The 288,358-nt window shown below is 46.1% G+C and overlaps 9 protein-coding genes and 1 pseudogene across 18 annotated transcripts in view; 7 read left to right on the forward strand and 3 right to left on the reverse strand.

Annotated features, from left to right (window-relative positions):
* LOC135899091 (echinoderm microtubule-associated protein-like 2) overlaps positions 1–50,695 on the reverse strand; it is a 228,170-nt gene extending 177,475 nt beyond the window's left edge. Inside the window, exon 1 of the mRNA XM_065428364.1 lies at positions 50,441–50,695. Coding sequence (XP_065284436.1) covers positions 50,441–50,462 — 22 coding nt within the window. The 5' untranslated portion in view covers positions 50,463–50,695. The remainder of the gene's footprint in view (positions 1–50,440) is intronic.
* Positions 6,912–7,737, forward strand: LOC139047507 (piggyBac transposable element-derived protein 2-like; annotated as a pseudogene).
* On the forward strand, positions 18,406–21,601 carry LOC135899090 (uncharacterized). Of its 2 annotated transcripts, none has more exons than XM_065428357.2 (5): positions 18,406–18,760; positions 19,933–20,199; positions 20,282–20,496; positions 21,172–21,224; positions 21,340–21,601. In XM_065428357.2, exons 1-4 carry the CDS (start codon positions 18,563–18,565, stop codon positions 21,218–21,220), a joined length of 729 nt encoding a protein of 242 aa, XP_065284429.1. In that variant the 5' UTR covers positions 18,406–18,562; the 3' UTR covers positions 21,221–21,224; positions 21,340–21,601. The 2 variants fall into 2 exon arrangements, 1 of the variants encoding a protein (XP_065284429.1); XR_010563528.2 differs by having other exon boundaries at positions 18,407–18,760; positions 20,282–20,500.
* Positions 50,696–50,942: 247 nt separating the features above from the next.
* Positions 50,943–61,280, forward strand: LOC135899033 (uncharacterized). Its single transcript, XM_065428283.1, has 6 exons — positions 50,943–51,018; positions 51,232–51,296; positions 51,514–51,595; positions 52,505–52,690; positions 55,855–55,971; positions 59,099–61,280. Exons 1-6 carry the CDS (start codon positions 50,998–51,000, stop codon positions 59,303–59,305), a joined length of 678 nt encoding a protein of 225 aa, XP_065284355.1. The 5' UTR covers positions 50,943–50,997; the 3' UTR covers positions 59,306–61,280.
* Positions 61,281–69,399: 8,119 nt separating this feature from the next.
* Positions 69,400–96,912, reverse strand: LOC135899088 (zinc finger protein 84-like). Of its 6 annotated transcripts, XM_065428353.2 has the most exons (4): positions 96,632–96,912; positions 81,358–81,522; positions 77,704–77,930; positions 69,400–71,982 (listed from the first exon to the last, which is right to left on the reverse strand). In XM_065428353.2, exon 4 carries the CDS (start codon positions 71,672–71,674, stop codon positions 70,001–70,003), a length of 1,674 nt encoding a protein of 557 aa, XP_065284425.1. In that variant the 5' UTR covers positions 71,675–71,982; positions 77,704–77,930; positions 81,358–81,522; positions 96,632–96,912; the 3' UTR covers positions 69,400–70,000. The 6 variants fall into 6 exon arrangements, with proteins under 6 accessions (XP_065284425.1, XP_065284427.1, XP_065284426.1 ...); XM_065428355.2 differs by lacking the exons at positions 77,704–77,930; positions 81,358–81,522 and adding an exon at positions 76,624–76,692; XM_065428354.2 differs by lacking the exon at positions 81,358–81,522 and having other exon boundaries at positions 77,779–77,930.
* An 8,459-nt stretch (positions 96,913–105,371) lies between these two features.
* LOC135899085 (kanadaptin) lies at positions 105,372–139,761 on the forward strand. Its single transcript, XM_065428346.2, has 15 exons — positions 105,372–106,475; positions 110,548–110,749; positions 114,823–114,959; positions 115,453–115,618; positions 117,237–117,356; positions 120,271–120,331; positions 122,052–122,194; positions 125,846–126,006; positions 126,409–126,481; positions 129,675–129,864; positions 132,856–132,946; positions 134,048–134,363; positions 137,385–137,458; positions 139,235–139,307; positions 139,585–139,761. The coding sequence occupies exons 1-15, from the start codon at positions 106,053–106,055 to the stop codon at positions 139,632–139,634; spliced, it is 2,280 nt and encodes a 759-aa protein (XP_065284418.1). The 5' UTR covers positions 105,372–106,052; the 3' UTR covers positions 139,635–139,761.
* A 5,920-nt stretch (positions 139,762–145,681) lies between these two features.
* On the reverse strand, positions 145,682–190,483 carry ifc (delta4-sphingolipid-FADS-like protein ifc). Its single transcript, XM_065428350.2, has 5 exons — positions 190,272–190,483; positions 155,987–156,309; positions 152,071–152,278; positions 149,973–150,184; positions 145,682–146,847 (listed from the first exon to the last, which is right to left on the reverse strand). Exons 1-5 carry the CDS (start codon positions 190,351–190,353, stop codon positions 146,620–146,622), a joined length of 1,053 nt encoding a protein of 350 aa, XP_065284422.1. The 5' UTR covers positions 190,354–190,483; the 3' UTR covers positions 145,682–146,619.
* A 219-nt stretch (positions 190,484–190,702) lies between these two features.
* On the forward strand, positions 190,703–238,552 carry LOC135899086 (transcriptional repressor protein YY1-like). Of its 3 annotated transcripts, none has more exons than XM_065428347.1 (8): positions 190,703–191,202; positions 204,293–204,419; positions 205,608–205,703; positions 210,366–210,423; positions 214,806–214,964; positions 221,574–221,743; positions 222,213–222,293; positions 234,743–238,552. In XM_065428347.1, the coding sequence occupies exons 1-8, from the start codon at positions 190,725–190,727 to the stop codon at positions 234,810–234,812; spliced, it is 1,239 nt and encodes a 412-aa protein (XP_065284419.1). In that variant the 5' UTR covers positions 190,703–190,724; the 3' UTR covers positions 234,813–238,552. The 3 variants fall into 3 exon arrangements, with proteins under 3 accessions (XP_065284419.1, XP_065284420.1, XP_065284421.1); XM_065428348.1 differs by having other exon boundaries at positions 204,299–204,419; XM_065428349.2 differs by lacking the exon at positions 222,213–222,293.
* A 9,852-nt stretch (positions 238,553–248,404) lies between these two features.
* Positions 248,405–254,366, forward strand: LOC135899083 (histone H2A-like). 2 transcript variants are annotated; one of them, XM_065428345.2, is made up of 2 exons: positions 248,405–248,620; positions 253,833–254,366. In XM_065428345.2, the coding sequence occupies exon 2, from the start codon at positions 253,862–253,864 to the stop codon at positions 254,297–254,299; it is 438 nt and encodes a 145-aa protein (XP_065284417.1). In that variant the 5' UTR covers positions 248,405–248,620; positions 253,833–253,861; the 3' UTR covers positions 254,300–254,366. The 2 variants fall into 2 exon arrangements, with proteins under 2 accessions (XP_065284417.1, XP_065284416.1); XM_065428344.2 differs by having other exon boundaries at positions 248,411–248,620; positions 253,812–254,366.
* A 15,456-nt stretch (positions 254,367–269,822) lies between these two features.
* LOC135899120 (ribosomal oxygenase 1-like) lies at positions 269,823–279,420 on the forward strand. Its single transcript, XM_065428398.2, has 6 exons — positions 269,823–269,861; positions 271,932–272,036; positions 277,937–278,078; positions 278,552–278,604; positions 278,669–278,792; positions 279,384–279,420. The coding sequence occupies exons 1-5, from the start codon at positions 269,823–269,825 to the stop codon at positions 278,681–278,683; spliced, it is 354 nt and encodes a 117-aa protein (XP_065284470.1). The 3' UTR covers positions 278,684–278,792; positions 279,384–279,420.
* The last annotated feature ends 8,938 nt before the right edge of the window (positions 279,421–288,358 follow it).

Genomic DNA, 288,358 nt, shown 5'->3' on the forward strand with positions numbered 1-288,358 from the left:
GGCCTTTAAGCTATATGCAAACTCCGGATAGCCCTCGCTATCTTTCTTGCCTGTGCTCCTAAACCTTTGCCGAAAAGCTTCGGCTGAAAGGCGGTATTTCTTCAGGAGACTAGCCTTAACTTTTGCATAATCATATGCATCCTGCACACTCAGTCTGGCGATTACTTCCGCCGCCTCACACGGCAACATAGACAGCAACCGCTGTGGCCATGTACTCGGGCCGAAGTTCATCTTTTCGCAAGTCCTTTCAAAATTGCTTAGGAACAAGCCTATGTCGGTCCCGACCTCAAATGGCTTTAATAGCCTGTCCATGCGGTATGATTCTGCCTCACTTGATCGTCCTAGAGCGCCTTCACTTCCTTGAGACAACTCCAAACGTTTGCTTTCAAGTTCAAGTTGCATTTTTCTTAACTCGCGATCTTTATCGCGTTCCTCCCTTTCTTTTCTCTCTCGTTCTTCTCTCTTTTTCAGAAGTTCAAACCCCAGTTGAACTTCTTCCTCACTGGCCTGTTCGGAAATGATATGCAATAATTCTGATTTTAGCATTTCCTTACGTACATCTAGGCCCAGTTCCTCACCAACAATCAACAACTCGTCTCTCAGCAGTGTCCTTAATTCCATGACTGCTGCTTTACTGCCTTGATTCTGCTCTCTAAATCTAGCTAGTAAAACACAACCTAGCTAACACACAACAATCTAGCTTCCCTACTGTTCTAAACAGAACAACCACAAAATGAAGCCTAGAAAGTCAAAGCAAAAACCAAGCACTCACCGCAGATACAGCACCATGTCGCAAAGTCCATCCTACCGCTGTCAGCCAGTTGTCAGGATTGGGGGCTCAATCCCTTCGTCCGTGGTCCTTTGCCAAGATTGGAGTACGGCATGAATTCGAAGGTAGCTGGCCCATGCCGTCGTCCAACTTATTTACGCTGAGATCGTTGATGAAGTGAAGAACTGCTTCTCATCGAGAACGAGGAAAAAAGGGGTTTATTTACAGAAATTAACTCAGTCTAACATGACTGCTTGAGAAAAATGAACCAGTCTAACATGACTGCTCAAGAGAAGTGCACCAGTCTAACATGACTGCTCAGGAGAAGTGCGTCCAACAATCGCACAACCACAGTTTTTATACACTCGATCCGCTGGTCCTACGACGCGGCGGCTGTTCGTTTACACACCACCAACTCGCAGCTGCTCTGAAGACCAGTTTACAGACACAAAGGCACACACATTCCGAAGCCCAAGCGACGGCGTTGAAGGTGGTGCCGTTCCGGAAAATCGACGTTGTCGATCGCGCGTCGCTCATTGTTCCGAGCCCTCCAAACCGTGAGAAGCACAAAAACAAGACGTTCCCGCGGTAGCTTCTTCAGGCGTGTCAAATCAGCTCCGCATTGGGGAACTCTAGAATCATTGTCCACACACCGAATTCGTCCCGTCACCATGTCGAAGGGGCTGGAGGAAGGCGGCGGGTTCCAGCGCAAAGGTCGCTTCTTTGAACGCCTCGCAGCTGCAGCACGGAGAGGTGGAGAGCGGGAGGTGCGCGTCTTGCACCCCTTGTCGTAATCGGGTGGCAAGGTGACAATCTTGTTGTGCAACCCGCCGTTCTTTACAGCGCACCGTAGTCGGAGTCTCCGGATTGATTTTGACCACCAGGGGGGGGGGGGATCTTCAACGTGCCCCCAATTCAAGGGACACGGGCGCTTGTTCATTTCGTCCCTCCATCGAAACGCGGCAGCGGCGGCCGGGATTCGATCCCGCAACCTCGTGCTTATAGCAGTGCAACACCATATAGCCGCTGAGCCACCGCGGCGGGTATGCGGATAATAGAGAGTTATAGTTTTGGGGAACGCAAGCGGCTTGCGTACGCAGGAACTAGGGGCGACGGTAGTGCGCATGCGCAGACCCCTACGTCAGCGTCTGCGCGTGCGCAGTACCCTCGCTCCAAGTTCTTGCGTACGCAAGCCGCTTACGTCCCCTAAACTAAAGCTCTCTATTTACGCGAACCTACAAAGTAGCTATGGAAAGCTATGGAAAGAAGAATGATAGGGGTAACGTTAAGGGATAAGAAAAGAGCAGATTGGGTGAGGGAACAGACGCGAGTTAATGACATCTTAGTTGAAATGTTCATATAGGAGGTTGTTGGAGAAATATGGGAGAGGCCTTTGCCCTGCAGTGGACGTAACCAGGCTGATGATGATGAGTTGAAATCAAGAAAAAGAAATGGGCATGGGCAGGACATGTAATGGAGGAGGGAAGATAACCGATGGTCATTAAGGGTTACGGACTGGAATCCAAGGGAAGGGAAGCGTAGCAGGGGGCGTCAGAAAGTTAGGTGGGCGGATGAGATTAAGAAGTTTGCAGGGACGGCATGGCCACAATTAGTACCTGACCGAAGTCGTTCGGAGAAATTTAGGAGAGGCCTTTGCCCTGCAGTGGGCGTAACCAGGCTGCTGCTGCTGCTGATGATGATGACAAAGTAGGACGGCGGTGCCAGATGTCGTGCAGGAAAACTGTCAGCTGCGCACCGTGTCGGTAACGATTTAGGTGCACTTCGTGGGCGCCCCCCCCCCCCCCCCTCTAGAGGGCGACGATCAATAAGTCTTCGAAGCGCATCGACAAACGGCGATTTTCTCAGTCATTCTGGGCACGCGTCGCCCTAACGTTGTGCTTGTCGGTCGATAGAGAGAGAGCGTTCGCAAAAAAACCGTTTCTTTGTTCTTCCTCAAGTGAAAGAGCGAAACGCCACGCGCGACTCCATGAAAGTGCTCCCGTTAGTCAAGCTCAAACTCCTCCCGTTAGAAAGTGCTCCCGTTAGTCAAGCTCAAACTCCTCCATCACAAATGTCACGATCGCCACCATTATCTCAACTTTCCTGGTTTTCTTATCGGCTTATTTCAAAGCGCACCTTCTCACAATGCGCCGATCAGGCCGCTCTCTCGACTTCTCCATCATCGGCCCGACCGTTCGTTACGTCCATCTATCAATATTATATATATATGGGATGCTGGATAAAGACTGAGACTGGTGCTCCAAGATCTTTATTTCTGACAATTCTTATTTGGCACTTTTATATCCATTTATCTTTGCTCTCCAGTAAGTGATGCACGCGTCCCAAGTTTTCTGCCAAGCTTATAGATCACACGAGTCAAGCCATTTTTTGACGCCTACTTCAATATCGCCTCAAATGTCTTAACCGCACTTTATTCCATGTCAAAGCAATGTCCTTTTTTTTTATTGCACGAAAAACAAGGGTTTATGTACGCACGGTGCATCGCTTATCGGCACACGTGCGATGGGTTTAAACACGGAAGATCTGCGCACAAGATAGCCAACTCGGTCACGTCGCTCTGTTATCCCATGTGCACAGGACAAAAACCTCTCTATCGTCGTTAAACTTCGTCTCTGTCAGCGAGCTACCCTTCTGGCCGCCGGATATTTCCGGCCGGCACCTTTCTTCCTTCGCGTATACGCACTGCAGCAACCACGGCGTGTGTTCAAATACGCGACCATCAAACGCGACGCCTCCCAGGTTTCCACCACAACAAATACGCGTTGTCATTTTTGCCTTCGCACCTATAAACAGCGCTTGTGCCCGCCCATCACCGGCTCAATGCAGGTGAAGATAAATAAAACACTCCGGAATTCAGATATTTCGACACACAGCTGGCACCACTTCCCCTATTCTGAGATTTGAAAACAACAACAACAACAAAAAAACAGACTTGGCCTCTCAGTTTCGGCGCATTTTATGTTATGTTCCCAACAAAGAGTCGACGCACTATGTATATATAGATATCGGCCCGCACACATAGAGGCGGATCTGGAGAAAGCTACAAACTTCCTTCGACGTCATCCTTCAACCCGTGATGATAACGACAAGCTCACGCGCTGCGCGGAACCTCGCGTCTGCGGAACGGGAAAACCTCTCAGATTTGTTGCGGAACCTTTTGTGCCAGCAAACCGTATTTGGAAACACGGAGAAAGGAAAACCAGACCGCAGGCTGCAACAGCAAGGTTTTGCACGCTTCGTCCAACAGAGGCGCACGTTTGTTCTGCTTCCTTCTTTTTTTTAAATTCTCAGTCTATTAAGTCACGAATTATGACCGAGTGTTCTCAATACGTATGCATGTACAAATTTATGTAACTTTCTGCAGACACGGCGAAAACATCGAACGCAAAAAAAAATAATATTTAGCCGGTAGCACGAATATTAATTAAGCCAGTCGTCTTAATTTAAAAAAAAATTATCACGCATACTGAACTCTTCAGCAAAATTAGAAGAGGGCGAAAAACGGAAGGGACAAGACCGAACACCACAACCATCTTTTAAGCTCTTATAATTTCACTTTATACAATTCAACCAACAATACCACAGCAACAAGCCACGTTGACCTCTTATAACTGATGCGTTTTATCACGAAACGCATTGAATTAACTCTCACAAGTAGACGCGTTGGTTAATTTATTTCAGGGCCTTTGGATCCACGAAAAAGATCACTAATTAAAAGCTGGGATATAGAGCAGCACGTCAAACGTATTCTAAAAGCAGACTGAGTGCCTATTAAAATGCTAGTGCTTTGCATGATTACGTTTACTAGAGTGACATGTGCCGTTAATTTTGGTTAATAGTGCTACACGCAGAGCTACAGTCAGTATTTTTATATTGTCGTCAGTTCTCGGAAAATTCAAAAGTAAGTTGCGTCTCCACATGGAGACAACGTGTCTTAAGCGCAGGACTGTCGTCAGAATTGGGCGCGCGCAGCAGCGTGCGTGCCAGCTGTGCGTTGGCCAATCAGCGAATTGAACGAATAAACATTCGCGCAGCATTGTGTCTCCGACTACTGACGTTAGAAAACGCAATCAAGGCGCCTCATGCCGCCATAGAAAGAAAGAAAGAAAGAAAGAAAGAAAGAAAGAAAGAAAGAAAGAAAGAAAGAAAGAAAGAAAGAAAGAAAGACGGACGGACGGACAAGACGAAGTTATCAATTTGCGCCACGCAGAAGCTTTAGAAATGAAAGAGCTTCTATTTCTCTATTTGAAGCTATGTGCGATTGGTGCTGAAAGATGGCAACAGAAGCAAAATCATCGAGAACCATGCAAATGTAAACATTCCCGCTTCACAGCTCACACCGTATATGACACACACACACACACACACACACACACACACACACACACACACACACACACACACACACACACACACACACACACACACACACACACACACGCACGCACACCCGCACGCACACACGCACGCGCGCGCGCACGCACGCACGCACGCACGCACGCGCACGCGCGCACACACACACACACACACACACACACACACACACACACACACACACACACACACACACACACACACACACACACACACACACACACACACACACACACACACACACACACACACACACACACACACACACACACACACACACACACACACACACACACACACACACACACACACACACACACACACACACACACACACACACACACACACACAGGTCCAATAAGGAACACTGGCCGTGACCCACAGGGTGAGCATGCACTGCAAAGGCAACGAGGCTCTCTGCGCTTTATATATGCGCGCATATTCTTAGGCTACAGCAGTAAAGGGGAACGAGAACGTTCTCGCACCAACTACTGTGGAAGGCTCCGCCAAGTCCCACACAGGGGGTGCGGGGTCGGCTACGCTCAGCGGGTGCACGCAGAGCTTTGACCGAGCTGTCCTTTGATGCTCTCGTTTGTGCGGCATCCAAATTAATCGACGCATGTAGTCTCGCAAATGGCGCTCTGCGCTTGCGTTCCGTTTAATAGTTGGCCTTATCGTCGATTAAGACGTGTAACCCGATTAAACCGCCGACCCAGAATCGATTAGTCGGCTGCGTTTATTAACGCGCGCATAACACGAACAAGGACAAGAAGCGGCACGCGCATTCTTCTATTAGCTATACTTAGCTTTTTTTCTTCGCTTTTCTTTTTAACCCTTTACTGCACCTTGTTGCATATATGCAACATACCGATAAACGGCCATAAAAACAAAATCTAAGTTCATTTAGTTCTTCCTGTACACGATGTTGCATTTCTGCAACAATAGTTTGAAAAAAGCGTCTTTATTTTCTGCTCTCTGTGTTCATTCTGCGCAACTATTGCCAAACAAATATGGTGGACGCTGCTCGCGCCAGCACGTAGCTATACAGGTAAGTTTTGCCAGTTATAAACGCCTTTCTGAAGGAAATAACCTGTGGAAAAAAATGTTAAGCTGTGCAATACATCCTCCTAATCGTTTAGATGGCAAAAAACATTATTTTCTCGCAATAGTTTATTTCTCGCGACGGAAAGTTACTACGTTGCGTATTTGCAACAACGTGCTCACTGGGTTTGATTTTTGTTCTGGAACTAGAAATGGATCCTAAACGTTATTATTGCCGAGCAATTCCGTCAGATAGCCAAGACAGCGAACTTTCCGGGAGTGGCGACGACCCCGAGTGTAAGTCTGTTTGGATTTATCGTGTGTGAAATGTGTTGCCTGGTGGAATGCCCGAATTTTTTTATCGGGGTGAGCGCGCGCGCGCTCTGCTGTCTCGCATCGTTACGGCTTCACCCTTATGTCTGTGCTAGTGGCCTGGCCTGCTAGGTAGGCCTGGCTTGCTGGACAGCCCAGGCCTACCTAGCGAGCAAGAAATGAAAAAAAGGAAGAGGATATTTTGAAGAGAGGGTTGCGGTTGTGGATGGAATTGAGCTGTCATGCACAAGGTAGCAAGATACCCGAGCAGTGACTTCGCTCTCTTCATTTGTTTAAACAAAGCCTGCTACAAGTGGATCAAGGTATAATCGTAAAAAAAAAAGAGCAGAGTGAGATACTATGCCCTGCAGTGATCACCATCTACAATAAGCACATGGGAGGCGTCGGCCTTTTGAACTCCCTCATCTCCATTTACTGTACCTACTAGAGGTCGAAAAAATATTATTTTCCTGGTTTTCTGCACATTCTTGACTTGACAGCTGTAAATGCTTGGTTCCTTTACAAGAGGAACGTCATGAAAAAACGCGATCAGTACACTGAAAGGCTACTTCCGTTGGCTGAGTTCAGGATGGACCTGGCTGCATCACTCTGCAAGGCTGGGAAGACGGCGCTGAAAAGCGAGGAAGGCCTAGCAATGAGTCAGTAGAACAAGCCTCTGAGGAGAAGAAAAAAAAGGGACCATCAACTCCAACTCAGGATGTCAGGCTAGATCATGTATTATTTCTCAACAAGAATATCTGCCTCAGTGCTCATTATTTTCATTGCTTTCCTGAGGTTGGTCACTGGGTTCTTTGCAGCAAGAAGCGGCAGCGCTGCAAGCTTCCTGGCTGCACAGGAATCTGCATGAGCTACTGCGTTAAATGTGGAGTGCATCTCTGTTCCACAAACAAGAGCAATTGCTTTTTTGTGTACCACACTACAAAATGAGTCCACCATTTCTCATTACTTACTGATTACTGCTCAAGGTATAGAACCAACCTTTTCAAGCAAGCAAGTGAAATAGCTTTCTATTGTACCATGTGTTCCCCCCTTGCTGATTGTCATGTAAATAAATGTGACAGTTTGAAACACAATAACCCGGGCTTTCCTCAACATTTTCTTTATGTGCACGTTGTTGCAAATATGCAACGTACCCTTTTTCTGCCAATACAAACTGTAAAAGTCCACTGAACATATTTTTTTTATTATTACAACTATTGGTATGGTTCCCTGCAACGACATGAATAATCTTATGGCAAAAGAAAAAATTGTGCAGTAAAGGGTTAAGGCAATGGACGAATTTTCATGCATTCTTCATTAGTACGCGTTCACCAGGTTCTGGCTAGTGTAAGTCCCCCATGGTGCGTACGGGCCACAAGTTAAGTGACCTCGTACAGCAACTGCTGCAGGGTGGGCGACACTGTGGAACTGGGACTGAAGCTGCAAAGAGACAACGCTCGCATTCTCTCTCTCTCTCTCTCTTGACCTTGGCGAGGCACCAGCCAGTGCGCCATTCCTTAACGAGAAAAGCAAGCACTAAAAACGGTACGAGAAAGCACGAAAGAAACGCAGTGCCGTCTTGCTTCATGGTCTTGTCCCAATTATAATCTGGACCCAACTATAACTCGAGGAAGTTAACATGTTAATCATCTCGTTTGAGGGATAAAGCCGCAAACGACGAAGCAGAAGCCGCCAAAGAAAAGAATAACTGGATAATCTAACGTTAAATTAAATCGTGAGGTTTAATTATTAACGTCCCCAAACTACGCAGTGCATACTCAGGAAAACTACACCTTCGAGGGTGGATTGGATTTCGAAACACTCTTTTTTTTTTTTTCAACCTCGTAAGTTGCTCTGGATTTCGAAAATAGGTGCACTTCTTAGCCGAGCACCCTTAGTGCATCGCCTTTCATTATTTTCAGGGTGCTAAATGAGTGCTTTGTGCGAAAGGTACACCTTGTAGAATTTAAGGGTGCTCGGGCACTTAAAAATTTTAATCAAGTAAATAAGACACAATTATAAGTGTCTATTTCCCAGCGGTTTACGCCAAGTCATTGTTCGAGCACGTCATTTGGTCACAGATAGGCCATGAGCGTCAATCTGCTGCTTCATGTACTACATGGCGTCCCCGGTGGGGAAGAGGGAAAGGCTTGGTATTTTTTTTTTCATTTATTTGCTAGATACCCCGCCTTTCGCTTTTTACCACAGCCTTCGTTTAAATTGTTTCAGCTCGCTGTCGTTTTAGAAATGAGCTGCCAGTCGTCAGCGAGTCATACGTAGTGCGTCTGCCAATCATAGTTCTTCACAGGCGCGTGTTCTTTTTAGTGTAGCATCTGGGGAGGTACTATATAATGCGGCAGTTAAGTATGGGGCTGTTTCATGCAGTATAGGTTGGGATAAACATTCGCAGGTATGCATGGACCGAGAAATTTACTACCGATAAGGACAGAAGCATTTATCGTGCAACTGGCACGGCCAGGACGTAAAGTGGAAAAGCACAACTACTTTACCCTCTTTCCTCCTTCCTGCCTTTACCTTCTTACTGCTTGATTCGCTTAAATTGTGTCACCTTGGTTGCTGATTTATAGATAATCCGAAGGGCTCAAGAGCGTGGCGTTATGCCTACCAGGCCAGCTAGAGTCGCTACTGCGCTCTTCAGATTCCGTATTATTCCTCGGGTTTGTGTCGGACGAGAGAAGTGCTCGAGGAACAGGCTGCACCAGCCGACTGTGTGGAGTTGCTGGATGACTTGGTAAACTTCGAGCAATTTTGACGTGCACGTCGCCTTTTGCATGCAGGTATAGTGAAGGCGCTTGCATGGTAAAACACTGTTGTGCCCTTAGAGACAATAAAGAAAAGAAAGAGAAACAAGAGTGTCCCAGTGGTAACACTTGCGGCTTGTCATTTTTAGGTGCACAGTTCAAATCTTCGTGCCCAGCAGAGCCAACGCGGAGGCTGGGGAATACAAAGGAATAAGTTGTTGGCCCGAATGAAGAACCATTCTCTCTTTCCCTGTCTCGTAAACGGGCGTTTGCCTGTTCGCTGCGTGCTCTCGACGTGTCTCTAGCGCGGGGACCAGTCACACCGACCGGTAGCTGCAGGCCGCGCGTCGATCTTCCCGTCACGTACGTAACGCCGCACACCGCCTTCCTCCCGAAAGTTCGCTGCGAAGTGTATATATATACATACACGCGAAGTAAATACTCGCCAAACGACCACGTGCGCGCACGTATTCACGACGTGATTTGAACGGATTGGGTTACCTTTCATTTTTTTTTTCGCGCTCCGCGTCGCGTATATATACGCGCTGTACACGCAAGTGCAGCGAACATCACGACGCCGAGCCCAGTAATGCGGGCGTTTCTCGCCCTCGATGCACGGTGTGCGAATCCGCAGTCGTGCCCCGAGAGGTGGAAACAACAGGCGACGTGCATACGTGCGTGCCCGTCTCGTCGATCACCATTATTATCATCACGATCACATCGTGATTGAGTAGGTGCAGTATAGTCTGCATAACACCGATACCGGGGGGCGGACGTTAGGAATTAGCGGAAAAGTGCGGGTGCCGCGCGCGCGCGCGTGTGTGTAAGTTTGCACTGTGTGCGTGTTAAGTGTACGGTGTCATTTTCGTGTGTGAGGGAGAAATGGCGGAGAGGAGGAAGGGGCAAGGCAAATACGGGGAGGCACACGTGGGGTTGCAAGTTCCCTTACGGATAGCGCAGATGTGGAGCCCAAGGGAGAATTGACGTACTTGCGCTAATTCGAAAATGCGCGCGTTCGCAAATGTGTAGTGGCGGCAGTCTGATTCGGGGCACCTGGTGCAGCTGCTCGTCGCTGTGTCACCCTCCCTCTTTTGCTTTTGTCTTGCCACTCCCGCCTATTTTTTAACGCACATTTTATATAGCGAATGCAAAATAATTTAACACCGCAAGGCCCATATTTTGACGGTAACATGGCGTTTATTTCTATGATAAAAAGACGATATGGTAGCACTTTGACGTCGTCACATTTTGTGAGCGTTTCAGAAATTGTGGCGTAGACACTACAAACTTTGGGTCCGAGGTTTGCAGCTAAAACATGGCGTATTAGTACAACGTCAACAATGCCCTGCACGGTACAAACAATGCCTATAGCAATTAACATATGGTTACTATTCCTTGCATGCAGAAACAGTTACTTTTTATAAATGACCAAGCTTCAGCCCGTTCATCAGCCCGATGAATCCAGTCCGTCCATTCTCACCGGCTCATTCAGCTTTCTCGGGAGCAGCCGTTTACCACATTCGGCCACGAGCCGCGGTGCAAGCAAAGGCTCGAGTCGCGACCACAGCACAGCCGCCACTCGGTGGGCTGGCTCCACACACGGCAAGCGTTAACCGGTGAAGTGAGCGAAAGTCTAAGCCGTGTCGCAACGAAACTTCAGTTCGAGTGGTGGATCGGCTTGGCTAAACTATTTCCCGACTGCTGCGCATTTTTTTGCTTCTCGTGTACGGGAGTCGCGCATCTTCAAGACTGAAAGGCAGGCGTCGAAACACTGCGAGAACGTCGGATGATGAAAGAGTATACGAGCAATGATCGCGATGACGCAGAAAACATCGGCCACGCGAAGACGACAACAAAAGAAAACGATGTGTGTTACAGAAGAACTTGTTTACCCATTCATTTGTAAAATTTTATTTTCTTATTATAATGCCGGTCGCTTCGTGGCTCGGAGCTTCTGCAACACCACCGACTAAGCGGAAGAAAGTACCCTTCACCACAGAAGAACCTTAGCAAAGAGGAAGGAGTCATCCTTCGCCGCCTATGGGCAAACACCTATGTACACGGAGTAATCATGCACAGAGCCTGTACTGCGCACTACTCGTGTACACATATGCACCCACTGCGACGTCCCAGGCACCCTGCAACAAACGGTCCAGGATTGCCCACTGCGCGACACATGCAAGGCCCCACCTCGCAAGCTCCGCAAGACTAGTCCATAGAAGGACGCCCCACAGAAGTACAAGAAGAGCACCCCAACTCATCGCACGTCTTTACCACCACGGACACGTGGGAGGCCAAGCTTTCCTCTGGCGACCCGGACGACCAACGCAGTCTCGTCGGCCGGGCCGAGGAGGCACAGCCGAAGCCAGATGGCTCCTGGAATCAGGAATCCTCTCACATAGGGTGAACCGGGTCCTGCAGATGACTCGGATCACCGTTGTCAAGAATGGCGAGTTGCGCAACCAGATTGCCACCTTGCCACCCGATTACGACAAGGGGTGCAAGACGCGCACCTCCCCCTCTCCGTCGCTGCAGCTGCGAGACGTTCAAAGAAGCGACCTTTGCGCTGGAATCCGCCGCCTTCCTCCAGCCCCTTCGACATTGTGACGGGACGAGTTCGGTGTGTGGACAATGATTCCACGCGGAGCTGATTTGACCCGCCTGGTCAAGCTGCCGCGGGAACGGCTTATTTTTGCGCTTCTCACGGTTCTGCATGACGCAAAACAACGAGCGACCCTCGAGCGGCGTCGATACTTTCCGGAACGGCACCCCCTTCAACGCCGTCGCTTGGGCTTCGGAATGTGTGTGCCTTTGTGTCTGTAAACTGATCTTCAGAGCAGCTGCGAGTTGGTGATGTGTAAACGAACAGCCGCCGCGTCGTAGGACCGGCGGATCGAGTGTATAAAAACTGTGGTTGTGCGAATGTTGGACACACTTCTCTTGAGCAGTCATGTTAGACTGAGACACTTCTCTTGAGCAGTCATGTTAGACTGAGTCACTTCTCTCATGCAGTCATGTTGGACTGTTACTCTTTTTCTCAAGCAGTCATGTTAGACTGAGTTAATTTCTGTAAATAAACCCTTTTTCCTCGTTCTCGATGAGAAGCAGTTCTTCACTTCATCAACGATCTCAGCGTAAATAAGTTGGACGACGGCATGGGCCAGCTACCTTCGAATTCATGCCGTACTCCAATCTTGGCAAAGGACCACGGACGATGGGATTGAGCCCCCAATCCTGACACCGTTTAAGAAAATAAAAGTTTATTTCTCTCTCTAGCTTATAATACCGGTCGGTTCGTGGCCTATCCTCCACAGCAGGTATGTTCCATACTTAATAGTATCATCATCACCACCATAATCTTGTTGTTGGCTTATTTGGCCAGCAATAATCTCGTTAACAGTACCATACGCGCGGACAACTTTCTGTTGCTATATACACCAGAACACCGTGAATTCAAAGGGCGCCGCCATATTGATGAGCGCCGGTCGCGCCATCTATCCCAAGCGCCGCGAAGTAGCAGGCCTGGGCTGCCACGCCGGGAGATGCGACCCGGCGCGAAAGCGAAACTTGGGCTTTTTCGCTGGGCGGAAGGCGTGTTTCGCGTTTTTTCTAACCTGTAATTTTCGCTGTCTGGATTCAATCAAACTTCAAGACCTCATGCAAGTCCGCAATGGCCACACTGAGTGCTGTGCAGACTGCAGAAGCGAATACATCGGGTAGGTACGCTATTACGTTTGTACAAACCGCGCGGTATATGCTAGAACACGTGTGAGCTTTTTGGCACGTAACCTGTGAAGGAATTTACAGCACTGTGTTGGTGCCATATATTATTAAAGCACGCAGAACACTGTCATCTGCACTTTCAGTTTGGTCTTGTTTGTCATGGTCTCTACTGGGTTGGCCGCGTTTGGCAACCAAATGGCCAGGTCGTTTGACTGCCTGGTTAGCAGACGCCTGCCCTTCACCACCTGCACATTGAAAACAAAATAGATGCTATAGTAAGAAGGGCTGTAGTTCTTTCCCATGCCATCACTGTTGCGAAGATATAAAGTCCTCTCAAAATGAAATAGAAAATACACCAGGGCAATTGTATCGTGCAACCACTTAAGAGTACAACATTCAGAAGAAAAGCCTACAGCACTCGAACAAGCAGCATATGATGCTAAACCTGCACTCATTGGAAAATGAGGTACTACAGTAGTTATAATGTTCAACTGCATGTGCAGTCAAAGCCCGTATAACAGGGCGAGCATGACAGATGCAGGTGTTGTACAGTTGCACAAACCATGACAGGGCACGTAAAATTACAATCCCTACTTAAAGCACCTGCATTCCAAGAAATTAGCCCCACCAACTGCAGCTACCTGGTACCAGACCTGTTTCGCTTGTGCGAGGCCATCGGATTGTTGGCGCTCCCTTAGAAAAGAAAACAGTAAAAAAAAAACTAGTGAGAACGATCAAAATTTTGCAACAAAATACAAGAATAATTAAGCACCTTATTTTCCTCGCCATATGAACGGAAATATTTTGCGCTTTGCCCGCACGCAGTTTAACAGCCCGCACGCAGTTTAGAGCTCAGGAGGCTCAAATGAATTCGTTACGAATGACACCTGCAACACCAGCTCGTAAAGCTAGGTGCGCTGCAAGAACACCTTCGGCGACGAGTAGTCGTCGTTTACGTTTTTGTGGACGCATGCTACGTGACGAGCAGACTTCGGTTTACTTTCATTAGCAATAACGCTCACCAGCAAGGCCTACAACTTGTCGTTCACGCTTAATGGCCATTCCGTGCACCAGCTGCAAGTATCGCTAACCGCAAACTCAACTGTTCCGCTTAACCGCCGGGAGCTCTGCCTGAATGAAAACACGAAAAGGCTTGCCTTTTTGTTATAGCCAAGGCGAAGCACCGGCGCGGGATTCTGCTCTGTAGGCTTGTTGCCCAGAAAGTGCTCGGAGCAAACCTGCGTGTTACAAGTATTACGTTTGTAGGGCGCAAAGTTGAACGTGGCACCAAAAGATACACAGATCGAATACTCACTCGTGCATTTTCACTGGGTTGGTAGTTCTTCCTATTCACTGCAGCTATCCACCGGTGGCGCAGCTTGGCATTCTTCGTTGCGGATGGAAATCGGCGCAGGCTGAAAACACCGCACCGGCACGATTCTCTACGTGTGTTGTGCTCTTCGCAAACAGCGATAAGCAACCTGCTCCTTTTCCGCTGGTTGTTTTGGCATCCAAACACGACGCAATGATGCCCAGATGACTTCTTCTACTTTGGATCCGTGTGAACGGGCACATTTCCGCACTTTAGAGCCCTAGAGCTGGCGCTTGCCATGTCTACTGGTCGCCGGCGAACACACTTTGGCAGCCCAGTACAAAACGGCGCCGGTCGACCGGGCAACCCGGGTGCGAGAGTATGCGTTCGGTTAGTCTGGGTGCGAGACTGGCGTGTTCTGGTCTATATGAAGGGAATGATACGGGCGCGTGCCTGCTGCACACGTGCTACCGCGCCAAGTATATATCCGGCAGCGTTTGACCGTGCCTTTGGCTGCTCGGAGAAGACGCCGAATCGACGCAGCTTCCACGTGCGACGGTTTCGCGTTTCCCCAGACGCGGAAGGGAGAGAGAGAACTAAACTTTTATTTTCCGAAACGGTAAACCGAGTCAGAAACCGGTTCACCCTAGGTGGGAGGATTCCTTATTCCAAGAAGGAAACGCCGCAAAAACAAGTAAACCTTCGCGCTCAGTGGTGTGTACTGTCTTATTGAACTGTAGCTAAGAAAGCGTCTATGTTCTGTCTTCCCCGGCCTAAACTGACGTGGATGAACACGCGGGACTCTTTTTCTGAAGCGCTTTCGATCACTCGTGCGCGCTTTGTCTCCGTGTCTTTCCCTTCATAGCCGCAGAAAGTTGTCAGCGAGTGTAGTCGGCCTATATAGCACAACACACTAAAGACAGATCCTTTTCAGGCGAGCAACTCGCACTATCTAGCCATGGCCTCCGAGAGTTACCCCCACGCGCGTGTGGATCTCGGAGGCCATGATCTAGCGGACTACATTCGAGGGATAACCAGCAGGTGCCGCGCGTGTTGTGGTGATTGCTTATGGGGCTCTTGCATTGCCCAGGGGGCGCTACGAGAAAGATGCTAAAAAGCGCCATCTGTGCTAAAATGGGTCGTACCAAGCTCGGTCGTCTGCTTCGGAAAGCACGTTTACAATATGGATCCCCCTCTTTCGGTTGTGTAGTTTCGCGGCCTGCAGCGAATATCGGGCACCGAAGATTTTTTCAGGGGTGGCACGCTGCGTAAAGGCAATAAATTATGCAGTGCCGAATACGTGTACGCCGTTCAAGAATTAGGCGGCAAAGTTTTAGCACCGTGTCAATCGCAAGTGAAGCGAGTCGCGTACGAAGTGGAACTTCAGGTAAGGTTTGCACGCTAGCTGCTAGATTCAGGCGCACAAACGCGTGGAAATTCTTGCTGTAAATGAACCCACAGCAGCGATAAGCAGGCATCATGTGTACGGAACTGCTCGAGCACACGACGGTACGCGCCGCGATGTACGAACTGCTCGAGCGCACGATCGCACGCGCCGCGACGGCAGCGGTCTTTCGACATGCCGCGAAACGGCGGGCCTCCTGCAATCTTTGTTGACTGCATGCCGCTAAACAAGTAGTTAAGCCTGCCTTGTAGCAGCGGCCATCTGTCCCTTTTAATAACTGGTAATAACTGATGCATTGCATATGAGCTCGCACGTACGTGCGAATCGCGCTGCAGCGCGAGCTCGTGCGCTGCTCGCTTGATGTATAGGTTTTAATGACAGCGCTCGAACATCGATGTGCTGCAATCAATACTGCCTTGCTGCGCTGCCTCAACGTGCTGGCTTGAGATCAAGGATGAGTGCATTTAACTCTCTTAACCTGTGCTGCTCGTAGTGGAGTAGTGAATTGTCATCGAATGAGCCCGATCATTTGTGCTCATTTGCACACACCTGGTCACTTCACCACTTCGCATCGGTCGAATTGTTAATTGTCGCTGTGGCCGGTCTCGAATCGTGAATTACCAGCCATGCATGCTGCTATGTCGGTCTGCTGTTGGGACTCTAGGTGCAAAAGACCGAACTTTAGAACGCAGATATATAAGCAAGCAAGCTTCAAGACAGGCGAAGCAGTCAGCATGGCGCGAAGTTTCGCTTACTCAGCGCGACGAACTGCAGCTATGCAGGGCGCCTGACGCTCTACTTCGCGAGGCCTTGAAGGAAAACGGTAGACTCTGATGTTGGGATTCAGGCCTTCTTGTTCATGGCAGCCCACGACGCAGAAGTAATGACGGTGACGCCTTTTCGAGGCTGGGCTAGGTCTCTACGGATCGGCGTCACCGATTCCTTCTGCTCCTAGCATTACGTCCCACGGCACACGGAGAGCACGTTTTCGTTAAACTATAGGCTGCGGCGAGCTCGCAGCGTGGTCTGTGAGAAGTGACGAGCCTTTTCGCACTCGCAACAGGGCAGAAAAAGTGCGAATCGACGCAAAACTCGGACTAGAAACGTGCTTCGCCACAGCCAGGGTTCAATACGACCCAAGCTAGTACGACCCAAATGTCGTTTCCCGCGTCGCCACCAGGCGCCGCTACTATACCTCAAACTCCAGTGCAAGACGCCCATACCTTCGCGTCTGTGGCGTGTATGCGTCCATCTAGCGGCCATTTATATCTCACAGCAACGCGCGTTTAATATGTGGTATACGTGGCTCTGGCGTTAACCACTCGCTGACGCACCCTGTGTAGACGCGTGTTTTCTCTGTTGTCATCGCAGCGCGCCTCGGTTGAGAGAGCGGTCGCACCGCGGGCTGATTATTGATCAAGTTTATGGGAACGTTCGTTGATGTGCTCGCCTGCATGCGTGGCGACTGCTCAGCCTCTGTGTCCCGCCGATGTAACGTTACGGTATTAAATCTTCATCACCTTCGTACAATAGCTTCATAAGATTCACCACGGAATCAATGACACCGATGGAATGGCGGCACTCAGGGCCCGGGGGAAACTGAGAACGAAGAAGTATGGGCCACCGGGCCCATGGTACAAGTTGTAGCCATACGTTTTGAGGCAACAACAACAACAACAACAACAACAAGAGGCAATAAGTGAGGGAGACGGTACAACAGAGGCGGCCGAGTATGGAGAAAAAATGGCTGTGGCTTAGGTAAGGTTAAGCCCAGGATGCGAAGCATACTAGCCTTTATTTTAGTTGTTGAACCACTGTTTAGCCTGGTGAACTGCTGTTGCTTGGCTATATTTGGTTCGGCTAGACGAAGAAACAACTCATGCATTACTTATTCGCCTTCAAGAGTGGAACGCGACAGCGTTCCCGTCGACCCGCCAAGGGGTGTAAGACAATGGGCTACAGGGCAGCGACTACGCGCCCCGCATTGGACGCGGTGAGCGTCGAGCAAAGCAGCGCTCGGCGCGGCAACGAAATGTGCGCCTGAGCAAGAGACGCACGCCTTAGAAACAGCTCGTTTCTAAGGCAACAACGCATTCACTAGAGGCGCTTTTGTACCGCTTTGAAGCATCGTACTCGTGGCTCAGTGGTAGCGTCTCCGTCCCACACTCCCGGAGACCCTGGTTCGATTCCCACCCAGCCCGTCTTGCAAGAGTTGAGCCAAAGCCACTTCTCCTCTATCGTGACGTCACGGTGTCACGTGATTTCATGGCGACACCGCCGCGCCTGAGGAGCTGGGTTGAGCTCTCGTAATATGCTTCGCATAAAAAAAAGTGACACTGTACAGAATGCGACCACAGCGTGCACTGATCGAGAAGCGTCGAGCCAGACAGTATATAGAAGTGACGACATTTCACCAAGCATCAAAGAATGCCTCGCTTACAGTAGATCTTTTTCCCATATGCGCGGGATCCGCCATTCCTTCCCCTAAGGTTTTGAGCGTTTGTACCTTAATTCATTCGACGCAACGAAACGACAAGTGGAAAAATGTCATCCCAGCCCACTCCCTGCAGGCAGAAACCGAACAGGGTTCGGCGCGCGTCGGAAGGACATCGACGAAGACGACGGCGGAGGCGAACGCCGCCCGCGGTGCTCGCGCCACGCACCCGCGCCAGCGCGTTCCGTGGAACGCCCGGTGGCACAGAAGACCAGGGACCAGCGAGACAGCCGGACGTGTCCCCCTGCAGCTGCCGCCGCACAGGTCCGTGGAACGCCGCCGCCGGTCGCGGACTGACCCCCCCCCCTCCCCCTCCCCCTTTGAGGCCCCGCCGAGAGCCACCGCAACCATGAGTGCCTCGACGACCGAGGTGAACGTGACCACCACGACCATCACGCGAGCCACGTCCAAGGCCGAGCTGGTGGACGAGAACCCGGACCTGGCCGCGGAATGCGTGCAGCACATCTGCGCCGACGGCAGCAAGCCCGTCGACCCGCAACCGCTGCCGCAGCCGCTGCTCGCAAATTACGAGCCCATGCTCAGCAAGGTGGGCGGACGCGCTTTTCTATTCTTTTTTTTTTCTTTTCTGCTCGCGAAGCGGGAGGCCTACAGTAGGCCTAGCTACCCGAACTCGAACCTCTGTGGTTGCACGGTTTCTCAACGGTTTTGGCATTGTAGCAGCATCGACGTCGACGAAGCTGAGAAGAAAGGCGGCTGGCTAGGCCTAGGAAGCGAAGCGGGCGCGTGGCTCGGATCACGCGCGCCCGGCGCGAGGGCCGGGAGATTTATCCGCCCAGGAATGACCGTCAGCTATACAGGCCCTTGTGCTCAGTAAAAATAACGCTGTCGCCTTAATATGCTCCTATTTATTGTGGCTCGTCGTCATCGCTGATTTTGCACGTCACCGTGTACAGTTCGACACATGGCTGTTTCCTATCCGATACCGATACCCCCTTTTCTGCGCGACAGCTTTTTTTTTTACCTTCATTGTTATTATTAGCCATGCTTAGAAAATTCAAAGGCGTGCTAAACCCAGAAAACGCAAGTGGCTGCCCGTTTCGGCTCGGCCTGTGGTGCGCCGGCCCAATCTCTATGACGCAATAGGTGCATAATCTTAAGCAGTCGCGCGCACATTGGAGGGAGGAACGGCGTGATAATTATTGAATTGGGAGCTTAATATGCGTGCGCCCCTCAACGATCCTTCGATTATATACCTTTCTTCCCGAGCTATTGCAGTAGACGTAGAAGTGGAATTCTGCAACATTATCATTCGAAGTGCTGGAACGCCTCTTCGCGCCCGGATAGTAGTACGTGCCATCACTCGCAGTCGCAACCACTGCCGCTCCTCGCAAATCTATAGCGTCAGAACTCGGGCGAGTTGTCACTCGGGCCTTCCGCATTTCATATGAGTCCAACGGCGTTTTCCTTTTTTCTCTCTCTCTTCGAGTTATACATTACTTTAACGCCGAACCCCCATGCAGTGCGATGACCTATCGCCTCCATTAGGGTCCGGTTCACACTTTCTTGAATCTGAATGCCTGGATCGAACCCAATTCACGATTAGTCGGACGCGTGACTCATTGTGGACCACAACGGAGCACGGTCACGCAGGCTCGTCACTACATGGATCAGGCTCTACACATGTCCCCTTTTTCCATATCCTTCGGCCTTTACGGTGCCATGGTGGCGCCTTGTTCACGGCAACTTCCCCCCGCGCAGTTGACGCCGGAGACGTGCCGCCAGCAGCAGCTGCTGCCGGGCCCGCCGACCGAGCGCGTGTTCGACCGCGACGAGTCCGGCTCGGTGTCGGTGGACGTGCGCAAGACGCTGGACGAGGAGAACGTCGACAACGACAAGCTCTACCAGCACAAGCTCGAGGGCAGCGAGGTGCGCAAGGTGCAGGAGAACCAGGCGCTCAAGGAGGCCTTCCAGGAGGCCAACACCTTCGACAACGTGCTCATGCAGAAGACCCTGGCCAAGGGACAGGTCAGGAGCGGCGGCGGCGGCGGAGCCTCCTCCTGCTCGGCGGCGCGGGGCGCTCGCGTGACGACGGCGCGCCTCTTCGCAGGTCACCAAGAAGCGCACGCTGGTCGAGACCGCGTCCGCCAAGCGCGTCACCACGCGGCGCGAGAACGAGGCGGCCAAGCTGGACAACGTCGGCTGCACGCTCAAGCGCAACATCGAGGAAGTGGGCAACGCCGAGGAGAACGTCGAGAAGTCCGAGAAGCAGCAGGAGAACATCGAGAAGGTCACCTGCACCACCCCAAAGGCGCCCTCTGGCCAGTGAGTACGTGGCTCCCACTGCTATACTGCGCACCTTCTTCCGCGAAACGACGCCATTCGCGTAGCAGTTATATATACGTGCACGCACGTAATGCCGCAATGAAATGAGAAGGCAAACTATAGGAAACGAATTGCCCTTTTCCACATTTCGCGCGCTGTGTATTGAGAAAGCAGCGATTCATTGCGAAGCTCAAGTTTTATTGTTTTAGAATCCAGAGAGCACTTGGCGGCTGGCTCTACGCCCTGACAACGCGTCTCACTTTGCAAGTGATCGGGCGTGAAAAAAAAAATGCGTTCTTTCGGCTCCTCTACGTGGGCGTGGCCAGCGGCTACAATGGCCTCCCGTTAGGGGATCTTGACAGTAGCTCCTCAGGATCAAATAAAGGTTCGTTCCAATAAAAACGTCACTGGTTGTATAACAATTGTTACTCCCCCCGACCCTCCCACGCTCAGCCCGTCAAGTTACAGATTGCAAACAAAAGGCTGCCACGTAGACTTCTGTTTCGGCTCTCTTTCCAGTTCGCATTCATTTTGGCAACTTCAGCCTGCATATACTAGTTTAGGCGAATATCTTTTTTTTTCTCACATCCCGCTGCGTACGTAAACATTCGACGCAAACGGTGGTTCTGTGACGACGTGTTACCAACGGTCGGTGTCGCATCTGCGCACTTGCAGGGCGGTGAACAGAACACCACCTCCGTCGTCGTCTCCACCGGCCCAGTAAAGCGGTACGTATACACAGGGTAGCCGCGTCGGCTGCCAACGCAAAGTCTCGCGACGACTTTTTGCCAGCCTTACGTATACGGGTCACGGCACTGAGTCCTCGCAACTTCTCTTGCCCAGGCTGATTCACCTTCACTACTGGACCCAAATCGGCACGAGGCCTCGGTACGGCAAAGACACCCCCCGAGAGAGATCCATCGTCGAGCTGTGGCGTCGCCCACCATCGTGGGGCAGGGCGCAGCCCGCATCGTGGCGCGAGAGACGCGATTTGGGGCCGCCTTGCCAGCCGGTGGTGTCGACGTCCGTCCCAAATTGGTCGCTGCAGGGGGCTAGTGGTCAGCGTCGGAATCTGAATAAAAAGGCGTCCCTGGTCTCGAAAAAACTTCGGCGGTTCCGTTCGTTTCCGAGCAATGGCTCGACATACGGCTGCGTGGCTAGGAGTACAAACTCGTTAAGCAGATAAAGCAACATTTGTCACGCACGAACACTAGCAAGTCTGTCGCGGGCTCGTTAATTTTGGCAGGAATTCTACGAGTCCTTGAATGTGTGTCAAGAATTTAATCACAACAGTGTTGAGTGTTTTAGTTGAGAGTGGCCCTGCTAAGCCAAAGCGGAGCGGCGGGCGATTTTCACGCTTTAGTTATACGTTTAGCGTAGCGGAGCGGACCTTTCGTAGTTGCAGCGCCCTCTGACCATATTCAGGGTAATGAAAGAAAATAAAAAACACCTATTGTTCGGTTTTATACAGTAAAACGTATATTTGTGTATATATAACTTATTTCTCCGCGAGGTATCTAAACGTGCGCTTGTAATGCGTTAACGGTACATTTTGCCTAATGGAATATAAGGCGCCGTCTTGGGGACCGCCACGTGATAGCCAGTGCGCTTACTTTCTGCATCCAATCCAATCCTTTCTGGTGTCAACGCTAGCCAAAGCGCTGCGCAGCACGGTCCACTCAGGCAGCTTCGTGCACAAAGGAACAAAGAAAAAGAAACGGGAAAAAGACATAGACGAACCAAACCAATCGCGTGAATGAAAATGTACGCAAATGGTGAAAAGCAGAGGTGGGAAGAATATTTTTTTTTTTTCGAATACGAGTGCCATATCGAATGGTCGAACGCGGACGTGTATGTTTATAGCCAGAACATTTGATTCGATATAACTGAGTACCACGCTTGTACAGACCACAGCGAAAGAGGGAGCCAACTATCACGAGCAGTTATAGGATCAGTTTCAACACAAGCTCACAAATCGCGTCTGTACGAGAGGGCTCTACGAATATCCTCGCAAAATCTTTACTGCTCGGCTGCAAACGAGGTTAATTGAATGGCTGCTGTATGACTCGCTTTTCGGGAACGTTAAACAAATGGTTATTGGAAAACAAAAATGCAGAAGTTGTGGAAAAAAAGAAAAGAACAAGTTGGCGAAGGAATTCCTTACGTACACGCAAGTAGAATGACCCGTTCCAAGGAAAACGTCACTGGTTGTAGAAAGACAAAACTGGCACTCTCCCCACCCTCACCACCGAAAGAAACACTAAATTACATATTGCAAACAAAAGGCTGCCATGTAGACTTCCGCAGCGAAACTGAAAACGAAGCTTATAATCACCCACTTTGTTTCTGCACTGCTTCGAAAACTTTTGTCGCCTCAATTTTGGTAATTTGCGACTACACTGCTTAGCGGACGGAGCACAGGAGCCCTACTTCAACGGTCGGTTATGGCGAAATATTTGGTTAGTTTCGATATTAGAATATAGTTCATTTTCGAATGCAACTACGAATAGTTGGTGTCTAATACATTCGATAGGTATTCCAACATTCGCACACCCCAAGTGAACATCGTTCAGCTATCACCAGCTACCAAGTGGAAAATCAAATTCTTTCCTGGACTTTTTGTTGGCTACTTCCGCTACAGTGCGCCTGTTCTTTCTCGGGTTAGTACAACTGCTGTAGGCACACTTGAAAGTGCTCAGGCTCGCGCACTGAGCACTCATCAGCAATTATATGAGTGACAGAACCGCATGTAGTCCCCTGGTTTATGACATCATGTATCTGCTTGCTGAGGCGTCTCATTTCGGACATACCATCATGCTGCAGTGGATTCCTGGCCATTGTGGAATAGCTGGAAACGAACAGGCTGACGCAGAAGCAAAACAGGCACACACTGACGGAACTATTATAAAAATTCATTTTTCCCGGTATGACATTAACGCCTTGCTCCATACCTCCTTTAAAACTTCTACGGCGCAACATTGGGACAACCCCGAACATCGACAAGAGCGCCTCCATAGACTTGTCGCTGGATTGCGATTCCGGCATCCACTTCGGTTGCGGAGAAGCCAGGAAACGCTCATTCATCGATTACGGCTGGGTGTGGCATACACCCAGCCGTAATTACCCAGCCGTACCCAGATTACTCTTCGTGTATTGCGTCTCCAGTGCGCATCCGCATATTGGACAACGTGTATATAGTATCTCATTGTACCGTGTCATAATCATCCGCCACCTACCTTTCCCTGTATTTCCCACTTCCCCATTCCCCAGTGAGGAGTGGCAGGCTAGAGACACGCTCTCCAGGCCGACCTCTCCTCCTTTCTCTCCATTAAAATCTACTCCTCCTCCTCCTCCTCCTCTTTCCTGGACAAAAAAAAAATCGATGGGGAGCTCAGCACCCGTTCCGTGTCACCCACACGGAACAGCCGCCACAGTGTGGCTGCACTGAAGAGGAGGAAGACGACGTGTTCCCGATTGATACACGGTCGCCATCTTGGCCGCCGTTGGCCTGTACGTGTGAATAAATTTGTAAAGGGCCTTGTGCGTCAGCTACACGTAACAGTGTACCTGCTCCACGTGCTTCTCCGCATCACAGCGTTGGCCGCAACGTCTGCCCGAGTGTCATCAGTACGCCTCGTAGCTTGCACTGCAAGAACCGCATTTTTGTGACTCCGGAGCGTGACGTTATTGAACCGGAAGATATAAAAGGGAAAAAAAAGCAAAGAGAAAAACACCTTTTAAACGACCGCTGTCTGCAGGCAGTTTATAATATAGAATATAAACTATAATGAAAAGCGGCTAACAGGATGTCAACGGAATAAATAGCCCGCCTAATTTCATCGTTATAGGGGTTAATTACTTCAAACGAGAGCGGAAGAAAAGCGTACACATATTTTGGCGCACGTTAAGGAACTACAGGTGGTCGAAATTAATCCAGTCTCCCACTACGGTGGCCCTCATAACCCACTGCGTAGGTTAGGGACGTTAATTAATCTCCGCAATTCAACGAAGAAAAACAACATTTATTTCCGGGCATTTTTATGTGTTTGTCATCTTGACCCAGGGAGGCACACGCGTAGACAGACGTCTGGAAGAGTCAGTGCTGAGACCCAACCCTCAGATTCTTCCACGCAGCGTGTGCGTGTGTGTGTGTACACACACACACACACACACACACACACACACACACACACACACACACACACACACACACACACACACACACACACACACACACACACACACACACACACACACACACACACACACACACACACACACACACACACACACACACACACACACACACACACACACACACACACGTATATATATACACTCAGCAGTGTTGAGCTCAGCGCCACACAAGAGACGAATATAGGCGGCACGGCGGGTCTAATTAAGGCCACCCGATATCAATCGACCGGCTCCACGCCCGCCATGTGCAGGGGATGAACGACTTCTCGTACTTGGCAAGCGTTTAAAAAAAATGACAAAGAAAACTGACAAAAAGAAAAGCGACAAAAGAAAGACGAGAAGAAGAAGGTAAAGCCTCCGGCGCGAGCGGCTTTTCCACGCCTCTACGGGCGACGGCGCTCCGGGAGAAGCGCGCACGGGTACGGCACGTCCCAGGTTAGGACGGGGGAACCGCAAACGCGGCATCATTAGGCGGCCGCCGACGCGCCCATGCGAGCACGCGAGAGGCCATCTCGAAGCCGCCATCGCGCAAGCTCAAGCTTTGATACAGACGCTTCCAACTATATACCCGACGCGGAACTGCAGCGTGCGGCTTCGCCTATTCGTCCGCGAAGGACTTCGACCGCACGCAGCTGCGGTGGGACTCTATGTAAGCTCGATTAGTGAAGGAAGTCGGGCTAGCGAGGCGCGTGTTTCAAAGATTGTGACACATTTAATTAACGAGCGCTAAAAGGACTAGATGCACATGGACGAGAAAGAGACGCGCACGGAAGCGCGCATGCTTCCCGTTCTCGTCACCATAATGGCTCGTTATTAGCGCCAGTTAAAACACCCCTCGATTCACCCGCTAGCTCACTCGACCTGCCGCAGTCGTCCACAGCTTTGCAAAGCGAACCCGCCGCGGTGATTCCGTGGTCACGTGGCATGTGGCAAAACACTCACGCAATAAAAGTTCCGTGCGAGTTTACGAACCGCGCCACAATTAATCCGCAACGCCCCTTCCCCTCCCTCACCCTATAGCTTCGGTGTATTTAACGTACACGTCGCTTTGGGAGCTGTCATACATGCGCTCCTGACATTCGCCGAGGCTGTCGGCCTCGCCGACAGCCTTTAGCTCCATCACATTTCCGCGGCGTGCTGCTGTTCCTGGTGCTCTTTCTCTCCCTCTACTTTCATTCCCTACCCCCTGTGCAGCCCGGTTGAGGTGTCCTCCTCTGAGAGACAGTTACTGCGCTGCACTTTACCCCAACCTTTCCTATCCATCATCAAGAATCTCCTTCTCTCTCGCTTTGGGACTCCTACCCCTCGAGCCTTGCAACGCGACGTCCGAAGGATACGACGGGATGGACCTGCACAGAATATCAAGGCGGGCTACTCGACCATAGTTCAGCCCCAAAGGATACCAGGGGAGGAAAAAAGAAATTGGCACTGGCTTAGCTCGGCTAAGCCAGGATATACGCAGCGAAAGCTAAGTCATAGCAAGGTTAGCCTTGCTTAATCTTGATTGCAGGTTAGTCTGGTTGCTTAGCTATGTTGCGGCGTTTAGCCAGTCCTTCGGCGCGCTGTTCGTCTGTTTCCTCTTCATCTCGTTCCGATGTCGATTGCAGGCCTCCTCCTGCTTATAAGAATTGTCGCCGTCCATACTGCCGCCTCAACTGTGGTTGCGGCACACGCGAGCTCTCGTTTTCAATCCTCCGACATGTTATTAGGCATGCGATGCAGCTGGCGAAGCGAGCGGAGGCGAGCACAACGACGAGGAACGCGGTGTGACGTCATACCAAACGGCTGAGGGGGAAAGGCGCGGCGCAACACCTGTGGCTCGGTGCTACTACAGGTTTTCCCGCTCAATTTAATCCAAGCGCCAGTCAATTTAATCTAAGCGCCAGTCAATTTAATCCAAGTGCCAGTGATTTTAATCCGAGCGCCACTCAATTTAATCCAAACGCCACTCAATTTAATCCAAACGCCAGCCGAAATAATCCAAGCGCCAGTGAATTTAATCCAGACACAACGGAATTCAAGAACCTTTGGATTTCAAGACTTCTGAAAATTTGTGAACATATTATGACTTAACAGCTTGAATCATGTTTGGACTATTTCGGCTGGCGTTCGGATCAAATTGAGTGGCGTTTGGATTAAATTGACTGGCGCTCGGATTAAAATCACTGGCACTTGGATTAAATTGACTGGCGCTCGGATTAAATTGACTGGCGCTTGGATTAAATTGAGCGGGAAAACCTGTAGTGGCGCATGCGCAGTAGTGACTAGGGAGCAAGCGTGAGAGAGAAATATCCGGGGCGAAATGGCAAGTTCGCGGCCAGTAAAGCTTCCGCTTTAAAAACAAAACGAAAAGGCTTGACGAGGTCTGTGCTCCCGGTGCACGATTTTACGTATATTAATAAAAGGAAACGTAAAACCCACCGCGATTAACAATCGAAATACAGCGTGCGCGCGCATGCGCACTTAAGGGGGACGGATACTCGACTGCAAACCGCTATCCTTTCCCGAACGCTTTCGCGCAGGTCGAGGCGTCTGGCCTAGCGCGAACACATTTCGCTTGACGCTGAGCGCCACAGAGCACAGACACGTGACCTGTCTATGGAACGCAAGAAATCGTCGCTCACGTGATATCACGCCGGGAGCCAGTTTATACCACCTTTCAAGATGAAAAATGCCTCGCGAACTTCGCCGTTTTCGGCAACTATATATGCGCAAGTGTGTGCACAGAGCCAACAGCTCAACCCCCATCGCAGGGAGACTCGCAGGCAGCCCGAGCACACACTCAGCCACACCTTACTTTTTTTCGTGTTCCGGGTTAAAAGCGAGTCTAGACGAGCGGCCGGCTGACGGCGTTTAACACCTGTTTTGGTCGAGCAAGCGTCTCACGCGCAATTTGCGACGACGACCACGACGACGTTGACGGGACGCGCGCGAACTTGCTCGTGCACGCACGCGAAGGAAAAACAGCTGCGTTGAAAGCGCGGACGGGGGAAAAGAAATGACGGCTAAACAGCCCGGCACGTCGTTAAATAGGCGCTATACACAGGGAACTTGCGAGTTCTATAGGACGAGACTGCCAAATTATATCGATAAAAATAGCAAGAAGTAAACTGTGGCGACGTCGTTAGAGCGATCGAGAAGTGGCGTCGCGAAACGAGATGATCGAGATGGACGACGTTACATGCGAGCGAGGCGCCGTCCCGACAGCTGTAGTAGACTGAGGCTTTAACACTTTTTCGCCCACACTAGAGATAACTAGAGATAACAAGCCACCACGCGAAAAAAGTCGCGCGATCAAACTTTTGCTGAACAAACAAACGAGTTGCATCGAGAGGTGATGGTCGAGCTACATCGTGTTCTCGCTACACGGTTACATTTTTTTTTTCATTACCACACGGCCGACGCGTCTTCCTCCGAGGTGACAAGGAGGACTCACTCCAAGCAAGGCATTTGGGTTGCGGTTGTCAGCGCGGCATGTCGTTTGCACTCCTTCGTCCCGTTCATTTTCTCTGCAACAGTTAAAACCAAGAGCGCAGAAGCAACGCAAGACACAGGGACAGTCAAGAACACCACGCCGTGATGTTCGTGTCTTTCTAGTTTTCGCCTTCTCGGTTTTAACGATGCAACACCGACAAGCGCGAGCACATACACGTACTCTCGCGTTTCTACAACGAGCTATATACATACGCCGGCCCTGACGGAAGAGTCTCTACTCCGCTGTAAAGAAGTTCCGCTAGATAAACGAGGGCGAAATTTAAACGAATCGGCACCGACCGATCAAAAGCAAAGCGAAGTGGGCGCCCGTTTGGACGTCTCGTCCCGCATCGAGAACAACCGCGTCGACCGCACCTATCGCCACCATCTTCCGCCCCCCTTTACAACCACCATACCCGCACCCAGTAAATAGCACCGAACAGAAGTCAATGAGTGTCTCTTTTTTAAAGCAATCTTCGACGCCTACCCAGACTCCGAGTTTACTGGGACACAAGTCGTCTGCTTCCAGATGGGCTGTGGGAGCGGCATAGGAGGTGTAGGGCATGGCGCGCGCGACTAGCGGCACAAGAACGATCGCGCGTACCGAGTTTTCGGCGCACGTTAAGGGACGTCGCGCGGTTCAAAGTGAATCGGGAGCCCTCCGCCCTAACTGCGTAGCCCAGTCGTTGCTTTGGGACGTTGAACACCGTCGGCCAGACGATCGATCTCGCCGCACCTCGATAAAAAATGAACAAGACAGTGGGGAGGACTGCTGAACGAGTAAAAAAATAAAGGAAGCAAAGGTCTGGTCGCCGAGAGCTAACGCAATCTCACTGTACCACGAAGCAAACGAAGTTAATCTCTTGCGCCGCTCCGAAATTTTCCGTGACAGAGTGCCAGCGGTTATAGCTATACACGCTGACGGAGAGGGATCAAGTACGAACCAGCCTGTATTAGCCCCGAGAACGAACACGAGCGGCGCTGCGAGCGCCGCTCGCGTGACGTCAGGGCACGGACTCGCGCCTGTCGTCTGCTACAGTTCGGGCGTTGTCCGGGCGCTTTCTGCGGTGTTTTCGTTTGTTCGCCCTCGTTCTCTCTGCTTGTATACTTATGGTGGTCGTCTCAAATATAGTTTTACGACGTCTTCCTTTGCGAACATTTATTCAAAGAGCTAATTTCTTAGCCAACAATGCAGCTCTCGAAGGCAACGCTACAGTGCCAGCCGAAGCGACGCAGACCAGCCCATTGCGGGTTTTTCATATGCGGATAGACAATCGCAAGAGCATAGCCTATAGGAATCCAGTTATGATACCATACCTGCCGCGGTGCAACAAGCATGTCACAAAGCTGGCTATATATGACTTCTACAGCAGTTACGTTGATTTTATTCCGCTAAAACAGGTTTGTTCACGACGAGTAGTTCATGGTATAATATCGAATTTTTGCATTTCCTCACAGAAACGCTCGGCAGTAGCACGGGGACTTAACTAATACTGGAGCTTAGATTCTACACGCCTCACTTGCTTCTTTAACTGCTTGTCAACATTAGGCGGTTCTTCACGTGTTCATTTTTTTTAAGCGGCGGAAATTTGAAGTAAAGGTAATGAAGGCTTACAGCTATTTACAGAGTACAAATAGGAATGTACCAATATATATTCCCTTTTCCGTGCTACACGTTCAACTCACATTTTTAAAGTGCGTTTGTTAATGATTAATAATGTATGTTATGTTCCTCTTTTTTTGTCTATGTTACCAAGTGTATATAATTTATTTATTTCAATGCCGCAGTGTGTTTTGCATTGTTATTGTGGAAATATTTCACTGTTCTTTCATATATTATATAACTGCAATGTTTTATGGCCACTATATAAATGTAATTTATATGGCACTTGATGTGTTACCCCATGCAGCCATATTGTACCTAAGGGGGTGAGGTTACCTCAAGCCGCGTCTGTGCGACTTTTTTCCCTCATCCACCTCCACTTACCACTCCACTGTACATGTGTGTGTGTAAATGGAAATTATTAAATCAAATGAAACTCACTTGAGAAATTTACTGGTGCTTGCTGCTTGAGGAATATACATGACGAATCTGTTTGGCGAACTGACACAGGCTGCTCGGCCCAATTTATTTAGTGAAGTATGCCTGCTGGACCGCATAGCCGCAGCCAGAAAGAAGTCGAAGCGTTAATGACTAGTAGTATGGGACATACTGAAGATATCGAAATTCCCCCGGTGGAGGGTCAGAAATCAAGTGAAAGTATATGCAAGGCTTGTGGTGCTTTCTTTATGAATATTTGCGATTGGATTGGAGCAAACTTAATTTAGCCTGCAAGGTTCTCTTTTATGTACCGACGAAGCGAATAGTTATCCGTTTATATAATTAAATAACGCTGGATCGAGACATGGTGAGACAGAAGGTGCTTGAATTTTCCTTTTGTGCGCAATCTAAGCTGCGGTGTAGTAGCTCGAGAATACTTTAGCCATTCCAGTTGGCGCTGTAAAAAAATGCTTTATGGTTTTAATTCTAAGTTGTAGTGAACTGATGGGTTTCGCGAACATAGCGTGCCTCGCCATACGGACAGTCGATTGCTACCGTTACGTGATCAGGGGTGTGCCATATTGTCGATAAAGGCTACTGAGGGCCACTATGAAACATTTCATCACTTTCAATCGAGTGGCTCTCGATCTTAACAACGAAACTTTTCTCTCGGGCGATTGCTACTATGATGTTTGTGAATTAACTATGTAAATACTCTACATGACGTGTCGTCGTGTTAGCAGCCATAAGCAATTCGTTTTTTGGAGGCCTGTTTCAGAGGGGGATGAAAGTAGCAGCAAACTTTTTCATAAGAAATGCGCGCCTAACTATTTTTTACGCATTAATGAATGGCCATATTTGAATAGAACAACACACCAGAGTAATAGGAATCATGATGACAGCTTCGCTGGGCAGTGTCTTTCTAACATCGGATAACATGTTGACGCCAATTACCAAATTTTTCTTCCACGTAAAATGCAATGCCTCTCATAGCTCAATACTAAAGGAATGTTAAATGTTTAGCGAAGCATCATACACAACTTCGCGCGTTGAATTTGCAGAATCTCTTTTTTTAGTCAAAATTTACCGATAGACAGGGCGCATATATGCATTGCAAAACCTAGTAGACCCCTTTAACGCTACTTAGCTTGCGATATCCAAGCCGCAAAGTTTCTCGACTCACACACTTTTGAAGAAGAAACTGTGGTTAAGGTATGGCAGCTGAAAGAAGCCGACGTATTCTTCAATACGTACGGCTCGAGCCACCGATACCCCAAGCATACACGAAGGGAACGAGCGCGCGCGGCAGCCGAGCGAGCCGGAGCGAGCGGCGTCCTGGGCGTGACGTCACTCGCGAGAGGTCGCCACTCCTAATTCTCGGGGCTAATAGAGATATCGTCGCTACTCTCTCTCTCTCTCTCTCTCTCTCTCCGCCGTTTCGTGGGTTACAGTGTCCCGCCACGGATGAGTGAGACAGATATAGTCCTCCTCCGACAACTCCTGAACAGGAGAAGACGTTATAGTTAAGAAAGGAAATGAAGAAACACTATACTTCATACCTGTATTTCAGGTAACCGTTACGTTTTCTTTTTCTGGATCGTAGTTTTCTCATCCCAAGCATGAAACACATACTGATTGCTGCACAAGTCAGTGTTCACGTATGTTATCCTGATGTGTGCGTGCTTGTTTTTTTTTAATACGCGTGCTTGATAGAACGTATTTTCTGCGATTATTATAATTCATATTCTGCCACGTATACTAACTTTGCCACAGATTTACATATACACAACATGGTCTTTCTTCATTTTGGTTTCTTTTCGTTTTTTCTTTTTTTTTTACGATTGTCAGACCAAACTGTCATGCACTGACGCCGTTCTCAATGCCTTTTCTGAGGCCTGCGATGTACCACAAGTATATATATATATATATATATATATATATCTTGATAATAACTTCACAATGAAGCACAATCTAATGCGCGCACAACAACAAAAACACCGCCGTGAACCATGGAACAACAAACATTTAATACGCACTGGAAACCCCCCTAGCTTTGGCCAGCAAAGCAGGCAATTAAGCAACCGCACGTCAAAAAGCACAGACGCAAAACCAAGCAGCGCTTTCTAAAACATGAAAACCGCCACGGGTAGCACCGCAGCAGCTTCTGGGAACCGGTATACTGCGGACAAAACAAAAAAGGAATATGGTTTCAGAACCCATACATTAAATCTTCTTGCCGAGCTAGTTAATGTAACACGCACGACTAAAAAAAGAGATTATATCGCGGCAGAGAGCGGTAAAAAGGGTACAAAACCAGCGAAGTTCGTCCAGCGCCCATATATGGCTTTTAGGTCGGCCGCATTATAGATTATCTTTACAGTTGGTGGTTTAGCGAGACTGCTTCGCTGCTCTCGTAAAGAAAAAAAAATCAACTGGACAATACAAAGCTCGGCAGCCCTGCGTAATGATCATAGGCCAATGGAGCACCGACACGAAAAAGACTCGCTTGCTCGTGAGCAACACGAACAGTTCTCGCGCGAGTCACTTAGCTTAAAAGTATAATGCGCACAGACGCGGTTCCACATTGAGGAAAATTACAACTTAATATTCACTTAAATTCATTTCTGGTCGCCGAGAGAACATTCGCGGAAAAAATGACAATGAAATGTTATTAGAATTATACCATAATTAGTACAGTACTTAACTAGTAACTGGTTATTATATATATATATATATATATATATATATATATATATTCAAGGTATATTCAAGATATAATTATCGAAGTACGTGTAATACATTGCATGTGACATTTAAATACAGAAGGAGGTCTCAAAGTCGCAAGACAAACTGAGACCTCCTATAAAACCACACATCAAAAAATATTTTGGTAAAATAACAGTGATAAACACAGAAAATGTTAACTATAGAAATGTCCAGTTAAGCAAAGAAACATATATACATAAATATAAGAGCACTTATTATAAACTTTAAGAAGTGTTTATGAGTTTAACAAGTATGAGAGCAAAGCCTTTTGAAACATTTCAAAGGATTTCTTCATTGTACCTATACAGGCAAGAAATTCCAAAATGATACTGATGAGAAGTTAGCTGTACACTTGCCATAGTTAGTCCTGGGTTTAGGTAAGAGAAAGTTATTTAACTTTGCAAAGCGAGTTGATGATACACGAGGAAACTGATTAGTGTGTAGTAAAGGAATCGGAAGCCTTTCATTCACATATTTATATATAAGAATGCCGAGAAAGTATCTGTCTAGTTTTTGAACCGATAAAATACCATGTGAGTAGAGTAAGGAGGACGCATTGTACATGAAGCTGCTGAAGGTTATTATTCTTATTGCTTGATTCTGGAGATCCTGAACGGCTGATAAATGAGTAACGTACGTGCTTCCCCACGATGAGATGCAATAGACAATGTTGCTGTGAAAGAAAGCGTAATAAAGCGACAACAATATTTCAAAACGAAAGAAGGGACGAACTTTTAGTAAAATTCGAATCGCATATGCTGCTTTTCGCGTGAGCAGTGACATATGCAAGTTAAACTTTAAATGTTCATCTAGTTCGATCCCAAGAAACATTGCGCTAGAGGTAGCATGAATTCGAGTATCACCCACACAGACAAATGAATTATTAGGAATAATTCGGTTAGTTGACGAAAATATCACGAAGTTAGATATTTTGGCATTTAATTTATTCTCTTTGAACCATTCAACAACATTTATCAAGCCTGTATTTAGTTTAAACAACATCGAGTCGACGTCTTTATCGGCGGTTCTTACAGTGGTATCATCCGCTAAAGTATACAGGAAGAATGTACATGACTTAGCGGAAGATCATTGATGTATATAAGAAATAAAAGTGCACCCAGGATTGACCCCTGCCGAACGCCTATTTTGATTGTTCGGGGATTAGAATAAGTACCAGACACATGTACTTTGCGCTCACGATCAAGCAAATAACTACGAATTAGTTCTAATGGGGGCAAAGACACACCGATTGACTCCAGTTCTGCAATGAGATGTCATGCATAAACGAATCAAAAGCTTTTGAAAGGTCAATAAATACACCTCCAACGACATTACCGGTGTCGATGGCAGATTTAATTTTATAAGTTAGCCATATTAGACCCTATTCAGTTGAGTATTCTGGTCTGAAACATTACTTGTTATTGGGAAGAATACCAAACTTGTCCAAGTTCTTAAACATCCTGCAAAAAGGTTTTCCACAAATTTACTGAAAAATGAAAGAATTACTATGGGGCGGTAATTAGAGATTAATCGCTTGTCCCCTTCCTTAAAGACGGGAATAATTTTTGCTTTCTTCAGCGCTGTTGGGAAGAACCCAGTTAGAAATACAAGATTGGCAATGTAACAGAAAACATCACAGATTAAATGCGTCATCATTTTTATGTTTGCAGCAGAAAAATTATCAAGACCATCACCTGTATTCTTAATACTAATGATAACGGTGTAAACTCCTACAAGTGAAGCCGGATAAAGAAAAAAAAACAATATGATAATAGCGAACATGTGTAGCTGAGGGGTGCTGTCGAAAGGCGTGGATCAATGCCGAATAAGTCAAAGAAAGCATTCGCAATATCAGATGGGTTTTCAATCACACGGTTTCCTAAGTGAATCAGCGTTATCTCTGAATGCACATATATAAAATATTACTATATAGGCTATGCGTGAAGTTCTCCGTGCATGACTCAGAATTTTGAAGTATCAAGATCTCAGCGTACAGCATATTTAATACGTGGGGCATTGCGGGGTTCAGCAATCCCGAATGAGAAGCCGGTTCGGTTTTGGAACGTCGCGTATTTTAAAAAAATTACGATCTCATACGGTTGGTGTCAAACTCAGCCCTGCATCATTCAACGCTCAGCGTCCATCCGGCGGCGCGCTGTTCCTTCATTTCCATTACTGTCGTTGTCACAGCGCACCAGATGCGATCCCCTCTCAGTTATTTATCACTTACCAGCTCCTACGTAGACTGCATGTCCAGTTGTGAACAGCATTTGCGCGTATAATATATTCCAGATAGGCGTTAATTTTTCCTCATCAAACGGCCGTAATCTTTGTACTTTACTTCGTTTAGAAATAATATTCCGTATGCGAAGGTCCTTATTTCCCGAACACTCCCCCCCCTCCCCCCCCCCTCATTCGACTCGAGTCGGAAATTTCAATTTTAGAGCGCCCCAGTTTAAAAGCTGCATAAGGATATATTTAGTGGGTTAGTTGGTGGGCCATTGTTTTTTGAAGCAGCAGCGCACTTCTGTAGGCACACAGGCGAGCATTCGCGTTTGTTTCAGCGTTTGTTCGCATATAGAAGTGCACCGCTTCTACAAGAACAAGGACTTAAAAGATATATAGTCGTATATATATATAAAAAATAATAATAAACGTGCGCCCGAATCGTCCGCAGCGTAACCGAGAAGCCCGAAGGCGTGATCAACACGGCCTCCACTGCACACAATTAGGTCACCGTGTGCACCAGCTATAACAGTGTATACAGGCGCACATAGCTCGGAACACAGGCGTGCTCATTACGAAAACTTGGTCGAGCAGAACCGGGCGGGTTCGGTTTCGTATAACTTCCGCGTCGTTTCAGGGCGCGTACGCCCTGAAACATCGGGAAATCGAGAACTGACCGCGCATTAATGACGCATTTTTCTTCTTTCTTCCGTACACTCGATCATAGAGCTCAACGCACCATTATCTTCGAGTGCATAACATGCCGGCTGTCCCTGCGCGACAAACGGGGATGATTAAATTGGCGCAGCCATAGTGGACACCGCCATCGTATACACGGGAGAGATTATAGCTGCCATTACGCGGCTTCGAACAAATATCAGCGGGTGCAATTAGCGACAGCCAATTTCGCGGTAAAGCGGTAAGCATTTGTGTGGTGCTGCGTACACGCATGCAGTCTCCCGTTTCCTCCTCTCAACGTCCTTCGCCGTTGTCATTTGCTTTTTTTCTATTTTTCGTTACCGGTTTCGTGCATTAACAAGCATTACATTTTCCCTGGACCATATATGTCCCCGGGTCACTGATACCACGATGCAGACAAGCATATACAAGCATACCCGCGATGCTTATGAGTGTGCGGTCCTTTTTCTGCATCGGGACAAGATCAGACGAGAGCATGTTCGAAGGCATACAGAGTAACGGTCTATACGGTAGCGGCGTGGCTTCTGTCATTTACCGTAGAAGCGCCGTCGTGGAGAGTTCTAATTTTCTTTCTTGTGTGTACTCGAAGCAACGCCGTTACCGCGAGCAAAATCGCGTTCCCCGGTTTACCTAGGAGCTGCCGTGAGCTATATATACACATGCTTCCAGAGAAACAGCGGCTCACTACGGTACAGCTTTTACCCAAGTAACCACCATTCCAGAACTCTTTTTCTCCCTCGCTCCTTCCTTCGTTACCGCTATGTCATCCTTCGTTGGAGCCAATCCACACCGTACTTTTTTTTTCAACACTGATACTCTCAGTACGCGAACAGTGTTCTATATAGCTCTGGACTGAAGAGCAGCTGTGGAATGGACGGACGCCCTTTTCTTCGAGCACCCCAACGTCAACGTTGGTGTGGATAGGGTGCTCATAAACATGATCGTCAATGGCGATGCAGTACGGTAGCTGGCTGGGCGAGCAGGTACATCTGCACTGTTACTTACAGCGCACGCTTGAAACACCTTTTGTTTCGCTTTTGGTTGAGCGAATGTATAGTGCGCAGGTGTAAGTTTTTCTACTTATATGACTGTTTGTAAGCAATAGATGCAGCAGATAGATGCAGTAGATGCAATAGATGCAACAGAAGTGAATCAGCGCTTGTGTATCGTCTCTCTTCATTGGCCGCGTGTTTGAATTGCGCGCTTTAAGTAATAATAGCAATGTAAGCTCAAAAAGTTACAATATACACTCTAAAAACTAAGAGAGTGCCGGGCACTCCCTTTGAGGGAGTAGCGGCTTGTCCCATATTTCACTCTCTTTTCGAGAGTAGATCGACCCTCTTTGAGAGAGAGTAGGTCAACTCCTGTTGACAGAGTTTTGTTACTCCGCCGCAAGGGATTGCTAGTACTCTTCTGCAGAGTGATAATACTCTTCCCACAGGGAGTGCTAGTACTCTTCCGCAGAGTGGTAATACTCTCACCGTAGGGGTAATGGCACTCCACCAGACCGAGTACTTCTACTCCCCCAAACAGAGTGCAACTACTCTTCCCAATACCCTCTTAGCGAAGTCCTGGCCACGCATGCAGGCAGGAAATCAGATCAAATTATGGTCGCTGATACACCGTTCTCTAGGCGGCTCCTCAGACTCAGTGGCCCAATTCCAAGCGGCCTTCAGAATAGGCGTGAGCAATGTTATGCAGGATTTTAAAGTCATTTTTCCTGGCTATTTGCTGCCTACCATGAGTCGTGACGGCTCGTAATCGGCCTATGCGTATGTGTCCCGAACGCCACTGCGGAGAAAAAAAAGCTAATTCACATTTAATCCGCAAATATTTTCGCATATTTCACAATCAGGAGACACATAATCTAATTAGAACACAATAGTCGACGGAATCACACACTTATGGAGAACCACATTGCTCTATACATCACGTGGATTCGAACCCACGTACACTCGCATCTATACAATTCAAAGCACACATCCTAACCATTACACCACAAAGCCACCACGCTCAGTCGTGTTGTTTTAGAGCTTATATACATAACAAATGTATTTGAGGAATCGGCTGCGGTGGTTGGAGTTTCTCTGCAGTGTGCTGTGCTGTTGTGTACTGGAATACGTTTGCGTTTGCATCATTTCCATTCCTTGCTACGACTAACGGAGGAATACAACGTAGACGACGACGTGAGAACTATTCACGGCTTGTCGTCACCCCAGGAAAATAACAAATGTGCCGTTCAGCTCACGATCGAGTGCTTTTCCAGTCCATGCATTATATGTTCTCCGAAATTACGCGGATACAAAGTATCGTGCCAACCATCCACGTATGTGAATTTAAGTCTGGTGAGCATTTCTGTTTATTTTTTCCGCCAGTTCCATTCGTATGTGGTCAACTGCGATGCCAGTACCAGGCATTTCGACGTGCCTCACGCTGCCGTGTAGGCGTTCTTTTCAGGTGCATTAGTTTAGAGTTTGGTTCAGTCCGCTGTGAGCTGTTGTCCTGCATTAGCAGCGGATCGTTAGCGTTTTGAAGAGCACGCATTCCAGCATTTGGAGACTGCTTATGCCGATAGCCGCGTCACATGCATTGGCACGCATGTTTAAATGAGTAATGTGTCCACTTGTTACGCGTGCACTGCTCGTATCCTGTGGCAGTGCTCGTTCTAAAAGCTTCGAAGACCATCTACATTCATACGTGTGTTCAATATATATGCACAGGATAGACTTGCCGGCTAGTTGGTTGAGCATTTTAGAAGAAACAGCGCAACACAAGGACGACGCAAAAACATGGACAACACCACGAAGCGCTGGTGTGGTCGATGCTTTTTTTCGTCCTGGTGTTAGCGCTGTTTCTTCTTCCACGATACACGCACACCACAGGTACGCGAAAGTTTAGGAGTATAGGGCGTTAACTTTGTTTTCCCCGTTTCCTCTCAGTGTCAATGGCACAATGCGTTGCCCGAAATAGCGCACGCTTACCCCCATATTCAGAAATGCATCATAACTTGAAGCCCATGCTTGACTTGATCTAAATGACGCAAGTCGTGAACGCACCAAAAGAAAGGCAGTGAGCGTCTGGGGGACGTTCGCACCAGGCGTCGTTTATATAAAGTCAAGCATGGGCTTTGTATTAATATACATTTCTGAATACGGGGGTTAGTCATCTACTTCTCACAGAAAATGTCGAAGAAACGCCCACCAAAACCAGGCACATTCGTAAACCTAACTAGGCAATACGAAGCTCCATAGAAAAAGAGTGGTATTAAAAGCTTTCAGTATTTTTCTTTACTCCAAAATGGTTGAGCTCTCCTGGTTTCAATGTACAGAGATGATGCAGCGTTAGCTAAAAAGCATGAATTTCCGAACTCCATGCCAAAATAAGCTTGTAAAATTATTTAGGTGCTAGAAACCAGGGTTTGTAGCGATCCTTGAAAACCCTTTATTTCTAAAATGCCATTTTCAAGGCATTGAAAAGCCTGGAATTTTTAGAAGTACTGGAAAGTCCTTAAATTTGTACACTTGGCTAGACATAGCAGACATTGCCAAGTGTTTTTTTTTCCCCTTCTGTGACATTCTTCGCATGTCACAGAGAATTGTCTGTGGAGGTAATAGAAGGAAAGCGACATCCTTAAAGTTCAAATTACAAAGGAGCTGCAGATACCAGTTTTAGGCACATGGAACCGGCGACAAATGTACTTGGAGGAGCAGAAGCAGGAAGCTCAACGGTTGAGGCATTCAAAGAAAAGCCGTGATGAGTAAATTGAGAGCTACAGACACAATAGAAGATAACCTTTCTCCGGTGCTGTGTTGTTCCGCGATCTTGAGCGCGCGCGCGCGCGGTGGAGAACTCCGAGTGAAAAAGTAGAGCGCTCGCTACGCGTTCCTTTGAACTGCGGCGGCCTGTTCTCTTAGAAGCAAAACGATGTGTTCTTTGCTCAGCGTGCATGAATGATACATTGCCATGTTCGGGGCCAGCCACCTACAGTTGAAGCAGAAGATCACGCTACGTTTTGTTCTCTATTGCCGCAAGAGTAGAACTACTCTCTCTCTCTGAAGGGGGAGAGTGAAAAGCACATTTCACTCTCTCCTTGGTGAGAGAGTGAACAATGCATTTCACTCTCCTCGACATTTTGCGAGAGTAAAACGACGCTTGGAAGAGTGAACCGGCCGCTTCACTCCTGCGATACCCTTCCTAGTTTTTAGAGTGTAGACCTCTCGCGTTGGAAACACGCAGGAAAAGAATGTTTTACACAACTACGTGCGGAGAGTTTCCCAGAATAATTCCCGTATACTAACTACACAGCTTTTTACTGGCTCAAATCTTAGTTCCTGCATACGTACATACTAAAAATATTTGCGTTATAACTACGGGTGTTCCTCTCTCTGGCTCTGCTCTCATTTTATGCACTATCTACACCGAATAATACCTGTCAGTCTTATTCTTGTCACTCAACAACTAGGGGTAACTTAGCTCCCCACCCCCCCACCAACCCCCTTTTTTTTCTTTTTTTGTCATAATATTCACTTTCTCCACGAAAACTAACGTCCGAGCGAGTGAGTTAAATGCAGTGAATGAAACTGATCTCCAAAGCAACGTAATGCCAAGTGTGCAAACAAAAGAACAGAGAGAGAGAGAGAGAGAGAGAGAGAGCGTAGATTTTCGGCCCCACAGACAACCAACCGGCTGCGTTGCACAGAGGTCTCATGTCGTGAATGCATACATTTACAACAGTCGTAAATACACAGACGGCGCGGTTGCAATTATAGCCACATAATATACACACGCGCGCGGCCGTGTATATACGATCTCACAAGTCTAGAAAGAAAACCAGACCGGCCAGCTCTCAAGAGTTTGGTTAGGTTGAAGCTCATTGCGTCGATCCTTCTCTCGCACCCCATCCCTTTTTTCTCTCTCAGCTGGTGTGCGTCGCCTCAAGGATGTCAGTTTGCGCTGAAGCACTCGCTCGCACCCATTCCACAACCGCGAACGTGTGCGAGTGTTTGTGTGGACGAGAGTCCGAGAGAACGCGCGTGCTCGCATAGAATATGGGTGAATCTATATGCAGAGCGAAGAATCGTTTTTTGTAAGGAAATCGGGTGAACTGTGTCTTAATCAACCATCCGACGCATTTCGTGCCGGGAAGCCGCGCTTCCGTTATCGCCGAGATAGGCGGTCGGGATGATAAGGGATGCAAAAAGAATCGCAGGAAAGCAATCCTCGCAGAATGCGGCCTCAGATAGCCGCATACGAGGCCCCTGGCGTGACGAGACCGTCATTAACCGAGGTCGTACGCGAGAGCGCATTCAGGAATTGTCGCGATGAGCGCCGCTTGATATACGGCGCCTGTACATATATGACGCCCCCAGAAAGGGGCTGACTAGCAGCAGCGTGACTCGATCTGAAGACCGCTAACTCAGCTATACGCTTGCCATGTCGCTGCCGCCGAGCTCCAATTTCCCACTGATTTATTTATTTATGTATTTATTTATTTATCGATCGATCGATCGATCGATCGATCGATCGATTGATTGATTGATTGATTGATTGATTGATTGATTGATTGAATTTCGAAGCCCCAACGTAGCGAAAGGGCTGTGCACATAGTAGACGTGCAGCTCGTTCTCAGGAGTTGCGCGTACTTTTGGACGCTCGACCCCCCAAGTATACACCTCAGTAAGTTCACCGTCACCAGCCCCAACTGCGCTCGTCATTAGGGACTTTTAGCGGTGCTACGGAAAGTACGGTATACGGTACGGTAAGTGCGTAATACCGTACCGGTCGAGGACTGCGCATGCGCGAACTGTACCGTACGGTATGACTTTCCGTACGGCATACGAGGCGGTAAGGCTCGGCTAGCACCGTGTGTCGCGAGTTGAGCTGCACCAAGCCAAAACAGTGAGAAGCTGATGTCGGCCACAGCGTCCACCTCTCGCGTGCTTTTTTTTACCATGATAATACCAAGGCAAGAGGTAACTTTAAACCACCATCTGCGGGGCGACGAAGTGACAAGTAAACAGTGGCATAAAAAAAAAAAACCAGGTAGGTGGCGCCATCTAGTGATGCAGAGTTTACTTAGAGGGGACACAGAGTTTTTATTGCAGTAACTAACTATATTCAACTTATCTGCTGGTGTAAATTGTCAGCAGCGGTGCAATTTACAAGAAACAAACCCTTTTTTATGTATTGATTAGATAAAAACACCTATGTAACAAAAGGTTTCACGTGTTGCAGGACGAAGTGTCACAAGATGTCGCCACCGGCCTTGTGACTGGTGTCTAAGTTTGCCGTAGCCGGGCCCTTTTGTAAAAAATGATGCGTGTATGAACAAGCTAAAGCTTTCTAGTATTCGTCAAAATGAATATTTCGCGCTCAGCGCATAGTTATTGTACTCTGTAAAGCCCCAATGTTAGCCGCTATCATCATTATCAGATTACCGTACGCATCGAGCGGCACACGCAGCTAAACGTCTTCGGTCATTGCGGTAATTTAGTACGGAACAGTAATACCGTACCGTATACCGCGCTTACCGTACCGTAATAAGGCACTGCTAAAAGTCTCTATTGTCACGTGATAGTATCCGGTATACGAATCGGTACAGGAGAGAGGGGAGAAAATAGCGCGAAACTGCCCTAAACAGCTCCTCCTTGCAGTGGCCTATGTATACGGGGAAAAAGAAAAGAAACCAAAACAGATTACACCAGTATACCATGCATAGGAAAGGCAGGGCAAGAGCAGCGCTGCAGGTGGTATATATAGGCGGAACCTGCAGTGACTCGCCGCGGCATGCAGCTCTGTGGCTGGGGCGCTCTGCTGACGATCACGTGGTGGCGGGTTCGCCTTCCTCGGCCGCATATACCAACCGAAGCGAAGCGCTAAAGTACCCGTGTACTCATAGCTTTACGCATGCGCTTCCGCTACCAAGAACCGGCGCGCACTACCGGTCAAAAAAATGTACGCCGGAGCTACCACTATAGCACTAGACGGCGCACATATCTCCTAACCGAGATGCTGCTTCGGCACCTGTATCTGAACAAATCAATAAGTCGGTACAGCAGAGCAATGCGCCTCTCCTGCCTAATTTTTCTTGTCTTGTCGTAAAGCTTGCGCAATTCTACGTGTCCTGTCGCGGTGAATCGACTATATATAGGCCGCGGCAACACGAACAAGGGCTTCGTTCTGCTTCTGTCTCCGCTCCTTTAACTACGCTCGCGCGCACCCCACGGCCACATCCCGACATACGCGCGATGCAAAGTTGTTTCGTCTCTCTGCCTCACTTTTTTGCGGCGCCATTAGAGAGGTTAAGTTTAGGGGACGCAAGAACTAAGGGCCACGGTACTGCGCATGCGCAGTATCGTGGCCCCTATAGGGGCCACGACGCGGAACCGTACGCGCGGAACCGTCTGCGCATGGGCAGTGCCGTCACCCCTAATTCTTGCGTACGCAAGCCGCTTGCGTCCCCTAAACTAAAGCTCTCTATTGACTATAAGCGTGACGGTGCCGGCCGCTGGTGTCGAAGAACGCCAGTCGCCGCCCAGTCGGTGGTTCCGAATGGATACTTGTTGTCACAGAGACGTCACAGCCGAGGCTGCTTCTACGGTTCCGCCATTACGACGAAGTCTCGCGCCACACGGAGACAGCGCTGCCTTTGTGTGTCCGCTTCTTTCTACGTCCTCGTTCAGTCGCGCTTACACATTCTATCATGGATTCAGACCAACCAGCCCACCAACGTCTTTGAAGTAATCAGCACGGTGTCACGCACGCACAGGTGAGCATGAACACATCTCGCCCAATGACAGCGGAAACTGTCTGTGAAAACGTTGCAGTTATAGGAATCGAGGCAGCAGCCGCGAGCCAATTGACCTCCGTGCATCTGTCGCTTCAACGCGAACGAAACGCCAAAGGCACAGCGCATACGAAGCTACCGGCACTACGCGCACTTTGCAAACATCGCGGGGCGCGCACTTTGGCCACGTCACAGACCGCTTTCAAGCAGAGCCACCTATACACACGAGCGCCGGCAACGCGTCCCTATACGGCGTCCGCCAAAGGCGTCTACTATGAACGTTGTCTACTACGGCGTCGGCGATTCGCGTGGTCAACCCAACGAGATTGTGAGTTCCCAAGTGGTGTTATAACACCACTTGCGAACTCGGGACCTCTAGAGGTCCCGTGACTTGTAAAGCCCAGACCACACGTACGCTTGCGGACGCGCGCAAGCTCGCGTTCACGCGCCCACGCATGCGCAGATGGTGCGACATGGCTCGTACGCGTCGAAACGCGGCGTGTGCGCGGGGAACAGCTCCTCCCTGTTATCGCGCGCTTGGGTTGCCTCGCGTCTGCGCGCCTGGCTACGCACCTACGGCGCGGAACGTTCAACTCTCCGTGAAGCAGATTTATATCGTGCAAGAAAGTGGTTCTTCTTTCCTTTATGCGCTGATCTAGCAGCTATAAAAATATAACATTTAAGTTTATAGATATCGAAGCATTTTGAAACACTATCGATAACAAAGTACGAAGCGGTGCCTACCAAGGCGTCTGTGAGTGAGCCCAGTGAGCGCGCGCTGTCGCGCGTACTTGTGGATGCAAACCGCCATTACTCGCGAGGCGCGGCAGGCGCAAGGCGCGCGAACGCGAGCTAGCGCGCGTCCGCAAGCGTACGTGTGGTCTCGGCTTAAGTCCGTCGTCGAGGCGTCGTAACCGCGTAGAACCAATGTGTCCGTCGTCGTCTGTCGTCTGTTGTGCGCGTCAGTGGCCGGCATGGCGGCCAGGCGTTTCGCTAGGCCTACGCGTGGGCCAACGCCACCTAGAAAAAACTCTAGGTGGCTTTGGGCCAACCCCGTAGTAGACACCGCGGTTGCCTTCACTCTGTACGGAGCGGCGAGCGAGGAGGCCATCGAGGCACCGTAGCAGCCCAAAGCCTCCTAGAGCAGCCGCCGGAGAAGAACGCCGCTCCTCCTTCCCCTCACTCCCCTACCTCGCGCGCCACATGAGAGGGCACTCTAGAGTTACTGTATAGCATATACAGTAACTCTAGGGCACTCATTTGGCCGCGTTCCTCGCTCGAGCGAGGAACGCGGCTCAACCGAGTTACTAAATTTTGCCTTAATTGATACTTTACGTGCCATTTATCCTCGTTTTAATTGTTGCATGTTATTTTTAAGATTTCTTCAATTATTTTTTCTTTTTAACTCTGTGAACATACCTGTGATATTGTTAACAGATTTTTTTTCTATCTTATCGTTTATTTCCGATGTAGAAAATGTATAATATATGACATGACTCACTGTTTGCCACGATCCTACTATCCCCTTTTCATGTTTTGTTAGGAGGTCCACCCGACACTTGTTACTTTGGGACCTCCGAATGTGTACTTATACCCATCTTGTATTTCTTTTGTCAAAAAATAAATATTGATTGATTGATTGATTGATTGATTGATTGATTGATTGATTGATTGATTGATTGAACGCGGCCCAACCTCGCACGCTTTCACTCATACGGAGCCTCACGGCGACGGCGACGGCATAAATGCAGCTGGAGTGTCCATATAATTGCTGTCGCAATAAAACAGCGCTAAAGACTTACACCGGACACGTTATGTTGTCCGGTGTACGTTTTAAGCGCTGTTTTTAAACATCATGGAAAACCACCAACTCGCCCAATCTGCCGTTCTTCTAAGTAACACGTCACCTCAAAACAGTTTGTTAATAAAAGAACAAAGAACAAGGTCGTGCGGAACAAAATTATCGCTTTAGCCCGACTGAAGTTTTCAACAAGGAAAAAAATTTAGGCACACGCGTAACACTTAGCACCTCTGCAAGATATTTCCCTTTTTTTTTTACGAAGTCTTTCTTTCATTTCTTAGCAAACCGACTCGACCCTTCCGCGTTTGGCGGTAGTATAGTTAGGTCTTTCGTGCCACATACCGCGACGCCCACCGCCATTGCCACCGTTCCTGCAGTGCTACAGAATATATCGGTGCCTTCAGTCAGCAAAGCACCGCATCGCCCACTGTGGACCCTGAAACTCCGCCTCCGTGCACCAAAATGCAAACGAACGCGAGTACGTCCTCGTTCTCGCTCGGAAGAGAGAGAAAGAAAGAAAGAAAACTGAATTCTCGAACAAAGATTCCACAGAGAAGCAAAACGGGAGTCAATAATATCCGCTGCCGACGTTTCAGAGTGGGCGCTCAATGTCTTTTCTACCCGCGTATAGCTCCTTTTTATTTTTTCGTCAAACGCGCGCCAAACAAGCGTCTAAACATAACTGCGTGGCTTTCTTATTCGAGACGGGCTTAGGCGCGCCCGTGTTTGGAACCTGCGAGGGGTGAATGCTATTATTACGCGCGAGAACGTTCTGTGCGGACGCATGTGAGCAACGCGTAGCCCGCGTACAGTGTACATACCGCGTACTGATGGACTATGCGTAGGGTTCACTGTCCCGTCCCTCATCGTCTCCCGTTGTCCCTTACGCCGTCGAGGAGTAGCAGGCTCGAGACACGCCCTAAAGGCCGACCTGTCTTCGCTTCCCTTGGTTAAAAAAAAAAAAAACCATCCTCCTCCCGATCAGGTGTCCCGCTAAAACGCCCATGCCTGCGCCAGCGACGAACAGCGCGGTTCCGCGCAGGCAGAGAATGTCCACTGCCTGGCAGATGGACTGAACGCCGCAGGAGTAACGGCCTCGAAAGTGGAACGAAAGAAAACTGCGCGACACAGGAGCCTACAGCCCGAAAGATCGAACAAACCAAAAGAAGGAAGCAACAACAAAACAACGTTCCGAAGTTCCGTGCCGGCTCGCAAAGCGAGATGCGGCGAATCGCGAGATGAGTTCACACGAACCGTCGCAATGCGCCAGCGTGACCTTAAATAAGACAGACAGACAGAGGGAGAGACAGACAGACAGACAGACAGAGAACGATTTCTCCACATCGGGTGACGCCGTACAGCAAATCAGAGAAACAAAGAACTCTCGCGTCAAAGCGGGAATAACAAGGAGTCATTACGATAAATGAGAGGGGAAAAGAAAGAACAGTAGAAGGAGGAGGAAGGGGGGGGGGGGCGAAGAGAACGAAAAACCAAACACGGCTGCCCGTTGCACAGTGCTGCAGCTTTCGCCGGTCGACAGCCTTTCTGGCGCTCCTAGCTGTCATGCCCTGAAAAATACGCACCCAACCCTAAACTTTCTTTCTGTCTCTCTCTCTCTCTCTCTCTCTCTCTCAAGAAGCGCAGAACGCAGAAGATATATCCGCTAAAGAGGAACCGTCACGCTCCAAACAACGCTTTCGTCCGGGGCACGCGAAACGAGAGATTCGCACGAAAGCAACAGCAACAACCAGAAAGGAACGTTTCTGACGAAGGCGCCGAACGACGGAGAAATCGACTCACCCGTCGTGAAATCGTTCTTGCAAAAAACACTCGCAAATTCCTCGGTACACAGTGCGTCGTCGAGGACGTAACGCGACTTCCGCTACTTCAACACGAACGCCAGCGCTAGGCGTCATGACGGTAATCCGCTCGGCCCAAGGTCGCCAGCCCGTGTCATACGTTGACGGTGTGAACGGACGCTCGCACGACGGTGCTGCCTCAGCTAGGTCACCGGAACTCGTCCGTTCGCTGAAATGACAGCCGCTCGTAAAAAAAAAAAAAAAAAAAAGCGAGTCGCCCACTGACAGTCCTGCCAGCCAAAGTGTAAAATCTAGGGGCGAAGCGAACGTTCGAAAAATCGGAGCAACGAATCCAATAAAGCCCCATTCGATTCGATCTCCCGAGTCGAGCATTCGGTATTCGCAAGAACGAATGTACTCGGAATAGTTCCATCGAATCGTCTAGCGTACGCAATTAAACATAAAGTCGGAGCGATAGTGGAGAAAACGTAATTCCGGCGGCCATACAGTAGAGATAAAACGCGATGCGGTAGGTAGTAGAACACGACATGCACCGCTATGGCAGCCAGATAACACTTTCCAAACACCGATCGTTGGGAATTTCCGAAGGATCCTGTGTATGCGAACAAAATATGGTTTTGTTCCGAATGCTCCATTTAGAATGTTAAGACAGAAACGTTCTAACATTCTGAATAGTACTCGGATAAGAATATTGTTTTATATTATTGCTCAACACGATAGTCTTTTTTTTTTATTCGAAGGCTGTTCGATTCGATTTATTTCTGACGCAATTCTATTTGTATTCGATGTGGTGTCAAAAATTACTATTCCCACAGCCATACAAGATGATGCGGCCAGAAAAAAAAAAAAAAATCCCAGGCTGAAGTCAATACTACAGATGCACCTGTTTGAGCAAATGTAATACACTGCGACAATTCCGCGATGCAAGGAAGTGCTAGAAAATTTTATTTACTTATTGATTTATTTATTGCCGATGTCGTGGTCTTTAAGCTTTTGCCCCGGACTGATCGTTGCCGCGATACATTTATTTCAGGCCGACTTCTTTGCGTTTCTTGAAATAACTTTAATGTCTTTATCATTACAAATAATAATAATAACAATAATAATAATAATAATAATAATAATAATCAGGAAACTGCCCCCCGTGCGAGAGAAATAACCGACGACATGCACACACAGTCACCAGAGGAGTCCAATGTCATCGGACTTCCGCAGGTGACCCCACACGATGCAATTTAGTGGTCGCGAATAATTGATAACATTTAGCCACCATTGACGTATCTACGAGTGACATTATTCTATCACACTGACAAAGTTAACAACCTGCGCGTGACATTTCCGATCGTGTCCAATACTCCAAAGGCAAGACGCCTATGTGTATACGGCGGGGAAGCGACAAAACGAGTCAAAAAGAAATCAAAATGCTGTTTTTCTTAGTTCCTGAAACGTTGAATATGTTCTGACGAGAGTTTCGCAAATGAAAAAGAAAGGACAAAAAAGAAAATGCATCTTGGCGCGACCGCCAAGCTGTCACAATGGAAACGTCAGGGTATATGACACGTTTCTGAGTTCGGAGGCGAAGCATCTTGGGAAAAGATACGTAAACACCAAATGCAGCATACATCGCCGGTGTGAGTAGGGCGCTAGTTTGAGGGACGGCGTAATACCCCTGTCACACGAGCACTTTCGAACTCAATACAGCCCGAACGCTTCCACGACGTCATTTTCAAGCACGCCAGACTTCGGTATCGATCGCACCCGAAATAGTTGCGACGCAGTTAGAAACCGAAAGTACAGGTGTGACAAAGTGAGCTGTCAACAGCCTTCGCACCGACCGCGACAAACACACACACACACACAAAAAATATGAAAACACTACTTCCTGCCGTGTGTTTGGACGAAGTAAGGCGTCTGTTCCTGTAGAAAGAGTGAACGCTAAGGGTGGAGGAAAAAAACCCCGTAAAAATGTCACTTCTGTAAATTTATGGCGCAAATCAAAACAACAAAGTCGTACAGGAAGGAGACAACGCAGGTGTTAAGCGAGTCAGCAACACAATTCACTTCCAGCATAGACGCAAGGCGTGGGCGTTGCTCTGAACGAAATTTAAAGCGGCCGAAAGCGAAACCAGCGTAACCCGCACTTCGACCTGGGAATAAACGGAGAAGTTAAATAGCAATTGAGAACCACGTCCTAACTTTAGCGCTACTCGCAACACATGGGCAAACGCGGCCTTTACTGAGGCCGGAATCACTTCACCGAATGACATTTTAGCATGTTCGGTAACGCAGTGGAAAAGCAGGGGGGCGTGAAAGTTGGCGTTGTGCCCAAGGCTGATCAGTGGTCACATATGTTCGACACCGGGTATCCCTCGGCCGGAATCGATGCTTTAGAACCGCCGGACACGCGACTCCGCGCCGATCTCACGCCTTTTTCTCTTTCTCGACTTCTCTGTGGCCACTGGGTGACTTGCACTCGAAAGAATGCACCACGGAAAAACCACTCTTGCAACACAGCCGCAACAGAGCGGCTGCGATCACCCTCCACGCTTTCGTTCACAACTCGATCGCCCCCCGACTTTCTGGAGCTCGCTCCGCAACGGTGATTTCGGTAGGCAAAACATAACAAAAAAGTGATGCGGAAACTCGGATCGACGCAGAAGGTATCAGCCGCGTGACCACCGAAACCCTCGATCGTGAGGCGGCGTCTTCGCCTACTGACGCGGAAAGGCTACCCGCGTTCGCTAAAAGGGGGAAAAAAATTATAATCAATAAACACAGGCAGTCCGGCGGCGTCGGTGGCAGTTACGAGTACCGTTATCTCGCCACCGCCGCGATAACAACGGTAGAAGCGGCCGGCACGTAGTCGCGAGCGTGGAAATAAAATAAAGGGAACAACCAGCGTAAACGCGATCGGCGCTCTTCAACCAAAGCCAGGCGGCAGCAGCTTTCGGCTTTCTTTTTCGCACGTCCGCGCGTGTTCGTCGCACGCGTCGGCGTCTCTGCGGATCGATGTCACGAGCAACGCCCGTACCCGCACCGAGACTTGCCAGAGAAAAAACAATGCGACAATTCCGTTCAGTACGATCTGTAAAATAGAAGGTGAAACACACCGTCGCCTTCGACGATCGACTCACCGAGAGGATCCATGTTTTCCATGATCTCGCCGCCGATGCGGCTTTCCGGACCGTAGCGAGCGTCGAGTCTCCGCACTCAGCGTCTGTTCCCGTGGTTTGCTTGCGTTCAACTTGCGTGCTACTTGCGCCGCCGCTAACACCGAAGTAGACTGAGATCACTGCTTTGAGAGCGGAGCAGGGCTCGTAATCCGGTCGATTAGCATGACGCGCTCTCAGAAATATTTTTCGCACATCACGAGTGGCCACGGGTAACTGCTGCCCTGTCGGCTTTCGGTTCGCTGGCGTTGCGGTAGTTGCAGGCAGGCCGAAGTTGGTTGTTACACGTAACATTGTCAGAGCCGTAATACCGCTTTGAAAAAAAACGTGAAATGTTTTTCGACAGCTCAGACGTCAATTCGTTGCTGGTCCAACGCGAAAGACGCTGAATGAGATTATACTGTAAATATTTTATGCCAATAAATTCAATGTCAGCCGATGGCGGTGCTTCAATCGCCATTGCGCGGGAAAGAAGCGGGAACCTCTGCAAAGCAGACGACAGCAGCAGGACAAGGCCAGCCATGATGAGTACTCGGCGCAAGGTAATCGTTATAATTGCTCAGAGAGTTCATATAAAATGCATAATGTGCTCTAGTCACCGCGAAACAGGTGCAAAGCGGTCTATATTGAGTAGTCTAGCCGAAACCTTGCAGAACTGGAATTCACTTCAGGCGCGCTTTATCGCGGGCCAGCTGTCTGCTTTACTTTTGCGATTGTCTAATTACTCCGTTGCGATACTTATCTACTTACAGCAGAAGAACGGTGTAAGTGCTTCCATGACCGCAGAAGACACCCGAAAAACCAGGAACACGCGAGAAAGGTGAAAAAAGAAAAAATCACTAATTATTCTAAATTTGCTGCAAGACGTAGTACGTGCACTCAGATGGCCTTGCTGCCCCGTTACTAATCGCTTGACGCTCTTAAGCGTCTCGCTGTGTTTGAGCATATAAGCATATCACGTTCGAATTCTCGACGACTCGCTCAATCACTGCTTCTTAATTGCGCAAATACATATATGCACATCGTTATCCTTCCAGATTACGTCACAGAACTGTGATGCGGCGCCTTGATGAGCTTGTCTCCCGTGTTCCACTTGACACAGGGATCTTCAAAACCAGGGTAACATGTACTTTCATATCTGACATGTCATCATAAGTAAACTCGTCTTTCTTTCTTTGACATCTGTAGTCTCTTCATCATTTGCACCGGCGCCTACATAGATAAAAGTTGCTAAGCTTTGGTACTTTCACGGTGTGTTATTGTGCGAAGTCGAAAGTACGCAACTATGCGAGCTTTCAGAGCACGCCCCGCCACCTTTCGGGGATTTAGCGCACTTAATGCAGAAATGTTGATTCTGACTTTGTCTATCTTTGCCAGGTGGCGCCACATTTAAGTAGGCTAGCAGTAGCATGCGGTATTCCTGAAGGGCTACATAAAATAGCACCTTCTAACCTGTACAATCACTCTCTCCCATAAAGTGCTACAGTTATGAACCTCCGCAATTAAGCTAGCGCAGCAAAGTTTTCATTGTCCACTTAGTCTTGTTTAAATCAGGTTAAATTAATGTGCTACTTATATTTCTAACTAATTAGAGCCATTAAAAATTTGAAAATAAAAGCACCTGAATTGCACAATAATTGGGTTTACTTAGTTATTTGTGGCCTGGGGTGCCACATCAGTGTCTCATTCAGGGATATAGTCTATAAGCTTTCGTGCAAAAAGAAAGGTGCAAAACAAAAAGCTAACTGATAAGCTTTTCATGTTTTACCTTATCAGTTTTCTTTACTGAATCAAACTAAAAAGCACAACTAAAGGACCCTCACTTAGTTCATTCATTCACATATAAATGGCATGTATATTGGAGACAATGCATATAATGTTAGTATCTGTTAGCATCTAATATGTTAGTATCTAAATTCATGATCGCATGTCTCAAAAATGTCACACTGCTCTCCAATAAACATTGGGCTGTACATGTTTCTTCTGCTGTATAAATTCTAACCATAAATCTAATGGGTCTCCCTGCAGGCATCCCAACTTAAGAGGACGATCGAGTACTTCCACTACCTGGAAGATACTATCCAAGCCATCTGCAAAGAGCGAGACATTCCCTTGCCACGAGACTACCAGATGTTCTTGGCAAATCGAAGTTGCCTGTCGGGAGAAGGCAGCGAGCGTCCCACAACCCGTGCACAAAAGGCGTTTGCTTCTAAAGTAATGGAATTATTTCTCTGCTCTTGAATTTCTTTTTCAAATTTGCTTGTATTTAGGATTCTATATATCATTTTACATGAAGAAAGAATGAAGCTACGTTTGTGCACCATCATGTTGGTTAAAGCGAGAGCAGCACTGGGTCATGTCATTCATTCATTCATTCATTCATTCATTCATTCATTCATTCATTCATTCATTCATTCGTTTAGGGCATAGGTGTATTAATTGTTATGAATTCGTACAATTGTGCAGCATCGTCTGCACACACAAAAAAGGAACCTGCAATGCATTATTCTGCTGATAATGAGCCCACATCAGTGGCTTAGTGGCCATGTAATCCTGCTGACGAGCACGAGGTCGTGGACTTGATTCCTGACCACGGCATCCACATTGTCATTGGGTCAGAATGAAATAATGCTCATGTATCTGGATTTGTGTGCACACTAAACAACCCCAGGAAGTCCAGATTAATCCGGACCCTTCCACTATTAACAATGGCTGTCTAAGTGACATGCTCCACAATCTTACGGCAAGTGCTTGTGAGCGGCACTGGCCTGCAATTGTTCGGGTCTGACTTGGAGTTGGATTTAGGGATTGGCACCACATTTGATTGCACAGTGCCAATCGTCAGCGGGTAGACAGCATCTATAGAGACACCGTGAAAATTTTTTGCAAGCATTTTGATACCTAATACACATAGCTGTGCAAAAAAAGTATTTGTAATAGTGGTCAGGACCAGTGCAATTTTTAAAATTTAGTTTGTACAGTGGGCATAAACTGCCATCTTCGGATTTCCGTGTTCGGTCTTTGAAATCGCACGTTGGAAAAGAAGCAAAAAATGCTATTGTCACAAATACCGCCTAAAAAAAAGAAACATTGAATTATTTCGCTTTGATGTAAGCTCACTGATGGTTCGATTTAATACTTTAATCTGTGATACTGTTGGGTCTAGAGTTGTTCCCTAGATAGATAGCACCAGAATTTATGTGGATTGTTATTCAGGAAAGATGGCAGTCTTATGAAGAAGAAATGTGTTCTTGCTTCCGTAAGTTTTTCTTGCATGGCATTCCTCAAACTGGAAAAATCGTTTGTATTGCAAGCTGTCATTGCAGTTTGGTTTTCGTTCAAAAGAATGATGTCACAGGTCTGGCCTATTTTGCGTTTCTTCGTTTTTTTTTTTTTTCGGAGGGACAAAATTTGTTTTTATCGAACCTTATTATGTCTCCTTAAATTTTGCCCAGTGGTTCTCCACATTATATTTGTCAAGCTAAGAATAACAAGATCTGAATTATTTGTGTGTGCATAGTGCATTACCAAAATTTGAGTTGGTTTCACATTCTTTATACATACATACATACTTGAAACTAGGCATATTATGGTTATTAAAATTTGTGATCAGAAATTCCATTGTCAATGCTCAATGTGCAGTTGTCAAGTTGAGTACTAACTAACGTAAGGTCAAACGATGACAATGACGAACTGCTAAATCATGTATCACTAGTGTCTAGCTGGTTTAATGAAAACCTGAAAGCACTGGACCACAAGGATTCAGCACTTGCCAATTCCCTGCCATCGTGAGACATGTCAGTCCAATTTATACCTGGTAAATTAAAATCGCCAGTTAAAGTTATAGCAGATCAGAAATTAGTATGTTTAGCAAGGTAGTCATTCATCATCTTAAAATATTCTGGTGGAGAGTTTCGAGGCCGATAAATTTCACCTAGGGTCATGCATTTACCATGAAATGTTAGTTTGTGAAATGTACTTTCCTGATAAGAAATATTGTTGAGGACTTCGTGAAGTATATTGCATTTTATGGCTATAGCTACTCTGCTGCCACCAGATCACCATATCTGTGTATTAGTTTATGTGCTGGAGGAAATATTTCAGAAACCTGAACACCCATGTAACGGTGTTTCTGTTATAACTACGACGTGTGGGTGATAGGACAAAAATATTGCTTCAAGAAGCTGAAGTTTATTCAGGATGCTACGATCATTCAGGAATACGACTCTCAGTGGTTTAAAATTCTTTCGTCCGTCTTGGTTACGGGTGCCACTCTTACTGTACAGGTTTGTTGCAGACCGATATAGTTTTACTGTACAATCCTGTACTGAGTCTCAAACAATAGTTTCGCCATCGATCTTTTGCCTTAGTGTACACAAGGTACACTTTAGAACCGGTTACCTTATCATTTACCGGAAAGTGCCATAGTTTAGACTGCAGGTCTCTGATTCTCTGCAAGAAATTTTCCTATATAGAGTTGCGTGTTTCTTTCAGGTTGTAGCATCAAGACATAATTTTTGGTTTTTCAGTGAAGTCGTATAGTCTGAGCATTACCGAGCGAGCACTGCAGCCATGTTTAACACCAATTCTGTGAATCCTTTCCAGTGTACTCACTTCTGCATCGAACAGTTCTTTAAATGTAAATTTCTTGACTTCGCTTTCTATTGTCTGACTGACTGTCTTCGACTGTTCGACTGACTGTCTTCATTGGGGTCTTCACTTACACCCTATATTACAAAGTTGTTTCGTCTATATTCTAAATCATCAATTTTTGCTTCTAGACTCTGAAGAAGTTTATGTCCTTACAGGCTTGGTTGCATTCTGTGAGCTTTATTGCACACGCCCCAATTCATTTTCTCTTGCCACGATTCGTTGCTCGATACCATCAGCAGTTAATTCAACAAAAACGAAAAGGTTAAGCATTCGTCCGCGATCGATGTTACCAAGTCCACTGCACACCCTGCTGTGCAAAACACTGGGCCCCTCTGAGCAGACGGTTCTCTTGTAGACTCCTTGCTAAAGGTTTTGGTTGTTGAGAAATTTTTCGTAGCAGCCAAAACTTTATTCTAGGTGAGATCATTATGTATGTGGGCTTAATTGTATAATGAAGCTACTTTTATGTTGGATGCGACTTGGCTATAACCAGATTTAAATGTACTGCTATGGCTGACAAAGCATTTACTGTTAAGAATAGAAAAGTGCAAAAAACACGACATGAAAGGCAGTGTTGTGTCTATATCTCCCTTTTGTCTCATTTCTATCACTGTTGTCATTATTAACACCGTGTACCAACTAGCCCAACAGCAAAGTCTCCTGAAATGTTTGCATGCTGAGAGCCACAGGTTCAGGGTGTGAAGCCTTTGTTGTGCTTCGCCCAGGAACTGCCCCGCACCCAAATGAAGCCCAGTCACGGTGAAGCGCTTGTCCCGGACCTGGAGTTCCCGCCAGACATTGACGTCAGCTTCGGGCAAGAGACAGACAAGTGGGAACTTTACGTGAGTTTGTCGTGCTCCCCTTCTTAGTGTGCGCACTTCGGCACCAGACTCTGCGCACGAGCTTTAGCACAAAAATTTCAGTTTATTCTGTTTTTATCAAACCACGATATAACAAGCATGGATAAAACAAATTAAATGTGATGAAGTAAATATAATATCTGTATCGCCACGAATGAGCATGTAATGAATATATTGACGCGCATAAATTGTTTACCTTTTTTCCATGACCGTCTTTCACTGGCTAGCAGTTGTTACAAAGTTATTACTTGGCATAAGACACACCTTCACGGATCGCAACTTTCCAAAACGTTGTCGTTGATTCTATTGCCAAGGGATCTTGTCTAATCAGGTTGCTTGTGCGATGCGAATAGCGGTGTACATTCTGAAACATTTGCAAACACCAACAATTTCGCAGCATTGTACGATAAGTCATGTATAAATAGCCGACACACTTGACCCATAAATCAAATTTTCGGAAACCAGCGACTACTTTTGCCGCTATCGTTGTGCTTCGAGTGTCACTTGTTTTCCTAGGCACAAGTCTGCCCAATAAAGAGTTATATTTGTGACTCACAGTTTTCGTACTCTCTTGTTCGTCCCCGTCACCAAAACGTGATAATACCCTTATCAAAAATGTTGCATAGACGAAAGCATTTTCATGTCAAATACGACTTTATTACAACGAGGTTTTACTGTGAACTTGCATTATCACATGAGAAAGTAACCAACCAGATCAATTGTAGGCTATTCCCAAATGATGGTGCAATATCAAAGCTGATATCAAGGATGATGGAAATGAACCACAATCATTTTAAGAGGACAAAAGGTTACATTGTGACATCATGCATGGCAATGTGACACTGTGGTGAACTGAGTATGGCAGGCTCGTGCTAGTGATGCTCTGTAGCAGTTGTAGGGAAGTCGACGAGCGCTGACGAGAAATCAACAGCGTCAGGCATGAAGTTGATGTTCGTTCTCAATGTAGTGTTCCTGACCGCCACATTAACCACTGCGAATGCTCAGTAAATGAACCATTTAGGAACGTTCAGAAAGTAATGGCACAAAATAGGGGGTGACACAAGAAGACAACGGAGATTCATAAACATGTCATCATGGAATGAGGGCTCCGTTGCTTGCAAGCAACTTCGTCAAGGGTGATATGATGGCAGTGAAATTCCGAATGAAGTGTCTAGAGTAATAGCCCAGGCCAAGGCAACTGCGCAGTTCTTTGATGGGCATTAGTTTAGGGGATTCGGCAACAGCCTGAAGTTTGGGTAGACAGTCAATGGCGTTGTCTATTCGCGGTATAGGATAAACATCCTTACGAGGAATCCCTGTTAAGGCGACAATAGTTCATATGAAAGTGAACAGAGCCATCTTTCTTCATAACATGGACAACAGGAGATGGTCATGGACTGTAGGAAGGCCGAATCACTTTGCAGCGAAGCATATCGTGCTCTTTGATAACACGGCGCTCTGTTGGAGCTACATGTTCTACATGGCCGTTGTCGCAATGGTGGGTGAGAGCCAGCCTAACAGTTGACATGCAGCCAAGAGAAGGTTGCATGACATCAAAAAAAGACAGTGAATTCTTTAGCTCGGCGACCACTGCAGCTACTGTTGCCGCTAATGTACTCTAGCTGATCAGCCTTTTTAATGTGGGTCAAGGCCTTTCTTCTTTCTGAACCTATCTCTGAATACACCTTGCCAGTTTAAAAATTGACTGGTGAAATACCTTTCATTGATAACACGTTTCTTCAGGCTAGTTACTGCGACATTGCAGGTATGTACAGTGCGAGCAAATGCAGAAACAGAGCAATGAACAAGCTCTCCATCCCGTCACGTTCCTTGCTTTGCCTTCATCTGCTCAGCGAACTCGGAATGCCTTTTACTGATGAGCTTGCAGGAACTTTGCTATGTTTATGACATGTCATGTGGTCATGACATGCACTCGGAGCATGCACTCAAAATGACAGTGGCAAGCACTGTCATGGAATCTCACCTCACAAACGTCCATGTGGTATTTATACATTTTTCGTCATACATTCCAGAGTAATCGCTGATGCTTGCAGACATTCGAGAATTTACAACGCAATGTATTCAACTTGTGCAAACACTTTAATACCTGTCGAGAGTGTTCAAGAGTACAATAGTCACGTCTTGCACTGAGCTACATCGTGATACATAGCAGTGACAATTTGGTGAGGTTGGTCACTGGCTAAATGTAAAACAATGTATGATGCATTGCAGTGCCCCCTCTTAAGAAGCATTGTTCTGGTGCTGAAAACAGAACAAGAAAGGGAAAAGTGTAAACACAAATATAAAATAAGCAAGTCAGAAATAAAAATACAAGTTCCACAGTTCGTTAATGTGTGTAGAAAGACTTGAGGTGCTCGGTGTGGATTACTTAAGGTACTGTGTGACACCACAATGACTACATGCCACCATTCGGCATTACACCATTCGGCATGACACCATTCGGCATTACTTCATATCCCAGTGCACAAAGACGTCGAAGCATCTTGTATGGCTCGAAATAATGTCACAATAGCTTTTTAATCTATTGAAATTTAACAATGCACAAGTGGAAATAGAGACACATATTGAGCAGAGTTTTGTCTTGACTGTTCGCATGAAGGTGTACATGAATTGCAGTACTTGAAGGTGGTAAAATTCTTTTCAGCCATGTGCAGTTCGCACTGTGCAAGAATGGAGAATGTGGAGATGGTGCACAGTTTGCCTCACCCACCTTGCCTTCGGTCACCTCCTTTGCCCCCTGGCCTCAGTTTGTGATAGATAGTGAGAAACTCGCCTGTGCAATACTATGCTAACATGACATAAATAATGTTATCTTAGCCAGCATCTGAAATCCTGCCTAGTTTCTTGTCCTTATGTTCTGCTGTATTTGCGTTGTGTGCGTGTGACTAAATATAGCACGTGGACAGAAAGACAGACAGGAAGCTTGTTGAGACAATTTGTGGTGTCTGCAGTATATAAAGTGAAAATGGCTTCAATCCTGTCGTATTCTGCACAGCGTGCAGACGTAGCTTTGGCATATTACCTATGCAGATAAACCTAAATCTATAATTTGCTAACCTAAGCCTATAATTTGCTGACCTTTCTTCAGGGCATTTCAAAGGAGGACTGGATGGCTGCGGGATCGTCACAGCAGAGCACTCCAGTGTCACCTGACCAAGCAGTTCCGGCAGCGCCAAATAAGACCTTCGTGGACATCATTTACAACAGTGTAACTTCAACGCCCCTGAAGGAAGCGCCTGAATATTTTGTCATCTCTGCCACTGGCGATGTGACGTCTGTAGGAAAATTGCCATGACCGCCTAAACGTCAATGCACTTGACCAAATGCCCAGTGAAGTTTGGCAGCCTGCTCTTTAGGAGGCATCCTGATTTCACTTCTGTTGTTTGATTGCCTTAGTTACTAATGGACATTTTGATTGTTTTGAATATTTCCTTCGTGGTCTTTGTGATAATTTTTGCATATCGGTCTTTCTGTTCATGCTATGTTTACAAGTGAGCTGTGTTTCTCTTCTAACAGTTTTAAAATAAGATCTAGAGCACACCGCTGCTTCGTTCTTAATCAGATTTTGTAAGGAGACATTGCATTTATTTCTTGGTCTGCATCTTTCATTAGCACACTTGGCCCCATTTATTGCCTTAATTGTCTCAGCTTTTAATTTCCAACAGGCAAGGATGTTGATCTACATTTATGCAGCAGCTCCACTTCTGTGAGGCCAATGTGCAGATAGGTTGGTTGTTTTGCATTTTTTAAAAGAAAGCCAATCAACAATACCAAGTGCTTTACTGAGTGATGCGGACCAACAAACGCAATTGTGTCACAACATCTGAGTGAAAACAGAGCGTCTACACTTGTAAAATTGGCTTTTAAGGATTTTAAAATAAAAAAAAACAAAGCAGGTCAGTGTAAAGTACAGCTGTAGCTCATTGCTTAATGCAGCTTGTGTTTGTATCTTTACATTATTGTACAGTTTATGGTACTTTCCTTATCTTTTAATGTTTGGATGCAGAGCTTCTATGAAGAATATTTTATTTTTAAATTGTTATAGCCCTTGTTATATTTTAACTTTTCTTATCCTTAGATTTTGTAGACATAAATGTTTCATGCAGCAAAGCTGGTTGCGTACTACACAAATATGCATTGTCCACTGATTCACACATGATTCAGCGTGTTTATTGAGTTATATATGTTATTTATTCTATACTGACGTGCTTTCACGTATTGTACAGATGCATTGTGTGTTTGCTGTACTCTTATATACCAGCATCCTTGTTAGAGGATCGCAGTCTTTTTTCTACTTTCTTTATGCCTCTAACACACTCAAATGCAAGATGCAAACCTGCGATGTGGTGACTTGTATAGGGTTTGATGGCATGTATGTGTTTCGTTGTGGCAAGTTTGTTGTCATTATCCCAATGGGACAACTTATATTTTATTCAAGCATTTGCTGGAATACCTGTTGTATAAGCAGGTAATTGAAAGGTCGCAACTAATATAGCCAGGCATAGCATATCATTACGTGATTTAGTGTTGAATATATATTTATGATTCCTTTGACGAATGTTCATATATGCAGCTTGTTGAGTGTGGGCACTTCTGAAGCTGTCCTTTAGTTCTTCATTGCACATTCATTTCTAGCAATATTTTACAGTCTTACGAGTATGTAACTTATTTAAGCATTGAAACTTTATGTAGTACATGATATCCCCAACAAAAGTTTCTTTGTAGCTTTTAGAGTGCACACACTTCTTTAAGCTGTCCTCCTTTATTTATTTATTGCACATTCATTTCTAGCAATATTTTGCTATGTTATATATATGTAAAGTGTATTTAACTGTAGAAAACTGTATGTGGTAGATGGTATCTCTGACGAAAGTTCCTTTGCAGCTTGTTGAGTGTACACATTTGTTATGTTACCCTTTCCTAGTCAAAGCACATTATTTCTAGAGCCTTTAAAAGCATCTCTTTGGTTGCAAGCCAGTAGAAGCCTTTTGTCCATTCTTTGCAAGCTAAAAGAAAGTGCGGCATAAAATGCAGTTCGAGGTGATGGATGACGGGGTTTTATTGCCTTGAAAAATGTGCCTGTGATTCGAGAGGTGTTTGACACAATTACATGAAATGTGAAGCAGTTCTCTTCCTGGCAACCAGGCAACTGTTGTACAAGTTATGTTTCCTCAGTTCCTTGTTGAAAATAAATTATTAAATGCGCGTTACTATTTATAGGCTACTGTATAATTTATTTGTTACGAATAAATTCATACCTACCTCAAGAAGCTCTTCTATTTTCATTTCTCTCTGTTTTTCTAAATATACAAAGAATATTGAGTTTGAATCACGGAAAGAAAGACAGATATGGTGTACAATGGCGATATTAATTCTGTGTTCATAACAAGGCAGCCACACAAAATTTGTGTTTGTTTTTCTGTGTTCTAGCACGTGAAAATGAGTGAAGATTTACATTTCAAAGTTGTGGAGGAGCAATGAGCTGTCGAATGGGACAGCTTCAGAAAAAATATTATGCTTTCAGTGTTTTTGCATTCTTTTTCTCATTTTTCTGTCCTCCCAACAATGAAAAAATATCAGGAACGTCAAAAAATAAGCACAAATACGTGCAGTTCTTTTTTAATAGGAAAATCAGGTTCTTCTTGCACTTCATGTATTGAGAGCTAAAGACTTTCTTGTATTTGAAAGTTCTATAATAATGTTATTTACTTTTTATTTGGTTATTTATGCAATGAAAATACTGCAACTTAATGTCACTAGGATTACCATTATTTCTTTCCTGAACTAAAGTGAACCTGCAGTTGTGTTGAGAACCTGTGCAACCTTTGGACTTGAACTGAGCTTTTTTGTAAGTTGAACGAGCTTATTTCTTTCTCTCCCTCCCTCTGCATATCAAGCACTTTCTCTCAGCAGGTGATGGTTACAAGTATCAAGACTTTCACAATAAAAATCATTAGATTCGAAACAACAATTTCTTTATAACTTTCATTTAACAAACCTTGATCAAATAAAATGTTAATTTTATTGGAAGGTTTTTTTAGAGGTGTGTAAATCTCGAACGTGAGTTTCTTATTCAAGTTGTATTTGGCTTGTGAAATTGCTGTATGTGTTTCGATATACAAAGTGACAATATCTTTGAGAGCCTATAGGAAGAAAGACCAATCCATGTGGAGACTGTCAAATTACTTTGCTGCAAGAGAACAGCATTTGCAATGTGGAGGCACCAGTTTCTGAGCAAGAGCATGAAAGAGCTAGCATCTGCAGAATGGTTTCCGGTCATTTACTAAGATGGCACCTCTTCTTTCAGCAGCCTACGAGTTTGTTACCTAGATTTAGGCAAAACGATATTATTTGGCATATCTCAACATCCTTTTAAATTGATGTATGGGGCCACAGTATTGCACTTAGCCAAAGTAGTTATCTCCTCAATTTTCTTTCTTTCTTTTTTTGTTTTCTTTTGTTCAATCAGTGTTGAAATAAATACGTTTTATATCACGTACACTCAGCCCCTTTAACTATCACAGCACTCTACCTGCATCTGGTCGCCTGCTGTCCTTTTGTTTCGTTACATGTTGATGACGTGGTACACCAGATACAACCTCTCAGTTTCTCGTTGACAAGCTGGCTTGCCTCATCAGAAATACATCTGTGACCAGCATTATATTTACAAAACATAATGTAAATAAGATTTTTTTAAAGAAATAGAGTTTATGCAACCTATTTTACTTTGTTTAGAAGTAAGTAGGGGTGTGTAAATATTCGAAACTTTCTAATAACAAATTGAATACTCCCCTATTCGATTCGGTCTTCGAATCAAATAGTCGCTATTCAAAAACCCAAACATTTTTCTAATAGTTCTTTAATGTTTCATGTAGTCGACTGTGCATGATTAAACAAGAAATTGAAGCGAAATTCAATAACTTTTATCTCCCGCAGAGCGGAGATACAGTCAAATCTCGGTTTCATGAAATTGCCGATGTAACGAACTATTTTCATTTTCTGATCTTAGTTGCACTGAAAATCGTGTATTTATTTTTTGCTATTTAACGAAGCACCTTTGTGACACAGTTTCGATTTAACCAAGTTTTTGCCCATTTCAGTCATCTACTTGGAGCGTGCATGGCTAGTAAATCTAGCAAAAAACTGTTGGCCGAGGCAAAAGTTAATTCAAGTGTCCTGCATGAAAAGTTTAAGCATCAAAACCTCTAGCTGTCAAAGCACACGTGCCGAGACGCGGTAGACAAGAAACACCGCTGTGCCATTTGTTACGATGCTAAACAACTCAATTTTGTCTGTGCAAGAGGAATGGGGTGGGAGTAAATGCGCATTAACGCGATCAAGCATGCGCTGGGGGAGAGGGAGGGCCGGAAACGTACTAAAGCCCTTTAAACTTCGTAACACCATGCTTTGAAGAATGCTGCCTCCTCCTCGCGCACTCTGGCCGAGGCCGCGTTGCTATTGGCCTAATAGCATCACGTGGGCCCTCGCGCCGTGCTTCGGCGCCATTTTCGCTCGAGAAGCGTCTAGGGAGTGGCGAGGAGCGCATGTTGGCGCCGTTGCTACGCTAGAGCGGTGTAGGCGGCGCCACGGTCGAAGAGGGAGTGTGAAAGAGAGGAGAAACGACGGGGAGTGGAGGCGGGGGAGGAGAGTGTCCCTACTTCACGAAGTTTAATGGCGTTTTTCACTGGTCGATTCGGAGCAGGATTTTTTGCTCCGCGGCAACGAATCCGAATTTCACTGGTCGATCTGGAGCGGGTTCGCGTGTTCCACTGGTCGTTTCGGATCAACTCGCTCCGCGCCGGATCGCTCTCACTTGCTCCGCCGCCGAGACGCGGATTCGGGCGGAAATAGAACGCGTCACATGGCGTCACTTCCGTCTTCAAGCGAAATCGGTACCCGGTCGGTACGCACAACATTGTGTTGGGCATAGTTTGCGGAACCGGTTTGTGTCGCGTGCACGCAGACTTCCTGTGTGATCTCCCGCGGAGCGTTCGTGCGCTCCACTGGCAGACTCGGATTGGTGAAAGCCGAGCGCTCGCTCGAGGATTCAGGCGGCTGCTCCAGATCGACCAGTGAAAAACGCCATTAGAAATCTGCCTTTTCATCCGCGCGCGCGTGCGTGCGCGGGCCATGCGTCGAATCGGAATCTCTCTGCGGCAAGCCGAAATGGATGGTGCCTTCACGCGCATTATGCTGTTCCCGCGCGTCAAGTGTTGGCGGTCGCGTATTCTCAAGTTTCCGAGACATGGCCACTAAGCAACGACGGCGGGTTACCGGTAAAACTACGAACCTTAGTGCGTGTAATCTATTTGCTATCGCTATAATGCTCCACCTCCTGGCGAAATTTTTTTTGGGGGGGAGAGGGGGTTCAGGACCAATATCCGTACCTTTTTACGTTTTTGTGTTTAATTTGTGGCGCTAAGCGCGGCGGTCACCTATGGCGTCCGAAATTAATTTACGGCGCCGCGCAACGCACCACACGCAAATCTCGGACGCTGTGAGCCACTTCCATGCATTGCTTTCGGTGCGATCTGCACTGCACGCGCTGGGGCTCATAACCACGCTATTATGGCCTGACGTTCCTGCGATTTGTATAAATATGCTTTATAAGAAGATACTATATATTTACCCGGAATTCTCTGGGAATTTGGGAAGTTGTTTCTAATGCTGAAACATTAAAAAAACCTAGAATTAACGAAATTCGCGATTTTCTGGCTGCAAGTACACTTTCGTTATATCGAGGTTCGACTGTACTGTACCAGGGCATGCTGCCGCTCAGGGAAGTGGACATTACCGGTAAAACCACGATGAATCAACCAATCTTTCATAAAGATTTGGTATTGTCCATACAAAAACATTGTGGTCTATTTCCATAAACACACAAAGACACATAACTTCGTTGGATGTTACATAAACAAGTGGCTCCTCTCTTCTGACGCAGACTGAAAGGTGCTTTGCATGGAGAGTTTCAACAGGAAATAGTTTCTGGCATTGCAGAATTATACAAGAATTCGCTCCAGTAAGAATTCTACAAATGAGAAAAAACGCACCTGGGACGCTGACAAATGAACTGTTATGTCAATCTTTCTATTCCGAGTGTACTGGTGAGAGTGGAATGTTCGTTGGTTGATGACCATTCGGTAGTGGACGTCAGACTCTGGAGTTTTGCAAGACGCGTAGCGCCACCTGCCGTTGAGAAGAGGCAGTAATTGAGTAGTGCGAAGCCCGACTCCCTTGCTAAGTTGCCTATGCAGCTAGCGACTGCGAAACAACGATTTAACTAGATTTTGGTCTATATTGCGAGCGTTTTGCACATTAATTAACACCCAGACAGAGAGCTATGAATTTCTACGCTAGTCGGACGCGCCGCCGAACTGCCATAAAGCGCTTGCACTCTTCAAACTGATGGCGGAAACGACGGCAACCGCGATAGCTCCGCGCGCTACGAAGAAACGCCGCAATCGACGCTACTGTTGTGTTGCGAATTGCCATGAACGTGAAGGACGGAATAACAACGTTCAGTTTTACCGATTTCCATCGCGTTCATATGAAGGGGAAAGGCGAGAGCGCTGGATACGGACCGTTCAACCTGTAGGGTAATCGGATTACTTGCATTCCCCACAACACGTACAGCGGCTCGTATGAGAAAGTGCGGCAATTTTGTTCTTCTGTAATTGTGTTGCGTAGCCCTGACGGAGGACCGTGGTAGCCAAGCGAAAACTCAAGAATCTGCAGCCGCCACTTCGTTGGTAACAGAAAAAACAACGTTGCGAACCATCCTGCTTATGTGCCGTCGATATCTCCACCTTTTAACAGACGTCCGCCTCCGCTTGACTCAACAAGCAGAACGGAGAGATTTGGCAGGTCAGCTTAACCAAACATTTTGGTTCGTTTATGAATTCAAAATCCTGTTCTAGAGCATCGTTGTATCGCGAGCTCATTTCTACTTTCGGGAATTTTGTATGTCCTGCGCCGATACAACAAGCACGCTTCGCAATGTGCTGAGCCTGCTCGACTGCGTTTTTCAAATGTGAGCAATAAAGTTGCTGTAGGAGCACTGGATGAGTAATTGCGAAGTAACGCACGTGTGTAAAGGAAAAAAATCTCGCGTTTATTTACATTTATTTGTAGACTTGTAGACACTTGTAGACTTGTACAAGCAGAATAGCAGAGATACGTCCAGAATAGAACTAAAAAGAATTTTATCAGTGTATCAGTTGTATCGTTTCATAATTCAATATAAAAAACTGATAGAATTTTTATCAGTTTATCCTATCAGGTTTCTTGCTAGGGCTGCGCCACCTGCTTTATTATAACCACGAGTGCTCTCCCGAGGCACCCGTTTGCCGATTACATGTGCCCTCCTGGAGCGCAGTGCTTGTAAAAAATCCAATCTATTGACGCGACGAAAAAGCGACCCGCGACTTATACAACACCAGTCAGAACCTCGCCCCTTCAGACACAGCGATCACCAAATGAGGCGTCCGCGCCTCACTGCGCGGGCAGCCAGCGGCGGAGCGTAAACAAACTCAACCGCACTCCGCAATGCCAGCATATCTGGACAGTCATATATTCATGCAGCAAAAGCACCCAGATTTTCTCTTTCGCACCCGCTCTTACTAGCGCCTGCGCACAAACGACTGTCAATCCCTCAAATGAACGTCTTGTCAAGAACAAACGAACAATACCTAAAATGGCGGCGCTTGGGGTAACGGTGAAGAAATGGCGTTTGCGCCAAGGAGGGGTATTTTGAGCACTCGCTCGCCGGATGCCGCGGGTCGTAATAAACTTTATTGAAATAGTTTCGTGATATTTCCAGAAATGGTGGTTCATAAGACATACTGCCCAAATATGCGGTTTTCCAAAAATCGATTTTTTTCGCTATTTTTCGGTTTTCAAAGGGCGTGTCCCCCCTTAAGTCTGGGTGGTACTCAAAGTAAGCTGCAGGATTGTGTGAGGCGGTTACACACGGACCGACTTTTTTGGCATGCTCAGCAGCATGCTGCGTTCTCGGCACTAATGCTGATAGGCTAGCCGCTACTTCCATAAGGCCAAGGAGAGCTGGAGAGCTGGCAGATTGGTTCAGAAGAGGATGATTCCATCAAGACAATTTTCAACTTATGCTAGCTGATCCTGACCTCACTGGTCAGAAAGGCCTTGGGATTCAGCTGGCACTGCTCCCCAGTGTCAAGAAAGTCTACATCCATGGGCTCAGGTGGAGCTCTGGAAGAGTCAGGAGCCGGAGGAGAAGGTGGCTGTCTTTCTAGCACAGTTTTTGTGAAAGATTCCTTGTACCAAGCCATACATTTGCAGCAGGGCTCTAGGAGGTGGAGGACAGGGTCGGGTCAGCAAGGCCATACTAACATCTCCCATCAACCAGAGATAGTGCATACCAACACCAGTTAATTGCATTGCCCTAGTTTACAGCGGAAGACTATGCACGTCCTCTATGCACTGCGAGACATTTTTTTAGGTTCTACCTAGATTACCTTGTCCCTTTTTTTAATATTCCACATGATCCAGAGTAGGCTGCATGCGGACTGCTGCAGTCATGGCACTTCGTGAACGCGTTCGCAGTTGTCCAATTTCAGCATCATCATCAGCCTGGTTACGCCCACTGCAGGGCAAAGGCCTCTCCCATACTTCTCCAACAACCCCGGTCATGTACTAATTGTGGCCATGCCGTCCCTGCAAACTTCTTAATCTCATCCGTCCACCTAACTTTCTGCCGCCCCCTGCTACGGTTCCCTTCCCTTGGGATCCAGTCCGTAACCCTTAATGACCATCGGTTGTCTTCCCTCCTCATTACATGTCCTGCCCATGCCCATTTCTTTTTCTTGATTTCAACTAAGATGTCATTAACTCGCGTTTGTTCCCTCACCCAATCTGCTCTTTTCTTATCCCTTAACGTTACACCTATCATTCTTCTTTCCATAGCTCGTTGCGTCGTCCTCAATTTGAGTAGAACCCTTTTCGTAAGCCTCCAGGTTTCTGCCCCGTAGGTGAGTACTGGTAAGACACAGCTATTATATACTTTTCTCTTGAGGGATAATGACAACCTGCTGTTCATGATCTGAGAATGCCTGCCAAACGCACCCCAGCCCATTCTTATTTTTCTGATTATTTCCGTCTCATGATCCGGATCCACCGTCACTACCTGCCCTAAGTAGATGTATTCCCTTACGACTTCCAGTGCCTCGCTGCCTATTGTAAATTGCTGTTCTCTTCCGAGACTGTTAAACATTACTTTAGTTTTCCGCAGATTAATTTTTAGACCCACTCTTCTGCGTTGCCTCTCCAGGTCAGTGAGCATGCATTGCAATTGGTCCCCCGAGTTACTAAGCAAGGCAATATCATTAGCGAATCGCAAGTTACTAAGGTATTCTCCATTAACGTCCAATTTATATTTATGTTATCAGCACTTTGCACATTGAGCTTCCCATGACGGGAATGTGAGGTGTGCCCATATCGCTGGCTTTTGAAACATTTACTTGAGTTCAGAATTAATAGCCTGACTGGACAGCTGAGGAAAGCTAAGCTGACTCTCTCATGCAAACACATTCGGTTAAGATGAGGACTAGATCGTTGTGTTTATCATTGCTTGCCTTTTTTATTGTTATGCACCCAACCGCAGCGACCACTTGGTCAAGCAGTGCATCTAGAATGACTGTTTTTCTCATTTAACAAATCTCTTTTAAGTATGTTAAAGAAAACGACAACAAGAGTGTGAGGACCATACTAAGAGTGCATGTGCCATTATCCATGCCATTTCTTCCCTTCCAAATAATCGAAAATAAGTCATCATTTCTTCTATATTATCTGAGCGGAAGAAACGACACTGACAGGGTTAAGGATGCACAAAAATTAAAGGGCCTTCAATCCATGAGAACAGTTTTATTACGATGCAATTTTCAAGGTTCTCAAAGGTCTGCATGGACCTTTACGAAAAAAAAATTTCATACCAGTGCATTTAGTATCACTGAAACCAGTTGAATCATAGTAGGCATCAGAAAAAAGCACATAAGTACATAATTTCAATTCCTGAGAAGAGGTTGTTTTACCTGCTTACATAGAAATAGTAAATAGCCACTCAAATTCTCTTGAAGTGTTCAGCACAATAAATGCGAATGAATTGAAATATTACATGCTATTAGTGCAAATATTGAAATATCAATAATTAACAAAATCCAATCCCAAATTTTATTAGTGCGCTGAAACAAACTCACACAACCGATTTAGTAAAGAGCAGTTAAACGTTTCAATGCAGAAAGAAGTGCTCGCCTGCAACAAAGAGCTTAAATATCATAATTACGAAAAGTGAAGACTTACAATGTTTCACCCTAGTATAGAACTACAGGCGAACACATATGCTGAGCTTCCATGAAAAAACTAAGGAAAACATGAAAAGCAAGAAGGAACAATGAGGAGTGCACACAACTCAGCACTGCTGCACCGCACGTGTCAGGTGCACTTGTGGTGGCGAGGTGCCTATTGAGGTAGCTTTTATGTCCGAAGGTTTGACGGTAGAAGCTGCACTGAAACGGCCGCTCGCTTATGTGGGTTGTGCATGTGTCAGTTCAGTGCAAACTACTCCAAGTAACTCCGAGGACAAGAGCCCTGACATGGCGTCCCCCCGAGTTGACACACAGGTGATCCTTCACTACGGACTTTGTGTGGATGAGCAGGTGTCGGTTCAGTGCAGACTTCCACAAGTTGTCAGGACATGAAGGACCCTGAAACAGTCTCTCACATTAGGGGAAGTGAAGTTCAGTGTGAACTTCCATGAGTATATCCGAGTACATGAAGAGCACTGACATGGCCTCTCGCTGAGTGGATGCACATGTGGTCCTTCAGTAAGGACTTTTGAGGATTGCTGAGGGCATGCAGGGCACTGAAATGGCCACCCGCCTGTGTGGATGCATGGCTGTTGGTTTAATGCAGACTCCCACAAGTTCTCAGGACATGAACGGCTCTGAAACAGCCTCTCACATTAGTGGAAGTGCAGGTGAAGCTTCCATGTCGACTTTTGTGAGAAGCTTTGAGGGCATAAAGGGCATTGAAATGGCTTCTTGCCTGTGTGGGCGCGCAGGTGTTGGTTCAGATTACTCTTTTGTGAAAATCTCTGAGGGCACGAAGGGCACTGAAATGGCTTCTCTCCTGTGTGGGTGTGCAGGTGTTGGTTCAGAGTATTTTTCTGTGAGAAGTTCTGATGGCACGATGGGCATTGAAATGGCTTCTCACCTGTGTGGGTGCGCAGGTGTTGGTTCAGATTACTCTTACGTGAAAATCTCCGAGGGCACGAAGGGCACTGAAATGGCTTCTCTCCTGTGTGGGTGTGCCGGTGTTGGTTCAGAGTACTTTTCTGTGAGAAGCTCTGATGGCATGATGGGCATTGAAATGGCTTCTCACCTGTATGGGTGAGCAGGTGTCGGTTCAGAGTACTCCTTCGTGAGCAGCTCTGAGGGCACGAAGGGCAATGGAATGGCTTCTCGCCTGTATGGGTGTGCAGGTGTCGGTTCAGAGTACTCCTTCGTGAGAAGCTCTGAGGGCATGAAGGGCATTGAAATGGCTTCTCTCCTGTGTGGGTGTGCAGGTGTTGGTTCAGAGTATTTTTCTTTGAGAACCTCTGAGGGCACGATGGGCATTGAAATGGCTTCTCACCTGTGTGTGTGCACAAGTGCTGGTTCAGACGACTTTTTAGTGAGAAGCTTTGAGGGCACAAAGGGCAATGAAATGGCTTCTCGCCTGTATGGGTGTGCAGGTGTCGGTTCAGACTACACTGATGTGAGAAGCTCTGAGGGCATGAAGGGCATTGAAATGGCTTCTCGCCTGTGTGGGTACGCAGGTGCTGGTTCAGAGTACTCTTTTGTGAGAAGCTTTGAGGGCACAAAGGGCACTGAAATGGCCTCTCACCTGTGTGTGTACGCAGGTGTTTGATCAGAGTACTCTTTCGTGAGAATCTCTGAGGGCACGAAGGGCACTGAAATGGCTTCTCACCTGTGTGGGTGTGCAGGTGTCGGTTCAGATTACTCTTATTTGAAAATCTCTGAGGGCACGAAGGGCACTGAAATGGCTTCTCTCCTGTGTGGGTGTGCAGGTGTCGGTTCAGATTACACTGATGTGAAAAGCTCTGATGGCACGATGGGCATTGAAATGGCTTCTCACCTGTATGGGTGTGCAGGTGTCGGTTCAGAGTACTCCTTCGTGAGAAGCTCTGAGGGCACGATGGGCATTGAAATGGCTTCTCACCTGTGTGTGTGCACAGGTGCTGGTTCAGACGACTCTTTAGTGAGAAGCTTTGAGGGCACAAAGGGCAATGGAATGGCTTCTCGCCTGTATGGGTGTGCAGGTGTCGGTTCAGACTACACTGATGTGAGAAGCTCTGAGGGCATGAAGGGCATTGAAATGGCTTCTCGCCTGTGTGGGTGCGCAGGTGCTGGTTTAGAGTACTCTTTTGTGAGAAGCTTTGAGGGCACAAAGGGCACTGACATGGCCTCTCGCCTTTGTGTGTATGCAGGTGTTGGATCAGAGTACTCTTTCGTGAGAATCTCTGAGGGCACGAAGGGCACTGAAATGGCTTCTCTCCTGTGTGAATGCGCAGGTGTTCCTTCAATGTAGACTTCACCGTAAAGCTCCTAGCGCATAAATGGCAATGAAATGGCATCTCACCTCTATGGATGCACAGGTGTTGCTTTAGAATAACTTTTTGTGAGAAGCTCTATGAGCGTAAAGGGCAGGGCACTGAAATGGCCTTTTTGCTGTATGAGTGTGCAGGTGTTGCCTTAGCTTGAACGTTCGCAAGAAGCTCCGAAGGCATAAATGGAATTCAAACGCATGCTAGCCTGCATGGATCCTGGTGAGCACTTCAGATCACAGTTTATCCATCTCATAGACACAGGAGTTACAGTGGTGGCGGTATCCTTCATCTAACTGCACCATCTGGATTTGCTGGGCAGCTGGAATGCTTCAATGCTGCACCAAGAAGAAAACAAGACAGGTTACCCGAGTAATGCTCTTCACATAAAAATAAACATGTGATTATGAAATGCCGAAGAAATGAAATTGATAGTAGTGGTAAAGATCAGCCTTTTCTTCATTCAATGTCTTGGTATTGATTTCAGATCAAATCAGAGCACAGCTGGCTAACCATTTTGATTTGGAATACACAAATATATTTTTATGATTGCTCAATGGCCAAGTCTATGAAATTTGCACAAATTTTTGCTTAAAACATTTTTTAACTAAGATATAGTGAGAAGACTAGGAGATGGTATTAGTGCAAGCTGCCATTGCAGTCAAGTGCGACAGCCCAAACATTCAGTAATACCATCATGGGCCTGATAACTAAATTAAGAACAGCAGCACATTATCTCGAACTAGGTTTCAGGGTATTGTCTGTTGTGGTAGATAGTTACATTTCTGAAATTTATCTATAAATGCTGCCGACTCACTTGAGTCCAAGGAGGAATGAATATACAGAAAATGTAATTAAGGGACAAAAAACACAAACATTGGAAAACAACATTATAGCCAAGCAATACAAATTGCAAATATGACAACATATCTACTTTCAACAATGCTCTTAGGCTATTCATTCCATTTTTTGTCTTTAAGAAAATTACTACTTAGAAGCATTATTCACAGCACAAAGGTCTTGTATCATTCTACTGTGGTACTGACGAATGCTGGCACACGAAAAAAAAACACAGGTAAAATTATTTCATAATGCTGGACTCTGTTGTACACTAAATGCAAGAGTTGTAGCCTGTCTAATGCGTCTTCCCTGTAGCTATTCAAGATGGAGAGTACTCAGCATCTGCGACACACTATCAGTTTTTCTGTGGAAATTGCAGATGAACCTAACTTCTCTTTGCTGCAATAATTCTAATTTAACAATATTTTATTGGCATATGGATCCCGCAAAGCTTATGCATATTCATTGCTAGGTCTGACAGCATAGCGAACGGCCCTATACATTTACCTCTATAGGGGCTCCTTTGAAATTGTGACAAAGGTCCATAAACTTCTGAGAGCGCTCATGTAAACGTTTTCAATATGCTCGTCCCCCCTCATGTGTTCTGTTAGAATTACCTCGAGGTACTAATAGGCAGAAACATTGTTAGGTGTTGTTGCCAACAAAATAGGTGCAAAGGTGTCTTCTTGCTGCTTATCTTCATAAAACAGTACTAAAACAGCTCATTTCCTGCCCTTCACACCAGTGGCAAATCTTATCAAGGTTTCCAGCAAAACTTTTTGTTGGGCTAGTTGGTGCATTACTGAAGTACTATAGCGCCAAACAGACGACACGGGAAGAAGAGACACGGACGAGCGCTTACTGACAACTGATGCTTTAATGGCGGAAGCACGCAATATATATACACAAATCTGGCGGCGCAACTCGCGCATTGTCAAAACATCACATGGTAAAAGGGCAAAAGGCGATAGAATGATTGTGAATGTGACGTTCGTGAAGATGACACGTGGGGTACAGGGCCAAATGACTATAAGTGATAAAGGTAACACGATACACAAACACTGGCGTAAGGGAGTACCCCCTAAAAAACTAAAAGATTAGGAATGTTCACCAGGCGCGGGCGGCGCAGCAACATGCTCAAATTTAACTATGGGCTTCTAAAAATGACATCTCACTTTTATAGAGAAGTTTAGATGGTTCGCTTACGCATTCAGTGCCCTTCCTTTTAATGTAGAAGGCTTCCTTCAGCTCGCGGGCCACGCTGTCTCGACTTCTGTCCAGAATGATAGTCTCTCTTAGGCGAGGCTTGCACCCGCACTCTTTGCAGTGGATGGCCATATTGGAACCTGTTCCTTTTTCGTGTAACCTTTCGTGTTCTTTCAGCCTTTCATTTAGACACCGCCCCGTTTGTCCTATGTAAACTTTTTTGCATGAGAGCGGAATTTGATATACTACCCCTTCCTTGCAACTGACAAGTGGATTGGTATGCTGGGTTCCGCAGGTCACGCGTTCTGTTTTCTGGTTTACAGGAAATTACAAGGAGAAGGCCTGCCGAGCTGTTGAAAAGAATTTCGCCACGTCAAGCCTCAAGCCGGCTAGGGTGAAATCTCAAGCTGTGTCCCTCTGCAAGGAACTGGAACTAGGAAAAATAGCAAATGCCATAAGTAAGTGCAAAAATAAGACTTTGGGCATGTTTTTTACCGCTAAGACCCACAAAGAAGAAGTTCCGTTCCGGTGTATCGTGAGCGAAAGGGAATCTTGGCAACGTCATGTTAGCCAGTTTCTGTTAAAGCATTTGAGTTCACTTAACATGGAAGATCCTTTCAAAACAAGAAACTCCTATGATGTGATAGAATTTTTACAGGCTTGCGGTACCGTAGGTGGTTTTTTCTCGGTCGATGTCAAAGATCTTTTCTATTCTATCCCACACAAGGAACTGTTTTCAGCTGTCCAGGCATGTATTGAAAAGAAAGGCACCATTTCGTTTCAGAATTCTGTGGGCATGTCAGTTGAAAATTTCATTAGGCTTCTGAAGTTTTATCTCAGTTCCACACTTGTTCAGTTTGATGATAGGGTTTTTTTATGTTCAAAAGAAGGGCATCTGTATAGGGTCCTGCGTAGCCCCTATCTTAAGCAACATTTTTCTTTCGGCCGTTGATAGCGTTTTGGACAGCATGCTTGACAAACAGAAGGTTTTGAAAGTATTTAGATATGTAGATGATTTCTTAATTGTATTAAACAGACAGGATCCACCAGGCCACCAAGAAACTGTCAAAGAGACGCTAGATGTCTTTATGAAGTATAGCCATGGATTAGAATACACCTTTGAACTACCAAAGAATAATAAGTTACAGTTTTTAGACCTCGAGCTCAGCCTGGGAGCTGAAGTGCACTGGAAGTACCAACCCCGAGCGCAGAAAGAGCTCTTGTCTTATGAGTCAGCCCACTCTAAGACCGTAAAAAGAGCGATAGCAAAAGGGGCATTGGAATCGGCTACCAGGAAGTCATGTAAGCATGCCATACGGAGCAGCTTCCTTCAGCAGATTGAAAGGCTAAAGGAGGCGGGGTTCCCACAGTCAGTTATAACTTCTGTAGTAGAGAGCCTGCTCCAGAAGTTAAAAGGGAAAGCAAGAAAAAACACGCAAGAACAAACCAGGAGATTAAGACCTGTAGTTGTACCGTACTCCCACCGCGTAGCCCACAACCTGAAAAAGGTCGCGAGTAAATTCAAAGTCCCCGTTGTTTTCTCAGCCCCTTCAAAACTTGCTACATTGTGCGCCCGCGTTAACAACCAGAAAACAGAACGCGTGACCTGCGGAACCCAGCATACCAATCCACTTGTCAGTTGCAAGGAAGGGGTAGTATATCAAATTCCGCTCTCATGCAAAAAAGTTTACATAGGACAAACGGGGCGGTGTCTAAATGAAAGGCTGAAAGAACACGAAAGGTTACACGAAAAAGGAACAGGTTCCAATATGGCCATCCACTGCAAAGAGTGCGGGTGCAAGCCTCGCCTAAGAGAGACTATCATTCTGGACAGAAGTCGAGACAGCGTGGCCCGCGAGCTGAAGGAAGCCTTCTACATTAAAAGGAAGGGCACTGAATGCGTAAGCGAACCATCTAAACTTCTCTATAAAAGTGAGATGTCATTTTTAGAAGCCCATAGTTAAATTTGAGCATGTTGCTGCGCCGCCCGCGCCTGGTGAACATTCCTAATCTTTTAGTTTTTTAGGGGGTACTCCCTTACGCCAGTGTTTGTGTATCGTGTTACCTTTATCACTTATAGTCATTTGGCCCTGTACCCCACGTGTCATCTTCACGAACGTCACATTCACAATCATTCTATCGCCTTTTGCCCTTTTACCATGTGATGTTTTGACAATGCGCGAGTTGCGCCGCCAGATTTGTGTATATATATTGCGTGCTTCCGCCATTAAAGCATCAGTTGTCAGTAAGCGCTCGTCCGTGTCTCTTCTTCCCGTGTCGTCTGTTTGGCGCTATAGTACTTCACTTATCAAGGTTATTGCTGAGCTTAGTTTCATCAGCTCGTGATTTAACTACTGTGTACAATACATCCAACCATATTTGCTGTCATTGACTATTAGGAACAGAAAAGGTACCAAGAATGACCCCTATCCTATGCTACACCTGACGTGAAAGGAAATGCCTCAAATCCGACTGCCAACTTTGACGTACTGAACACGGTTTTCAATATAGGCTCTGATAAAATGCACAGATCTCATGTCTATTCGACTGCATAAAGCTTACATGGAGCTTTATGTTCAGGCACTTAATTAAAGGCGTTGGCAAAATCTAAAAAATACTGCCTCTATTTGTTCCCTGTTATTAACTGCTAAGTCATTATATGATGCAATAAGCTGAGAGATAGTAAAAGCCTTCCATAAAGCCACGCTGGACTCCAAACAGCATGTTGTCTCCATATAGGTATTGATTAGGGTGCCAACAGATCACATGCTCTAACCTATTGCTGCAAATTTGGGTCAGTGAGACAGGACGATGATTTTGCATGTTTAGGGGATTCACCCGCAGTGTTGGAAGCAGGTGTACTTGGTAATGAATGGGTGGACAAACAATATGCTGTATGGGAAACAATAGTATATACTTTGTGAATACTTAACCGGTAGTTTTGCGGAGGATATGTTCTTGTCCAAGACCAAGAGCCAAGCCAATAAATGTTCCACAGTGGCCTGCAGCAGCATTTATTCGCTGATATGGCACACATCTCTCCCAATGGCACTGACTGTCCTTACAATGAGTCACTTATTGCTTGCAAAACCCATCCGTTCATTACAATTTTGAATTGAAACCATGAAGCAGTCCTTTAGGGCTCCAGTTGGAGTGCTAGAGTGTAGTCGAGGCAGTGGAGCACAGTTTATTCTGCGTTGACAAGAAAACATAAAGTACCTTGTGCAGTGATGGAACAGCCAATTGACCTTCTGGCGCAGATCTTAGCACCAGCAAGAAGCTGATTTTGCACAGCAACTAGCACTTCTGGCACAGTGTCGAACTTACGTCAATCTTTTTTTCATTTAGATTATTCAAGGCAAATTCGCACGAAACCATATAGTGTAATTTTAACTGAAATAGGATACTGATATTGCTGACACCTGTTTATGTGCATAAAAAAAGGCATTCTGGATAAAAAGAACCCAACCTTTAAATTAATGGTCAACCCTTTGCATACATCACGGTATAAGGCTGTTTATTGATGGTATTGCTCAGCACTTATTAATAATTGGAACGTTTCACCATCAGAACGTACTGACAATACTAACTATAAATTACTACATAATACTGTCTCTGAGCAGGCTTTTGTTCCACATTTTTCATCAATCTTTAATGACTGGTCAGATTCCACAAGAGTGTAAACCGCCAGTCATACCAATCTTCAAAGACGTCAACAAAAACATGGCTGAAAACTACCAACTGATATTGTTGACGTGTATATGCGGTAAAATGATGGAACATTATGTCAGGTGCCACGGGAGGGACAAAAATGACGATCACCAACAAGACGTAAGAGACGACGTAGAGGGGCTAACATAACGTTCAGCCATACTGGTTTTACCGGCCATATCTTCTGCACAGTAATCACGGTCCCATTTAACCTTATATCTGTGCCCGTTTCATTTTTGGTGGAGGTGCTCGGTATTGCAAAAGACGGAACTCCGCAGTGGGCTTGTCCTAGGCCGTCCTACCATGCTGACAGACGACCAGGCCTTGCAAGCATCACTGTGGGGTGCCATTGGTTGTGTGCAGCGATGCGTTCGTACATGCCAAGCCATTCTTCGATGTTGACTGTCGGTGCCATTACTAGAGAAGGTGCTGGGGTCGTGCAGATGGGTCAATACAACTGACGGTTGCGGTGTCGCGGATGCTGACGGCCCGGGTGCGCCGGGTGCTGACGCCAAGCATGGCAAAAGTTCTGGGAATTTGAGAGAATGGGAATTTTGACAGAAGAGGGCAGTTTAGAAAAACTCAATGCTTTTATCAGTCCTTGAACTGTTTCAAAGCAAAGTTGGATTTGACGGTGGTCGCTATGAGGTAGCCTTCTCATGGAAAGAAGATTGTGAGTAGCTAGACAGCAATCAAAGAGAAGCATTAAAGTGAGTTTAATAGGGATTTCGCTGCAGAATATGGCTCAACCATTAAAATTTATACGAGAACATGCCTTGCTGAATGTAGACCGGAAAGAAGTGGTGTGCCATGTCTTGTATTCATGACATTCCAAATCATGCTGTCGTACTACAAGAGTATGGATGACCTTCGAAGTCAGCATATAGACCTCACTTGTGTCACCAAACAAATGCTTAGAAAAAGAACCTAATCTCCCGACTGACTTTGTTGCTCCTCTCATACGTTTTTGGATAATTCAAACTGCTTTGATTGCCAATATTTAAAAAGATTCTGGAAGATCGAATCGTAGCTTGATAACCTTGAAAGTGATAGCTTGTGCATTACAAGAGAGGACTGAAAATTTCAGTGACAAAAGTACTCCTCAACCACCATAATAGACCTTACACAGAAAGCGGTACACTTACACAGTATAAAGACTTCCTCAATCATAAGACACAAAGTGCTTAGCCTTGATTTTGCAGAAACGTGCCAAAGCATAACAGTATAATGAGAGACGTGCAGCTTTACAAGTGTTAGTACTAGGACTGTTTAAAAAAAACCACATTAGAGCGTTATTTCAGGCACGACTGCATCCTGTAAGTTCTTCCTTCATCACCATCAGGAAGATATGTGCACTGATGTTTTATAAAGTGTTGCTATGTGACACGCAGATGCTGACTTGCATGAGTTTATTTCCCCCCTTTTCAAGCATGCGTCCATGGTTTAATGGGTAGAGCATCGAGCTTCTGTTGCTGGGGGCACAGTTTTAATCTAACCAATGAACACTTTTGTTTATTTTATTTCTAGTGACAAGACATCCAGTGAGCCAAGCTGACCATAAATGGCCATAAACTGACAAACTGTAAAGTGGGGGGAAGAGGCAAAGAAAGCTATCACTTTAGAAGCCTTGCTACAGGTGAATATCAAGAAAGAAGAAAGAGATACTGTGCAGTGAGTTGAGTATAATCAGACAGCTCTTCGGGACCGCAAAAAGCCTGTTAATGCTAAATGTAATTCTGTGGCAACACATGATATCTGTGTAAGGCCTACTATAAGTGATAGCCAGGCTATTAGCTCAATCTTTCCATGTAATTGGCCTCCGCATTAGAGCTGCAACAAAGGAAGAAGCACAACAACTCTACAGAGAAGTTAACGCTCCGATTGAGTTGATGGGTATGCGGCTGAGGAAATGGCTATCGCAGTCTCACCATGCACTAATTGCTGCAGCCAATAAAAGTGGCATTCCTGCTCGAAATAACACAGGACCCTGTGACACAAATTTTGACAATTTCCTCAAGATCTGCGCTTAGGTTTCTCCAGACAGAATGCAAACCAGGCAAGAGGTCTGTTCTGTAGACGGTATCAAGAATATTTGACCCCCTTGGAATGACTGCACATTTCAGTATTTAAGCGAAGCTACTGTTTTAAGAGCTGTGACAATGAAAGGTTGGCTGAGACGAGCCACAAGAACTGTAGAAAGTGGGGAAACTGTTGCTCAGAGCTGCATCGTATTCATGCCCATGCTGTCCCTTGTTAGGTGAATGCTGAGCCAGGAAATCAAACTGTTCAAGTGCACATGTTTTGTCATACTAACTAGAAAGCTTAGGGAGCCTGCACATTTTTTCAGGTATTTTGAACATGAGCGCATGTCCGCGGCTTGTGTAATGGCCAAATCAAGAGTACCAAATATAAAGAAGATCCTGATCCCGAGACTAACTTTCTTGGTACATTGCTAGGAGACAGGTTGGTGAAGTTCATGATTAGCTCCCTCAAGGCACAAAATAGGTCAAACCTTTTTGAACCAATTCTATAGTCACGCTGCATTGCATCATAGGATCACCATTCCAATGGCAGCATTTCGTTGGCCAGCAGAGTGTCAGAAATTCAATGCAACTCTCGCAGAACAAGTGCATTATTCAAAAGTACTGCTCTCAAAGGAGGTTTGAGTGGAAGCTTATTGCACAAATGGCAGCATGGTAGGGAGGCTTTTGGGAGAGGATGTTAAGAACTACAGTTCCAGCCTCCAGAAGGTTCTCAGCAATGTGAAGCTGATTCCTCAAGAATTTGGGATAGTGTTGTATAAGGTAAAGACAGTAATGAAACGCAGGCCCCTCACTTAAATGTCCTAATCACCAGATAAAATGGAAGTAGTTACACCAGCCCATTTCTCTAATGGTAAGCGACTCAAAAGGCTTTCTCTATCACAAAGAATAGACAGAAATTTCAGTTCCAAAATCCACAGTGACAAGAAGATGCTGTCATGGCACAGTTCGTTGAGCAATCTTGGAAAACATGGCAGAGAGAGCACCCACTGAGCCACCATTCTGCACACCGTGCAAGTGTTCAAGCTCAAGCTTCGAACAATCTAAATGAAGGAGCTTGTGCTTCTTTATCAAGATTAAGCATCATGACTGCTATAGAAGGCTGGGCAGATCGCAGAGGTACATTGAGGACATGATTAGAACATAAAAATCTGTTGAATTAAGCTTCCAAATAACTCAGTAACACACAGACCTGTCCAGCACTTTCTTTAATTGAGCTTTTATTGACTCAGCAGATTCAAACTACACGCCTTTCAGAGGCAGAAGATAGTGAAGAGTTTTGCTGCTTGCACAAGCATAACCATCAGCTCTAAGAAAACTAAGAACAGGGACAGCGTCCACCATGAACTCCCTCACAGTACTATGGCTGATTTACTTAAAAATTTGTTCTCGCAATGGCCGTGATCATATTTTGTACCCTCTCCCCTTCAAGAATGACAGAATATCTGATTGAATTAAAGAATTACCATTCTTAAGAACAGCAAGTCTGCAGAACTATAATTGCACAAAAGGTGTCATGGATGCTGCTCAAGCTACAAAAATCCTGCCCAAAAGTGTACCTGAAATCAGTGTAGAGAACATGCAGATGGAATGAACTACTGCTTTTTACTAAAACAAGACCTTAGCTTCTTCGTCCAGCTTTTCTAAAACATATTTTGGCTGCCCCATTATAGGCCTTAAGCTAACCTTCAATCAAAAGGATATCAGTAGTCAAAAGGAGGACAAGCAGAGCTCTTGGACAGTCACAGTTGGACAGTCATGACAGCTGCTGGCACCATCCTGCTCTCCAAGATAAGGAGAATTGGGCAAAGAAGAACACGACAAGCAATAGGCTCGCTTCCGAATGCCCGCCTGTAATTTAAGTCTTTTTAACAAGTGCAGAGTTAATTTTTGCTTTTTGTGCATCTCTCTCACCGAACACCACCCTGGGGGGCACTGTCCTGCGAGAGAAGCACAGCAAGCGGCTCCCGAAGCGCACCGGACCGAAGCAGCGTGGCGAGCCTCCGTCGTCGCCCGCCCTTCATGATGCTCTGATGGCATCCATCGCAAGCAGTCAGCAATCAGGTCAGCATCTTCCTTCTGTATACCACAGAGAAGATGAGCAAGCAACGAAAAAGCTACGTGAATATGAGATCGAGACAAGGGAACCTACAGGAGACCACGAAGAGATGGACCAGACAGCCTTCACTGTTGTCTCTTACAAAAACAAAATAGCCACAGGTGTTCCTGTTATATTAAAAGCAACTCAGCCTGACAGCAGCTTATGGAAAGTAAACCAAATCTGCTGGCTTCTGCGGTCATGACAACAGCCCAAGGAAAGATGCTCGGCCACCGTCTCAACAAGGATGGCAGCCTCATGGTGACAGTGTCTTCACTTCCTGCAGCTAATCGCCTCCTCACAGTGACAGATCTATCGGGTATTCCTGTAGAAGCTCGAGTTCCATACTCCTACTCTGCCACGTACAAGAGGATACAGGACATTCCTGTTGAGTATTCGGATTACAACCTCAAGGAATATTTGAGCGAACAAGGAGTCATATCTGCTAAAAGGCAAGTTTTGTACGTCCCTAACGAAGATGTAACGGAAACCCAAAGACACTCGGTCATCCTTGAATTCTTTAAGGACGCCCCTTTACCAAACCGAGTGTCGCTTGGATTCTGTAGTTATCCCGTGCTGGAATACATGAGGTTCACTAATCTATATTTCAGATGACAAAGACATGGACATATAGCGAAATACTGTAAAGGCCCCATCCACTGCAAGATATGCACAGGTGCACATACGCATAAAAAGTGTACGTCACGTTCCTAGCCTCGATGTGCAAACTGTGAGGCTGAGCATGCTGCATAATGCGGAGGGTGCCCCAAAAAGAAATCAGCCACTCTTGCACGGACAGTAGAGCAAATCCCGGGAAAAGTGCGGAAACGATGAGAACCACTACCGAATCCAGATGTGATATATACATCTACAAACCGAAAGCAACACGACACGGTGCAGCGTAGCAACACAGCTTCGAAAAAGTCCTTCGCCTCAGTCGTGAGAGAAAACCAGCAAAGTCCATCTGCAAAGAGTCAATCAAAGCCCTCAAGTGATATAGCCGCAAGCCCACAAAAACAAGTATCCCCAAGGTCGCAGCACAAGAACATGAAGAACCGAGAAAAGCTGTGAGATGGCAGTGCTGTAAATGAGATATCAAGTATGCTGATTCCCATGATGTTTGCAGCAATCAAGGCCATCTCCGTGCCAGTCCATCATTGAAAAGCCTCCCTGAGGTAGAGGGCATCCTGGCTTTGGAACTGCTGGTCTCGTCTTCTTTCACGGCGCAATGCCGTGATTCTTCGCGGTAACAATGATGGCTTCGCCAACAAGCGCCTCACAAGTGGTGTCCACGAACAAACACTTCCGCACATGTACTATATTCCAGTGGAACGCTCGCGGCTTGCGCTCGAAGTTAGCAGACTTTCAGTATCTTGCGCGAGTGTACCAATTCCCTTTTAAGGTAATTTTCGAGTTTCGTGTCGATGAGCAGTTTAGGATAAAGGCTTATTATTTTCATCACTCAAGGCGACAAAATGGAATTAGCCGACTGCTCGTTGGATTTCGCAACGTGCCTGCCTCTGTGATTGACGTAGCACCACATGACAAGAATGAATATATTTGCACAACCGCAGTGATTGCACCTCAAGTGTTTACCCTGATCGGCGTCTGCTTGGAACCAGGATCACCTTTCCAAGTGTCAAGATTGGAAAACTTGTTGACAAGCACTCAATTTCCACATATTATTTGTGGTGATTTTAACGCACATAATGAGATCTGGGGCAGTTCACATACATGTGTTCGGGGTGCTAAGCTGGCGAAGCTCCTTGCAAGATACAATATAGAGCCCTTGAACAATGGCAGCATAACATACTTGAAAAATCCGAAGAGGTTAGCTGCATTGACGTCACATTCGCATCAAGTCAAGTTGCCTCTATGTTCGAATGGTGTAGAGATTTCGAGACTCGAGGTAGTTATCACTACCCGATCTTAATCTCTATCCTTCATTTTTGGACGTCGCCCAGAAAAGTGAAACTGAAGTTGGTAGACTGGGAAGCTTACACAGCAGCCGTAGACAAAGGGAGCACAGCCTCGACTACGAATGCAGAATTAATACCGACGGTAGCTCAATGCCTCAAACAAAGTACCCGCTCTGCCACTAAGCAAAGCTCCTTGCAAGATACAGTATAGAGCCCTTGAACGATGGCAGCATAACATACTTGAAAAATCCGAAGATGTTAGCTGCATTGACGTCACATTCGCATCAAGTTGCCCCTATGTTCGAATGGTGTACAGATTTTGAGACTCGAGGTAGTGATCACTACCCGATCCTAATCTCTGTCCTTCATTTTTGGACGTTGCCCAGAAAAGTGAAACTGAAGTTGGTAGACTGGGAAGCTTACACAGCAGCCGTAGACAAAGGGAGCACAGCCTCGACTACGAATGCAGAATTAATACCGACGGTAGCTCATTGCCTCAAACAATGTACCCGCTCTGCCACTAAGCATTGTAATGTGCCTACTAACAATGAGCAATTCGAAGGGCTATGTGCCATTCGAAGGCGTGCCGAAAGGAAGGCCCTACGTACTAAAATATTGAAGACCTCAGAGCTTGTCGACGTGCACAAAGACATATACGGCGTTACTTCACCTGAACTGAAAAAGGTGGAGGAACTTTTGTGGGACACTGGACATATGACAACCGCTGAGCAAAGTCTGGCGAGTCATCAGAGGCATTCAAAGAGCCACAACAGCTTTATCCTTTTATTGCCCTCTCGTTACATCAGCGCGCATCCCTGAAAGAGGCGGCAGAGTAGTACTGTAGGCTCCTTTCCAGAGGGGCACAACCTTGTCGGCAAATAGCAAGTCACCAGCCTAGTCCACCTCGATCGACCCTTCCCGTCTTTGAATGATCATTTACAATTGAAGAACTCACAGCAGCAATCAGCGACGCAAACAAGCGATCATCACCTGGCCATGATGGTGTGAGTCATGAAGCGCTCGCAAATCTATGCCACTTATCTCGCCTATGCCTTCTGGAGTGCTACAACGCCTCATGGATAACTGGGGAGGTCCCCACGGAATGGAAGCTTGCCAAAGTTATTCCTATACTGAAGCCAGGGAAGCAGCCGACAAATTACGCCTCCTTCAGACCCATATCTCTGCTTAGCTGCTTAGGGAATCTATTCAAAAGAATGATTTACAAACGACTAAATTGGTTCCTAGAATCTGCAAAAGTTTACCCGGAAGAAATGAATGGCTTCCGGCAAAATAGGTCTGCAATTGATAATGTCATTGCCTTGGTCTCATCAACTGAAGAGGAATTGGTCTGTGGAAATACACCTACTGCATTATTTTTGGACATTAAGGCAGCATATGATTCGGTCTATCATAAAGCAATACTTGACGCTTTGGAAACCCTTGGTCTTGGAGGACGGCTTTATGCATGGATTGAAGACTATCTTCAAGGACGCCAACTTTTCATGTGTACCCCGGATGGCCCCACGACGCTTTATGCCGTCGAGACGAGAGTGCCACAAGGAGCTGTGTTAAGCCTGGTATTATTTAACTTAGTCCTCATTCATCTGAGAAGGAACCTGCCCCGTGGCGTCAAAATCACACTGTATGTGGACAACATCTGCATTTGGAGCACGGCACGTTCCTGCAGTACCACCCAACATTGTCTCCAGAGAGTGCTGGCAAATATATCGGCCTACCTAAATCTAAGGGGACTGAAATTGTCCACCAACAAAAGCGTTGATATGGCTTTCACGCGGAGGTGTATGTAAAAATGCCGACTAGTGTTGGGAGGTCGTACCCTTCCATACGTCAAGACGCAAAGGTTTCTTGGAGTGACGATCGATAGGAACCTCACATGGTCGCCTCAAGTTAAAAAACTGAGTGAGAAGATTTCGTCAGCATCGCACGTATTCTGATTTTTAGCCGGATCACCTCCCGATCCTGCACAAAATGTCTCCCACAAGCAAGAGAAAACTTGAGGCAGCAAGGAACAACTGCCTTCGCGTATGTCTAGGCCTTCCGAAGGGGTCGTCCCGCTCAGGAACTGTAGTAGAAGCTCGATGCCTGCCTCTAGAAGTGCTATCTTCATAGGAGACACTTTGAATTCACCTCCGACACGTCATTCATACAAAGACCCACTTTTTAAAGGATATTTCTAGAAACCGTGCTACATTTAGCTTTGGACAGGTCGTCGGAAGCATGTCTATTTCAATTCCTGCTCAGGCATCGCAAATTATGCCATAAAACATTTCACCATGGACACTGTCCCCACTGGAAATCGTGCCATATATCCCTGGAATCAGTGTGAAAAAGAAAACGCCTCATGCAGCGACTTATAAGATAGCTTTGGAATATATGCACAAAGAATACACAGCTGCAACGCACATTTTCACAGATGGCTCTACAACTACACATCGCTCATTGTGCGGCCTTTTTTTTCCCTCCACAGGGCAACGATTCTCATTTCGTCTTGAGCGAGCGACATGATCTACTTCAGCAGAGCCATATGGTATTAAGGAGGCCCTTGTGTATGTACTTCGACAGCAGCCGCCAAAAACATGAGTGATTTTCACGGATTCAAAAGCAGCCCTACAAAGTATGTGGAACAGGCACAAGCGTTGTAATAATCAACCTGCAGCATTTGACATTGCTTATCTTCACCACAAGGCTAAGATTGCTGGGCATTGCATCAAGTTTCAGTGGATACCTGGCCATGCTGGTATTTCAGGAAATGAAAAAGCGGATGAAGCTGCGTGGAACAGGCACAAGCGTTGTAATAATCAACCTGCAGCATTTGACATTGCTTATCTTCACCACAAGGCTAAGATTGCTGGGCATTGCATCAAGTTTCAGTGGATACCTGGCTATGCTGGTATTTCAGGAAATGAAAAAGCGGATGAAGCTGCCCAAAATGGACTCCAATACCGCAATTTCAAAAGAACATTGTTTACAAAAACCGACGTTTCAAACATGGTGAAAAAATATGCCTGTCAAGAAAAAGACCGCATCTGGAATCTATCGCTTCACCATGATAACTTCCTGCGGTACATGGACCCAGAAATGAGACCGAAAATTCCACGACTGCTTCCTCGACACTTGGAGACATTGTACTATCGTCTTCAACTGAACATGGCATACATAAACAATTATCTGTACCGCATAGGGCTTACCACCAATTCCTACTGTGATAACTGCGGCAACTTAGCGACAATGGAGCACATATTACTAGAATGCCGTGTGTACCGGGACAAGAGACAATTTTTTGATCAACAAATGGACATGATTTGCCCCATCCTTTAACATTACTTAGCTTCCTAGGTCCAAAGCCCGGCCCTTCAAAAGAGTGGCGGGTTTTGGATTTATTGTTCAAATACCTGTCAGAAATTGGTCTAATAGGAAAGCTTTAAAGATTCTACATTTCATACACAAAAGCCTAAATTTACCTGCCATGTCACCTGCAACTATCGATATCAGTTATACTTGCACATTTCATATTTATTTTTATTCACTTTTCTTCCACTCTCTTCTGAAATCTTTTAACCCCATTCCCCATCCCTATACAAAGTAGCACACCAGCGGTTGTATATGCGCCGGCAAAATATCTGTTTTTATAATAAAATGTCTCTCTCTCTCTCTCTGCAAGATAAGTGTTCTCCACTGCTGTATGAGCAGAGTGGCTGAGAGGCACAATCCTGGAATGCCAGTTGACTGTGAGTTAATGTCCTTCTTGCAGAATGAGAACATTTCGTTCTTTGTAGTTTCCTTGCGAAGAATTTTGGGATAATAGTGATGGGCAGGCGGAGGCAACACTAAAGATAAAAACAAGCAGGGGGTTCTATATCTCCTTGCATGTTAACATTTTGTAGAGGGCAGCCTGCTTAAGATGAATTTTCACACATGTCACTAGAGAAATAAACTCCACTGCAAGCTGCAGAACTGCTGGCACCATAGTTGCAGCAATGAAGGCACGAAATCAGAAAAGCATTTTTAGCGTTTCCTTCAAAACTTAAACAGCTGATGAATAAGTGTCGCAACAGGTACCATTGGATGACAATACAGTTCATCATCATCATCAGCCTAGTTATGTACATTGCAGGACGAAGGCCTCTCCCTGCGATCTCCAATTCTCCCTGTCCTGTGCCAACAGATTCCAACTAGCACCCGCAAATTTTCTAATTTCGTTGCACCATCTAGTCTTCTGCCGTCATCTACAGTGCTTCCCTTCTCTTGGTACCCATTCTGTAACCCTAATGGTCCAATGGTTATCTAATCTGCGCATTACATGACTTGCCCAGTGCCATTTTTTTTCTCTTAATGTCTATCAGAGTATTGTCTATACCCGTTTGCTCTCTGATCCAAACCGCTCTCTTTCTGTCTCTTTGCGCAGTCCTTAACTTGTTCTCAAGCTTCTTTGTCAGTCTCCAAGTCTGCGCCGTATGTCAGCACCGATAAAATGCACTGATTGAATACTTTCTTTTTCAATAATAGCAGTAAGCTCCCAGTCAGGATCTCAGAATGTGTGCCGTATGCGATCCAACCCATTTTTATTCTTCTGTGAATTTCCTTCTCATGGTCAGGGTTCCCTGATTAGTTGACCTAGGTAAACATACTTCTCCACAGACTCTAGAGGATGACTTGCGATCTTGAACTCTTGTTCCCTTGCCAGATTATTTATCATTATCTTTGTCTTCTGCATATTAATCTTCAGCCCCACTCTTACACTCTGCCTGTTAAAGTCCTCAATTATTTGTTGCAACTCGTCTGCACTGTTGCTGAATAGAACAACCGAAGGTTGCGGAGATATTCGCCGTTGATCCTTACTCCTAAACGTTCCCAGTTTAATAGCTTGAATACTTCTTCCAAACACGCAGTGACTAGCATTGGACAGATTGTGTCTTCTTGTCTGACCCCTTTCTTTATAGGTATCTTCCTACTTTTTTTGTGTGGAATCAAGGCTGCTGTGGAATCTCTGTAGATATTTTCTACGGTATTTACGTAAGTGGTCTACACTCTGATTATGCAATGCCTCTATGACTGCTGGTATCTCTACTGAATCAAATGCTTTCTTGCAATCTATGAAAGCCATATAGTGAGGCTTATTGTACTCTGTAGATATCTCGGTAACCTGATTAATGAAAATGGATGTGATCCATTGTAGATCCTGAAGCCAGCCTGCTCCCTTGGTTGACTAAAGTCCAATGTTGCCCTTATTCTATTGGAGATTATTTCGGTAAATATTTTATATATTACTGGGAGTAAGCTAATGGGCCTATAATTTTTCAGTTCTTTGACGTCGCCCTTTTTGTGGATTAGTATAATGTTTGCATTCTTCCAGTTTTCTGGGACCCTTGCAGTCAATTGACACTTAGTATAGAGAGCTGCCAGTTTTCCTAGCATTATGTCTCCTCCATCTTTGATTAAATCGACTGTTATTCCATCCTCTCCTGCCGCTTTTCCCCGTTTCATGCCTTGCAAGGCCCTTATGACCTCATCTCTAGTTATAGGAGGAGTTTCTGTATACTGTTCATTATTGTTTCGAATAGAGCGCTCCTGAATCTTCTGGGTACTGTAAAGGTTAGTATAGAATTCTTCCACTGCTTTTATTATACCTTCGAGATAGTTGATGATATTACCCTGCTTATCTTTCAGTGCATACATCTTGGTTTGTCCTATGCTAACTTTCCTTCTCACTGATTTCAGGCTGCGTCCATTTTTAACGGCTTCTTCAGTCTTTCTCACATTATAATCTCTAATATCACTTATTTTCGCTTTGTTGATCAGTTTTGACAGTTCCACAAGTTCTATCTTATTTCTTGAGTTGGACCCTTTCATTATTTGTCGTTTCTTTATGAGGTCCTTTGTTATATGGGAAAGCTTGCCTGCTGGTTGCCTTGGTGCCTTGCCTCCCACTTCAATTACTTATTGCTGCCTCTGAAGCCAGCCTAGTTACGGTTTCATTCATTACCCTCTATATCATTTTCATCTCTCTGTTCTAAGGCTACATATTTGTTTGCAATACCAGCCTCAATTTGTCGGCTTTTACCCATACTGCCTCTAGGTTGACCTGTTTCTTCTTGACCAAGTTTACTCTTTCTCTCTTCAAATTTCAGTGAATACTAGCTCTCACTAACCTATGATCACTGCACTTTACCCTACCTATCACTTCTTCTACATCCTGCACTATGCTGGAATCGGCAGAAAGTATGAAATCAATTTCATTTGTTGTTTCACCATTAGGGCTTTTCCAGATCCACTTTCCGTTGCTACGTTTCCCGGAAAAGGTGTTCATTATTCAACTTATTCCTTTCTGCGAATTCTACCAGCACCTCTCCTCTAGCGTTTCTAGAATCGACATTGTAGTTGCCAATTGCCTGTTCACCCGCCTGCTTTTTCTCCACTTTTGCATTGAAGTCCCCCATTACTACTGTATACCGCGTTTGCACTTTTCCGATTGCTAATTCAACATCTTCATAAAACTGATCTACTTCCTCATCGTCGTGACTGGGCGTTGGAGCATAGGTTTGTACTACCGTTAATCTACACCTCTTATTGAGTTTGATTACGACTACTGCTATCTTCTCGTTGATGTTATAGAATTCGTCAATGTTGCCCACTATGTCCTTAGGGATTAGGAATCCTACCCTGTATTGCTTCTTCTCCGGGAGACCTCTATAGCAGAGGACATGGCCGTTATTCAGCAATACAGTTAAACCACGACAAAGAGAGGTCAGTGAGATCAGCACTTCGTTAGATAAGAATTTAGCTAAATTGAAATTCAACCATTTCGCTAAGTACTGTCGCCAACCGGTTCTTTTTTACTCGGAAAGGGCGTAATGATTCGAGTTGACTCCATTTCCCCATTCCCCCTTTTTTATAACATACACCAGCGTGCCATCAATTTGCCTAAGAAAGTTTTTTTTTTTCCCGTTACATTATATTTGCAGTAAAATCGTCTGATAGGTTTCACATTATTTCTCTGAGAATTTGTCGTTTTTCTTCAGCGTGTCGAGGACAACTTATCTGAACGGATGGATGGAAGGTAGGAGCGTCCCCTTTGAAACGGGGCAATGGCAGTTGCCACCATGCTCAGATTTTTATTTTGCCTTTTATTTTTATTTTCATCTGTGTTGTGTGTTATTGAATTTCTCAATTTTCTTTAAATACGTCTTCCTACCCTTTTAACCTTATGTCACCTCTGCTTTTGAGCCACCAATCCTCCAATCGCCTTTTGCTAATTTCCACCACATATTTATTTACACGACTATTATTAACTCTGAACCCTAGGGCCTCAGGAAGGGTGACTGTGGCCGCATCAACATCGGGCTTGATAACATCACATTTTAGTATGAGGTGTTCCATTGTTTCTACATATTTGCCACACACAGTACATGTGTCTTCTTCTTCGTTAAATTCCTTTTTATAGCTCCGCGTTCTAAGACATCCTGATCTAGAGTAGAGTACTGCCTCTTGAGTCATCATAAAACGCTACCTTCCTGATCTGCTGTTTCCAGTATCGATATAGTTCCACACTATGCTTCTTTTCCATTGAATTTAACCAATTTTTACCTTCCACGTTTTTAACTTGTCGTTTAATGCTCTGTCTTTCTTCGTCCTCGTGTCTGGCATACTTACTGGTTAGCTTCCTAGTTCTCCTCCTCCATTGTGAGTCAATGCTCTTTCTGTATAGGTATTTAAACATCTTAGCTGCCCATTTGTTACCGTCCAATTTCCTCAGATGTTTTTCGTATAGGATTTTACTCTGAGCTGCCCGTGCTTCGAAAGATGGCCAGCCCTGATCTCCCTGTACTGCTTCGTTTGTGGTTTTCCCGTGGGCACCTAGTGCTAACCTTCCCACAGCTGTCTGATTTACTTCTAGTCTCGACTGAACCTCTGCCCTTAAACACAGGACTGCATTCCCGAAAGTAAGCCCCGGCACCATTACTCCCTTCCAAATACCTCTCAGTACCTCATACCTGCTGTACCCCCACAATGCCCTATGTTTCATTATCCCGGCATCTCTTCGCCCTTTTGCTATGAGACTGTTCGTGCTTTTCCGTGTACATCTGCCCTTTGTTTATCCATACCCCGAGATATTAGTATTCGGCCACTCGGGGTATTTCATGGCCTTGTATTGTAAGCTCCTGATCAGTGGTATCGTTGAAAAACATCCCACCGGACTTAGCTGCATTAAAACTGAAACCTAAACTGTCTCCTTCCTCTCCACAGTAATTAACCAGAGTTTGCAAATCTTCCTGGCTATGTGCTAACAGTACAATATCGTCCGCGTAAATTAAACCCGGTAGTCGTTGCTCAACAACCTTTTTGACAAATCTGTACGACAGATTATACCCTAGATTGCTTCATTGTAACCTTCTTTCCATGCTTATCATATAAAGCATGAACAGCAGCGGTGATAGAGGACAACCTTGCCTTAATCCTTTGTGAACCTCGACAGTTGTCGTACTCCTAATTCCTTCCCATGTTATTTCAACATTATTTTCTCAATATATTTCCTGTAGAAAATCAATTACCTCATGACCGATACCTTTGGCTTTTAATATGTTCCACAGGAGTTCCCTATTCACGTTGTCGTATGCACCACTTATGTCCAGGAAGGCTAAATACAGAGGTCTATTTTCCGCCTTAGCTATTTCTATGCACTGGGTAAGCACGAATAGGCTATCATCTAACCACTTCTGAACCCGTTCTGAAGTTCTCCGAGTATTCTATTACTTTCTACCCATGACTGCATTTTTAATTTCACCGCCTGCATCGCCAGCCTATATATAACTGATGTTATTGTAATTGGTCGGAAGGATTTTATGTTCTTCTTATCACCTTTCCCTTTATAAATCAAATTCATCTTACTCTGTTTCCAGCTGTGCGGAATTAGCTTATTTGTTATGACTGCCTCCAATGCTTTTATCAGCGTTTCCTTGCTTCTTGGGCCAAGTTCATTAACTTGATTGGAATTTCGTATATACCCGCGGACGTGCATTTTGGAACATTTGCTTCAGCCTTTTTCCAGTTAAGATTGGTCAGTTCTAAGCTGTTTTCTATTATGCTATTCTGTGTTGCTCCCTCATTTGGGGCGATTACCTTATCGTCTTTCCTAAATGACTCCGCTTTAACTGAACCAATGTAGTTCACAGCGTCATCTCCCTCTAAACAATTTCCTTCAGCATCGTGAATCTGTTCCTGTTTTCTGTGATTAGCTTTACCCAGCAGAAGCTTGATGTAGGCGAGTTCGTTATGCATACTTCATGAAAAGAGCGCTACGAAGACGCGGACGAAAGAACAACATGTACGACAGACAAGGCGCTACTTCCAACTAAAAGTTTTTTGAAGAAACAGAACTTTCATTAGATGCATCCAAGAATGGCCCATCGTGACATCACGGCCTCCCTTTCTCTTCAGGAAAGCTATCTCTTTTTTGGTAAGCATCACTGAAGGGAAACTAATGCACGTGCCCTTGGCCTTTGCAATGTAAAAAGCTTCTAATATCTCCCGTTCTAGTCTATCTCTGGACCATGCCAGAAACCTGGTGTCGCGAAGATATGGACGGCAATTGTGACGTTTACAGTGTTCTGCTAGATGGCGCCCCGCATTGTTATTTACGGCCCAATTGTGCTCACGCGCCCTTTCATTAAAACACCGTCCAGTTTGACCGATATAAACCTGTTTGCAACTTAGGGGTATTTCGTATACATTACTTTTGCAAGCAGTGTACTGCGCTGCATGTTTCTTAGAGCATGGTTCGGGTTTTGCTTTTGTCATCATAGGGCATATCTTGGCCAGCTTACATGGTGCACTGAAGAGAAGATTGATACTGCGCCTTTCTGCCACCTTCTTGAGATTGTGGGATACCCTGTGCCAATAAGGAATCACATGTAATCTCTTCCTATCAAATGGCTTTCTTGTGTCAGTGGCCTCTCTTGCCTGTTCGATCTTTTGAAGAAGCTTGTCGCAAATGCTAGAGATCAAAAGTGAAGGGAAACCGGCTAGGCGTAGCCTTGAAACTTGGTTATTGAAACTGATTTCTATTCTGTGGTTGCAAGATTTGTTTAGCGGTTCTTTTAAACAAGTCATTGCAACTTCTCGTTTTACTAGCTTGGAGTGCGCAGTGTCGTATGAGATTAGCTGCTTGTTCAACCTCAGCTGGTATTCGAAACAGACATGCGTGTTCATCAGAGTGAGATGGAGGTCCAGAGAACGAATGCTGTTGTCACAAGGCCTTTCGCACGTGAAGTTTAGAGCCTCCGATGCATTTCTAAATGTGTTAATTATCGATTCTACAGTGTCATCTAGCCTAGACCCTGGAACGTCGTTAACAACCACGAGGTAGTCATCTACATACCTCATTATAGAAGGAGCACATGACTGATTCAGAATGCTGTTTACACACTTGTCAAAGGCGCTGAGAAAGATGTCTGAAAGAATGGGAGCGAGCGACGATCCAATACAAATGCCCTTGCGTTGTACATAGTGTTGGTTTTTGAAACTAACGACAATGGAATGGAGATAAAAGCTTAACAGTTCTAAAAACTGGCCACTATTCACTCCGGTTGCACAACTGAACCTAACTTCACCACAGTCTTCGATTTTGTTCCTAATGGCACTGAGCACTCCGTCATGAGGAATCGCATATTACAGGTCTTCAATGTCCAGTGAAAACGCGTTTTCACTGGACGTTGAATCACTTTCACTGGACGTTGACGTTAGTTGCATCGCGAACTTCAGCCAGCCAGCGGTCAGAGGACTGCTTTATTTTAGCCTGGACGAGGACCTGCACTTGTTTCTTTTGTCGATAATATTCCCATTTTTGGCCTATTTCCTCTTCAGTTAACTGCGCCCTCTTTGCTCCTCTGTGTTCCCGAGATGCCCACGGTCGTTGTTCGATGGCCTGTCTAATTTCCTTATTCCAACTTTGTGGCTTCCTCTTTCCTCTCCAGCGATTTACTCCTTTTACTTCTTTTATTTTTGTACTAATGAGCAGTTCTAACTGATTGTATTCCCACCTTTCCATGGGATGTTTCTCTATTGCTTCCTCTATGCCAGCCGCTATTTACGCTATTTGTTCGTCATTTCATTTTGCGTACTCTTTTTGACTTCCCTGCATTTTTCTTTTGAGTAGGGCTCCCAACTGTAGACTAATACGCTTATGATCACTTCCGAGGCTGTACTTCCCCTCTTCGTCTATTTCCATTATTGCGAGCTTGCTATACAACTTGCATACTGAAAAGATTTTGCGCCAAAAAAAAAACACACAAGAAAGACGACGACACCACGTGCGCTACTTCAACTGTTTAATGAGGGTGAAAGCATTCGACATATCTTTTCAGTATGCAAGATCACCAACTAGCCCAGCAGTTAACTCTTCTAAAATGCTATACAACCCCTGCGACATTAAGCAGTAGTCAATGGTCATTTGTTACGGGACTCCCACGTGATTTGTCCCTCACCCTTAGTTTCTCTATTTACTATAACTAGGTTGTGTCGCTCACAGAAGTCTAGCATCAACTTCCCATTACAATATGTGTATCCATCCAGATCCTCGATGTGGCCATTCATGTCACCCAGCAGACAAATATCGGCACCTTCTCCAAACTGCTTTATATTGTCATCGAGACACTTCACTAGATCTTTGTTCTCTTGCCTGCATTTGTCCCCTGTCCCTAAATAAACTGCTCCTAGCCATGCCTTTTTACCGACAATTGTACCTGACACCCAGACATGTTCTTTGCAAGTTAACTTTATTCTTTGTCAATTTGTTCCTTGGTGTATGAGCATACCTACTCCTCCTCCCTTCCTCTTCGTTGTTGTTCTATTGCTCCCTTCAATAAACGGTGGGTCTTCTAGATCCCTTTAATGTGTTTCGCATAGCGCGTATACACCTACTTTTTCGTCCTTTAACTGCTGTTCTATTTCTAACCACCTCACTCTCTTTCTACCGCCTTGCATGTTTATGTACCTGATCCTGGTGTTAAATTTCTTAGTAGTTTTCTTCCTGGACCTCCTAGTGGCCATTTTATTGGCGTCAGCCTCTATTGTTGCACTTTCTACACTGTTTCTACCTACCCCTACGCCCTGCCAGGCGCCAGCCGATCTCGGCTCCTAGCCTTCCATTAAAGTGGATGCCATCTCGTGTAAAGCCTCCGCCAAACTCTGCTCTATGCACTTCTCTGTTTATGTCTGCCACTTCAAATCCTTTCTCCTGGCTTAGCTTTCTTATCTCACGATTAACAGCCACAACGTCCTTGGCAATTGCTCCGTTCCTTCCTTGCACCTCCGGCACTGTGCATACCACGATCTGGACTTGCTGTGCTATCGCCCTTAAATCGTCAATTCCCTCCGCTAATCTTTCCACTACTTTTGCGGCTTCACCATTCAAGACACAATTTAGCGCCGCCGCTACCACTACCAAATTGCGTTCTGCAACATTCTCAGAAAGCTTGCTTTTTGTTTCTCTCAGTACTGCGTCCATTGTCCTGCCTGGGAACGTCCCGACTGCTACCCGGTTATCACCCTTTGCACGCTCCATTATAGCTCTTTTGCACCTCCTCATAGTTGAATCACCACCGATAAGTACTAGGGTATTCTTTCCCTCCCTCCTAACTTCCAGGTTATGCTTATCATTGGCTACGAGCTCATTCCTTGGGGTTAGCTTGTTCCCCTCTCCTGGCGCTCGCTGGCGCCCCTGTGGCTGCAGCGTCGCCTCACTCGGGGCGTGTTGCACTGCTTCACTATGCCGATTAACCGGCGGCGAGCCGACTCCCGCTTGCTCTGGCTCCCTGCCTCCCACTTCGCCTGTAGGGTCTACCATACTTTTTGTGCTTTTGCCACCGGCTTGGTATCCCGACCCATCATTCTCCGCTGCCCGCGTCTCAAGCGCATCGAGCCGCCTATGCAGTTCTGCTCTCCTTTCCCTCTCTTCTCCAAGCTCGGCCGCGGTTCTCACTAATCACTTCAATCATGGAGAGCGACCTTTGTGTGGTATCCCGAAAAGGGCGGCGAAGTCCTTTATTCGCGCCGATCGAGATCGCTTGCACGATGCTAACTGGCCTTGCTCACAGGCGAGAAGGTGTTGCATTTAGTCAAGGCGTTAAGTACTACTGCCTCTACCGGTACTCACGTTTGTCATTTTGCACACGAAGTAGGGAGCGTTGGTCTTTGAAACAGCAGAAACAACCAGCAGCACACACCACATTCAGTACCGAAACACGCGCGGATTCGGCGCAATTGGTGCCGATGTTGATGGACTATTCCATTTGGGCGGGAGGCCCCATTTTCTTACTCCATACAATTCTCCGCCCGAACGTATAGAGAAGTGTAGAATAATAGGTAGCGTCGAAAACACGCGGCGTCTAAATCACTACAATGGTGGCACAATGATGGCACTACAATCATACAACGGTGGCACAACAATCCCTCACGTGACCTGATCCTAGATGCACATACGAGACGGGCATTTTGAGAAAGGCCAAATCGCCAGCACTTTGTCCGCAGGTGGCGCAGGCGAGAGAGAAAAATCAACTCGACCTAGGCACGGAGGTTTCTGAGCGCGTGTTGTAACATTTGTCTCCGAGATATGCTGGCATTGCGGAGTGCGGTCGAGTTTGTTTTGGGGCAGAGGGCCCGAACGGACGCCCCACTTGGTGATCACTGTGTGTGAAGGGGCAAGGTTCTAACTGGTGTTGTATAAGTCGCCGGGTGAGTGAGTGAAGGAACTGTTGTGAACGCCTGCAGAACGGTTAGCCTTCCTCTGTTAGGGAGGCGTTACCGTGACGCGGCCATCGCTTTTTTCGTCGCGGTGATTGCATTCTTTACAAACACTGCTCCAGGAGGGCACATATGTAAGCGGTAAACGGAGGTCTCAGGAGAGCAACTGAGGTTAAATAAAGCAGGGCAGTGCATCATCTCCAGGGCACCCAAGGTGAAGCTGGGGGATCAAAGCTGGAACCAGGGCGGCCCGGGTTGGGGCCGCGGAGGCCGAAGCGTGCCAAAGTGTGTCTGCATAAAAAAAATTGGCTGTCCGCTGTCGCGGACCGCCGATCTTGTACACCCCTGGCATGCGCAGGCCTCGGCGAGCCAATGAACACCGACAGAATAGTCCGGGCTCTAGCTTTGGTGTCCCTGTTGCCACTTTGTTGTCCTGGAGACGCCGCCAATAATGCGAAATAATGATCATGTTGTTACAATTAGGAGAAAGCACACCATTGAATAAATATAATTACGTCCAGCCGCCAACTTGTGACGCTAAGTTCAGCACTACCGCGCCCCGCGTCTTCTGCAACACCAGTCAAAACTTTGCCTCTGAAGGTACGTTGGACAGACTTCCTCGCACCTGCGGTGTCGGTGCTGAGTCAGTCATCGTCACCGGCGGCCTTTCAGCCACTTGAGTTCAAATGCGGTTGTTAAGGCGCTCTGCCTTATAGATTTTCAATATATGCATGCGGCCCGAGCTCTACTACGGTCGCTATACTGCTCCCACACAAACATCTGTGATGTTATTTAGAAGGTACTTCGCCGTAAGGCACGAGAAAGCTATGATCCCTCACGACTGACCACCACTGGAAACGCTGGCGCTGGGGTCGGCATGGGCACAGCGGCTGCGTCAGGAGCTGCTTCGGAAGCGCCTATAAGCAAGCTGAAAGCGAAACTTTACAGAGACAAGGCAAATATCAAGTCAAGCTAAATTGACAAATTAGTGTTCGAGAACCTTTAAGTCGTCAATATGATCGTGAAGAGAGCCATAATACTCGAGGAATAGAGGTAAATACAGGACATGATTAGAGACTCCTCCGGGACTTTCAAGAACTTTCCCGATGACGAAAGCACTCCTGCAGTTAAATTTGTCACTATATTACTCAACCACTCGTTGCAAAAAACATCCTTGTATTGTATTATAATATAGCGTAGAATGTTGTCCGCTACTTGTTCCGCGCCTGAGTGATGAGGCGAGCACACTGAAGATCCGTAGACATTTCCTGATTTGATTTATTTTAACTTTAGTTAATCCAATTAAACATTTAGGCACTTGCACAATTCATAACTGCGACATCTCAGCAGCACTCGCTGCGACCTCGTCCCTTGGTGTCTCTGGCGCGAACCCTCCTGGGACCCTCTGGAAACGTCACAACATCCAGACAGAGAGCAAACAGAACACCAATACCAACTCCTCGTTGACCACAGCCAATTAGGCCGCACAGGATCAAATCCTCACAGCCATTCGTGGGCGGACTTCGCCGAGCTTGAACTTGATGACAGCCGCCTGCCTGAGGAATTATGACCCAACGAAAGGTAAAGATACACAGAAAACTACAGAGACATCCTATGGGCTTTAGACGAGCAAGAAGGAAGAACCATCGGCGTCTAGCTACAAAGAGAAAGCGAACAAGAGTCGAGAAGCATCCCCGAAAAGTTTGGGAAATGAGGAGATGCCGCTTCTGTCGACAGCACAAAGGCGGGCGACAATGTGGTCGGCCGACCGGACCCTCAGGCGGAGCGGGTGGTGCAAAAGTGGTGCCGCGCGTGTGACTCCCCCAACCGGCCTCCCCACGCGTGGGCGAAAAGAAATTTTTAGAGAAAAGCGACAAGAAAGGAAAGAACATCGCCACACAGCACAGGAACGAAAAAAAAAAAAAAACGTGAAGAGAGACAGCTACGCGACAATAAGATGAAATGAAATGCTACTTGTCCAATTCTATTTCACTTTTACGCGTTGAAATTAGCCTTGACAACGCCGCGAGCGGACAAAAGGTTTCGTTTTCGCTCGACTCCGCACCGCCCACGCTTTCGCGTTTCAGTAGTTTGGTTGTCGCGTAGTGCTGCGCTGGCTTTGCTGGCTCGCGAAACTCGCACAAACTGCAAGTGGCAGAGAATTCAACTTCCATGTGAAGTCGCGGGATGCCCGAACCACGACCTACAGTAGGTCGTGGCCCGAACAGTCTACGCCGCTTGGCCATAGAATAAAGAACAATGGCTTGGCCAAAAAGCAGCTGGAGCTGTGAATCCGCCGCTCTGACTTCATCTGTCTTCTTTATCTGGATGGATGGATGGATGTTATGAGCGTCCCCTTTGGAACGGGGCGGTGGCTTGCGCCACCAAGCTCTTGCTACTATATATTAAAGCCCCTTAAACTTCGTAAAGTAGTGCCACGCTTTGAAGAATGCCGCCTCCTCCTCCAGCGCTCTGGCCGAAGCCGACACCGCGTCGCTATTGGCCTAATGGCATCACGTGGCCCCTTGCGCCGGCTTTGTTTGTTTACAGTCGCGCTTCAGTACCATCTTTGCTCGAGAAGCGGCGCTTGTCGGCGGCATTCTTTCCGTTCCTATTCTGTGTTGTTTTGATCTTGTGAGCGCCTTGAAGGATGTTTTGTGGCAACTGCGACGTCGCTTCACGTCATTTTCTGTTACCATGACCTGCTGCGCGTTTGGATGCCAATATAGTTTTAGCAAAGGCAAGAATATTTTCGCGATACCGTCCGGTAAGCGCAACGGGTTAAGAAGAAAGACATGGCTTCACCGAATCGGGAGGGAGAACTTCCGACCAACTTCCTCCGCGCGACTATGTGATGTAAGTTGTGACTCTCTCAGAGTATTGTATGTGCCAGGCTTGCGTATTGTGCTGCGGGCAATAACGTAGTAGATATTGCACAGTTCACTGTGCATGTTGTCATTTGTACGCACGCTTTAACATGATTTTTACGCAACGTCTGCTTTGCTTATATGCGCACTACGTGGTCGTGTTAGTCATATTTGGTGCGCTTGATCGTTTTGAACGCCAACCGGCTTGAGTTCGCGGGCACGCGAGGTTGCGTGCGATAACGTGAATACGAAAATTTTTAGATTGAGCGCAGTCCTTTTGATAAAATTTCAGTCTCGATCATGAAAGCGCCTCAGGAGAGCAACTCTCTGCCTTTTGTGGTTACTTACTAGCCTTCTTTAGACAGACTAGCTTTGTTTGCCACATTTGTTCGTGTTCCTCGTTGGCGGTCGCCCGGTGGATTTGCGATACAGAGGCACCGATGAAAAGCGTGCGTGCTTTCCCGAAACAGTGTTACGCGGTGCGTTCGTCGTCGAGCGACCGCATCATAGGTAATTGAGACGTATGTGCTAATTCGCGTGAGCTTTAAAGTGTGCGAAGCTGAAGATGCGGCGGTGCAGCACTCGCAAAGAAAACGTGCGGTCGCCCGCCCGTTCCCTGGCTGATTTAGTCGTCGTTCGTGCTTAGTTGTTTGCTCGTTCGTTCGCACGCTCGTTTAGTCGTTTGCTCGCTCGTTAGTTCGCGCGCTCATATAGTCGTTCGCTTGCTCGTCTATTCTACTATTAGTTTCTACAGTCACCATGCCTTATTGAGACGCGCTTGCTGTAGGACTCTTAGGCTGGTGCGTTTATTTACGCAATGAGACAATAAATGGTGCACATGGACTTGTGACTGCAAAGGCAAATCTGTAATGCATCTATGTGAAAATAAACTGTTAACTTGCAACTCGAATGCCGTTTCATATCATTTTAACCTATGGATAAAACCATTTCACTTGCCGCAATTTCGGCGGCGTCATGGCGGGGGGATTCTTTGCGCGATCATGACTTCACTAATAAAGTCATATCTCGCAAATGTTACTTCGAAGGGAGTTCAACCGTCCTCAATGCATGCACCTCAGTGCAACTCGGTTCGCGACAAGTACGTCACTTAGTAAACGGACGAACCAACGCACGATGAAGTGTTATTCGTGATAAGTCATTAACCTCAAAAAATTACTGAAGGCCACAGTAGTCTTGTTTGAGAATGGGTCAAGCATTGTTATCGCGCTCCCGCTTCGCGCACGAATGCTAAAAACTCATTTTATTTTCTTGTGTACGCACAGTCCCGACTCGATGATCGGCCGCGGTATTTCTGTCGGCGTTGAGACACGAGAAACATAATAGCACCAGCGCCCACCTCTGAGGCTTTGCGCGCGCTTAGATTGGCAAGCACGCACGTTGGCGGCACTGTACTTGTAATACACTTTCGAGCCTCCAGAGCAGTGATCTCCGGCAGCCTTTGTACGTCATAGCTGATACGCGCCGTGAATTCACATGGTAAGGGCGGCGCGGATTCTTTAGGCTGAGGGCTTGCTGGAAGCCAAGAGGTTGTCATTCGATGGTAAACGTGTTATTTACAACCATTCGCAACAATATCTTGCGACACGCCCTTGACAAATGTTGCGTACCTAACTGTAGGGCACGCGATACATTCGCAGTCGTCAACGCACAGCGTTAACACTCCTTCAGATACTTTTTTTAAGAAATAGTTATCAAAAATGAAACAAAAGCTGCCGTTACCGAATTTGTATAAGCATCCGACTAAAGATTCTATGCTGCACACGAAGTTACGCGGAGCTGGAAAGCCAACGTGAACGCCTAAAGAGCACTACCTTGCTATGCGTGCATTCACTCTGCGAAAGGTCGTCTGCTGCGCTCGAGCAAGTAGGCGGTGCCATGGTCGAGGAGGGAGCGTGAAAGAGAGGAGAAACGAGGAGGAGTGAAGGCGGAGGAGGAGAGTGGCACTACTTTACGAAGTTTCAGGGGCTTTACTATATATGGCTCGGCACCGCCGTCTGTCGGCGCCGTTTTACTCACCGACGGCAGCAAAGGGCGGTGGTGGCGTGTGAAACGTCATCACTCCCCCGCTTGGGTTGCGGGAGATTTGAAATTTGAAAAAGGTATTCGGACCCTGCACATACAATTTTCTCGTAAACTAAGTCTTTTCTTGGCACGAAACAAGCGCGCGTACGCGTTGCGAGGTTTCTGGAATGATATTTAAACCGTCCACGCCGACTTAGTATTGGCCTTTAGTGTCCCTCCAAAGTCCCACCAGCGCTGCGGTTCTCATTAAGTGGGGAAGTTTTCCCGCATCAGGTGTCTACGTGACAACACTTGAAAGCACTTTAATAGGTAATAGCTGCCTTTGAAGGCGTCCAACATGATAGGCTACTGCTCGGTGCCGCAGTGCTGGAGGTATGCAACGGAGCCCGATGTCAGGCTTCACACGTACCTGCGCAACAAGAATTAAGCTGCGTGAAGCTTGGATCGTGAAACTTCGAACCGGGAAGCAGCCATTGGCTACAACTCGGGTGTGCAGCAAACACTTCCCCGAAGAAGATTTCTGCTACGGCCTCGGAGCTGCGATTTTCAATGAGTAGCAGAAAATGTGCACTGAGGCGCTCGCCCGCCAGCCCGCGCCCGCTGCCCGGCTAATGTCTTGAAGCTTTAATCTATGAACTTGTTGATGCTCGACATTGGCAATTTCACTGGAATGTAAAAGCAAAGGTAACAAGCACATTAAAAAAAAGGCATGGTATATGTTCATTTTTGCGTTATATATCACCAAACAACGAATGCATACTAGATTAAGAAAAAGAATCAGCAGGAAATTGCTCGCTGGGAAGACCGATAAACATACAGTGCGATGCAACTTGAGAAATGAAATTGAAACGTCCAAGAATTTAGAAGAAATAAAAAAAAATCGAATCGTCGCGACGGCACATTAAGTCGCCGTAGGCTTCGAAGTTCCTAGTTATAACAAAATTATTTTTGAACAGCCCTGATAAAGTCCACGTAACAATGGTTGCTGGTGTACTGTAAGGTGCTCATATGCTGCGGCCTAAAGCTAACGGCAAAGTGCGAGAACGTGCTTGCAGCGAAAGCGAAACATTGCGCCGCCATGCATGCACACGCGCAGTCGGTCCCCGCGAACCCGTGCGATCGCTTCATTCCGTTATGCTCCATTTGGTTACACAGACAGCTCACTATAACAACACATTTCACATAGTTCGCTCTCTGTGAATGCCGACCTTTCACGCAAGCGGGGGACTTCATCGCGGCGACCTCGCAAAGTGGGCGTTCGCTGTACGTATTCGTAAAGAGATAGTCTGTAAACCATTATGTGCTTTCGGTGTGCGCAAGATTACTATTTTGTCAGTAAAAAACTTCCTTCGTTTCGAGAGGACTTACAGAAATGTCCACGAGGGCTCCCGCGCGGTGTTTTTTGTTGAGCGCCGACCGACACTGTACCTCATGCAGAGAAGGTTGCCATCGCTTTGGACGCCTCCCCCCCCCCCCCCCCCCCACCACCACTCGCACTATCTTGACAGATTCGCGCTCATCCTGTTCTGAATACATCCAGGGTTCCATCGCCCCGCTGGTGGCTAGTCTCCTTCGGGCCGCCTCCTGGCGCTTCAACCCTCACTCCATCAGAATAGTGTGGACCCCGGGCCACACAGGTCTTCCCGGCAACGAGGCGACGAATGCCGCTGCCCGCGCTTCTTTTCTCCGGGCCGCTGCCTCTCCATGTCCCGAGTCGGGTCCTGGCAACTCGAGTCTCACACGCTGCAGCGATATACTCCGGATTATTGTCGCACTTCGCGCCGACCCTGACCCCGCACGCGGTTTGGCGAAGGCGGACGAACGACTACTACGCCGCCTTCAGATCAATGCTTTCCTTAGTCCGGCGCGGTCGCCGGAAATCTCAGGCACGTGCCCGACTTTTCAGGTCCTTGCCTTTCGCGTTGTGGCTTCCTGCCCCGCCACTCCACTCTCCTTCTCATCCCATTACCCCATCCCTGCTAGAGAGGCTTGGGAGGAGTACCTGCTCGGCTGCTCCACCTTGGAAGCTCAACGTACCTTGGTGGCGCGCGCCCGGGCAGCGGCCATCTCCAATGGCGTCCCGGACTAGGGGCTGCCACTCGAGCGCACAGCCAGCAACTCCCTTATTAACTTCTTGAATAAAATGTTTCTACCACCACCACAGCCAAACCCACGAGGAGCGCGCCACGTTATCTCTCACACTATCAAGTGAGGCGCTTCGGACATACGGCAGCGACGCCGCCAATTAATATTCCGGCTATGAATCAGTGTTTCAGCTGTGCGCGCATGCGGGAAACCTCTGCTTTGTTTGCCATTGGAATTTTTTCAACTTGCAGCGGCTGAAACAACGCTACTGCGGCGCCTTTGTGTGCCGCTGCGGGGTGCCAGAGCGAACGGAGCTGCAGGAGTGCTCCGTACATACCGTGCTTCAGGTTCTCCAAGCAGCCCGTCAAGTACAATTCTTCGGAGATGAATGTGGGCTGGAAGGAGGGGCCCTCACCTGGCGCTCTTGTTTTGTTCTCGGGACACTTCACGCCAGACAGCTAAAGCGACGATTTGAGCCTGCGCGTCGACATTGGGATAATGAGGCTGTTTCACATGCTGCGACTGCAACGACGAAAATCGGTGCTGTCGCACGCGTCGCAATGCGATTTTTAGATACTCGTGAAAAAGCTGAGGCTGCGGCCAGGAGCGATGCCGACCGCGTTCGCCCAGCGACCCATCCGGCAGGCTGTGCCGCCATAGAATGAAGCCCCGGCCTAACGTTAGACTAGCTATTTTTTACATTTTTTTTTATTTGCATGCTTGTTAATTCAGTTAGTAAGCGAGCGTTTGCAAGTTAATAAACGATCGATAAATCTACTATCCTTACTTTTGTATGGCTGTTTACGAATTTGCTATCGAAATGGATGCTTCGATCGCCTTTAGGGCGAATGCGTATTTCTTAAAATTAATTACTTACTTAATTAGTTAAATAGCACGCTCGCTGTTGCATATGTGGTCATACTCCATAGCGGTTGCGTAAAGGTAGATATTGAACAACCGCGCAATAGAGCGCAGAGGCGCCTGGCATGTGGGCCTGCGTTATAATAACGACGCTGATTTATCAAGCATGAACTTCAATCGTATAATTTCGGCACACCTTTTATTAAATTTCGTTTCAGCGCCGGCCACACTTACCACGGGCTTCCTGCTTATATTTTGCATTTTGGAGGGGTGGTTTGCCGTTGGACGTTTACCACTTCCAATTCCCCATATGCATAATATTATGTTAACGGGAGACGCCAAACTTTTTATTTTTTTATTTTTTTTTGCTACGGAGTCATACGATGAAGACACAAATTGTATTTGCAGTCTATTTCGTTATACCATGGCACATGTACCGAGGATTTGTGAGATCTCCAAGCAGTGGATTAATCGCACATGATACTTCAAGTTGCTGTTGAACACTAACTGTTAACTCAAAATAAAAAATAAAAAATTATTAGCATTTGGCAAAAAAAAAAAACAGACCCAAAACCGAAATCAGGCGCGACGCTAACATCAGACACGCTCTTCTGCTCGCTTTTATAACCTTAAATGTCAAAAATAAATTGTGAATAACCGCATAACTTACAGGGTAAGTCATACAGCGTTATTCAGAACTGAAAAGTATTCTCTGTGTTAATGCGTAACACGTCGGCGAATCTGTCGGCGAAAAGATGTCCGCCTCGGGCAACCTCCGCACTAAAAAGATGGCCGCTTCTAGTGACGAAATTTGCACGATCTTGCTAGTACACTCCAATCGTGCGTTGCTCACTCGAAACTTTAAGTGGTGTTGTGCATCCAGTGCAGCAATCTAAAGCCGTTTGTTTCGCGATGAAAGTGTGAGCCTCGAGTTATTCACCTGCAGGCCATTGACGCCTAAGTGCGCGATCTTTCGCAATGGACTCCGAAGTGTCAACAACAACCGCAACCCGGCCACCACCACAGGTTGAAGAAGACGCGACGACGGCCGCAGACAGCAGTGTGCCCGCACAGGGCGACAATGGAGCCGTCAGTTCGTCATCCGCGAGTGACAACAACCCGGAGCCGATGCAAACCGACGGCGAATGCGAGGAGGGCGCGGATGCTTCCGAGGTGTCGTCGTCCAAAACGGAGGCTCCCTGCCGCCCGTCGTTCAAGATGCCGCTGATCGGCCCCAGGCCGGGAAAGCAGAAGGTGCTGAAGACGGGCATCACACCTCTCCCGCAGTGCATCGAACTGCCAGCCGCCTCCTCTTCGTCGGCTGGAAGTGGGGAGCCCCAAGCAAGCGCCGAGTCCACGACACCTGGTCCAAAACCGACGCCTACCGACGTGCCGTACGAGGTGCGCTTGTTGGTTTACGTTTCCCTCCTAGTTCTTGCTCTCTTTCTCTCTCTCTCTCCCTCTCTCTCGTTTGGTTGGTCAATGCAGTAGCAGTTCCATGACTTCTAGAAGAACGGTGATCCATAGTACACGAAAAGATAACAAACACAACGCTGAGCGATTTTTCAATGTTCACGCTTTTATCAATGTTGGATGCTTCCTTGACGAGCTTAAATAAACTCAAGGCAATTCAGGTAGTCAAAGCGTGTATGTAGAATGTGGTCCACTGTTAAAATAAATAAGTCGCAGTTCCGCCCGAAAGGCGACGCAACGATTGCGATAGCAAATTAGTAGACAGCTACACGAATTAAGGATAGTATTTTTATCGACCGTATAAACTTTAAAACATTCGTTTACTGACTGAATTAACAAGCGTGGTGTTAGCGTGCACAAGCAAACATGAACACATCACACTCGGTGAGCGCGGACACTCGCTGTCAAAACGCTGGTGTGAGCAAGTGCAGCAGCGCACGATGTGACCCTCGTGCGGTCTGTTGCTTCATCTCAAGAGCGGCAAGAACACAGCGCGCACAGAGGTATGCAGATTCTTCATACCTTTGTGTAGGATCTGCATACGTTTGTGTATACAGCCGTCTGCAGATCCCTTTCAAGATACGGCGCGCGCGGCCAAATAAAATAGAAGAAATCCTGACATTTTGGTACCCATACTGGTGCCTTGATTACAACATCCAGCAGCAACAGTGATTATATATGCACTTGTTAAGTCAATAGATGGTACGGGCGCCGAAACGTCAGTATATATTTTATATGATTTGGTGAGTGTATGCTTCTTTCAACTATTAATCGTTGCAGCAACTTGGGGATAATTAGTTCAGCTGCAGTAAACATTGTGCCATCATTGGGAGGCTTGATGCAATGCACTTTGTATGGAGTGCACCTTCAAGCATGCTGATGAGAATAGAAAAGAGAGAGAAAGAGCTGTACATAACATTTACTTGCTGTCACTCAGGTGGAGGGGGCATGTCTGAATTCGGGATATAGGCAGAATTTGCATAACTCCTGCAGCTAATGAACATCGTTCTGGAAGGCATTGGTTCATAGCTGGTGACATTTTACTCACATCATTTTGCATGTGTAGTGTACTTGGCATGCCCTATCATTAAATAAGAAAGAATGTAACAGACATGAACTAAGAACTGGAAGCAGATGACAGAAACACAGAGCTTGCATCTATAAAGTGTGTTATTTTTGAAGTGGCAAATATGAATATGATTGCAACAAAGAATACAGAGCAGCAGAAAACAAACCAGGTATGCAGTCAGCAAGAGCGACACAAAAAGGTGATATCAGCTGCTGAACCAGAATCGAAACACAAGCAGCCACAGAGATAAGTTGTGAGTGACACAGTTTTCACCCTCAATAGAGATAAGAGGGTGTGTTCTTTGCTTCTTTTCTTGCTCCTCGTTTGTTGCGTTATTTTGTCTAGTCGTTGATGGACACCAACTTGCGCACCTTTCAGCGCTAACACAAGCTATTCTCTGTGAGTGTTCAGGTAATCTCTGCTTGTTTTTATCCATCACAAAATTCACTCAACTTGGCTCTTAGTCTGTGTATCAGACACCCAGCTTTCATAGTTTATTTTGGTTGCCACATCATGCCACAAATGCCACATCAATTTTTCTATATGCAATAAAATTTAACTAGAGATACGAAAACGAGGTGAGCTGTTTGACACAGCCCAAATGGCCAAAGTGGAGAAGGTGGCTCCCCAAGCATGTCTGTCCCACTTACTGTAACCAAAGAGGGACAGAGCTAATGTAACGATTGTATTCCAGTTCTTCTCCTATTTGTGCTTCATCAGTGGTCCAAGAAGCCCTTACCATGATCAGCTGGTTGGGGGCGGTGAATGATGAGAAAGGAATAAAATAAATTTCGATGTTATACCAGCGAAATTCTTTTCTTATTAGGCGAAAGTGAATCACTGTGATAAAGCTATGTTTGTGATTCAAGAGGAAACAAAGAAACACAGAGAAAGAAAGAACAACAGTAAATAACGGTTAAATTTTTTATTTGTACAAATACCTACAGTGGCCAAAGTGGGAATCATTGCAGAAGGGAAACAATATAAATAAAGTACAAAACTAAGCACTGTCAAAAAAGGCAGAAAGGTAAAAAGAATGTTTGAAGACATTAATATGGCAGTTAAACTGGCATTCCTTCAGGACATAAGCTACTTGTCTTGACTCATAAGTGGAAACCTTTAGGTATTGTAGTTCTCTTATCAAAAATATTGGAAAACACTGTCAGCCACAGATACTTTCTTCTTTGTGAGAGCAAACCCCATCCTAGTTCTTTCACATGATCAATATATACATGATCAATTCCTAAGAAGCGTGCATTGTTGGTAAGGTAATGTGATTTAATCCTCGTATTGAATTGAATTGCAGATATTAAAGCACTGAAAATTTATCAAAGTGCGCTACGAAATAAAGTTTGAAACACAAAATTTTTCAGCATGCTATATGCATATGGCATGCTTAAATACTGAATCGTAACGTTTGTGTATACAGGGTGTCACTTCTATTGTATATACAATTCATTGCCGATTAAGCCACTCTTTCGTGGGAAAAAAGAAGCTAAATTTGAATGCATTTATTAATTGGTAAAACACGGTTCAGTTTTTGTTCAGTTTTAGTTCAGTTCTGGTAATGACTGCGAGATTGTATCACCCCCTTGTTTAAACGAACTTGATAAATGTATGTAATTTTTCTTGTGGGAAAAGGGGGAAGTTCTATCATGGAAGGTATAGTAAGTGGTCCCAGTTACATTAAAGGTGTCATAGCATCATCTGTAAGCCTATGGCATAGGCAAGAACAATAGTAGGGGTTTGGATATTTGCTTAATGGCAGCGCCTGGTCCGGTTTGAAATTCTCAGCACCAAGTGTACTTTAGGGAGCTTCTCAGTTAAGCTAGCTGCTTTGTAACTTGCGACACTGCATCTCTGGGAACAAGATTAACCGTAAAGACACAGCAAATGCTTATTCTGCATTTTTTTGTATGCCTGTGCAGGGGCCTGCATCTTTATTCATCTACATTAAATTAAAGTTTTGTGCTTGTTGCTGCTTCAATGTTGCAGAAGTCTGGCTGTAAGACTGCACTTTTTCGAAATTTCTCGTGCAATGATACTTCTAAAGCAATTTCACTTACACATGCTCACTGTCTTTACTTAACAAGACATTTCAGGGTTAGTACATAGAACAAGATTTGACAAGCATATATATAATAATTAGGGTTCAGCATTCTCGGTTCTTATTTTCCTCAAATCTGTTACACTTTTTTTTCCTTTCTTTTCTGCCCAATAATAATATATTTTTATGACTATATTTTTCCATGTGAACTTAACCAGTGCCTCCGGTTGATAATTTTTCACAGTGAGATTATCAGCTTTCCTTTTCAGTGAATATGTTCACTAACATTATTGATGTTGAAATGTGCTGTATGGCTGTAGATCCTGCATTTTTCTCACTGTAGTTGCATATAACTAACGTTGTATAAATTAAATATAACCCAAGAAAAATAATGCTAAAATCGATAGTGCACTGCTTGGCACCTTCTTGCTTGCCCGGTTTTTCTGAAGTTTTGATTACTGATGATAGCAGGTTACATCACATTCCTGCTAGTGAGGTGTACATGAGATGACAGTTTTTTCGTTTTAGCTGGACAAACTGGACAAACTGAGTAAGTAGAGATGCTGTGTATTTTATTGAATGATGTGGACCAAAGTAAGAAGCCTTTCTGGGAAATATGAGTGAAAACAATTGCAGTGGTGCGTGCAAAATCGAAATTTATATTTGCTGGGATAAAAACAAAGGTCACCATGCTGTTTCCTGCAATGCTTTCTTTCATTCTGGTGTGCGCCATGTAAGAGGCTTCTGGCCTGAACAATTGCTCTGTTACTTGGGTTAAATTGTTTCCTGACTGAAATGAAATTTTATTTTGATAACGTGGGCTCTCATGGTTACACTGTTTTTGCTTGCCGAAGCCATTTCTGCAATCTTTGTTCTCTTGCCAGGAGCCCCCTTGGAGTGGTGTACCAAACCGAGAGTACAACTTCCAAGTGCTCAAGGGAGGCGTCATTGTGTCAAACTTTCCACTGGACAAGCCTTACCTTGTCATCGGTCGAAAGGACGACTGCGACATCGTTCTGGAGCACCCATCTATATCACGCTACCACGCCGTGGTGCAGTTCAGGGCTGGGGAATCAGGCACATCAGGTTTGTAGTGGATCCATCTCTGTGTTAATGCCGCCACATGTTTTCTTTTCTTTTGCACTTATGTTATTTTTACAGTGCTGTCAGTGTTGTCATGTTTCTGTCCTTTTGCAAAACATGCTTGAAAACATTTGTGGAAAGGCAGGTCTGCCCAATCAAATTAAAAGAAACACATGTGGCAAGTTTCCAAAATATTGCAGCCACCACCCGTTCGTCTAGAATGCTCTTCGCTGCACGTAAATAGGGGCCAGTTGTGAGCTGTGTTTAGGTAAAACGACCGCCAGCTGTCCTTAGCTATTACTACTGCCATGTTGTGCTTCTTTTGCTCGTGCAGGTTCACCCAGTAAAGAGTGTAAGTTTATTCGGTTGATTGTCGCCTGCCTGCCTGCTTGCACTTATCACTTGCATAAGGCAATATCTCCATGCCAGGATGCTGTCTAAACTATAGAAGTACATCAAAATGCAGAGCCAGGCCAGTCTCCTGGCACATAGCTGGGTAGAGACACGAAAGTTGTTCAGCTAGTGGTTGCTAGTCGGCCTGCAGCCCTGTTCCTCAGATCTGCTGCGGAGTAACAGGCAGTCTTCGTAACCTAGAAAGAAATATAATTTTTTGCTATGTTTTAGCATTTAATTGGGTAAATATTTGATATTTTGTATATCAATAGACTATTTCATATCAGGCTGACGTACCTGTGTTTGTATTAATACCTATACGTTGAGGCTTTTTGATAAAATTCTTAACCTCTATACCCGCCTTATGTGTGAGCTTGATAGGTTCAGTTAATGTTTCAATGTGGGGCCAGCAGCCACCGATTTACAGTGATCCACTATTTAAATGACAGTGCAGATTGTAGCATCTAATAAAGTTTGCCAGATGAGATGGTCTTGAAATTGCACCTTTGATCGTCATTGTCATCAATGAGCCATCAAGAAAACGAAGCGCCACCTCCACATCTGGGAGAGCAGTTGGGGAACATGCCAGCAAGAAAGGCTTATCGCAGTTTAACACTGTATTATACATTTTTTTTGTAGGCTTGATTGGAAATTAACTTTCTGAGTCGTTCGCAGTCATCAACCAATTTTTTTGCATGATGAAAATTGAGATGTGCTCAATTATTTAGACATCATGACGCTGCTGTAACTAGCCCCCATATAGTACGTAATGGATAATGACAGTAGAAATTTCGGTCGTTCTACAGTACACTGTTCAACGTTTTCGACTGTGCTTGCGTGGTGGCATGATAACTCGGGTGCCACTGCAATCAGAAAATGCAAAGTTTTTGTTTTGCTACATTGGCAGTGGCCCCATTGAAATTGAAAGTAGTCACCAGCCATGCCAATGGGACAAGCCAAGCTGCCAATCTGGGGCTGTTGAGCCTGCACAATTGCAAAAGCACGCTGTTTGCGTCTTAAGCATGCAAAGCTTTTTGCTTGACATGATAAAATAGCGACAAGGCCTAAGGCAATTTTGTTGCATTCTGTTAACAAATTTTTGTTGCTCAGAATCATCAGCTAGCTCCTACCTTGCTGTGGGCTCACACGGATTGCGCTAAAGTGAGAAAAGTGCTGCACAATGAGAGCTGTGAATCTGAAATCGTTTTTCAAGTGCAGAGTTGGCAACATCTGCTCATGTTGCCGGGACATGCAGATTCAGTGCTAGCTCTGATCGTACGTTTCCCTCTCTATAACAACAGCATTGCACGGACCAAAATACAGACTGACGTGGTCATATGCAAACATGTTCTTACTCCACTGCCTTCACTTGCCTCCCTTTCCGCTTGCAGAGCAAAACTATTTTTACATTTTACAGTGAAGCCGTTAGTGTGCAAGGGCTTAAAAACTTTTTTTTTTCAAATTTTTCCAGTGCCCAGAAAGGGCTATTCACTGAGTTTATTTGGAGGGATGGGAGCGGCATACATGCTTATGGAGATGTGCAGGAATGTCTTAAAAATGTGTTAATTCATTATGGGCTAAATGAAAATTGCTGAATTTTCTCCCTGTTCAGAAGTTTTGTATGAAATGCTGACAAAGTTTGTCCATTCTGCTGGGAGAAGCAAAGGTGGCAGGGGTTTTGTTATACTATTTGGAGATAATGGCAGCTGTATTATGAGGAATGTGCATCAAAAGTTTGAAGTGTATAGGTTATTTAGTAGCATTGCAAATAATTTTAGATTATTAAATGATTGTGTTCTTCCAGTTTAGGGGTGTTGTATGACGTTCACACTTTGTGTGGTGTCCTTGTAGAACTAAGTGTACCATCGATATTCAATTTGGACAGGGATGGGGGGACATGTTGTCGGTGATGTATGATTGAAGTTTTAGCTGGGTAGTTTTGTTACAATCGTAGTTGAAAATTATTGATGAATCTGCTCTGTTGGCTCAGTGGTTATGGCATTTTGCTACTGAGTGCAACGTTGTGGGCTTGAAATTTGGCTGGAGCAGCCACACTGAATGGCAGTTGGAATGCAAGGAGACTCGTGTACTTGGAAGTCTGCCTTGAAGGGCCCCTTACCAGGTTTGCCAATTTTTGAGCTCACAAGGGCAGCTCATACAATGCATGCCAACAATCGCGTCTGCTAAGCATTACATCCCTACACGCTACGGAAAGAGCTTAAATTTCAAACGAAATGGTGATTGCCCTTCTCCTTGTGGGTTCTGCACTTCCACCTGGAGATTCTACGTCAATCGCACGAGTGCACCTACGTACATAGCAGTGCTGTGACATCACTACAGTGAAAAGTGACTCCTCTCGCATCTGCCTCAGTGCTCGTGATTATGGCACTGACTTATACCGCTGTTCAGGTGTTCTCGTGCAGAGCGCGCAAAATCGTCTGCTGCGCAAAACGATAGAAATGCAACAGCTCGCGGACGAGACCATCATTGAAAGTGTAACGACGATGATTACGATACTCTCTAATGTGAAATTTGAGCGTAGCTCTATACGTGTTTTCATTTTGGGATATATTAAGGCATCACACTGATCACCGCACTGACTGGCATAGCCTACTACATGCGGTGCTATATATAGACTGGCCACACAGTTGCCGCTTCCCAGCAACTGCAGCTTATGCAACCGTAATCTTTACCGGGAAATGCTTGTGGTGAATGCTATGTGTGAAGGTGAGCTTTCTGGTATTTTTTTTTTCTTTTCCCCGCACGGCCAGTGCCACCACTGCCGCAGATGCATGGAAGTGAGCGCCTTTTCGTGGTGCTTCAAGATGGCTTCCCCCACTTTTCTCCTCATGTTCTCTTCGCTCTCGCCGTATTTCATCCCCCATTGGGCTCTGCTTTAAGAAACGGAGGCAGGACTCATGACTTAATGGTCACGCAACCCTCCGGCTCCAGTACGGGAGAAAGCAGGGAAGGAATTTTGCTTGCAGAGGCTAGACAAGAGCAAGTGGAGAGAGCGTTCATGTTGACGATGATGTTTGCCTCCTGAAATCATGGCTGCGCAGCACTTCGAATGTTTTTATCGCTGCTGTTAATGAGCCAATTTGAAAAATTCTTGTGGTAGCGCACTCCTTAGAAGGCACTTAACAACTTCCAGTGCATAACCAAAATTTGCTATGTGGCTGGGTGAGGGACCCTTTAGAGAACCCTAGTTAGTCAAGAATTAACTCAGTGTCCCGCATTATGGGCTTCTGTCATAGCTCCGGTGTAGCTTTGGCATGTTGCACCATATAAATCACATGATGAACAAGTGACACTTTTGTGCTGAATGAAGGTATAGTACCCTAAGCATAAATTCAAATGCGAATGAGTCTGAAACTATGCCAATGCGTAGTTCCATTCCCACTTTCACCTGCCTTTCTAACAGTGGCCTAATTCTCACTAGGAAATGGACACGTGGGACTGCTTCATGCCTAAAAAATGGATATACAGAGCGAATGCATGTTGCACTTACACGTTACATGTTAATTGCAAGTAACAGGTGCTCTGATAACTTATATTCTCTTCACATTGAACGCTGATGGTACCTGCGTTCACAGATGTTTGACATTGAAAGTCCTTATTCTGTGTTGACAGTCTTGAGTCACTTTTAGGGCACTCACAGTTTCATCTTGCTTACTTTTCAGGTTTCTACCTTTATGACCTTGACAGCACGCACGGCACATCTGTGAACAAGCTTCAAGTGCGAGCACGTTCTTACAAGCGGCTCAGAGTTGGGTACTTGGTCAAGTTTGGTGGCAGCTCACGAAACTTCATACTCGAGGTGCGAGAATAGTTATCTCGTAATTTATGAGTGACACAGTGGATTTTCTAGTGCTGTGTTAGCGCTTTTCAGTGATGCTGCTCAATGAATTGCAGAGAGCTTTTGAAAACTAGTTTGGTTCCTGTGATTCTCCTTTCTGCAAAGGGAGAATTGTCACCTATACAACTGCTTCAACTTCTTGTAGCTTCGTTGTGCAACAATTTTCCCTTTCATTTTGTGAACTGCAGTTGTATTCTTGGGCAATCACATTCAGAGACACTATCACTTTTGCAAGATATTGTGTGACTTGGCCTAGACATGTCAGAGTACTATATGGCCAGAAACCTTTCTGATGCTCTTCCGAGCTAGTTATCTTTGCACAGTGCCTGGAATGCTGGCTGGGGTATACTTCCTGTCCTTCAGGGCTGAGTCACACGAAATCTCTTGAAAGAGATATTATCTTCGAAAGTGAATAGTATTGCTTTTGTTGAATGATGCATCTTGTCTGTTCCAGGGACCAGACGACGACCAGGAAGATGAGTCTGACCTCACGGTGTCAGAAATAAAGCAACTGCGCAAGAAGCAAGAAGAGGAAGCTCGACAGAAGGAAGCTGAAGCCAAGGCTAAAGCTGAAGCTGACAAGACCAAGGAAGAGGAAGGTGGCGTTGACTGGGGCTTGGGTATGTAGCACCATTGCACATCTGAAGTTGAGTGAAAAATTGTGCAAGAGGACCACGTCTGGGGGGCTTCCTGCCATCAGGGACAAATGCTTATAAGCCACAGTAGTACAGAAAAACAAGAAGGAAACGACACCTAGACGTCCTATGTCCTGGATGTTATTTCAACCTAGCTGCGCAATTGTTGTCTTGACGACCTCCGCTCATCCTGAGCAATCACCACTTTTTGGCTGGGGACGAGACCACTTCCACATGGGTATTTTGCCACTATAGTTAAAGCCTGATATAACAAAATCAGTAAAACAGGCGATTTGCTTCATATTATGGAAACTTTGTTATATTGAAATTCAACCTTTTATGCAAATAAGTACAGTCCCAGATATATTTTTCTTACACGTAAGGGGCCACAAAATTTTCTGAATTTGAATTGAAGCAAATTTGAATGAGAAAAGAAGTAATTTTGTTGAATTTGAGAGGTAATGATGAAGAATATGGTTTCAAGCTGTGTCGCATATCTTCACCATCATTAAATGTGCAGGAAGGTGGCACACGAAGCCACACCATTTCAGCTTGCCCAGCCTTGCAAATGCGGCAGATTACCTCTAAAACAGGGCGCGCGCGCCGTGCATGTGCTCAGCCCCGCTGTCAGCCATGTGCAGCTATGGCAGTGCCAGAAAAGGAAACGCACCCCAACCGGCCCCCCTCTGCCTCCTCCAGCTTCCCTACCTGTCCTCGCCTGCTCTCGACTGAATCACCACGAGCTCCATCCCCCCTCCTCTTCCCTGGTCTCCTTGCGAGAAGGTGGCGCTCATCAAGCCACCACGCTTTTCGGCTCACCCTTGTATGCTTTCACTCGCACCTAAAGCATACAGCGCACAGGGCGTGATAAGATCTTGTCGCGCTTGCAGTTTTTACAGAACATCGCGTTGCTTCGCTTCGGAGGTCACTGGGCGTGCGATGTGAGAGTTGCATGCGCAAGCAGCCCCCATGTAATTCAGTCATGTAACTAACTGCCTCTGCAAAAGTTTCTACTTATTGCCTTGGTATTCCTTCGTGATGGTAGTTAAATTTTTGTTATATATAGAAGTTGTGTGTAAACACACTTCGTTATATTATGACAGAGCCACTTTGAATGGAATTTGGTGGGCTTAAAATTGAGTGCTAATTACAGGCTTCCAGTTGACATTAAGAGGAAGAGATGGAATTGAGCAGGCCATGTAATGCATAGGACAGATAACTGGTGGTCGATTAAAGTCAATGTGGATGTCAAGGGAAGGGAAGCGCAGTTGAAGACGGCACAAGATTAGGTGGTGTGATGAAACGAGGAAATTTGCAAGCACCACATGGGATCAGCTGGTGCAAGATTGCTGGAGGAGCCTTAGTCCTGCAGATGGGCATAAAATGAACTGATGGTGATGAATGGGAGACGCTAAATATCATTTTTCACACTTTACTGTGATGAGTTGTCAGTACTGCATTATTTAGTTAGGTGAAACAGTTGAACTGCATTTTTTTTCCTCTATACTTGCATCACCAAGCGATTAGCTGTCAAACTAAAATATGCTTTGCATATATCTCCGATAATGAAAATATCAAGTGCTCTTCTGTTGTGACCTTACAGGAGACGATGCGGAAGATGAAGATCCCTCGTCTGAGAACCCATTTGCAGTGGCAGGCAACAACGAAGACCTGTACATAGATGACCCCAAGAAGACTCTTCGAGGCTGGTTTGAACGCGAAGGTGAGATTGCTGAGATTGCTGTTGACAACATCTGTGATATGCTTTGAGTGCATTTTGGCTTCATAATCTAGACGGTGTCTGAGAAGTAGAGGTGTGCGAATAGTCAAAACTTCTTATAGTCAATTCGAAATACATGTTTACTGTACAAAATATTCAAACCCCCAAATATTACTGTTGTTGGTTTATCCTTGTACACTGTGTTATGTGGCAAAGCATACAAAATTACGGTGAAGCATATCAAAAGTAAAATGGGGGCAACGTCACCAATATGCTTCAGTGGAAAACTGGGTTAAAGAACCTGGCTTTAGAAGAGGCGAGGAATGTTTCAGCACGGAGGATCTAGGAGACGTTCTCAACAACGAAAGCTCCTAAAGAGGCACTTTCCACGTCAGCACTGTGGAAAGGCTTTGATAAGCTCATCAACCAACACCAATTTTCACTGCCACAAGCACAGGATGAAAGATGTGTGCATGATGAAATTTTGGGGCGAAAAAGAAGATTCACGTGAGTGCTGTTGCCCACTGTTGGCTCGGCTTGTGAAGAGATACCGGCCAATACTAGGCTCTAATGCGTACAGTGAGCAGCTCTTTTTTGGTGTCTTAAAAAAATTGAAACATGCCGGAGGCGTCGCTACTCCCCAAACATGTTGAACAGCTATCCATTCTTCATGACAACCTTAAATAACTGCAGTTGTGACAGTGCCAAGCAGCAGTGTTGTACTTAAAGAATGGGGGTGTGCGAACATCAATCTTTGAGACCGAACCGAATATGAATAGAATAGTGCCAGAGGCCAATTGAATTGAAGCGAATAATTTTCAAATAGTATTCGAATAATGAACAGCCGTTACCACAATTAATATAAAACGATGTTCACATCCTAGTATTCTTAAAGTTGGCAAATTTAAGTCATTGCATAGTACATTATGAAGCGGTCTTTATTGAAAGCATGAAGGGAGCATTAGGAGCAAACAAGTAGTTTCTTCACATTCACAGGACTCTTTAGAGAGTGGGAATGACTGCTGTAAATGTAGCCTGTAAAGTATGGTTACCTATAAAACAACATATCCGGAGTGGGGGGGGGGGGGGTGCCTATTTTGTAAGTGTCCACCTATTGGACATGTCCATTTCGTTTGCTGCTGAAGCTCTAATTGGCTGGGCTGGGTTACATGTTTGGAGGATACAGGCAACCCCAGCTAATTATTAATTAGCACTTCAGCAGCAGACAAAATGGACATGTCCACTAGGTGGAGACTTACAAAATACTCCACTCCCCCCCCCCCCACACACACACGCGCGCATACTGCTCCACTATGCAAGTCCTCATTTTATGTCTATACTATGCCTGCAGGGGGTCAAAACTTACCGTTTTGCTCCTCTTTCATGTTTAACTGGGTGCAGTTGACATTTTGAAATATTAAAAAAGTATTCGAAAAATACATGTATTTGCATTTGTGAATAGTGACTATTCGATTCGAAGACAATCAAATAGGACACTATTCAATTTGTTATTCAATAGTTTTGAATATTTGCACACCCCTACTAGAGAACCTTGTTCATCAAAAAGCCTAATAATTCTGTACATTATTTTCTGTGTTATAAACATGCTTTTTTTTTTCGTACCTCTGTTTGTTGAAACAAATTGCTTTTGTTGCAAAACCAAAAAACATTTTATCTGGACTTAGTTATTATTGCCCAAATTTGCTTAGAAATTGAAAATGTGATATTCTGACACCCCTACTGAGAAGCCAGAGTTTGTATTGTAATTAGTATGTAAATATAAAAGAAAACTAGAGAAAAAGATGTCTGTACATATGCAGTAGAACTGCTGTAGAACATATTTCGCATGACCGCAAGAAAGTGAAAGTAGTAGCCATAAAATTTTTTATGTCAGCCTGTTGAATAATACTTTAAGTGTCAGGACAGCGGCTTCAATGATGTGATAGCCAGGAAAACACAATAGCAAGACACATACTGGTGACATTCTACTCCAGAGTTTGGTTTTGTGCTGAGCTGGTACAGCCTGTGATGACGCTGAATCTGATCATTACAATTATACAGCATTGCATGGGGCTGTGATAAGTAGACTTCACTGCATTGTTATACAGTCGTATCTCAATAATTCAGTCTCGAAGGGGCCCAAGAATTTGTCAGAGTTAAACACACAAATGAAAGGAAGCTCAGTCAATGAAGGAGTTATGTGCAGCGCTGCATTTGGCGGTGCACGTGCACTGGGCTAGCACATGAATCACGAGTTCTGGAAGTTGTAGAATTGTGGAAGCCACACTTTAGGCCACATTTTCACTGCTGTGAAGCTGCTCTGTAGGGAATAATTTGCATAAAGCTACTGTTAATGTGTTTGAATCTTTGGTGTGGGTTATACGTGGCAAAATATGGGAGATGGGAGCAGCAGTCGGTGTGTGACTTCACTGCGGGGTCGGAGGTGTTGCTGCATAAGTTGGTTGCGCAGCGGAGAGCATGTTCGGTGGCCTGGCATGCTCGAATTAACCGTCACAAACGTTTATGTGTTCGAGTTGCCGACTGTGTTTGCACATTAAAATACACATAATTTTGACAGGAACGCAGCCTCAGGAAAAAAAAAGTGAAGCTTGAATTAAGCGGGTTCCAATTAATGAGATTCCACTGTACTTAAATGCCTGGCAAGTTGCATCAACAAAATTTATTACAAAAAGCAGTTCATTCACATCATCACTGAAGATGCTAAGTGCTGGTAGTTTTTCACAAAAGGTACATGTTTTTTTACTGCCTACAGCAGGAATGTAAGCATTCTTTAAAAGACAGTATTGCCAAAGGCAAGGAGAGTGTCAGGGGTGTCAGTGGTTCCATGTTTGATTCTCTTCAATTGGTCATTCTCAAGACTTGCACCTTTGCAATTCTATTTTTGTCTTTCTTTCAGGCTATGAACTACAGTACAATGTCGAAGAAAAAGGCTACAGCCACTTTGTCTGCACAGTTGAGTAAGTGCGCATCAATGCTGCCTTTGATGTATGCTGAGACAAAATGTAAAATCAAGGCAAAAAAGTAACATGTGCAAAAAGCTGGGAATTCTAGCCAGATGCCTCATTATCGAACAATGCATTTGACCTCTTGTTTGTTTCACCCTGTTTATTTCACTTGGATAGCGGTGGGCAAAAGTTTTGAAGACAAATGGTGACATTAAATTAGTTTTTTTCTTAGTGGCCTGGGCATGCCAGCTGAAATCAGGTGGTACGGCCTATGTGCGGATGCTCGATAAATGCATTGCATCGAAGCAATTCCACATTGTGAAGTGGTGCTAGAAGAAATTTGAATTTTGCGTTGGTGCTGTGGTCCGAACTGTTGCACGCTACTGTACATGGCTCATACTCCGCTACACTGCTGTTTTTGCAGGAATTAACTCATTGGCGGCATGCATGATAACAAAAGAATGGTGGAAAACTTAATAGAATGTTAGAAAATATGGGCCCAGAGCACAAGAGTGGACAGGGACTTCTCAGAGCACTTGTGCATATTTTTCAGCGAAGATTAAACTTCATAGGAATAGAGCATGTTTTGGAAAGAAATTGCTGGGTAAGTTACTGAGTTGTGGGTTCATCGGGGCCCCATAGAAAATTTCCAAAATGCTGTCAGAGCCTTTGAAATGGTCCTTCAAGCAATGGAATAAATTTCAAAATTTTCCCTGTTTTCACTTAATTCTTTTGCTTAAAACTTTGCACATGTACTATTACATACACTGGAGACCTGCCTTTAATGTTAAAAAATGTCAGTTCAGAGCCAAGACAACGCAAAACAATGGGGCAAGCAATGAGACAAATAAGAAAGTGCTGAGCTGCAACTAACCTTCATTGCATGCTTCACATACAATATAAGTACACTGGAAGGAGAAAAACTCAAAAGGAAGGGAATATGGTCATGGTGATCACACATTATTTCGTACAAAGTGCCACTTCGTTTGGTATACTATGTTATATATATTACTGCTTCAATCAATCAAAAAGGATAATTGAAGGCATGTTTACACGGTATGTTTTTTTTTGCTATTTTGTATGCTTTGTACATTTTCTGTCTTCTGATTTGCATACTTTCTCAGAATGGTTTTCATTTGTGCTCTTACTTGTCCCATTCTTTTGTGCTGTTCCGACTCCAATATGTACCAGCTAGCCTGTGTCAACACTATCGTTCAGTGTTATGTCCGAGCATTTATTGTTAGTGACAGAGTGCTCAAGGCTGCCAGCACCGTCACAACAATTGTGGCTTGGTGTGGCAAGTGTAGGCAGTGGGGTGGGTGCAGAAGTGCCGTGAAAATGTTCCACAGGAACCAGAAACATGGCTTTAGTGAGAACGTGCTGCATGGCTTTAACAAGGAATGTGTCAGGTGCTGCTGCCTCTGCTTTGTAGAGTTCCGTTTCACTGGAATTTGGGTTGTGATTTCACAATGTTGCGCAAGCCTGCAAGGAGCATTTATATTTATTTTTTAAACCAGCTTAATGTGTCTTTTCTGTCTACCTTGACCAGTCGCGCTACTAGATCTGCTTTAGGGAGTTGAGGGTTCCTGAAGCTGCCTTCTGTAATGCTTTTGTTTTGTTTTCCAACTATGCAACTTTTTTTGCAGCTTCTGCAGCATTTTAGGTATGGAAAACAATGAAAGTAAACCAATTAATTACGTGCCAGTAGCTTGACTCAATGTTATCTCCACAGGCTGCCCATTGATGCAGCAAACGGAGCCCCTGTCATTGCCGAAGCATCAGTGAAAGGCAAGAAGAAGGAGGCAGTCATTGCATGTGCGCTCGAGGCATGTCGCATTCTGGACCAGCATGGAGAGCTCCGGAAAGCCTGCCACGGTAAGTGTTCTGGCATGCAGTGCTTTGTTTGTACCGTAGTGTTCTTGCTGCAAAACTTGCGGCTGGGAAATCCGTTTCTAGTGTCTACAGGAACGGCAAGTGTGGGCACTTCAGCAAGCATGGGAATGACGGGTAGGGTACGTGGATTTGCCTTAGCTTCGTCCTTCTGGCTTTGAACGACATTGTAACGTGCAGATTGATAATTCTCAGCAAAATATATTGCATCGTAAATGCAACAGTGCCCAATGATTATGCATGTGCGCATATCCTTGTGTTTTGAAAAGATAGGATATGCTTGGAAATTTAGAAAGATGCAGTGTAATAAAGGGACAGCAATGTCTGAAGCAACATGCAGGAAGATTAGACAAGTCCATCCACTACTGATCATTCTATGGTAGCTGAGTGATTGCAGCACCATATTCACTCTTGTTAGCTTTAGCCATTTTGTGGCTGGCACAAGTCCAACTCAACCTTGGAAGTTATGTCAGTGCAGCAAGTTATAGCAAGTTTTGTCACTCCACTGTATGACCTGGGAGGGGGATGTCTTTGCACTGTAAGACGACAATTTGTCTAGCATGCCTCAGTGATTTGTGTAATAGCTGCACCTCAAAGTAGAGTGACACACATTATTTTTTTGCAGAAAGCTGGCGTTATGCCTATGGAACAAATCTGTATGGATCACTGACGTATCTTGGTGCACATTCTCGGGATAAATATTTTGAAAGCGGTGGTAGTGTGAGCACTTCTGCTAAGTAGCTATGGTCCTAAGCACTGAATGGCTTCAATTTTTCAGTGGCAAGGTGTCCTCTAAGGTTACCAATTATATAAAGTTTGTTTGTGAATTTAGTTAATTGAAGATTCAATCTGTGATTGTCGTACAGTTTCTGGTGCTCACCAGCATAAATATTGGCTGTGTTGCAAAAAAAAGCCTTGCCTTCACTACATTGTTACAGAGTTACAGTGAAACATCCACTACTAGCATCAAGTCATTAACCAAGCTTGCACTTAATGACCTATAACATGAATTCAAAGTCTGTCTGCATGTATGTATCACTATGTGTGTATGTGTTGTGTGTGTTTTGTTCTTCGGACCTGTGCGCTTATCATAAATGTGCAAACAAGCATTCAAAAAGTGGCACTTTTGCCTCCTTACAGGGTATGAAGTGATATGGCAGTTTTAATTTACTTTGGGCTTTGATATTTTGCACTCTAGAAGCTGCACCTTTGTGGCTGCCTTTGCTCTTGAGTGGGTAAGTTACGTTGTTACACAGAATGTTTCTACGCTAAAACAAGTGCTGCACAAGGTCAAAGTGCACTGGTGCAGGTGCTTTATTTATTGGTGCATAGAGGGCGTCCTATTCACAGCTTTGTACAATGGATTGCACAGCATTCACATTGTCTGTATATTCTTACGATATAGTAGTATTCCAATTCCAAAGGCAACGTGTGAGCATTTGTATTAGTCTCTCAAACAAGACTATTAATGGATCCTGAAGTGATTTTGACGATTTTGCAAAAATGTACTGATTCTTTAGGGTAGGTCCTTCTGACAAATAAGTGACACATTGAAGGGCTCCGTGTAATGTGGGCAATTTAGTGTTAGGTTTTAAATGTGAGCATCGCTACCGATCGCAGTGGTGCCACTCCTCTGAGTTTTTAACTGCACTGTTACAGTCTACATAGTTGGCACACATGAGCGATCTGATTGGCTACCCAGGTTACATTATAGATAATTTTCCCAACTTCATGGTGAACAAATGTTATTTGTAATGTTGGCTGATTTGTTTCTATAGAATAAAGTAACAGAAAGGGATTACACAGTGACAATTCATCACTACGCTCAAGCACTTTCGGCACACAGCAAGCATCATCTGCGTGTGTTACATTATGTTCCATGTTGAGGTTCCTTTCATGAGGACCATGAATCACCCTTCTTGTGATGTGAGCTGCAAACGTAGCAATTAGTGAGATGTCAAGCTGCAACATGTCAAGCTGCGACAGGTAACAGGCAAGCGGAGTGGCTTAAGCGCATCTTGCTGTCGGTATCCGACTGACGCATTTGTGGCCGTTACTTCACACTGGAGGATTACTACCACAGTAGATGTGTCCAGTATTCTAGTAAATGCAGGTAGACTGGGCATTTTGGTGGATGTGCGGATGCACAAACGTGAACGGCTTGCACGGTGCAGCCACCTGGTGGCACAGAGCTCAGTGAGACAAACAGAGCTGATATAGCAGTAACCAAGGGTATTTAATTTTTCTGCTGTTGTAAATTTTCGTCAGCAGCGTTAGTGTGAACGCGTCTTCTTAAATGTTTAAAATGTTTTACATTTGGTTACGGCAATATTAGATCTATGTTTGGCTGGTTAAACTCTATGCCATCTGGTGGCTGCACTATGCAGGACGCTCATGTTTCTGCTAAAGCCTGTTCATCGCAGTGGTAGTAGAATGGAGGCGCTTTAGTTTATGCCTCCACCCGTCTGCCACAACGTCCAGCTTGCCTGCATTTAAGGAATACTGGATACGCTCACTGCTGTGGCAGAACGCTCGCATCGCACGCTGCTTGGGTAGCTCTCGCTGGGGATCGTTGGTCAGGCAGCTAGCAGAGAGGTTTTAGAGGCTTTGTGCGCTGGCTCCAAGGCAAATGAAAGTAGACAACATGACGTCACATCATGATGTAGAGCCAGTGAAGGCAGAGCTTAGCCCTGATCACTTGGCGAACGAATCGAGGAGAAAAGGCATGGCTAGGGAGGAGGGTAACTCGTAATCGTCCGTAGCTCTCTTAACATGAGATGCTTCACTTAAATTGTGGTGTGAGTGTTTTACTGTAGCTATACCCTAAGCATTTACAAGATTTGTGTAAACCATTTCAGGAATCCTTGAATATCTTTAACACACAAGTGAGCTACCGTGATGATAGTAATGAGCACAATAGAGATGTGTAATAAATTGAATACAATGCATGCGTTTCTCCTTCTATCATCTGACGGTGTTTGCATGGGGCAACTGCTAATATGAATGTTTTCAGACCGTGAGGTATACACAGCCTAAAGTAAGGTAAGAAAATATAGAGGAATGAATCAGTGAAGAAAGATTGGGCAGAAAGCTTCGGGGAGTGATTATTTCAGTAAAGCAATATCTTTGTGCTATAAACTTGCAGAGATGTCCAGTTGTGTGTCATGTGATTGTGTGTGCGATGACAAGATGATAGCAATGGCATAATGATGATGGAATGATGACTATAGAGATGATGACAGCTTGACAATGAACCTGTAAGTCATTCTAGATTCCAGACATCACTTGGTCTGGATTCATCAGTCAGTCAGTCAGTCAGTCATTACTTCAGACAAGGCAGTCATTCATTAATGTTGCAAACTTCCAAGTGAATGCCTCTTTCTCCAGCCCATTTTTTCTAGAAACCAATGTGAGACAGGCCCTACAAAGTTGGGGAAGTAGGCAAAGAAATTTATTGTTTTAATAAAATTTACCTAATATAGAGGATGGTATGATGGTGTTCATAGTGTGTGGCACTGACTGTGTCACAAATAGATGACTGTTCGTTTAAAAAAAAAAGAAAAGATTGATTGATTCTGACCAGTGTTTTATTTAATTCACCTGTTTATTCTTGCACATTCGTTCGATTTGTTGCAGAGGCCCGGAAACGCAAAGAGAAAAACTGGGAAGAGAATGACTTTTATGACAGTGATGAGGACACCTTCCTGGACCGGACAGGCACCATCGAGAAGAAGCGCGAGATGCGGAAGAAGATGGCGCGCAAAGAGGCTACAGAGGTTGACACATATGACACCCTGGTGAGATGAGTTTCACATGAAGTGGATTATCTGGTTTGTGGTGACAGTGTTTCGGGAAACAGCTTTTTTTTTCCACTTGTCAAGATTGGCAAGACACATTGGGTGGAGACGTAGAGCAGAGAACTGAGCAGTTAAATGTTGCCACACACAATAGCTTCACTTTTTTGTCAATGATTGCTTTGGCAGAACTGCCATTATCGTGTCATCATTCTTATACAAGACACACTTGCTTGTCTCATGGCCAGAATCCCATCTACAAGGCCGGAATTTTTGTGTGCATACATTGGGCTTTCCAATCTCCGCGTTCTATCTTCTCTCTCCCAGCATGTACTACTCCCTCTCTTGGTGTGTGAGCTTCGGCATGTCATGATTTGCTGAGCACTCGTTCACATCTGCTTGCAGGTGGGGAAGCTGCGGATCATTGAGGAGCAGATTGGACAAGTCCAGGCCAAGCTGGAGGAGAGCAAGAGGGCATGTGAGTAGCACCTTGCTAGACAGTTGGCAAGTCAGTTTTCAGTCCTGTTTGGTTATTTAGGCATGCACAACACAGTAACAATGCTTAATGGTGATTGAAATGTGATCCATGCTGTCATAGATGTTGGAGCCATGAATGAAGCTTCAAAACAAGCGGGTTATTGTTTTTATCGTCACTTCTGTTGGGGAGGCGATTCTTGGTTTTCCAAGTGCCTTTTGGTTGCTAAAGGAGTTTTCGTCAACCCAGCTTTGAAGCATAGCTTTCTGTTGTTGAATCATCTAACCACCATCCTGAGCAGCAAAGCTCTCCATCCAATATTGTAGTTGTGTGATGCAGTAATGGAGAAAATGAGAAGCTTGCAGTGTTTCAGTGAATGTGTATGATTACTCAAACTAGACTCATAGTGTTGGTTTTCCACAGCTGTTTCTAGGTGTCTTGTTGGGGATTGGCAAGCCAGGTGTTTTGCGAGTGTGAACAGGCTTGTTGATACACACTTCGCATGTTTGGCGTTTCTGTGAGCATTTTTGACCGAAATAGAGGTACCACAGGAGCTTTGCTGTGACATTTCAGCTGAAGAGATGTGCTCGTCATGGGTTTGGCTACACTCTCTTCACCGTAACCAAAGTATTGCTGTCAGAAAAGAAAAGACATGTTCCCTATACAGTCGGACCCACTTATCATGCACTGTCAACTTTTGTATGTTTTCTGTGGTGATATCAATGAGTTTCATACAATAGTTACTAGACAGAACTCTGGCGCTAGTGTCTATGGGAGCTGCAATGGGAATTATGGGAAGCACATGGATTTGCTTAAACTTCGACGTTCCGACTTGAAACGGCATCGGGACTTTTTAAGCTTGTCATTTTCAACAAAGTAATGTGCAGTAAATAATTAAATAAACATTATTAGAATTGCCCGACTCTAAGATTCGAACACAGAGCCTCTAGCACAGATGCCCGATATTGAAACCATTACGCCACAGACGCATGCATTGACAAGCGACATAGAACACCTGGCAGATGATTCAGTCCCACTGGGGCTTTGTTTTCACGAGGAACCTTCCACTGCACTACGTGGAGAAGGATGTCAACTACCTTCCCGTAAAGCAAGCAAGCCAAGCCATGCATAGGCACTGGCATGGAGCTGTATTATTGGTAACTTTCGGTGATATTATTCGGCACTGAACACATTGGCGCCTTTGAGCAACAGCGTTCCTGCAGTGCTGCTAAGCATGTCGTCTTGGCGCTAGGAACGCTATTGCCCGTCTGGGTGGAAGTCGTCCGTAGACGCCCATATGTCTGGTGCTGAGACACGTAACCTTGTGAAAGCGGTCATATCAGGAACAAGATGCCTGTACCATCGACAGACGCCTGTACCAAGAATAGGGGCGTTTTCCGGCAAATTTCCAGATCCTCATGTGATGCCTGCTGCGTGGTATCGAAGTGTGCTTGATTCAGGAAATGCATTCTCTTTAATGGACGATCGCTTCCAGTGACACAGTGTGGTCTTGGTTCTGAATTGTGGCCGGTGGCGTGGCATGCCACCCAGCAGCCACCATCTCAAGTGTCATAAAAGAAATTCACACCGGTGGCACATGGACGTCACTCACGCTGGACTTTGTTTTCGCCGCACACGTAGCCACAGTGTGTGCATGCACTAAGCATGGCACGCTAATCGTCATCAGTACAAGTTGATGGCAGTGCGGCTGTGCCAATTGAAACGGACAAGTGGCAAACAAGCTGGCGGCCACAACATGTTTCTGGCGCCAGCGATTGCCTCCAGCGCTTTGCCGATTTTGTAAACAAAAATGGTGGCGACTCTGCAAGCGTGGTGTGGTGGTATTTTACACAATTTAAGCAGCAGGAAAGGCGTTTGAGCACTTTTTTGGCCCTTGTTAGCCTTACACGGGTAGATAATACGGAGACTAACATTCCGCCACATTTTGTTAATGCGGGAGTGTAGTTTAGTGGTTGAGAGATACGAAATGCATTGACTACTATGGGCGTTTGCCAAGAATATGAAATTATATTTTTTTTTGGGGGGGGGGGGGAGGTTAGAATTTTGATGTCTTGGGCTTAACCGTATGTTTATTACGTGATGATATTGATGAAAAACATTTTAGATTTACCTCGTTATATGCAATAGTTCACTGTATATCACCATTTGTTTTATCAGGGTTTGACTGTATATTGTAACACTGACCTGACTAGATCGCTACTGCCCGTGTTAGCCAAATGAAGTATTTCTGAGTCACATAAGACAGTGACTAGTGCAACAGTCAATTGGAATGATGAGCATGCATTTTGGGACGAGAAACTCTACATCTGCTGAGCATAATAAAAGCTGTGCCAACTGAGCTTTGGCTGCCCATTTGCCACTATCTACACCATGGACTCTTACAGGGTGTCCATCTCTGGCGAGCCCACCTGGGCAGTTCTGTGCACTGCGTGCTCCTCTCCCATTATGTTTGGGAGAGGAGCACCTGAGTGTAAGAGTAAAAGCAGTGTTCTGTGGAGAGCAGCAGCAATTATCCTGCTCTCCCGAGTCTGCCAAGTGACCTTGAGAAAGCACTGCTGAGGACGAGTCCTTGAAGTACAGCGTATATCTGGTTGAGCGTGGCCTGTGCGTGGCCGTTTTCGGCCCCAATCTCTTATCTAATCCTTACATGCTCTAGACTGGCCTGGTCTATTTATTGGTACAGAATATATGAGAACATCACTTATGCATTGTTACCAGACTGTAGTGGAACACTGACGGGTAGCGTGGTGGCACTGCAGCTGTGGAACCATGCTGCTGAGAATGACTTTGCAGCTTGAATCCCTTGCTCCAGTTATGTTAAAGCTCGGATAGAACACAGTAATGGCCATTTACCAAGTTCTTGGTGCACGCAATAGCAACCTGGGTGGTAAAAATGATTCCAAAGCCCTCTTCTGTGCCGTCACACATTGTCCAGGTGTAGATTTGATATGAAAGATGTCATCAGTTCACAAGGCGCAGCTTATGCCTGTTGTGGGCCCCAAACTTAATGTTCCAGGCAGGGTTTTATGCCAGTGCCATAGGCACTTGCGAATCTGGAAATGCACATGCGCATTGTAGTTGTGTCGACTCATTACTGGTTCAGTTTACCATAAGTTTAGTAAAGGAAAAGAAACAATGCCTGATAATAGGTATCATCCTTGTGATGGGTGTGCAGCTGAGCGGGCTGAGAGTGAAGCCGACGACTCACTTGAGGCATTCATGAGTGCACTCAAGTCTCGCTCGCTGGAGGACAAGACGCAAAGGTCGAGGTGGCGGCAGGAATTGGCTGGCCTGCTGCAAGAGCGGCTCAGGCTCACACGTCTCGCCAACATTGCGAAGCCCGCCCACTTGCCACCGCTTACTGGGTGAGTCAACCAGCGGCAACAAAAATAAGATATAATTACGTGCACTGAGACAACACACATTGGTTGAAGTACATGATGTGTGCATTGCTGCACGTGTTCCTTTTGTAAGGCTAATTTAATGCTTGTTTTGTGATTAAGGAATCTTCTTGCGAAGTTGTGTATTGAGACACAAACTACCACCAGGAAAACCTTGCTAGAATGAGCAAGGTTTTCCTATACTACAGGTTATACACAAAAATGCTTTGCTTGCTATGTTGACCATCCTGTGGCTTTTTAATTGTATTGTATTACAAATCACATTGTTTATGCGGGCTGCACTTTATGCTACTTTCAGCAGAGCATAAGTAGAAAACTTTCATCGACTGCATGAAAATGTATACACTAAGGGTGCTGTTTTGAATAGCACTTGGAGCTTCACGCAACGTTACATCAGATTAATGGCTGTTGAAGGTACAGTCGGGAGCAAGAGTCTAAAGACCGTGGCATGAACAAAAAACATTAAATGTCTTTTAGCACAGCCATGCAGCGTCACCATCTTCATCTTCAGCCTATTTTTATGTCCACTGCAGCACAAAGGCGACCTTCGCGATCTCCACAGACCCCCGTCTTGTGCTGGCTGTTTCCAAATTATTCCTGCAGACTTTATCGTTTCATCCCTCCACCTAATTCTCTGAAGTCTTCAACTGCGCTTCCGTTCTCTGGGCACCCATTCTGTAACTCGAATGGTCCACTGGTTATCTACCTTATGCATTGCATGGCCTCCCCAGCTCGATATTTTTCTCTTGATGTCAGCTAGAATATTGGCTATCCCTGTCTGCTCTTTGATCTACACTGCTCTTTTCCTGTCCTTTACTGTTACGTCTAGCATTTCTCTTTTCATTGATTGTTGAGCAGTCCTTACCTTGTTCTCAAGCTGTTTTGATAGCCCTCAACTTTCTGCCCTATATGTTAGTATGGGTAAAACGCAGTCATTTTATACACTTTTTAAGGATAGCAGTAAGGCTGCTGGTCATGATTTGGTAATGCCTGCCATATGTGCCGTGCAATGTGGAATCATCTTAATGTGCGACGTCATTCAAACAAGCGCACATTGGCTCTAACCCTTGTTTTCAGCCTTTATGCCTTTGTGCGAAGAAAACCGTTTTTTTTGCGGCATCTCTGGTTCCTGGACTTACTCTTGATTGTACATATTCTTATATGTTTATACTGGCTATTCCTTCCACTGGCTTTTGACTCTAAGAAAGTGGTACCCTCTATGTAACTAAGAAAGTGATGTTTTGCCGGATGTTGGCCATGCTTGGTCTGGATTCGTTAGAGTGACAGAAGGTTCCTACAACTTCTCGAAATCCCATGAATTTCAAGAAAAGAGATTCAAAGGCCCTTAAAACTCCTTGAAAGTTCATGTGCTCCTTGGATTCCTTTTAAAAACTGGGGTTGGGGGCAACTTTTGAACACTCCAAGTAACAAACTCCGCATAGGGTCTATGTCATGGACACTGTCTGTTGGAAAATAATCGCATATATATTTCCCTTTCAGAGCATCACTAAACAATTGCACTGTGATGTGTGTACAGCCACCAACGACAGGCTTGTTTAAATCACTGTTGCCGTTGTGGAGCTAGACAAACCCAGACCAAGTGTCCAAGCCGTGCCACCATTTTGTTGTTTTGCTAGTTGGTCCACATCGCAGCCATCATGGCATCACTTAAGAGTCCTAGGCTCTAGAAATGCCTGGTGGAAAGTAAGTTTCTGTCATTTGGCATTGACATGTCGAGTACCTTTGGCTGCAGCCAGGCATTACTACCCATCGTACCAGATAGTGATTGACATCGTTACAGTGGGAAAGTGAACTTAGAAGAGTGACCTGAAGAGATTGAAGCATGTGTGTAACTCAGCAGCTGCTTAGCTGAAAGAAATTGCAGCAAAGAAAAATGAGATGTCGCTATTTTTTTGTGTATGTGTACGAATAAGCTTTGTTTCCCCCTCCTTGAAATTTGGCCTTTGGCATCCTTGAATTGTCCTTGAATTTTGAGTCAAATGTTCTGCACGAACCTTGGTGACAACCACTTTCAATGAGCATACACCTATGTTCATAAAGTTGCGTGCAGAAGCAAGTGGTGGCAGCAGTGAGTGGAAAAAGTAGTCTAAATTTTAAAAACACAGAGTAAAATGTCCGGGAACATGATACCAATGTTGGGGCTTTCATGCATCGACTTTCATCTACTTTGAATCAACTGGACCCACATTGTGAATGCGTAGGACGTGAGGGCTCTTGACTAATGCATTCCCCCTGCCCCCCCTTTTCTTTAAGCAAAGCTTTCTTTTTGTGAACCCTTCCAGACTTTGCTGACTGTGCTGCTGCTGTCTTGCCAAGTAGCTCAATGCAGAACAGCAGACATATAATGATTCAGCATGTACACATAGCCATTTGTACTACCGCTACAAATGTGCTTGTCAGTGGCTCACTCTGTTCTGTAATGAATTATGCAACAAAGCAACAAATGCTGCCTGGATATCCTCACTGCAACAAGCACACGCCCTCAAGTGCATCACTGCTTTATTTAAATTAAACTGATTTCTTTGGCTCCTTCTCCAGTTTTAAAGCGAACACATCTTTGAGGGGCTCTTTCACCGGTTTTTGTGGTTGAACTTTCTCCGTCGAGTGCACATGCTCTCGCACATTTGAGTTGCGAAGTGAGTTCATCACCGAATGCTAATTGGCCCTTTTAAGATGCATGTCCTGTTATGCGAGAGCTTTCTGTCGCCTGAACGTTTAGCTGCTGTTGTTGGTGGTGGCATTGTGTCGGGGCATTTCTTTTTCGCCGGCCGGAGGCGGTGGTCGCAGGGTGCATTCGTTGCTGGTGTCTCTTGCATGTCTCTTTCTATGCCATTTCGTCTTGCTGTCTCACTGCAGCTTTACTTACACTGACTCTCACTATAATTTCTTTTTTTCTTGGCTGGAAGCTCACTTTTATCTTGCACTCGCTTGCAGTGCTTTGCTAAATCCACAAGCTAAAGGCGAGGCACAAGGATCGAAGAAGGTCCTCCCAATGACGGGATCCCTGAAGAACAGGAAGAAACTGGTGAGAGAGATTGCACACTTTGGGAGGCCGAAGGGAAGCAAGTGATTGGATCTTACATGTGGTTTTATACATGGAATTGTTACCAGAAGGTTTGAATCTATTAAGATACGACAGTGCAGGTTCTTGTGCAAGAAAAGAGGTACTTTACAAATTCCTTGACGTGTAACTATCAGTGGCACCATTGTCTCCCATGCAAAGTCATTTGGAAAGGAGGTTGCAGCGATTGACCATCACTGGTTGACTTGGCTAAGGAGAGGGTGTTTAAATGATACAGCTGCCACTAGCATTGTTCTCTCGACCAGAGGCCTGGAATAACCGTAGTTATCCTGTATTGTCTGGTTTCCATGTGTGCTTCGAAAGTTTCATGTATCAAATTCAGAAATAGGGTAGAGATTAAATAGCTAGGACAATCTAATTTGTATTCAAAGTTTCAAGAGCTGTTCATGCAACCCATATTGTTACCACACGATTTAAAACTCTTACTAACTATTCCTTCTCTCAAAACCACATATCAATGTCATTGCCAACTATGGTGGTCTTATCGACAGTTTCCCTACACACAGTGTCATGGTGGAGTTTGAACCAGTGTAGTCAGCCATTTGCTGGGGAGAGCTGTGGAAAGTCCAGACGTGTGAAGTCCTTTTTCCACAGAAAGCATCAGCAGTTGAATCGAGAGGACACGTAACCTAGCATCAATGAACCAAGTGCCTGTGCAACATAGGCATACATTGCTTTAGGCGGCAGTTTTCGTTATTTGTAGTCAAATGAGCAGTTTTGTGGATACATAGAATTGTTCAGTTGCAAAAAAAGTGACAAATCTTTGCTTTTAACATGTTATAGATGTATTTTGAGGTACTGATCTTCCATTAACAACTCCAAAACATTTATCTCGAAGGTTAAGGTGAATCCCGACAGTCACGTTGGTTGCATGCAAATTATGACAGCTGTGCTATTTCTGTCTGCACCGGCTGAGAATCTGCTTATATGTACTATATTACAAGATTGTTATTAGTAGGCTGCACTTTTTTAGATCTTTGTATTGCACTAACCTATGATATTGTCGTGTGCTTCGATCAATATGCCGAGGGAATCACATTTCAGGTCATGCCAGAGCCCGAGAGAAGGGTGGTCGCATGCTCGTCTAGTCAAGATGGAGAGGAAGAAGATGAAGAGGAGGACGACAATGAACAAGGAGCAGAAAACAGGGCCGAAGCTGCCAGCAGAGCCAGTGATGGTGCCAAGGCCGAGGATGGAACCAGCCGCAGCATGGACACAGTCATGGACGAAACACCAGACAGCGGAACACCCTCAAGTCAAATGACAGAAGAGCAAGGAAAGACGGATGGGGCAAAATACGAAGACAAGTCCACATCTCAAGCCAAGACTGAGGAGGCAGAGAAGAAGCCAGTCATCATTGGTAAGCATAATTTTGATCTCATTGTGTGCAGCAGTGATGGTGTATTACTTCTAATGGTGCATAAATAATGTCATGGGACCTGCTACAGTGCAAGAATGAATGGAACTAGGTACAGTTGAAACTAAATATAATGGACACGGATATCAAGTAAATATGAAATGTTTCGCTGATATCAGCCCGTAAAGAATATGTGGTTATAATGAATATTGGATATAGTAACGAAGGTATTCTTATGTTGCACGTCAGTTCATTTAATAATGTTTGATTGTGACTACAACATCTGTTAACATTGCCTTCTGAAACTGTTAGGCCTAGTGTAGTCAGTAGTGGTGCTGCAGCCTAGAGTGGATGCAGAAGTGCTAACTTTGTTCGCCTTTAACTGCTGCATGTGCATTGCGGCAAATCCACCTCGGAAACATTTTGAAAAAAATCTGCAAAGCTTGTCGGTTATATTTTTTCATCACATTTGTGTAGTGTAGTGTCCCAATATGAAAAAAAAAGTCTATAGTTTTCTTCTTATATGTACCAGAATGTTGAAAAAATAATTTGTTAGGAAGTGGGTGCAGATGTGTGTCCAGGTGTTATGACAGCAATATAAATCACAAAATAATGCGTTTGGGCACCTAAACTTACCTGAAAGCACTAAAATGAGTTGACAAGTGTGGGTCATTTATGCCAAGCAAAGTGGGAAAATATTATATATATATATATATATATATATATATATATATATATATATATATATATATATATATATATATATATATATATATATATATATATATATATATATATATATATATATACTATGGCCTGAATGAGTAGGATTTATCCTGGCGATATCATTGGTACAGACAGACAGGATGTGGGAGCGAAAGTTTGTATCAACTGCAAAGGGACATGGGGTTCCTCGAAAAGAAAGAAATGCCATTGAAAATTTGTTCCGAGGCAGCATACTGCAATAGGGTAGTTGGTTATATGTTTTGAGGTAGGCACAGCGCTAAGGACAAGGACAAAGTGAAGACATATATATTAAAAAGACGACTCACTGCTTTGCTGTATACCTTTTAAATATCATTATTATATTATAAATTTCTTAGTCCCTAAAAGGTCACCCATGAGCATGTAGGTGCCACTTCCATTAAGGTTATCATCATGATTCATTGCTTCACATGAAGCCACACATCCACTGTAGCTGGGATTTATCTATTGTGTGTTCCACTCAGTAGAACACACAATAAATGAATAAAATCAGAGGAACAGTTATCTTACATAATTTGGCCCCTGGTTGAAGGCTTGAATGGGGCACCAATGCCTGTTAAGGGCATTTGCTCTACCATTAACAGGGAGCTTTCATTTACACAGCTAGAGTTTTAGGGTGGTGTCTGCCTTCGAAAGGGTACACGCCACCGTGTGCTATATGTTAGGCAAAGCTTTCTGCCAAACATAGCGATTTTGGAAACTCAAAATGGTGGTTCGTGACCAAGATATACGACGATACCCATGATCATTAGCCCTGCGTAAGTAATCACATAAGCTCTGCACCTAGCCGCCGAAAGATATAGCATGCGCAAGCTGTCTACAGTAGTGGAACAGCTGCGCCAATTGCGCCAAGAGTGGTGCCCTTGTTCCAAAATGCCACATTACGGAAAATTGTGCCGAGCCTGCGCCAAAGAAGCACAAGAGCTGCCTTGCTAGTGAAACTGAAACCAGAATCTAGTGTGCATGATCGTCACCATTATTAGTGTCATGGAGGTGAACCGAGTGGCCGTAGCCACTGTAGGCACCATACAGCTACAGATACAGGTGATTCCATCGGTCCTACATTTGCCGTTTTTGCTGTTTTGTTGCATTTATCTCTGGCAGAGGTTCAGTGTCTTGTCACTGTGTGGTTTTGTCTGTGCCATTTGTGGCGCAATTCTGTATTCCTCATATTGCTATGGTGCAGAGCTCACTCAAGAAAGTTGTCGGATCAAAAAGAAGCTTCGGACAACTTTCGGTTGCACATTGTTTGGCATAGTTGTTGACAGTGCCCCTTTAAACATACCTTGTAATATGCGTACTCAACTTCTGGCTACCAGGAAAAAAAAAAAAAAAACACCTAAGAGTTTGGCAACTGCTGACTGACAATTTGCTATCGGTGGGAACCTTCCTTGCAAACCTGCTTGATCGGAAAATCGCATCCTGTGGTTGTAATCTAAACAGCTTTCACACGACCCAACAATCAGTTATAAATTTTGTAAGTCAGAAGTAAAGAAACGTATGGATATCTTCAAAAAAGAATTCAGTTGTACACGTCCTATAGGGCATGATCTTCCTTACATGTCCTTGATCAATTTTTTTTGTTCTTTTGCTCGTTTGCTGCTCGAACTACTGGTGGAAGTCGAAATGGTAGAAGTGGCTTTATACTATGATGTATGCACAGGGAGAAGCATTCCATTAAAAATTAATAAGGCTAGCCTGGTAATTTTTATCCCGAAATGCCAAATCGATACGCACAAATCGATACGCACGATACGACTTTGTATCTGAGTACTATTTCAGTTAATATCGAGACCATATAGCGTATAGATATATGCTCGACCCTGCATCAAAAGTGCTCATCGCTGCGACGAAAGGTCAAATGACTGTTCCACCACTGTGCATAGTTAAACAGACTAATAGGGCATTCTTTATTACCAAACAAAAACGGGGCTTAATGCACTTCACGTTCTTGATGAGAGATGATGCTACCAAGTGTGTGCAAACATGCTGCAGAACTTGTTTTCTATACTTCATGCGACATACAAATTTGAAGAAATAAATGTGACGTGTTCAAATAAAATAAAAAGGCAACATATATATTGACAGAACATGCAGGTTCCTTGTGCGCATTGCAATGCTATAATGAAAAAAATTTAATTATTTGTGTACCATTATCGGCACGTCCTCTACTGTATCGAAAATCAAAATGGCAGTCTGCCAAATTTGTTTTCAAAAGCATTGTGGGCTTAAGTGGCATGACAGAAAATTGCTTTCTAGGTCCGGAGAGGCCTCCCATGGTGCTGGAGTTTGTCAAGAAGGCGCCCAAGATCATTCGGACAACCGAGAAGAAGGCAAGTTTGTTGCTCAATTTTCCAGCTGTGCAATGCCTTCGTTTCGGCCGTGCTTTTCTAAAAAAATCATGAGCCATTCCACTCTGTGAAGGTGGTTGACTAGCGAAGCTGTTTAGCACACAACACAGAGGTGGCACATAATTTTAAACAAAAGCACGAACTCATTTATTGTCTTGAAGGGCGGTCATTATTTTACTCGAAACTGCAATCACATTGTTTGACAACGTCAAATCGATGCACGTACGCCGCCGGGTGGTCGGTTGAGCTGGATCGGTGTGGCATCGCAAGGGATATGTCTGCAACACGGAACGCGTAAACCATCGCCTTTTCAGTACAGACACATCCACATTGAAATCACTGACGACAACAGGAGTAGTGTCATTGGAGCTAATTCACGCAAAGTGTGTAGCCATGAACCTTATAGGACTACAAGTCATTGATGGTGACAGTTTTCTGTATGCTGTTCTGCATTTTGTATGTGTGATTAGAAAGTATTTAAACACTGTTTGCTTCACTTTGTTGAGTGCTTCTAGCCTCTGCCTTATGGGGCTATGAACCATTGATGATGATAGCTTTCTGTTCACGGAGGACAAAAATGCACGGAACCTTAGCCATATACAGCTTCGCTGTAAAATTTACTAGAGGAGTCACCTACTAGTGTGTCGGTTCAGCCTGAATGGGAATGATGGGTAGTGCATGGATTTGCCGAAGATTTGTCCTTCTGGCTTCAAATAGTATTGCGAATTTGAAAATTAATTTCCGTAGGAAACTCCGTGGTTTTGAAAACTCCTTGTTGTTGAAATCGACAACCCTTTTGATGTTGGTACTTTGGCGATGCTTAGTAAAAGGTAAAAGCAAATTGTTGGATCAATGTAGGCTGTTTGATCACTCTGTTAGGAGCCGTGCAGCATTTTTTTTTATGCCAGGAAATGAGCTGCCCGTAAGCACTCGTTTACACTGCTTCATCTTCACGTATCGTCTCACTCGTGGTGGAAACACGAATCGGTGCTTCACTTTTATGCTGCCAGGAACCCTGCCACGCTACGACTATTGTTACGAGGAAATTATGTTAATGAGCACAGACTGGCAAGATGGCACAGCCCTGCAGCCAATGTCGAAGTCGGCACGAGTACAGTGCCAGCCAAAACCATTGTCATCTTTGTCAGTGTGCAAAGCACCCGTCACAATGTGTTCAGTTCTCAAACAGTATTGGTTGAAGTGCCAGTGGCCCTCTTCTGTTGTAGTATAACCAAACTGTTTGCCTTTAGCAAGACAGTTAAAGGTGTCCTTTGTTGGCAGTAGCAGTACACACTACCATGCCTTATTACCGTGATCTTTCTGCCAGCGCATTGCATTAGCTGCAACCAGAGCTTACCAATTACACCAGTTGCAACGCTCCCCACAGACCAGTCACTTCAGCACCCAGACACACTTGGAGAAAAGCAGTGTTGTTATTTGTGGCACCTATGTACGAAAAAACTGTCAAGCTCCACTTCTCCATCACTGCTACAAGAAAAAAAAAGTTTAAGCACTTTCAAGCAAAGCATGTTTAAGTCGGGATTTGCCATTTTTTTAGCGTGTTTACCGGACAATGGGCGACATCTAAACAAAACTTCATTTTTCCGCTCAATTGGTGGTGAACCACTCAATTAAGCCCCACATATTGACTCGAAAAGCATGCCTGGAGTTTTGGAACTGGTGAGATTGAAGAACTCTGGTGACAGCATTGTTGAATCACTGTTGTGTGGTGAACAGAGTGGCTTGCTGTCCTTGCAGAACAAAGAGAGCCAGAAGAAGAAACACCCATTTGAGAGTTCAGATGACTATGTTGGGTGGCTTCCTCCAGAAGGTGAGCTTGCTTGCACTGCTCGTCTTGGTTTCAAGAATTTGAGAACTGTCATGGTAGCCTCAGAGACAAAGAGACCGACAAAAGTGATGCTTCATATAGTAGACTCACTCTTTGCCTTGTGGCAAGGGTGATGCCGAGGAGGTGGCCTGATGATATCACTTTTTTTTTACCACTCTTCCATCTTTTCAGTTGCTTTACCCACTTGCAGTTTGGCAAGGTTAAACTTCATATATACTATTTTTGACGTTTAATTCATCACGAAATTCTCCTCGTGCAGGCCAGTCTGGGGATGGCAAGACACACCTCAACGCCAAGTATGGGTACTAAGCTGCGTCAGCTTGGAGGCGCATGGTGGCTACATCGTCGTGCACGCACATTCATTTCACATCACCTTTCGCGAAGATGCCTGTGTAAATAGCAGTCAAAAGGAATAAAGACGCTCTTGTTGATTGAAGGTTTCTTATTTTCCTAAACATCCCACAGAAGCAGTGGGCACCAGAGTGTAATTGCATCATTAATCTTAGCTGTACAGTATTATTTACATGGGGAGGACAGACAACAGAACTACAAGAAGAACTGCTCGTCAATCAAAGCAGCTAGTATTTGCAGCACATCTGAGAATAACAATCAAAGTAAGAAGTGAATCAGCAGGCGATAGTTCATACAACAGGTCTTGACTGTCGAAGTTATGCTGCCTGGGTAGCATGCATAAGAACATCAACATGCAAGCTGTGGTCTGAGTACGTTGTTTTTATAAGTCGGTGTTCTTGAGAATGTTACCCAAGTTGTGTACAACTCATACAATCAAGACTAACTGGTAGGTTACACTGAATGAAGGCCAGGGGATGATTGTGTGCTTTGGTGTCTGTATTAAGTGCTGCAAGTTTTGCTCACAAACACATTGTAGCTAAATGGGGGTCACATCTGTACAGAGAGGCTCCATAAACAAATAATCCATTCACTTAATACTTCATCCGAACCAGAATATTGTATCAATTCCATTTGATTCCTTTTCACCAGTGTCACTGGTTCGATCAATGGCGAGCCAAACACAATCATCACAGTTGGGCAATTATGAGTGGTTAACAGGAATGGAAGTTCAGTGAAAGGAATTGTTGCAATGCACTGAATCTCTGGGTCCACATTTTCAATCACTTATGGCAGCATTGGTTAAACCAATCGAAACAAATGCAAGAAAAGCAATTTGCCAGCCAGCAACCTGTATCTAGTAACTGCACTGATAAGACAGGAAAGCAGTAACACTGCAACATCCAGGCATGTTTTTTGCTACATTCAGACAGTGCACTAAATCCCATATGAACATATTGCCAAAAGTGATGACTGATCAAGAATGCAACCCCTAGCTTGGGAGTGAAAAGCTTGGCGAGTGGGAATTGAAAATGCCGTGAACATGCTCTGCACAGGTTAAACGAATGGCAACATGCAGACATGCCACATTGCACTGGGTAAAATGAGTGGAAACGGGCAGGTACTGCCATGTTGAATCGGTGAAACAAACAGTGAGGAGCAATACCCCGAAAACCAGGTTGGAAAATGAAAGAAAAATTGAGTGGGCCTTAAAGCTGTGCAATGGTTACAAGTATTTGAGAAGCCGAACATGCTAGAGCTACATGGCATCTGTCCAGCTGCAAGCACAGTAGTGTATTCCATAGAAAAGATTTCATAAAAGCCGGACCCGGCTCCAAGACTTGAATGAATGAGTGCCTTCTGCTTACTGAATGAACCCGTCTGGTCACTTATACATTGCACGTGGCAAGTCATCACCACTTTTCCTTTAGGTGCCACCGCAAAGCTTTAACCAACACTAAACCACATGCCCGCAAGAGACATGATGGCAAGCTGATGCCTAAAAAGCAACACATACGCTATGCACTTAAGACATCAAGCAAAATGAAAGCCGACAGCAAGTACTTGCGCAAATTATTTGGTAAAAGGTAGTCTTGTATAAAATGCAAGCAGCAAGATATATTCAAAAGGACAATGTCCTAATCATTGCCAGCACAAGTGAGTGGCCGCTTCTAATATACAAGAAAATATCATTAAGAAATGGCACCAAAAGGCATGTAAGAAACCTTTATACACTGCGGTGAGTCACTGCAGGACAATGGCTTTCCCAGCCCTGTTACCTTTTGTCTTCATTACTCCTACAGGCATTGGCTGGCAGGACATGCAGGATTTCCATGCCGGCAACGAGGTTTCACCAGTTATGCTTGTTGCCTGCCTCAGACGCAACCAACCCCAGCCGTCGCTGGTATAAATGTGTGAAGGCCTTTATTCTGCATCTTTACACTGAATTGAGGCGTGCTCTTTGTTTTTGGTCATTTGCTTGCATTACACACCAGTGCACACTTTGCCTTCAGTGCCGCTGGATGTGTGTGTGCACTACTCCGACGGAGTGTTTCTAATGTCTCAAACCTCGCCACCTGGCTGCCCCATACGTGAAAGCTGGCGCGCATTGTCTTCGCTTAGCTGGCACATTTCTTCAATCACATCGGCACCCACGCCACTCAATCCAAGTGCCCCTCTGCTCCTAGCAAGTTTCCGCCGTTCCACCTCTCGGTATAGCCCTCGCCAAGGAATTGCTCGATATCCTCATAACGCACAATACGGGCTACGTCCCTTAGAATGCTACCGCGTTACGTGTAGCCAGTCACATGTTCGCCGGGTCACATAGAAAGATTACTTCTTGATAACAGAGTGAGAGGAATACAGCAATAAAGAGCAAGAGAAGGAAGGAAAAACACTCACACCGTGAAGTGTTTTATCAGCACCTACCCTGATTGGTGGCTCTCCTGAGTTGAGCTGGCTATTGCTGTCCAATGCTTTGCATATTAGCTAGAGAGTGCTATCAATGATGGAGAGAGCCCAACAAAAATGTAGAAACGCCACAGTCTTCTGATTTAGGGAAGTGATTCAAATCCTTAAATGAGCAGCCACTAAAGTACACCTGCGGCATCGCCTGACACTGCGCTAATAAACAGTCCCAAAAGCAAGTGAAGAGGTATCGTATGGTCGCTTGAAAGACAATATGAAAGCAATGCACCCAGGTACTGTATCTCTTCTTAATGTTTAACCCGCACCCCCAATTATAACACCCCAAAAAGAAGAAAAGAAATGCGCCAAAGTGCACAGAAATATTTGCTAAGATTTTTTTGAGAAACAGTCTCCATTCACAGATGCACGACTCGTTCATGCCATATCCTTGGCCAGCGGCTCTGTTCCCCACCTGTTCGGTGACATTGATAATTTGTGCACCTCTCTTTAAATAATTTCTCGTATTGCCATTAAACAGTGTGCAGATGTACAAGGTCACGTAAGTCATTGATCAAGTGTTAGCCAAGAATGAACCATTGCCATTAAGCATACTTACATTACCTACACGGAATATGAGAGCCTACACTAATTATCACTTTAACCTGTGTGCTTGTAAAAATGATTAAGAGATTACTTGAATTTAATGGGGCCCTAATTTGGAATTCTATACCGAATAATAGTAAAGCTAATCACTTTTTACCAGCACTAAAGCAGCATTTATTGAATTGCGTGAATAGCTATTGTGAGTTACGAGCTGCCTCTGTATTTCTTTTGCTATAATTATAAAATTTGTATGCACCATATATCTTGCTGCAAATGAAAAATATAACATATAACATGACATACATAACATATGACATACATAACATATGACATATATAACATATGTCTTATAACAAAATACTCATTTTGTTACATGGAGCCGCCACTAGCCGCCATGGCAATGAAGTCCAACAATGTTTTGTGTACATGGAGTAATCTTTTTGGTGGAAATAAGGAAATGAATGAATCTTCAGATTTTACTGCATGGTAAAGGACTGCCGTCAAGCGCAGCCAATTGTGACGAGAGTTCTAGTTTGGCAGCGGCGCTGCATGCACTCTTTGCTAACTACTAACATAGCTAAACAACAAAATGGCAACCTAAAAAGAAGGGAACAGGCGACCACGAAATAGGAAGGGAGAGAGATTCGAAGAGCGGGGGCCGAGTTAGGGTGGGGTTTTCTTAGAGATAACGAAACTTTGGATGGCAGTGAACTTCACCTCGAGGTGTGGCTTAATGGCAGTGCAGCACGCACTGCTGTGAAGCCACACCTAAAGGCATAATTCGTATACAAGTCTCACCCCGCCCTTACTGCTATATTTAAAAATGTGTGGTGCGGGTTACCCGTGCAAATGCACGGTAGTATGAAAATAACTACTTTCTTTCCAACCAACAGACGACACCTGAGGTCACGTCTCAGTTGCACGCTCTTGGGTAATACTTTCACACAGTGGAGCACTGCTCTGCAACACACGAACTGTATGTGAAGAATGGGATGGAGGATAAACGAGAAGTGAACACGCTCGTTAACCTACCCTTGTTGTGTGTCCTACGTCCCATTCGTCTATGTCCAGTTCTCATTGTCTCACTCTGTCCGTTTCTTAGTGTGGCTGCAAATGACAAAAAAAATCAAGCCCCTTGGATTCCCTTAATCTTCTCGCATAATGCACAGCGAGGGCCTCACGCGTGTCAGCTTTGATGCCACGAGGCAGCATATGAGGGTTTATTGGCCACTTGCGTACCTTCACTTTTACGTCAGACTGCATCCAATGCGGCACCTCATAGAAGAGGGGGGCGATCATATTAGCTGATCAGATTCGCCGATCAGCGTGCGCTGAAAGCAATACCTCCACAACTAGTCAAGCCAGAGTACGGTTGCTCCATGCTGCAACCTTTGAGTCACTTGGAGTGTTTTACATTGGTATTCAGCAGTTGACAATGTTGTGCCAAGCAAAATAACTCCTTCATCAAATAGAGCCAAGGCAACAGGATGGAAAAGTCTCTTAATAAGTATCTGCCGCATAGCACAGAGAAAAAGTCGTCTACAAGCGGCGTTCATAACAAATGGAGAAAAAGGAACAGCGGACGAAAGGAGGAATCTGACAACGCAAGCACTGGTGTTTGGCCAGACGTCTCATTGAACTGCACGACAAACAAGTAAAATATATGTGTGGCATGATTTGCTTGTGCTTCTTACACATCTTGCAAACACCACATACCTCTTGTCAGTGTAATAAAACCTTTAGTTGCAAGTATAGTGCTCATGTTTTCTTTTCGTTTAGTGTTCCTTTTCGCAGTGCTTGTAGCCTACAATGTTAAAACTTCCAACTCGCCCAGTTCACCCTACAGTCCACAAGCACACCAAAAATGGTGTTATAAGTTAGATCAAGCATTGTGCTTTAAATGCTGGCAGACTATGAACGCACTCTCTTCCCTAGCATGACCACATTGGTTTCACACAAACACACATGAAAGCATTAACAGAAGCTAATTTTCACTGTAGCACCGCACTAGAAAAAGAAAGCTTTAATAAAAAAATAGCAAAGCCTTTGTGACTCGAAAGACACCACAGATGCTTCAAACTTCCAGGATTGCCCACAAAGAACTGCATTGAGACAGATCTTATTCCGACTAACTACTGCCAAGCTGAAAAATGGAACCAGGGTAAATAAAACACCCCAAATTTTTAGAAAGCTTGCTGCTTCTCCACTTTAACATGCGAAGAAATTGCACTGTACAATGAGCTTTAGCAGACTTCCTGCTCGGCTATTCAGGTGCACCCTTACATGTTGAGCAGTTGCATGCTTATGCCCACTTTCGGCAATCTCTTCAGCTGTCTCGACATCCCTCGGAGGCATGACAACTACGCTTTTACTGTCAAGAGAGTTTCGCGCAGCCTCTGTTCTTACTGATCGCGGCCGAAACAGACGCCGCTGTCTTGAACTGTGTCCCTGCATCTGGGTCTGATCATCGCAGTAACTGCCATTTTTTGAAAAGTGAGACAACGTAAGAGTTTTTGACAAAGCAACAGCCAACTGCATAGCAAGTTTACACCAGCTTGAACAATTGGTTGCTTTCGAGCATTGTTGACCTGAAGGGCAGCGACATTGGTTATATGGCAAGATTTGGCAGGTCTACCAGTGAAACTGCTTCACCCTTGTGTTTTGTTTTCTTTCGTTCTATGTCATGCTTTCATCATTGGCTGCCTGTTGCAGCATTTTCAAACATAAATGGAGGAAACTTTCTGTAAACATCTGATGCTGTGAGAAATCCTTTGACGGCCTGAAATAGCATGACACAAAGCTATGACATCTACTAAAACACGGGAAAATACAATGGACTAATCTATGGTCAAGGTGCCAAAAGACAATGACAGACTTCTGGCACAGTGAGTCATAATTACCAGTTATGCCACCTTTCAGTTCTGCTACAGTGCAGTGGCCACCCTCCCATGGAACGCCAAAGCCCGCCTCCGTTTGATAAAAACTTTACACAAAGCTCAATGTGAGCACATCACCAGGACATTCTTCTCACCCTTTCGACAAGAAAACAAAACAAAACAAAAAAAAAGAAAACACTGCTGCGCAATCCACACATTACACCACCTTTGAAAGACATGTACATCCCACACAATTCCTGCTTCACAAACCACAGTCCCAGTCTCTTGCACTTTGATCCACACTGTTTCCACACTGCCGCACTGTCTATCCTTTGTCATTCGTGAAGGCTTGTCTTCACATGATGGTTCGAAGCACTCATTCCCCACACTTTGGCTGTTGCAGACGTAGCACAGTCGCGCACAGTTCCTCTGCCACCGCAAGTAGCCAGCTGTGAAGCTTTTCAACAATGCCCGTTGCAGGAAGGCTTCGTGGCAGCATCTAATAATGCCCTCTAACGATGCACTTGGTCGCACAAGCTAGTTCACTCTGTTGAAGGCATCGCTGCTCCCGCAAACTTTCATCTCTTCCACAACAGCCTCTTGCAACAGCACTACCTGACTCGGTCACTGCAAGCCTTTCACTTCAAGCCTTCCACATTGCAAAACCACACCACACAATTCAACACACGCAACTCTCTCCCATGAGCTTGCCAAACCAGGGCAGTCCCCCACAGACATGTGCCTTCTGCCCAATATTATAAGCCATCAACCCCAAGCCTTCTCCAACATTTCCTTGCTGATCCTCTCAATTATGGCACACTGATGTTTACTGGTACTCTTGCACTTCATGTGTGTCACAGGATCCAGCATCTTTTGCCAAGTAAAAAGCCTCACCTTCTCCTCTCCTTTCCAGCACTACTTCTCAGTTCATCCCCTTTTCATCATGTGCGTAACAAGCATTAAAACTACAATGTCCCAACCCCTGTGTACAAATGCCTCTCCGTCCCATCCTTCCCTTCCCATGTACCCCCTTTCCTTTACCCCCCTTTCTGATGACCTCACTCTCCCTTTTTGACCCCGTTGGAGCCGTTCATGTCGGCGAACGTGACATCGGAGATGGGCTTGATCACGTCCCCAGACCCGTCAAGCACGGGCATGGCTGCCCCCTTCCGCTTGATGCGGGCATACGGCCCAATGTCAGGATCCATGATGAAGTCGTAGAGGACCTTGACCCACGAGTTGTGCTGGGGCAGGTCATCGTAGAACTCCCCGGCAATCTTCTTGACCTGGAATAGATGGTCACCTGAGCAAGGCGCTGAGAAAACTTTGTTGCCGACCGGCTCGCATGCCAGCAACTGCCTGCTTTTTGATCTTCTGAAACAGCAGTACGTATATGTGGTGAGTGTAGTGTTGCTGGCAAGAATGCCTGGATGACACAGATTTAACAAGGATGTATGCATGAAGATATTGAACTTGTTCTACGAGTTCACAAGTACGAAATGTACTAATGCTGTCCTATACTGAACAGCACACAAGCAGCACAGAACGATCTTAAAGGAATCATTGATGACAAACGAGTGATAATTACAGCGGAGTACTGAATGATCGGCTGCATTACTGCCTACACCAGTTCCTGCAGAGTGAGGTTGTTATGGTACAGTCCCTCAATCACGCATACCTCAGAACGATAATCTCACTGGTTGTGTGATCTCACTGGTCACCCATTTAAGGTTGCTCACCCACGGGCCTACACTGCTACTTTTCCTGCATAATTTTTTATTTTCTTCTTTTTTGTGAACTGCAACAGACTAGAATGGCCTTTCTCACCACCAAGTGATGGCAATCGCATCTTCATTTTGAATTTCTGAAAGCAGCCATAAATACATGTATTTGAACTGTTTTTTCTCGCAACCCACCCATCCTGCAATACCCCTAAATGCAGTCATTAAGGCACTGAAGTCATGTAATGAACCCAGTTTAACAAATGAAAAAGCAGTAAATTGTGGCCCTTATCTAACAGCTGCTACCGTACAATTACTGTCATTGTAAAATACAACTGTGACAAAATCTCACTGTAGAGAAGATGTATATATTGAATTGGATGCATTAAGAGGCAATGTGTGATCAACTATTTGTTTGCTCTCGAGGAACTGAGGTTTTATACAATAAATTTATAGAACTGAGTTTTTATGCCAGAACCAAGCGCTACCTAAATGAGCAAAATTAGAGAAAGTACAAGATAAAGTGTTTATGTGTTAGTAGCCCTACTTTGCAGGAACACATGACTGAGAGCAGACATGGACTTCACCCTATACAAGAACTAATTCAGGCAGAAAAGACTGTACACTTAGGCCAATATCTGTGCCAGCAGTCCACTGATAGCTTTGATTGAGACAGAGTTTGTGCTTTTCTCGAGCATGGGCTCAGACCTTGTTCTGTGTGTTTGAACTGCTCAATACTACAGTGCAGCTGCTTTTGTATACTTAACACGCTTTTTCCAAATGCGATTTTTACTGCAGAGGCTGTTTTCTTGAGGTCTCTGGTAGATTCATTTCACACAGAAACTACTATGTCATCATTCAAGATGGTTCAACACATGGCAGCACACGTATACAGTGTTGGCATTACATACCGACTCTGCAAATATTTCAGTTGCCAGACTTGTCTATGAAATTATGCAATGAAAACAAATTCTGCCTGAATAGTAGCTTCACTGTAACAGATATAGGCCTCCAGGTGCGTCATTCCTTTAATAAAAAACATTGCTTTGGTTCTTTTCGCCGTTTTAAAGCAAACGGCTTTCTTTGGTTCCTTCAATCACTTTTGTACTCGAATGGCTGCATTTGTTGCCCAATGCTAACTACAGTAGAATCTTGATGACATTAATCTCTCGGGACGGAGCAAAAAATATCACACAAAAACGTAATAAAATTGGGAAGTTGCTGACTTGCTCAAAATTATTCATATAATTTTTTTCAGCAATCCTATGATCTTTCTTTAGTTCATGGCGAAATATTACGAAGAAATATGCAGCAGAATAAACCTTGGATTTTTTTAGTCAGTTGTCCTTGAAATAGGGAAGAAAATCGTGTGTTTCGGGATGTGCTATCGCACCACTGCATGGTGTGGCTTTCTGCTGATAAGTACTGCCATCTTGGTATCACCACAAACACAAGATCAGAGCTTCAGATAGACACAGCGCCGTATTTCTCAATGTAGAAATGAAGTTCCAAAAAAAGTTTTAGGGGTAGAAGGGAAGACTAGTGTCACGATTTGTTACTGTAGTCACATGCCATCCTATTGGCTGTCGTGGATTTCAATAGCTGGCACACTTCACATGTTTCAAGGCTGACATTTCAAGATCTGCCTCGTTATCTCCAATGTTTCTTTTCGTTGCTGCATCCTAGTTGCTGCCTGATGGTGATAAGGAGATGATTTGCACAAGACGCGGAAATCTGTTTTCTCGGTTTTCTCGGCAGCTGTGAAGGAAGCTAATTCATAATGTGCATTGTGAAAATTAAGGCACGAAACTTCGCAAACTGCCATTGGGCACCAAAGATGACGAAACATGTGGAATCCAGAGACAAGGCTACCCACTTAAGTGAATGCTGCCGGTCTTGCTGACATGGGAAGACTAGGTCAAGTAAGATTGCTCGCTTCTGATAAAGTTGCATGGCATCTGAAAACGGCCTACATACTGCATGATATTGCTTAAGCACAGAAATGTAAATAAAGCTTAAAGAAAGCAAGGAAAGCATCAGAAAAAGAATTTTAAAGAAAAGGAGAAAGAAAGAAGCAGCTGCAATTTATGCATTGACACGGGCGCTCTGCCGACCTGCCAACAGCGTGGCGCTACCACCGTGCCGTGCGGGAGCCTCCTCAGCCAGCGATTATGAAGTGGCTTGGTTGTTCGTATCACCCTCTGTGACCCGAAAAGTGGTCAGCGACATCTGAACTTTGGAATGCTGTAAGTTAATGGGCTTGGCCTGCAACTTTCAAAAAATTTCTATAATCCTGAATTATTTATAAGGTGTGACCGCATCCTCGCATCCCCGAGATTCTACTGTAGCTCCGAGATGCAAGGAAGGTTTAGATGCTGTGGTTGGTGGTGGCACTGTGTGATGTTTCTTTGCCGTAAAATATTTGATTGCCTGCAAAATGTACTGTGCTTTTATGGGAAATACCATTTTAACGCCGCATACACCTGCACAACAGTTTGTGACTACTGTCACTGTTCCTATGGCAACCAGTGGCCACAGCTTCTGCAGCAACTAGTTGGTTAAAAAGTCAAATACTAGATATAAATTTTGTTGTAACTCAGTGCCACGAGTCATTAACCCTGCGTCTTTGTGTTACATTCCCACACTGCACACACAAACGAGATCCCGCTGCCCCGACCTCGAGCACTCACCAGAGGCAGTTTGGAGCCTGGCACGGCAGGGAAGTCGTGGTGCTCCATGTGGTAGCCCACATTAAAGGTGACCCAGTTGAGACAGCCATAATAGGAGTAAGTCTCAAAGCCCTTCTTGAACATGTAGTGCTCGGAGACAAAATGGCCAGCCACGGGGTGCAGGCCCATGGCCAGCAGGGACCCGCCAACCATGTAGAACAGCACTTTGCCTCCTGCGCATTTGAGACGGCAGTGAACTGGATTCGTTTCGATCATTCGTACTTTAAGCCTAACAGTGGAAGAAATATGAAGAGAAATAATTTCAACTAGCCTAAGCTTGCATCCTGGTCAACTGTGAGAGACACTGTAGTACTGGGATCAGGATTAAACGTATTTTGGAATGCATAAGTCGTATTTTCCTCCCAAAAGTTTTGCCACTGCGTCTTATACAATGGTGCAGTTTACATATGCACACAACCATGCAAGCAGGCGTAACCAATATGTGCGTTTCTTCTTTCCTTTTTTAAGTACAAGCCGAGCACAGCAGCTTTCTGAAAGAAAACAAATATTGTATTAACAGTGGAGCGACTATTGGTACCATGTTAGCTCCTAGGGCTTTGCCATGTAAGCAGTATGACGGCAGCAGTAGAGTAGCAGCAGTGAAGGTCGTCAGCCTGGCCTCTGATATGGGCGCTCCCTTGATTGGCGGTCACGCTGTAGTTTGCTCTTATAGTTTTTTCCTAAAAAGACGTTAAATCCACGGAACTGGCACAATAAATAACTAAAGAGTGCCACAATTTTTACTGTTACATTGTGGTGCCCGAAATTTACCTGTTACGATAAGCAATACTTGGTCATCATCATCACCATCATCATCATCAGTTGCCTTCGTGAGAAGTCTCAGTGCCTCCAGCTTCTGGTTGCGATTCCGCTCCTCGTATGCATGTGTTCAGGCTGGTTCAGGCATTCTGTGATCATATGCGTGCTTGTCTTGAGCTTGTGCTACAGAGGCAATGCCAACGACGTGTCTACAATGCTGCGTAAAGGTTGTTGAGAGGCCGAAGGCGGTGTTACCCAGCGATGCTGCCGGCTGAAGCCGCTAAAGTTTTTGACAGTGTGTCGGAGGACAAGGTCTTTGATGGCTTCTAGTGCAATACTGATTCACTGTGTCTGATAGGCGTCTTGGTTGAAGATTTTCTTTCTGCTAGAATTTGCAGCTCATAATCACTTTTTAAGGGTAATTAAGCGTTCTGAAATGGGCAAGTTTGGCAATTCGCGATGAATGTATATGCATGCATCATTTCATTACGCCAATCGAGTTAAAACAGGTGCATCTTACATGCCAGTGCCGCTTACATAAAATGTTTTTTCTTCGAAACATGCGAAGTGAGGGTGCGCCTAATACGAAGGTGCAAGTATGTGAAAAATAAAGCACTTTTGACCACCAGGAAGTGTGCCCTAACTGAAGCACACGGCCGCTTTATTTTTCAATCTACCCCCATCAGGATGAGACTGCCACGGCTGGGAATCAAACCTTCAACCTCGTGGTTCAGCAGTCGAGGGTCACAGGCACCGAGACACTGCAGGGGCTACAAATGACGACCAGTATTAGCTGTTCTACTTGCTATAAGGATGTCTGGGCTCACTTCTTGCCAAGCTGTTGTGAAATTTTGCAGTCGTTTGTCATGGTCTCGTTTGGTTTACTGGAAGGTGGACTTGTTTCTCATGAAACAATTAACAATTTGAGCAACAAACTTTTTTTGCAATTTTTGTCGCCATTATACAATGCTTTTATGGAGTGGGTTGCGGTGCTACAGGTAGATCCAAATACTAAATGAGTAGGTAACAAAAAAAGAGAGAATCAGTAAAATTGGTCAGCGACAAGTTCTACTACTTCTCTTTTGAAGTCAGTTTTGCTGTAAACAGCAAAGTGGTAAAAAATGTACAATTGCTGGTGTCACTGTGACAGTCGTACACTACACTAGCACCAAAACTTGGGAATTCTATGATGAAATCGTGAAATTCTGGAAACTTGAAAGTTTTGCTCTTTAAATATTTGAGCTGTGTACTTTTAAGGGGTACATGATGTGACATGCTCTGCATAAACTTTTGCACTCACCGCAGTAATGGTAGACAAGCAAGTCAAAGGAGAGTTGGATGACAGTGTTGAGCACCTCGAGCCCGGTGACGGGTTTGGGAAAGACAAACACGGGCCTCAGTGCATAGAAAAGCGGCTGCAGGATCACCCAGAGCAGTTTCGTGCCGGTGTGGCAGAACAGCTTTGCCTCCAGCTCGGTGGGGAGGTCTGCGTCGATTGTATCTATGCCCTGCACATGGAAACAAGGAAAGGCGAAGTGCATGGGTGAGCTGAAAAGGAATGCAAAAAATGGTTGACTGGATAACAGTTACATGCAGTCATAAATTATGCCTTTTTGCTACCTCCCCCTTTCTGCAATGTCAGTGCTCGGGGAGAAGAGGTGCAACTCCAAAGAAGCAGACCATGAATCAAACATATGCACATTATACATAAAACACGAAGAAGCCTCGCTGAAAGTGTCATGCTTGGTCGATGCTTGTCGAATCAAATTCTGACTTACAAGCCAGTCCCAATGCACAGCCGATTTCATGCAACCCAAGTGATCCCATAATAGGGTTAGGGCATAGCTATAGCATAGCAACGTTAGAAACTTCCCCTCCCCCTTTTTTTACAGTTGTCTCTCTTTCCATACTTCTCTTGCTTTTTGCAGTGCTATGAACCGCTTGCTTGCCCTGTCCATTGTGTTAACGTGTGTGTTGTTTTGAGGAAAGAAATCTGATGTAGCTATTTTGGCTGAGTGTCCACACTCACATGCAGAGATGCCATATCCCTGTACACTTTCTTTTCGTGCATATATACCATTTTTTTTTTCATGGGCGCTGCCATATTGCGAAAGCAGTGCCAGCTCCTATGGGCAGTCGGCATGCTGGCGCTCCAAGATAGCATGCCGAGCACTTTGTGTTGCATGCCAAGTATAAGCTCAGCAGCATTTTTCTGGTGGTTGCTTTTGTGCTTGGCAGTCTATTTAGTATGACTTGGCATCTTCTACGTGAGAAATGGTTCTGCAAAAAGTGATTTAAGTCAGCAACGCCAGCGTTTTTGCGGCACTGAGGCAGATGGTGCACCTAGCACAATGTGTGCACATGCGTTGGCGCCTACAATCAGCCTCGGAGATCAGATCTGTATTCCCGAAAATTCATTTAATTAACGTAACCTTACTGCAGCATTCTCACTGTAGTTTTAAGCTGTAGTTTAGCAGCAACAAGTACTTCCGAAACATATGACGAACCCAACAGCCTGGGTACCGTTCTGCTATGAAATAAATAGTGCCATTTACTTTGACAGGCGCTCAAATTGCTATCTGCAAATACATTGCACGACTACCTTGTTTGTTTGTAGGATGAGGTTTCCGTCCACTAATAAAATAGTTTTGGTTAGTAATTAGTAAGTACAGCGTGAATTACACTTGGCAAATGGTCGAGTGACCACCTGCGGACTGCGTGAGCATCCAAAGCAGTGGTAGATGCTGGGTTACAGATCTGTTTGTTTTATATTGCGCATGCTCTAAACACGCGGCGTGATCATGCGAGGTCTTATTGCAGCATTAACCAGTGTGTTATTGTTTTTATTTCTTTTTTTTTTCCTGGAAGAAGAGGATAAAACTGACTTTTGTTTTTAATTTTTCAGTCTTGTTCATCGTGTCTGCTATGGAAACTTTACGGAAATTTTGTCCTCACAAACAGCCGTTGGATTCTTTTTATGTGATCCTCCCTCGGAAATACTTCCTTACAGGGCACAATAACGATGCCAAAGCACAAAGCTTGTATGTATCATGCTGGTTTAGCAACCGCAGTGATCGCTTTGTTACACTAACATAGACACAGTGTAGTGATTTTAAGTCTACTAGACTTTCAATGCGTAAAAATGATGCCAGTGATGGATGCAAATTATTTACAAGTGGTGCTTAGATGTTTTGGTGTTGAAATGGGTTGGACGTACACAAGCACTGTTATATTTTAGTTCCCACAACAATAGTGAGAAGATTTTACAATTAAAGGAACCTTGAAACGCTTTTGACGATTTTCTACAAACGTACTGAGTCATTAGAGTAGGTCCTTCTGATCATTAACTGACAAATCTAAGTGCCCCGCGTAAAGCGTGTAATTTATTATAAGGTTTTAAAAATGCACATTGCTGCCGATCGCAGCACACTGCTCGGCGGAATTTTAAGCCGCCCCTACCCATATGACTGAAATCACCCATACGACGTCAGTGGGGCGAGCTATCCGATTGGCTGACAAGGGCGCGTGATCAAGAAGTTTTCAAACTTTATGGTAAACAAATGATCTTCGTAATAGTTGGAGTGTTAGTTAATTTGTTTTTATGAAAAGAAAGTAACATAAAGAGAATGCATAAGAATAATTTTTCAGTACACTTAAGCACTTCCAGCACACAGCAAGTGTCGTCTGCTTGTGTTACAACGTACTCCATTTTGACGAGAGCTCCGCTGTCAGGGTCGGTCTCAGTCTTTTCGTGAGCACTATGATTCGACTTTGTTGCCTTGTGGACTGCAAGCGCAGCGACTGGCAATATGTCAAGCTGCGACATCGTGTCCCTCTGCAAGGCAGCGTACGAGCGAACTGGCTGCTGCGCATCGGACTGCCGCTATCCGATCGGCGCCAGGATTTGCACGTTTGTGGCCGTCACTTTATACTGAAAGATTACTAACGCAATAGCGTTTCACGAGTCCGGTATTAGGGCAAACGCAAGCGCAAAGGGGACAGGGCCTGGCCGCTTAACTGTGCCGTAATGGGATGAGCTATGAGATGAGCAGAAGGGCACATGTGAATGGTCTGCACGGTGCCGCCACCTGGTGGCAGAAAGCTCAACCATACAAAGTAGCAGCAACGAAGTGTATCCTTCTTTGCTGCTGGTGTGTATTTTTCGAAGGAGTGTAATCATCAACACGTTTTTATAAATGTTTTACACTTGGTTAGAGCAATATTAGCGCTTTGTTTGGCTGGTTAAGAGCTGCGCCAACAAGTGTATGGACCGTGCAGACCGATCAGGCTGCTCACGCACGCCTACGCTAACGTTCCTTCATCAGCTTGAGTTTATGCCTCCAGTCATTTCCCTAAATGACCAGCTTGCCTGTGGTTACCGGAATACAAAACACGTTCGGCACTATGACAGAATGCTCGCAATGCACGCTGCTTCGATAGCTCTCCCTTGGGGTTGACGGCCAAGCGGCTAGCGGAGAGGTCTTGCGCGGGCGTGGGCGGGCTCCAAAACAACCGGAAGTGGACGATGTGACGTCGCATCGTGACGCTGAACCAGTGAAGGCGGAGCTTAGCCCCGCTTGCTCGGCGAACGAGTTGAGGAGGAAAAGCATGGCTAGGGAGAAGGGTAACTTCTAATCACTTGTAGCTCCATTAATACGTAACGCTTCACTTAAATTGTGGTGCGAATGTTCTCCTTGAGCTGTACCCTACGCGTCTACAAAATTTGTCCGAACCGTTTCGGGGGCCCTTTAATGCTGGCAATTCACAGACGGCGGTTCTCATTGTCGAATGAAAACTGATACATCCAAAACAGTTCACTGCGCAGACACCCACTGCAGCTGATGATGCCCGTTGCATGTTTGCACAGCCAAGAGAAATTTTTGCATACTGCAGCTACTGATGCACCTACATGCCATGGTTGTTCTTGTTGACCTTGTATGATCTGAAATCACGTCTATTTCACAGAGAATTAGCTAAAACATTTCCAAATTGTTCTGCAGCATGGGAAGCGAACACTTTCAAGCAGCACCACTCTGGCTTGCACAAGCCAGAGAGGAGGAAAGGCTTGCTGTGCACCCTTCCTCCTTACCCAATAAAAAGCTCTATATGGCAAGTGAGGACGTGAGAACCGTTCTGTAAGTCTTGAAAGCTAGCTGGGCCCTACTGCCGAGGACAAAAGAGAGAGAGAGAGAGAGAAGCTTGCGAGACTGCCTCACCTGGTACCGGTGGTGCTCCAAGTGGTATTTCCGGAAAGAGATCGACGCTGGTACCCCAACAGGCAGGTTGGTGAACATGCCAAATAGCCGGTTGGGCAGTGACCGGCCCTGCCCGAACGCCTGGTTGTGCGCAATCTCGTGAATGCCCAGCATGAGCGCATGGTTGATCACACCGCCAAAGCAGTAGGCCAGCACAACGATCGTGAGCCACGACGCATCACGCAGTAGCCAAAACATGATCAGCTGGATCGTCACCATGCCCACAATCTGCCACTTGAACCATGGGTCTGTCACCATCAGCTCCTTGATCTGGGGATACTTTTCTGTAATGGTGGAAAAAAGAGGGATGGGCATCAATCAGTTGTTGCTGAGTCAAGGCACCTTGTCTACATGAATCGCATAGAGCGTCTTTTTTCTTTACTATACAGATCTTTTATTTTTTATAAAATGGCTATGAGCGTAGAGAACTTGGCATTATTACAGGAGTTTCTGGGCAAGCCGGTCATTCTGCTCACTTCTAATAGAGTTACTATCAAGATAGTAATAAAAATGTGTTAATCATCTTTCTTTGTTACAGCCTTGCGGGCAGTTACATTTTAATGCATCATGCTTTTTCAATCGTGAAAATTGCACCGAATTCGAAATAGCCGACTTCTGTTAATTCGACCCTGATGGGACCGATGAAAGTGGCTGAATTTACGGTGGGTCGAATTAAACAAGATGCATAAAAGAATGTCAAAACAGGTCACTCATTCATTTGACAGCATTTCCCCAATTCTAATACAACCCCGGATCAATCGCGCGCCCACTTTGTATGTGTTAAAAATACAAAACTAAAGTGGAAACGACATTAAAGCTTGTAAAACAAGTAGACATTTTAACGGGCACTCAATTTTCAACAAAATAGAAAAACATGGTGGCCGGGTTTCTAAAATCAGCTTCACCGCAATACAGCCGTGTTATGGAGCAAAGCATACGAACGCCGCGAACGCGGTTTTGGTTTCGCATCTGATTACACCGCGCAGGCCTTTCCTGGGGTCTCTCCTGGCAAATAAGAAAAACGACGCGTGTTAGAATTAGGTAAATACTGAAATCAGACATTGTGAACTACCGTTATCGCTAGAAAATCTTCCTAGGGTAAGCAGAAAATAGGCGTTTTCGACAGGAGGTGACATATGCTCAACGTCATTCACTGTCCACTAAACTCCGTCGAGACATGCTGCAACTAGAGAGGTCGCTATTGGAGTCACCATAGCGTTCAGGCACGTGCATGCTGAGTGATCAAATTCGAATTATCCGGCGAAGGTCAACTTTAGGATCGAAATAACGAAAGTTTGGGCCCATAGTAATGCAGGGGCGCCGACCTGGACATTCGTTCGGGATCGCATTAACCAAAGCATCGAATTAAGCAGATCCGACTTGACAGGACTCTACTGTAGGCCATACTCGAATATTAGCGCTCAATCCAGCGGACAAGGAAACCGAGCGTGGCCCGCTGCTACGTCAGACGGCAACGTACCATGACGAAGTGTGTGACGAACTTTGAATGATGGCATGGCACGGCAAATGGTGAAGCGGCAGTCACGGCTGATGCTTGCCATGCAAAACGTGCAGCTGCCGCGACTAGCCGCGACGTTCAGTTTCAAACTTTGTGGCGCTTTTTGCCACGGCGATTTCAAGCTGATACGAAAGGCTTTTGTGCGCTCCCGGTGCACTTGGTTTCGATATTAGAAGTTCGATTACGAGTATCTCAAATGAGTTGCGATTTTCCAATTTCTTCTTTTTTAAATGGGGGTGCATCAAAATGTGACTGCTTCCAGATTGGCTATATAAACAACTGCCACCAAAGGTCTAACGTATAAGTTAACAAATTTTTGTTAATTAGTCGTCTGATAAGTAAGTCCGCCTCGCCTAGAAACCCTTCTGGAAGAACTCCACGTTGGCTTACAGCCGTACTATAAAAAAATATCGATAGTCCAGAAAAAGAAAAAAAAAAACGAACAGCCATTTTGCATACCGTCACGTGAAAAGCACGCCCACACCGCAGAAAATTATTTCTCAACAATGTATAATAACAGGCACCTGAAAGCAGATCTGAAGCTACCTCGGCTGCGGTATTAGTTATTTGAAGCAGAATGCCAGGCCACGTTTGCATGTATGCAACGTCATCACGAACAAGGCGCGGAATCTGACCTTTTCTGACTTTTTCACTAACACAACTTCATGCCGCACAGATGGCCCGGAAACAGATGGAAACGAAATGCGCAAGTATGCACTAGCGAATTGCTCGCTTTAAGTTTCTTATATTATATTCCGTTTAAGTCGGGCTTCCCACAGTTGAAAACGTACTGCACCACGCCACAACTCAAGGGTGTGGGAAAGCCCGCTCTACAGAGGTCATGGGCGGGCTTGAAGAGGACTCATCTCGGAAACTGCACGGTGCTACACTCGGGCTTCTTAGTAAATGGACTCCTGAATAAATGAACTTGCCGTAATTACTGACCCGCTTAAATCCCGAAAATACAATGTGTCTTAAAATTAACTTATCCGAATGCCCACCCCGCCAAGTGATATAGAGACGCAAAGCAGGGTTCGCACAGGTCTCAAAGACAAAAAAAAAAAAAAAGATTCGAGAGTATTCAAAGACTTTCAAGGCCCCCGCCAAAGCGTTTTTTCGAGTTCCTAGCGAGGCGCGAAGAAAGCAGCGTAAACACGGGATGACACGCAAATTTGACGAGTAAAAGCGTAAATATGACACAGCGTAAACACGGGACAGGAAGGAGGACTCGGCGCCGATGTCCCTCGTCCACTGTTCCGCGCAAGTACCGCGCATCCATTTGCGCCGGCTTCAAATTTTCATACAATCTTTTCTAAAATTAGAAGTTTGCCGGGTCCACGCTGATCCGCTATAGAGAGCGGATCATTTAATCAATCTCTTTGACGGCATTACTCACGAAATTCGAGGGTTTTCAAGGGAAAACATAAAAATCAATGCCAGGACTTTCGAGAGCCTTGAAAATGCATTTTTTTTTTCGATTTCAAGGGCTTAAGGTTTCAAGAACCTGTGCACACCCTGCAAAGGCGAAACTAGCATTTCTGCCAAGGCGATTGTATATATATATATATATATATATATATATATATATATATATATATATATATATATATATATATATATATATATATATATATAGAGAGAGAGAGAGAGAGAGAGAGAGAGAGAGAGAGAGAGAGAGATGCCAACTGGTATACAACAGTTTACTGGAAACACCATCCGCCTCTAAAGCCCGTTTCAGATGCCGTAATTCCGTTCAATAGCGTCATAGAGAGCTATTTCCCAGCCCCACGAAAATGCAGCTGTGGTGCGTCTCCTTGCACCAGGCGGTTCTCCCTGCTCGAAAAAACGGCCCTCGTCAGGCGCGGGAACGTAGCAAGCGTGAAGCGGAAGCGCCGTAATATGCGTGTCGTCGTTCGCTGTACCGGGGGGCGCGGCGCAAGTGGCGTTACTCAACACGCGTCCTCCTCTCCCATGCACTTCTTGCGTGCGGACAATAGTTGGAAATATCCACGTTCCGTATAACTGGGCACTGCAGACAATTACACCCCTCGTCGCGCGGTAGCGCACTACGGCGTGTGGCAAACTGTGCGTGATAAGAAGCTACAAAGAGTGCTACTGCCGTGATAAAAGCTTCTTTTTTTTTATTATCCCAGGCCGTGCGCGTACAGGATTCCCCGCAATTAAAGGCTTCCGCAGGTCGCGCACGCTATTGACGCCCGTAGTAAGCGCATGGTGGGATGCACGTATGCCCTTGACATTGAATGACATTTCAGCACCGACAGAGTCAACATACGCGCCGTTATCAACTCAGCACTACAGTGTCTCTCTATCACTTGCAAGGGAACAAGCATTTCACGCAAGCTTAGGCACAAGACGAAAGAAGCCTATCGTGTGTACAAGGATTCATTTGAAGGGTGATTGAAGGGGTGCTGACAATATTTCCGAGTCTTCTTTTTCTGCTTTGATTGGAGGTCCTCGACTTCTAAGCCCAACAAAAATACTGGCAAAGCCCAACAGCAGCGTAAATAATTCTTTATAGTAGCGTTGTTACAACCACTTTCGCTTTCGTTTGCACGATTATACTGCGTTAATTGTGACGTCACAACATAGTGTCGGGTCACGTGGGAGCAGGACATTGGCGACGTTGTGACAGTCGCTCCGGCTCGCTCGGTCGCCTCGTATACTGCTACATCCGTTTTCACAATGAATAACAGTATACGAGGCGACCGAGCGAGCCGGAGCGACTGTCACAACGTCGCCAATGTCCTGCTCCCACGTGATCCGACACTATGCCGTGACGTCACAATTAACGCAGTATAATCGTGCAAACGAAAGCGAAAGTGGTTGTAACAACGCTACTAGAAAATAATTATTTACGGTGCTGTTGGGCTGGCCAGTATTTTTTCTGGGGTTTAGAGGTCGACGACTCATATTTAACGCGAACAATAAATAAACATGAATAGTCGATAATATCATGTCAGCACCTCTTTAAAGAGGAAGACTGAGCTTTGGAGTAATACGGTATCACGTCAAAATGTTTTCGTTAATTTCGCGTACTGATGTGGAAACATGAATTGAGGGGGGGGGGGGAGCGACGTCGTCAGCCGTTTTTCGGCTTGTCAAACTTCCTTTCAAGGTAGCTCTATTTTGGTGTTCTAGAAGGGTAACTTAGAAATACAGCTCAAATTATTTTTTCTGCTTAGGGACCCTCTAAACGGCAGGAGGTTTGGATCTTGGAGGAAGTTTTCGACTAAACTAGTGGTTTAGAAGACATCGCAAACCCCGCGCCCAACACCTACGGGCAGAACAAGCGTACGAGTGAGGGGAGCGGGAAACAGTGCGTAACACGACGCTCCTTGTCGACATTTTCCCAGAATTATTATTTGCACGACCCGTAACACGAATTCGGCCCTTAATCGGGTGTTTATATACGCGCTCTGTAACCGCAACCAGGTTGTTTAAAAAAAAAGAAAGAAAGAAAGCTCATCACTCTTGCAACATGAGTGGCTTTTAAACTGAGCAATAATGGATTACGACACAACTTCATGCTCATTATGCATAACTACATATGCGAGGAAGCGCGCGACGACATCACAGAGCTGTGTAGTCAAATCGGGTACACACAGCATGAAAAGTCACGGAGCCAGTTACGTGAAAGCGAGCTCCCCGCATTCCTGCGGCAGCCTTTTCTTTCCTCAGAGGGCTGAGTCATAGACTCCGTGGCGTTTAAAGGGACACTAAAGCGAAACAATAAATCAGTTTAGACTAATGAAGCATTGTTTGAGAACCCTGCAGGCAGTCATTTAAAAAAAATTGGTTGATTATTAGATGAGAAAATCAAGGTCCAAGTATCAGTATTTGAATTTCGCGCTGAAACTCCAGGGCCGGCACGTCAGCGTAACGTCAGGGATTCCGAAGTAGGTTTTCGCATTTGGGCCGCGTTGGCTGAGTAAAGCCTCCCCAAAGTTGCCATGTTTAACATTTGGTTCCTTTAGAAGACAATGCAGTCAATCTGTACCGCTATATGTAATTATTAGGCCCTAAAAGATGCCATCAAAATCCAAGACGTCACAGCCCCCAGGTGCGGGAACTTAAGTAGGCGTCGCCACCCGTATTTCGTTCTTGCGCTTTTTCTGGCTTACCAAACGTCTTATCTTTGTAAGAGAGGTGTTTTTTGGTGTTGTAGAACGGTAATTTACTGAAGCAGAAGAAATGATTTTGCACTTTAGTGTCCCTTTAACGTCTCAAAGGAACTCCACGAGGGACTCCGCAGTTAAGAAGGCTCCCGACCAATTTCGACCACATGCAGGGTTCTTGAACATGTACTTAAATCTAAGTGCCAAGCGTTCCTTGCATTTCGACCCCAATCGAAAAGCACGACCGGAAATCGAACCCCCGACCTAGCGCTCAGCGGCAGTACACAATACCCGGCGAGCTCCCGCAGCACCGAGAGCTGTCACATCGGTGTTACACGTGATAGCGACGCAAAAAATAAAACGCAAATAAAAATAAAGTCATGGCAGTACTCATTTATACGACGGCTATGCAAGTGCAGCTTTTTCTTTTTTTTTTAGATTACGCATCAACCCCTGTCTCCCCTTGCTCGGTAGGAATTCTCAAGTACCAATTTAGGTTTATCGGAGCCCTTGATAACACTCGCGCGCTGAAATCGCGGCTCTACGGCGTTCTGGGTGCGTCGCGATAACGATTAATTAGCCGGAAGGACAACCGACCTGACAACGCGGAGAATGCGATTAGCATACGTAGGTAGTCATCGTAGATGGGTTCTGCATGATTTTCTTTTTAATGACTGCGATGCCCTCGGTATCGGCCCACATTTTTTGGTTAGATAGCTAGGAAAAAAGAATAACTGGTCCGACAATGCCAAAAATGGTATTCGCGTTAATACTGAAGAAACAAAGAACGAACACTCAAGTCCCAAACAGACCCGACGCCCAATCCAACAATGGCATCAGATTACCGCGACGAGCAAAGCGCCAAGAGCCGCGACGCGAATCGAGAAATCCGATGCGATGGGCAGTACACGGCCAAACACCGCCTCCACAGATTATACACACAGGTGCTCCTACGGCCCCAGAGACAGTTGGGCAGAGAAGCGGAAAGCGGAGCTGGTGGAACTAATTGCAGTTCCCGATTGTGGCCATGCGCGTCACGCGGAGAAATTGGGGGAGGGGGGCGGGGGGAGTGAGACACGCGCTTGCTGCGAAACAGCTGGGAAGGCGCAAACGCCGTGCTTCTTCAAGGAGGCAGAGAGAACGCGGGCCGTATTTTCTAACGATGCGTTTCACTGTCCATTCTTCTCGCACTTTTGGATCGGACGCGGTTCAACCACGCCTCCACCGCGCGCTGCCCTACCTCGCATAGAGTTTCCTACAAAAATTACTAGAGGGAACTCTGGCGCTAGTGTCTACGGGAGCTGCAATGAGAGCTGTTGTACCAGCATGGGAATTATGGGAAGTACATGGATTTGCCTAAACTTCGTCTTTTTGGCTTCAAACGGCTTTGTGACTTTGCAAACTCATCATATTCAACAGTTTATTCCGTAATAAATTATTAAATAAACATCATTAAAATTGCCGGACGGCAGGATTCGAACACAGGGACTCTAGCACAGATGCCTGATATTGAAACCATTAAGCCACGGACGCATGCATCGACAAACGAATGAAATACCCTTATGAATTTATCGCAGGCATGCCAGTGCCTTGAGACGCTTGGCGCGTTTAGATTTGGCCACCTGGAGAAGCTTAATCGTTGCATTTATTAGCAATTGTACGCGTTCCCGGTGTCTTCTGCACTTCGAAGAATATAGATTGCGCTGAAATATACGACAATAAGATTTATATAGCGTAATATACAAAGCCACAAGAACGTCTGAGTCCAGAAGCACGAAGATCAGACAAATCCATGTACTTCCCATCATCCCCATGGTAGGACAACGACTGCAGCGCCAGAATTCCCTCTAGTAATTTTTGTAGGAAACTCTATGCTACCTCAGTAGCCACGGCCGAACGCCGTCATCGGCCACTGGGTGCGCGACGTCCGAGAAGCGCCGGAGCCAATGAGAAAACGCGAAATGAACGGATCACAAATTGAATCGGTATAAAAAATGCGGTCCCATGGCGGTTACGTACACAAGCGTACTATTGCACACGTGTGTGTTATCGCAGCACCAAGGTAAGTTTAACAATACTAAATTCTGCAGTTTTACCTGCCTAAATCACGATATGATCATGAAGCAAGACGTAGTGGGGCGACTGTGGATTAATTTTGACCACCTGGCGTTCTTTGGCGTGCACCCAATGCACAGACGGGCGTTTATGCATTAACTATCACGCGTGCGATGCTCTCACCAACTGAGCTACCGCAGCGCCGTTTTCCCGTCCATTTTCTGGGGTATTTATGTTTGTCTCCTAGAACTATAACCCTTTGGCGTGTTAGCCAGAGCCACCACTCACGGCCACGGCAGTGGATGTAGCACACCCTGTCTACCGCAGGCGTTACGCAGCACGTAAACTTTTTTGTGTGAAGGCAACTGGTCAACGAACCCACACATGCTAAGCCTGAAGGCATCAAAGCTGCCGCATTCGAGACCCTCGCTACACAATGAACGCGAGGAAAGGAAACCGAGTGACCCGATTTTTATTAGATCACAAGATCGAAGTCAACAAAGACTGACTCGTAGTACAGCATAGGGAAAAAAAAACTGGAGGACGCTTAAGCTTCGCCTTCAAGAGTGGAACGCGACAGCGTTCCCGTCGACCCGCCAAGGGATGTAAGACAATGGGCTTCGGCGCAGCGACTACGCGCCCCGCATCGGACGCGGTGAGCGTCGAGCAACGCAGCGTTCGGCGCGGCAACGAAATGTGCGCCTGAGCAAGCGACGCACGCCTCTAAGGCAACACCGCATTCACTAGAGGCGCGTTTGTACCGCTTTGAAGCATGGAACTCGTGGCTCAGTGGTAGCGCCTCCGTCTCACACTCCGGAGACCCTGGTTCGATTCCCACCCAAGCCCATCTTGCAAGTTGTTTTTTATTCATGAAGGACCTGCTGGGATTTATCGCTCACGGTCAACGCCGCCGAAACCGACGCCGACGACACCGGCTTTTCTGCGACACGAGCTCCTTAACGCTGTCGCGTTAAAAATATATATATATATACATATCCACGATGAGTCAGACGCACGAGTCACGCAAGAACGATGACGAAAGCGCGGAGTGCAGACACCACGCGCATCGCAACGGGAGACGCATCCGAAGGCGACACCTGCGGACGATGCATACGAAGAGTCGCGAATGAAAGCACAATCTCCAAGGTCATGATCGCCGCCGCAGACGCCGTCTGCACGAGGCGCGCGCCAAACAATGCCCGAGCACAAGCGTGCACAGCTGGCATCGATGGAGACAACGACGAAAGCGCGTTCATCGTCAATCGCTCTTCGGAGTTGACCACATATAGAGCGGGCCGCCGGAGCAATCACGCGAAACGTCATTTACAGCGGACGGGGCGCAAGTTGCGTTCCGGCATGCAGCTTCAAGCCGCCGTAGCTCCAAATTCCACGCTGTACATAGTATTTGCCGAAATGCAGCCTTTTTCGAAGATACGCACCCCGGTAAACTTTCTACGCTGATATATATGTAGTACCATCATTATACAATGTGGTGATACACGAACCAATAAGGAACTAACGAGAACACCCGTAAGGTAAGCAAGGTACTATAGAAGGGGCACTTTTTTTTAAAGACTACAATGAATTTTCAAATATCGCCTGCGCGGCAGGTGGCACAATTGTAGTCCTTGAGCTGGATTACTGCAAGCGGCGTACATTACTTGCACGGGAAATCGACTAATTAAGAGAAGAACGAATTATGTTTTAAGCTAATTACTTTACACATTGTAATTTACTAATTGTAGCCGGTTATCTTGCGAGGCGTATTCACTTGGAACGAATTCTGCAGACGGCACGGCGATTCCGAGATGTGCGCCATCGAACTTGCGGTAAAAAATGCACCGTTTTTTCGCTTACATTTTTTTTTTACGCATCGCCGTTTGATGCATCGAAGCACAAAAGTAACTGGAACGCCAATGTACTTCGTCGCACACTTGGGGAATGAATTTCTCAAAGCTAGTCTCACCCTGAAAATTCGTTTCAGGTGCCTCGCGAACTCACCGGCTAGAATTCGTCAATTGCAATGCGCGCCGTGAAGTAATTAATTAAATTGAATTAGTGCAGATTTGTTAATTAGACGACTGCACATTTCGATTTATCCTGCAAGTTATGTCCGCCTCTTTAAGTAATCCAGCTCAAAGACTAAAATTATGCTATCTGCCACAGCCGCGCTCTGAAAATTTCGTACATTCTAAAATGCCCGGTATAGACCCAAATATACGTTTTAGAACCTAAATTAGGCCGCCGTTATGCATACGCATCAAGACAATAGTATATTTCGGCACGCCCACATGGCGCAATAATCACGTTGTTCTTCGTGGCCCGATTGCGCATCATTGCATGTTACACACGACCAGGGTGACTAGTTTCGCTCAATATATATATATAGACGGATTCCTACGCGTTTGTTTTCTCCGACTCCGTTTCTTGTTCATTTGTACTGTTAACTGCTTTGGTTTCTTACATGGCTTGACACTATTTGTACCGTGTGCTACTGCGACAGCCCCGCAGAAGGGCTAGTATAGGCAACCAATAGGTTCAGGCTCGTCAACCTTGCAGCCTGGTCTGTCGAATTCTCCGATGATCGGCGATCTTTAATAATAATATATGGGGTTTTACGTGCCAAAACCACTTTCTGATTATGAGGCACGCCGTAGTGGGGGACTCCGGAAATTTTGACCACCTGGGGTTCTTTAACGTGCACCTAAATCTAAGTACACGGGTGTTTTCGCATTTCGCCCCCATCGAAATGCGGCCGCCGTGGCCGGGATTCGATCCCGCGACCTCGTGCTCAGCAGCCTAACACCATAGCCACTGAGCAACCAAGGCGGGTTCGGCGATCTTTCCCCTCTTCGTTCTTTCTTTCTTCTTACTTTACTAGGTATTCGGGGAGGAGTAAGGGAGTGCGTGTTTTCGGTCTCGCGCTCTTTGTTGTTAAGAAACATGATTATTCCACACTTATCTAACGAGTCATTTCGCTTGCCGGACGTGAGCCAACTAATTGCACTAGAAACACTGTGGGCAACATTTATGTCACGAAAGGCCGTCGCCTCGTAGAACCTCCTCACGCTATACGCCCTTCCCCTCCGGAGACCGTTTCGTTCGCCTTCAACGGAAAGAGAAAAATCCTCGAGGCCTTCTCGTTGCCCTCCTGGTTCCCGCCGAGCTGGAAGGAGATTGCAGGCAGCACCGCATCTGCGTTGCCCGCAGTTCTGTGCAGCGGACGTGCGCCGCTTTCTTCTATGCAGTGGCCAGTGACTAAGTCAGCGTGCCAGACAGAGCTAACGGCAGTTAATATACCGGAACAGTTACTGCTTGTTTTCTTTTACTTCTGCCACTAACCATTATAATCGTGTCAAGTTGCGCGGGCTGGTAAAGAAATTGCACGTTGACAAGTAAACGGTGACACAAAACACACACTAAATCGGAACAATAACGACTGAGATGCCATAACTAATATGGTTTGGAAACGCATAGAGGAACGACCTACGCGACAACTACATCGACAAGGATGCACGGGATACTGAACGAGGGCAGAGCGAAAGAAACAATGCAAACGTAAGAAACGGCCACTACGGGGCAGAGTTGATGTGCAGAAAAGATGATACGTGCGCGCTAAGTCTATTGGCGCAACTTCCACCCTCCAGCGATCCTCTATAGTCGGCACGTCGACTATGTTCAGTCCTTGAATCACGACCGGAATAATTGGGTCTAATAAAGTGTCCAAAATGTGTCCTGCAAGATTTTAGTGAAAATAGCACGCACTTTATATGTTGACAGAATCCAACGGGATGCTATAGTGCAGCTTTCAAAAAGAAATTCAACTTCAAACCCGCGCAGAGAGTGTACACCCAACATTTTAGAGTTGGGAATGCGTTTCGAAAAAAAAAATAATAGAAATGGCTGTGGCTTAGCTAAGGTTAAGCCCAGGATGCGAAGCATACTAGCCTTTATTTTAGTTGTTGAACCACTGTTTAGCCTTGTGAACTGCTGTTGCTTGGCTATATTTGGTTCGGCTAGACGAAGAAACAACTCATGCAGGCGAGCGCACGAGCTGAGACCCGGCTATGTAGCTACGCGGCCGCAAGCGAGCGCACGAGTTGAGCCTCCGCTTTTGCAGCTGTTATGACGTCATATGGTAGCTACGCGGCCGAGCGCGGCGCAGCAAGGAAGAGCGTGGTTGTGCGGCTAGTATGCTTCGCATAAAAATCCGCCTCCATTCTACCCTGCGAAAGTGGATGTGTAGAGCGAAGCTGCTGCGGACGTTAGACGACGTTGCACAAACACCACCGCAATAAGCGACCTGCGTCACGCACGCAGGCACGTGTGCGGAAGTGCAGCATGCATCCTCATCGTTCCACAGGCCGTCCGCCATGCGCAAGTGCCTGAACTAAATTAACGTTTAAACGTAAGCTTGCGTCAGAAAATTCGTGAAGTACGACTTGCAACACGAGCTGCGGACATGATAACTTTGGAATGTCATTCGCATATACCAGAAAACATAAATCTGTTAGGCGAAATATTGGAAGACAAAAGCCATTTTCCGGCTGCCGTCTGAGGTCTGTCGAGTGGGCGCGACCGCTAGGTGGCTGTACCGTTAGCACAGCGTTACATTCTCATTATTGTAGGCCCTCAGCCTAGCGCAAGTGCGTTGTTGAAGTAATCGAATTTCCCAAAGTAGAATGCGACAGAAAATTCGTATAGTACGACTAATGCTATGTTCAGACTACGTTCGTAAGGCGCCGATTTTTCGTAACATACGTAAGCGGAAGCGCAACAAGCGTATGCATCTAGTTCAGACTGCGAACGTAAAGGTACCAACGTGCGCAATTCTCGCCAAAATCGTGGGTGAGAGTGTTAAAGGGTCGGCAACATTTACGACTGTTATGTTACGACCGTTGCGACACAGCCAATGACCGATAAGCTTTCGGCTTTCAACAACCGGTGACGACACTTCCGTCCTCCCGTCTGCAGACAGCTCCGGGCGCGGGAAGTGCCATTCCGCCATTCCGTGCGCACGATTGGCTGTGTTCGTGAAAATTTTTGCAGTGCGCCTTGCGAGCCTGTTTTCAGTTCATCTGGTTTATCCGCCGAGGAAATCGATGGCCGCAGATGAGTGCTCCGAACTTCGATGAGTTGTCTCATTAGGTTTTCAAGGAAGCGGAACTGCTGGGGCGACATGCGCATGATGTTATGAAACATCGCAGCGTCACCAACTTGGAGCTTGGCGAGGAGGAAAGAACTTTATTGTTTGCCCTGCGAGTTGGTGGGGAGGGCCAAAGAGCCCGCCTAGGTGACGGCCAGGAGTTCTTGGGTCTTGGCGGCATCCTCGGCCCGCTGGACGGCCCATAATTGATCTTCGAGGGCGGGGCTGAGCAGCGCGGCTTCCCAGCGCGTGCGAAGGCTGCTGCTAGAGACCGCGTTTTCTTTATTGCTATTTAGCCCTCGGCATTCCCATAATATATGCTCCAGAGTGGCTCTGGATTCACATGTTCTGCATTTGTCCGTAGGATATACATCCGGATATATGATGTGCGAGAGCGCAGGATTCGGGTACGTCCTAGTTTGTAACTGCCGCCATGCGACAGACTGCTTTTTTGTCAATTTTGCGTGAGGTCGCGGGAATATGCACCTCTGTAACCTATAATGTTTCGTAATGTCATTATATGTTGTCATTCTATCCTCCCACTCCCACTCATTTACCGCACCGTCACGTCCGGAGGGTGTCGGGGCGTCACTTGCGACTGCGGCTCGGTCCGTAAGCCCTCGAGCCGCGTCATGTGCCGCCTCGTTGTTGCCGTCCTCCGCGAGGGTGTGAGCGGGTGTCCAGGTGATATATATCTTTCTTTTGTAATTTTGCCCTCCTGAAAGAAGAATTCGTAGTGCCTCCGGGGAGATTCGGCCATTGGCAAAGTTTCTTATTGCCGTCTGAGAGTCGCTGACTATCACGGTTGCGTTAGTCTGAGCTGCTGCGAGCGCTATGGCTACTTCTTCAGCTATCTCGTTACTTGTGGTGCGTATCGTCGCGCATGTCTTGCACCGTTTATCCCTATCGATTACGGCTGCCGTAAATCCCCGTCTGCGACTGTATCGAGCCGCGTCTACGAACACTGCGTCCTTATCGCTGCCGAATTTCTTCTGTATTTGCATCGCTCTGTTCTTTCTTCTGTCCTCATTGTGTTCTGGGTGCATATTCTTTGGTAAGGGAGGTATTACCAATCTTTCCTTTGTATCTCTCGGGATGTCCACCTTGACACCATGCTGTGTGTGGTAACCTATGCCTAATCTCTCTAGGATGTGTCTGCCTGCTCTAGTCTTAGAGAGGCGTTCATATTGTGCCGTACATTGCGCTTCAATGAGCTCGTCTATAGTGTTGTGTAGGCCTAATTGCAGCAACTTGTCCGTGCTGGTGCTGATCGGTAGTCCTATGGCTAGTTTGTATATTTTCCGAATGAGGCATTCTAGTTTGATCTTTTCCGCGACCTGCCATTTTAAGTACGGCGCTACGTACCGCACAGCGTATTTACCGTGTATTTACCGTGTATTTACGTGTATTTTAAGTACGGCGCTACGTACCGCACAGCGTATTTACCGTGTATTTACCGTGTATTTACCGTGTATTTACGTATTTACCGCACAGTATTTACCGCACAGCTTGGCGAAAAAGTTGTGAAAATCGCCGTCCACGGCCCTGTCGAGAAATACTTGCCGCACCCAAACCCTTCTGCGTCGCCTTCGTCGTCTTTGGGCGATTGAATACATGACTATAAGTTTGTTTAGAGCGTGAATTTCTTCGATCTCGGCCAGCGCTCGCATGTTGGCAGGAGCCATATTGGACCGCTGGTGACGTCGATTCTGCAGCTCCAAATTTGATTGGCCTGCTGTAAAAGCCGTAATTTACGCAGCAGTAAACGTGAACAAAGTTGCCGGCTTAACTGCCGTAACGTTTTTTACAGCCGTTGCGTTAGATACGCCGAAAGAGCTGTTACGCGCGTTACGACCGTAGTGTGAACATAGCTTTACACGCCACCTGCAGCCATGACAGCATCGGACTGTAATCAGAATATACGAGAAAACATAATTCTGTTACGCGGAAACTCAAACACAAACCCCGTTTCCCGCTGCCGTTCTTTTTTCTTTTCTTTTGGGGGAGGGGGGGGGAGAGCACGCCACGAAAAATCCCGACCAACCAGAGGCTAGCAGCTCCGCTGTATGAAAGCGACGATCCATACGCTGCAGAAAAAAAAAAAAAAGATACGCGAGTGAATCGGCAGAGACGGAAGCCAAGCGACCCTCTAATATTAAAAAAAAAATTTCTCGCAGACTCGACAGGAGAGTAATGCCATGTTCACACTACGGTCGTAACGCGCGTAACAGCTCTTTCGGCGTATCGAACGTAATGGCTGTAAAAAACGTTACGGCAGTTAAGCCGGCACCTTTGTTCACATTTACCGCTGCGTAAATTACGGCTTTTACAACAGGCCAATCAAATTTTGAGCTGCAGAATCGACGTCACCAGCGGTCCAATACGGCTCCTGTCAACATGCGAGCGCTGGCCGAGACCGAAGAAATTCACGCTCAAAACAAACTTATAGTCATGTATTCAATCGCCCAAAGACGACGAAGGCGACGCAGAAGGGTTTGGGTGCGGCAAGTATTTCTCGACAGGGCCGTGGACGGCGATTTTCACAACCTTTTCGCCAAGATCCGAGTTGGTGACACTGCGATGTTTCATAACTTCATGCGCATGTCGCCCCAGCAGTTCCGCTTCCTTGAAAACCTAATGAGACCACTCATCGAAGTTCGGAGCACGCATCTGCGGCCATCGATTTCCTCAGCGGATAAACCAGATGAACTGAAAACAGTCTCGCAAGGCGCACTGCACAAATTTTCACGAACACAGCCAACCTAATCGTGCGCACGGAATGGCGGAATGGCACTTCCCGCGCCCGGAGCTGTCTGCAGACGGGAGGACGGAAGTCTCGTCACCGGTTGTTGAAAACTGAAAGCTTATCGGTCATTGGCTGTGTCGCAACGGTCGTAATATCACAGTCGTAAATGTTGCCGACCCTTTAACACTCTCACCCACGATTTTTGCGTGAATTGCGAACGTTGGTACCTTTACGTTCGCAGTCTGAACTAGACGCATAGGCTTGTTGCGCTTCCGCTTACGCATGTTACGAAAAATCGGCGCCTTACGAACGTAGTCTGAACATAGCATAACCGACAAAACTCGACCGCGGAGCTTAGGTGCAAGTGCGCGCCCTGCGCAGCTGTTTACTGACGCGAGCAGTTAATCGCAGCAATGACAAAAGAACAAAAAAAGCAACATTCGCATAAGCAGCGCGCCTTTCAACTGCCGGGGCCATTTTACCGAGCGCGCTACCCGTTTCCCCCCGGCACATGTATTGTTTCACTGATCGGTTGTCACGAGGCAGCGTCCTTCCAACTGTCACCACGGGATGACGGATCAGCCCTGAATCCGAACACAAGCGAGGCCTACAGCTATTCCGGGACAGTTAATTTTTCTCTTTAAAACTATAGCACCTACATAGGTATGGACAACCACCCGAACGAGCCGCTTCCATGCAGCATTTCTCTTTTTGCTCGCGGAATTCAGTAACGAATTTACGCGGCGGAAGCAGCTGTCACTGAGCCACCGAGAGGTTGCTCATTGCCGGCTGGAAAAGAGAGAGAGAAACAATGGCTAACACGTGCCTCTCTGCCACAGTGTACTATAGAATACTTATGCTATACGCAAGAACGCAAAGGAAACCGATACATTACGTCACACTTCGGCACAAGAAAGATGGACACACTTAAATGGACAAACTGGAAATAATTTGAAGTCGACACGTGACCACGCTCGACGTACGCTACCCAATGTGCTTGGTTCGCGGTAGGTTTTAATCGACGCGCACTTGTTCGGGCGCCTTGCCAAGCGCGTTGTGCAGGTTTTTCTCCCGGTATGTTTGCTCAGCGTCGGTCGTTTACGGGGCAGCTGCAACGCATATATTTATCGTGTTCGTTGTTTCAACGTGCTAGAGCGGCAGCTGCGCATTGCTGTTGCACGAGCTGCCTTTTCGGAAGAGCGTGCGCCGGGGGCGGTTAAGCGCGCGGCCGGTAGAACACACTGAAACAAAACTCTCGCGACACGATTGTGCGTTGGGCCAACTTTTCCTGGCTTCGATCACGTCGCGAAATGCTCCGTTTCCTAGGTTCTTTTATGCGAAGCATATTACGAGGGCTCAATCCAGCTCCTCAGGCGCGGCGGTGTCGCCTTGAATACCACGTGACACCGTGACGTCACGACAGAGGAGAAGTGGCTTTGGCTCAACTCTTGCAAGATGGGCTGGGTGGGAATCGAACCAGGGTCTCCGGAGTGTGAGACGGAGACGCTACCACTGAGCCACGAGTACGATGCTTCAAAGCGGTACAAAAGCGCCTCTAGTGAATGCGGTGTTGCCTTAGAAACGAGCTGTTTCTAAGGCTCAGGCGTGCGTCGCTTGCTCAGGCGCACATTTCGTTGCCGCGCCGAACGCTGCGTTGCTCGACGCTCACCGCGTCCAATGCGGGGCGTCCAAGGCGAAGCAGAGTAACGCATGAGTTGTTTCTTCGTCTAGCCGAACCAAATATAGCCAAGCAACAGCATTTCACCAAGCTAAACAGTGGTTCAACAACTAAAATAAAGGCTAGTATGCTTCGCATCCTGGGCTTAACCTTACCTAAGCCACAGCCATTTTTTTTTTCTTCTTTTCCCCTTTCCGCTATACTTCTGTTCGGCACCTCGCAGCGACGTATACTGTACCGCCTCCAGGAACCAAACGGAGGGAGCGCAGAAATGGGGGAGAGGAGGAACAGCCAAACAAAAACATTAAAAAGGGAAGAAAATCCGTTTCAAGTGCGCACAGTCCTAAGAAGAATTGTAGTCTCTGGGAGCCTCGTCCATTGTAAATTGCATGCTGTGCTCGGCCGCTGAAAAATTTCGATTCAAGCCAATGTCCCAGCGAAATTCGCAGAACATGTTTCTACGCAGGACTAAACACCTCTAATTCCGTCCGATACTCCCATAGGTGGGTATGCGCCATGTGCAGAGGGAAAGCAAACCATACATGTCAGCGCAGTATCAAAAGCTGAAAAGAAGACGCCCTGATTGATGCATAATTGGTTTGGTTCTGTTTTTTAAATTTAATATCTTCGTTGGCAACCACTCGCGCTCAAATAAGTTGGTAATCCCAGCAAAATCATTTGAAAGCCACCCGCTTCTCAACCAATCCTTCGCAGTGGATAAGTGCCACAGTTTTGGAATTCAAGAACAAAGACCGGGCTCGCAGGAGCGTGTGTTCTTCGGGAGCACGTGTGTTCCGTGGAACAACGCCGAAAGTGGACCTCGGGTGTCACTGCGGGCGACCTACCTACCAACGTCCATGCCCGAGGTCCTGGACGGCGCTTAGTCAGGCAAGCTGGCGCCTCGTGCAACCGCGTCCAAGGTCGACAAGGAGTGGCACACGGCCTACGTCAGCGGAAGGCGCCGACGACCGTCGTCAAGGGCGCGACTGTACAGTTAGGCCCAGCGGGTCCGGTCGAGAGGAAGCGAAACATTTCGTGTTAGCTTGGCGTGCGCACGTTAGCGATTTTCCTCCCCTATCCACAAAGCGCGCGTCAAAGGCGGCGCTATATGGGATGTTTCCGCTCGGGGACGGAGGGGGGGACTACTGCACAATTGTTCGTTTACGGTGGCTGGAAGGGGGGGGGGGGTGCGTACGGTATGTATAGGATGCATTGTATTTTTCGTGCTGAAAGGCCAACTGCAGCGAAATTTGACATCGCGTAAACTATTTGTAAATTTAGTGCCAACAGAGAAGGCTCAGTGCAAAATTCTGAGTGAAATGCAAAACTGCACGGGCACTACAAACTCCACAAAGCAGTGTTTTTCATACTGAGGCTGCAGAAACAAACAATAAAAAAAGTTGGCTGATAGATAGATAGATAGATAGATAGATAGATAGATAGATAGATAGATAGATAGATAGATAGATAGATAGGAACAAAACGACGCTATTATAACCTATCAACGCTATTATAACCGGGCGGAAGTGACGCATGGCGCAGACTCGTTCTTCCTCGAAGCGCCGTGCCTGTTCGCTGCTTTGCACGCATAGATATGTAGTGTACGCTGCGTGCGCGATATTTTCACATCCGCCTTATCGTGTAGCTGCGTGGCACACCGCTAGGAACGTTTGTCTGCTGTGGGACAACCTGTACGTTGTACTGAGCTGTACTGTGTAGTTGTTAGTTCCCAACACGCACAAATGGAAGAAGTGGACAAGAACGAGCGATGAACTTAACAGCTACGTTTATTGTTGGAGACACTACCACATAAAGAAGCAGAGCAGGCGCACAACACCACTTGGGAAAGGAGAGAGCATGTACAGTATCTGGTTTAACCGCTGTGACGATAATTCAACGACACTTACTTCTCCGTTCAAAACAACGATGGCAAACTACGCATCTATCGTGGCCCAATCTTGCCACCAAAGATGTATGAACGCGCCAGCATTATTTTTAACAGCGAAAATACGCTATTCTTGTTGCAGCAACCATGTTTCCGTTGAAAGTTCATGTTTCTTTATCAACGTAGGCGTCACGAAACTGATATTTGTTCCTTTGCGCTTCTCTGAGTGATGAGAAAACGACAGGGAAATGCAAAAGCCAAATTTTCATTCAAGTTTAATCGGTTTTCGCACTACCTCGGTTACACCGCTTAATCTTGCTTCAGTTCTTGGTGTTGGCGGCCTGATTCCGATGGAATAAAAAAGTGCTAAACATGATACAAACAACCGCTTTTTCGTATGTGGTTTTAGTCCCCTCTTTCCTTCTAACTGCAAGCATGGTGAGGAACATCATTTTAAAATTTCGACCCCTTTAACAACGTTTTATATCGTTGAATCGATAATTTTGTATAAGGCCCTATTAAGTTGGTCTTTCCTCTGGGTCCTTAGTGAAAGCCAGAGAGAGCATACACAGTGACAGGTTTTCTCGCTTTGAAACACGCGCGCTTTAAGCGATCTGAACATTCGCTGGCGCTCTTTGGTGATGGTGAGAGAGAGAGAGTGACTGTAGAGAGGAAGAGACGATACGTTCTAATGCCCTTTAGGGAGCTGGGCTCAGCGGTGAGAGGGGTGTTACGGGGGAGGGACGAACATTGGGACGGTGCGCCCCTCTGCAAAAGGGCCAATAATCTAACCTTGAGTGACCTCAAGATGACAATTACTTAACTGACAATTTTGCCCCATTGAAATTGACATACTGTACGCGATCAGGTGGGGTAGCGTTGGGCGCGGCGTTTGTTGGCATGTTAGCGCTATGGCCCATAGCTCTGCTCAGAAGGTATTCCGTAAGAGTCCACCTAGTGTCCATTTCGGCCGTTCCTGATTGGCTAGGGCCGCTCATCTCCTCCTTGCTCGTACAGCTGCATCTAATCAGCAGCGACCGAAATGAACAGTGCACTAGGTGGAGGCGGGGTGGGGGTAACAGCGCAGGACGATTAGAGTGTGCCTGTGGTCTGTAATCATAGTCGGTTGTAGCTGTATCCGGAATATAAGCTGCGTTCGTAAATACGTGTTTTGGTCGAATGTGTTATTAAGATAAAAGTGCACAATCAATGCATTCTGTCGGTACATACACAGGGTGCCGAAACTTGGAGGTTAACAAACAAACTTCAAAAGAATGACTGCGCAACGAGAGATGAAAAAGAAATGAAAAAAAAAATGTTAGCCGTAGCGTTCTGTTACCGTTCTTCCCGGATTTGCTATTTGTTCGGGTAAGTCGGTTCCTTGTATCCCCTTTTGTGTTGTAACCCAGCTTACTCAATGCCGCACCTAGGCGCTTCCTAGCATTTAAATACATCAGTAAAAGACCGGCAGACAGCGGTGTGGAATTAGTCAGAAAGCGAGAATAGCCGATATTTTAAGAACAAATGGAGCTGTGCGCACCATACGTAATGCGCAGGGCAGATAAAAGCGGGACTACTACAGTTACAGAATGTGTTCCAAGGGAAGGGAAAACTCAGTCGAGGAAGGCGGAGAATTATATAGGTGGCCTGATGAAATTGGGAAATTAGCCGGCACAACTTGGAATAAGCGGAATAGCAATAACTTGGAACAAGCTAGCGCAAGGTTGGGGTAACTGGAGATCGCTGGGAGAAACGTTCGTTCTGCAGTGGATATGAAGAGTCTCGTAATGACCTCTTCACAATATAATCGATCGCCAGCACGCCGTGTTTGTTTATGTGATTTTTCTAACGAATAACGATTAATGGCTATATTGTAAACAGTAATGAGGTCTGAGAATTTTAATGGCATAGCGAGTATTTACAAGTGCTCCCTTTTAGCTACATCGAGGGTCTCGCGAGTTAAGGTGCACCGTCAGTGCCGGTTGGATGCTCGCGATGCTCGCGGCTGCGATGAAAGTTCCCCAGTTGATTGACGTCGTCCCACTTAAACTTACCTACAAGTAACCGTTGACCGAAAGGATACCCAATGCAACTTGCTACTGCGCAATTACAGTTAATAAAAACAAATAATTAGGAGCTCTTTAAGTGTCTTTTCTGAGGAATGTTTGTCACTGGAATGTAAGTTTCACTTTTCCTTCTTTGTAACGTCTCTTAAAGACAGCAATATGACCTTAATCCCTCAAGAATTGGGCAACGGGATTAGCTTTAACTCGCATCGACGCCCTGCCGCTAATAATAAACGCAACTGGCGGATCGAGGCGATCGCGTAGGCTGAACTGCACAAACAGTAAACGCGAACTCGCTGAGATAAAAAAAAAGAAAAAAAAAAAGAAAAGAGAAACCGGATCGGACGAGGGAAAAACGTCGCGCGTTGTTCCTCTCCTTTCTAATTTGCAAACAAACAAATAAAACGCACGAACAAGCGCCATAGCAACTGTCACTGATGTCTTCCTCCGCTTTTAGAGGCGGCCTGGACTTCGGCCATCTTCTCGGTAATCCACTGAGCGAAAATAAAGTTTTCTTCTCTCTCTCTTTTCCTCCGCTGGCATGTGTGCATGCGGGAGAAGAGAAAAAGTGAATCAATTAAATGAGTAAATGTTTACAGAGCATGGTGGCCAGTGGCCCATCGGAAAAGAAAGAACAAAGTGCGCACACGAAGACGAAGCTGTACTAGATGGCTAAAAATAAAGAAAAAAAAATAAACAAATAAAGGAGACTGAATCCGACCCGCGAAGACACAAACACCGAGACGCGCACTCACGCGGTAACGAGACTCCCGGCACGCAATCTCGAATCGGTTGCCGCTCATTATCTCGCGCGTGCAATCGCAAGCGAGGGCTTCGCTTCGCCCCGACGCCTCGACACTCGAGTTCCACTCCAGGGGCAGCCACCGCGACGCCTGTCACTGGGCGGGACACCGAAAGGGTGAAACGCTCGCTGCGCATGGCACACACACACAAACACACACGCGCGCGCGCACACACACACACACACACACACACACCGCTAGACCACGGCCGGTCGACAAAGTGGTACGATGGAACGTGATTATAAGGGCGAGTTTTGAGGATTTTTCGGGACTTCCAGTAGTGAAGTGAGACGCGACGATCTGCTTTTGTGCTGACGAAGTGCGCTGTGGGAGTGTTCTTTCTAATGTTCCTGCGCAGCAACTGCTGCTCGTGTAATTTTTCCGCACTAAAGCTCGGTTGAAGTTCGGCGGCTGTGTCCTGTGCGTTCTTTCTGTGTCCTGTACTCAAAACGTGCCGTTATATATATACCTGTGTCCCAGCAACGAACTAGCCCGTCTAAGCCTCTTAATCGCTATCCTGACAAAGTGGTAGTGCTAATTGGTTGCTTATTGTAAGATAAATTGAAAATAAATATAAGCAAATTCAACGGACACGTTAAAGAGGCTACTTAAATGGTATTTTAAAAGCATTCGATGTATTACCTGTCCAACAAACAGCATTACCAAGTTAATGCTGTTTCCGGTCGCGTGGAGATTGATAATTTTTTGGTCCTCCACCGCGACTGGCCGCGAGACTGGCCGCTCGAGGCACTTTGCGGGTTTTTATTGAGCAACAGAAAGCTGTACCGGGAGTTTTTCATGTTCCTCTACAATGTTATCATTGACACTTGTCATGTAACTATATTATTTGAGAAGTTGATTAATGAAGAATAATTATGTAATAAGGCGACGCGACAAGATCGCAATTTTGCTTACGTTCATGCAGGAATTTCGCTCAAATTTTGCACGCAACGAGCTAGCTTAATTATAGCGGTCAAGTGGCCCGAAGAGCGCGAGGGCGCCGTAAACTGCGCTTTGTGAGCACCGTTCTACGCGCTCAGGCTGCGATTCCACGATGCAAGCGTTACGGCTGCGGCACTGACGTGGCCTCCGATGCTGTGCCATTCTCGGAGGCCACAATGATAATGAATCTGCTGAGTACAGTGGTGCTATCTACGAGTAGCTACCAGCAGACGACGGCAGCCAGGAGAAGGACTTCCGGTCACGGTGCTTTCTAGTAAAACCTCGGACGGTCGCCGACATATGGCTAGGGTGGCTAGTATGGCCCCGACGGCTGGGTCACGTGACTGTGACGTGGCCTTCTGTCAGAACTGGTCAGACCAGAAGCCGCGGACGTTTTGCGGGCGACAGTGCAAGATTGAATAATCGAAAAAAAGCCCACTGGAATAAAGGCTGTCGAAATCCGTCCCGTCACGGCGAGGTGATGGTGGAAACATTGGTTTCGTTTTTCGCACCTATTCTGGACTCATATCAAGCCTCCTTTAAGAGGCATGGTAGTACATAATAGCATATTTGCTATTGCAAAGGCGTCGCTTACTTATGCACACTTCATATTTTCGTTGAAATATGATATTTAGAAGATTTTGGCGATCCCTAATGGCACCGGCTATTAATTTTCACAAAGAATTACACGCGACAGGAACGAAAAAGGAAGTACATAAAAACACACTTGACTCACCGCGATTGGTTACTGGCATTGGCAGTGCGCTGCCAAGCCCGAGGTCGCGTGATCAAATACCGGCCGCGGCGGTCGCATTTCGACGAAGGCGAAATGCAATAACGTCCGCGTAACCATGCTATGTGTAGCCACCATACTATGAGTGCACATTAAAGGGACACTAAAAGCTAAAATACTAAGTCGACGCGGATTGTTTCAATACATTTCAGAAACCTCGCGGCGCTCGTTTTGTGCCAAGAAAAGACGTAGTTTAGAAGAAAATTGCACCCGAAGGGTCCGAATACCTCTAACGCAATTCGAATCTCCTGCCACCCAACCAGGGAGTGGTGACGTTGCATACGCCATCAACGCCTTTTGCTGTCGTCGGTAAGTAAAACAGCGCCCGACAGACGGCGGGAAGATTTTTTTCTTTAATGCATAATACGCGAACGCGCGGCCTTGGAGGAATCGAGCCAAGACAAGTGTGGTGGATTCGCCGCTGCAGCTGCTTTTGGTCAAGTGGCATGGACCGTTCGGTCATCCCGCGACATCGCACGGTCGTGGAATCCTCTGCTATACTTGCAGTTTGTGCGAGTTTCGCGAGCCAGGAAAACCAATCGCAGCACTACGCAGAGCCGAGCGAAAACGAAACCTTTCGACCGCCCGCGTCGTTGTCAAGGGCAGCGAGTTCCGCATTTTTTTTTAATGAAATAGAACTGGGCATGTAGCATTTTCTTTCGCTTTATAATGCAATACAAATATGTTTTTTTACAAGGAGTGGTTGGTTACTAGCGGCAGAATTTAAATGAGGAGTGCCTCCGTCATCGGGCCAGTACCCGAATGTCCCGGGAGAGTCTCTAACCGTGTTCTGCATAGATATAAATTTCTCGATTACTAAGGCTCTGTTCGCAATAATATTGACACTTTAGAGATTCTCGAGCACTAATCTATCACTTTAGCTTGACTTTATATTTGCCTTTGGTGTCCCTTTAGAGAACGCCAAGTGGTGAAAGTTAATTGGGAGTCCCACACAACGACGTGCTTCATAATCAGATACTGGTTTTGGATCGTAAAACCCCAGAATTGAATTCTTTTGTAAACACATTCGCACCTAACGACAAGCGAAACTTATCACAAATATTCTAACGACAGTTTACGAAAGTTAATAATCTTCAATGCTGCCTTCACTATGCAAGAAATCAAGCCCATATCCGAAAAGCTCGCGTAAGAACGCTTCCTCGTCGGACAGCAGCGTTCGGCCAATCGTGCACGGCCAGGCTCACAGTTCCTCGTAAACAAACACAAACGCGGACTCCAGCCGCCAGACCCACTGAGTGCACTTGAATGTAATCTGTATATCACTGACCCCGTAACTTACGTTGATAAACATACACGTAGTAAAACGCTCGCTCGTTGTTTGATCTTTTTCTCTTCTCGCGCGCGTTCTCTCATTATCGTCGCATCAACCGATAGTAAACGAGATAGGCGCGACGCGTTACCGGCACGTGCCCTCTCCTTTCACAGTTGTTACTATTTACAGCTGCCCCCGGATAACAATAGTTCAGCGGTAATCCGCAAGGTGTGCGTAGAAAGGTTCGTGAAAGGGAAGGATTGGTCACGCACCCGACAGTACCCACGGATCCTCGCGGTCAGCTCAGTTGGTAGAGCGAGCACTCCGGAGAGGCGTTGGTCGCGGATTCGGGCAACCGAAACAGGCCGAAGTATTGTATTGTATTGCGTTTTATGGCGCATAAGCGACTTAGGCTATCCTGCGCCAAACTCATGGTATAACTTACTTCAAAAATTGGGTATCCTCAGCGAGGTCCTTGTCCGGACAAGGCCTCTGAGGTGCCCAACAAACCAAATGAAGACCTCAGCCTTCTTCTCAGAACTGAGAAAATGGGTGAGGTGCATCATTAAGATGCGTGAAAAAACCGGGTAATAATTTTTAAAATTAGTAGAAATTTCCTTTACGAGAGACAAACGCGTACGGCGTTATTCTTTTGCGGCTCCGCGTGGCATACAGCCGGATAAACGACATCACAGGCTGTAGAGCCGAAGACGAGGCTCTTTGCCAAGGCACCCCACGCCGTTCATAACTCACAGATGCTCAATTATACAACTTCATTTTGTTTTTTCCAGTGTGCGTCTCGGGGAACGTGTGAAACGAAAGCCAAAAAAAAAAAAGGACGACGCGGGAGCAGCGGCTATCCGTTTCTCGCGCAGCCTAAAATCCCGCGCGGCGACCTCGAAGCGGCCGGCTGTCGAACCGGCGGCCTCGCGACCGACGTAATAACGGTCATGGCGACCACGCCATCGTCGCTGAAAGGATGCGCACTCCGACCGCGCTTATAGGTCAAGGGCTCTGCGTTATGGCCCCGCTCAATGCGGCTGCCCGACGCCGCCAAAAAGAAGAAAACAAAAAAATTGAAGGCAATCCGCCGCTGTGCGACACCGAATTGACTCCTTCCGGCTTAGACGCCGCAACCGAGAGGAGCAGCAGCAGCAGCAGCACGTTCTGTCGTTTCGTTTAGAAGCGAGCCGGACGTATAATTTGGACCGACCGTGAAAGCGATTTCTCACTCTCTCCCCGAAAGAAAGTGGCGCGTTTTATTACGCCACCGTTGCCGTAAAAGGCGCTCCCCTCTCGAGGAGGACCTGTCGACCCTTGGCACCGCGCGAGCTGATGCACGCACTGTCCCGAGAAAAACAAACAAGCGGCGGATAACCGGCGCCAAGAGCGTGCAGCCGGTTCGCCGTATGTGGACATCGCTCCACGAGCTAGGGGTGCCGAACCACGGGTCCGGAAAAGGCTCGGTGACACTTGATCGAGGAAAATCATCGAAGCGGTATACATTATGGGTACCCTCAACACACACAAGCACACACACACACAAAAGAGGGTGTACGAGCTAACTTTAGCCAGGGTAAAAAAAAAAAAAAAATATGCGAACGCCACGTAGCCGAACAGAACCAAGGTATGTTTGGTTGTAGATACTCAGACTACCTTTTGCATTCCGTCTAGTTACATAATGAGCCTTAATAAATTAAGCGACTTCTCAAATACTACAATTAGGTGAAGAGTGTCAATGAGAAAATTGTAGAGCAACACGAAAAACGCCGACACTGCCTTGAAAGACGATCTGCGATGCCGATAGAGTGCCGACTATAGATAGGTTCGCGCGCTGGGTTCTCGCCGCTTGCTTATGTATTGTAAAAGCGGTCGTCTTACGCACAGTTTTCTAGTTGGCTAAGCATAGAAATGCGTACGCATTAACAAAACATAAAAGCATACTTTGAAATCCATGGCGTCAAATCCACGTGCCGGCGCGCTGCGGTTTCGTCGCAAAATTCAAGAAATTAAAAATTTGTCTAATTTTCATCGCAAATAGTAGGCCGATTACATCGAAAGAAGAGCTTAAAATTAAATTTTTAGAATTATTCAGCGTTTTTCTCGCACTCTGCAAACTGTCATAACGTCGACGTTATGCGGACGGACATCCAAGCACCCGTCGCTCCCCTCTATGCTGACGTCACGGCTAAACGAACGGGCCGGGAAACCGGTCACTGTCCCTGAGACAAAAAAAGCGAAAGAATGCTGCTCTCCGGCCAGAAACACGCGAAACCTCGTGTATTAGCCAATCACACCCGTATTCAGAAATGCCTCTCAACTTGAAGCCCGCGCTTGACTTAAGTGACGCCTGTCGCGAACGCACCGATGGAAACGCAATGAGCGTCTTGGGCACGTACGCACCAGGAGTCACATCTATCAAGTCAAGCATGGAGAAAGTGCATTTCTGAATACGGGGGTTGGCCTCAAACGGCTTTGTGCAAGGATAACGGCATCACGCATACAGGCGCGGGAACGTGCACGGGCGACGTCTATCGGGAAGGACGACAGCACGAATACTGCCAAACGTGAAGAACGGGGAGGGGGGGGGGGGGGGAGGGGTCAGAGAGTTAACTTCTGGAGTGGAAGCGACGTTCCGAAGGTTAAGCCGGAGACGCCATTTTATTACCGGTATTACAACGCCCGGTCCGATCGAACGGATGCTTTCACTACACTGCTTGAAAAATTATGCGATCCGTGCTTAGCAAGCATGCGTCTACGCCACGGGTTTGTCCTCTCCACTTGAACGCTGAAACAAATTTAGGCGTCGTCCACGTGTCCACCAAAAGCAGTGGTATTCCCGCCAAAGGCTAGTTTTGTAAATTTTAAACGTTCAACTTCATCTTTTTTTTTCTGTTTCCGCGAGGACTTGCCGCAATGTGTATAGGGGATAAAAGAAAACTGCATTGAACTAGGCACGTTAATCGGGCTCAGAGTGTCTCGAGCCACCCTAATCGAGTTGCGTTCGTTTTCGCATTAACCCCTTCCTTCGGGGACGGAAGTGGGGACCGACATTCCGGTTACCTTTACGACATTCCTCACCCTTATAAGCCAACACGCAGTACGGAAATAAAGCTCATCGCTCGACACGTGATCCACGTGTCCATCGAGGTGTGTTCACGCACGCACGCACGCACGCACGCACACACGCACACACACACACACACACACGCACACACACACACACACACACACCTGCACCGGCTTTGTATAGCGAGGCAGCGTACACTGTTATGCTTCGATAACCGTTTCGTTTGAGTGCTTTGCGGACCTTATCGAACACTCACTTCAACCGGCGTAACAATGAATACTCGCAGGTGAATGGTTCAAACGCGTCAGGCTAACGAAACAGAGACACCTGTCCCTTTGTGCAAGAATGTGAACGTGCTGCAGTGCACAACCGTTGCTGTGATGTCCTTGTTTTTCTTCTTTTCCTCCCGCACTCATGATAACAAACCACGTAAAACGCTAATGCATCGCCGGGCTTTCTTTCTTTTATCATTCCGCGCGTCGCCAGGATGTAGGTCAACGTTCGTCGCGAAATGACAGTCCCGAAACACAGAGACACTATAGAGAACAGTCGCGCGAGCGAACATCGCGTCATTTGCGTGCCCTTCGTACCGTTCGATACGCTTTCTTCATTCACGGCACCACACCTCCGCTGCGCGACGCCTATTAATGAAATGTCGCTCGCGCATGTCAGAGAAGCGGAAACAAAAGTTAATAATAATAATATTTGGGGTTTTACGTGCCAAAACCACTTTCTGATTATGAGGCACGCCGTAGTGGAGGACTCCGGAAATTTTGACCACCTGGGGTTCTTTAACGTGCGCCTAAATCTAAGCACACGGGTGTTTTCGCATTTCGCCCCCATCGAAATGCGGCCGCCGTGGCCGGGATTCGATCCCGCGACCTCGTGCTCAGCAGCCCAACACCATAGCCACTGAGCAACCACGGCGGGTAAACAAAAGTTGCGTTCACCTTCCAACGAGAAACGCGACAGTCGCGACGACGAACAGGGTCGCTTATATAAGACCGACGCGCATTGCGAGAAAAATAATGCAGGGGCGCTCGGAGTTAGTCAGACACGCCACTCAACGTTACCTATACATTCCTCGCCGCGAAACTTCCAGAAGAATCGCTATGTCGCTCGGAGGGTGAAATTCGGAACTCGCAGCCAGTCCCCTAACGAGCGAAGTACGTATACATAGTATGCACGTACGTAATTCAAGGATACTCCGCGACTTCCGGTTTACGGCGGCGCCATGTTGGGGAACCTATAGGCCTATGCGCGCGCCTGTTGATAAGGTTCCCCAAGATGGCGGAATGTAGCGGAAGCAGACGACAGCAGCGGATGTGACGTCACGTGCATACTATGTATAGGGTGTTCGAAAAGTGAAATTTTTAAATTGAGTCGTACACATATGCTTGGAAAAAGAAAAGCACCCAGAACAATAAAACAATTAAAGCTTCCAATACCGTATGGTGGTGGTGGTGTTGAGGGGCCTTCAAAATATATAGCTCGTATCTACTATATGGGATGGGCCATGAATCGAATGGTTGTGTACACAGAGTTAATGAATTAAGAAAAAAAAAGAACTTAGAGATTAAAAACTGTATTAGGTACCAGTCGTCGTCTTTGTCATATTACCAGTGATTGCTGGCTTGGCTATTGCCTAAGACTTTGCATTCAGTTGCACTCCACACCTTTTTCGTTCATTTTCTGACGTCTCAAAACCAGAGGAACGACGACAAAAACGTCAACATGAAAACGTGCGACGTGGCTACACAATACGAGCACATTTTCACCGAGAACTGCGGTCTTAACTATACAGGTGGAAAAGACGCGGACGCATAACCGTGGGACACGCACTTATTTCTCATCGTAAAACACAGGAACGACAAATCGTTCATTCGACACACGCGGAATGGCGGGCGTCGAGCGCACTGGAAGATCTTAAAAATCTCTTTTTTAGTACAAGCGAGCACCTCGAAAGTAATTCGAAATGTGGTCGAACAGACCGATGTTCTACGAGTGCTGGGCCAAGAACAGCGGCTACAGCAACTTGTTCACGCACCTAACATCGAAGTTTCAGAGCCTCACGAGCAAGCTACGGCTTTTCAGGTTTACGTTAACGCTTTTATTTTTAACCTCAATGTCCATTATGTAAGCAGTTCCCTTCCGCCTACTGTATCCCCTCTCTCCCTGTACCTCTCTCCCAGATCCACTGCCGACCGACGTTCGTGTGTCACGGCAGCTGTAGCTCGACAGCTGCAGTGCGGTGAGCAGCGATTTCATTTTTTTTTTTCGCGTAAAAAATGAACAACCAATAGCAGAGCTACAGCCCCGCTATACTAGTGCGATCGGCTACGCGGCGTGAAGCAGCTGCCCGATGAACAAGATTGTTCGCACACAGAGCCATTTGGATTCTATAAAGCTGACACACTTAATTACCGCTTTGCACTACAAGCTGTCAGAGACCGCCTACCACCGTCGATGTCAGCTGACAATGTTCTGGATGATACGAAGTCTTTTTTTTCACGCGCAAACTCCTCACGTGCTGTTGAGCTCCTTTTTTTGGATGACACCGGTTGCAGGTTCAGCGCTGATTGATGATCGCCACGGCTTGTTGACCGTGTGCGTTTCGGGAGTGTTATATGCATAGCGGCATGCCTCCTGAGTTGGTGACGGTTGATGAAGAAAAAAGGAAGTACTACATCCCGTTACTAAAAGCTGCGAGGTTACATGTACGTACATGTAAAACGTAAAAACGATTTTCTCAGATCATCCCTTGACCGATTTTAATGAAACTTGTTGCATTTGAGAGAGAAAGTTAGATTCTAGTGACTGTTGCAAGGGAATTTCGATTTCGGGCCTGAATGTTCTTGAAAAAATTTCAAAAATTAGACAGTTCGAAAAAGGTAGACGCGCGAAGTTTACAAATAGCTCTCCGTCAAGAACAGATATCGCGGTTCTGTAAGCGGCATCCATTAGATAATTCAAAGCGGACACATTCGACAGGTCAACTTATGTATTACGTGAATTTGTTACGTAGTGTACAAGGCTGCATTTACACATTACTAAATTTCTTGAGATTCATGTATAACATATCAGTTTTATCCGTTTTAGATGTACTATCAGATGCAATTCACGGAATTGCGATATCATTTTTTATTGCCGAGTTGCGGAAATGTAAAGTTGATAGTTTCGTTTTCTGAAAACTTGCGATGTTCGCCACTTTTATGCGAAGCATATTACGAGGGCTCAACCCAGCTCCTCAGGCGCGGCGGTGACCATGAAATCACGTGACACCGTGACGTCACGACAGAGGAGAACGAGGGCTCAACCCAGCTCCTCAGGCGCGGCGGTGACCATGAAATCACGTGACACCGTGACGTCACGACAGAGGAGAAGTGGCTTTGGCTCAACTCTTGCAAGACGGGCTGGGTGGGAATCGAACCAGGGTCTCCGGAGTGTGGGACGGAGACGCTACCACTGAGCCACGAATACAACGCTTCAAAGCGGTACAAAAGCGCCTCTAGTGAATGCGGTGTTGCCTTAGAAACGCGCTGTTTCTAAGGCGTGCGTCTCTTGCTCAGGCGCACATTTCGTTGCCGCGCCGAACGCTGCTTTGCTCGACGCTCACCGCGTCCAATGCGGGGCGCGTAGTCGCTGCCCTGTAGCCCATTGTCTTACACCCCTTGGCGGGTCGACGGGAACGCTGTCGCGTTCCACTCTTGAAGGCGAAGAAGTAATGCATGAGTTGTTTCTTCGTCTAGCCGAACCAAATATAGCCAAGCAACAGCAGTTCACCAGGCTAAACAGTGGTTCAACAACTAAAATAAAGGCTAGTATGCTTCGCATCCTGGGCTTAACCTTACCTAAGCCACAGCCATTTTTTTAGTAAAAAAATAACGACGTAAATCAAAAATTCGAAGCCAACTGTCACTAGACTTGGAAGTTTTTCTTTTCAATGCAACAAACCTTGTCAAGTTTGCTGCGGTGGCTGCCGAGAAAAACGAATTGTCCTTTTACATGTACTACGTAGATAGGTGCACCCGAGATAAAGCTAAGCCAGAGAATCAAGTGAAGTTTCCCGCGGATTAAGTCTAGCAAACGCACTACGTAAGGGGCAAACATCGAAGGCGCTGCAACGAAGACGCATTAAACTAGCAGTTTCAAGGTAAACACAAACCAGAAATGTGCAGCACTATCAGCAGAAGCAACAAAGAGGCATGTAAGGTGTGTTTAGGCTAAGTATGACGGACGCTCTGCACCAATCAGAAAAGGAACACCCGTGTTCAAACAGCGATTTCTCTAAACCTGTGTCAGAACCTCACTCACTGCTGTTCGATGTTACAGTTCCCGTGATGAAGAATTGCAGAGCGGAAAGACGGAAAATTACCAGCTTCGAGTGCAAACCCCATAACGGTGCATCGGTCGGCGCTTTTAGCCCTTGGAACCTGCGCTTCTATGACGTAGAAGATCGAGAGTGTTCTATAAACTGCAAATCACATATTAATACCAAAACAAAACAGGCAACACGAACATTTTCCGTTACACAGGAAAGTTTGTGTCAAATTCAATCTTCCAATGGCAACTTACCGCACGAAACACGTGTAGTACCTGGCGTCATTAAGTATCAGCCAGCGAAACACTGACCTGAACACGTCGCGTGGAAGTTAAAATAAAGATGACACGTTATTACGTAACGCTAAACGAAGTTCATCAGCTAAAGACATGATGCCACTGGCAACTGCCCAGGGAAATGCCAACCCACAGCTGCTCTTTAGAACGTTATCACGGAAGCATGGCCCCATTATTCACTGGCGATGAACGTAATATCGGTTACAGAACGCGCACCACGCATTAGCAGGCGAATGCTGATTAGGCTGCGCGCATTCTGCTGCAGTCAAGAGCAACACCGCCGTCCTCATTTCCCTTTTACTTCTCCCCGGGCTCGAGCTACAACGTACGCGCACGGCCGCGCTAGAACGCGGCTCGTGGTTCGACTAGCGCGGCTCGTGGTTCGATGACAGCACGCCGCTGGTACAATACACGAATTCCACACGAAAACGCGACCGCGAGAACGCGCAGTACTACGACGCTTAAACTCGGTCGACAAGCTCAGGCCAGTGTTCCGCGACATATGATGCCCCGGCTGCAGCATCGCTCATATTTTCCCTAACTTCAAGACAAGATCGCGGTGAAAACGCTATGCACGCGATTCCGTAACTCAGACGCGCAATTGCATAAAAAACCAAGCGCCCGCAATATAATCGCGTACAGGAAATGACAATTTCAAAGTACACATACATATGAAGTAATGGGCGGCAACGGAGTTACGGGATAAAACAAACGGCACACGGCCCTTCAAGGTCAACGCAAGCGGGCTGTCCTACTTTTAGACATTTGCAGACGTTTGTACGACGCCTGAACATCCGGCACCCGTTGAGACTTCCAAATCCAGGGCACTTAAAAGGATATACCGGCGAGAGCCAGGGGAACACAATTTAAACGACGGACGCAGAGGTCTCGAGAACGCGGAATTTAGTCACGTCAGCCAGGCCCACCGACGATCAATTCACCCGTCAGCGGCCTAATCTCCATCTCGAAAAGCAGCAGAGGTGGCCGTGACGGGATGCGATATTCAAATGCTATATCGAAAACGTCGCGCTGGGTTCAAAGAAAGGAAGGCTTGTGCGGCCGCAAGACAGCCCATCGATACAAGTATTCTGGAACGTTATAAAGCTAGTCCGCCACTTCCAGACACGATTCCATTGAGCGCGCACTGCAGCCACTCTTCGAGATGCCGTTCAAGCGAAACCCACGGAAAGCAGGCATGGGGTGACTCAAAAGAAAAGCCTCGTCGGCTAGAAGCCAGTAAATAAACAAACTTCAAAAGCCGTCGGCCAGTGGATCCGCGCTTACAGCAGCGACAAAACAGAGTGACCCCAATTACGTGGCGTAGAAGGGTGTAGAAGTCACACAGAATAAAGCGGATCAGGTGACCTGAGCTTGGCTGCTTATGAAAGACCCGATCGGCGACGAGCCGGCCCACGCCCGGCCATTCAACCGATCGCCTCCGGGATATCCCGGCAGACTACCGGTGCCAAAAGAAAAGGAAATGAATAAAACAAGCGGCAAATGACTGGGGCACTTACTGAGAATCACCTTCCGACGCGTGGCATGCGGCTCGTCGCTGTAAACCCATTCGAAGTCGGTCCGCGAGACGTGAGCACCCATCGCGAAAAGTCACGGCTCCGGCTCGCACAGCCCGACTATGGCACTCTCCGCAGCCGGCAAACGCTGCAAATGAGTGGTACACACGAGCGTCCGCGAGGGAGCGCGTTCGCTCTTGCCGCAGGTCGTCGTCTACGTTATAATTTGCGTCGCGTATCCATTACTTGTCATTGGCTTAGGTTTACACTAGGAATAACTAAATTTTCCGAAAAATGCAACTATTATTAAGCAAATCTTGATGCTTCGAACGGGTAATCAACCGAAGACAAACGCACAAAAAGCACAAAATATCAACGCACTTCGCTTGGTTGTCAAAAATCGATGACGTCACGAGAACAAGCGGCGTCACGTGCTTTCTTCCTCCATCTTTGCAGATGGGCAAGATGGCGTCCTCGGATGTGGTTACCGAGGTTGAGATTCAGCCCGAGATCCAGGAGGTGGAAATCGAGGCTATACCTGTGGAGATGCCCGTCGAGACAGTCGTGACGACCGTCGAAGCGGTCGAAGGTCAGCCTATGATCGCGTTGCAGCCGCTGCCAGAGCCCGGGAGGGAAGAGATCATCCTACAAACCCAGGAGGAGATCGTCGGCAGCATAGACGCCGATCACGAAGCGCTCACAGGATACGACAACATCCCGGTGCCGACCCCCGAAGTGCTCATCGAGACGAGCCCCAGCACGTCGGGTAAACGCGGCAGGAAAGGCAAGCGTGGTGGCAAAGGACGCAGCTTTGGCGGCGAACTGACGTTTGAGACGGACCGTAGTACGCGCAAGTGGGAACAGAAACAGGTGCAGATCAAGACGCTCGAAGGAGAGTTCTCCGTCACCATGTGGGCTTCGGGCACGGAGGACGGTAGGTGCACGCCTCATGCACTGTCTTGCTCACCTCTTTTCGTCCTGCGCGCCGTAAACACACGCGTATCGCCACAAATGCTGCCGTGAGCCGATCGCGCAGAACGCCGAGTACACTCGGAAAAAACGCCTGTCGCTCCCCAACTGGGCCGGCCGACGACGGAATTTGCCGTTACGCGGCCTTGAGTGACCCGTGCCGTGTCCGGTGGATCGTGTGGCTCGAGTTCTGACGCTTCGGCGGCTGTGTTTTGAATGAAAAACCGGCCATGAAGCCTCCATGGGCGCCGCCATGTTCTCCGAAGCAACAATATGGCGTCTTTTCGAGTATGGCGGAGGTCGGCCATCTTTGGATGGCACGGAGCTCTCGACTGCCGTGCTTTTTCGGCCGAAATGCTCGGTTTTTAGGCCGTGGACGTTCGTTTCGCGACTCGAGCTCGACGACGGTAACGGTCCGCCGACCCGGCACACCAAAGCTGCCCGTACGCGTTCGCGGTGCGAGCCGTGCAGGCATTTTTTATCGTTCAAGGTCGCGAGGGAGCTCCCGTAGAAACAAGCTAGCTCGGTGTCGCGCGGCGCAGCGGTGGCCGTCTGCGTGCGATCGCCCGCCGTCGATAAAAATAAAAAAAAGCGGAGCCGCGGTGGCGGTGTTTGCTTCGTGGCGATCTCGTCGCCTGTTTGTCTTGCGATTTGCGCGTCTACATATCCGCCGCGGAGCTAAGCAGTGTAGCCGTGAACGGAATAAAGCAGCAGTCCGTTCGACGAGAGTGCAGTCATGAAACAAACACCTACAAAAGAACGCGGTGCGCGCGTTTCGGGCGCAGAAGGCGCAAACCTTTTAGCGGGCTGACCCTACGAAAGATTGCTCTGTCGTATTGAAGGAACCTGGTCGTACTTTATCTGTGAAATCGCTTCACTAAAACACCGTAGAAAGAAGAGAAATGGCTCGCGATTGTATGTTTGCGGGTACGGCGGTTTCAGCGGTCTGAGCGGCTTCCGTAGGCTTTCATTCTACGTGAAGTGGTTGAGCTGTGTGCGGCTTTTTCTTTGGCCGCGCTTTCTGGAACATGCGTGCTTGCGTTGGGAACTTGCGTTCGCTGGCGAAGATTTTTTTGGCGTTCGTCGCCGGAGTATTGGCCGAGCCCGTGCGGATTATCGCGGAGGCGCTCCTTATGAAAATAGCGTGTATACTGCGTGAAGCTAGCCTCATCAGTGAGCGGTATGTAATTTTTGGAAAAAAACGTCGCGGTTGCGAGCGCGTCTTCTCTGGTGTGACCTGCCAGTTGTGCGTGGAAAAACGTGTGGCGTCAGTTGAGCTTCGCGAAGTGTTGCACTCGGGTCAGCGTTGTTTTACCATACGCGGAGACACCGGCGCGGTTGCGAGTTTTCGTCACGTGTGTGTTTATTAGCTGGAACTAGGGAAAACTAGTTAATCGGGCCCAGCAACTTCGCAGTGGGAATTGGTTTTCAATGCTGCTACACTTTTAATTTCCGGGGTGCGCCTTCTTACTTCCGAAAAAAAAAAAAAAAGAAAACGCACACACACTATAAAGGCGGCTCAAGTGATGCAGTACGAGTTTCTTTTCTAATTTAAACATTGATGGCGCTTGTCGACGGGGGAAAAAAAAAAGAAAACTTCAACTGTTTTCGAAATGAAAGAGCCTTCCAGTTTGGCGTGCTGTGGCAAGGATGGTTTAGTTTTTGATGCATTTGTTCATTTTTTTTCATAAATGCCTGAACGTGGTGAGCCAGTGACATGACTTTCATCAGCATTCATTTCTTAGGAAACACTGCAAATATAATTAATACAGCACAAGCTACTTCACCGATGGCCATATTCCTAGTGTTCTCTTTTTCTTAGTACCATTTTAACTTGTGTGAAATAGTTCTCAATGGCATAATGCAGTCTAGCAGCAAGCTGTCAGTTAGTTCACTAGAAAGCTCATGACATGCTTTTAACTAATTTTAATGCACAAAGGAATGATGGGCCACTCTTCAGGACAATGAATGCCACGCATAACTTTAAAAGGAAGTTAAAAGTATTAGTTGTTTTCATGCGAGATGACCTTGTGCAGCATATGTGGCCATGTTGAAAAACAAACCATTCTTGCAGAAATCCGCTACGTTGCGGAAATTTCGTGTAAGGAAAAGAGCATGTTGGTCACATATTGCAATGCCACCACTCTGCTAATTATAGCTTTTAGTGGTCCTGGCATAAGAGCTGATAAAGGTGATAAGCATGAGAGGAAGAGAACAAGGCAGATTTGTAAGGCCTAATGGTCGCCTATTTCTAGCACTGAAGTCTTGAAGGCATGCACTACTTGTTGGAGCTTCGTGCATATATGTATACTAAAGCTGGTAAAGGACAAGGCATTGCGGTATTGCAAAAAGTGCATACGAAAAAGAGATTGCGAAAGTACCTGTGCCGACCTGTTATGACAGTGCAAGACTCCTTATACTAGAGGAATACTGGCTTTGAGCAAGAGAAATCAGCAACGGCAATGTCACTGGAAAAGTCACGTTGATCCAAAAACACTGTTCTTCAGTCTCTGCTTTTCAAGTTCGTTGCTGCTTTGCTTGTTGCATACGAGAGGTGAATAATCGTAAAGTGTGTGTTTCCCACAAAAGGAGTGTGCTCTTGGCAAACTTTTACTAAAGATTGAGTGCTGCCAATGCGGCAGATAATCAGGAAAGTGTTGTGTGAGCCTTTGGAAAACATTGTTGAAGACTTTTCCTTTCCTGTGTGTTGCAGAGGGCAAGCTAGTGGAACAGTTTTTCTGTGAGCCAATCCCAAAACTCCATGTGGGCTCGCAGAGGGGAAAGCGTCATAAATGGATACCTACAGCAAATACTGTAACAGCTTATTGTCTGTGCACCTTTTGCCTCTTTCGTGATTAGCATCGATAGTACAGGTTCTGATCGCTCCTGTCAGTGCGTCCTCTGGCATTGGTTCTAAGGTGTCTAAATAGGGAAATTTCCAAGTTGAATAGGAGTATTCGAGAAAAACAGCCTTCAAATGTTGAATCCATTACATAATATTTTCTGGTTTCTAAACAAATTGAAATATTAAGTTTATGCAGTGTTCATATAGCAAAACGTAAGGGGGTGTAAGGGGCAGCTTGATATACATTATTTCACACATATGTGTAATGTCGTTCGCAGCTGAATCACAGGACAACTGTCGGTGCTTGAAAATGAGAAACAAGCGCTTTCAGTTGACTGGGGCAGTTGGTGCCTTCCCCCATTAGCTCGGAAGTGGAAGTAATGGAACATAGGAACAGCATGCCACCAGAAGCACTATTGTGTTCAAAAAGTTGGTAAATTTAGTGCTGCAATACTGCATATATATTTTAAGATTGATCCAGGTGTAGTGAGACTGGCGAAATAATAATTGATGACAAGAGATTCGTATATAGGCTCCCTAAAAGCAAGCCTTTCTATTAACCCGTATATGCCTAAACTGTGACAAGTTGAATGATGAAATATTTTTCTCTAAAATGCCTTTCAGAGGCTTTGATATATGGTATCAGCAGTTTATTGATAGAAAATTGATGATAGAAATTGGGTTTATAACTGCTGGTTGCGAGCTGCCCTACATATAGGACACTAGGCAAATGCACTCCTTTAATGGTGTGATAGAATTTAAAATATTTATTACGAACTATCTCGCATTTCTCACAACGCATGGTAGTTTTCTCATGGCAGCAGGAACACAGTTTGTTTGTCCCTCAGAATCGCAATGTAATGGAACCGGCCAAGTAAATTTAGGGTTTTCAAAAAAATGCTGTTGCCCCTTTGCATGCAAGGACTTCTGGAATAAGCCTTCCTGGCATGTGGCTGCTGGATAACTGTGAAATGTGAGCAGGAAAGCTTTATTACTTCCTACACTGTAGTGCTCAAGCGTATTCGTGACACGTACATCAAGAACGTACATAAGTAGCGAAGAACACTGCTTCTTGCCCATACAGAAGTGTAGTATATTGCAGTGGTTTGAGTGAAGTCTCTTCAGTGTTAGCATTATGTCTGGTGATTATAAGAGGCTTTGACTTGCTGTGATATTTGAACGGCTTTCCATCTTGTATCTTATTACTTGGTTCATGGGTTCCACACCCTGAGTGTTAGACGCAACGGCAGCAGTACTGTAGTGTTTGCCATTATGGGCGATTACCTCAAAATGACAATGAATTCTATAATCGAAAGCTGGCAGCCATGTTAGTATGTTAGTATCATTTTGATAGCTTATTTGGCACATCCAATACTATAGGCTCTCGAAACTGCACCCAATCTACCGAGTGTTCTACATATAGGACGCTGCTGTGTCAAATATCATTAGTGTCGAAGTGTTAAAAAGCCAGTTTTGTCTGAAAAGTGAGGCCTTGATTGCGATAGCAAATTAGTAAACACCATACAAAGTAAGGATAGGAGCGTTATCGGCTGTACAAGCTTGTAAAAATTCGCTTACTAACTAAATTAACGAGCATGGCGTCATGCACACACAGGCAAACATGAACACATCTCGCTCGATGACTTCGAAAATGTGCCAGCAGCAGCAAGTGAATTAATCTTCGTTCTCCCTCTTGCTTCAGCGTAAATTAAGCGGTGAAAATACGGCGTGAACGAAGCTATCGGCACACGGCACAGTCTGATTGAGCTGCCATCATCGGCTCACCCTTGCATGCTTTCACTCGCACATACGGTGCGTGGCGACAATGTTGTCGCCCTTGGACTTTATACAGAACATGATGGCAATAGCAGAAATGTGCCTGGAGTGTCCGTATAATTCCTATTTCAATAATGCAGAGCATATATAGTCCGGTTTTATGTGCAATTTGTTTCTTGTGAGCAGGTAATCACGATCTTGGCCACAGTTAACTATATTTAGGTTTATTTTGGTAACTTTTCCTGTTTCCAAATGGCACCCTTCTCGATGTCTGGCAATCCATGATGATGCGGCAGTTGTTATACAGAAACGGCTAAATACACACTTGCCGAATTTTGCAACAGAAAAGAATTATGACCTTATGAATAATTGCTGAGGCGAGGTGGCGTTCGAAGCCAATGGAAATCAACCCAAGTAATTTTTATACAGAAGCCCTGAAAGAAACCACAATTGATGAACTTAGGCCTATACTGCTAACATCCTGCGTCGGTAAACTCATGGAACATGTGGTTCTCAGATGCCTCACAAGATACATGGATGATGGATACATGGATCTAACTGAGGCCTTTGGCACTGTCGCACACAAGGCACTACTACAAAATCTGCAAGAGCTGGATGTAGGATGTAAAACATACGCATACATCAAGGACTTCTTGATGGATCGTATGGCAAAGATTCCATTTGGAGGAACCAGAGTGGAGGTGTTCAAACTAGGTAATAGGGTCACCCCGCAGGGTTCAGTCCTATCTCTCTTTCTATTCAACCTGGCAATGATCATCCTTCCTGCGAGACTCGAAAAGATAGAAGGACTTGGACACAGCCAACACGCGGACGACGTCACCCTCCGGGTGGGGCCTGGAAGAGATTCGCATGTGGACGAGATCCTCCAAACAGCAGTAAATACGATTGAAGACCACATTAGAGACTAGGGACTGAGATGTTCCTAGCAAAAATCAGAACTTCTGCTCTATAGACCCACATGCAAGGGGTCGAAAATGCATTAAGGAGAGGCCAGGCATTGTGTTCACAGTAGAAGGCACCAGGATACCGATAGTGGAGAGCCTGCAAATACTGGGACTCTGCATATCTGAAAACGGCAATAATGGAGAAACCATTAGACTACTGCAGAATAGACAATCAGACTAATAAAGCAGATATCCAACTGCAGCTATGGCATTAAAGAGCACAATCTCATCAGTTTAATAGAAACATTCATAATCAGTCGTACTGTATATGTGGTCCCTTACCTCAAGCTCTACGCTGTGGAGAAAACCAAGGTAGAATGCATTATTAGAAGGGTGCATAAGCAGGCCTTGGGACTTCCGGCAGATATGTCAAACGAGAAGTTCCTGGCGCTCGGCATGCACAGCACACTAGACGGACTTATTGAGGCCCAGAGAGTGGCCCAGTATGAAAGACTCACACAGTTTGAAGGAGAGACACATCTTAGACGACGTTGGAATTATCTACGAAGCGTAGCATGGACTGCGGAGGGACATCCCGAGTATAATAAGGGAACAGCGCTCAATACCCTCGATCCCCAGAAACATGCACACAGAGTTTCACCAAGATAGAAGAATTGTAAGAGTGAAAGCTCTCCACAAAAGATTTTGTAGTGCTAGGGACGTGGTCTATGTGGACGCGGCAGAGTACGCAAATAGACAGAGCGTGTCGATAGTCGCTACGAGTCTAGAGGGTGACTGCAGAGTTAGTGGCACGGTAAAAACAGGAAAGGCGGAGATGGTGGAAGAGTCTGCACTGGCAATAGCCTCCACGGAGGCTAACATCGTAGTCAGCGACTCCAAGACAGCCATCAAGAACTATGCCAAAGGAAGAATCTCGGTGGAAGCGCTGAGAATTTTAATAAACTTTTGTGAAGATCGAGACGTTCATATTATATGGGCACCCGCACACTCCTCCCTTCCCCGGAATGAAATAGTGCACAATCTGGCTTGAGAACTGCCGGGCCGAGCAGGTGACGTGCAAATACTGGGAACGAAGGGAGACCAGATGACCAGGTTTAACAAGATCACCAAACGCTTTAAATTCCCTGGCACACTCCTCACTAAGTAGACGGCAAGTGACAGCATGGCGCCTCTTACAAACAGGTACGTATCCGAACCTGGTGGCGTACCACCGCTAGTACCCAGACCTTTATACAGATGTAGATTCTGTCAAGAAAGGGCGAACCTACAACATATAGTTTGGGCTTGTCCTCGGACACCCACACAGGATAAAATACGCACAAGACCAGAGAGCAGGGGGGGCATTGCTCAGCTGTGCATTGCTTTGCTCAGCTGTGCACCAGAAGACCAACTTGAGGCAATCAAGCATGCCAAATATGCTGCCAGTCCCCAAGGGCTCGAGCCCGTCATCTTGGTAGAGAGGCCTAGGTCTCAAACCTGCTCTACTAAAATAAAGTTTACTTCTCCTCATGAAAACAGGCTAGGAAGCTCTTGTTTTTTTTATGACAAAATCTGTGGAGTTGCTGTGAACGAAAGTAGTGTACTACATTAGGCATTTACGAGTTAAATGACTGGAAAGTTACTGAGCTTAACTTATCTGCTCCGTGCATTCTCTTGGGAATTGGGGCCTCTGTGCTGTGACTGCAACTTTCCTGCATCACTCGAAACGGTCCTCATTTTCACCATGCTTTCAGTCTTGATACTCCAATATGGGTTATGACGTATGTTCGAAATAAATCTATATTCAATAATTTTGAACTCTCTGAGTGCGAATCGAATAGCAGGGCACCCCTAGTTATAATCTATCACTATGAATGGCTTTTATGATGGTCAATCCTTGAAGTTAGTTAGTTCAAACTTCTTGGAAGAGCATGTGGCGCTTAAAAATGTTACAACCTGATATTTCTGGTTGAAGAAGTAGCATCTACATATTTGATGGGCTAGCACCTTAGGTTCATAATTGGTCTGCTTGAATACTTGGAATAATTGTCTGTCTTCTGTGTCTACCTGTACTGCTAGCTTTTAGCACACTCTGTTGATGTCATATTTAAAATTTCATATTGTGTAGTGAAAGATGACTGGCATCCAAAATTCATTGTTTTGTGCGAAGAATCAATAATCACAGTGGTGAGTGTTTTACACCCAGTGCTCAAACAGGTATGGAATTCCTTGTCTTTATATTTAATACTAAGTCTTCCATTCTCTGTGTTGACATACAAATGCCAGCTTGATGACTACATCTGCAATATTTGGTGTGTTAAGTAAAGGTAAAGAATTGAAATGGGCTAGCCGGCTACATTCTGTTCTGTTAAGAGTTGAAAGACATAGGTGAGTGAGAAGACAGCATAAGGGAGGGGGGGGTGGGTGCATTCATAGTATATGTTGCCATACAAGTTTTGTCCTCTCTTAGTTACTACAAGCTCTACTTGCTGCGTTTTCATGCATTGCATTGACTAGCATATTTAGTAAAAAAATAGGTTGAACGTAGTTATAGGTCGGCCCCTGTATATTGAAGTTGCCAAGAAATAAAGTGTAATTCAAATATAGGTTGACCCATGTCTTCTTAGAAAAACAAACTTTAAACAGGACACACCTTTATTTACTGCAAGCTAGGCCACTAAATTCGCTAGTCAGTGACATGAGCTGCACCCTCGTCGGAACTGCCAGAGAAGTCGTCCTCATCTGATGCTTCGCAAACCTCCTCGGCACCTCAAATGTTGTCTTCCTCATTGCCGTTAAGTGTGTCGAATATGCAGCATTTCTTAAAGCGAGTCTGGATAATCACCCGATTGGCCTTATGGGGGGGGGGGGGGGTGCAACGGAGGAGATTTGATAGCGAGGTACTTTTGCTAGCTTTGTTCACAAATAAAGTCGAGGAGGAGGAGGTGGAGGAAGGAAAGGTAGGAAAGGCAGGATGTCAAGGTTCTTTGATCAGGTATGTAGGTCAATAGCCTATTTTGAGGAACATTATCCGGGGAAAAAAAAAAAGGTTGATGTATATTCGCATAACTATGGCATTATCTCTTCTGTTGATTTCTCTATTTTATTGCTGCATGCAGACGCTGTTGTTCATCATATATATAAGACGTCCCACTATAGTACTTTAACCTTGCACTATGCCTCACTTTCATTTGGCAAGAATGGCCCTTGTATTACTGTGGTGTGAAGATACAGCCAAGAGGTGACACAGTGATGTTGACTTGGTGTATGGTTGCGGCGAACCATGGTGTGTTTAAAACTTTAAAGGCTTTTATTTATTGAAATGCTTTCGAAGGTTCCTGGGCATTACTGAATAGTGTTAGTGTATGTGCACAAAGTGATGTCTGAAAAAGATAGGCGGGTCATTGCTATTGGTGCCACCCAGGCTAAGAGGAACGGATGAGTTGATGGGGAATGTGGAGAGTAAGCATAGAATTCTTGATATTTCCGTTCATACTAGAGCTGTTTCTAAAGTTTCTCTGCTAGTACTTGATAAGAAAATTATATTCAGGGGTTTTATTTGCTTAAATTGAAATTATACTCCTCGCAACATGTCGTACTCATTTCAGCATGTTGCTCAGTTTCCCGGAAAGTTGTTGCTGGTCCCTTACATTGTTGACGTGGCTAAATGCAGCTAAGTTGCTACAGAAATGCCAAGAAAATGTCAGAGCCGTGAAAAACGTTCACCGATGTTGTTGCCTCTGCTAATGTTTAAATAGATGACTGCAAGAGTCAAATGTGCATAGCCCTTTATTTACACAAAGCCTTTAATAGGAGCTTTGCAGCCATTTTCATGCTGTGAAGGCAGGCGTGCGGTGCAGGGTGTCTCATCATCATCATCATCATCATCATGTTTTATGTCCACTGCAGGATGAAGGCCTCTCCCTGTGATCTCCAATTACTCCTGTTCTGCGCTAACTGATTCCAACTAGCACTTGCGAATTTCCTAATTTCATCGCACCACCTAGTCTTCTGCCTTCCTCTATGCGCTGCCCTTCTCTTGGTACCCATTCTGTAGCCCAAATGGTCCAAAGGTTACCTGCGCATTCCATGACTTGCCCAGCACCATTTTTTTCTCTTATTGTCAATTAGAATATTGGCTATACCCGTTTGTTCTCTGATCCATACCGTGCTCTTTCTGTCTCTCAAGGTTATACCTAGCATTCTTCGTTCCATCCCTCTTTGTGTGGTCTTTAACATGTTCTCAAGTTTCTTTGTCAATCTCGAAGTCTCTGCCCCATAAGTCAGCACTGGTAAAATGCACTGATTATACTCCTTCCTTTTCAATGATAATGGTAAACTTCCAGTCAGGAGCTGACAATGTCTGCGTGTGCGATCCAACCCATTTTTATTCTTTTATGAATTTCCTTCTCATAATCAGGGTTCCCTGTGATTAATTGACCTAGGTAAACTTACTCATTCACAGACTCAAGAGGCTCACTGGCGATCCGGAACTCTTGTTCCTTTGCCCGTTTATTTATCATTGTCTTTGTCTTCTACATATTAATCTTCAACCCCACTCTTACACTCTCTCTGTGAAGGTCTTCCATCATTTGTTGTAACTTGTCTGCAGTGTTGCTGAATAGAACAATGTCTTCGGCAAACCGAACGTTGCTGAGGTATTCGTCATCGATCCTTACTCCTAAAGGAGCCTTCACAGTTTACTAGCTTGAATATTTCTTCCAGCCACGCAGTGAATAGCATTGAAGAGATTGTCTCCTTGTCTGACCCCTTTCTTTATAGGTATCTTCTTACTTTTCCTATGGAGAATTAAGGTAGCTGTGGAATCCCTGTAGATATTTTCCAGGATATTTACTTAAGTGGTCTGCACTTCTTGATTACGTAGTGCCTCTATGACTGCTGGCATCTCTGTTGAATTAAGTGTCCTTTTGTAATCTATGAAAGCCATATATAGAGGCTGATTGTGCTCTGTGACACGGATATGATCCATTGTAGAGTCAGGGTGTCTACCAACTGGGAAAACCGGGAATTCTCGGGGATTGTGAGTAGTCTGGAAATACTCAGTGAAAACTCTAGGAATTTGTGCTTCGATCAGGGAAAATTAGCTGTAATTTAATTGAAAGGGTATTAATTCTAAAGTCACGCTAATGCTGGCTCAAGTAACAGAGGAACCGTAATGAATCGTAACAGCTGGAGGAGTTGTCAGTGTACAGTCAACGACTGATTTTCTGGATGCCCGATTTTCAGCACATGTCCAATAAATCGGGTGGCTTCGTGGCACCACCACGTACCACATAGAGTCAATGCATAAGAACATATGAATTTAGGATGCAAGGACCCGTTGCCATTTGATTTTCCGGACTTTCTGCCGTGACCGCAGGTCCAAAACGCTATTGATCAGAGCCGCCGCCATTTTGATCATCTCGCCGCCTCGAACAGGCGCTCTCGCACGCAGATCCGCTGGCAGCTGTAGCCATCACCGCGGCAACGCTAGGCCTAGCTGCTTCGACGTTCGCTATTGTTAGCAATGCGCCGCTGTTAGCAATTGCGCTGATTCAGGCTATGTAATCCTCGCGAATGGCTTCAAAGCTTGGAAAGCACGAAGCGTTGAATTATGCATTTCCGAAAAGAAGCTTCGCCTTAGTACAGAAATGTTACGAGGTGAAGCATATGCGAAATATTGCAATGAAGCTTAACAAGTGCGGGAAGGGGCAAATTGTCACGGGACCCAGTATATATTCCTTAATTATACACCCGTGCATGCCATCTCCTGTCCCAGTACGAGGACTGACCGATGTGGGTAATAGGTGTACTGGCAGGCTTTCAGAGCTTTTTGGTATGTGCCTGTGGCGATTTGATCCCTTAAGGGCAGTAAAAGACATGCATTCATTTTTTCGAACTTCCCAATTATTCGGATGTTTTCACGGCCCCTAGGGTGTCCAAAAAACCAGACGTGAACTGTACTACTGACCAAATGGTTTGTAGGGCGAATGCTTAGTGGAAGGAGGACGAGAACAGAAAGGACCGACTCATTGAGGAATGAATGGAAAAGGGTGTGTGCCGCCGCATCTTTGAAGGAGCTTGAGGTCAAAAAACAATATGTTAGCTGACGCCGAGAAGCAGGTGTCCCTCATCCAAACCACAATAAACTCTTTAGAGCAGCGAAAGGCAACACTGAGGCGTTGTGTGTGGGCTGACAGTATGTCAAGACAGTTGAGCTTGTCTTTCCAGCTGCTGAGAAAAAATCTCACTTGTAAGAAAGTTTGGGCCTCGTACCAATGAGCTTGCTATCATTTGATAGAAATAGCCCATATTCGAGAATATTTGCTTCCATATGCATCACTTTTTATTCATGTTTGAAAACTTTCTACTTGATTTGCAGTGGGCTTTACCCTTTTGTCCGAAGCTATTTGATTCATTGTGCATTTTACTAACCTCTCCCTTCTGTTTTCTTTTTGAATAACATAAACACTACTATTCAAACTGGATTAAGTAGTTTTTTTTAACATGCATACTGGAGAGTGACAGTACCGGGTGACATTGTGTCAACCTGGCTTGACACAAAATGAAGTTGTGTGTTACTCAGGAAATATTACCAAGGCATTCAGGGAAAACCTGGAAAACTCGGGGAATTTGGAAATGTCAACTTAGTAGACACTCTGATGGGCGCATTCTAGGTATCAGCCAGAAACGTAACCTGCATCATACTTAGAGTGCAGCTCTTATTGCCCATTCCTGCAGTGAGTGTCAACGTGCTACCTTGTAACCGAGAGAATGAGCACAGCGCGGGATGACAAAAGTGGTGAGAGCAAAGGGAATGTCGGGAGGAAAGCGGAGATGAGGGTATGGTGAAAGAGTGAGAAGAAAAGAGTAGTGCTGTGCACGAGGGGCTTTACAGCGACGATGACTATGAGATGGTGCCAGAGTAGCGCGCATTGTCTGGATGGAAACAAAGCGTTGCATGAGTGGAGGTTGTCTGTGGCGACTGCTGTGACTCGCGCCCATGCGTCACCCATGCACTTCCTCTCACAATCTCCTGATTAGCGAGGCAGTCGCGCCATGCTTCACTCCCTTTGCAATGTGCTGCATGAGACAGATGTTCGTGCGAGCCAATATATAGCAAAATGAAAACGTGTACAGCTGCGCTCAAATTTTGCATTAAGGAGTATCATAATCGGTGAATATATTTTTTTTGCCTTTGAAATGTAATTATCCATGGTTATAAAATAGAAGTTACCTTGCTTGTACCTTACTCAAACAGACTTCTTCATGTTTTTTTTTTTTTCAGCCATTAAGCCTTCTTTCTCATGTCGCATTTTACCGGCCCCACATTGCAGGTCAGCTAGGAGTTTGTAAAGCTGCAGCGGATGCCATGGTGCTGCAATGCAGCTTGTATTGGAGCCCCCATGAATGTGGCCAGGGAATCTGTGATGAATCATTAGCGTACACCTGCGAAATCAGTTTTTTCTTTGTCTTTAGTCTTTGTGCTTAGAGCAAGCGTATGTATTTGAGTGGGCTTTTTGGGTCAGCTGCAGAGGAGTCGACACCCGAGCCGGACCCCGATTACACGGAGTACATGACGGGAAAGAAGATTCCACCAGGTGGCATCCCCGGTGTGGACCTCAGTGACCCCAAGCAGCTGGCAGAGTTTGCAAAGTGAGTGCGTGGCCTTCTGTCTCTCGAAGTGTTCCAGCTGCCCAGTGTTCTTTTCCAATGGAGCACTTTACAGTGGCCAAATTCTCTTTTAATAGAAGGCCCAGGTCCACACCATTAACATCCTTCCTCTTGTCTGATGCTACAAGAATCTTTGCAAAAGAGCAGCAGAGATTTTGCTTTTCCGAACATTACTGAAAGCAGTGCTTCATGCAACTGGTCTAAAACATATCAACCCTATGCTGTGCTTGTTTCCTAAATTAATTTTCTGCATATCAGTCACAAGCCATTACAGATGTCGTTGCTGCTTGCTGTTGTGAGGCAGAGGCAAAGGTGCAGCAATATGGTTTCGCAGAGTTGGGTAAAATTGCTGAAAGCCTGCAAAAGGTCTGACATGGTGTTGTGTCCTGTCACCGCAACAACAACTGGAGCTGTATTTCTGAGCAAGGAAGGTGCACCAACATAGCCTGTGAATTGTGAGCTGTTTACAGAAAGCATCAACGTCGTCTGATTATATCATATAATTTCACTCTTGCATCATACTGGTAAGGTACTTGATCACACATGCCAAGGGTTCTGAAGGATGTTATCTGTGGAATTCATATACAGCCCGAGTCCGTGTACATACGTGCAGAGCATATTTGCTTTGTACCATGGGCAGCAAAAGCAAATGGAATGTGCTTCCTATGTAAACTGCACTGCCACGCTATTCAGTGTAATTCAAGTGATGTATTCATGTATATCAGTATAGTGATACTTTTACGGTCCATTTGCACATTGCATGTCCCAACTTCCACATACCCAAGGACACATAAACCCCAATGGCTGCATTTTATTTGTGCACATAATACCTTGGGCACCCGTGCTTCATATTAATCTGAAATGGCAAGCGGCTGAGCTGCTTCCTGCACTCACTGGGCTGCATGCCGTTGCATTGCAATTTGAAACGAAAAGTTGCACCACTAGTTACCGCAATAGCATAGGTGTTGGTGCGGTGACATCACTAGTTGCCAATGGAAAGCCATGTTTCTATGTTTAGTAGCCGCCCGACTTGCACTGGTTGCTATGAGATTTGTTTACGTTTAAGAAAGCAAGAGTTGTGCCGTGTGGCGTATTCCTTCCTCTAACCTCTGCCCCGCTCTGCCCCTCTTGCTTCTCTTGCTGCGCCCGTGGTGGGGGCCGCGCCTGCAGTTCGACACCAGACAATGGCATGAAGCAGTGGTGGGAGCAAGTGCAGTGCACCAGTGTCTACTCCCCCGACAAAAACAAGGGTGGCGCCGGCCAGAGGTCAGTGGCGTCCTCTCTCTTCTTCCCTCCCTCGTCGCCCCCGTCCCCACTGACCCACTCTACCACCTGCTCTATCTGACCCTGCAGGGTGTATTTGTCCTGGTGAACCTGTGAAGTTACATTTTTTGGCTGTAGTCATCTGCAGCACTCTACTTGCGACAACAGGAGCTGGGGGCATTGTGCTTTGCCTTGTATCATGCACTGGGAAAGCTGAGGCCTTCTGCTGAATGTTTAAGATGGCAGATTTCGGATGGGGGTACCATTAGGCTCTATAGCTTGAGCATGGTCATATGTTATCAGTTAGGTTAAGACGATTGCCATTTTTCTTTCAGAGAGAAGTAGACTTAACTTGAACACAGATTGTGGGCAATCACACCTAGCTGTGGTTCCTGTTAGTCGCAAGAGAGATTTATGCATGGGGATTTGCACTCCTCGAAGCCATATTCAGTGGAATAATTTTTTTTTTTTGTGGTAGCCATATTGCTGGGCACAGGTTCACCTTGGCAAAGGCATCACTGTCCACAAAAACGCCCTCCTCTGATGCTCAGGCTGCAGCCTCTGGGGGTTTTCTGGGTGCCTGCCTTATAAGCAGCAAAGCTTAAAAGAAAGAAGAAAAAAAAGGAAATGTTGCAAGTTGTATACCCGAGGATTGCAAAGTTCACAATTATGCCACAGGCTATTTAGTGAGGAGCATTATTTCATGGTACGGTCCAGGTATCCTAAGTGATGCGGAAATTGATTATGTGCAGCACATATCTTTGTCGGTCATTACTGGTACAAAAGTCTTGCTGCCCGAACCCTCCTCGATCTTGGCCTGGTTGATGCCCTGAAGCCTCGGGATCATTGCACGTGTTAGAGATGCGGCGCAGTGCTTGGCATCGGGCTTTTCACCGTGTCCTGCACATTTCTTGCCTGTGTAGCAGCAGCAACTGGCAATTCTTAAAGGGGGGTTACTCATAGGGCTAAGTTTTATGAGAGTCATCATTGCTAATACAATGTGGATTGGCATAATACTAGCAGGGTGCGCGAACACATGCTCACGTGTGTCTGTTGTGGTGTACTTTTGTCTCACAATAGTTATGGCATACTTGAATGGTTGTTCTAGAGCACCATGCCTGTCAAAGGTACGTAAGGCAGTGGACACAGGAGGAAGAGGGGGAAAAATAGACGGAAAAACAGGGAAGTTAGCCAGTTCTCAGACTGGTTGGCTACCCTGCGGCTACACAGAGCCACTGCAGGACCAGTGTGCGTCCGGCATAGTCTAATGTAGGGCCAATGTCGCCAACACTGGTCTTGCTTTTTGTGCTGCTAGGGGTAGTGTAATGCAGACGCAAGTTTGTATGGTAATAATGAGGCCCAGTCGATGCTATCTGCACTGCTTATTGTTGTAATGGAGGTTTAAAACTGATGTGCGTGACATTAGTGGCATTCCAGATTGTTCGTAAACAGCTAGTAAAATCTGCCATTGGTTGTCATCTGTCTCTCTGCACTTTCATACTTTGGCATTATGTGACCAATGATTTCTAGCCAACAGTGCTTTCACATTCATATTATTACAAAAAGAAGTTGGGGAATTTCAGTGGTTGCTTACCTCCTAGTGCACAACCAGTAGGCAAATTCAGAAGCAGGAGTCCACCCGCTGCGGTGGCTTAGAGGCTATGGTGTTGCACTGCTGAGCATGGAGGTCATGGGATCAAATCCCAGCCATGGCGGCCACACTTTGACGGGGCAAAATGCAAAACCCCTGTGTCTTGTGCACTGGGGGCACGTTAAAAACCTCCCAGTGGTCAAAATTAATCCTAAGTCCTCACTATGGGCGTGCCTCAATCAAATCTTGGTTTTGGCACATAAAACCACCAGAATTCAAGATAGCAGATGCCCAGTTAGTGGACAGCATTGGCCCTGCATAAGGCATGGGCTCTGTGCATGTGTTGCAATGCCATGCTGTGTCCTGACAATGTTGATATCCCTTTAGTGTGCAGTTTATTTATAAATCTCTTATACAGTACTGGGCAAGCTCACTAGGCTCAGACCTCCTGATGTTGACCTTACTCTCACTATGTGAGAATGAGAATGAGATTGGTTACTGCTTAACATTCTGCATGTGAAGTCAACAATTTTGACGTCATGTGTTTGATTGAGGTTACTTGGTTGTTGAGGTCGACTTCAGAACTAGACTTCTCTGTGGCTGCTTGGGCACTTATCTGCTGCTTGTACATGAATGAGTCAGAGCACTTATTTGACGTCGCACGTGCACAATGCACATGATGCAATGTGAGGGACACATTAAGCAGTGTTTAGTAGACTTTATTTTAATGTAAATAATTGCACCTTTAGAAATAAGCCTACATTTAATATCCCAACGCATTTAATAGCCCAACGTATTTGATAAGCTGAGTTTGTATCAGTCAAAATGCTGATACAGAACCCACGGTAGCATTTCTGACACGTAGGACTAATTTTTAGTTATGGGTAGCTCATAAACCAATTACAAAAATAATTACACCAGGGATGAATTTTTCACTCAAATAACTTCTTTTCTGCAAATTTCCATTATGTGGCCAAAAATAAAGTTGATCACGCTGTTCTAATTTTACTTGAAGTGGAATGACTTGAATCTTTCTGCAGTAAGTAAACTTTATGTAGATGCCTTGTCATAGCATGTTCCACAGCTGAAACTTTCTGTGAAACGAACTTCTCCATCCATTTAATTTTTAGCATTACAGTTTTGAGCCTCCTGCATGAGAGGCATCAGAAAATGTTTGCGTAAACATTTTGCATAGGTTTATGCACAGGAAACACAAATAGGTATAATTTACATTTAGTACCCACCTTGAACTCGAGAAATGAAGTTGAGCTTGTGGACCTATCTGTTGTTAAAGTTGTTAAATCTGCTTGGATATTGAAGTGCCGTTGAGTCTTGTAAGGTTGCTTGTTCACTTTTGCTCTTACATGATTAATGCTTGTTAATTATGTCATCCTTAAGTCACATAATTATCATTTGGACTTGCCATCCAGTCTTTGCAAATGGGCACTATATGGCATCACATTCGTCCTAATTCAGGGGCATTTGGCCACACCTTGGTAAATTCAGTCTTAAAAATGTGTAGATATGCGACACTATAGGCATTACAGAAATAAAAGAAGGAAGCACGCCGCCAAAAGCTGGGCACTTAATTATAATGACTAGGTTCAAAGCAGCACCAGTAGGGCAGGAGCAGCCCAAGAGCAAACTTGATTACAGGGGTAGGAGTGAGTGCTGCATGTTTGCTGTCCTTTCACATTGTCAGCTGGTCACCATGCATGCAGTGCCTTAGAAGAATGGCATGCAGTGTTTCACTCATCAGTATTTGTATAACAGTGCACTACTTGCAGTTCACATTTGATGTGGAAATTTCATTATATATTTAATGCAGTGTGTAGTACATCGTTTTTGGGAGTGTCAGATGCTAAAGGGACCATGAATTGTATCTGTGGCATGACATTTTACAATATACAAGGTGTTCTTTTGTATTTTTTATATAGAATTTTTAAATATTGCCCGTGGCTGATAGCGTAATTGTAATTCTTGATCCGAATTACCCGAAGTGGCAGACATTACTCGCATGAGAAATCAAAATGCATAATTGACTAATTAACACAATTAATTAAATAACTTAATTATGGCATGCATTGCAATTTACAAGTTTTATCTGGTGAGTTTGCAAAGGCGTATTCACTTGGAATGACCTCCAAAGATAGCACGGGCTCCGAGATATTACTGCGAAAGTTCGGTAAAGATGCAAAGATTGTTCCACCTGGTGTTTTTTAACAAACCACCGTTTTATGCATTGAGGAATAAGAGTAACTGGAATGCCCGCGTATTTCATCGCACACTTTGGGAATGAATACTTTGAAACTGTCCTGAAAGTTCAAGTGGCACTCCTTGCGAACTCACCGGCTACAATTAGTTTGGACTGTGTGCTGTAAAGCAATTAAGTAGTTAATTAGTTACATGTTGTTAATTAGTCGATTATGCATTTCGATTTCGTGTGCGAGTAATGTCCATCTCTTCGGTTAATCCAGCTCGGTGACTAAAATTATGCTGTCTGCCGCAGGCAATTTCTAAATATTCTGTGTGATCTAAATAGACACCTAATACTATCATTATCTATCTCTTTTTGCACTGTTAACTTGCACATAAGTATCGCTTAGTTAGTAAAGTGTTTTTGCCATCCTTTAACTCGTGGCTTCTTGCTTTTGGGTATCTTAGGCTTTTTCTGGAGGGCTATAATTCTATGGCTTTAACTGAATGCATTGCACTTTCAGAAGGCAAGTGAGATTGTGGCAACTATTTGACCACTACTAGATTCAGTTCATGCAGCGCCAGTTGTCATTCTAGCGGCTGCCATATATATATATATATATATATATATATATATATATATATATATATATATATATCATGTTGCAGCTCTGTGCCATATCTAAGGCAAGGTAGTGCTAATTAAGTGGTTGCATTGTAGTCAACAAACCTTCCTCATTTTTCAGGTATTTTGATTGCTCATAGTGGTCCACATAATCAGCATTCACGGCAGATGCAGTGGTTTCTGAGCTTTAGTCATAGTGTTATGGTGCATGACTAACACTGCTTGCACATGTCTACTTTCCCAACTGGAACAGGATGAAGCCAAGGAAACAAAGTGATGATGTAGCAAGGACGATAGCATGTCCACACAAAGTGAGTATGTCGCTGTGATGCAATCTCTGCCAGAAGCTTTCTGCAATGAGTGACCTATAGGCAGCATGCAGTAATGTTGGACGGTGATTCCACTTTGAATTGAGACTTGAAGCAAAGTGTCATCACAGGGGACTTTGAACAACTTCGGGAAGGGGCTCAAATGCGTCTACAGTCGCCAACGGATTTTTCTGGCTCCAAAAATTCTTACTTTATGGATTTACTCGACTTCATGAATACATCGTCAGGGTTCCCACAGAGCTCATGCGATTTCGCAACCGATTTTTTTAGATGAATTTAGGCCCCAAAGTTTGATTTTCCGGATTAAATCGCTCATTCGGAGCGCGTTGTAAGAATATTATAAGAGGTGTGTGATTGGCAGCGCCTCGCCGTGCTGAGAGCGTGTCAACAACTTGCGTGTATTTCGGCCATCCTCCGAAGGGCGGTGCTATATGTTAGGGGCCGCCAGCTCGTTCTAAAGGGTGAAGCCACATCGACATTACATCGACGTTTGCATTTGTTGCGTGCAGTTGTGAGTACTTCTGTGCATTGTGCTGGTATACTGTGTTGTTTTTGCATGGTTTCTTGCGGTATTAATTGTTTTGTCAACCTGTTCACCCACTTCTATGACAGCCTAAACAAGCGTGAACGAGACCAAACCAAACAAGCGCGAGCGAGAGCTGACACGAGCAGACAATAGTACGAAACGAGCGATCGAGCGTGTCCGCATGACACCAGTTTCCTGCGCGCACTTCAATGAAGGGGCCGCTCTCATTGGTCTCCTCTGTTTGGGGCTCGTGTCTCTTTTGCCGATGGGCTAATAGAGTGTGTCATCTTCGTGAGCCAAACAATCTAAAGCGCACGCAAAACTGGTATGCTGGGATGGGCGCTGTTTGCACACCTCCCATAATGTTCTTACACCGTGGTTCCGAGCCACGCTACCACATATTGAGGGCCGCCATGTTGGATTTTCTGCTTGCTTGGCTTCCTAGTCGCCTGCTCTATAGCCTGCAAGATTGGGAGGTGCTCTATTTCAATAAAGCGCGCGCAACGTTCTTCAGTCTCAGAGGCCATACCCGCTCTCCCTTGGCTGACTCAACGCTCTAGGGGACGGCACTTATTCTTGTTTATTTCTTTTTTCAGTCAGCACTATCGTCATAATCACTTAATGCGGGATCCATATTTATTAATTGATTTGTTCCTAAAGTTTTTGTTGCTCTTTGCACGTGATGTGTCCACAAAGCAGGTGTGTCTCGGAGACGACATCGCATCTTTGTGTACGTTTGTGCGGCTTCGCATTTGTGTGATTGGCACCACTTCGTGTGCCTTTGTAAGAGCCAAGTGGTGCGAATAAACGTGGCATGTTTCTTCGAGCTCCATGGCGATCTCCGGCATAGGAGATCGCAGATCGCCAATGCGGTGACACACTTATCAAACTGTATACGGGGTCAATGTCACCCTTGCGCAAATCCAAGCAAATCTGGTCGCCTCCAAGTGTAATATGAGGCCGGGCATTATTAGAGATTTTTAAAGCCGCTTTAAGCCTAATAAATTTAAATTTTTTGGCTGAACTAGCTTTTTGTACTGTTTGATTTTTCAGGCTATTTTTCGGTCCGCATGAGATCCAGAAAATCGGTCGGTGACTGTATTATTGAGGGGCATTACTTATGGAACACTTTGAGAGAAAATTTTTTAAAATGTGTCTATATGAATGGGCTAAATGGCAATCAAATGATGCCCCTGCCATGTATTTGTGGCCTTCTACTTTCCGTTGTTTATACTGTGCTCCTAGATGTGTGGCTATGCTAACACGAAGTGATGACTGAGTTGCTAAACTCCCCTTGGCATATTGAAATACCAGCATGGCCTCTGAGATCGGTCGGTTTCAACAGCCAACTTCTGAGGCCATAGTATCAGTGCAGTGATAACGTTCTCTACCGCCAAATTATGCCACTGTTGTCTCGCTCAATCATCACGGTAGCTTATTGGCTATGGTGTTGCACTTCTAAGCTCAAGGTCCTGGGTTCAGTCCCAGCCCCGATAGCCACATTCCAATGGGGGTGTAATACAAGAACGCTCATGTGACATGCGTTGTGTGCGCATTAAAGGAACCCCACGTTGTCAAAACTAATCCAGATTTCCCCGCTATGGCGTGCCTCACAATCAGGTCGCTGTTTTTGGCACGTAAAACGCCAAGATTTGATTTTAATTTAGTGGCAAGAATTTCAAGGAGTTCACGAAAAGGGCAGGCAGTCCTTCTTTGCAAAATTATAGCTTGCCTGTCATGTACAGAGGAGCGATGTTTGGCACTTATGGTTACGAGAGCCAAATAAACTTGGCTATTCGCGATGAGAACCTAAGAATCCAGTACTTCCCCTGTTGTACAATAGTACTGCATCCACCCCCTACGGCTCTGCATTCCAAAACAAGCTTCACGGGCGACACCAATGCTGAATTATGTTCATATTCACTGATTCCTAGAAAATGAGCCAACGCAATTGGCTTGCGCATCCCTACAAAGTCTCTCTTGTGTTGTGCTGCAGTGTATCTGCCACTACAGTCTCCTGATTGTTTAGACTGTAGTGACTAGGCAAGTTTATTTGCATTGTTAATTAATCCTTTAACCCCAAATTCATTCCTGAAAGACAACAAATTTTCAAATTGTTTATGTAGCCACGAATTTTTATGTCATTCTGGTTTTTAAAATATATTGCTTGGCTCTTGATACTTCAATACGTTTCATCTGGACTACTAGCCCCCTCTAGCACTGGCAGTTGAACTCAAAGCCAATTACTGACAGTAACTATTCTTTGGCAGCGGGAGCAGCACAACATCAGGCTGAACGAGTGTGACTTGCCATTGGCGATATACCTCGATATATCGAACAGCGCAGTGATTGCGAAAAAGTTTGATACAGGCAGAATTCGAAATAGATAATCTCGTAAAGAATGCGTCAGGAACTTCTGTAAATCAATCAATGAAACAAGGGCGTGATCGGGGATCATTGTTTGGAGTGGGCATTCGGTTGCATAGTGTGCAATCGGCCTAGGCCGTGGCGACTTCTGCAGTGCGAAGATGGCGTGGCCTAGGCCAATCGCGCGTGGCGCGACCGAACGCACATTCCAAACGATTCCCTATCGCCCCCCAGTCGTGGTGCAGTAAATTCTCACTCAAAGCTTCACGCAAGGTATTTGTTTATTTGGCTGAAAGTACTGCAGCAGTGTAGCCTGCTTCTTATTGGCAGCCGCGTGCTTAAACACAGAGTCCTCAACATTGTCTAAAAGATCCGCAAGCGAATCCGGTGCCCTCTAGGGCCAAAGCAGCTATAGCCTCAGTTGAAGTCCGGAGCGGGGCAGCATCAGTGCTTGAGGGGTCAACCTTGACAGCGTCTTTGTTTGGCTGCTACTTCTGCTGCGATCTCCACATCCGTCAATCGAAGCATTTTGAAACACTGTCAATAACAAAGTATTAAGTGGCGTCTGCCAAGGCGTCTATGATCAAGCGCAGTGAGCGCGTGCTGTTGCACGTCATTCTGGATGCAAACTGCCAGTCCTCGCGAGCCACGGCAGGCGCAGAGTGCGCCACCGAGAAATTGGTGATGAAAATGAAATGCATCATTCGTTGATGTTGTCGAACTAGCCAAGCCGCAGCGTGCATACACAGCTACTTTGAAATGACGCCCTCGGCACGATCGATGTGTGCAGCTGTAATGCGCAGCAGTCAGGAACGCCCATCGCGCCACTGCTATCTTCAAGGGTGTTGCGGGAAAGCTCACCGCCTGTCAACAGAGCGCACCTTGTCTGGGGTGACGGAGTTCGATACATCCATTTTACGTCTGGCCCCGTTCAAAATACACAATTAAATATGCATGCAATTTTCCAGGCGATATAGAAGGTGTTCGATATACATGTGGGATGTCATGTCTGTCGAAGGACGAATCCCAACATAAAAACGTAACGATTCTTTATTCGACTAACGATGGCAGCGGACGGGCATACCAACGCTACGTTCGTCCCAGTAGCGGAAGGTAGAAAGCGGTCCTTCCCAGCCAGGCAGCCTGTTTTTACAGCCACTGTTGGTGACGCATACCTCGGGTGACGTGGCGGTGGCGCTATGTTTTATCGACCATGCAGTCCAGCGTGCAGCTGTGTTATGCTGGGCCAGATGATAAGAAGACGGAGGGTGCGCAGAAATATGCGCGGAGTGTGTCGCCACATACACAATAATTTGATATATCCGTGTTCGATATATCGAGGTTTGACTTCCCATGATGAGTACAGCTCGGGATCGGGGTTTAAAGGGATAAGAAAGAGTATTTTGGGGCCCACCTGTGAAAATGCAATGCTATCCCCTCCCCCACACCCCCATGTGTGTCACAATTGCAGGGCTGCACCAAGATGTTCCGTGACAACTCTGCCATGCGGAAGCACCTGCACACGCACGGGCCCCGGGTGCACGTGTGTGCAGAGTGCGGCAAGGCCTTTGTCGAAAGCTCCAAGCTCAAGCGGCACCAACTGGTCCACACGGGCGAGAAGCCCTTTCAGGTGCGTGTTGGAGGACTCGTTTCCAATCGAGGAGTTCCAAAATTAGTAGTAGCTAAATTAGCTAAATGGTCTGTTGAACTATCCCAGATTGACTGAACATAAATCGACATGTTTGGAAAAGTGTGAGGGAGGATCCACAGGGTGTGTTAGTATGTAATGCATACTTGCCAACTTTTCTGAATTTTCCATAAAGTTTACACATTCGGGCCCTTTGTACAATTTTACATATATTTCGTCAAAATTGAGGAAAATAAGTTCTGTGTGTACAAGGGTTTACTTGCCACTCTCTGCCCTTACCCTTGGAAATCTTCTGATTGTGAAGGGACATGACAAGGGAAAGGAAGCTGCTTTGGAGCAAGTTTGTTCAGACAAGTTTCTGAAGCAAGTGAAAGCAGCAACAATAAAGTCACTATAACTTAAAAGCAGTGTGTTGCTTGCCAGCTTGCGCTGTTTCAAATTTACTGCTGCTTGTGTGCTATGTGTAAAAATAAATCATCGTTAATACAGTAAATCTTTTCTGATTTCATGGGACCGAAAAGAATGTCCAAATTAACCAAAGGATGAATTATCGACGGTATCAAGAAAACAATAAGCAAATGCTTAATACGTCAACACGCTTTAGTTTAGGGAATGAATCGACAAATCCTGTTTCTATTTTGCACAAGAGCAGTACTGAAGTAGCATTTCATGTCATCTTGTGAGTGATTAATTTTCACAGTAGCAAAGGCCTTACAACGTCCTTCACAGCATAGCTGCAACTTGTGTCTTCCTCTCTCACGCACTTTTTCACACTTGCGGACGCAACCCAATTATTTTTTTTGCCAATGAGCCAGCCGCCAATAGATGTCCATCCATCACAATATAACCGGCGCTCTTGATCCTTGACAGCTTCCGCTGGGTTTGTGACATTGCATGTGCAGCTGTGCAGTATCACAAGGGAGAGGAAAATATAGCATGGTTTGAGAAAAATTAGCTCTTTGAAGATTATTAACAAAACGAGAACATGGTGAAAGCAGGAGCCAACGTTTCGACAAATCTTCTTCAAGGTACCTTGAAGAAGACAAGTCCACTTGTCGAAACATAGGCTCCTGCTTTCACCTTGTTCTCGTTTTGCTCATTGTCTTGAATTTCCATCTCCTGCCTTCCCCATGTTTTCCCTCTCTAAAGCTTAGTGTCATGATACAGTCAACATACGAATTTTTGGAATCCCTAGGGGCTGCAAAAATATAAAAAAATACGAAATAATGAATGCATAACTTTTATTGCCCCCAAGGGCTCAAATCGCCACAGGCACATCCGAAATAGCTCTAACGTTCTGCCAATTAAGCGTATCTGTGCTTGTACTGTGATAGGAAATGGCAGGTGCGCACATTTATAATAAAGGATACATACCGTGTCCTGTAGTAATGGTCGCTTTTCTGTCTTGGTATGCTTCATCGCAATATAGTCAAGCCCGCTTATAACAAACCTGAGCACCACACAGCGTCTGTTTGTTATATCCCAAAGTTTGTAGTAAGTAGACCACAGCTTAAAAAAAAGTGGCTAGTCAGACTACAAAAGCTATTTCTTTACAGAGAAGTCCATAATGCTCGTCTGTTTCTGCAGTGCAGATCCAATGAGGGTGGTCTCCAGTTCTTTTAAAGCAGAAGAGTGTGCTTCGCCAAGGCCCTTGGCGTAGACAAGTTGCCTGAGGCCCTCTATATAGCTCATTGTTACAGGTGCGCTTATGGGTGCTGGCTCCGAAGTTTTGTTTTCCGATTCCTCCGTCGCGCTCTCCGCCGGCACTTTGCAACTGATACCTTCGTCCATACATGGTTCCACAATATCAGCGACTTCATCAGCAAAAATAAAGTCGTCTCAACCAATGTCGTGGGCCCCCTTGTCGGAGTCGACGATGCGCTGCCACAAATCTCTGCCGGACTGATCATCTTCGGAAGCATCAGTCCTGGCATCAGGCAGTGTGTCAGCGACGCCAACCTTTCAGAAGCAGTTCCGCACGCAAGCGGCTGTCACCTCTGCCCGGGCCGCCTTCATCATCTAAACGTCTGAATACAGTGAAACTCGAAGCGGCAAGTTGGTGACCAGCCAGTCAACAGCGATAAGCAAGCACACCACAATGCGGCGCCTATACGAAGCCCTATATATGCGTATTTTGCCCTAATAAAGTGGCTGCACAGAAGGGAAAGTGGAGTTACTGCCATTGGAGAAGTTTGCACGTGGTGCGCTGAGCAGTTGTCAAGCACGAGCAGCACGTGCCTGCCTTGCCTCTGCATGTTGCAGTCAAACTCGCCCAGCCACTCTGCGAATAAATCGTGCGTCATCCATGCCTTAGTATTGTGCCTGTTGAGCACAGGTACATAGCTCTGAATATAGGGCACGCAACGGTTGCTGTCGTCTATGTTAGCGCACAGAAGTACTGTAACGCACACTTTATTGTGCTTGCTGCCAGTACATGAGTTGCCTTTCATGGCATGTGTCTTGTCCGGCAGAACCTGATAAAATAATGCAGTTTCATTTGCGTTATACACGTCCTGCTATGCGTATGGCTCGATTTTTTACAAGCCCAGTGGCAACGTCTTGGTCACTTACTAAAGCAGCTTCGCTGACAATCAAATTAAAAACGATCCCATGCTGCACTTTAATCGATGTAGCTAGCCATTGCCCGGGAAAATCTAACAGGAATACAACGTTTTGGCTTTTCCCAGCATCGTTGATCCACTTTTCGGAATGTTGTGAACTCGTGACGGACCATTTAGGCAGCGCGTCCTCTACATCCGCATAGGTGGCCTTTCACAGGTGCTTTTTGTTTGTCGAGTCGGTGACAAAGCTGGCAATCTTCTCCTTGTTCTTTAGAATCGTCGAGATGGTTGATTTTGACATGCACTTCTTCACCAACTCGCAGTTTTTACCACCTTGTGACAGTTCCATCAAAATTGCTTGCTTCATTGCCATTGTCCAGCGCTTTTCGTTTCGTGACGGCCGCAGGAACAGCATTCCCATCGGCCGTCCTGAATACAACTCGGGCCTGACTAGAACAAAGCGCGGAAGCAAGGAAGCATAGACTAGTGTGGAGGGGCCTGCTTTGCGGTAATGGCCAGAAAACGAAACTTTTGAACTTTAACCAGCACCATAGCACGCCTGCCAAGACAGCGAGGCAGTTGTAAGAAAGAGCGAGGAGAGGGGAGCAGAGTTGCGAGGACAGCTGGGAGGGCGGCCTTGGAAGCCACACGCCGACGCTTGTGGGCAGCGCGTGATGGCAGGAAGAGGGTAGCGGGGCACAAAACAGATAGTTTGCCGGCAGGAAGGCTTGGGAAAACAGACCATGTGTTCAAAGGGGTCAGAGGTCGTCGTTATTTCGCATTGCGGCACCAGGTTTATGCCATTCATTTGCTGTAACCGATCGGCAGGGCTCAAAGACGCTCGTTATATGTGCGGTTTTATGCCCTTGAAATAATGTATATTTTGATGGTCGCACAGGTCTCGTTCATTTTAGCGAAAGTTCGTCTTAAGTGGGGCTGGTGTATGTGGGCTCGACTGTAATTCGTGTATGCTTCACCGCATAACAGCTGTTTTGAAATGAAGCTGACTTTCGAAAACTGGCATTATGCATCACATTGTGCTTTTCGAGCCTTGAAGCCATGGGCGAGGATTACAAAGGCGGAGTTGGCACCATTGCTAGCAGCGGCAAATTGTTTCAATGAAAAAAAAAAAATGGCACCCAAAAGCAAGAAGCTTCATAGGGAACCTCGAAGTAGCAAGACCTAGTGTTGCCGAGGTGGTGGCTATGGCTGCTAGCGGATCTGCATGCAAGAGTGAATAGAGTGCGAGGAGGAAAGCAGAGGAGGAGGGTATAGTGAAAGCGTGAAAAGGAAAGAGCGAGAGACTTCTCCTGCGGCTATGATCGCTACGAGATTGTACGAGAGTAGTGCTTGTTGTCTGTTCACAGATGATGCCCACGATAAAGCGTGCAGCGTCAACCGATACTATATATGGATACAAAGGGCTGCATGAGTGGAGGTCTGTCTGCGGCGGCTGCTGTGAATCACGCCCACATGTCGCCCACACGCCGCCTCTCTCAATCTCCCAATTAGCGAGGCAGTTGCACCACACTTCACTCCATTTGCAATGCACGCACCGCACGAGACAGATTGTCCATGCCAGCTAATATATTGCGAAATGAAAACACGTATAGAGCTGCATGCAAATTTTGCATTAGGGAGTATCGTAATCGTCAGTGAATTTTATGCGAAGCATATTACGAGGGCTCAACCCAGCTCCTCAGGCGCGGCGGTGACCATGAAATCACGTGACACCGTGACGTCACGACAGAGGAGAAGTGGCTTTGGCTCAACTCTTGCAAGACGGGCTGGGTGGGAATCGAACCAGGGTCTCCGGAGTGTGGGACGGAGACGCTACCACTGAGCCACGAGTACAACGCTTCAAAGCGGTACAAAAGCGCCTCTAGTGAATGCGGTGTTGCCTTAGAAACGCGCTGTTTCTAAGGCGTGCGTCTCTTGCTCAGGCGCACATTTCGTTGCCGCGCCGAACGCTGCTTTGCTCGACGCTCACCGCGTCCAATGCGGGGCGCGTAGTCGCTGCCCTGTAGCCCATTGTCTTACACCCCTTGGCGGGTCGACGGGAACGCTGTCGCGTTCCACTCTTGAAGGCGAAGAAGTAATGCATGAGTTGTTTCTTCGTCTAGCCGAACCAAATATAGCCAAGCAACAGCAGTTCACCAGGCTAAACAGTGGTTCAACAACTAAAATAAAGGCTAGTATGCTTCGCATCCTGGGCTTAACCTTACCTAAGCCACAGCCATTTTTTTGTTTCCATTTTATACATTGCCATTCTGTAATGCTCCCACATCTTGTGTGCCGTTTTAATGCGGCAGCCACATAAATTAAGGGGTGCAGAAGAATGAAATGCAGGAACTATGCAGTCATCAATTCTAGTACGCTTGTTATGGCGAGGTTGTAGGTACACTCAATTGAGGCTCAACATCTCGAAGAGCATGAGGATTGCAAAATAGTTCAATATGGCGAGAATTCTGCTGAAATGACTTAAAAGGTGCATAAAAGGCCTGTGCAAGTTAATAATCAAATTGCACATGGCGCAGGGAATACTCAAAACAAACAATTTATTGTTTGTGTTTGAAGAACTGCAGCTGCATAGCTTGCTTTTTATTGGTGGCGGCATGCATAACTGCTGCCTCCTCTACTTAATCGAAACAGTCCACGAGTGCCTGACCAGTGCCTTCTATAGCACTGCGGTAGCGCGGCTTACAAAGGCAGCCACAACCTAACTCGAAGCAGGACAATGTTAGCGCTTGTGGGATCGTGTTAAGCAGCCTCTTATTATGGCATTCGCCAGTAAACTCTGCGGCAATTTCCCCGTCTGTCGGCTTTTCCATGGTTCCAGTTGTCGTCGCGACTGACAAGGTTGTCATTACGCATGCTGTTTGTGGTATGCAGAAAGCGTCGGCAACGATTGACTTCTTTGCTCCATTCTCAACACTCCGGATAATCTCTAGTTTCGTGGCAAATGTCAGTGATGCTCTCTTCTTCACGTTTGCATTCATCGCTACACTGCACGCAGCACAGATCATGCTGATCACACCACGATAACTACGACTGGCCTTCCTAGTAGCAGCACTGAGCAGGAGTGTGCATCAAATGCGTGGTGCTATCAGACGAGCCAAGCTTCCTCCTGTGTGTGCTTACGCTCAAATGGTGCTTCCAGCACTATTGATGCAAGCACATAGCCTAATGTGTAGCTGTCAGAAATGCGTACCGTGTCACCGCCATCCTCAAGTGTGTTGTTGGAAAGTCCACTGCCTGTCGCAAGTTGTTGGCTGGGGCAGCGAAGTTCTATGTACCCATTTTACATCTGACCTCATTTCACATAAAAAGGTTGAAAGTAATTGTGATTTTTGGTGGGATATAGGAACAGTTTGGTATCAGCAATAATTAGATACATCCGTGTTTGATATATCGAGGGTCGACTAGAGTCATCTCGGCCGCATACAGCTGTGTTATGAAGTGAAACTTATGAATAGTAGAAAGGGGCCACTGTCACAGAACATAGTATGTGTTCCTTTATTATACACATGCGCAGAGCTGTTTCAGAGCTGTTTTGGAGCTGTTTATGACGTTTCTGTGGCGATTCGGGGCTTTCTTAAATGTTATGTTTTCCTGGCTGTTACATGTCTTTTTTCCCCCCCTTGGTTGTTTGAGAACATATCAGTGTGGTTCTACTCTATTAACTAGTGCAGGCTAAAAATAAAATACCATGCTGCAGAAATACTCTGCCTTTTCTCAGATCTCACCGTCTTTAAACTTTTGACTTCGACTGCACAGTGTTTGTTTTTTAGCATTTCATTAATACCAAGCAGGTACTTATGCATGTCTTAAATATAACCTGTAACAGGAACACGAGACAAATTAGAGGATGTGCTTCACATTTTGCAGAGAGCTGTTGACATGTCCCTGAGCTGCATCTGTGAAGGAAAATTTCACCGTGGGTTGGTGCGGATACTCTAGTGCCTTGACTGTTTCTGTGGGGAATGACGTTGTAAGTTTTGGCAACACTGTCTCCCCTCTTGCCCTGCAGTGCACGTTTGAAGGGTGTGGCAAGCGGTTCTCCTTGGACTTTAACCTGCGGACACACGTGCGCATCCACACGGGCGACCGGCCATACGTCTGCCCCTTCGACGGCTGCAACAAGAAGTTTGCCCAGTCCACCAACCTCAAGTCACACATCCTCACCCATGCCAAAGCCAAGTGAGTCTGCTTTGCGAAACACGTGCTGCCCTCCTTTCCTCTTACCCACGGCGGCCTTCCCTGTCCAGCCCGCATCAAAATGCTTCTTGCTGGTACAAAATGTGAGGCAAAACGGAGTCGGATAACATTCACGAGTGCTGACTTGCAGCTGAACTGTGTTTATAATGCATATTGCATCAGAGCTCCTGGGCTCGTAACAGTTTTTCCCTAGAAGCTGGGCTTCTAGGAGTTCAGGGATCATGAGTTTCTTACAATATCACCTAGAGGGAAATGTGGCATCACCATCTTTGTGGATTTCTTAAACCAGTGAAATGGCGGGATATGGAAGGTTTAGCTCATCATAAATGTGGCTGGAACTGAGACATGGTCACAGCTGTAGAAATGAAAGTTTTTTGTAATGCAACCTCCATGGAAAAATCTTGGTTCTCCTGTAATACTTATTTCGTTAATGTTTACTTGCATATGCTAGTACAACAAGCAAGCGAAGAAAATGGAAACCTACAATTGAAACTGATGCACAGTTGAGCACTGACCTCGTCTTTCCTGAGATGTAAGTGACCCGCCATTACTGTTCACATTTGATTAACTGCATCCCAGCGTGAGTGCAATTGTTTTAATAAAATGTCATTTTTACGTAATACCACATTTTAGCATGACGTTACCAACACACCGTTAACTGATAATGATTGCCACAGCTCTGGATCCGTGGAGTTTGCCTGGCTCTGGTTAGTTGAGTGGGATGGCTCCCCTGGTTACCGTGATTGCGTAAAACGTGGCAGTGCGTAGACTGCCTGTTTGATCCTGATTGTCCCGTGTTATTTGCTCCTCATCGTGAAAGCAATAAGGAAATGGTAAAACCAGTCATCGCTTACTTTCACCTCGCGCCAAGGAGCAATTATAAGCAATGTTTTATTGTCATTAATGTCTGTTGTTTGCTTTTATGCTGCTGGCCCGAGAGAGATGGCACTGAGACAGGAAAGTGTTTCAGTTTCAGTCGTATAGATAGTGCCATAGCATTTAACGTTGATCGGCTGTGTGATGCTGCGTCAGTGTGTGCCGACGCAGCATCTAGACGCACGGCAAAATAGACACGCTTTCTCACATCGGTGCTGCCTCTATAGGCCTACCAGCATCATAACAAACAGTTGAGATAATAACCACAAAACATTGCTTATCATTTGTCCCTAGCGTGAGGTGAAACTAATTGGTGACTGATTTTGCCGTTTATTTCTTGCTTTCCTGACAGGGAGCAAGTAACAGGGCCAAGTTAGGATCGAAACAGGCAGCCTGTACACTGCCGTGTTGTTGTTTGTTTAATCGTGGTGAACGGCGGAAGGCCATCCCAATAAATGTAATGGAGCTCAGTAAATTCCATGCACATGCAGTTGCGGCAGCCAGTATTGGTAACGGTAGGATGATAACATTATGCTAAAGCTCCCTAATAACACAGAAACAACTGTATTACATAAGTTCGGTTAGTAGAGACTCAATCATGCTAAATCAAACGCTGTTCACCAGGTGCACCCTAAGGTGTCCTGGCTCTCCCAAGAAACATGTCAATCCGCAGTCCCCCACTTGTCCCTCTAAGTGACTGTAAGAAACTCCAGGGCAGCAATGGTGCTGGTAGAATTTTAGATTCGATACTCAACTTAAATGGAGCACCTGGCATTTGTACATTCAGGAATGGGCTTGAAAGGTGACACATGGTTTCCTGTCTTGTGCTTCAAAATTAGTGTAGCTTAGCTGACTGTCTTGCATGTTGCTTGACTCTGGCCTTGTTTCACATTTAAGTGTGAGATCATGATTGACCCAGATAGCCTCAGTTGCATTTCAGCAAAACACTGCACTCTGTGGCTGCCATGTTATTGAGTGACCGCTTGGAGTCCGCGCACTGATGTAGTGGGGTTATTGGGGGATTGAAGTACTAAAGGGAACCCAAGGGGCTCAATTTTGTGTGGGGTTATAACTGTGCGAAGAAAATGAGACCGTGAAGCCACAGAAAGCATGGGGAATTTCATCATCATAATCAACAGCCTATTTTATGCCCACTGCATGATGAAGGCCTCTCCCTGTGATCTCCAATTACCGCTGTCCTGTGCCAACCGATTCCAACTAGTGCCCGCGAATTTCCTAATTTCATCGATCCATCTAGTCTTCTGTCGTCTTCAACTGCACTTCCCTTCTCTTGGTATCCATTCTGTAACCCTAATGGTCCAACGGTTTCTAATCTGCGCATTGCATGACCTGCCCAGCTCCATTATTTTCTCTTAATGTCAATTAGAATATTGGCTATACCTGTTTGCTCTCTGATCCAAACTGCTGTCTTTCTGTCTCTTAACGTTATGCCCAGCATTCTTCGTTCCATCTGTCTTTGTGTGGTCTTCAACTTGTTCTCAAGCTTCTTTGTCAGTCCCAAAGTCTCTGCCCCATATGTTAGCACCGGTGAAATGCAATGATTGTACACCTTCCTTTTCAATGATAATGGTAAGCTTCTGGTCAGGAGCTGACAATGGCTGCCGTTTGCGATCCAACCCATTTTTATTCTTCTATGAATTTCCTTCTCATGATCAGGGTTACCTGTGATTAATTGACTTAGGTAAACGTACTTGTTCACAGACTCTAGAGGCTGACTGGTGATCCTGAACTCTTGTTCCCTTACCCGGATATTCATGATTATCTTTGTTTTCTGCATATTAATCTGCTACCCCACTCTCACACTCTCTCTGTTATGGTCCTCAATCATTTGTTGTAACTCATCTCCAATGTTGCTGAACAGAACAATGTCATCTGCAAACAGAAGGTTGCTCAAATAATTGCCTTTGATCCTTCCTCCTAAGCCTTCCCAGTTTAATATCTTGAATACTTTTTCCAAGCATGCAGTGAATAGCATTGGAGAGATTGTGTCTGCTTTTTTTACCTCTTTCTTTATAGGTATCTTCCTACATTTCTTGTGTATAAATAAGGTAGCTGTGGAATCTTTGCAGATATTTTCCAAGATATTCACGTAAGCAGTCTGTACCCCTTGATTACCTAATGCCTCTATGACTGCTGGTATCTCTACTGAATCAAACGCCTTTTTGTAATCTATGAAAGCCACATAGTAGTGAGGCTGATTGTACTCTGCAGATTTCTCGATCACCCGATTAATGACATGAATGGGATCCATTGTAGTGTATTCGTTCCTGAAGCCAGCCTGTTCCCTTGGTTGGCTAAAGTATAATGTTGCTCTTATTCTATTGCAAATTACCTTCATGAATATTTTATGTAATACTGGGAATAAGCTAATGGGCCTGTAATTTTTCAATTCTTTAACGTCTCCCTTTTTGTGGATTAATATAGCGTTCGCATTTTTCCAGTTTTCTGGGACCCTTCCAGCCAATAGACACTTCGTATAGAGTGCCGCCAGTTTTCCAAGCATTATTTCTCGTCTATTATTGATCAAATCGACTGTAATTCCATCTTCTCCTTCCGCTCTTCCCCGTTTTATGTCTTGCAAGTCCCTTCTGACCTCATCTCTAGTTATAGAAGGAGTTTCTGTATCCTGTTCATTACTGCTTCGAATAGAGGTATCCCGACTCCTCTGGATACTGTACAGGCCAGCACAGAATTCTTCCGCTGCTGATACTATACCTTCAAGATTGCTGATGATATTACTCTGTTTATCTTTCAGTGCATACATCTTGGTTTGTCCTATGCCAAGTTTCCTTCTCACTGATTTCAGGCTGTGTCCATTTTTTACAGCTTCTTCAGTCTTTCTCACATTATGATTTCGAATATCCCTTATTTTCGTCTTGTTGTTCAGTTTCGACAGTTCCATGAATTATATCTATCTCTTGAGTTGGACACTTTCAGTCTTTGTTGTTTCCTTATTAGGTCCTTTGTTACTTGGGAGAGCTTGTGTTTTGGTTGCCTTGGTGCCTTGCCTCCAACTTCAGTTGCTGCCTCTAAAGCCAGCCTAGTTATGATTTCATTCATTACCTCTATATCATCTTCATCTCTCTGTTCTAAGGCTGCATATTTGTTTGTAATTATCAGCCTGAATTTTTCTGCTTTTACCTTTACTGCCTCTAGGTTGATCTGTTTCTTCTTGACCAAGTTTTTTCTCTTGCTCTCTTCAAATTGAGGTGAATCTTATCCCTCACTAACCCATGATCACTGCACTTTACCTACTTATCACTTCTACGTCCTGCACTATGCTGGGATTGGCAGAAAGTAAGAAATCAATTTAATTTCTTGTTTCACCATTAGGGCTTTTCTGGGTCCACTTTCTGTTGCTACGCTTCCTGAAAAAGGTGTTAATTATTTGCAGCTTATTCCTTTTCGCGAATTTTACCAGCATCTCACCTCTAGCATTCCTATAATCGACGCTGTAGTTTACAATTGCTTGTTCACCAGCCTGCCTTTTCCACCACTTTTGCATTGAAGTCGCCCATTACTACAGTATACTGAGTTTGCACTTTTCTCATCGCTAATTCAACATCTTCATAAAACTATCTACTTCATCATCATTGTGACTGGATGTTGGAGCATAGGCCTGTAATCTATACCTCTTATTAAGTTTGATTACAACTAGCGCTACCCTCTTACTTATGCTCTAGAATTCGTCAATGTTGATCGCTATGTCTTAATGGATTAGGAATCCTGCCCCATAGTGCTTCTGATCTGGGAGACCTCTGTAGCGGAAGACATGGCTATTAGTCAGCACTGTATAAGCGTCACCAGTTGTTCTAATCTCACTAAGGCCAATGACATGCCAAACAATGCCTGATAGTTCCCTAAAGAGTCCTGCTAAGCTAGCCTCACTGGACAGAGTTCCAGTGTTAAAGGTTGCCAGGGTCAGTTGCCATTGGTGGCTTCTCTGGGTCCAGAGATTCTTAGCACCCTCTGCTGCATTACAGGTCTGACCGTCGCATTGTTCAGGTGCTCCGCAGCTGCTGGGGACTGAGGGCCATGGGTTAATTGTAGGAATCATGAGGGAGGTAGTCGCCGAATACTGCACCAGGGAGGCCAGTTCCTGTTCTGGTGAAGGAGTGTCTTTGTTGAAGCTTAGTGGGCCTTCCTAATTTCATTGTACCTCGATTAGTATAAGCATGCTTAATTTTAATGTAAAAGCAGTAAGCTATACGAAAAGTGGACGAAAGGACAACTTGCTGCAGGGGGAAGCTGAACACACATGTGGGATGTGTATTACAATGTGGGATGCTTGACTGATTATGCTACTGTAGTGGCCATCCTCTCATCCACTGTTATTTGCGTATGTGTCAAGATTAGCCGCTCACAGCTAAGGCTGCAGATGTGGAACATCCTTTAGCAGCTGGTGTCATATACAGATGAAACTCGATTTAACGAAGCGATGGCCATGCTCGAATTATTTTGTTAAATTGGAAGTTTGTAAAATCGAGAAAGGAATTTTTTGGTCCTTCGAAATCTAAAATTGTAATGCACCGACACGCAAAACCTACCGCGACATCGTATTTGCCGCTAATCCAGCCATCTGTTGCATAAATCATGAAATAACGACAGTACCCACCACCACCCCTACCGAGGCGGTGTTTAGTCTGCAGTTCCGTGCATGGGCGCAGCATGTAGCTTCGTAAAAATAACGCTAGGGCTGCGACTAGGGCACCTAGGTGTTTTAAAGGCTTAACTTTAGAGTGCACACTCGAAGAGAAACCCATTTGTGACAAAATTAGGAAGAAATTGCTTTTTTTTACTCATTTATTTCAGGAAAAACTTCGTTAAATCGATTTCGGCTAAATTATTTACGGTAATTCGGGTTGATCACAAAATTGAACCCTATGGGTTAAATCGATTTCGGCTAAATTATTTACGGTGATTCGGGTTGATCACAAAATTGAACCCTATGGGTACCTGTTGGGGAATGGAAATTTATTCGTTAGGTTGGGAACTTCTTAACTGGTTTCGTTAGATCGAGTTATAACTGTAGTACCTGAACTTGGGAGCAGGCAACTGGGCCTGCCAGCTGGTGTCGTCGTCTGTTTTCTTTGCAGAGTGGTGACAAGACATTAGGCAAAGATAAGCTTGTTAGCAGAAAAGTGCGAGCTGCTGATGCCAAATTGTATAAAAGTTTTTCTTTTCATATAGAGGTTCATATGAAAAGGTTATTGCATGTAAAATGTGGTTTCGTTATAACGAGGTTAGACTGTTTGGGTAATGACCCTATGTCAGTTCTTTGGGAGCCTTGCATTTTACTGCCACTGCTGCACACATGATTGAACGGCTTATTTTGGCATGCCAAACGAGGCTAATTGCACCATTTCGGCCTTAGAAAACGGGCACTTGCTTGAAGATTTACTGGTTTGCAAAAGGTGTATAAGGACATGAGGGGCATGCATTGGCACTATCATTCTGGAATGGAATGCAAGTGGGATGAAATGGGGTAAAACCTCTCTTGCAATTTCTTACTCGTAACTGTAATGAGTGACAGTGATGTAAGCAGTCACTAAATGTGCTCTAAATGTGCTCTAGCAGCAAAACTAAACATTTCTGAGAAGAATCATACCACTCTCACACACCCTGGCAAATGTAGAAAGGAAAAGTTTGTCTTCTCACATTACACACTTCACTCTAGCATGATAGTGCATGTAAGGCTTTCTTTGTCTTCTCCTCACTGTTGGGGCATCTTTTCCTAAATGCTTGCCACTGGTGTTCACAGCAAGCGGACATTGTTACCATGGTGTTACCTATGCACCCTGGCGAGAGGGGTTTGTTTGCTGCATTGAAAGGGCGCATTGCAAAACATTGTATGGCAGGCTCACAAAGGCACAGTCATTCCTGCCCCAAAGTGTGAGGTGAAGCCCAGTCAGTTCCCAATGTCCCTGTTTCCCGAGTCTTGACATGCATGGGGGATATGCGCAGACTTGCTGCTGGCAGATGGCTGGGCTGACTCTCTTTCTCTCTCCTCTCCCTCTCTCCTGCTGTCTTTCCTCTCTTTCCTGGCTGGTAGCGGATCCCAGGGAGCATCAGACTATTAGTGATGATGGTGATGATGCCCCCGCCAGCCTTCTCTTCGCCTTTGATAGCCACTGTTCACTCTCCCGTTTTTCTTGTCCCCTTCATTTCTTGCATTTCTCACGACCTGCTTCTTCAACCACAGTGCACAGGAATGGAGCAAGCTGCAGGCTCAGAGATAAGAGTGGGCGAGGTCAGTTTTATGGCCTATTTGGCTGGACCCTACCATGCACTGACTCGCACTGCGACGATGTGGAGACCATTCTAGGTTAGAGTTGGAGAAACTGTGCCCTAGCCAAATGTACTGCCCCTTACCAGAGCAATCGGAAAGCGTAAGCGGAAACAAACAGGTTGGCACTTACGTTATTAACAAACATGGCCGACCAAAGGCGTGCACCTGCCGCTGCAGATAGCTGCTGATGCTGCATCAACAACAGAAGTTGCATCAGTCACGTGAATAGAACTCTGCGAGATCTTGGTCGTGCTCTCAGGTCGAATGTGAGAGCGCCTTCGAACGCTCTGGCAGAACCAGGCAGATTTGTTCAAAGAGCTTGATTTCGACCACTGGAGTGTGAACTGCGCTGCCAGAGTGCTTTAAAGCACTTGAAAGTGACAAGCCAATGTGCCATTAGTTTGCTACTGCTCTTGCTGTATACCATCATAAATTTGAATGAAAACGTGGAACCTGGTGGAACATTCAGGTTGCCTTGAGCTTGTATGCGTAGTTTCTCTCGGGTCCTAGAGCGGCAGCTGGTCTCTCCATGCCACCGTCGAGCTCACAGGCATGGTCGGGCAAAGCTGGATTAATAATCTGCAGTCCTGGAACGCCAGAAACAGACAACTCCTACATGAGTGCAAGCTAGGCAAGCCAGAAAAGTTGCACACATGGCAACAGAAAATGGCGCAGCCTTCAAGTTCTCTCATGAATAGTACCCTGCTATGGCATGGGATTTCGCGGCCCCTGTTTGAGACTGGTTAACCGTTCATTGGCAAAGACTGATCGTGTTCTTTGGGGGCATGGTGTTTCGGTCCTTATACTGAAGCCAGCCAGTACACAAAGCCTGTCAGTTTGCTTGAAGGCCTTTGACTGGCACCAGTTTTGAGAAATGCGTACTGCAGATACGCAACAAAGTGCACTGCTTCTTTTGTTGAATAATTTTTTGGACTGCGCAAAAACAACATCCGTGGTGCAGTTCATCAGAAATAAATGTCTGGGATGTTTTGGTGCCCCGTCAAAGAGTACATTCCTGTGCCCTGTGGCCCTTTTCCTGTGTGTATTTCTCTGAACACCTGTGGTTCACTCTGTTTCGCCTTGAGCGAGAAAACACTCTGCCCACATTAGTTTGCATCCATCGAGTTTTCCGCTGGCACCGCATGGGAGGAAATTTGTTTACAGGCATTGAAAGGGAAGGAGTAATTTGCACCCGCGTTGGGGCAAATTTGACCGTTTCAACTCTAAAATTACACTATGCATTGACAATCGTACCATTGCACTGGCCCGAGGAAGAGGCCAGAAACCTTATTTGCCTTTATATGTGTCGCCTCTCTCCATCCTCCTTGCACGTTGGCTTCTGTGTTTTGCATGAAGTGAAAACTATAATAAATGCCATGCCAAGCAGCGATGGACAGCTCGTAACACTGACGGTGAGGAAAGATTTGTTCAGCTCATCAATTAGTTCTGCTGGCTCCGCCTTTCAGGAGCTGCCAACAGGCCTTTTATTCTTTTGAAAACTCTTGGAAACTCGATGGTTGCTGTAAACTGATTTCTGCAATGAGCTCACAAGCTTGTGTACCCTGCCGTTTTGTTGTGCAAGCGCAGGTTGCGAGTGACGCTTCTATAAATGACGCAGCGTGTGTGAATTTTGTTATTGGCGCCTGCTCAAAGCTTTGGTACTTAAAGTGCCAGGTACGGATGCAGTGTGCCGTCATAAAGCCATAAAGCTTGGAACCTTGTTTAGGCTGACTGAAAGCAACTGTGCAAGAAAGTTTGCTTTGTATGCCCTTGTTTTTTTTTGTGTGTGTGGCTATTATAATAGGTCAATGGCAAGCCAGTTAACTACCGCTATTCCGACTACAGTCGACGACCGATAATTCGGACTCCACGGGGAACGTAAATTAGTCCGAACTATTGAATGTCCGAAAAAAACAAATGTATCCAAAAAAGATCACTTGATTTACGTTTTAGGGCCCCTGTCTAAGGAACAAGTGGTCAACGCATTGCTGCATGCACACCACTTAGGTGGAACAAAGTCTGCCTCTATTTCTGCCAGTTTTACCTTTGCTGTAAGCCGATGCAAGGACTGCAAAGGCTCGAGTCAGATCTGCATGTGGAAGGTTCTGGGGCACATGACACATTATCATCCGAGTCGGAGTCGCTGTTTGACGGTGGTAGAACTTTCTCAATTATTTCGTCATCATTCAATTCGGCACACGATGAAGCCGCGCTGTCGACATCTGCAAAGTCTTGAGATCTAATGGCGGCAGGAATCTGCACGCCACAGCCTAGCAGGTCATCAGTGTTGTCCACATTGGAGCTCATTGTGGTAGGCAGCAGTTCAGCCTCTTCCGTTGCGGAGTCAGGCTGCGAGGGCACCGTTTGTGCACTTGACATGGCCCATCTATAACTTCACGAGAAAGACTTCTTGGAGCCAGCAGAGCGCTATCTGGAATGCAAACTAAACAAACAAGCACAGCATGGCAGAACGCTGCTCGCAAGGCTAACTCAACTAGCGCCACCTCTGACTCAACAAACAGAATGGCGATAATGGGCCATGCATGGGGGTGCCAGAAAAGGATGTGATGATCGCAGTATTGAAGCAACCTCACAGTTCAGGCAAAGCCTCCAAGATCGGCATTTGCAGTTAAATCTCAGAGGCGCAGAACGCCGACCAAAATAAGGCCTCAGAGATTACCGTCTAGCTTTTTAATCTCTGAGGCCATACTTGGTGTCTCGTCAAGGTTGGCAAAGGAGATAATGGTGGCAGAGTTGGCGTACGCTGAAGCCATGGATAGAGTCCGAATAATAGAATGTAGAGCTAATGGCTGTCCGAAATATTGGTCGTATTTACTCATTCAGTCTATGGGGTCATTGGTGGTGCCGCAATGCTGTCTGAATTAACATGCATGTCCGGATTATCGGTGTCCGATTTATTGGTCGGCAACTGTAGTATGGTCAGGCCTGCTCGTAGTGATCCATAGTTATAGTGTGCCTGTTGGGTTCTTCTCGAAAGTTCTTTATGAGTGCACTGCAGAGATTAAGCTAATGACACCAGTTTATTCATATTTGGTAAAGTAGACTTAATGACAGTGGCTTCAGGTTTATTGACTGCAAATACATTCTCCTTACTGCGAGCACCCTTTAGTATAAGGGATGTTTAATACATTATCTCACGGGAGGCCTTATCTGCATTAAACTTAACGGGAGTTATTCGCAACCATGGTGAACACCAAATGCAGTCCATCCAAGCAGGTTACGCGGGCATTCCTGTTCATGGCTCATGGTGGTGATGAACAGGGCCCGCCGCTAGTTTCCCCTTCAATTACAATACAGTGCAAAAGTGTTACACCTGTGTCCTAATTTAGAGCTAATTCTTTAGATGAGAGTACGGCACGAACAGCGAGAAGGCAGCATGGCGCATAGGCACGGTGTGCCTCATAACTTGTCAGGTTTTTTTTGCCGTATTTTCTATCGAAATGGCTGGCATCTCCAAGTAAAATGCAGAAGCTGGTGCAGCAATCTCTAATCAGTGAAGGTGCGTTATGTGGTATCATGAACCTAATTCAACTGGTGTAGACTGCTATCGGTAGTGCTTGCTGATTTGTGAAGCTTCAGCCATGCTTGTTTCTTTTCTACACTCCTTCGCCGGCAAGAAGATTGTCGTTTGAGCTTTGCCGCCATCTTGCTGCAGCATGCATTCTGAGCATTAGAGCGTAGAGCTGTTAGATTATGTTTCGAGATGCATATGGTGGTCTCTGTAGTTGCATCAAGTCAATTCGCACCCTTTTGGGATGCTTGTGAAGGACCTGCACTGGAGTGTGTTTACATACTCTCCCCTGTGTTGACGGTTTGCAAAAGGTTGGTTTGCTCCAAACTGAGGTTGCCAAGCTCGGCTTGCTGTCAAATGCAGTTAGTGGCCTAACAGCCTGTTGTGTAACTGTACTAACTGCATTTAACACAGATCACGATTAAAGCCACCCATCTAAAAAAAGGTATAAGGGGCTCGCAGTCTCTTAGGCAGTATTAGACTACTATGCCCCTTGTACTACTGGCTAGTTGATTTTGAAGCCAGTATCTACTGCCTGGAATCACATGTGCAGGACAGAGGCACCTGCTTGACCATTCTCGACGAGTGTAGTTTGGTGTATGCCTTTGATGTGTCGGCTCGCACTTTACTAGCACATTCTTTGACAGGTGTTTGTCTTCTGCGTTAAACTGCTTATGTTAAACGGGGCAGCTGTGAGCAGGCTTGACCACATTCGCTCTATGTTTAAGCAAGGAGCAAATGCTTAGTCCTCAGTGGTAGCTTCGCTGCTTGTCTACAAAATGTCATGTGACTCGTTTGTTACCAAGTGTGTGTCTGTGCTGAGTTGCTGAGCATGCTTGCGCAATCATACAGGGAAAGTAGGTCTTGTTATTTGTCCCTGTTTTATGTAGCAGAACGTCAAGATTCATCCAACTATGGAACTGCGTGAGTCAGTAGGCACTTGTGTGTTCAGGTGTAGTAGTACGTAGCGTGGGCTACTCAGCTAGAGGGCTTGGTTTACAGGCAACATACTTTCACTGGTGCCAGGTGCTATGCATAAAGTAAATGTTCCTGGTGTTCTTTTCTGACCTAGATGTTATCAACGGCCATGGAGTGTTAATTTCCCGACTTGTCATGGATATGGGATACACAGTTGCAGAAAACGTTGCAGAAAAACTAACATTTTTGTTGGAAATTAATCTAGTCTTGGGAGTAGCTATCCCTGTGCTCACTGTGCCTAGCACTGTTCACTTATCATAATGAAGTCCTATCGTTTTTGTGATAAGCAGAAGTTGTATGTATTGTAAAGCAGTCTTAACCAGCCAGATGCTTTTCATAAATATCCTCCCGATTACTTCCCAGCTGGTAGAGCTGAAGTAGTATGTGCCAGAAATTTTCCCTGCATAGAACAACATTCACAATGTCCTTGCTGTGGACAAGTCGCATAAGAATGCATAAGTATAAATGAAAGCTGCCCTTACGAGCCATTACTTAATGGTGCAACTTTCAATCCTATGTATCTGGCCAGCAAAGATGGCGTGGGCCCCATAGCAAATCATGCTGGCATTGCATGAAATGGCAACACCAGAAATGAAAGAATGTGTTCTAGTTTCTAGTTAACCCTGACTCTTTTGTACTTCAGTTTTGTTGAGGGGGGAGGGGGGAGGGGCATACTGTACTGCCAAGAAAATTGACAACATAATTGGCTTTCGTTGAATTGGTGTGATTTTTCTCATTTAACAAGAACATTGCACCATGCATTGTAATTTGTTTGAGCGAGTAGCAGTAGGCCTTCGTGTTTCAGCCACTGTGAAGGGATTTGTGTTTCTGGTCACACCTGGCTTTGATTCTTTGCCTGACTGAAATTTCTTTGAAAGATTCAAGAAACCAAGTGCCCTGCTTTATGAAGCTTTGTTTTCGTTTCCTCCTCCCCCCCCCCACATTTATTTACTGTGGGAGCAGTTGCCTTTGATTGAAACTGGGACATCAATTAGTGTAGTTTGGCGTGGTGCTGGGAACTCACCAGCCAAGTGTTCGTTCTGGCCATCTTGAGCCAGACAAGGTGGCTTGAACGTATGCCGCCTTGTGGGTGCTTTCATTCGCATCAAAGGCAACTGTACGCTGCATGTGTATCACAAGATTTGTGTGGAACCAACTGAACCAACAAATGTTTTGTTCTTTCCTTCTTTTTCTGTTCACCTTCTTTGTCCCTCCTTCCTTTTCTCCTCCCTCCCATTAACTTCTTTTTCTTCCTTTCTTTCTATTCCCTCTTTTTATTTTGCAGAAACGGCACAGGACAGAGGCTGTCGGATGTTGAGTCGCAGAAGGTCACGTTCACCTTTGACCAGGATTAAAAAAAAAGAACACATGTACACAGACAAGAGAAACAGGAACGTCATGTTCTTTTTTTTTTCTTTCATTTTGTTTTAAGAGGAAGGCGGGCAGCAAAGCAGCACAGAAGCACCGCCGCTGCTAATGTAGTCACAGCTGTTTGAAGTTAGAAAACCAACCTTGGTGCCAGTGCGTAACCTCCGCTTTCCCCGATTGTTGCCGAGTCAGACGTTACATGTTGTCTTGTTTGGTTCTTGAAGTCAGTCCTTCTTGCTAATTTGTGTATGGAATTCCCTTTTGCCTGCTTCAGAAGTCTGTGAGTGTGAATTGCTTGATGAGTGGTTTTGACCTGTTTTTCGTTGTTCTGCTGTTAGACTTCCGCTGTTGTTTCATCTTGTTTTTGCCGTTCCTCATTACTTTGTACTGCTTCACCCTGAATAGCAGCATCTAGACGAACATTGTTATTATTATTATTTACAGAATACAGTAAGATTAGCTTGTGGAGAGGGGGAGGGGTGCACTTGAGATTCCAGCAAGCTGTAGCAGGCACTAAAGGCCAGACCGAAAATGTAGATTTTTTTTTTTTTTTTAGATGTCCGCCCAGTGTTGCATCTTTTCAGTCATTGTGTAGCTGCTGAGTTGTCTCTTCTAGAGGTGTCACACTCTTGCGCATGCAGTTGAGCCCACTTAAAACAGTAACGAAATTTGTAAATCGTAAACTTCGTCAACTTTGAATGGTGATGAAACCTCGAGCCTGTGTGAAATAAGAAGGGCAAAGCATGTGCATGATTATGTGGCTTTTTCGGTATGTCACGTAGCATGGGACAAGGCTAAGTAGTAAAACCAGCATAGTAGCAGCATGAAATTGTTGTGAGATCTTCCGTTTTTCCTCCCACATGCTTCCTTGCTCTGAATGCCATGAACTGGCTCGTGGGTCATGCAATCAATGAAGCACACTAGCTTTAACACTTGAAGGAAATGGTCCGTGTTGTAAGCATTGAAGGCTCACAGCGTGCTGCCTCGTCAAAATGAGCTTGAAACACAATGTTGCCTAGCTTCGTTCTTGAGTCCTTTGTGTTTGTAAGCTTAACTGGCATTCTTGCGTCACTGCCAAACTGACGTCGGTGGCATGCATTTTATTGCTGCTGCCTACTCGAGCTGCTGTGGTCAAAATTCTCCTTGAGAATTGGTTACTCGGTCCCATATGCCTTACAAAATGTCTGATGGGCACTGTTCTTTTTTTTTAAGGACTAGCAGGCATTTGCCGATTGTGTCGAAGCAATCTGTAGGGCATAGGTGCATGATGTCCAAGCAGCTACCGCAGTTACAGTAAGCAGGTGTCTTGTGCAGTTCGAATAAGATATACAATAGGATTGATGGGGTGCCTGGATTTTTGTTTGCCACTCATTTTTCTCATTCAATTAGCTTTAGGGCCACTACTCTGTTTTGGTCAATCCTTTCTCGTATGCACATTGGAACATGGTTAGGAACAGTGTAAACCTTTATCAAGAAAAAAGAGGGAAGGAAGTTTTCTAAAGTTTGGTTGCGTCTATTTGTGTCAAAATGCATTCCAAGAAATTTGAGCTGGGACGAAAGTGAGAAGAAAAAGAATGCAAAGTAGTCAAAAGCACAACTTATGCTGTCATTTCACAGCACTGCATTCTAGTTAGCAAAATATGCAAAAAGGTTTCTAGCAAAATTTTTTCAAAGCTGGCAGGCAAGTTACATCTCGGAGATGTTGCTTTGGAATTTGTTAAGTCTGCTTTGCCACAGCACTTTATATAGAATTGTGGTCTTCTGCGAAGACTTTGCTGCTTGCCTTTCTCACCTGTCGATATGTGCCCATTAGGTGCACTTTTTTTTTCTATGTGAATATAGAAAGTGTGCTGCTTCTTGGTGCATGTGGGCACACAGCAGACTTTTAGTCATATTTAGCACATCTCACTGTACATAGTTCCCATGATCCTTGACACCAGTAGGTTGCAGCTTCCCTGTCTGCTTTGCCATTTGCTTGCCGTTTAATGTAGGGGACGGCAACATTTTCTTCACTAGGCATGAGATAGTTGTTTACAAACTGATTCTCAGTTTTTTTTTATTATAGTCAATTATCTAGCCCCCCTCTTCACCCCACCCCGCTTTTTTAAAATCACAACACCATGCACCTTATTCACCATTGTCAGTGACACTTGTGACGACTTTCAGAGGGTCGCATGAGCTGTGGTCATGCCGAGAAGGCTGCAACATTCAAGTGTACGGTACAGTCAACATTTGTCGCATCTAGGTTTAGTGAGCCAGCGTGTGATTGCCTAGAAAGCTTTGCGAGTGAAGGGCGCATGTTGCATTGTCTAAGGTGGCTCTCCACGTGTGGTTGGCGAGTCAGGTTTGCTCGTCGCCAGCACGTCGACTTTTGTAGCAGAGAATGAAATATTTTCAGATGGCTTCGTCCGCAGGAGAAGTGTGTACAGACTCGTGATACAAATTCCTGAATGGGCATTGATGATGTCTATACCATGTGTAACACAGTGTCACCAGTTTTTACTGAATATGTGTTCTTGTACTCTTCTGTTATTCTTTTTCTTCATGAGACTGCTTACATGCTTTGTGTGGGATCTAGTATTTGATTATTATAGAAGAACCTTTGGTTTATGTTTCATAGCTGAGACCTCAGCACTGGGATTTCTGTATAAAACCAGCTGAAAGATGAGTCACTGTGTGCGGCTGTATTGTGTGAATTGTGGGCCCACTGGACAAATTAACATTTGCCCATAGAGCCCAGCTGAAGGTTGCCTGCTTGAATGGTGCACTGTTTTGGCGACATTGTGGCACGCTGCAGCTCCCGTTAATGATGCAGCTTGCCGATCGTTTGCATGACCAATGTTGACAGCAAATGAAAGCATCACACTGTGATTGGAACTGTACGCCTCATACCGAATCCAGCATGCATTGTTTCTCTTGTGTGTTTGGTGAGAAACGGCAACCTTTGGTTCGTACTTGCGTCATCTTGTACGCTGAAGACCTAAGGTAGACTATTTAGTGGACGTAATTGTTCAGAGACAACTCGCTGATGGCCAGTGGTAGACTCTACTGGTGGGGAATTGTCCCGTACTATGATTGGACTTGCCCTCTAGAAGGAACGCAGCTGGCAGACTCAAGAAACATCAAGCATGTTTTGCAAACACAGCCAGAATGATAACATTGAAAACGTGTGCTCGCACTAGAGCCACACAATGGTTTTTCTTCAGCATTTGGACCTCGCCAAAATTCGACGTATGCTGTTTCCAGTGCACATATTTGTGTGTTAAGGCAAGAAAAATGGGGGCCGCTTCTCAGCTGCTGTCATGTAAATATAACACTTTGTCTGCAGTGCGGGGTCTCACTCCCTCCTCCCCTCCCCTCTTATTATGTTTTGCTGGTGGGTTTGTGTTCCAGTAATGATGTGTATTGGTGAATTCAGATGCGACACTCCTTGTATTGAGCTTGAGGGGGAAACAAATGTATTATTGGATATATGTACATAGTATGCGCGTGTAGTCATAGAAACTTTCATCAAACACTGTTTGTTTTCCTTACACTTTCTTGTCTGTTTGTACTGACTGCACGCTGCTTGTTAGCAGGGTGTTCTGATGCTGTGCTATCCTTGTTCCGCGCGTTCAAAGCATTTTGGTTTGGTGTGCGTGAGGAGACACGTTTGTCTGTTTGCTGTACAGATTGCTTTGTGCAACAGTGAGTATTGAGAATAATAAAAAAGGACTTTCTATTGTGATCGCTTGCTCTTGTGGTCTGTTTGTTCTCGATGAAGCTTGTGTTCAGTATTGGTGCTGCACGCTGCGGCAATAGGAAAAGGAACACCTAACTCTTTCCTTACTACCCGAAGTGGGCTAATTGCAGTCCTGTAATGCTTCAACATTTTATTTTAAAGTGTATTGGTTCCAACACACTCACACCATGTAGTCTAATCCTTACTGAGCGCTTGATAATTCTGATGTAAAATTTCAAAAAGCAAGCAAAGAACCGCAAATGAAAATTTTGGATCCTCAGTAAATGTGCTTAGAGTAAAGAAAATCTTAAATATACAAAACACCTGCCATGCTCCTGGTTGTAACTTTCCCAAGCCAGACCAGGCAAACAAATCTTGTAAGGGAGCATTTGGTTTCTCAGTTTTTCAGAATTATTTAGGTTCTCGAAGCACTGACTGTCATGTTGGGAAAATCCATAAGCCCCCTCGTACTCGATTAGCTTCTTGCTGTAAAAAAAGCTGGCTGTTGTGCACCTTGAACTGATGCTGGATCCTGCTCGTCCTTTGTGCAGTACTTGTTTTTTGTTGTAAAGTAACTTACGGTAGGTGGTGGTAAAAAAAGGAAGAGATCAGACAGCTGGGCAAGCTTTTGCAGAAGGTCTGCCCAAGATAGACTGCGCGCTTTTATGTGAACGAGAACTTGCTACCGAAAGGATTTCCCATACGTCACACATGCTGTCGAAACGCTAGTAGAACGCAACCCATTGCAGGAAACAATAGAGTTGCATTTGATATTCAAAGGCAATTCAGAACAACGTGCTTTCATAAGCATGTGCTGATGTTTAATTAAAGGCCAATTGAAACGAAATTTCAATAAAGGTAAATTAACGATAAATGCCTATCGTATACTTTCAAAGTAACGTTGGCAAAGCCGCAGGGCTGGTAATGATCGAATTTTGTTAGCAGACGGCGCGTGCACCTGGCGGCAAAGCGTAAGCGATGCGGATATGGCGAGTGTTGAAGAACCGTACGCAACTGTTTATCTCTCAGATGCGCCACACCCGCCGTGGTTGCTCAGTGGCTATGGTATTGGGCTGCTGAGCACGAGGTCGCGGGATCGAATCCCGGCCACGGCGGCCGCATCTCGATGGGGGCGACATGCGAAAACACCCGTGTACTTGGATTTAGGTGCACGTTAAAGAACCCCAGGTGGTCGAAATTTCCGGAGTCCTCCACTACGGCGTGCCTCATAATCAGAAAGTGGTTTTGGCACGTAAAACCCCATAATTTATTTTTTTTTTCAGATGCGCCTAGGCAGCTAGGCGCATTGCTCGCTCATCATTTGCGAGTTGACGGGCCTCTCTCGGCGTGCGTTCTCCCTGTTGCGCTCATGATTGAAGCTGTTGCAAGAATGCCGATGCATTGCGTGGCCGTCTGGTGCTCGAATACGTACTCGAACACGAATAATGGCTGTGTGGTAGACAACGCTGAGCAGAGGAAGGACCCGAACACATCTTTCCTGTCCCACCTTTCCGAGCGCAAGCACGCGGCAGGCAAGCGCGACGCGGGCCAACCAACGCGTACAAAGCATGCAAACTGCAGTTGACGAAGCTGCACAAGCTACATTTCAACAGCGGTCTCTTAGCTATCAAGACCTGCTTGGCAAACGCTTTCACGGGGTGACTTTAAGTTCTATATGCCTCGGCGGCGCACATAAACCAAAGCTAACGTTTGAAGGTATACGTTGTATTCAAGGGTGGTATTGCCGAGCGACCATTTCCGGTAGTGCATCATCTTCAAGACTTTCCTGCGTCTCTATAGGCAGGTTGCGAACGTAGTTCCCGCGCCTACAAGGGCGCCCCTCGCGGTGGCGAGCGCGGAACTGGCAGCATACGACCGGCCCGCTTGCGTTCGGAAAGCCTGTTCACACACATTCGACTTAGTCACGCCGTGGCTAGAGGTGTGCGGCGACGCTCCCGGAATGTTGCCTCCACAGTCGCAACTGGTTGGCAAAACTTGCACTGCAGCTGGCCGTTCTTAACAGCGCTTGTTCAGTTGGTCGAGGCTGGCTGAGAGGGCTGCTCTATGCGGGTTGAAACAAGGGCACACACAAAGAAGGCGCGCGATTGTTTCGTTGCACCCGCAGAAGTCACAAAGTGGGCTGTTGGCCATTCCGATAAGAAAGGAGTACGCATTTGAAAATGCTACTCCAAGCCATAGACGAACTAGAAGGATGCAGTTACGTCGTGGAAGGTCGGGCGGAATATGGAGCCGTAAAGTAAGGTACAGTGCATGAAGGCATGCACTTGTGAATTCGTTTGAATTCCATTGAGCTAATGTTAGGTCACGCGCAAGGGCGGAAAGTTTTTTCGCTGCGTCGGCTCTCGAAAGAGGAATGGCAACGCAGTTGACGCCGTCATGGGCAGATCGGGTAGCTGGGTCCGCTCGATCATTGCCATGTATGCCACAGTGACTAGGCCATGTAGGATTTGGAGTCGGGCTTGTAGGACGATCGGAGGAATTTGGGGCGACAGGACTAGGCGAGCAGGATTTATTTACATTATTTACATTTGAACATGGGATACATTGACAGTCTAGCGTGGCTCCCAAATGGAGCCCGCAAGACGAAGCATACAGCAAAGGAGCACACAGCTCACGAGTACATTGACGAGCATAGAGCACGACGACGAGCACTTCTAGCAGCCGACAAACCGCCGTTTTTAAACACTTCGTGTTCCCTAGGTGAGGCAAAACGTTCGACGACATCGTAAACAGGCCGCCTCTCTGCGGGACGTTTTACAAACACGCACACACAGGTTTCAGACGACCTTTGCAGCGCAGTCGTCGTGGTGTCCATTGTCCACCGTCCCCATAGCCAGGTGATCACGCCCGACCCCAGCCTGCGCCTCTAAATTCCAGAGCGGACCTCGCACAGTGGCCTCCGCCGCGGTCCATTGTCTGGCGTCTCGAAAAGCGCCTGGAGAGGTTCCGCCAATTACCTCCCCTAGAGAACTCCTCTGGGCTGACCCCCGCCGCGTGGCTGCCGGTTGTCCTCAGTTCTCTGAAGTAAGTTCATGGTTGGTTAGCGCTGTCCTCGCTAGTTCTCTGAAGGGCGCCACCACCCACTTGCAGCGGGCTCAAATAGCTGCAGGCCGATCCTAACAGCCATCACTGATATATTATATCGTGTCCTTCGCCAACTATGCGATGGTGAACTTCTCTGATCTCTGCGACGCGCTGCTCATGTGATCCATGGCGCAGTGCTGAAAGTACACTCTGTAGGGCTGCCTTGGAATCACAGAAGATTGACCATGCATGGGGTACTTCCCCCTGAATGAAATGAAGAGCCGCACGCAGGGCTACCAGTTCAACAGCTGCTTTTGATGATACATATGACGTTTTTTAGCTGTAGTTTGACGGATTTTGCTGGTATCACCACAGCAGCAGCTGAACTTGTAGGTGTGACTGAGCCATCGATGTAAACATGTACGCGCCCACTGTGCACTGTTACGATCGGCCTGCAGGGGTTCTGACTTGCGAACCTTTCCCAGCCCGCTGCAGCTGTTTCGATCGACCTGCGGTGGTAGCTTCCTTCGAGCCTTTCTCATCCCGCTGCGACGAGTCGCTTTGTCAAGCCAACAATGCGCCTTCTCGGACAGCCCAGCGGTGCCAACAAGTTAGCCACGTTCGGCGGCCCGAGTATTGTTAGTCGATTCGCTGTCGCCTTCACGGTCTACTTGGAGCAAGGTAACTCCTGGAAAAGGGTGTTTTGCGGTGCTTTTTCATGGGCCCCAGAAATCGCCACAGTCGATTGACAAACGTGGCGGCTAACTGCGGAGTCAGGTATGGAATCAAGAGAGGCCAGCCTGGGTCAAGCGTATCAACTTCTACGAGGACCCTCTGCATTCGGTGTGTGGTCTGGGAATCCGAAGTGCAGATGTGAGTGTGTGAGCCCTCCCCCTCAAAGGCGGGTCGACTACGCCTCCAACAACTGTGAACGGTTAGATTGGATAATGGTAGGATGACAGTTTTCACTCACCTAGGGGTCTAGGGAGGACAGATGGTTTTTAAGCAGCAGGTTTCGGCTTCTCGGTGAGCTCTGTGCTTGGGGCTTCGTGCTTTGTTTTCAGTCATGCTAGAGTGATGAAATCTTACGTTCTCCACCCTTTCTGTAGATATTGTAAATAAATCCCGTACTCCTAGTTCTCGATGAGAGCAAGTTCCTCCCTACAACCATGTCCCAAGCGTGGGTGAGTTGGACGACGGCATGGGCCAGCTACCACATATTTCATGCCCGACCACAAATCCTACAACCGGTTACCAGCGGTGGGATTGTCCTCCAACTCTTACAGCACCTCCTGTAAAAGTCCTAATGTGGCCCGCTTCAGGGCAAACGACGGTATGTTAGCTTTCTTCGTGATTCCTGGGATGGCAAGGCGTATTTCAGGTTTGTGCAGGTGCCATAAAGGTGAGGATGGCCTTGCTCCCAGGCATGTAGTTCTATGGCAACGAGGTATGATTGGCAACAATTATACGACTCAAAGTTGTGTGCGGCCTTTCTGCAAGTAAAGCAGCAAGATCGTGAGACACACACACGCACACATGTACAGAGGTTACTGCATGTCTAAATTCTCTGAAACTGGGCTTATTATGCGGTCGAAAATTTCGTTTCAGTTGCCTTTAAGGCATTTTGAAAGAAGCGTAAATGTCCGAACAAAAATCGGAGAACTAGAGGTTGCCAGGTTTCACAGCTGCTGTCATTTAAATGGTATGTACCCGAGTCGACCAAATCGCAAATTGTCCATTGCTTGATTGCGAAGTGCTAGGAGTGTTGGAGCCTAGTTTCAACAATACCTCTTGCCGAAGGTTGAATTTATTGCGGGAGCAAATATATGGACACTCCTGGCGCATTTCTGCCGTCGACGTGATGTTCCATATAAAGGCCAAGGGCGATAATGTCGTCGCCGTGCGCCCTATGCTTCGTGTGCTAGTGAAAGCTTGCGAGGGTGAGCGAGGGTGAGGTGGCGGCTCAATCTCGCGCGCAGGGGAGGAAAGCGGGGAGGAAGCGCGCCGTCTCCCGTCGCGTGCAAGGCATCGGGGTAGGGGAGGAAGGGGGGCGTTCTACTCCGACGGCTCCTGCATATGGCGCGGCCGCGCGGGTGCTTCTTGCAAGCTATCGGCGATCGGGACAGAGTGCAGTTGCCGAGTGCTGATAGCATCGCGTACACCGTGTTTTCGCCGCTTAGTTCACGTTGAAGTGAAAGGCAACTCGAATGTCAATTCGCTCGCTGCTGCTGCTGCGCTTCCTCACTCCAGAGTTTCGACAACGAGTTTCCGAAGTCATGAGGGATATGTGTTCATGTTTCCTTGTGCTCGCGTGACACCATGCTTGTTAATTTAGTTAGTACGCGAATGTCTACAAGTTTATACGGACGATAAAAGTACTATGCTTACTTCGTATAGCTGTATACTAATTTGCTATCGTAATCGATGCTTCGCCTTTTGGGCGAAACTGCGAATTTTTTCAGGACTCCCCGATCTGCCGAAAATTTCCATATCTGACCAAAAGTTAAAGCTTATGTGGTGTGTGGCCTTGCTTGTGAAAGCGCTCCGACGGCAACGTTTAACAGCGTGCTGAAACGCTGTCGATCAAACTGAACAATAGTTTTGGGCCCAATAAGAAAATAGTTAATCTCGGTTCAAACAGCTATTCTTGCAATTGTGTAAGTGACGTAGAATCTCACTTCAATCTGCTGTGCAGTTCTCGTGTTGAAGAATCATGTTAACAAGCTTCTATTTCAGTACAGGAACGAGGGTATAATTACTTGCTTCATATGCATATCCGGTGCTGAATTTCGTATTTTAACGCACCCTCTCCATTTCAACAGCGCAAAACCTGTGGCTCACTATGATACTCTACTGCCAAGCATCAGGTCGTCATTTCAGTTCCTGCGTGGTACAGGTGAGCGCTGAAGTGGGCGCAATGCAAGAACGCATGCCAGGCTTTCAGTGTACGCTAACATAACTCCAGCAGGTTAAAATAAATCGGGAGCTCTTTACCAGCCTATATCTCATACCAATCGTGTGGCTTTGGGACATTAAAGGGAAGCTGAAGAGTCTGTCGAATTCAATAAGACGCTCATATACGGATGCGGGAATCTTATAAACCATGTAGGTAATATTTGGTTTTTTTTTTCAATTAGGAGCGACGTAATCCTCGGTTGAAATTGCGCTGTAGCTCCGCCCCCCTTTGAGTGAGCGAGCGGAGCGGAGACCGGAAACCGCGGTGTTGTGACGTCAACTCTGCTTCGTTCCTTCGGAGCGTCCGCGACCGTGCCTGACCCGCGCTAGTTTCTGCGTGTGTGCCAGCGTAATCTGCTTCGATCGACCCTGCATTCCTTTGTTGGTGCGTCTGCGTGTATGTAGAGTGGTAGTCAACGTGCGTGGTAGTCAACGTGAGTGGTAGTCAACGTGAGTGGTATTCAACAGATGAAGGACGCATGAACCAGGAAGCTTTTCACGCGTTTAAACCATCTTTGTAGATTGCCGACAGCTTTGAACAGCGCACAAATGCCGACGATCGCATCCCCGCTTACGTTCCACGAGGAGGCATGCAGGAACACAACACTACAGTTGTTTGACCGGAAACGAGCTCACTAGATCGACGAAAGATCGGCGAGATCACTAGTTCACTTTGCAAAAAACATACTCACCAAAGAGCATTTCCAACACGAGGAGATCCCAAGACTTCACTCTTAGAAAAATTTACACCCTTTGGGGCGTATCTTGTCCCACAACAATCATCGTCATCTGTCTTGCCCGCGTTTCCTTTCTTTAACGCTGCGAGCCCGGTACTTCCCAGTCACGAACGGCATGCGCGTTATCAGTGTGACGCAGCGTTCTTGACAGGAAAGTATCGAGCGCCGAGTTTTCAAGAAAGGAAACGCAAGCAAGGCAGATGACGATTATTGTTGTGGGACAAATATACACCCCAAAGGGTGCAACTATTTTAAGAGTGTTCGCTTTCGTTCGCGTCGAAAGCACTGCTCGCACCAGCATCGTTTGCTTCTTCGAGAGGCCGGCTCTTCGCAATCGGCTCGTACATGTAGGGAGTAACGCCAAACTCCTCAGAAAAACGCAGTCTCTCTAAATTTTCCATTACCCTCTCAGAAAAACAGCACCAAACTACCTGGCACTGCGCTTCATGTGTAGCGGCAGCGGTCGGCAGCGGCAGAGTTGACGTCACGAGGCGCACCGACCAATCACAGGCGGAAACGAGACGCGCGAGCTGGGCGTGTCCGCTGCTGCACTTTTCGTCGAAATAAAATATATTTGCACTTTCTTTCGCTCAATTTCGATACGATATTCGAATTCGGAGGGTTGAAAAGCATTATGTACAGATGTTCACTCATTTTTTCTGGAAAACCTTTCAGCTTCCCTTTAAAGGGGCACTGCTACACATGTCTTTGAGCTTCCCCCTATGACTGTTAGCGGCGATAAAAGACAAAATCGCGGACTTCACTTATCCTAAAGGTGCCTCTTCTTATCACAGTATTTGCCGTTAGACAATGGCATGATGACTGGTTGGAAGCGAAAATTGAGTAACTCGGAGATGTCATAAAATCTTTACAATTGCGCAGCGATCTTCAATAATGGTGCTCTATAGAGCAAATAAAGGAAGCAATATTTTGAATTTACAGAGGTAAATAGCCGCCACAGAGACATGAATTACTCTCCTGCTTTTGCTTCCCATTAAACATTATGTTTAGGAGGTGTGAAAGAGGCAAGATGTACTTGTGATGATCCACCTTTTACAACCTTGTGAATGCAAATTCGGGTGTCTTGTACTCGTTCCTCAACTTGTTCCTGTTCCGTGATAGTATTCTCTATACCATCGCGATGCTAACTGCGACGGTCCCGAACTTCTGCTCGTACTTCTTACGACCACTGTTAGCCGCCAGCTTCACGATCGCACAGCAACTGGATACGTCGGAGAACTCAACATTTCAACCAAATTGTGGCGTGGATAGGGTGGCAGAAAATAAGGGGAATATTTGCAGAATGTAGAGGGAGGAGAGACAGCCAAGATGGCGTTTCGATAACGTCTTTCCGACCTTCGTCTTTGAGTTCCCGCTGAGCGCATTCCCCGATGTACGGGAATGGTCTGTAACAATAATGTTGCCTACATAATTTAGGTGACGCCAAAATACTGCAGCAGTGCAATTTATGATTTGACGTCATCTTGTATGGTCGGGTAGTAGATTTATGTGAGAAGGAAAAGAAAGCACGCCGACGAAAAAGGTCTTGCTAATAAAGTATTACACGTTTCGGCTTGTGTGCGGAAGCCTTGTTCACATCTTTACGCGACGCATTTGACCAGGGTTTAATACTCCAAGTTTGAGAACAAACATAATGCTAGCATGTCGCCCGGTTAAGAATAATTAACTGTAGCAATTGCAAGACTGATGATACAAGCGAAGTCGTACTGTTAACAGTAAACAGCCCTACCAGCGTAGGTCCAATAAAAAGTCCAATAAAATGGTCATAGCTCCCATTTTCCAGAAAAGCACAAGACTACTCAGGGAGCTGGATTACTTGAAAGAGCGGACATTATTACAGCTGTAATCAAAATGCATAATTGTCTAACTAACAAAATTTCATTACTCAACTTTTTAACTAATTACTTTGCCTCACGTATTGCAAAGTACTAATTAAAGCCTATGATAAACCGCAAGACACGTTCACTTCGAACAAATTTTCAATCTAACACCGGGTTTGAGATAAGCACATTTGTCCTGGAAAGGTAATTGTTTTTCTGAAATCTTCTTTTTTCCAGTATAGCTGGTACTATTAGATCCATGGCTCCAGTCACAATAGAGTCGAAGTTTCGTGCATACTACTGACCCCAGAATATGTTTAATACGTTTACTTTAACGTTAACAGGATTAACAGCCCTGGCACGTAGCACAATTTTACTTCTTCAGCTACGTTACTCCTAGAAGTAGTCATATTTGCACGATAATTCATAATGAATATTTGATGATACCGATGCTTCTCTAATTAAGGTTTAGTGAAATTACTTAATGACAAACATTTTAATCTATAAATCGTAGTCGATGGCTTCGACATTGATATCCAATTGGAACGAATTGTGAACACGACACCAGTTTTGACATATATGCATTCCCAAAGTTGCCGACTAAATACGTTTTGTTATAGTAAATCTTGAGCTTCAAGCACAAAAACTTTAAAATATCGCTTTGTTAAAAAGTAAGTAGAACTGCATCGCATTTTTACTGCGAGTTGGGCAGCTCTTATCTCAAAACTAGTGTTAGTGCGAAAATTAGTTCGAAGTGAACGTGCCTTGTGAAATCACGGGCCTTAATTAGTACATTGCAATACGTGAGCTAAATTAGTTAAAAACTCAGTAGCGAAATTTCCTTAGCCAATTCTGCATTTTCATGCATAATATCACATGATGTGCCATATGCTGATGCCACGATGCGATGTGCCATATGAGGCAATGATTATGCTCAACCCTTTCAGAGATTCTGAACAATGACGTACAACGACGCCTCAAGCAAACACCTCTGTGTTCTGTGGACTACGCAGACAAACAGCAGTGGTGTGCGCAAGGTAACGTTTAACATCAACTCGCCACTCTCGTATTTGACTAAACGCTGAAGAAATTACACATTCGCCACCAACATCACCGCTATAATTGTCGCCAATGAAAGCAAACATACGAAGCTTCGCTTACATCGATTTCCATAGTGCGTGGGATCCGACGATTTTTCATTCTTTTTTGCATTCACGTGGCATTCGGTGTTTCAAACCTTTCAAACGCCAATGGCAGGCAGCTGATCGAACTGATATAGCATGCCCTCACGGTGAAGGCAGCGGCAGAAAGGCTATTGCCTATCGCATATTGAAGGTCTGTGTGAAAACAGCGTGATTCAGCTCGATGTGAACGCAACCAGACGGTTATGTGACAGCTATTCCGAAGGTAAAACTGTGGCTACGAGGGTTCGCCCACTAGTGATCGAAGAAACCATCCCGCTACGTATTCCAGAGGAGCTTGCGAGACAGCGTTCCGTAAGTGTTTGAATATTTTGCAAGTACGAACTGTGTGTCGCTTGATTGTCATGGCTAGACGAATGAACGTAAAACACGATATGTTTTAAAGTGCTTGTGATCCAATGTACCCTTCCTTTTCCGAAATCAAAATATTTAGACTGCACCAGACTTTGACTATTTATGTTTAGGCAGATCGCATGCGACAATCGTTACCTAATTTCAAGCTTTCCTCTGGTACATTTCTGACGTGCAAAGCGCAGATGTTGGCGATGAATACCGCCAAGTTATGCTCTAATAAGCTCTTGTCGAAAATAACCGAACAAGGAATGCATGACAAGTTTACACGACGCCTGCGTAAGCGCTGTGCCGTATTGGACAGTTTTCCCAAGGTAAATGTACCTGGTAGCGAAGCTTCCATATACTCTCAAAACATGCCGGTTCATCGGTGTTTCATGGGAAGGAACACTTCTGGCGGAAACAAAATATGACGCCATATCTATTAAAGGGAAGCTGAAGAGTCTGTCGAATTCAATAAGACGCTCATATACGGATGCGGGAACCTTATAAACCATGTCGGTAAAATTTGGGTTTTTGTTTTTCAATTAGGAGCGACGTAATCGTCGGTTGAAATTGCGCTGTAGCTCCGCCCCCCTTTGAGTGAGCGAGCGGAGCGGAAACCGGAAACCGCGGTGTTGTGACGTCAACTCTGCTTCGTTCCTTCGCAGCGTCCGCGACCGTGCCTGACCGCGCTTGTTTCTGCGTGCGTGCCATCGTGTATCTGCTTCGATCGACCCTGCATTCCTTTGTTGGTGCGTCTGCGTGTATGTAGAGTGGTAGTCAACGTGCGTGGTAGTCAACGTGAGTGGTAATCAATGTGAGTGGTAGTCAACGTGAGTGGTAGTCAACAGATGAAGGTCGCTACACGTACCGCATGAACCGGGAAGCTTTTCGCGCGTTTAAACCGTCTTTGTAGATTGCCGACAGCTTTGGACAGCGCACAAATGCCGACGATCGCATCCCCGCTTACGTTCCACGAGGAGGCATGCAGGAACACAACACTACAGTTGTTTGACCGGAAACTAGCTCACTAGATCACCGAAAGATCGCCGAGATCACTAGATCGCTTTGGAAAAAACACACTCACTAAAGAGCATTTCCAACACGAGGAGATCACAAGGCTTTGCTTTCGTTCGCGTCTAAAGCACTGCTCGCACCAGCATCGTTTGCTTCTTCGAGAGGCCGGCTCTTCGCAATCGGCTCGTACATGTAGGGAGTAACGCCGAACTCCTCAGAAAGACGCAGTCTCTCTAAATTTTCCATTACGGTCTCAGAAAACAGCACCAAACTACCTGGCACCGCGCTTCATGTGTAGCGGCAGCGGTCGGCAGCGGCAGAGTTGACGTCACGACGCAGAGTTGACGTCACAGGCGGAAACGAGACGCACGAGCTGGGCGTGTCCGCTGCTGCACTTTTCGTCAAAATAAAATATATTTGCGCTTTCTTTCGCTCAATTTGGATACGATATTCGAATTCGGAGGGTTGAAAACCATTATGTACAGATGTTCACTCATTTTTTCTGGAAAACCTTTCAGCTTCCCTTTAAAGGGCCCCTGAAACGGTTCGGACAAATTTTGTAGGCGCGTAGGGTACAGCTTAAGTAGAACATTCGCACCACAATTTAAGTGAAGCGTTACGTATTAATGGAGCTGCAAGCGATTAGAAGTTACCCTCCTCCCTAGTTATGCTTTTCCTCCTCAACTCGCTCGCCGAGCGAGCTGCGCTAAGCTCCGCCTTCACTGGTTCAGCGTCACGATGCGACGTCACATCGCTCACTTCCGGCTGTTTAGGAGCACGCCCCCTCCCGCGCGAGACCTCTCCGCTAGCCGCTAGCCGCTTGGCCGTCGACCGAGAGCTATCGAAGCAGCGTGCGTTGCGAGCATTCTGTCGTAGCGCCGAACGTGTCCGGTACTCTGCTAAAAACAGGCAAGCTGGTCATTTCGGCAAATGACTGGAGGCATAAACTCAAGCTGATGAAGGAACTTTAGCGTAGACGTACGTGAGCAGCCTGATCGGTCTGCACGGTCCAGACACTCGCTGGCGCAGCGCTTAACCAGTCAAACAAAGCGCTAATATTGCTCTAACCAAGTGTAAAGCATTTTAAACATTTATAAATCAACGTGTTAATGATTACACTCCTACGAAAGATACACACCAGCAGCAAAAAAGAATACACTTCGTTGCTGCTACTGTGTATGGTTGAGCTCTGTGCCACCAGGTGGCTGCACCGTGCAGACCGTTCACATTTGCCCTTCAGCTCATCTCGTGGCTCATCCCGGCACAGTCAAGCGGCCAGACCCTGTCCCCTTGCGCTTGCGTGTTTGCAGGTCGCTAGGTTTGCAGTCCACAAGGCAACTAAGTCGAATCATAGTGCTCGCGAAAAGACTGAGACCGACTCTGACCGCGGAGCTCTCGTCAAAATGGAGTACGTTGTAACACAAGCAGACGACACTTGCTGTGTGCCGGAAGTGCTGAAGTGTACTAAAAAACTATTCTTGTGTATTCTCTTTAAGTTATTTTCATTTTACAAAAACAAAACATTCCAACTATTACGAGCATCATTTGTTCACCATAAAGTCGGAAAAATTATCGACCACGCGCCCTGGTCAGCCAATCAGATAGCTCGCCCATGTGACGTAATATGGGTTATTTGCATCATATGGGTAGGGGCGGCTTAAAATTCCGCCGAGCAGTGCGCTGCGATCGGCAGCGATGGGTATTTTTAAAACCTTATAATAAATTACACGCTTTACGCAGAGCACTTAGATGCATCAATTAATGATCGGAAGAACCTACTCTAACGACTCAGTACGTTTGTAGAAAATCACCAAAATCGTTTCAGGGTCCCTTTAAAGGGACCCTGAAACGGTCATTTCTTGTGTTTCATTTCTTTGGCTAGCTGTGTTCCAATACTCGCCGTAGTCGGCTAAGCAGCCACATGGCCGCTAAATCTCGTTCCAGTTCTGAAGACGACAAAGTAGGCAGCTTCGCGAAGCAAGCATCGACGTCAAACACGATGTAGGCTACGTTCCTGTCCAAACAAGATGGTGGCTGAGAAGGACGCTTGGAAAGCCGACACGAATGTTGTCTGGGCACAAGAAAACGTTGGCGCGCTATCCTCCGCCCTTAATGTAGGCTACCTTCGCTGGCGCAATGACTTACAGCTTAGAAATAATGTGTGCTTTCCTCGACTTTGTCTTGTCGCCACGAGGTGGCGTCACATCGCAGAAGCGTCTTCCAGACGGCTCGAAACGCGTTCCATTACACGGCCTCGAAGCTGTCTCCTTGGCTGTATACGTAGACGGCCTCCGATGCTGGCCAAAATTGGACCACACCCATAGTCGCACTTCCGTCACTTCTCCCACAACCATCCGGGAGACGTTTTTCACAACTCGCGCGTCTAGGGCGATGCTTCTGCGCCGCCTCCTTCAGCGACCTCTCACGTCACGTGCGCGACAGCTTGATTTCTTTTTTTGCTTGGCTTTCGACGAGTGTTTCCCGGGCGCGTCTTGGTGCGCAGGCTCGTTTCGTTTGCTCCACGTGCGCTTTGTTTGCGCAAATGTCATTGGCGTTACTGTTGATTTTCAGGCACCCATTCTTCCAAGACACTTGCAGAACTTAAAAAAAAAAAGACATTACGTTGACATCTGGTCTGGCTGTTTAACATCGACGAGCTGTAATAGCTTGAACGGCCACTGCTTACTGCCATCGCGTTCGTTCCTCACGAAGAAAGTCGGGCTAGTGCACTAGTCGGTGAAGGTCCTTCATACCGCTTTCAAGGGAGCACTTTCGATCACGGACTACCTCGATCCAGATAGAACTAACGAAGCGCTGCTATAGCCATTTTCGATCGCATATTTCACTTTGCCCGACCTTATCCCTAACGTGATCTAAACGTTCCATTAGCGATTGAGGTAAATCCGAATGAAAGTAGAGAAACCTGAAGGCCGTGAACGCTTGTGTTTTAGAGGCTGAACGTCCGCGCTAGTTCTGCCTGTGTGGACGGCGCGAATAATTTGGGCCCAGGCGGAGTTAATAATACCGCGTAGAGTGGTGTAAACTTGTTCACCACTTATTTTTGTGCTATAGAAACGAAGAAACTAAACTGCTGCACACGTGACATGTGACGTCGCTGAAGGTGGTGTGGCAGAGCCCGCCTTAGACAAGCCACTTGTGAAACCGTCTCCCCTCGTAATCACCCTTGCAGACGAAGTTGCGTTCTTTTGGTCTAAGAGAACACAATCTCTTAAAAACCTTAATGCTTCACATCTTGCGTCTCATTGTTTCAATTGCGGTTGTGAGCCTTTGTTTGAAGACTAATTCTTTCACGACACAAATGCCAACCACACGTGACATAACCGAGGCACTTCACATCAAAAGATTAGGAGAGACTTGCGTTAGCCGCGCATCGTTTCTGTTATAATGCGAATTTCAGTATCTTCCCAGCACGTGTGTTAATCTCAAGTAGTCTTTTTGATTTCTTTTTCGGCTTCCCTATCTCTTGATATGTTCAGCTGATGTCCTCAGACCTTGTCATGTTCATATGCGGCGGTATTTCTAATTCCCAATATATATATATATATATATATATATATATATATATATATATATATATATATATATATATATCCACTACACATACCTTTACACGCTGCTCTATCTTTAGCTGATGACCCGCTAGTCCCATTATGTGACGTGCGTTAATTTCTAGACGACACTGTATTTTTACATAGAATATAGATTATTACCACGGGCTTTTCCTTCCAAAACTAGATTTCACAATACCTCGTGTTTAGCGCAGGATAGCCTTAGCCGCTTTTGCGCCATTAAACCACATTTAACTACCATCATTGGCCTTTCGGTGCAGGAACATCTGCATGGGCATTTGTGACTCTTCGACAGAAGGCTGCCATATTTATTTCTCCTCATACCACCAGAGATACCGCGAGATATAATGTTCAAACATAATTATATTTATTTCTGTATCTGCCAGGTAAGTCTACTTCCTAATTATCACAAACTTTCTACCTCACCCTAATTTTTCGTTTAAGCTTTTATCTTTCCCTTTAGACGCCGGCTTCTTGGCCAATCCTCCGTATTGTCCAAACGGCATACGTGAAGAAACACGCAAACTGCTCTCCGGTCATTTCAGGCCATCCACTTCGTATCCCAGGCACTGCGTTTGTAGCCGTCTGGTCCACCATGTCCGGCCGGGCACCAGCAGGCAAGGCGTCGAAGACCACGAAGGGAAAGTCTCGATCCTCGCGGGCTGGACTCCAGTTCCCGGTGGGTCGCATTCATCGCCTCATGAGCAAGGGCAACTACGCCGACCGCATAGGCGCCGGCGCCCCGGTCTACATGGCGGCCGTGTTGGAGTACCTGACGGCCGAAGTGTTCGAGCTGGCGGGCAACGCGGCCCGCGACAACCACAAGACCCGCATCACGCCCCGCCATTTGCAGCTGGCCGTGCGAAATGACGAGGAGCTCAGCAAGTTGCTGTCGGGCGTCACGATCTCCGAGGGCGGCGTGTTGCCCAACATCCCGCAGGAGCTGCTCCCTAAGAAGTCGGGCGGAGCGCAGCCGCACCAGAACGGCCCCAAAGGGGCCGATCATGCGGGAGGCGGAAGCCAGGCGTACTGATTCGGTCTCGTCGGACGCTGCTCCGTCACATGGTGCCGGCATCCACAATAAATTAGTTCTACTTCAAGCTTTTTTTGTTGTCTTTACTTAGTTTCTGATCTCTCTCTCTAAAAAAAAAAGAAGAAAAAAGCGGCCCGCCCTCACCTCCCTTCATACATTTTACGCCTCGCCGAACTTTCATGTCCGATCGGATTGTTATGCGGCTTCAACGGGCGTCTTATAAAACGAAAAAAAAACGTCCTTTTGTCCCTGCAGTTCTCGTAATCTCAAAAGCTGATTTTCAAAACCTAATGCCAGCTTGCTGGATGGCGGGATGGGTGCCTTAGTGTGCCATTTCATTTATTTCGGATTAGGAAAAAAGTTCGTCCCGAACCATTCATAAGGTGGCTGATATGCCAGCAAAGCTGTCGATCATGGACCGAGCAACCGTGGCCAAACTCCGCGTCCAGAAACATTCTCTTGAATTTGGGATTTGCCCCGGTGAAACTCGGAGGTGGTGGCAAATCACGCTTCTGTTGCTTGGACGCAGACTCGAACGACCTAGCTTGACGCTTACGAGCGCCCTCCAGTGCGCAATCTTCAACAGTAGCTTGAGCTCGTCGCTGGCAATTAGACCGCATTCTTCGCTTCCACACGTTGTCGTTGATCATAGTCGCGTCTCTGCTGTCGACGCCTCTCCTCGTACTGGGCTTGTTCTTCGGCCGTGCGCAGAGTTCATGGTCTTCCCAGTTTCGTTGGCGTTTGCAGCCAAGCAAAAAAATTGGCAGTGGCTTAGCTCGGCTATGTCAGGATATACGTAGCGAAAGCTAAGGCATAGCATGGTTAGCTATGGTTAATCTTGATTGCAAATCCAGGTTAGTCTGGTTTTTTAGCTATGTTGCGGCGTTTAGCCAGTCGTTCGGCGCGCTGTTCGTCTGTTTACTGGGCGATTCATTTCCTCTTCATCTCGTTCCGATGTCGATTTCAGGCCTCCTCCTGCTTATCGGAATTGTCGCCGTCCATACTGCCGCCTCAACTGTGGTTGCGGCGCACGCAAGCTCTCCTTTTCAATACTCCGACATGTTATCAAGCATGCGACGCAGCTGGCGAAGCGAGCGGAGGCGAGCGCAACGACGAGGAACGCGGGGTGACATCATACCGAACGGCGGTGGCGGAAAGGCGCGGCGTTGCAGCGGCGGAACACCTATGGCTAGGTGCTACAAGTAGCGCATGCGCAGTAGTGACTAGGGAGTGTGTGTGTGAGAGAGAGAGAAATAGCCACGGCGAGGCGCGCGTTGTGACGTCATGTGCCTCCTCGGAGCACCGCCACGGCGAAATACATCGCTAAATCTCAAGTACGCGGCCAGTAAAGCTTTCGCCAGTAAAGGTTCTACTCAAATTGAGGACGACGCAACGAGCTATGGAAAGAAGAATGATAGGTGTAACGTTAAGGGATAAGAGAAGAGCAGATTGGGTGAGGGAACAAACGCGAGTTAATGACATCTTAGTTGAAATCAAGAAAAAGAAATGGGCATGGGCAGGACATGTAATGAGGAGGGAAGATAACCGATGGTCATTAAGGGTTACGGACTGGATTCCAAGGGAAGGGAAGCGTAGCAGGGGGCGGCAGAAAGTTAGGTGGGCGGATGAGATTAAGAAGTTTGCAGGGACGGCATGGCCACAATTAGTACATGACCGGGGTTGTTGGAGAAACATGGGAGAGGCCTTTGCCCTGCACTGGGCGTAACCAGGCTGCTGCTGATGATGATGATGAAAGCTTTCGCTGTAATATCCGGATCTTGCACACCGCGGTTGCTACCGCGGCGCACATCCCCGTGTTTTCCCTCCACGACTCCCGCGCCGTTGTATTGAGGGCAGACGACAGCAGACGCAGCTGACAGCAACGGCGGCCAGCACGGGTGCGCTCCCCTACTCCACAGGCGCGGCGCGCGGTGAGATCCCGGGCACTCTCTTAATTTTTCTTCTCCGCCGTACTATCGTTTGTTCTCCGCTATTCGACGCTTGCGCCGCCATCTTTTTTGTTCACATTACAAGACGTTAGCCAGCCCAGATACACCCCTACGAGACCTCGCAGCGCCGCCATCTTGTTCTTGTTCACTTTACGGACGTTAGCCAGCCCTTTCGACCACCCGCGTCGCCTCCAGGGTTATTTCAATTCGTTCTTTTATGCGAAGCATATTACGAGGGCTCAACCCAGCTCCTCAGGCGCGGCGGTGTCGCCTTGAATACCACGTGACACCGTGACGTCACGACAGAGGAGAAGTGGCTTTGGCTCAACTCTTGCAAGATGGGCTGGGTGGGAATCGAACCAGGGTGTCCGGAGTGTGAGACGGAGACGCTACCACTGAGCCACGAGTACGATGCTTCAAAGCGGTACAAAAGCGCCTCTAGTGAATGCGGTGTTGCCTTAGAAACGAGCTGTTTCTAGGGCTCAGGCGTGCGTCGCTTGCTCAGGCGCACATTTCGTTGTCGCGCCGAACGCTGCGTTGCTCGACGCTCACCGCGTCCGATGCGGGGCGTCCAAGGCGAAGCAGAGTAACGCATGAGTTGTTTCTTCGTCTAGCCGAACCAAATATAGCCAAGCAACAGCAGTTCACCAAGCTAAACAGTGGTTCAACAACTAAAATAAAGGCTAGTATGCTTCGCATCCTGGGCTTAACCTTACCTAAGCCACAGCCATTTTTTTTTCTAAAAGTTAGATAGAACTGGACAAGTAGCATTTTATATCGTCTTATAATACGATACAAAGATCTTTTGTGCAACGAGTGGCTGAGCACTAGTGACAGAACTTAACTGAGGAGTGCTTGCGTCGTCGGGCAAGTGCTTGAATGCCCCGGGGTGTCTCCAATCATGTCCGGCATTTACCTCGATTTTAACGAAGGACGGCTATAGCTGCCGTAGTAGAAATGTAATTTTCTCTGCCAATAACTCTTCACTTGATACACTTAAAGCTATGGGTTGTAATATACCCGACCACACCAAACTTGCAAAATCATGATCACAGTAGGTATTCGTCATATTGTTCACCTAACTACTTGTTTAATGACACTTTCATGTTACGCAACGACGACACGGAAAATCAAGGCAATCATAGTAAAAAGTGATTTGTAGTCCCTTGTGACGCAGATTTCTCTGTTCCTAATTATCACAGTTGAATCACCCTTTAAATTACCTTTTATTTGGTATCCCTAATGTTAATAGTACGCTAAATTAATCACTAGTGACCATCAATATTTCGACCATGTTTGTTACACATTCAGGAAGGTCTTTAACGAAACTGATTCATGAAAACGGCAATGAATAAAGGAAGCCTACCACTGTCATACTAAACAAAGTGATTCGTGATCACAAGTGACATACGCCTACCATCTCCTAGTAATAATATTTGAATTATCATTTTATTAATTTTTGATTTGATATCCAATGCGCTATAGATGCTGCCTAAAAGTTCGAGCATATCGAGCGTAATGTATCATTAAGTGGTCGCTAATGACTCGGTATCATCAATTTATAATGGAAACCAAAAATACCAACGTAATCACTTTTTCTATTCATTCCAATGACGAGGTGCAAGGATAAGGACTACTGTTGCCATATTAGACAAAAAATGTGATCACTTGTGACTCGTTCCTAGTTATTATAATTGAGTAAGAGTTTATATGCCTTTTCATTTGATATCCAATGATCTAAACTGCATATAAAACGAGCTAATCGAACTGGGTGTATCACTAGTGATCACTAGTACCCGGGCGTGATCAGTCAGCAGCATTAACCAAAGAAGTAGTAATTTAATCACTTTTGGATTGATATCAGTGACGACGTATATAAAGAAACGCTACCACTGTCATACTAAACAAAGTGATTCGGGATCACTAGTAACTCTTGCAACAAAGCCGGCAGCTTTGGCAAGGCCCGCCTGCTATATGTCCGCCTGCAGCAAGCAGCACCCCTCTTCCTTCTCCTCCTCACTAGAAACTCAGTCCTACCACTCCTGTATAGTTATCATAATTGAGTGACTGTTTGAATGATTTTTATGTCCATGACGCAATGCTGTATGAAAGGTAGAAGCGGCGTTATCAGTTGGCAATATTAACAAAATGCGAATTATTTTAAACCGCGAATGACCCCAATGACGACGAGCAGGAATGAAAACTGCTTTACCAGCAAAATAAATGATTCGTTATTACTATTGACGTTATCATACCAGTTCCCAGCAGGCCTCATGGTTGAATAACTCGTTTTATGATTTCGTTTGATCTCCTTGACATTACAGGTGTGTAAAACCGAGAGAACAAAACATAGTATGTTAGTAACTCGTGATCAGTAGTTATACACTAGATCACTATAGGCCTGTTAATTAGCTGTATTGTGTAATTACTTAGGTAATTGTTAATTAATTCAGTGTAACTACTGACATGGTTTTCATAAGTTAAGCTAGAACTTAATGCGTATCTTTCTAAATATAAAATAAAACATTTTACCATGCGCCGAAATTAAAAAAAAAAAAAAAAACGGCGCACGCGTAGCCGGCCTTAAAGCTTGGATGTCATTCCATAAAGCCATTCTGTCCGCTGCTTGCTGCAGAATCTGGCAGTGTAATCTTACCTTGCAGATCTAGGCACGAATGTGCATCATAGCTGCACATTCGAGTGTATGAGTTTTAACATGATCGACGAACCCTTTCCCTTCAATACAACGACGAACGAATATTTCCTCAGTCGGTCCCATAAAAAGCTGAGACGTTCGGATCTTTCCGGGACATCCACATCATGTTTCGGTTTGTCTGGGTTCTAGCCCTATACGTTGCGCAACTCCTCACAGTTACCGAAAGAAAAGGGCATAGTTTTGTATACCAGTGGTTCCATGGACATTGCAGACTGCACAGGAATGATCTTGCTGATACAACAGGAAAAACGGCCCTAAATGGCGGCATACTCGCCACCATACCAGTCTCAAGGCCAGGTCGCCATTGTTTTCTCACCGAGGTTATGCGGAAAGCGACTGCAAAACTTTGGACACAACAAGGAAATCGTAGCAAACATCTTGACAGGCCCGATCGTCATAGAACACTTCTCAAGCTGCGTGTCATATCCAACGTAGCAATGCGAGCCTCCTGCGCAGGCTTAGACTAGATGTTACCTTTACGCGACGTTATTTGCATCGCATACGACGTGCGGACTCGCCAGATTGTGACACGTGTGATGTACCTGAGAAAGCGGAGCACATACTTTTCACCTGTCCCAACTACGATCGTCAACGAGTGGCATTGTCTTTTTCGTTGGCGTCATTTAATAACAGGCCGTTGAGTGAAAGCCTATTATTGGGCCCTTGTTCGTACCAGTTAAGCGATACATTAAGGCACTCTTAGGCAAATCCTTTGTTCTATGGCATAGGTTGTTTCCTATGGCATAAGAAAGGACCTACAGACACCTTCGTGTCCATAGGAACTGTTCACGGACTTGAACATTGCCGCATAGGGTTTGTGTTAAAGATTCTGCTACCTATCCTAATACTCACTCCTCACACCGGTCTTTATCTCGTCTTTCCTTCTCCTCTCAGTGAAGAGTAGTAGTATCCGGTTAGAGGAAATTATAGGAAATACATGCGAATCCATTGAAGCAAAGGTTCCTGTCAAAGAAAAAGAAGAGGTCAATTGGTTAGCTTACTGCAATTATGGACTTTGAATGTGCTTATACATCTTATACATCGCTTTTTTATTCTAATTTACGACCTCTCGGTGCAATAACTAATGACCACATTTTATTTGGGTTGGCACGCGCGTCCACAATTTTGGCCTGTAAAGGTTTTCGCTTCTCCCACTGCAGTACAGCGCATGCTCTCTTTTGCGCTTCTTTATATCGATCGGTAAGACATGGAAGCATTGTATTTTGTTTAATGGGAAGTGTTTTGAAGGGGACCATCTGATTGGAGATCTGCCTGAAAGTTTCTGGATTCTTTTTTAAATTATGGGGTTTTACGTGCGAAAACCACTTTCTGATTATGAGGCACGCCGTAGTGGAGGACTCCGGAAATTTCGACCACCTGGGGTTCTTTAACGTGCACCTAAATCTAAGCACACGGGTGTTTTCGCATTTCCCCGCCATCGAAATGCGGCCGCCGTGGCCGGGATTCGATCCCGCGACCTCGTGCTCAGCAGCCCAACACCATAGCCACTGCGCAACCACGGCGGGTCTGGATTCTTTTTTAAACGTTACATTCACGAACATTTGGGACATACTTTGTATATCTGGTGTGTTTAACATTACGCAAGAAATTAAATACGCCGTGAACCAAGGCACGGATGCATACTGTGATTTGTTTTCGAAGCCCCAGTGGGGCCCGGTGCTTTGAAAACACAGTTCACCTCATTTAGTTTCACCTGTGAGCTGTGAGCTACATGATACCAAGCACCCCCACTGGATAATTTTTCTTTCTTTTTTTTTGCAGCATGGGAAAAAGGCATAACTGTGGAGCTTAATGCCCCAAAACTCGATAGTGGGCTCTGAGGGACAGTGGACAGTTCCGGAATAATTTTGACCTGCTGGGTTTCTTGCACTCGATTTCGACTCGCACCAAATGGCGTGGGTTAGAGTGCCTTAATTACCTTAATCTTAATTAACTGTGCCTTAATTAACTTCGCCTTATTGAACACCAAATGTCGTGGGCTCAACTCCCACCAAAGGTCGTGGATGCGAGTGGTTTAAATAACTCGACTTTAAAGAAGTGCAGTTTAATTAACACCAAACGTCGTAGGTTCGAGTATAACCAAAATGTCAAAGGTTCGTAGTCTTTTGGGAGCATGGCGTAGTCACGCCAACGCCCGATTATCCGCCTCATGAGGCACGTAATGATCTCGCATTAAAAAAAATGCGGTACAACCCATCCTGCGATGACGGTCGATGATAATGTGTTTATATCGAATTACTTTAGCGACAAAACGCATTCGGACAAAACGCCTGGCCTCCGACGTGCACAAAACAAACAAAGTAACAAGAGTGCACCCGTGCATACGTACCACCTGTAAAGTACATGAATCACTCTTAAGAATGCTACCGCATTAAAACTAAAGGGTGCAGTCTTCATTTGCCGAACGCCCACAACAGACCGCGTTTGGAACGTTTGCGTACAAACTTGGCCTGTGTGTCGCTGGCGGGGCTTGGGAGAACCAGCGAGCCAAATTATTTTGTTGTTGCGTATTTTTTTCTCAACAGAGACGTTTGTCGTTTGCGCGGCATCAAACCCTTAACACCTTTTCCCACCCCAAGTCTCTCCTGCCCATATTAATGCCACGCACGTTGTTCTGCCGAGATTCGACTCCGCAGCCGGAATCAAAGTGACACCGTGTCCAACAGCCTCCACTATTATCAACTACCCCAAGGGCTAGTTGGCTGTGCGGCGAATTACGGCGTCCGCGCCGGCAGGCAGAATGAGACTCGCGAACGCCACCGGTGGCGTGTCTGCGACCCAAGTTGGCGCCATTGCCGTAAATGGTGAGGCCAGGGTTACGAGACTAATCCTCAGCTGGGGGGTATAGTTTGAAACACTGTCACCTTGTGGTTTGTTTTTTTCTTTCTTAGAATAACTTTTTACAACAAAAACAAAGCGTCGTTAGAATGCGTTGTTAAGTTACCGGTTCCTTCGCGGAAATTACGCTTGTCTTTATTTTACACGCGCACGTTTTACACGCACATGCAGTAGCAACAACAAATAATTTCCCCTGCGCTTTCCTTCGTGTCATTGTCCATGGGCTTATTATGATTGCGATTAATAAAAATCGGGTCCCCTCGGTTTCCTTTCTTCCCGTTCATTACATAGCGAGGTCAGTTAAAGTTTTTTGATGTGTTCTTTTCTCCTTGAAGTCGACCAAAGTCTCTTCAAGGTGTTTATCGGCGTTGATGAAGCAGGAGGCAGGTTGGAGGTAACAAAACTTGAAGATATATTGCAACGGAAATATTCACACAGTCAAATACAGAGTTAGCAAAAGAACACTGATGCAAAACACATAGGTAAACAGCGCCTTACTCTTCTACTTTCTCTTAAGTTAGAGCCTAGGACAACTGTCTCTACATACGATCAACCGAGTCTCACTGTTCTACCACTAAGTGGTTACGGCCCAGACTAGCGTTGCATCGTACGGAGTCTTACTGTTCTATCAGGTTTAGTGATTACAGCCTAGACTGAGGAGCAAGCACCTCGTCTCGGTTGTTATAGGGGAAAGAGACAAAGAAAAAGGGCGGTAGGGTCGTTAGCCCATCCCACGGAAGCAATTGCCAATGAGAGTTGACAGTTTCTTAGGCCACAACCCAAAGGGATGGGCTTACTCTCATAAGTGAATCTATTGGAAAACCACCCTGTTTTCCCTCTTCCCACATCTTCTTCTCCCCCTCCTATTTCCACGTGGTCAGTGACGGCCTCGTCAAACACGCCAGGCATGCATGATTTATTGAGGCCATCTCGCACCTCAGCGGCGTTTCTAGCCAGCAAAGGGGGGGGGGGGGGCTCGGGCGCTGGTGTCCCAACACCGCGTACCGTAGTCCCCCTCAAGGTTTTTCCTGGTAGAAAACTAATTACCGCTGGCGGCATCCGGACTCGGGTGCTCCTAAAACGACGCCGCGCCCCTCTCTACGGCGCGCACTGCATGTTGTAACACGACACAAAGCGGGCTCTCCCCAGCGCTCAAAACAAGATGCACGTGGCTGCCGTCCGAATGCGAGGGGCGCGAACCCCCCGCTCCGTACGCGCCAGACGTGGTCAACATTGCTAGCAGCTGCGTCTCTAATTAGCAGGGGACTCAAGAGCCGGCGCCACAACGTCGCGTATACAACCTTTGTCCGCTCGAGCTTTGTCCGCGTGGCCCTATTATGACCATCGGCGGAATGTCAACAAAGCCCGCGTAAAAGCATTTTCTCCGAATCCGTTTTCCGCCTCTGCACCGCGCCCCCCGCGGCGGCGCGCGCCTCGGCTCGTCACCCAACACCACGCGGGCCGTCCGACCCCTCAACAACAGAAACGGTTGCCGCCCGAGGCGCTGGGGGGTGGACGCTTCGCCATTCACAAAACGCATTGGCAACTCGCGGCACTGCAAAAGTATATACAAAACAATCATGCAGCCCTACGCCGTCAATTCTGCCTGTTCGACGATGAGCGGCCTAACACGTTCCCCCTAAAGAGTATACTGGGCTGATTTTCGCTCAGTGATACGATAAATCACTGCCGCGATTACGTAATGAACATTCTAATCACACCCTAGCCTAATCACATCACAACAACAAACACTTTCAAATAACAAAGCAAGAAGAGAGTAAAAAGAAATACACAATACATGTCATCAAACTATTAAGCACACGATTGCAGTTCCAAACTGTAAGAGCACTCTAGTGTCTCTGTGTCTTGAATCGGCACTCACAAAGTCCGCAATATACAGCGCCAAGTGAGCAGGAACATTCACGCCCATCCAGTTGGCATGGCACCATAGTATTACGCTGGCTTCCATGAGCTGTTGTGAAGCCTGGACAAAGCATCCGCGTTACCATTACTGACACCCTTCCGATGTCGCACTGACACGTGATATCGCTGTAAAGCCAGCGCCCATCTTGTCAATTTTGCCCCGTGTGGAGTCGAAGTTGTAAGGTACGACAATGGATTGTGGTCGGAAACCACGGTTATCTCGGCACCAAAAAGCCAGTAGTCAAACTTCTTTAAGGCCCATATAATAGCAAACGCTTCCCTCTCAATTGTCGACCATCGCGTCTGAGTCGGCGTGAAGCGGTGGCTGGCAAAGGCAATAGGCCTCTCCTTTCCCTCAGCTGTCATTTGCGCCAAACAAGCGCCCGCCGCCGTAGCTGACGCGTCTGTGAAAAGCCAGTAGGACTCAGATGGGTCCGGAGTGCTGAGCGCCACGGCCTCGCACAGGGACTGTTTCAGCGTCTTAAACGCCGTCTGAGCTTCCTCTGACCAGGGTATGCTATTGGGTACCCCTTTCTTTGTTAACCGCATGAGCGGGCTCGCCACCTCTGCACAATCTCGGACGCACTCGCGATAGTAGCCGCACAGTCCTAGCAGGCTGCGTAGCTCCTTTTTAGTGCGTGGTGTCGCCACATTCTTAATTGCAGCTATTTTCTCTTCGTGTTCTGGGGTTGAGAATCTTGGTGCGCAACCTAATTTCTCGAGCATCGACTGTGTGAGCTGTGATTTGAAATTAGTGCCCTGGTCGGAACAGATCATTTCCGGAACGCCAGTGCGACTGAAAATTTCAATCAACGCGTCGCAAGTCGCCTTAGCTGTCAAAGAGCGCAGTGGGACAACCTCTGGCCACCCTGTGCAAATGTTCACCAAGCAAAGCGCGTACCTGTGACCTTTCGCTGACGGTCTGTCTAAGGGTCCAATGATGTCTGCATTGACAATTTGAAAAGGGTGATTTGGCCTAGTGGGAGGAGTTATAGATACTCTGTCCGTGCGACGCCTGTCAGAGCGAATTTGACAATCATGGCATGAACGACAATGCTCTAATACCTCCTTCTCCATGCCAGGCCAAAAAAAATTACACCTAATACGCACTTTAGTTTTCCTTGGCCCTAGGTGCCCTCCGCATAGTGACTCATGAGCTAAACGCATCACCTCACTGCGTTTGTATTTCGGAACAACTAGTTGTCTCACTCGGGTGCCTACTATTGAGTCCCAGTGGTATAAGAGTCCATCAGAGACGAACATGCCGGATTTCCCACTCCGAGCATCTTCCCACCCCTTCTTTAAGGTAGCGTCAGCTAGCTGCAATCTGCGGAACTCTTCTCTCTGGCTTATTGACGCATCCCTCTCTTCATCAATTAGCTCAACTTCCCCAGAAACACCTTCCTCCTCCAAAGTAACGTTGCAGGCCACTACCTCGGCTTTCTCATTTGATCTCTCTATCCTCTGAGTAGGCTCGGCCGGTGCTACAGTGGATTCCAGAGAGCTGCTGGCCCTCAACAAATGTTCCCAATCTTCCTTGGTCAACAAACAATCTGTGCCCTCGACGAGCTCATTAGTCAACGCGCAGAGTAGGTCAATGTTCTGGGGCTCCGCCGCCATTTGCGGGCTATTTAACTTTACCGGCAACGTTGCTAGCTTTGCCTCGATAGTTTTACCAAATGCAGCCACCAATCTTATTGTGCCTGATGGCTCCACGATACTTTTCGGAAGCAGACTCTCGCGTATGACAGTTATTTCACTCCCCGTATCTAGAATCGCATCTGTGGATACGGTTCCGCATGAGATCGGGATCAACTGTAGGTTAGTCATGCCTTCACCTTTGTGTTTCAAGGCCTCTACCTTTGCAGTAAGGACTCCATCAGGTATCCCACTTCCCGTCTCGTCGGCTATCACCACCCTTTGTGCCCTCGGCCTTGGCTCGGTAGCCTTCTTTGGCTGGTTTCCCTTGTCACTAGACTTCGGGCAATCCTTAGCGAAATGGCCTGAGCTGTGACATACGTGGCACCTGAGGGCGCTTTTCGCTACGCGCGTCTGCTTTTGCCCCATCTCTGCCACTGATGACTTTGAGGCGTATCCTTTGCCTTTGGCTTGTTCCAAAGTTTGTAGTACTTTGGCAATCTCAGGTGGCTTAAGCCATCCCTCGCCTTCTCGTAGCCTCACGTACTCAAGGCCCTCTATACTAAGGCCCGCTTTTATACGATCCGCTACCATGAGTTCTGCCATAACTTCTACAGTGTCGGCTCCTCTTACCTGAAGGTAGTAGGAAAAATACGTTTTCACTCGCGACGCGAACTGTGACCACGTTTCCTCCTTCCGCTTCACTGCTCTCTCAAACCTTTGCAGTTACTCTGCCGGAGAAAGCTTCAGTTCCATCAGCACTGCCTGTTTAACTGACTCGTAATCTGTACTCTCTTCCTGGTTGAGGTTACGCAGTAGGTAGCGAACGCGCTCAGTTAGAGCTGGCATGACTAAATGCACGCGACTCTCATACGGTACCCCGTAAGTAGCAAAAAGTCTTTCTACCTCCTCAAACCATAAGGGTACATCCGCGTCGCACGGCAGGCGGAACCCTTTCAGCACTTTTGCGCATTGCTCGACGGAGTCGAAGCCCATTCGCCTCCGATCGCCCCGCTCCGACTCAGCGCTGGACGACGTGCCATTGAGACGTTCAGCATTCGTCCTTGCCTGCAACAGCCTTTCGTACTCAATCTGAAGCTGTATACAGGTAGTCTGAGCATTGAGCCTTTGAATTTCAAGCTCAAGCGTTCTTGTATCATTCGGAATTTGCAAAGGCTGAGATGCCTGCTGCGAAAATTCCTGGCTCTGACTGGGTTCTCTCATTTCATTTGACTTATCGGAATTTAGCCTATCGTCATTTGATAACTCCCGATTCCGATCCATTTCCGCCACAGTCGCACCCTCAACTCCATTAGACTCCATTGTCTCTGCGCCCCCGCGTGTCCTCACCATTTGCTCTACACATCAACTGCCATGCCAACTTGAGAAAGACGCAAGAAATCCTGCTCACCCTTTGCTGAATGCACTGTCGTTTCTGGATCTCCTCCACGGTGCCGGGCTTGGCTGCTGTGGGATCTTCTCAAAGGTGCAGGAGGTGCTCGTTGGATGACTTGATCCCTTCACCACTGGTCCAGGATTCGATGTTGTAGAGCTCGCCGATCCTGTCGACTGCGCCAGTTAAAGTTTTTTGATGTGTTCTTTTCTCCTTGAAGTCGACCAAAGTCTCTTCAAGGTGTTTATCGGCGTTGATGAAGCAGGAGGCAGGTTGGAGGTAACAAAACTTGAAGATATATTGCAACGGAAATATTCACACAGTCAAATACAGAGTTAGCAAAAGAACACTGATGCAAAACACATAGGTAAACAGCGCCTTACTCTTCTACTTTCTCTTAAGTTAGAGCCTAGGACAACTGTCTCTACATACGATCAACCGAGTCTCACTGTTCTACCACTAAGTGGTTACGGCCCAGACTAGCGTTGCATCGTACGGAGTCTTACTGTTCTATCAGGTTTAGTGATTACAGCCTAGACTGAGGAGCAAGCACCTCGTCTCGGTTGTTATAGGGGAAAGAGACAAAGAAAAAGGGCGGTAGGGTCGTTAGCCCATCCCACGGAAGCAATTGCCAATGAGAGTTGACAGTTTCTTAGGCCACAACCCAAAGGGATGGGCTTACTCTCATAAGTGAATCTATTGGAAAACCACCCTGTTTTCCCTCTTCCCACATCTTCTTCTCCCCCTCCTATTTCCACGTGGTCAGTGACGGCCTCGTCAAACACGCCAGGCATGCATGATTTATTGAGGCCATCTCGCACCTCAGCGGCGTTTCTAGCCAGCAAAGGGGGGGGCTCGGGCGCTGGTGTCCCAACACCGCGTACCGTAGTCCCCCTCAAGGTTTTTCCTGGTAGAAAACTAATTACCGCTGGCGGCATCCGGACTCGGGTGCTCCTAAAACGACGCCGCGCCCCTCTCTACGGCGCGCACTGCATGTTGTAACACGACACAAAGCGGGCTCTCCCCAGCGCTCAAAACAAGATGCACGTGGCTGCCGTCCGAATGCAAGGGGCGCGAACCCCCCGCTCCGTACGCGCCAGACGTGGTCAACATTGCTAGCAGCTGCGTCTCTAATTAGCAGGGGACTCAAGAGCCGGCGCCACAACGTCGCGTATACAACCTTTGTCCGCTCGAGCTTTGTCCGCGTGGCCCTATTATGACCATCGGCGGAATGCCAACAAAGCCCGCGTAAAAGCATTTTCTCCGAATCCGTTTTCCGCCTCTGCACCGCGCCCCCCGCGGCGGCGCGCGCCTCGGCTCGTCACCCAACACCACGCGGGCCGTCCGACCCCTCAACAACAGAAACGGTTGCCGCCCGAGGCGCTGGGGGGTGGACGCTTCGCCATTCACAAAACGCATTGGCAACTCGCGGCACTGCAAAAGTATATACAAAACAATCATGCAGCCCTACGCCGTCAATTCTGCCTGTTCGACGATGAGCGGCCTAACAGAGGTCCTAGAATCCGGCAGAGCTCTTTGATGTCTTCCGGCAGCATACGAAGGTTTATTGATCCGTTGCCTTCACCCAAAAAAGTTCACGTACTACGTGATGCCTGCGGTAGATAGGATGTTCACACTCCACTGCCAAGGCCCTGAATGGTGGCGCTAGCTAACACTCCCCGGGTTAGATCTAGCACACATACATACGTACTAAGAACGTGTACAGGAAAACGGCGCCGCGGCAGCTCACTTTGTTAGGGCATCGCACGTGTAATGCGAAGACGTGGGTTCGTATCTCACTGGCGGTCAGCTTTTTTTATTCACTTTCGTTTCCATTTATTTATTGTTTCCCTATGCATTTATTGATGTTTTTCCTATGCTTTCTTTCGAGTCATTCTCTGTTGACTTCTTATGAATATGCCTTTTGTTAAAATCGATTCAAGAAAGTAATAAAAAATAACAAGAAAGAAGAGTGTATAAACGTAGTATTTTATCGACAGTGGCACTACATGATCAGGCACTGTCAAGTTTTCTACCATTTTCGCTACGCATGTCGCACTCTATGCTAGCAAGCTACAGCATTCATGCTTTCGTATCATCATCATCATCATCATCATCATCATCATCATCATCATCATCATCATCATCATCATCATCATCATCATCATCATCATCATCATCATCATCATCATCATCATCATCATCATCATCATCATCATCATCATCACCATCATCATCATCATCATCATCATCAATAATAATAATAATAATAATAATAATAATAATAATAATGATAATAATAATAATAATAATAATAATAATAAGCAGGTGACGTTTACTTCTAGCATTACCTAACCAACTCGCAGTATCAGACAATGCCCACTTGACAACCGTAATAACAACTTGATGTCAATTAACTAACCAAGCAAGCATAACTGACTAGAGCGGCGCAGAAAATTACGTTGTTGCAGCTAATATTCGTTGCCAGGGTGCATGCACAGTTTTGAGTCACTGGAAAGTTGGCTTGTAAAGGGGGTAAAGGTTTCTGCGCCGCATACGCAGCCTTTGTGTGGCGAAGCCAGAGTTGCAGTCGCCAAACAGTTTTTTTGCCTGCTTGCATTTAACTTTTCACTTTTTATTGCCGCAGCTTTTACACGCGCTCGTGGTGCTGTGCTGCCTTTATTGCTGAGGTCGGCCACTCGGTCATGTGGGGGTCGGACCACTCAGACCCTGTGGTCGATCCCAGCTACAACAGTTATATGGCAGCGTGTCAGCCACGTCAAGAGCCCAGAAAAAATCACTCCCGCCCACCAACTGATCAATTGCATGCGAATAAGACTGAGGCATGACGTAGAACGCTAGCTCACCTGGAAATGTTATTTTATTAAAAAAAGAAAAAGACATGATTGCAGTCGCTGATTATTGAAGGTGCATAGTGCTGAAGTGTGTTGTGCACTGAAGCACGGCTGGTCTGGAGCGCACATCCAGACAGGCTGTGTTTGGAGCTACCGCTTGCTAGACATGTTCATTAGTGGGCACTCCGCCATGCACGCTACTCTGTGTGTCAAGATGCTGCATGCGTCGGTTGGCACGCTGCCTGTATATTCTAGTTTACGGTACCAAGGGGCGATTTTCTTTGTCAGTTCCTTTCGGCGATAAGATCACTTTTGTGAGATTTTGATGGCTCGGCACTGGAAGTGTAAAAAAAATATTAAATTATAGGGTTTTACGTGCCAAAACCACATTCTGATTATGAGGCGTGCCGTAGTGGGGGGGTCTCCAGAATGTTTGACCACCTGGGGTTCTTTAACGTTCACCTAAATCTAAGTACATGGGTGTTTTCGCATTTTGCCCCCATCGGAATGCGGCCGCTGTGGCCGGGATTTCATCCCATGACTTCGTGCTTAGCAGCTCAGCACCATAGCCACTAAGCAACCGCGGCGGGTTAGAACCTATGGGTGATTGTGCTTCTCGCACAGTGCCAAGCATGCTACGTATTTTGTAATTGCCAGGAATGCTGTTGCTCATAGATCCCAACATGTTCAGTTCTGAGTCATGCGAAGCAGCCATGTCCCCCCAAAATTGTCTGCCTCCCAAGAAACATGTCTTGAATGACACAGTACAAGGGAGCAAATATTTGGTTCGCTATATCTGATGTTGCGTTGGATCTTGTAGTTTTGATGTCGTTATAGCCGTAGGTCAGCCCATTAAAATAAAGCGTGGCCAACCAAATTTTTATTTACTTCGTTGTACACGATAATTCGTTATATCCATTTTCGTTATGTCGAGGTTTTGCTGTATCGTTGGCTTCACTGTTTTTGGTGATTAATATGGATAGGTCTCGAACCAGCTGTATGCATAGCATCTCCTGGAATACCACCACTTTTTGTGAACAGTACGTCTTTACTTATGTATTTGCAAAAGGTGATGGCTACTCATGCCTTTCACCCAGAACACACGATTTACAGTGTGCTAAGATCTAAATTCGAGCTAGTTGGTACGGCAACATCTTTGCAAGGAATAGCACAAAAGACAAGGCAAGCGAGGCAGATATCCACAGGGTGCTGCGTGTGTATGTGTCTGCTTTGCCTGTCTATAAAGCTTTATTGTGTGTGTGCAAAATAGTTTTCAACTGTCAGTACTTTGCTGGAAGCCAGCTTGCTTAAAAAAACATTAATCGGACAACCTATGTAGCCCATCAAAAGACATTAGAACTTTGTGGAGGTATATGAATATATGGCCATCGTCCTTGTCATTTTAGTGGCAGGAAACAAGCCAAGGCGAGATGGAAAAAATGCAAGAAAAGTTGATTTGGTGTCGTAATGTGTGCAGTTTGGTAAAATAGGGTGCAAGCCTGGGCTAGTAGTTGGTTGGTCATAATTAAACTAACAGTGTGAAAGTAAAACTTGGACACCAGAGAATATAAGGGGATGAAACACAACGCTGACTTCCAGCTAGTTCATTCTATTTGACACGGATGCTTTTACACAACTCACGGGCAGCTACAAAAAATTTAACCAAATTAAATGCTTATGAGATGAAAAAATAAAAAATAGAAAACGGAAGTGCTATGAACAAAATATACACAAATGCACCAAAAAAGAAGTTGGCTAAGCCAATACGATATGCATGCTATGATATATATCGACATTCTGCATTCCAAGTTTGAAAGCTTTTCCTCAGATATAGCAATTGGTGAAGCATTTGGTGTCGCAACGTATCATCTCGGATGTTTCAATGATTTCCTTTGTTCTGTTGATGCAGTGCCGTATTTTGTCCTTTCTCTTCTCTTGCGTTCAAGTGCTTTACCTTTGTGCGGTTCGTTTAATTAGTTTGGTACAAGTTCTCACATATCTTGGAAATGTTTCTGTCTGCCTTTTTCACTCAAGCAATGCTGTGCGTGGCACTGGCTTGCAGTTATCATGCGTGCGCCTTAATATAGCCTCCTTTATACTGCATTTGAGGAAAGAAAAAAAAACTTAATGGCAGTGATCATAGCATTGTATGATCATTGAGGGGTTATGTTTCCAGCCGCCTTTTTCACTATATCAAAAGGCTTGAAACAATGAGCTTAATTGTTTCAGTAATCTATTTCAGGCACCTCTGGTTGGCATTCTGTTATCTTTCATAATTGTTTCAATATTTCTCTTTCAGATGATCCCCCAAGCATTGCAACTGGCCATGGAGGAAAATGTAGAGTACAGGGAATCTCTACCAAGAGGTTACCTCAACTACATGGGCGTGGCCAATGCAGATGTGGTTTGTAATTTTTGTCTGCTTGCTTGTTGTTAAATAGTGTGTGTGCAACTTGAAACAGGGCCTTGCAGCATGGAATCTAGTACGTTTTCAAGTGAGCAATTTGCTGCTATTTGCATGAAAACTGCTGTATTGCAGGTTGAGAATCGCGAACTGATACAATCCGCCTCTTTCATGTTCCTGTGCTGCCCTCTGACGCATGCCGCTGGAAACGTTTTGGGAGTGTGTCGGCGATTTCGCCGGTTGATTTGTGTACCTGCGCCCATGTTGAGTGCGTGTCGGTTGTGCGTCTCGTGGATCGCGATTAATTAATAATTGTTTCTCCGGGGCAGCATGTCGTTCACCCATTGACTACAGTGGGTGAATAGGCCCGAGTGCACCGTTGTGGTAACAGCGCGGCCAATAAAGGCGCGCCGAGTTCCGTCTGCTGACGCGGCTGTCTTAGAGTTCGTTATCGCTGATGCCTGCGATTGCACATCGCTTTTTGCATTCCTTTTACACATTCATTAAACATTTCGCATATTCAAGAAACCTTCGAGCGCAGCCTTCCACGTAGGATTTGCCAAAGCGGTACATTTGTTTACATCTACAGCTTCAGATCGCTGTTAGCTTCGGATATTGTAGAAACGGTGCATCGCTGATGTGAAATAATCTCAAAACGTAGCAAAACGTAGATATCTGCACATGTGAGCCGCATTGTTCCTCCCCGAGACGAGTCAATATGAGCGGCCGAGTCACTTAATCAACTGCAACTGTGATCCAGACGCATATATATTGCGGGCTGTTACTACTTACTGATTCTCGCTCTTGTTTAACTTCATATTTACAGTTTGTATGTGCTATAAAGGATTATTAGAGACAGCTGTGCTCGGCATAAGCCCCAACTTATAGGTCATGCAGTTCTCTCGCGATACCGTGGATGCCATCGCTGACACCGTTGGCAACTGAGCGAGCTTATGCTGCTGTGCCGAATGATTATTTTCTTCTTTCCCGTTTGACGCAGAGGTAAACAGTGCTTCTATGGGACTAAGAAATGTGTCAGTATAACAACACACACACGCCCACCATGTATGGGAATGCGACCGGCGGCGTTCGGGATCGGTGACCAAAGTACAAGATGCTGGCACAGCGCTGTGCCGCCGCTTGCCGCTTATTGTGTACGTAGTTATCAAATTGCTGTAGTAGTTATCAAATCGCTGTAGGGCCACAACATAACTATAAGAGCAGTTTACTTCGTCCTCACTGCTTATTTTTTAAGTTCAGCTCCATCGGTAGCGGCTGCACGAACTCGACAGGGTCAAGCCTAACCCAACTCTCGCTAAACAGGATCAACGTTGACAAAAACGTCACGTGCACGGCATGAGAGGACTGAAGCTCGTGCATTTCAACTTCGAAGGCATGTCGACCCATTTTGAGCTCAAATAATTATGTTTATAAGTGAATCAGCTGCAGCTATCGTGTTGTCGGTTCAACGGCTGATCGCGTTGTGTTCGGTCTAGCTATCATGGTCGGCACGCTGATTTTGTCGGTGCCGTTGACAAGAAAGCCCGTCGCATTATATGACAACTTGCACCCTTCGGTTGCGTCGTTGTTGGCCTATTATGATGAAATGGTCTCAGTGACACTATGCTGAATTGTCGGCCAATCGTCGGTGTCAGCGCCTTGTCAGTCTCGTATCGACGCAGTGTTACCATGCCTTAAAAGAGTACATGAAGCCAGGCACGCGCTGCCACCACCAGCAATAGTGGGCCGACGCTGCAAGGAGACTGCGTCAGCAACATGTTTTTTTAAGTGTCGCCCAATTGTAACGCAGGGGTTTAACGATAATTTTAACAGCCGTCAATGCAAGGCGGCAACTATGAAGCCCTGGCTCTTTGGTCTTACGCGCGTTTCCGGCACCACACCGACGTCGAGCTACCAGAAGAGTTTCAACGCGGTACACGGCACAAGTGTTCGCTGCATTGAGCATCCATGCGATTTTTTTTTACGGGGTAGCTTTTCCCGATATCTGGCTGCGTGTCCGCGCGCGCGTCCCTTCCGAAACGTTTCATAACTAATCCGCTAGGGCAGGGCGCATGCACCGTTGCGCCGTGAAAAACGTGGGTTGCTGTACAATTGGAGTGAAATGAATGAGAAGGTGGACCGAGGGGTTCCATTGTTTGTTAGTTATAACCATATGAGAACAGGAAGTGAAGCCAAGGAAGTTAACTGTTTTTCTTAATTGAAATGTCTAAAGAAATATTGTCTGTTTCGCGTAAAGGCGAAGCATTGAAAGCTATTGACTGCAAGATCAAGCAGAGTCACTAGCTGGCGGGCACCGGCTGAACCACAGAGTGTGGATTGCACCGTGCATCGTCTGCTATGCCTTACGTGTTTACATGTGCGCACGCAGCTTGCATATTAAAGCCAATTTCTTCTGTGATATTAGCACCGCCATAAATGCTGTTTGGATTTTTTTATGATGTACAGAATCATTTAACGTTTCGCTGTCCTTGTGCTGCAGTGAAATCAGTGACTGCCCATGTCAAGCATACAATGTGCTATCGTTGCGCTCTCTGTTCGCCACAATCATAGCAATTTTATTATCGCTTTGTGTTTCTATTAAACCACAGAAAGCATTTTTCCTTGCTGTTTTAAAGAAATCTAATGAGTGCAGCGATATGTGATTGCTGTACCTTAGCGATTTGTTGCAATGTATTCATCACTCTGCCATCTTTGTGATACCATGCAACACGAATGAGGTGGCGCGAATATCACTGAGTAGTAAAAAAAAAAGAGAGAATCGCTTGTCCGCACTAACGCAGCAATGGTGCTGCCACCTACAGCTCGATCTCGTGGCGAATAGTAAGGTTTAGCATTGCACTGAAGACGTCTAGGAACGCTGCCATGGTGTGCAGTGTGACAGCAGTGTCGCAACTCAATGACGCATGAGGTGAGACCGAACGAAAACTGTCGGTGTTCGTCAGTGTCGAAGAAAAAAAAGGTGGGGATTGCATAAATTTAGCTTGACATTCTTTACGGTATGGTATGTACACAGCTGTTCAGCAAGAACGCTAATGTGTGTGCAGTCATGAGAGCAGTGGAAGCGACAGACCTGACTGAGCGAAGCATCCACTTGGCTTCATCGCTTTTGGAGCCAAACGCACTTTGCCTCTGTAGGCCTTCTAATCCTCCATGCGTTGGTCTTGCATGTGTCGTTGATAGCTGGACAGCATTACAAAGCCCTTGCTGGTGAGCCCGAGGTCACGAGTTCGATTCCCGATTGAGGGAGCCACATTCCGATGAAAGCTGAATGCAAAAACCCTCCTGTACTATGTTTTGGCTGCACATTACGGAATCCCACATGGTCAATATTCATCTGGAGTGCTCCACTACAGCCTCCATCATAACCCACTGTACAGTTTTGTTACGTTAAACACGATAATTTTTTGTACAACATTTTGTTTCTTTGCAGTACCAGTTATGGCTCTTAAAGATAATGTTGCTGCAACAGGTGTCTGTTAACCACTCTCGTTTGCGCCCTACTTTGTGTGCCAAATGCAGAACATGTGAACCAAGGAAAGAAGAATTGTGGTGGATTTATATGTTTGCTTGCAAAGCATATTGCTAGCGCAAGTGTTACCTGTGTCCTTTGATAGTCAGCCATATGTTTGTGACTTGCTTCGATAGCTTACAGAGTGTGTTGTTCTGCTGCTCAGAACAATGTTGCGAATTCAATTCCTAATCACAGCAGCCATATTCTGATGGGCTGATGAACTTTGAGTACATGTTAAGGGTGCCAAGAACGCCACGTAGTCGAAACAAACTCAGAGGCTACCATTACGGTACCTCTCATAGCCAAGTTTTGGGGTGTAAAGCCAAAAAATTTTAATTTTAGATTTAAAGCCATATGCTTTTCACCTCAATGACCACAGTCTTCCTGTGCAAAATGGAAGTAAACAAAGGTGTAAGTGAAAGGGCACATATTTAGGCCATCAAACCTAGAGCTGTCACAGCAAGTGTACTGCACATTGCGTAGGACAAATGCATATTTGTCTTTCTTGCAGTGTTTGTAGAATTAACTGCGTGTGCTGCATTACAACTGTTCAAATGTTGCCATGCACAGTGCACAGAATGTGTAGCTTAGAGTATCATAGCTGAAGACTGCCAAATTACAAGCAACAGACTGGTAACACACTGGTAAACTCAAGGCAGATTAAAATTCTTACTTAGCTCCCAATGCCTGGAGGGAGAGAATACAACTGCCAATTTCCGAGTACACAAAATGGCTGTCTCCTTAGAACTCAGAGATTAGCAAAGCTTGTAAAGCTGCAGTACTTGTGACAAGGTGGTGTTGAATGCTTTGAATTCTTTTTGAATACTAGTATTTCAACCTCAATTTCCATGTTTCTTTTATCACTGAAGGTGTTTCTTGAATTGTTCTGATTGTAGTCGATTTACCAAAACAAGCATTGAAAAACACTAGGAGTGTAAATATGAAAGCACAAATGACGGTTAAGAACTGGCTGGCAAATTGGGGTGGGGGATGGGGGGGGGGGCGGGGAAAATGTATTCACTGAGCTAGACACATACAGTCAATTTGGGTTGAGTAACAATATTCCGATTATTACAAGTGGGGGGGCAGGAAAATAACGACCACCTTTGTCTTGCTAGATCATATGACAAAAATATTTTTTCATAATGTTTTGTTGCAGCGACAAAATCTTTCTCTAGCACTCAAAGACAAAAGTGGGGTGCATTGGTGCACATCAGTGAACCGGCTTATTCCGTGCATGTGACATTTGTACAGTCTTCTTAAAAAGACTCTGCCTCACACTTGCCTATGCATGTGCCAATAAGTGGTCCCAGCCTTGCTTGAATGAAAAGAATGTTCAATGAAACAGGTGTTTTAAACAGTACCCATAAGGCAGAATGAATTTGTTTTGTGAAGTTACACACAGCACAATAAAATGGTCGTAATATACTTCAGTGTAGACATGCTTTCGCTTTCTCCTGCAAATGGAGCTGCGACATACAAGACAGCATCTATTGATGTTGTTTTGTATGTGATGCAAAAGAAACAAGAAAGGAGCTAGAATAGTGGTTATGTTCTTGTTCTGTTCTGTACATCAAAATTACAACTGGTAGCTGAATGCTGTCTACTTTAACAACTGTAGCAATGTGCATGTGACTTTTGAGCTTGTCATGCATGTAGCCATGTAGCATGTAGCCACCTTTGTCACCACAAATGTTTATGATTTCATTTAACCTAATGGAACGTTCTTAAGCCTCTGGTGAATGAAATCTTTAAGATTTAGCAAATGCAACAATGCACATGTCGCTTGTAGCCACCTTTGTCACCAGGAATGTTCTTGAGTCCAGGTTATCGAACGCGGTTATATTCAGCATCTGGTCAGTGAGGTCTTTCAACTTTAGGAACTGCAGCAGTGCACATGTTGCTTTACAAGCTTGTGACAAACATGGCCACAGTTCAGGTGCCCTTGTCACCAAGAGTGTTCCCGAGCCACATGATCTGGCATGGTACAGAGTACGAACTGGTCGTTGTAGCAGGGACATACGTAGAGAAACTGTTCAAGTACCTCCACGCACTTGCACCTTTTTCATGATGTGTGCTCTCCATTCAGATGCGAAAAAAATGGTTTAGCCTTTCTGAACGGTGCATCCAGCCACAGTTGGCACAGCAATGTTGTATCACAGCTGGTGGGTAGTTGTGGTAGCTGCAGCTTCAGAGAAGTATAGAGAAGGTGACAGTTCAAGAGATGATCGGAGTTGTGTTTGACTAGCGTGACGTCGCAAGCCAGTGATGCTAGTTCTCTTGCAGCATCTACCCTATGCGAATGTCTTGAAGCTGTCTGGACATGAATGGGAGTTATGGTAATGTACATTTTCTTTAACTTGTGCAGGTGAGCGATGCACGCGAAGCCTTCTTGGGAAAAGTGCGACACCTGGTGGAGGAGTTGGTAAACTATTGTCCTGTTGACGCAGCTGTTGACCAATGTGGCAAAGCTCACCTGCACGAAGCGCTGCCGCCACTCCTTTCACAGGGTGAGCATCCAATTCCTGCTGCAGCATCTTACACAGCCAGGTCTATAAAGCTACTTTTTAACAACTTAGACCCGACAGATGGCCACAGGAACATGGTGACCTAAAATGATCAACATTGGTCGAATAAATGATGTCGCCAAGCCCAAACCTTTCAATAGAAGGGCTTCTCTTCATCAGGGCAAGTCTTATTTTTGGCTAGGTTGTGCATGATTATTTGCAAAAAAAAAACACCTGGTAATGCTTGATTCCAGGCTTTCAAAGTTTGCTGTGGCCAAAGCCTTACTTGGAAAATGTGAAGAGCATGGAGCATAAGTGAAAGCAAAGATGAAATGACAGGATTTATTCGCTTTAGCGATGACAAAATTTCAGCTAACGATGCGAGTTGTTTCTTCGTTGAACATGACGAGGGAATGTGACGCAGTGTCGAATGACCACGTCTGTCCGTGGTTTCGATCTTCTTTTCATGGTTCCAGTTTCACCGGTGGAGCTTGCCCATCTACATGAAACTATATGGACGACATTCAAGGTAACCTTTCTTTTTCTCCGCGGTCTGTTATCTTGATTTTAGTCGGTGTTCCAATTGCTCGCAGAAACCGGAAACCTGAAGACGAGGCTAAAATAACAGAAGAACGTCCCCGCCTGGTCCCGTGTTATCGTTATTATCTCGGGCCCATGGGTATATGTGCCCACTCTTGGCCGCTGCCCTCAGAACAGGTATGTACACTGGACATGTACCCAAATAAAAGACAAGCAGTAAACGAGGCAAGATGTGAACAAGTGTGCAATATGAAGTGAAGTGAACAAAGCTGGACCGTTGCGTGCATTGAGCGAGGAGCTGCAGAGAAGTCTGGAATGAGTCGGCTACAGAGAATAGTGTGAAATTCCGTTCCGTTCGCGTCATTTTGTACAAACGTTTCCGTCATCAGCTTTGTGTTTGCATAACGCTTCTTCAACACTAGCCCAAACACCAAAGAAAGCTTCGCGTAACACCGATTACCACTTAAACGCTGGAAACGCTGAACTTTTCTTCTGTAAAACTCTCCCCAGGTGAATTAGTTGGCAGTTGAGCTATATTGACACCACCAGAAGTTAGCGCACGCACCTGAAGGTAACAGACTTGAGTGCCCGACTATAGACATCCTACACCCAACTTAGTGCATGTGAAAGTGCGCTATAGACTCATTTTCTCTCTCTCTCTCTTACACTCCCCATTCCGCTCCCCACGTGTATGGTAGCAAACTGGACTCAGTCTGGTTAACCTCCCTACCTTCCCTCTTTTCAGTCTCTCTCTCTCTTTCTCTCTAGCGCGCGCACGTCGAACAGCAACGGCTGATCCAGCGGGCTCGCGAAGGAACATGGAAATTTCGGCGTGCCCCCCCCCCCCCCCCCTCCCATTTCAGGCTGCGACCCTGGTGCGGCGGACAGTCCACTGGAAGAAGTGAACTGAGTGCAAGCGAGTTGGAGGTGAGGAGGTTGCTTTGTCGTTGCGTAGTCAGGCAAGGCTATATAATATTATTTTGGCTTCTAGCGCGAAGTGAAACACGGACACAGAAAGGAGCAGGCTCGTCCTGTCTGCTCCTTTCTGTGTCCGTGTTTTACTTCGCGCTAGAAGCCAAAATAATGTTACCGTACCAACTCGCCCAACTGTCTATCCTTTTGCTATATAATAATAATAATAATAATAATAATAATAATAATAATAATAATAATAATAATAATAATAATAATAATAATAATAATAATAATAATAATAATAATAATAATAATAATAATAATAATAATAATAATAATGAATGTTTATTATAGCGCCCAGGAACAGCTACGGATCCTTCGTACTTGTGCGCTTAAAGAGTAACACGCGAGACAAAACCTACAGAGAAGGCAAATGTGGTAGACAAAACAATGTGATAGGATAGGGAAACAGAAAACGAGGAGGCGGGCGTAAGAGGGAGTTACTCATGCATCACGATTATCGACATTCAAACAAAACACAGAAAATCAGCGCTGAAGTGTATGTCAACGCAGGCAGAACACAAGTAGAATATTATGTCGATACGGAGATTCGCGCCGCCTCGGTCGTCGTCACGAACAATGGAAGCTGCGGTTCTCACGCGATCGCCACACTCGTGCAGACCTCCGATGCCTCTGTTGATATCGCTGTTAACACGCCCGTCCACTTAATGCCCACACACGACACTTAGCGGTCAGTTGTTCGTCTGGTATAAGTCTTCTCGCTTCTAGTTAAGAAACGGCGCAATGCGCAAGAAAATAGCCAGATTGCCACGAGACTTGACGCATTTGTCAGCGTTTGCGCGCACAGACAGGCCTTACATTTTCGAGGCAACGCCCAGGATACGCGGTGGCGGCCCTAGATGGCAGCGAACTTTCATGGAGATGCGGGAAAGAGTTGTTCCACTCTAGTTACACGCCTGATAATAACTCATTTCGATGGTGGCTGTTGTCAAGGTAGAATTACTGACTATATAGTCCTGCCAATGGCATATTGATTCCATCAGAGGCAACGCCTGTGCGCGGGCCTCCCCATTAAGTCCGTTATAACAGCCCGCAGACAATCGGGAATTTCATATCATGTGGACTTTACTTCTTTATATGGACTGCATGCACTTGATATGGACTAAGTTCGCTACAAGCTACCTGGTTCTATCATCACAACGCCTGCTAAATGACACGCCCCCTTTAGCCCGATTTCTGCTGTCAAGGCAGAATCACTAGCTATATAGTCTTGCCGGTGCCTACTACCACCACCGCAGCCAACGACTGAACGCTCACTGCGCTTGGTTTCGGCGCGGTAGGTGGCGGGAGGCAGAATGAGACTCGCGAACGCCACCGGTGGCGTGTCTGCGACCCAAGTTGGCGCCATTGCCGTAAATGGTGAGGCCAGGGTTACGAGACTAATCCTCAGCTGGGGGTATAGTTTGAAACACTGTCACCTTGTGGTTTGTTTTTTTCTTTCTTAGAATAAATTTTTACAACAAAAACAAAGCGTCGTTAGAATGCGTTGTTAAGTTACCGGTTCCTTCGCGGAAATTACGCTTGTCTTTATTTTACACGCGCACGTTTTACACGCACATGCAGTAGCAACAACAAATAATTTCCCCTGCGCTTTCCTTCGTGTCATTGTCCATGGGCTTATTATGATTGCGATCAATGAAAGTCGGGCCCCCTCGGTTTCCTTTCTTCCCGTTCATTACATAGCGAGGTCCTAGAATCCGGCAGAGCTCTTTGATGTCTTCCGGCAGCATATGAGGGTTTATTGATCCGTTGCCTTCACCCAAAAAAGTTCACGTACTACGTGATGCCTGCGGTAGATAGGATGTTCACACTCCACTGCCAAGGCCCTGAATGGTGGCGCTAGCTAACACTCCCCGGGTTAGATCTAGCACACATACATACGCACTAAGAACGTGTACAGGAAAACGGCCGACTACAGCTGCACGTAATCACGGTTTCACCGGTAGTGGGTTCACAATATACACCGCAAGGTGTTTGAACCCGCCACCTCCCATATTCGAAGGAAGAAGCATTCATCGCATCTTGTCACGAAGCTGGTTATCACATCATGGTCCGTTGAGGTATATGTGCCTTTCGGTCGAGTCATTGCGTTCGTGTTTCAATGCGATTATAATTTTATTGTGATTATCATTTTTAGGGTGGTTCAACCACTTTCCACGTGCTGTCTGTATGTATGGCTGCACGGTTTCCTGTCTGTTTCTCTACAGTTTTCCCGCCAACTTGGATCACTGTATAGTCTATGGTCTAGTGGTTCACAGCACCCCGCTGCTGTGTGATAACAGGGAACCGCATTGGAAGGTGATCGTCGGGCCAACATGGACCACGGGAGTCTCACATTTGCATATGTACGATGTTTCCGCCAACTTATGTTACTGAGCGTGTGCTACAACTTGCATGCCGCCGTTCAATGAACCTCGTTCATAACAACTTGGATTACTGGGCACGTGAATCTAGGCCCGTCCCACACTTCCATAACCTTCTTGGATTTCACTTTGCGTCGACGGGTATGTTCAAATGTGTGTGTACCGCGCTGTTAATTTGGGCATTGAATCCTAGAGCGCATTCCCCACCCGCAGAGCGTACGTTTATTTTATGTTTTATTCCCTTCGTTTTCAGTAGAAACTTTAGTGCTCCCCCGTGGCGTCACAAAGTCGAGGACCTCAACGCACTTCGAATTCAGCGCTCGTGTTTGCTGCCCGGAATCCGCGCCGATGAATGCTTCGAGATCGCGTGTGTCTGGGTGCAGCTTCTTGTTTCAGCCGTTCGAACTCATTTAAGCGGTGAACACCTGAATGCGTTTTGTGCCAAACATTGTTAAGAAACCAAGATTAAGAATCCGTGCATTTCCAGGCCGAAAGTGAAATTGCGGAGGAGTCTAAAGAGACTTAAAAAGAGAAAAATCTTGCTCGAACGCTTCGTATTGGAAAAATCGAATTTCATGTTTTCCCTCTGAAATTAAGAATCAGGTGGGCATAGACAAAACACGTTACTACGGGGAATCAGTGCCTAGTTTTTTTACAGTGTCAGGATTGGGGCTCAATCCCATCGCTCGTGGTCCTTTGCCAAGATTGGAGTACGACATGAATTCGAAGGTAGCTGGCCCATGCCGCCGTCCAACTTATTTACGCTGAGGACGTCGATGAAGTGAAGAACTGCTTCTCATCGAGAACGAGGAAAATGGGTTTATTTACAGAAATGAAATCAGTCTAACATGACTGCTTGAGAAAAAGAGTATCAGTCCAACATGACTGCATGAGAGAAGTGTGTCAGTCTAACATGACTGCTCAAGAGAAGTGTATCCATCATTCGCACAACAGTTTTTATACACTCGGTCCGCCGGCCATACGAGGTGGCGACTGTTCGTTTACTCATCACCAACTCGCCGCTGCTCCGCAGATCAGTTTACGTACACAAAGACACACACATTCCGATGCCCAAACGATGGCGTTGGAGGGGTGCCGTTCCGGGAAGTATCGGTGCCAATCGTGGGTAGCTCTTGTCTTGCGTCACACCGAGGCATGAGAAGCACCAAAATACGGCTTTCCCGCGGCAGCTTGTCCATGCGTGTCAGATCAGGTCCACGTTGGGGAACTCCGGAACCATTGTTCGCACACCGAACTCGTTCTGTCACAATGTCGATGGGGCTGGAGGAAGGAGGCGGTTTTCAGCACAAAGGCCGCTTCTTCGAACGCCTCCTAGCTGCAGCGACGGAGAGGGGGAGATGCGCGTCGTGTCGCCCTGTCGTAACTGGGTGGCAATCTTGCCTTGCAGCTCGCCATTCTTAACAGCGCAAAGGCCGCTTCTTCGAACGCCTCCTAGCTGCAGTGACGGTGAGGGTGCGGAATGCGCGTCTTGCCCCCTTGTCGTAATTGGGTGGCAATTTTGCCTTGCAGCTCGCCATTCTTAACAGCGCCTCCATGGCCCGAAAAATCTCTTCCTGCCTAGCGCTGACAACCGCTAGGCAGGAAGAGAACGGCTGGTGGTCAGGGGGGGATTGATGTCTTGACTCGCAGCGACCACTTGTGCATTGATGTCACTGCCCCAAAACATCCAACAAGGACAGGGAAATGCAAAATGAACCCCACAACACGGCTCTGCGCCGAGATGACGTGCATTGGCTCTCACTTTAGACTCACTAGGCTTCAAAAAAAAAAACAACATAAGTGCAGAAACAAAAAAAATGCTGCATTTCGCTATGCCAATTTCTGAAGCAAATTCCTGCTGACACATTCAGCAATCATGGAGGGAATCCTGCTAAATGAGAGGGGATCTTCTTCGCTTAATAAAATTAACACTAGTAACCCTAAAATTTAGGCGGGACCCCCAAACGCAGAATTCAAATTAGCCTGCTCAAACCATCCGCATTGCTATGCAACTTTCCCTTCTTATATCTAACGGAGAAGTTGTACTCTTGGAGAGTGAGGCTCCATCGGAGCAAGCGACCGTTTTTGTGTGACATTTGATTGAGCCACGTCAGAGGACAGTGGTCGGTCTCGAAGATGAACTTCGCTCCGTACAAGTAACACGACAAATTCTAGGCGGCCCAAACCAAACAAGCGCATTCCTTCTCTGAAGCGCTGTAGGCTTCCTCCCTTACATTTAGTTTACGGCTGGCATAGAGGATAGGATGCTCCTCGTTATCGTCGCCGACCTGACTAAGTACCACGCCCACACCTCTGTCGCTTGCGTCGCATTGAACTATGAATTCCTTTGTGTAGTCTGACGCGCGAAGCACAGGGCGAGAAACCAATAGCGTTTTCAAACTTTGGAAAGCGTTCTCTTTGTCCTTATTCCAGTGTACGTTACTCGGTGCTCCCTTTCGGAGGGCGCCTGTTAATGGACTTGCCAATTGCGAGTAATTCGGAATGTACAGTTGATAGTACCCCACAAGTCCCAAAATTGAACGAAGGTCCGTTTTCGTGCGCGGCTGAGAAAATTCTCCAATCGTAGCTATTTTCAGCTCAGCCGGCCATCTCATGTCGTGACCGCCAACATGGCCCAGATAAGTAACCTGCGAACAACCAAACATACACTTTTCCGCTTTCATCGTTAAGTCGACTTTAAACGTACGAAGCCTCGCATTCTTGTCGTAATAGAATTTGGCGTTCTTTTGAGCTAGTGCCATGTTCTTTCCGACTAGTTCTTGGGTTGCGCTTAGCCGTTCCAGTAAATTTAGCACGTATTCAACCACGGTTGGACTCTCCCCTATTTCCTCCCACATCTCTCTTAACATTCTCAGTGGAGACCGGAGTGTCCTCCCATACACTAGTTCTGCTGGTGAGAACCCTGTCGCCTCATGTGGAACCGTTCGCAAAGCAAACAAAGTTGCCGGCAGACAGTTCTCCCAGTCCTCCTTGTGCTCGTAACAGAGCGCACGCAAAACTCGCTTAAGCACCGAATGCCACCTCTCTACACTGTTTGACTGAGGGTGATAGACAGAACTGTGTATTAACTTTACCCCGCACTTTTGCAAGAATGTGGAAGTCAGTGCGCTCGTGAATACTGACCCTTGATCTGCCTGAATTTCGGCTGGAAACCCAACTCGTGCAAACACTGTCAAAAGCGCGTCTACTACTTCGGTGGAGCTGAGCTCTTTCAAAGGGATTGCTTCTGGAAACTTGGTAGCCGGACACAGCATGGTAAACAAGTACCTGTAGCCTGATTTTGTTTTTGGAAGAGGCCCTACCGTGTCTATTACAAGTCGTCTGAAAGGCTCTGTTATTAAGGGCACTACCTTCAGTGGAGCTTTCCATGTCTCTCCTGGTTTACCAGAACGCTGGCAGGCGTCGCATGATCTTACAAAGTTTTCTACATCTTTGAAACAGCCAGGCCAGTAGTATTCCATAAGCAATCTTTCCTTTGAGTTGTTTATGCCTAGGTGGCCGGACCACCCATTTCCATGACACAGACTCAAAAGGTCCTCCCTATACTTAGTAGGTATGACTAACTGATCTAAAATCCTACCCTTTCGATCTCTGTAATGCCGATACAACAATCCTCCTCTCTCATGTATCGTTACGTTGCGCCTAGCAATGCCTTCTTTAGCTGTGTCATGTAATTTAGCTAAGCTCTCATCATTCTTTTGCTCAGCTGCCAGTGACCCTCTATCCACGCGTAAGAGTTGATCAAAGTTCTTTGAGGCCGGTGATAATAACGACCCTGTCCCGTTTGTGAGCGCGTCTACTTGCTCTTCCTGCAGGCTAGAACTTTGACACTCTAGTGCTACGCTCTCATTGAGCTGGTCAGCTGGCAGGCTCTCCTCAACTGTTCTTTTGTCCCTCGGGCCTAGCTCGGATTCGGGTATTGAAGTTATCCCCTTTTCTGCTTCCGCTGGAGGAGCTTGAGCATTTTCAGCCGAAAGCGCCGCGATCTTACGAGCTTGGCCTCGGGTCAATGCATGTACTATGCCCTCTCCCAGTTTGAGCCCTCTGTCACGCAGTAACTGATTCGAACGATTCGAAAAGATGTAGGGATACTGCAGTGACAAAAATTTGGAAACTGCAGCCTCAGTCTTTAGCTCCCCGAATGGTCCACTGATTTTGACTTTGGCCATGGGCAGACACACGCTGTGTTCTTCTACAACCTGTTTTATCCATGCTACTTCTCCGGTGAAGTCATCTACCGTCACGCAAGACGGATGGACAATGTCCAGCGTGGCGGCACTGTCTCTTAGCACTCGGCATGGTTTTCCATTAACTTGCAGGTCGTGGAGATATGGTCCTAAAAGTTCCATATTCTCATCTTTTTCCTCCACGTAGGAAAAAACTACGCTAGACTTCTCGCAGTTTACAGCTATATGTCCCAGTTTGTGGCATTTGTAACAGCGAATTGGTCTAACAGATTCGAATTTTCTTTTCTGTTCTTTTTGTGCGGTTTCTCCGTTAAGTTTCTCCTCCCTCTTTTCTGCGGGCTTTTCCGCCATATCTACAGGCTCTGATCGTCTAGTTTGCGCACCCTTTTTGAACGGAAATGGTTTCCGCGGTCCATTTCGACCGCCCCAGTTTCCCTCCTCGGCGTTCAGCTTTCTTCGGGTTGCGTACTCTTCGGCTAATTCAGCCGCCCTTTCCACAGTGTTTACATTACCTCTGTCTTGCACCCACAGTTTCACAGCTTGGGGGATGGTTTTGTAAAACTGCTCTAGACACATGCATTCAATGATCATGTCTCTGCTGTCGTATGCTTCCGCGCTTTTAAGCCACTCGACTAGGTTGGCCTTTAAGCTATATGCAAACTCCGGATAGCCCTCGCTATCTTTCTTGCCTGTGCTCCTAAACCTTTGCCGAAAAGCTTCGGCTGAAAGGCGGTATTTCTTCAGGAGACTAGCCTTAACTTTTGCATAATCATATGCATCCTGTACACTCAGTCTGGCGATTACTTCCGCCGCCTCACATGGCAACATAGACAGCAACCGCTGTGGCCATGTACTCGGACCGAAGTTCATCTTCTCGCAAGTCCTTTCAAAATTGCTTGGGAACTAGCCTATGTCGGTCCCGACCTCAAATGGCTTTAATAGCCTGTCCATGCGGTACGATTCTGCCTCACTTGATCGTGCCAGAGCGCCTTCACTTCCTTGAGACAACTCCAAACGTTTGCTTTCAAGTTCAAGTTGCATTTTTCTTAACTGAAACTCGCGATCTTTATCGCGTTCCTCGCTCTCTCGCTTTTCTCTGTCCCGTTCTTCCCTTTCTCTTTCCCGTTTCTCTCTCTTTTTGAGAAGTTCCATTCCCATTTCAATATCTTCCTCACTGGCCTGATTGGAAATTAGCTCTAATAATTCCGATTTGAGCATTTCCTTGCGTACATCTAGGCCCAGTTCCTCACCAACAATCAACAACTCGTCTCTCAGCAGTGTCCTTAACTCCATGACTGCTGCTTTACTGCCTTGATTCTGCTCTCTAAATCTAGCTAGGAAAACACAACCTAGCTAACACACAACAATCTAGCTTCCCTACTCTTCTAAACAGAACAACCCCAAAATGAAGCCTAGAGAGTCAAAGCAAAAACCAAGCACTCACCGCAGATACAGCACCATGTCGCAAAGTCCATCTCACCGCTGTCAGCCAGTTGTCAGGATTGGGGGCTCAATCCCATCGCTCGTGGTCCTTTGCCAAGATTGGAGTACGACATGAATTCGAAGGTAGCTGGCCCATGCCGTCGTCCAACTTATTTACGTTGAGGACGTCGATGAAGTGAAGAACTGCTTCTCACCGAGAACGAGGAAAATGGGTTTATTTACAGAAATTAAATCAGTCTAACATGACTGCTTGAGAAAAAGAGTATCAGTCCAACATGACTGCATGAGAGAAGTGTGTCAGTCTAACATGACTGCTCAAGAGAAGTGTATCCATCATTCGCACAACAACAGTTTTTATACACTCGGTCCGCCGGCCATACGAGGCGGCGACTGTTCGTTTACTCATCACCAACTCGCCGTTGCTCCGCAGATCAGTTTACGTACACAAAGACACACACATTCCGATGCCCAAACAACGGCGTTGGAGGGGTGCCGTTCCGGGAAGTATCGGTGCCAATCGTGGGTAGCTCGTTGTCTTGCGTCACACCGAGGCATGAGAAGCACCAAAATACGGCTTTCCCGCGGCAGCTTGTCCATGAGAGTCAGATCAGGTCCACGTTGGGGAACTCCGGAACCATTGTTCGCACACCGAACTCGTTCCCTCACAATGTCGATGGGGCTGGAAGAAGGAGGCGGTTTTGAGCACAAAGGCCGCTTCTTCGAACGCCTCCTA

The sequence above is a fragment of the Dermacentor albipictus genome, chromosome 7 (genome assembly GCF_038994185.2).
Source record: "Dermacentor albipictus isolate Rhodes 1998 colony chromosome 7, USDA_Dalb.pri_finalv2, whole genome shotgun sequence".
Classification (NCBI taxonomy): Eukaryota; Metazoa; Arthropoda; class Arachnida; order Ixodida; family Ixodidae; genus Dermacentor; species Dermacentor albipictus.

Excerpts from the sequence above, each read along its gene's own strand:
- LOC135899090 (XM_065428357.2), top strand. The coding sequence starts at position 18,563 with ATGAGTGCCTCGACGACCGAGGTGAACGTGACCACCACGACCATCACG. Across the intron at positions 18,761-19,932 it reads ACGAGCCCATGCTCAGCAAG|TTGACGCCGGAGACGTGCCG; the intron begins GTGGGCGGACGC and ends CCCCCCGCGCAG. Across the intron at positions 20,200-20,281 it reads AGACCCTGGCCAAGGGACAG|GTCACCAAGAAGCGCACGCT; the intron begins GTCAGGAGCGGC and ends GCCTCTTCGCAG.
- LOC135899033 (XM_065428283.1), top strand. The coding sequence starts at position 50,998 with ATGATGAGTACTCGGCGCAAG. Across the intron at positions 51,297-51,513 it reads ACCAGGAACACGCGAGAAAG|ATTACGTCACAGAACTGTGA; the intron begins GTGAAAAAAGAA and ends TTATCCTTCCAG. Across the intron at positions 55,972-59,098 it reads CAGACAAGTGGGAACTTTAC|GGCATTTCAAAGGAGGACTG; the intron begins GTGAGTTTGTCG and ends ACCTTTCTTCAG.
- LOC135899088 (XM_065428351.2), bottom strand. The coding sequence starts at position 71,674 with ATGCCATTTCATTGCCATTTATGCGCTAGGAGCTTTACGGTGAAGTCT.
- LOC135899085 (XM_065428346.2), top strand. The coding sequence starts at position 106,053 with ATGGACTCCGAAGTGTCAACAACAACCGCAACCCGGCCACCACCACAG. Across the intron at positions 126,007-126,408 it reads TTGACACATATGACACCCTG|GTGGGGAAGCTGCGGATCAT; the intron begins GTGAGATGAGTT and ends ATCTGCTTGCAG. Across the intron at positions 137,459-139,234 it reads TTCGGACAACCGAGAAGAAG|AACAAAGAGAGCCAGAAGAA; the intron begins GCAAGTTTGTTG and ends CTGTCCTTGCAG.
- ifc (XM_065428350.2), bottom strand. The coding sequence starts at position 190,353 with ATGGGTGCTCACGTCTCGCGGACCGACTTCGAATGGGTTTACAGCGAC. Across the intron at positions 152,279-155,986 it reads TGGAGCACCACCGGTACCAG|GGCATAGATACAATCGACGC; the intron begins GTGAGGCAGTCT and ends TTCCATGTGCAG. Across the intron at positions 150,185-152,070 it reads GCTTGTCTACCATTACTGCG|GAGGCAAAGTGCTGTTCTAC; the intron begins GTGAGTGCAAAA and ends TCAAATGCGCAG.
- LOC135899086 (XM_065428347.1), top strand. The coding sequence starts at position 190,725 with ATGGGCAAGATGGCGTCCTCGGATGTGGTTACCGAGGTTGAGATTCAG. Across the intron at positions 204,420-205,607 it reads CAGCTGGCAGAGTTTGCAAA|TTCGACACCAGACAATGGCA; the intron begins GTGAGTGCGTGG and ends CCGCGCCTGCAG. Across the intron at positions 221,744-222,212 it reads CTCACCCATGCCAAAGCCAA|TACAACAAGCAAGCGAAGAA; the intron begins GTGAGTCTGCTT and ends TGCATATGCTAG.
- LOC135899083 (XM_065428345.2), top strand. The coding sequence starts at position 253,862 with ATGTCCGGCCGGGCACCAGCAGGCAAGGCGTCGAAGACCACGAAGGGA.
- LOC135899120 (XM_065428398.2), top strand. The coding sequence starts at position 269,823 with ATGCACGCTACTCTGTGTGTCAAGATGCTGCATGCGTCG. Across the intron at positions 269,862-271,931 it reads TCAAGATGCTGCATGCGTCG|ATGATCCCCCAAGCATTGCA; the intron begins GTTGGCACGCTG and ends TTTCTCTTTCAG. Across the intron at positions 272,037-277,936 it reads GCGTGGCCAATGCAGATGTG|GTGAGCGATGCACGCGAAGC; the intron begins GTTTGTAATTTT and ends TAACTTGTGCAG.